We start from the raw sequence: 283,667 nt of genomic DNA, 5'->3' as shown, positions 1-283,667 counted from the left end.
AAAGTCAATCAGGCCCCAGCTGGTTTGGTTTAGTGGATAGAGCGTTAGCCTGCAGGCCGAAGAATCACAGGTTCAATTCTGGTCAAAGGCATGTACCTCGGTTGCAGGCTCCTCCCTGGCCAGGGCCCTGGTAAGGGCGTGTGCAGGAGGCAAGCAAATGATGCATTTTTATCACATCAATGGTTCTCTCTGTCTTACCCTCTCTCTTCCACTCTCTCTAAAAATCAATGGGAAAATATCCTTGGGGTCCAGGCAGCTGCTTTGAAAAGTCCCTAATCCTGCCGGGACTGGTTTGGCTCAATGGATAGAGCGTTGGCTTGGGGACTGAAGGGTCCCGGGTTCGATTCCAGTCAAGGGCATGTACCTTGGTTGCGGGCACATGCCCAGTAGGGGGTGTGTAAGAGGCAGCTGATCGATGACTCTCTCTCTCATCGATGTTTCTAGCTCTCTATCTCTCTCCCTTCCTCTCTGTACAAAATCAATAAAATATATATATTTTTTTAAAAAGAGTCATTTGACAGAAGCTTTTGGGAACACTAAAATTTCAGCAGAAAAGAACATTTTTTAAAAAACGTAAAAAAAAAGAAAAGTCCCTAATCCCTAGACCACCCTCATCCCACCTTTATCTGCTACACTGGTCCCTCCCCATCCATCTCGGGCTTCTTAATACTCTTTTCTGAAGGACACAGTGTCTCGGCCTTTGTGTCCACTGGGGTGTGAAAACAGAGACTGGTCCCCGATGGACCTGAGCCTCCTCTACTCTCCTCAGGGCAGGGCTGCCTTGGGAGCATCCCCTCGGTCAGTGGTCGGCAAACTTATTAGTCAACAGAGGCAAATATCAACAGTACAACAGATTGAAATTTCTTTTGAGAGCCGAAAACCGACTTCTGCGCATGGGCCACAGTTTCAATCGCACTGTTCGTGCACGCCCACACATGGTATTTTGTGGAAGAGCCACACTCAAGGGGCCAAAAAGCCGCATGTGGCTCTCGAGCCGCAATTTGCCGACCACTGGCCTAGGTGACTACAGGCGCCATGAGCTCAGACCTCCCTCCTCTTTATTAGCGTCCCTCACCAGGCAGACCAGTCCTTTATTATAAAACTAGAGGCCCGATGAATGAAAATTCATTCAAGAGTAGGCCTTCCTTCCCCTTCCTGCCAGCACTGGCTTCCCTCTGGCCACCAGTGGTAGGCGCCCAGGACCCAAGCTGCTTCAATCTGGCCCTGGCCCTGAATATAACAGCTGAAAGGATGTCCAGAATGATGCCCAGAAAGATATTTGGTCTAATTAGCATATTACCCTTTTATTATTATAGATTATAGCAGAAGCTCCAGTAGAAACAGTTCAAAATAAAATAGAAAAAGAAAAGACGAAGGCTGACAGACAAAATGGCATAAGAAACATGAATAACAGAATAAGAAAAGAGAGCAAGAGAAAACAAAGAGACTGACAAGTGAGATAAAGTAAACTTCTTAAAATGAACAAACTGAGATGGAAGTGAAAGTGAAAACCTGATGAAAGAATGGAGCTTATTTGACCTAAATACAAGAGAACAAAGGCAAAATAATCCCAAACAACATCAAATCTAATTTAGGCCAAAATTTAAAGATTAAAGACATGGAATTTTTCATTTTTATTAAAATTCAAATTGACAACAACAGAAAAAGCAGGCAGGTAGACAGTGTTTGTTCAAATGGTGTCCCTTAGAAATAAAAGTCATTGTGAAAAGCAGAGGCCTAGTTACAAAGAAAAAGGGAATGCAAATCTAAGCCAAATGGATTTCAGCGGAAGGCACTGAGCAGAATGAATGGTTCCAGTCTCCTCATCTTCTGGCTTTGAAGGGGTAGCAAGTAACATTACCTCTTTGTGTGTATTCCTATTAGTAATCAACAAACAAAGTGGGAAATGCACACACAAAAAAAATTAAGGCCATGTTCTTCCTTTGCTTCTAAAATGTTTGAGGTGACAGACATGCATCTTTTTTTAAAAAAGAAAACATATTTTATTGATTTTGTACAGAGAGGAAGGGAGAGAGAGAGCTAGAAACATTGATGAGAGAGAGTCATCGACCAGCTACCCCTTGCACACCCCATACTGGGGATATGCCCTCAACCAAGGTACATGCCCTTGACCGGAATCGAACCAGAGTCCCTTCAGTCCCCAAGCCGATGCTCTATCCATTGAGCCAAACCGGTTTCGGCCAGACATGTATCTTTGACAGCACTGACCTAACTCATCAAAAAAGCAACTGATTTATTGATGTGAAAAGACCTCCAAGATATATTAAGATAGAATAAAATAGCAAGGTGCAGAACAGTACCTATAACATGCTAACTTCTGTGTGTAATAATAAGACAAGAAAAAATGAGAATACATATTTTTATGTGTTTATGTTTTTATAAATCCTGGAAGAACACACAAGAAACTGATAAAAGTAGTTACCAGTGGATGGGGCAGATAGAGGACAGAATGAAGGTAAAACTTTTCACTATATACATTTAAAGTTCTTTAATTTTTTAAAATTATGTAATTATATCACCTATTTAAAATTTTAATCTAAAAAAGAGAAAACTAATTTAACTTAAATGTATATTTTCATTTCTAATTCTTGCACTTTGCCTTTATTTTATGACAGCGTATTATTCTTATTTTATTTTTTAGAGAACATTTATGAGTTTGTTTGAGCCAAACTGACACATATGTAGGGGAGCAAGACCTCAAATGCTCCCAACAGCAAATTCTTTTAAACAGTACAAAAATACCTCAACCTGATTAAAAATTAAATTTTTAGCATCACCAATTACACAGCTATTTTGGGGTGAAAGTAATTCTCCCATCAAAACAAGCCTTCCTGCTTTCAGTTAAGCTTCAATTCATCAAAATACTACTGTGTGGTTTTCACCTGTCAGCCCTAAGTTTATTTTTTTTTTAATATATTTTATTGATTTTTACAGAGAGGAAGGGAGAGAGACAGAGCTAGAAATGTCAATGAGAGAGAAACATCGACCAGCTGCCTCTTGCACACCCCCTACTGGGGATGTACCCGCAACCAACGTACATGCCCCTGACCGGAATTGAACCCTGGACCTTTCAGTCCGCAGACCGACGCTCTACCACTGAGCCAAACCGGTTTCGGCTCAGCCCTAAGTTTGAAAGCCTTCAATGACTGCCAACTTGCCTCAAGAATAAAGTTCTTACTCCTCACCTGGCATCACAGCCCTAAACTGTGTAATTCCTCTTCACTGTGGACAAAAAGGGGCCACATGCTAACCTGACTAGCTCAGGGAAGGCTTGCATGGAAGCCTTGCAAACTCAGAGACCTAAAGTAACCTCAAAGGATGGTCCGAAATGAAACCTTTTTAAACTAAAAAGCTGTTTATGGTGGCAAATCATATCCTAGGCCGGCATCTTCCCTGACAAAGGTCAATCTTTACCTGAATTGAGCCTGCCTATCGTCTTTTTGCATCTACAATAATAAATCTTCGGAATGTCAAACCAATTTTTCTTTTCCTGGACTCCTCAAAGCTCATGCACACTCTGCAAAGACCACAGATCCTCTCGTTGGTATTGAGTTAATTGTTGACTGTTAACTATCTTGTACACACCTAACTATTGATAAAAGGATGTGTGCATCATTTTACTTTATATCCAAGCCCAAAGGTTTCCCCGCTTTGCTTTCTCCCACCTCTCTGATCCATCACCAGCAGACTTCACGTAACCCACTTACATCTCCTCTTTTGATTGGCAGAGGAGTCTGATCCGGCCCGCCAGGTTTTTTGGGCAGTGAGCGCAGCCGAGGTGTTACAGTAGGAATTAGTAGTTCATATAGTCCGGCCCTCCAGCTCTCTGAGGGACCGTGATCTGGCCCCCACTTTAAAAAGTTTGAGGACCTCTGGAAAACAAGGTGCAAAACTGACATTCTCCAGAGCTTTATCTCCATCCTTTGAGATTCTGTTTCCTGGCATTTGACAATAATTTGGCTCAAATAAACTCACAAAAAGTTCTTCACAGGTTTTGAATATTTCTCACATTCTAAAGAGGCTCATCCTGACATTCTCCCTCCAGGAACTCCAGGAAGCACACCCTTCCCTCTCCATCCTTTCGCTTCCTCTCCCCCAGGGGGAAAAAAGGAGAAGGAGGAGGAGGAGGAGGAGGAGCAGCAGCTCACCCAGGACCACCCTGCAGACCCCGACTGGTCCTAGGATCCAGCAAAGGGCACATTAAGCCCACCGGTTCCCCACCAATTTGGTGAACTTGGGTGAGTTGTCTCTTGGATCCAGGAACTTCCTTTACTTTTACTTTTGTTAAAGGGTCTGACTTTATTTGAGCTGTATTTTTATTTTTGTTTATTTATTTTTTAAATATATTTTACCGATTTTTTACAGAGAGGAAGAGAGAGGGATAGAGAGTTAGAAACATCGATGAGAGAGAGTCACCGATCAGCTGCCTCTTGCACAACTCCCACTGGGGATGTGTCCGCAACCAAGGTACATGCCCTTGACAGGAATCGAACCTGGGACCTTTCATTCCACAGGTAGACGCTCTATCCACTGAGCCAAACCGGTCTCAGTTTGAGCTGTATTTTTAAATACTTGAGGTGGAGCTAAGGGTTAACAGAACCCAGGCTAAGGTAAGATAGGAGGGGGGGAAAATGGGTGGCTGGTTTTTAACTCTGGCTTTTCAGTTGGGATTGCTTTCTGAGAGTCTAAGCAAAAAAATTCTTCACTGTATAAATGAGCTAAATTCGTTCAACTCCAGTGATAAAGGGGCACATACCCCCTCCAGCCCAAATCTCAGATGTTCCTCGGCAACAAAGAATCCTTGTGGAGGTGTCAGAGGTCATTCCTCACAACATGCAGGAGCCCCATATGGAAATTCAACTCAACTGTAATTAAACTGATTGGCTCTTCCAGTAGAGCAGCCATAGTTTTAGTCAATCAGTGCCCCAGGCCCTTCCGATTGTTTCAGACAGCTGGGAGAGAAACTGAGGCTCATACAAGGGTAAAATGGGACTTGAGGGATGAGAGCTTCGTAGAGTTCAACCCATAAACAGCACATTTTGACCCACTACATAACAACCCTCGAAAAGTTGCTCAGACTGCGGATATAAAAACAAAGACGAACAAACAAAAACTAAAATTAACATGAGAAATTGTGCCTCCAAGGTTGGAAACTCCCAGGCCTCAGCCCTCATTAATACCCCTGATAGGAAGTCTTTACTGGTGAGTGCTTTACAGAAATGGGAAGGTTTAACCAGAAAATAACTTTAAAATTCAGTTGTTTTGGGGTACATGAAAAATAATAAATTTTAAAAAAGAATGCCAGCTCTAAAATGAAACTGAATGAATGATGGAAAGAGTATCTTGATTTTGGAAATTAGAAGCTTCTAAGGAAAAACACAGATAATTTTTTTTTTTTAGCTCCCCATTTTATCCTTTTCTTTCTGAGCTTTCCTGGTCCCCCCCTAACTTCCCTCTCCTGCAGGTCTGGGTCTCCCCCAACTGCCCTCCTCTGCTGGCCTGGTTACCCCTAACTTCACACAATTGCTTCCCCTACAGGCAATCTTGTGGCGGCCATCTTGTGGTGGCCCTGTGTGTCCACATGGGGGTGGCCATCTTATGACTTGATGTGACAGTCAATTTGCATATTACTTTTATTAGATAGGATAATAATAATTCGACTTTGAATACCATCTAAGGTTATAATCTTGCCCATCCCCAGTGGCCCACCCTATTCAGCAAGACAAATGCTGACATTGAGACTTCCTAATAATGAGCCTTCCTAGCACCATAGGACCCCATAATCTAACCAAAGGGTTGGTTATCAATACATCATCCTTTGGATTGATTTGTGACCAAAAGGGTTATGTGTGGACAAAAAGGGGCCACATGCTACCTAACTCAGGGAAGGCCTACCTGGCAGACTTGCAAACTTAGAGACCTAAAGTAACCAAAAGGAAGGTCCAAAATTGAAACTTTTTAAACTAAAAAGCAGTGATGGTGGCTAATCATGTTTAAGGCCAGTATCTTCCCTGACAAAGGTCAATCTTTAACTGAACTGAGCCCGCCTATCAACTTTTTGCATCTAAGATAACATATCATTGGAATGTCAAAGTAATTTTCCTTTTTCTGGTCCCCTCCAGGCACAGGCATTGCTCTGCGGAAGACCACAAATGCCCTCATTGTTACTCAGTTAGTTGTTGATTGGTAACTATCTTGCAACCATGTAAGAAAAGTATCATTTTATTTTTTTATCCAAACCAGAGGTTTGCCTGCTTTGCTTTCTCCCACCTCCCTAATCTATCAATAGATTTTATGTAACCCACTTACGTCTCCCCTTTTGATTGTAAAATATAGTATAAGATACAAAACTGCCATTCTCTAGGAGAGCTTTATCTCTATCCATTGAGTTCTGCTTCCTGACATTTGTCAACAATTAGGCTCAAACTCACAAAAATTCTTCACAGGTTTGAATGTTTCTTATGTTAACACACTGCTCCCTCCAATCTAACTATTTCAATCTATTAAATGATTAAGCATTCCTTAATTCACCTGCACGTAGTACCTTCTGCCAATCCGCATTACCTCTCTTTCCTGTAAGACCTAATTCAAGTGTCAGCAATCTTTTCCCCACTCCCCATCCCAAGTGTTGGTTCTCTCCTCTGAATTCCTATAGCACAAGCCAGGATATGCCACTCTTCATACATCATTGCTCTATTTGGCTCAGTTAGAGCATTGGCCTGTGGACCAAAGTGTTCCTGGTTTGATTCCAGTGAAGGGCATGTACCTTGGTTGCAGGACCTCAGTTGCAGGCTCCTCCCTGGCTCAGGCGCTGGTTGGGGCTTCTGCAGGAGGCAACCAACCCATGTGTTTCCCTCACATCAATATTTCTGTCTTTCCCTATCTCTCTCATTCTCTCTAAAAACCAATGGGAAAATATCCTCAGGAGAGGATTTAAAAAAAAAAAAGTTCATAAGGGGAAGCCAATTCTAAACAATGGCAAGATAACACAGGAAAAGACTGCAAGTAGGCAGAGAGGACACAACTAATTCAGGCTATATCCTGTCTCCCATCTAGATTGCAAGCACTTTGTTTTATCAATTTATATTAGGTTTTTTCGGACAATGTTCTATTCAAAGTACCTGATTAACAAGCATTATTGATGTTGATAAAGATGAGCATGATAGGGTAGGGAAGAAAGCCTAACTTGATGGAGAGTACATGCTTTGATACCTATCATGAGATTCAGGAAAAACAGTCCATTTTGCAGACGTTCTGCAGGCTCCTCTGGAGAATAGTCTCATCATCAGTTTTTTCCCCCCCAAGAACAATCCTTTAGGTGTCCCTCCAAGATCTACCTCCCCTGATTTTGTGCCTTTATTCTCTTGGGTTACTAAACTGATACATTCTATTTGGGCTGAATTTGGCACTTCGAAATTGAAGACATTTGATTTTTTTTGAAAGTGGTGTATCCATACAATGGAATATTATCCTGTATGATAAATGGGTAATATGCAAGTCAACTGAACAGCAACCAGGCTCACAGCTGGCGAGTGCAGTGGGCATGGCGGGAAACCTCTCCCACCTCCGCAGCAGGGCTATCGGTGGGACATCCCCTGAGGGCTCCTGGACTGCTAGAGGGTACAGGTCAGCTGAGGGACCCCGAGTGCATGAATCTCATGGGATGGACCTAGAGGGTATCAGGCTGAGTGAAATAAGTCAGAGGAAGACAAATTCCACTTCTGTGTGGAATCTAAATAACAAAATAAATGAACAAATGAAACAGAAACAGACTCATAGATACAAAGAACAGACTTGATGGTTGCCAGAGAGGAGGGAGTTGATGGACTGGGTGGACAAGGTGAAAGGATTAAGAAGTACAAGTTGGCCCCAGCTGGTCTTGCTCAGTGAATAGAGCATTAGCCTGCAGACTGAAGGGTCCCAGGTTCAATTCCGATCAAGGGCACATGCCCAGGTTGTGGGCTCAATCCCCGGTAGGGGGCATGCAGGAGACAGCCGATCAATGATTCTCTCTCATCATTGATGTTTCTATTTCTCTCTCCCTGTCCCTTCCTCTCTGAAATCAATAAAAATTTATTTTTTTAAAAAAGAAGTACAAATTAGTAGTTATAAAATAATCATGAGAATATAAAGTACAGCACAGGGAATATAGTCAATATTGTAATAAATAACTACCTATGGTACCAAGTACTTAAATTATCAGGGGGACCATTTCATAAATTCTATTGCTGTCTGTCTAGTATACTATATACCAGAAACTAATACAAAATAATTTTGGATGTCAACTGTAATTGAAAAATAAAAAAGAATAGGCACTTAAAAAAAGACCATTTTTATATTCTTAATTTAACACAATTTGAGAGAGATTTCAAAAGCTTTCCATCCAAAATGCTTCTTCCATATTATTCTACTAACTGCAATGTCACCATTAGAGGCTCATCCAGCCCTCTCCTTTCTCAAAAGGCAATCAGGCTGGGAGGATAGCGTGGTTGTCAAACATGCCAGCCAGCTGACTGCAAGTTGATAAGCACAAACTGCAATAAGCCAAAAAAAGGGGGCCATGTCTGGCTGCTGCATCACAGAGAGGTTCTGACTAAGCAAAAATGAAGAGAAAGACTGGAGCCCAGAACGTGAGCAATAGGGGAAAAGAAAGTGCTCAAATAGAAGTTGAGTAAGAGCCAACTCAACTTACCCGGGGTTGACAAAACTAATCAGCTGTGAAGTGGCTGGCAGCAGATAAAGGGGCATTTGCCACTGCATTGTCAGAATGGAGTGAAGAAGAGTACAGTTGCTATTATTTATGAAAGAAGTCAGAGTAGTGGAGAGAAGGAAATCAAGAGGAAATATAATTAGGGCTTAACACGGAACTGGCAACTGGAACAGAAGTAGAAACCAGTAAAATAATTCAGGTATGCATGAGCATAAACAGGAAAACATTCAGAAGGCAAGGGATAGATCAAGACTGGCCTGAGGGAAGTGGCCTTGATAGACCATAAGTTAGCCCTTCCTTATCATTCTCTAACACTTCCTCTATTTTCATCATCTTCCCTTTTCTTTAACCTTTCCTTAATTTACATACATGATCTCAGTCCTCAGCAATAGGGGAAAAGAAAGAGAAGCTGAGAAGCTGAAAGTCTCACAAGACATGTGCTCTCGCAGCCTTTTATGCCAGTCTTGGCCTGTGCCCCAGCCTTATCCCAAATTGCACAAAAAATAAAAATAAATTATTTCATCTTTTTTCTTTATTCTCAAAATATGGTAGTATTAAGGTCCAAGAGATACTGAGCTGGTCCTTGTGTGGTCTTCAGGGCTTTGTGGGAGGTAGACCTGAATCCCCAGGAATGTGAAAGCATTACCTTAGAAAGCTAGCAGCAACCATTACTGTGCCGAAGTCAGTAGCCCGAGTCAAATCCTGGGAACGTTCGTGGATGAGTAGTAGGGTTTGGCTTGGGCTCCAGCTCTTGAAAATAATGAAAGTGAAAATAATGGAAGTTACTGTTATAAGAAGACAGTTGAGCAAAAGAGCACTAGGCACCAGAAGGGTCTGGTGGGAGAAGTGGGGAAAGTGAAGGATAGGGATCTTCCTCTCCTTTCTGCCACTATCTAACACCAGAGGCATGTCACCACAGCAAGGGTCCAAAGTAGGTAGCAGCTACTTGGGTCCCATAATGTTGAGAGCCAGGCCACTCCGGGGTTGGTTAAGTCTCATGGTCAGGCAGTGGAATGCTATTCATAAGAATGGAGACAAACTGTTCCAATTTCTGCGCAGCTTGTTTCCCGGAATTTAGTACTTCCTCGTGGTTGGCTTTCTCCAGGCTTTCATAATCCATGATGACCTTGTTAGTGATGAGGGAGAAGCCAAAGACCCGAAGTCCACAGTGCCTTGCAACTACAACTTCTGGTACTGTGCTCATGCCTGATGGAGAGAAAGGAAAGCCACGTGTCAGGGTTCTTAAATGACTCTTTTCCTCACCGTGTAACCTAATCTATAACTGTCTGTGGTAATTTCCAAGTCAGTTCAAATGATGCAGCTCCATCTTCCCGCCAGAGGTACAGAAGGTGACGATGGATGACATTTGTTAGAATAATCTTTACAAACAGTTACCAAACCGAGTATATGTCATTAGCAGTATAGCTGTTTAAGCCCCTGATGCTGAGTGGGGAGGTTTGATGCTGTAACACATCAAACTTCACCACCTTAATACCTTTCTAGAAATCACTTTCTAGAAACTCAATCTTTCTCAAGTCAAATCTTCTCCCAATCCACTATCAGGTCTATAACCTTTTACTCCTTCCCTTCTCTAGTTTGCCAGGTCCCTCCCTCTTCAAGCCTCTAGCCAAGTATCCCTTCTCACCAACAGCATCAGCACCCAACTTCTGCAGCAAACGAGATTCTGCCACAGTCTCAAAGCTGGGGCCTGCCACCATAACGTAGGTGCCTTCCTGTAGCTCTCTCTGCTCTCCCATTTGTTTCCAGGTACTGTGAGCCTTCTGCCTCATCTCCCGGTCATAGGCATCAGACATGGCAGGAAAGCGAACTCCAAACCTACGGCACAGGTTGGATTATCTCAGATTAATGGAAGACAATGAGCTCTCTCCTCAATTCCAGACAAGTCCTTACACCACCACCTCCCATCTATACACCAAGGAGTAAAGTAAGTACTTTTCTTCATTGGGTCCTACGAGAGGGTTCCCACCGCAGAAACCCGGTAAGTTGATGTGATCACGGATCAGCATGATATCTCCAACCTCAAACTTGGGATTGAGCCCTCCAGCTGCATTGGTGACCACTAGGGTGTCCACACCCAGAAGATGGAAAACCCTCACTGGGAATGTCACCTTGGAAGCAAAATAAAAAGAGATCAGAAAGTGTTCTTTAAAAGTTCACCAATCCATTTTTCAGATAAGCATGCCATACATCATAAAAGGAGGGAACCAAAAATCTACCAATTTAGGCAATAAAGTGGGATAGAGAGCTCTCTCCCTTTCTTTCAGATCCAACCCAGACTTATGTCCCAAATTTACCTTCCAGAATGGATAGCCTTCATACATATGGAACCTGCCCTTCATCATCACACAGTTTCTGCCATTCAGGACCCCAAACACCAGTCGACCAGCATGACCTGGCACTGAATACAAAGAAAGAAAGGGAAATGAATGGAGTGATGTTTTCATACAACACTGAGTAACTGCTATGAGTCAACTCACTGTACTCAATTGAGGATATAATTAAGCAAAAGAAGATGTTATTACATTAACTTTCATAAATTTAAGTCAGTGGTAGTAGAAATGAATAATAAACTTACAAATAAATATTTAAGTACATTCAAAGATTAGGACTATGGGGGTAAGAATGTTCAATGTGAACATTTATCAAAGGAAGGGGAACATTTTTCAAAATATATTTTATTGATTTTTTATAGAGAGGAAAGGAGAAGAATAGAGAGCTAGAAACATTGATAAAAGAGAAACATCAATCAGCCACCTCCTGCACATCCCTTATTGGGGATGTGCCCACAACCAAGGTACATGCCCTTGAACGGAATGGAACCTGGGACCCTTCAGTCCGCAGCAGGCTGAAGCTCTATCCACTGAACCAAACTGGTTTCAGCGGGGAAAAACATTTTTTTAAAGAAATTTCCAAAGAATGAGAAAGCCGTATGGTAAAAGAATAAGTGAGAAGAAAAAAAAATAGAATTAGTGGGTAATAATGAATGCAATAATTATAGACCACTTTCCCAAAATTCTCAAAGTATGTATTCCTATGTATTACCTGAACTAAACTATATACATCTTCACTTCTGAAAGGACGCTCACAGTATATTCTTCTTCCTAAAGAGACTACTAAATAAAGGCAAGGAGCTGAGTTTGGACCCACACACAGTCTTTTCCATGAGGACTCCCAAACTGTCCTGTGGGAACACATGCCCATGATCGGGCGTGGGAATGCAAAAATAACTCCCACACAGATGTAATAACCATCATTACCATTTTCTTATCTGACATTTCTCCTCTAATGAAAAGGCCAAGTTATCTTTTAAAAAATGGATGGTCTGTCTGGCTGGTTTGACTCAATGGATAGAGCGTCGGCCTGTGGACTGAACGGTCCCAGGTTCATTTCTGGCCAAGGGCACATGCCTGGGTTTCAGGCTCAATGCCCGGTAGGGGGTGTGCAGGAGGCAGCCAATCGATGATTCTCTCTCATCATTGATGTTTCTCTCTCTCTCTTTCCCTTCCCCTCTGAAGTCAATGGGATATATATTTTTAAAATGGATGATCTGGGAGAAGAACCAAAATCAAGGGGGAGTGTTAAGAGACCTTTAGAAATAGAGAAGTTTGCCAAGACCGGTTTGGCTCAATGGATACAGCGTTGGCTTGGGGACTGAAAGGTCCCGGGTTTGATTCTGGTCAAGGGCATGTACCTTGGTTGTGGGCATATCCCCAGTAGGGGGTGTGCAAGAGGCAGCTGATTGATGACTCTCTCTCATCGATGTTTCTAACTCTCTATCTCTCTCCCTTCCTCTCTATACAAAATCAATAGAAATAGAGAAGTTTATTTATTTATTTTTAATTACGAGTAATAGAACATAGGTGAGGTTAGGAAAACTCAAGTGGAATATACGTAATAAATTGATAAAGCTTAAAAAATGAATCCCCTTATTACTTAGCAGAGTGCCCTTCTCCCTGCAGATAGAGGTGGCAGGTGGAGCCAATGTCACTGCTGTCTCCCTTACAAAATTTTGCTCTCCATCTCTCTTTTTAGTATTTCCTTCTCCAACCCCCACCCCCACCTTCCTGCTCTGGTTTCCCAGTCTGGCTCCAAAGGGTTTGAAAAAGAACTGGAAAACCTGGTTAGTCATCTTGGCCAAGGTGGCCAGTCACTGGAGCATTGACCCAGAACCAAGAGGTCACTGGTTTGATTCCTGATTGATGTTTCTCTCCCACGGATGTTTCTATCTTTCTATCCCTCTCCCTTCTCCTCTCTCTAAAATCAATAAAAACATTCTTTTAATCTGTTAAAAATCCTAACTCTCCAGGGAAAAGAGGAAGGCAGAAACCCAAAGAAGTATTATATTAACCAATAAAAGTTAATTACCTGAAAAATTAATAAGTAAACCAAGTAAACTACCCTTGTACTGTGCTTGAAACTTGCCTCTATTTCATGTGGCCCTTTTGTAAGCCTTCGCTGTAGAGCTTTCCAGCTGCTGTTAGGATGCTGGGTATGTTATCCTCCGTCCCTCAAAAGGGCCAGTGTGTTAGGTTCTGTGTATTCATGGACTATTTATATATTTGTTTTCAAGAACATGGTAGCCTGTGTGTCCATCTGTTGTTATGCTCTAGCCTGTGCCTTATCCTAGAGCTGGGGAAATTAGAAATGGCAGGAGAACACAGGACAGAGGAGGCCTGACTTTGTCCTGGGAGGTTACAAGCAAGGCTTTTTCCATTTAAGCTGCAGGGATGATGTAGGTGTGTGATATGTCTGTGGTGACTACAGGGTGTACAGGGGAGGTGCCGTAGAGCTTCAGGGAGGGCTGAGTCATTAAAGCAGAGGAAACGTGTCATCGTCTAGTACCACTGACACATACATGCCCTATCATGACAGTCCTTCTAGGGGAATTTCATTCTAAAGTCACTCTGTTCATAGTGGTTTGTTTTCTACTCTTACAAGTTGTCTTTAATCCCATGCTATAGAGCAGGAGTGGGGACCTTTTTCTGCCCCGGGCCATTGGCATATTTAGAACATCATTTGAGGCCATACAAAATTATTGACTTGAAAATTAGCCTGCCAGAGTTGGCCAAACATTTGAGTAACACCCTAATGCCTTGGCAGGGCCAGACCAAATGATTTCATGGGCTTTATACGGCCCGCCCCTGTTTATAAAGGCCTGGGCATAGAAGCACAGCCCTCCCATCAGAATCCCATTAATGTAGAATCTCAGGGGAAAGGGTGGGGACGGGGGGGGGGGGGGCAGGGGGGGAGAAGAGATCAACCAAAGAACTTGCATACATAACACATGGACACAGACAAAAGAGTGGTAGAGGCATTGGGTGGGGGTGCAGGGGCAGGGTATAAGGGTCAGTGGGAGAAAAAAAGGTGACATATGTAATACTTTCAACAATAAAGATTAAAAAAAAAATCCTATCAATATCCCTCAGTCCCACCCCTCTCTCCTTGCCAGTACCTGTACTTTTGGGAAAGTTTGGTATCTCACTGTAGTCAAAGCACTGGGTCTGAGTTAGTTTATCAGTCAGGCCTCCTAAGCCAGAACCACAGATCACTGCCACTTGAGGTCGGTGTTTGGTGCGGGACAGAAGCCATTCTGCAGTATGTTGACAATCTTCATATGTGAATCTAGGAAAGAAGAAAAAATCAAGGTGAGTTTTGCTCCCATACCAAGGGCATGAGAGACTAAGGACCTTTACTACAGAAAGGCTGGCAGGTATCCTGAGGTGGCAGGGGACAGACAGAGAAGCTAGCCGAAGAGCTGCCTCTCTCGGGAAAGGCAACGTTAAGCTCACCCACCTGCCCACTCCCCTTTCTGAATCACACCCACTGAAAGCATGATAGGAAATTCATTGGAAAGCCTGACAAACGGTAATGTTTCCACCACCAGCCCCAACTTAAGTTTTGTATCACTTTCAAATTTACTATCTCTCCTTGTGACAAAGATTTACAAGACATAAAGGGATCAGGGTCCACAGACATATAGTTGAAATAATCAAATCAAGGAGGGCAAGGAGACCCTCCCATCTTACAGCTCAGTTTGAAAATTAATTAATTTTGCTAATGAGCTCCAAATACCTAGACTCCATAAATCATGCTCCTGCTCCACAGCCTTTCTCCCACTTTCCCCCCTGCTGTGCTCTCCTCCCAGTCTTCTCCCATTTCCCCTTCTCTGTACCAAGGTCCTTTGCCCCTTCAGAGACCTAAGGACACACACATACCCAGAACACTTGACCCTCCCCCACCCCCAATCAACCTTGAATTTTTCTCACAGGTCCAGTCCAATTCTCACACCCATCTGAAAAGATCAAAGATTGAGGAAGAAGAAGGAAAAAAAAAAAGTCAAACTGAGATGCAACAGAGCTGATTACAACCAAGGAAGCTTCTCTAGAGGAAATCCTATCCTTCAAAAGAAGAACCTTTGAAACAACATGGCTCTACAATACACCAGGAAGGAGCTAGGTTCAGGGACAGGGACGAGGGCAATGGAGCTGAGGCCACGAGATGATGGAGACGAGAAGCAATAAGATGGCAAAAAGTTCATCAGATAGCGTCCCCAGAAGGGGCAAAGGAAACGAAAGAAGTAGGACCTAGACACCCGGCATAACTAGCTGCAGATTACAGGACTTCCTCATTGGCCGTCCGTTCCCCAAGAACACCCCGTAGCCCTGGGCATCCAAAAGCCCAGGAAACAAAGCTGGAAACAAAGCAAAGAGAAGGGTTTTCAAAGGGGTGAGGTGGGGGTAAGTGGGCAGGGTCTGTTGCTCAATTCAACAAATAAAGATTTCCTTTTCTCCTTGGAGACTCCGTCCCCCAACTTAATTGAATCTCCAATTTGGAGGGAAAGGCTGGGTAGGCGAGGGGCGTGAGCGGTATCTCCTCTGAAGGAGGAACTCAGGATACGGGCACAAAAACTACCTTGCAGCTTTACCTAGACACTAGAAAGGGAGTCTGTGAAGAGCACATGGGGATGGGGGCATGCCTCCCTCTACACTTACACCCCAAAAGTGCGTGCGTGTGGGCGCGCGCGCGCCTGCACAGACGCGGGCTTCCTTTTGGCACAGACTCCTCGGTGCTAACCGGTCCCTCCCTGGTCTAGCGGCGCCTCCTCAGCTCTGTTCCCACGTGCGCCTCCGCCGGCCCGAGCCGCCCCACACTGCCCTGCCAATTTGTCCTTGGCACCCGGCTCCATGCCAGGCCTCTGCATCTTCAGGGCATTCTCCCGGCCACCTCTGGGTTCGGAGTGCCAAGTTTCCAGGGCTCGGTGACAGCTATTTCCCCTCCCCAGGGGCCTTCGGGGTTCCTCGGGCCTGGTGCCCGCCTCACCGGCTCTCCTCCATGGTGCCGTGGACGCGCTCTCGGCTCTCTCGGGGAGCCTGCCCTTCTCCGCAGGGTTCTGCTCCGCTGAGCTGGGCTGCCGCCACCGGTTCAGCACTGTGAGCTGGGCGCGGGCTTATATCCCCAGCCCGGGAGCGCCCAGCCAATGGCAGCCACGCACGAAGGCCGGCCCCATCTCCATGGTGACACACCCAGTTTCAATTGCCGGAGGCTGGGTGGTAAACCCAAGTTCCTTCCCAGGGCTGCACCTCCAGCATTTCATCCCTGCACCTATTCCGGTCGGCAGAGCCCGGGTTTCCCAGCGAGAAGGAAACGGTATGGGAAGAAGGCTAGAAGCCAGGAGGGGAAGCTCGACTCCCTGCCAACACCCCCATCCCTCGCCCTTGAATCTGTAACCCTATGCCAGGCTGTGTATGCAGCACACCGTGAAAGATTAAAAAGAGAAAATTGTAAACCGTAGATCGTGCAATCCCAGAAGAAAATTAAGTGAGTCTGTGTCTGAGTCACTTCCTGGACAAAGCAAACTAGGTCAACCCAGCAACATTGCTGACATGGAGGTTACAGGATCTGTGTCTAAATCTAGGCCCAGATGGGGAGAAGATAAAACTTTTAGGGGAAAGAATTCCTGGATCCTCAACACGAAGAGGAGTATGAGATGGGAAACCAGATAATCCCTGGATTTACACAATACTGGATCCAAGCAATACAGATAACTGGAGAAAGACTCATGTAACAAACTATATAATATAACATTCTTGTAAGAATATAGCTATTGTTGTAGCTGATTTGGCTCAGTGGATAGAGTGTTGGCCTATGTACTGAAAGATCCTGGGTTCAATTCCAGTTAAGGGTACATGCCTGAGTTTGCAGGTTTGATCCCTTGTAGGGGGTGTGCAGGAGGCAGCTAACCAATGATTGTCTCTCATCATTGATGTTTCTATCTCCCTCTCCTTTTCTCTCTGAAATCAATAAAGGTTATATATATATATAATATAAATATATTATATATATTTATATATAAATAAATATATTTATATATATTTATATATATATTTATAAATATATATTTAAATATATATAAATATATATATTTTATATATATATATATATATATATATATATATATATATATATAAATTCAGCTATTTCCTCTCCCCATTTTACAATTTTAACCATCCTCACATAAAATCATAAATCAATGGCCCTTGCTTAGCTATTGGATTCTTCCATCTGTTTCCACTCGCCTAAAATCTAATCCTATATAATAAAAGGGTAATATGCAAGTCAATCAGACAGCAGAAAGACTGGTCACTATGATGGGTACTGACCATCAGGGGGCAGATGCTCAACCCAGGAGCACTGCTCAGCCATAAGCTGAGCACAGTGGAGGTGATGGGAGCCTCTCCTGCCTCTGCAGCAGTGCTAAGGATGTCCAGGGGGAGCTGGCCTAAGCCATCAGTCAGACATCCCCTGAGAGCTCCTGGACTGCTAAAGGGCACAGGCCAGCTAAGGGACCATCCCCCCCCCACACACACACACACACAAATGTCATGCACTGGGCCTCTAGTCCTATATAATAAAGATATAATATGCAAATTAACTCTCATGCCCTCACAAAATGGCTGCCTATGACCAGGCATGCAGGAGAGTTAGTGAAGGACAAGCAAATGATTGAACAAGCAGGCTGCATGGGGTGACCAGGCCGGCAGGAGGGTTAGTGAGGGACAACTAAACAACTGAACAGCAGGCTGCATGGGGCAACCAGGCTGGTGGGGGGCCTGTGAGGGGTGACTGGGCCAGCAGGGGGGGGGGGGCAATTGGGGGTGATTAGGCTGGCAGGGGGGACAGTGAGGGGTGACTAGGCCAGTGGGGGGGGGCAGTTGGGGGTGACCAGGCAAGCAGGGGGAGGCAATAGAAGTGACCAGGACTGCCAGGGGGCAGTTAGAGGTGACCAGGCCATCTGGGGGATGCAGTTGGGGGTGACCAGGCCGGCAGGAGGGGAAGTTGGGGGCAATTAGGCTGGCGGTGGGGAGGGAAGGCAGAGAGGGGCGACTAGGCCAGTGGGGAGGCAGGGGAAGTTGAGGTGATCAGGCTGGCAGGGAGGGAAGGAAGGTAGTTGGGAGCAACCTGGCAAGCAGGGGGGCGGGGGGGGGGGGGGGGTGCAGTTAGAAGCAATCAGGCAGGCAGGCAGGTAAGCGATTAGGAGCCAGCGGTCCAAGATTGTGAGAGGGATGTCCGGTAGCCTCTTTAGGCTTCATCCCAAATATCCCCCAAGGGGTCCCAGATTGGAGAGGGTGCAGGCTCGGCTGAGGTGACCTACACACACACACACACACACCTGGTGCATGAATTTCATGCTCTGGGTCTCTAGTATATATATATTATTTTATATATTTGCATATATATATATATTTTTTTTTTAATGAACAGAAACAGTGCCAAATGAATGTTTTATCCTATCATTTTTTATACAATTGGTTTTTTATTATTATTACAATCCCTATTCATTCAGTAATTTTAGCAAAGATAACAGGCTGATTTAAAGTAAATCTTAGTGGGCCTAACCCTGTAGTTCAGTTGGTTAAAACATTGTCCTGATACACCAGGGTTGTGGGTTCCCCAGTCAGGGCACATACAAGAAGCAACCAATGAATGCATAAAACAACAAACTGGTGTTTCTCTCTCTTCCCCCTTCCTCTGTGTCTAAAAATCAATAAATAAAATTTAAAAAATAAAGTAAATCTTAATGATCTTAGTAATGAGACTATGAACAATTGAGACATCAAAAGCATTATATTAAATGATGGATAAGATCAGTCACTGGTAAAATTCAGCCCAAGGAAATATCTATCCATTTGATTGCTGAAAAGCTTTTTTTAAAAACAAACAAACAAGAAAATACTCCAAATCCAATCCAAGTTACACAAAAGACAAGATTAGAACATGTTTATATATAAGAAAGTACAGCCCTAGCTGGTTTGGCTCAATGGATAGAGCATTGGCCTGTGGACTGAAGAGTCCTGGGTTCAATTCAGCTCGAAGGTACATGCTAAGGATTGTGGCGATCCATGATTCTCTCTCATCATTGATGTTTCTATCTCTCCCTCTCCCTTCCTCTCTAAAATCAATAAAAATACATTTTTCTAAAAAGTGAAAACTTAATTCGTTTTAATGGACTCTCTAAAGTTGGTGTACAGAAACCAAAAGTAGATGCTCTACAATATATCTACAAAAGAAAAATTCAGGGACAAGTCTCAATTTTCTATAGTAATTCTACAGCACCTATGGGGAAAAAATCTGCATTATATTATATATAAACATTCCCATCATCCAAGAAATGTACTGTTATGTGACAGGCAAGGACAGTTTACCAGACCCCCTCCTTGGTCAGATGGTATAACCTTCAGAACTTCACAACATACTTTATTCTGAATTCAAGTTCAGCAACCAAAGTTATGCTCCCTCTCCCGGCCAACTCAAGGCCCGAATGCCAAGTTTCACTTGAAGCCCAATCTCTTCAATCTGTTTCACCTATGCCCCTAAGGAGTCTACCCTACAAGATCCAGCAGGTCTTCTCAAGCCACATCTTTATCTTGGTCTACTCAACAAGAGGACCCAGCCTCTAGGTTGCATTAAACCCTACCTTGGATCCTGTCCTACCCTTAACTAAATTTGGTTTATTTACATCTCTTACTGCTATCCTCAGGTTTTGACCTTTAAATGGTACAGATTCAGGTGTTCTGTGTTTGTGTGCATCTGCTGCACTATGAACACTGGTGTATAGCAGATACTTAATGGTCAAAACTATAAAATGTCTATTATTTGTATTCAGGCCTCATTAACTTAAAAATAATAAGCCAGCCCAACCGGTTTGGCTCTGTGGTTGAGCATTGTCCTGTGAATCAAGAGGTCGGGGTTCCGTTCCCTGTCAGGATACTTGCCCAGGGCTCAATTCTCAGTGGGGGGCATATGGGAGGTAGCAGATCAGTGATCCTCTCTCATCATTGTTGTTTCTATCTCTCTTTCTCTCTCCCTTCTTCTCTGAAATCATATATTTAATAATATGGCCTAGCAGGTTTGACTCAGTTTGATAGAGCATCAATCTGCAGACTGAAGGGTCAAGGGTTCACTATTGGTCAAGGCCACATACCTCAGTTGCAGGCTCCCAGCCCTGGTCAGGGTGCATACAGGAGGCAACCAATCCATGTGTCTCTCTCACATCAATGTTTCTCTCTCTGTGTCTCTCCCTCTCCCTTCCACACTCTCTAAAAATCAATGGAAAAATATCCTCAAGTGAGGATTAAAAAAATAAAAAAAAAATAGCAAAGAAGGAGCTGCCACATGCAGAAGCAATTCCTAAAAAATATATAAATAAATAAAATAAAACAAAACAATAGGTCAGTGGCTGTCCCTCTCGGAGCATGCTGTCTTTCCCTTCCCCCTCTACTTCCTCCAAGGCGTGGTAACTTTACCCTTTTCTCTCCTAAGCTTCTTGCCTCTGTAACTTGTTTCCTGAGTCCGCAAAGCCCAGCTCACTTCTACTACCTCTGTGACTTTCTAAATAAACTTCCTCTTATAATTTGGAAAAAAAAAAAAATAATAGGCAAATGTGAGAAGCAAACAAGCATGTGAGATCCAAAAGAATAGCTATTCAGGAAGCACTGATTCAGGCAGAAACCCACATTGGAGGTGAAAGGAGAGGGTATTTGTGAGAAAGGGAAACGGGAACAAACACACAAACAGAAGGAATTTCTTCAGGTGCAGATAAGCTAAAACAGCGATGTTGATTCTAAGGAATGTTTTTTAGGCCGGTAGCCATAATATCTGCTTTCTTCTTATCTACAGAAACAGTTGATTGGGATACAACGTTTCTTTAGTCCAAAGGTTATTTTGACAGTTTTAACATTTCAGGAGTTTGAGGGATAAGACATACAAAGGAACTCCCCCTGCGCAAGCAGTTCTGACTCACACGTAAAGTGACTGTTTATATTAGTTTTTATAGTCATCTCAAGCGAAGGCCCAATACTCTATTCCAGTGATTTTCAACTTTTTTCATCTCATGGCACATATACAATAATCCCTAAAATTCTGTGGCATACCAAAAAAATATATTTTTTACCAATCTGACTTTTAAAAAATAGATATAATTTTGACTCATTCACACTGGACAGCTGTTGTCGTGTTAGCCCTTGCCATTTTTTTAATGACAATCTAAGGGAAAAGAGGTCAGTGCCAAAGCATGTATGGCATGCTTTAAAAAATTTTGCGGCACACCGTTGAAAATTGCTGCTCTACTCTTTTATGACCATTTTTATCTAGTTTCAGCACCCCGGTCAGAGGTTACCAATTTCTTAGTTTATAATGAGCTTAGTATCTCAACAATATTTTTATAGTAACCCTAGGTCATAAGAAATACCTAACAGTTTTGCTTTTTAAGTAGTTGGTTCATAACAATTCAGTAACTGTTTTTAAAAAACAATATACACAAGTTGGAAGTAAAAAATTAATGTTTTTTTAAATAGCCACAAATAATTACTAAAGGAATTGATGTGCCTGTTGGAGACTGCACAACTTCTCAAACCTTGGAATCCAACACTGCTACCCCCATTTCCTGTTCTGTGATTTTCACATAGTACTTACTTTTTTATTGGAGGCATCAAAACGAGATTTTGCAAAGATATTTTGAAATCAAAAGGAATGTAGCAGAATCTAATGTTCAAATTGTAAATTACTTCCAGCTGCTAATTTGGATTGTATACAGGAAATGTTGACTATTGCTGTTTTTCCTTTAATTTTTTTTTTAAGGATAGTTTATTGCTTTAGAGAGAGAGAGGAAGGGAGAGGGAGAGATAGAAACAGATGTGAGAGCACATTATCCATTTGGTGCCTCTTCCACACCCTCTACCCAAGATCCAGCTACAACCCAGGTATGTCCCCTTGAAGGGGAATGGAACTGGCAACCTTCTGGTGCACAGAACACCCAACCAACCAAGCCACACTGACCAGGACTCCTTAAAAAAAATTTAATATCCAGTGGTGCCTCTGTGGACTTTTACCTTGGCACAGAGTTTGGGAAGTATGGCCTTATTCATCCAATGCCACCTTGTTATCTTGAATCTGTGTAGTATAAAAGAATGGACTTTGTAATCAAACTACCTGCGTATGAGTTTCATCTCTACGCCTTACATATCAGTTGTGCGACCCAAGGCAAGTAAAGTTCTCACTATGCCTCAGTTTCCTCATATGTAAAATGGGATAATAATAGTACTTACTATTGTTGCGAGAATTATATAAATTGCTTACGTGTTTAGGTAATGCCTGGAATTACAGTAAGCACACCGTAAATGTTGTCTATTATGGTTATTCCCCATTGTCTCTTTTTCTTTTTTCTCTCTCTAGACCACTTAACTGTGAATTGGATCAGAAGAAAAGCTAGAGGTACCCCCAGCTCACCAACAGCAATTCTAATCCTGCACTATTTAAAACAGTAGCCACTAGCCACAGGTAACAATTTAAACTGAATAAAATAAAGATGAAATAAAAATAAAAAATCCGTTCCTTAGTTATACAACCACATTTTGACTGCTCCATAGCCACATGTGGCTACCATATTGCACAGCATAGTAACATTTCAATCCTTACATAAAGGTCTACTGCCCAACACTGCTCTTATCTTTTCTGGTCACGCTGCCCTGTACACACATAAAAGAAACTGAAACTATGTTTATTTTTATACATTTAGGGTTCCTGTAGTCAGGAATCAAATAATCATCAAGGGGTGATTATAGCCTAGTATTGCCTTATTATCCTTTCTTCTATCTGATCATGCCTTCTAACTGCTGAGGGGCTCCCTTGTCCAAATGTACTCATTAACCTGCCTACCCCCCCAAACTCAAGATCAAGGAAACTGAAGAATAGAAGGGACAGGTCCTAAATCACTCAGCAATGCCTTACAGAATGAAAAGACGTCTCCAGATAGTGACTTGCGACATCAGCATTTATAGGAGACTCAGCCGCTGAGGAACCTTTGGATGAAAAGTCTATTTTATTCCTGCTCTCTCCACTGAGATTTCTCATTTCCTCTAGACCAGAAGTAGATGTTCTCTTTAAATACTTATTCCACCACCACTACCAACCTTAAAACCTCTATTTTATCTAATTCCTAAAATTAAAATATTATTTTATTTTAGGTGGAGGTTTTCTCCTGTTAAAGAATCACTTTTTATTTCTCTTCTCTAAGAATGGGATTCCTATCTTGCCTCACTCAGTGGCAGAAACAGAATGAAGATTTTTTTTTTAAAGGTTTTTTAAAATATATATATTTTATTGATTTTTCACAGAGAGGAAGAGAGAGGGATAGAGAGTTAGAAACATCGATGAGAGAGAATCATCTATCAGCTGCCTCTTGCACACCCCCTACTGGGGATGCGCCCGCAACGAAGGTACATGCCCTTGACCGGAATCGAACCCGGGACCTTTCAGTCCCCAGGCCTACGCTCTATCCACTGAGCCAAACCGGTCCCGGCAGAATGAAGATTTTTTTAAAAAAAAATTTTTTTTTAAAGCCCTGGCCTGTGGTTGAAGCATTGTTCCATATATCGAAAGGTTGAGGGTTTGATTCCTGGTCAGAGCGCATACCTAGGTTGTGGATTTCATCCCAGATAAGGGCTCTCAAAGGGGAAGCAACCAGTCAATGTTTGTCTCTCACATCCATGCTTCTCTCTTTCTCTCTCTCTCCCTCTCTCTAAAAATCAATAAAAACATGTCTTTGAGTTAGGATTTTTTTTAAAAAAAATCAGTTCCAACAACCTTAGCCCAGATAAAGAGGCAGACTATACCCAAAAGAACAGGGCAAAGAACTGAGCACAGAAAGGGCGTGGAATACAAGGGAGCAAAGGCTCAGTGTAATAAACAGCAACCGACCCCTTAGTAGGGGTGTCGAACTCAATCAGAGAAGGGGCCAAAATCTAAAATCCAGCCTAAATCGCGGGCCGAATGGTTTACTGAACAGTCATAAACTGTCATTGTGATGGAAACGCAGCGGAGTGCAGTGATGACAGCGCAGTTCGGGCCACATTGCAAGGCCTGGCGGGACGGATTTGGCCCGCAGGCCTTGTGTTTGACACATGTGCAAAGCCAGATCACACCCTGCCACACTTCATCCAACCCTTCCATTCCTTGTCTTGGGTAATTCACTCTGTATATTACCAAAAACATTCTTTATATATATACTAGAGACCCGGTGCATGAAATTCGTGTGTGTGTGTGTGTGTGTGTGTGTGTGTGTGTGTCCCTCAGCCCAGCCTGCACTCTCCAATCTGGGACAACTCAAGGGATATTTGACTGCCAGTTTAGGCCCGATCCTAAACCAGTAGTCGGACATCTCTATCACAATCCAGAATTGCTGGCTCCCAATTGCTTGCCTGCCTGCCTCCCTGATTGCCCCTAACCACTTCTGCCTGCCAGCCTGATCACCCCCTAATTACTCCCCTCCCAGCCTAATTGATGCCTTAACTGCTCCCCTCCTGGCCCGATTGCCCCTAGCTGCCCTGTCCCTTCTAACTGCCCTCCCCTGCAGGCCTGGTCGCTCCCAACCACCCTCCTGTGCCGGCCTAGTCACCCTAACTGCCCTCCCCTCCTGGCCTGGTCATCCCCAACTTCCCTCCCATGCCGATTGACCATCTTGTGTCCACATGGGGGCAGCCATCTTGTGTGTTGGAGTGATGGTTAATTTACACATTACTTCTTTATTATATAGGATATGTAAGAAGTAGATGAGATATCAGGGATGTGTATGCACAGAGAAGGCCATGTGAGGCCACAAAGGAGAAAGCAGCTATCTTCATGCCTAGGAGAGAGGCCTGCTAACACCTTGATCTTGAATTTCAAACCTTCAAAACTTTAAGAAAATAAATTTCTGTTGTTTAAGCCACCCAGTCTATGATACTTTATAATGGCGGCCATAGCAAACTAATACACCTCCATAGCCTAACTTTTCTCTATCTAAGTGAGAAGATCCCAGGGGTATTATTGAAATGATTTACCTATATGATACAAGACTATCAACTAATAAAACCCCATGCCTGCCTTTAACAACTGATGTCAGCTAAGCTAGAGTCCCAAGCTGAATATTCAACCTGCTTGGTACTACAGTTCACAATATTGTTTGGTATAGAAATTGACTTCAAGATGAAGCTTAAGTGCCCTAACTGGTTTTGCTCAGTGGATAGAGCATTGGTCCGTGACTGAGGGGTCTTGGGTTTGATTCCAGTCAAGAGCATGTACCTTGGTTGCAGCTGGATCCCCAGTAGGGAACGTGCAAGATGCAGCTGATCGATGTTTCTCTCCCATTGATGTTTCTGACTCCCTATATATCTCCCTTCCTCTCCATAAAATCAATAAAAATGTAGTTTAAGAAAGGATTGAGCTTGAGTTAATTGATTGATAGATAGCCAGTTATCAAACAATTTCTATGTACCAGATATTGAGCATAAAAAGGGCTCCAGTTTGAATACCATGCATTCTATTGCAAATATTTCTCTTTTCCACATCCAGTGTGACTAGAGAGCGGGTCCAGTTCCTGAGTAGGGATGGCTAGGGACTGAGAAATAAAAGAGACAAGATACAGAGATAGAAAGAAAAGCTGGGGCCGGGTGACCACTGCCCTCTTCTGATGGAGAGACAGTGGCCCAGAGATGATGCAGCATGTTTATTTTATAGCCCCTAATACCAGAAGTTTTACCAAAAGGTCAAGACAGAGGAGATTATTTGCATTCTGAGTAAGCCCTGAGCATTCCTGGTGCTAAACTGGATTTAGATATCAAAACTCACTTCCTGATACCTGGGCTGAAATGAAGGTCAAGCTGACAACAACCTTGTCTTTTTGGCAAAGTGTGTTCCCAGGGCATGGCTTTGCCAAGCCACTGGGTTCAGCTGACAATAACTAAAGAATGCCCAGGTGCCTTCCCAGGCGCTCTCTACATTCTACCACCTCTATGTTTCTGTTTTTTTTCAATCTGCTTAGCAGATGATGTGAATGCAAAAGTATTAAAAAATAGTCATAAGACTTAGGCTTTTAGTCCCACTTCAATCTCTCTCAGCTAAAGTAACTGGCTCACAGAGCCTCAGTTTCCACATTTGTAAAATAAAAATAGTCTTGACTTCCTTGTCCATCTCATAGGGGCATTTGAACCTAGTTTATTATTTTTTTATTAAATTTCTTGGGTTGACATTGGTAATAGAATCATATAGGTTTCAAATGTACATTTATATGACACATGATATATATCACATTGTGTTCCTACCACCCAAAGTCAAATCACCTTCCATCATCATATATTTGGCCCCCTTTACTACATCCCCACTCTCTTCCCTCTGATAATCACCATACATACTATTGTTCAAGTCTGAGTTTATGTATTTTTATTGACTTCAGAGAGGGAGAAAGAGGAATAGATAGAAACATCAATGATGAGAGAGAATTTTTGATTGGCTGCCTCCTACACACCCCCTTGTGGGGATCAAGCCCACAATCCAGGCATTTGCCCTGACCAGGAACCAAACTTGTGACCTCCTGGTTCATAGGTTGACTTCAACCACTGGGCCACGCCTGCCAGACGAGTTTCACTTTTATATCCCACGTATAAATGAAATCATGGTTCTTGGCTTCCTGATTGATTTATTTTGCTTAGCAAATGGCAGTATCATAAGGGGATTTGAAATAAGTATTACTGTAAAAGTGTTTTATTAACTATGATCAAATTACAGATATTATCTATATTTTTTGCATTTCTCTGCCAATTGACCTACTAAAGACAGAGCTCAAATCCAAGTTATCCATGAACAATAACAGAATAATCCTTCATTGTATTCATTATATTCTTATTTTTTTTTAAATATACTTTTATTGATCTCAGAGAGGAAGGGAGAGGGAGAGAAAGAAACATCAATGATGAGAGAGGATCATTGATTGGCTGTCTCCTGCATACCCCCTACTGGGGATAGAGCCCAAAACCCAGGCATGTGCCCTTGACTGGGAATCGAACCCTGGACCTTGCAGGCCAACACTCTATCCACTGAGCCAAATTGGGTAGGGCCCTTCATTATATTTTTAAATTTTTCTCTGTCTACTCTGACTAGAAATGATTTTTCCCTGAATTCATATTATACTGTTTTATTCATTTGTTATGAAGCACATGTTGTATCATGATTTTCTTTTTCTTTTTAATATATTTTATTGATTTTTTAATATGTTTTATTGATTTTTTACAGAGAGGAAGAGAGAGGGATAGAGAGTTAAAAACATCAATGAGAGAAAATCATCGATCAATTGCCTCTTGCACATTCCCCCCTACTGGGGATGTACCCACAACCCAGGTACATGTCCTTGACCGGAATCGAACCCGGGACCTTTCAGTCTGCAGACCGACGCTCTACCACTGAGCCAAACCGGTTTTGGCAGGGAGAATATTCTTTCTATTTGTTAGTATTTACTTCTCCATTTACTTCTCTAGCCACATTCCTATATTTCACCTGTAGGAGCCCAAATCACTACTACTTCTACTTCTACTACTATAATACTACTACTACTACTACTACTACAACAAAAAAAAGGCTCCATTCTATTCACTCATTCCAAGAGGATCCTTGATTCTGTCTAATCCTCCATCTCTCCCACATTTTGATACACATAATACTAAATTTAAATGAACTTTAAGTAAGGCTTTGGTGAGGGTGGAAGAGTCACAAAAGCCTTACTTATGTATATGCGTAATGTGCAATCAAGGTGCAAATAATGAACAATACTCCACCCCAGTGAAAACTTGAGTAACTGTGTGCCACAAACATCAGAAAAAGCAGCAGACTGGCCTCTCCCTGGAAGAGCTACAACCCCTTGCCTATTTCTGTATCCAGAGGTCCTATAGTTCTTTAAGTGTCTGTGGGACAGAACTGCTAGATGGATATTTACTTCTAAGTAGTAGCTGACTTGAAAACTGTGTCTAAAACTCAGAACCCAGGTGAAGTCTTCAGCACCTATAACAGCCATAATGGCTGGGACAACAAAATATCTTTATTTTATTTTTTTAAATATATTTTATTGATATTTTACAGAGAGGAGGGAGAGAGATAAAGAGCTAGAAACGTCGATGAGAGAGAAACATCGACTAGCTGCCTCTTGCACACAATAGGGGATGTGCCCGAAACCAATGTACATGCCCTTGACTGGAATCGAACCTGGGACCTTTCAGTTCGCAGACCGACGGTCTACCACTGAGCCAAATCGGTTTCGGCCAAAATACCTTTATTATTAAATATCTGGGAAGGGCTGCATTTTCCTCAGTATTAGGTTCAGTGAAGAGGCTTCTAGCTAATCTCGTCTTCATCCTTTTTTGTTGTTTTTTTGTTGTTGTTTTTTTCCAATTCCTTGTTGCCTCTCCTGTATAGGGCAGTCACAACTTGGGCTATGACCTGGGGCTGGTGGTGGAGGTGGGGCAATCAGTTGTGGTTCAAGCTTCCATAAAGGCCACAGAAGGTTAAGGAAGAGGCCTGGCAGGGCATTAGGGTCAAAGGTTGAGTTCAGAGGTTACTGATAGACTCTCAGAGTTCTGTTTTGATTTCTGGGAAGGGGTAAGATAGAACCCTCATCTGAGGGGCTCTTCAGGAAAAAGTGGCCATTCCAGCATTATTCTCAAAGAACCCCTACATTAATAGACCTGAGCTAAGGTATTCCTATTGTAACAATCAGATATTTTCTAAGAGCAGGAGCTGAACCATTTCCATTTGATTTCTCCTATGACAATGGGCTCTTCCTATCCAGTACTGGCTTAACTGAAGGATATTACTTAACTTCATAAAACAAAGATTCACTAAAGTGACTCACCTTTGAATTCCAGAATAACAGCCTACAGCCTACTCACCTTACCCTTACGTAATCAAGGAAATCCTAAATTATTCTTTGCATAACAAAGCCATTCACCTTGACTGACTGTCCTTGCTCTACTCAGAAACACCCAATAAAATTGAAACAAAGAAAAAAAGCCCCGTTCCCCTAAGCAGGGAAGAGGAAACCCACACATTTTATCTTTGCCTGAGTCCCTATTTAGTAGAGCACCTAAGTTTTAGCTGCTGTGCAAATTGAGTATTGATGAATACAGAAGAACAGGAGAGTGAGTAGGTGGATTGGCTCTGTGTTTAAATGCCTGAGTTACTTAAGAACTTTTCCAATACTTGTCAGAACAACCTCCACTGCTGCCTAGGGGCAAAGTTGACCCTTTAGAAAGTCTCAAAACTGTCTCATTTGCCAAACAAGGTGACAAAAAATACCGTTGGGCTTTCTGAAACTAGTTTGGCTCAGTGGATACTGGTTTGGCTCAGTGGATAGAGTGTCAGCCTGCGGACTGAAAGGCCCCAGGTTTGATTCCGGTCAAGGGCATCTACCTTGGTTGCCCCACATCCCCAGTAGGGGATGTGCAAAGGCAGCTGATTGATGTTTCGCTCTCATTGATGTTTCTGACTCTCTCCCCCTTTCTCTCTGTTAAAAAAAAATCAATAAAAAAAAAAATCATTGGGCTTGATTGGTTAACTCGATAAAAAGATACTTTTCACCCTATCTGGTTTGGCTCAATATATAGAGTGTCAGCCTGTGGACTGAAGGGTCCCAGTTTGATTGTGATCAAGGGCACATGACTGGGGTGCCTGCTCGAACCCCAGTAGAGGGCATGCAGGAGTCAGCCAATCAATTATTCTCTCTCACCATTGATGTTTCAACTTCTCTCTCTGATATCAATAAAAATATTTTAAAAAATACTTTTAATGCAGACTCATAAAAAGATAACCTCACAATCCAAGGGATATGGGGAAAAGTGACATCTACAGACCAGCTCCCAGGAGAAGCCAATCTTGTGTCCTGTTCCAGAAGTGACTCCAAGCAAGGCTGGGGTTATAATTTTTAACGTTTTAAATCATTTCCTCATGGTACATCTTTCACTGACTTTTTTAGCACGTTTTCTTTGAGCTCAGTGTCTGATAGCACCTCCTCTAGCTGCGCGGACATCCCAAGCTCCGCACGCTTCCACTGCCCGTTCCTTCGAGCCGCGCCTCCGGGTTCTGAAGGAGCTAAATTCGGGCCAATCCACCGGCGCCCGCGAGGATCACGGGACGAGGGAATGCAAGCCTCCAGCCAATGGGATGCCAATCATCGCCGCAAAGAGGGAGAAAACTTTTTCATGGCGCCTTTGCACCAATGAGGAGCAAGGATTGCACCCCGCTCGGGGCGCGTAACAGAGGACTCGCGGCTCCCCGCCACGTGACCCGGGAGCCGGCGCTGCCCCGCCCACCTGCTGGCCGGGAGGTAGCGCGATGGCCCCGCCGCCAATGGCCCGCTCACCCTCTCGTCACGTGCAGCCTCGGCAGGCCCGGCGGCCTTTCGCAAGGTCATGTGACAGCTGACGTTTCCGCGACGCCCCCCAATGGTAAAGGAGAGCCGCCTCCCCAGGGCCGGGAATTGGTGCCTCTTAGCGAATGATAACCCGGCGGGGGCGGGGGCAGCCCGTCACGTGCTGCGGGACAGACCAGGGCGGGGCGGCCGCCGGCTGCGGTGCGGGCCGGGCGCGCGGCGCGCAGGCGCCCTGGGGACCCGGTAGCGGCGGCGGCGGCGGCGGCGGCGGCGGCGGCGACTGGAGCCGGACCCTCCTTGGCCGAGGCTGAAGGCGGCGGTGACGGCCATGGCGGCCGATGGAGAGCGATCCCCGCTGCTCTCCGAGCCCATCGACGGTGGCGCCGGTGGCAACGGATTAGCGGGGCCAGGCGGGAGTGGGGCTGGGCCCGGGGGAGGCCTGACCCCCTCAGCACCACCCTATGGAGCCGGTAAACATGTCCCGCCCCAGGGTAAGCCGGGTGGGTCCGCCGTGCTCCCAGGGGCTTTCCGAGAGGCGGAGGGGCGGGGCCGCAGGTGGAGGGCGGGGCCCCTCGCCAGGTGCGGAGCTGCTGCTGCACTTGTGACTGGGCGAGGCTTCCTTCCTTCCCAATCGCCAGCCGATCTTGAAAACGGAAGGGGTTTCTGAGGAAGCTGATGGCGGGACGGTCTCTATTATATAAGGAGCCCGCCGGGCTCTGGCCAGAAGGGCTGAGGACCGGAAAGCGATCCCTGACCCTGTGGAGCAGCAATGGTGGTGTCTGCAAGTGATGCCAGCCCTTCTCTTTCCCTTTTCCCAGCATTTCCCCCGTTCCCCGAGGGACACCCAGCCGTGTTGCCTGGGGATGATCCACCCCCCTACTCACCCCTGACCAGCCCCGACAGTGGGAATGCCCCCATGATCACCTGCCGTGTCTGCCAGTCTCTCATCAACGTGGAAGGCAAGATGCATCAGCATGTAGTCAAATGTGGCGTCTGCAACGAAGCCACCGTGAGTTATATATACACACATATATACATATACACACATATACATATATATGCAATATATACACACACATATGTATGTATAAACATATATATCTCCTGTTTCCTGAATCCTTTTTCTGATTCCCTGATTCTAGACCCTGACCTTCAGCCAGAGCAATTCATAAAACCCAGCTTTCAGTTCGAGGAGTCTCCTACAGCCCTTTCCCCAGCAGCCACTCACCAAAGCTAATGCTTACCATCCTTCACCTTCATACCTATCCCAGATACTTAAGCCTCGTTTTCATTTGCCAACCTCGTGCTGTATGCCTTTCTTTCATTTCTCTGTCCATCTGATCTCCTCACAAGGTGTTTTTGGAGGAAATGAAAGGGATTGGGATTAGAGGTTTGCTTACTGATATTCCCATTATTCTCTAGCCAATCAAGAATGCACCCCCAGGGAAAAAATATGTCCGATGCCCCTGCAACTGTCTCCTTATCTGCAAAGTGACTTCGCAGCGAATTGCCTGTCCTCGACCCTACTGGTAAGCGGCATCAGCTGGGGAAGGGCATCAGTGGGGAAACCTGGAAAGCCCAAAAAGGATGAATGGTTGTAGAGAATGTCGAGGCGAGGGAGCCAGGTGTTTTTATTTAGGAGAAAAGGCTAAGGACTGTTGTGCCTCTTACAGGCGTCTTCAAACTACGGCCCGCGGGCCACATGCGGCCCGCAGAGGAGTCTGATCCGGCCCGCCAGGTTTTTTGGGCAGTGAGCGCAGCCGAGGTGTTACAGTAGGAATTAGTAGTTAATATAGTACGGCCTTCCAGCTCTCTGAGGGACCGTGATCTGGCCCCCACTTCAAAAAGTTTGAGGACCCCTGCCAGAATGTTGTAGCCATCTTCCTCATCTCTGAATAAAAAGATTGGGATGAAATGGTGTACTTTGGGAAGATGGAGAATTTGGACTGGGTCAGTTATCCTGAGAGAAAAGGAAATTAAAGACCTGTAGTTAAAGCAATGCTCTTCCTCAAGGGTTCTCTGGGGTAGCATTGAAGAGCAGAGTATGTTAAATGTACAGAGAAGTAGAGGAACATAGTGAGGCAGGGAGTGGGGGGTATGAAGGAGGATTAAAAACTTTTCAAACACTTCTTTTTCTTGTACAGCAAAAGAATCATTAATCTGGGGCCTGTGCACCCAGGACCTTTAAGTCCAGAACCTCAACCCGTGGGTGTCAGGGTCATCTGTGGACATTGCAAGAACACTTTTCTGGTGAGGAGGGGTACTGGGAAGTCCTGGGGGAAAACCCCAGGAGGAATTGTGAATGTGTTTCTGACTTAAGATAATGAATCCCGAACAGGCCTGTTCCACGAAAACCCATTTCCCACCTTCCCCTGCCCTACCCGGTTTCCCTGAAAATAAGACAGTGTCTTATATTAATTTTTTCTCCCAAAGTTGCGCTAGGTCTTATTTTCAGGGGATGTCTTATCTTTCCATGCACTAGGTCTTATTTTTGGAGGATGTCTTATTTTTTGGGAAACACGATAGGACTCTCAATATAAATGGCCCTGCTTATGCTATTAATTGGTTTCTCCCTTTTTTCTCCATAGTGGACAGAGTTCACAGACCGAACCTTGGCCCGTTGTCCTCACTGCAGGAAAGTGTAAGTGATTATGAATGGCATCATTGAGCTGGTAATCGGGTAAGGGGTAGAGTGAAAATTACAGGACTATTTCACACATCCATTTCTGCTTGCCTCCCCACAGGTCATCCATTGGGCGCAGATATCCACGAAAGAGATGTGTCTGCTGCTTCTTGCTTGGTTTACTCTTGGCAGTCACTGCCACTGGCCTTGCTGTGAGTAACTGAGATCCGACCCCTTTTATTCTTCAGCCTCATCTCTGTAGGCTAAGGTTTGGGAATGGCTAACCTAAAAAGGAGGGAACAGGGGGAAGAAATTAAGGGCTTTGTGTTTGTGTTTTAATGTATAGAGGAGCTGAAGTTGAGGTGACTGAATAGTCGTCTTCATTACTACAGGAGAAAAGAAAAGCTATCTTTTTAAAAAATATATTTTTATTGATTTCAGAGAGGAAAGGAGATGGGGGGAGAGATAGAAACATGAATAATCAAAGTGATGGATCGGCTATCTCCTGCACGTCCCACACTAGGGTCCAGACCACAATCCTCCCGGGCATGTGCCCTGACCAGGAATCGAATCGTGACCTCCTGGTTTATAGGTCAGTGCTCAACCATTGAGCCACACTGGCCGGGCCAGCCATCTTCTTTATGCAGAAGATAGGACAGTGGAGAAATGGCTTAAGTTAGGAGTTGCTATTTAGGAAACCTGGTGCAATTGTAAGACATTAAGAAAAACTGACAGATGATGGGGATTGTTTTGAGTTTATTCCTGCCTAGGGGAAGGAAACTGAACAACTGGGCCCTTGAGCAGGTCCCTGAAGGTGTCTGGCTGCACATGGATAGGGAGCAGGGATTGAAGCTTGTGTTACTGTTATTAGGGCTGCTAGAAGGTGGTGAGAGATCACAGTAACCGTCATTCTTTCTTTTTCTTTGTCAGTTTGGGACATGGAAGCAAGCACGGCGATATGGAGGCATCTATGCAGCCTGGGCATTTGCCATCCTGTTGGCTGTTCTGTGTTTAGGGCGGGCCCTCTATTGGGCCTGTATGAAGGTCAGCCACCCTGTCCAGAACTTCTCCTGAGCCCCAGGATGACCCAGACTGTGCCTGGCCCCTCCCTGGTGGGGACAGTGACACTACAAAAGGAAGCCACGACAGAAGGCTCCCTGGGCTTCTCTGCGAGGAGCCGAGCAGCTGCCTTCCTTTTCCCTGGGGAGTAGGAAGGAACCAGGCCCTCACCTACGTCTGGAGGGGTAGATAACACTGCTGCAGGCCATCTGCTTTCCTCCTAGGGTTGCTGTACTTAGGGTGAAGTAGGGGAAATATTGCTCCTAAACCTGGATCTTAAAAAGATGGTTCTAGCCTTGTCCTTCCTGTATGCTCCCTGAGCCATTCCTGTCCCTTATACATTCCAGGGCAGGGTTGGGGTGGGTTGCCCTGGGGGTTTCCCTCCCTCTTGTGCACCATTAGGACCTTGCTGCTATTGCACTTCACCAGGGACTGGCTCTGGCCTGTCTCCTCTCCCCATTCCATGTCCTGTGGGGGTGGGGCTAACCGCTGCTTTGTACAGAACCACAGGAACTGATGTGTATATAACTATTTAATATGGGGTATGTTCCCCTAGTCCTGTGTTCCCCTTAATTCCTCTTCCAACCGTACCCCCCAGCAGTATTTCACTGGCTATGTAGGGTCGCTGTGTTGGGGGAGGTTAAGGACTCATCCTATGCTTGTAAATAAATAACGTCATGACTCCGCCCTTTTCTAATCGTTAATCTGTATGTAAGACAAAAATGAGGGAGGGGGAATTTGTAGCTCCACAGAGGGGTAGAACACAATGACAGCAAGGCTGAAACTATGGCTCTTTATTTTCACATGGACAGTTGAAAGGAAGTCATCAGTAGCTTGTTTAATGTAAAATAAAGTAAAACAAGAAACCCTCCACACCAAAAACACAAAACCTTGGGCTTAAAAGAAGCCCATCTGTCACTAGGAGCCTGGCTGAAGGGAAATACAGTGCAGAATTCTCTTGAAAGCAAAGAAATTTTAAAGCTAATTTAGGGGCTTATTTCCCAGGCTTAAAATGTTTTGGGGGAGGTATCACAGTGCTAGGTATAGGGTGATGGGACAGTGGTCACTGCCCAAAGCCTTGGAACGGATCTTGCTGTCACACAATGCAGGTAACAGAGAATGAGACACCAGAAAGTAATCAAGGCGCCAACCAACGTTTTTAGATCGAGCATTCATCATGTAGGTCCAAAAGGTATAGGCATAGGCGGTGTCGGGGTAGAGGTGCCGGAAACTGTCAGCCAGCGGCACAGCCTGCAGCAATTCCCCAAAGCCTTGCCGCTCTTGTGGGGTGAAGCCAGCATTCTTCTTGTTCCCCTTGGGGTTACGAAGATCAATCTCTTCATGAGCCACATTGAGGTCCCCACACAGCACAAGGGGCTTGCGGGAGGCCAAGTCCTTCAGGAATTTGCGAAAGGCTTCATCCCAGCGCTGTCGGTACTCCAGGCGCACCAGACCTCGGCCTGCGTTAGGCACATAGGCTGTTACCAGCACAAACGCGTCATATTCAGCCACAATCACTCGGCCTTCCTGATCATGTTCCTCCTCACCTGGAGAAATGAAACAGTATCAGTACAAAAAAAGCATAAGGGGGAAACATATTTTTAAATGAAAGTATAGGCAAAGCAAAAGAGAATAAAGGAATCAAGAATTGGGGCTGGAGTGGCGTATTAGCAATTAGGTTGGAAGTGCGCAGGCCATTAGGTATCGGTAGGCTCTCACCAATGCCATATGAGACCTTGAGCGGGCACTGGCGAGAGAGTAGGCCCACACCACTGTACCCTTCCTTGTCTGAAGGAGCAGACCAGTACTGATGGGATAGTCCAGGCAGCTCTTGAAGTTCAGCTGGTAGTTTATTCTCTGAACATTTGGTCTCTTGCAAGCACAGGATATCTGGGGCTTCTTCCTTTACCCACTGAGTAAAATGAAAGGTGTAAAAGATAGCATCAATACAGCAGCTATTTATTGAATCTGTGCTAAGTACTAGTGATAAACAGGAGGCAGGGTCCCTGTGCATAAGGAGTTAAACAGTCTAGCACAATAAGCAATTAGATAACTGGTAACTAATTTAACAACCCTGTGGAGATTGTGTTTTTTCTATAGGGAGTGGATAGCTAAGACTTTTAAAGTATTATTTCATTTTTAAATTTTATTAAATTTATTGGGATGATATTGGCCAATAAAACTGATTATATGTTTCAATAGTACAATTATATAATATAGCATCTGTGAATTGCATTGTGTAAGCACTAGTTATTTAAAAACAAAATACACTGGAGATAAAAATGGAGCAAGTCCAGTAAGATTTTTTCAATATGCTGGGAAAGAGATGAAGATATTAAACATTTAAGAAAATGTCAATGGAATGGATAGGCAAGAAATGGTTGGTATGACTTGGTGAAGCCCTTCCTTATACATCTCCCCCCCACACACACACACACACAAAAAACCCTATATATATAAAAAAAACAAACCTGCGAGATGGATACTAAAATGGGAAAGGTAATTAAACCCCAAGATCATTCAATACTAAAGCCTATCTCTTTCCCCTCCTTGATTTCCACTCACGTCTAATCCTTTCTTCTTAATCCAGGCTCGAAGCCCATCCACATTCCAGGAGCAGATCTTGAGGGTGGCTGATTTGCCACTGGGCGAGGTTTTCTTATCTGGGGGGTCCTCATATACGACTGACCCCTCTCCTGCTGCCTCTTTTTCATTTTTCTTTGCTCCTGCTCCGGTCTTACGCTTCTTGGCCTCCGGTTCTACAAAATAAGTAGTACACAGTGATAAAAGTTGGCGGTAAACAACTTTCATCCGGGGTCAATTACAGGCCCCCTGAGAGCCTGCAGTTGCAGCGAGTTCTTGAAACTGCAAAAATGCGGTGCGTCGGGCCGTACTTCCCGTTTATAGAATAAATGAGCAGCACCACCATCCCAGCCTCTAGGGAGAGGGGTTCATTTCACTCTTACCAATCTTGGGCTCTTCCCCGTCTTCAGCCACCGCTCCCTTTTTCCCACGCTTCGGCGGCATCGCTGGAACGCACGCCCTCCTGCACCACTTGGCCACGCGGAGCAGTATTTCCACCGCCTTGCCTACAGATGCAAACGAAAGGTGAATCAGGCAGCTAATCTTGGGGAAAAGTCTCCTCCCAGAGCAGAGCGTTAACTATGAATCCCTTCCCCGCCTCCCCGCGCCATAGGCTCATTAGCCCCTCACCCACAACACTAGATCACTCCACAGCGATCTATGTGCCCACCTCCAAGACCTTCCCTCAGACCAATCGAGGGCCTCCGTCAAGGGCCCCGGCTTACGCTAGCCGATCAGACGCCCAGAAAAGCCCCTGTGATGGGCAAAAGAACAGCAACCCGGGATCCGACCTGCTAAAGTTGCAGCCGGGATCCTTCTCGCCCGAGCACAAAGAATGGAGCACGCTGTGGCCCCACGTGGGTACCAGGCGTGGTCACGTGACCCGGGGTATCCCCCGCGTAGCGCAGGAATGCCGGCGATTCGTCCGTCCGGCACCACGTGACGGAGAGCCTAGGCCCGCCCTTCTCCAAAGTCTCCCGGCGACCAAAGGTCCCAGCCCTCTGTTCTCGGACTGTTTATCCCGGTGCCCGCCGCACGGCTCCTCCTGCCACCCCGGCCGAAGACCCCAGCGCGGTGCGAGAGAGAAAAACAGTCCGTGGCGAATGCCGGGCTGGCCCGCCGGAGAGAGGCACCGGAGCGAGCCGGCGTGCAAGGAGCGGGTGGCGGCTCAGCGTCCCCGGCAGTGAAGAGGACAGGTTCCTGAAGGGGCCTTGACGCGTCGCCGTGACGACGGGGGCGGGACGGCGCGACACGCGGAGTCGTTTGGTGCCGGACAGTGCGTCCCGCCCCTCAGCGGCTACGGGCTCCTTCCTGTGCGCTCGGGGCGGTGGGGCTTCCGCGGCCGGCGCTTGAGCCGGGACCCTGCGGGCGTGTTCTCCCCACTCCAGCCATGCCCACCGTGCTGGGCTTTGAAGGCAGCGCCAACAAGATCGGCGTGGGAGTGGTGCGCGATGGCGCGGTGCTGGCAAACCCGCGGCGGACGTACGTCACGCCCGCGGGCACCGGTGAGTGGGGGGGGTTTAGAAAGTTGGCAGCCCGCTGGCCCGCCCGGCATCCTTTCCATCTTCCCAAACACGAGCGAAGCGGGGCGTGGATCGCACTGTCCCCTCCTAAGGCTTTTGATTCGAGGCTCTGAGGTTACGAGACGTCTGTGAACGTCACAAAGCTGACGGAGAGGAGTCACAGGCACCTGTACCTGCATCTTCATTGTTCGTTCAGCTTTTATTGAGTGCCTTGTATGTGCTAAGTGTTGGATAAAAAAAAAAAAAATAGTTGCATACAAAAGCAGATGTGATGAGCCTGCTATGGAGATTGACATGTCAACAGAACGTGACCGTATGATAAATAGAATAACATATAGATGTAATAAAAAGTTCCAGAGTGAGTGTCAAGACTCCCAGTTTAGGTAATCAGACAGAACTGGCTGGCTTTACAATATTCATGGTCAATGTGTGTTTTGGGAAGTCTTGACTCTTAAAATGGGAATACTGCCTGCATCATGGGGTCTTGAGAATTAAAAGTACCTGTCACATTACAACTTTTAGTAAATATTATTTGTAAGTTATGATTTTACATCATGCCTCCCCTCTCCCAAATCACCTGTGTGTGTGTGTGCGTGTGTGTGTGTGTAGGAGAGGGCAACTGACTTGTGTGTACCCTAAAAGGCTCCCTGAACCGGTGATGTTATCATAGGTTACTCATTAGAAATACATATATAGCCGAAACCGGTTTGGTTCAGTGGATAGAGCGTCAGCCTGTGGACTGAGAGGTCCCAGGTTCGATTCCTGACAAGGGCATGTACCTTGGCTGCAGGCACATCCCTGGTAGGGTGTGTGCAGGAGGCAGCTGTTCAGTGATTCTCTCTCATCATCATTGATATTTCTATCTCTCTGTTTCTCTCCCTTCTCTGAAAGCAATAAAAATATGTATATTTTTAAAAATACTGATTTCTTTAGCTGAAACTGATATCTCTTAATGAAGGGAGAATTATAGTGAAAAAGGAAAAATGTGAAGCCAAACAAGATGAAATCAACAAGCAAAAAAAAAAAAAAAGTATAATACTATGAACAATTGGAAGACAATATATTTTTATTTTTCACAATAAAGTATTTTTTAATATATTTTATTGGTTTTACACAAAGAAGATTGAGAGGGATAGAGAATTAGAAGCGCCGATGTGAGAGAAACATCGACCAGCTGCCTCCCGCACCCACTCCCACCGGGGATGTGCCCGCAACCAAGGTATATGCCCTTGACCGGAATTGAACCTGGGACCTTTCAGTCCGCAGGCCGAGGCTCTATCCACTGAGCCAAACTGGTTTCAGCACAATAAAGTATTTTTAATTTTGTTATTAACTTTTCATGTTTCATTGCCCCTCTATTATTTTCCATTATTTTATCTTTTACTGTGCAATTGCCTTAAGGCCAAGTATTTGTGCTGCTAAAATGTTTGTGGAGGAAATGCTTGAGGCAAAGATGTTACAGTAAACAGGCTTATGATGAAAATACTGTGCATGGTTAAAAACAATATTGTGGTCTTGCACAGGGTTTGTAGGGTCAGAGAGAAGATCACCAAAGGATATGAGGTAGGTGTCACTTGGATTGAGTGTAAAGGTTGAGAAGAAGTTAGGTATGAAGAAGGGCATTTTGGAGGGGGTGATCATCCTCGCTGAACAGAATGGCAGTAGTATATCTGAGCACCTGGAAGACAGGATGCTTGAGGAGAGTGCAAGGGACTCTTCATAATTCTAAAACGCCTTTCTTGGATTGCTATCTGCTTTTTTTTTTTTTTTTTTTACCCAAAATCCCTATGATCTCTGACTTCTGTTCATCTCCTAGGATTTCTTCCAGGTGATACTGCCAGGCATCACCGAGCTGTTGTCCTGGACTTGCTGCAGGAGGCACTGACAGAGGCTGGCTTAACCTCCCAGGATATTGACTGCATTGCCTACACCAAAGGTATGGCGGGCTGAGTGGTGGACAATGGAAGAATATACCTGGAACTTGGCTATATCAAAATAGCCTGCAGTTTGCCTCTGCTACCATCACTACCTCAGCCCTATCGCTTATATTTCCTGCTCCCTCAATCTCTGAAGGATTCTAACTCCCATTTCCATCTCCCTAGGCCCTGGCATGGGTGCCCCCCTGGTTTCTGTGGCTGTTGTGGCCCGTACCGTGGCCCAGCTGTGGAATAAGCCGCTGCTAGGAGTGAACCACTGTATAGGGCACATTGAAATGGGCCGCCTCATCACTGGAGCCACCAGCCCCACTGTGCTGTATGTCAGTGGAGGAAATACACAGGTATTTAGCAGACTGCACCTTTTCTTCTTAATTTCTAAGGAACTACACCAGCACCTTTCATGCTTTACCTGAGTGGCAGGAACTGCAAGAACAAAGCTGGGCTCGTTTGAACCTAAACGGTGGCACACTAGAAAATCCACAAAAATGTTTGTAACAGTGCAAATTTGGGCAGGATAATCAAATCAAATGACTTTCATATACAAAGATAAAGAATTTCTTGGGAATTTCCTTAGAAAATGAAAGATTGATAAGGATAGAAGCCCTCAAAATAAGGGATTTTCATTGTCATTATTCTGAAGCTAATTTTTGTACAGATCTTAGCAATTAAAACTAAAAGGCACTACACGATTTGTTTCTTTATGACAATTATATGTTTTGTTTACATTACTGGTAGGAGTATTTATTTTAAGGGTTTGTTATTTTAAGGGTGTTGTAAACATAATTTTTAAAACACTTTATAAATGGTTGAAGATATTTTAAGTTTATAGTCATAGTTGTTTGGGATGCCTTATAAGACCTTTTTAGGTTGGGATTGGAGAACTGCAACCTTTTTTCCCAAAGAACACCTGATGGAGTTATTGTCAGAAATAGTCATCGTCCCCAGCCTATGAGAGGGTTATGTTCTAAAACTTCATTGTGTGAAATAGTTGTTAAAGGTGAAGCACACATTCCCATGAAAATAAAGTGGGAACTTTAACAGGTAGAGGGCACGTATCTGTGTGAGGCCTGAAGGATGACATGCAAGATTAGGGACTTGGGGTGTGGAAAGCAGCAATAGAAGCTTACAATAGTTAAGAGGCTTAGGGCTCATTTCCTGTCAAAGGCACATACCTCTGTTGAAGGCTCAATTGCTGACCCTGGTCAGGGCAGGTGTAGGAGGCAGCTAATCACTGTGTCTCTCTCTGTGTGTCTCTTCCCTCCCTTTCACTCTCTCTAAATAAATAAATAAATAAATCAATGGAAAACTATACTCGGGTGAGGAGTAACAAAACAAAACAAAACAAAAAAAAAAAAGGAGGAAGAACAAAGGCAGGAAAATTCCCTTCCCCTTTTGTCAACAACCTTTTTTTTTTTCCATCTTCAGCCAAGGATATGTTTTTATTGATTTTTAGAGAGGGAAGGAAGTGGGAGGGGAGAGAGAGAAACAAAAAGCAATCGGTTGTCTCCACTGGGGACCGAACCCATAGGTATGTGCCTTGACCGGGAATTGAACCCCCAAGCCTTTTGCCTCACGGGATGAGGCTCCAACCAACTGAGCCACCCAGCCAAGGCTCTCACCAGCCTTTTGGCAGCAGAGTAAAATCTACATCAGAAAGCAAGGAAATTCTGAGCAGCACCAGGGGAAAAGAGACTTCTCTGGTCCCTAGGAACCACTGACTGCCAGAAATATGAAGCATATGTGTCAGGGGGTTCTATGTTTTCTGTAATAGAAGTTGGTCACTTATGAAGACTGGACATAAGTTGATTGCCAGGGTTGAGTTGGATTAGCCATCAATCTGACCCAATATGGGATTGTTGAGGTGGTTTTTTATTTTTACTACTACTTCTCATGTTTATAAATAGTACTGCCCTGATAGGATACTCTAAAAGGATTCTGGTTTCCTGTCTTAAGCAGGAAAGCTTGTTCCTTAGTCTGTCACCTGTCAAGACTGCTTTTAAGGGATATGTCAGGAATCTCCAAGCTAGAAAAATGTATTTGAAGTGACAATTTGCTTCTGCTCTGACCATCTTTATAGATTAGGAATCTGCTCTGGGATTATTCAAGGTATATGTGAGCTTCTCAGATAAGAGCTACAAAAAACATCCACTTAGAGTTTGGCAAAGCACTTTGTATTTCTTATTGGATACTCTAGTGGCCATGTTGACCCTCCTCTGCTATATTCTTCCCCAAAGCCAACTGCTCCTCTTTACAGACTTGAGATTTTCATGGACATCCTCATCACCCTTAGGTGATTGCATATTCAGAACATCGTTACCGCATCTTTGGGGAAACCATCGATATTGCTGTGGGTAATTGTCTGGACCGTTTTGCTCGAGTGCTGAAGGTAAGCCATTGGGCTGCAGAGAACACAAGATGTGGATGACTTTTGGGGGAGCCATGGAACTGGAGGGAGGAAGTAGTAAACTCACTTCTTATGCTTCCTGGATACCTGACTATCGTCTTTTTTTATCTGCTAGATTTCCAATGACCCAAGTCCAGGCTACAACATTGAACAGATGGCAAAGCGGTAAGGGGCCATACGGTGGAAAGAGGCTGGCTGGCGGGGCTTTTGGCCTTTTCTTATGTACACACTAATGAGGTCTGGGAGGGGCTTTGGAGGGTGAGCAACCAGCTGACTACAGGCTTAGTGCCTCATGTACTCCCACATAGGGGCAAGAAGCTAGTTGAACTGCCATACACGGTAAAAGGAATGGACGTCTCATTCTCAGGGATCCTGTCTTTCATTGAGGTGAGTGTGGAAGAGGTGAGGACATGGGCATTTACATGCTTTTTAATGAAGCATATCTATTTTGCTCACCATTGTATTTTCTGCATATAGCTTAGTACTGGCTAATTTTTGATGCTGAATAAATTCATTCTGCAAATATTTATTGAACTAGAGGCCCCATGCACTGATTCATGCATGGGTGGGATCCCTTGGCTTGGCTTGTGATAGGAGCCATCTCACCCAGTCGGATTGGGCCCATGGGGGCTGGCTGGCCTGGAGCGAGGGACCTAGGGAGGGCTCCAGTGTATGTCCAGCCCTCTCACCCCAGTCCCCATTGGTCAGACCCCAGCAGCAAGCTAACCTACCATCAGAGCGTCTGCCCCCTGGTGGTCAGAACTTGCATTCTAACAATAAATGGATAAAACAAAAAGGGAACAGGGGAAAATAATAAAATATAAAGGGTTGCATAGTGGTAAGTGATGAAGAGAAATGCAGAAGGGTACAGGAGGGGTGGGGAGTGTTGGGAGGATATTCATAATTATTGAATCTTGAATGAATGCTGTCCATTCTGTAGTTTGGTACCAGTGAAGGACAAAATGTGTGGTCAGTTGAATTTTGGTGAAACATGGTGATCCTCCAAGTGCACGAATTTTTATTCTCTTGGCATCTGCCAAATCACTGTTCATTGTTTTATCTGTTTGTTTCCCCACCATTTTTTTTTCTAATTAAATTTATTGGGGTGACATTGGTCGACATGATCATAATAGGTTTCAGGTGTGGCTTTCTATGTTACAAAATCTGTATTTTGCACTGTGAGCCCAGCACCCAAAGTCACCATATATTAGGACCCTTTTATCCTCCCCCTGTCCCCCAACCTTTCCCTTTGGCAACCACCACACTGCTGTTTGTTTGTATGAGTTTCAGTTTTATATCTCTTGTGATAGTGTAGTATTCCACTGTGTATATGTACCACATCTTCTTTATACAGTCCTCTTTACTCTTTGGTTGTTTCCATATCTTGGCCACCATGAATAATGCTGCAGTGAACATAGGGGTGCACATGTCTTTGTGAATACATGATTTTGAGTTTTCTGTAGTTGTTGTACCAGTCTGCATTCCCACCAGCAGTGAATGAGGGTTCCCTTTTTTCCACAACCTCCATCACTTGTTATTGCTTGTCTTGTTGATAATAGCCACTCTAACAGATCTGAGGTGGTATCTCATTGTGGTTTTGATTTGCATTTCCCTAATTACAGTGAGATTGAACATCTTTTCATATACCTATTGGCTGTTCGTATGTTATCGTGGGAGAAGTGTATTTTCAGGTCCTCGGACAACTTTTTGATTGTGTTGTTTTTGGTTGGTTGATGTTGAGTTTTATGAGTTCTTTTTCCCCCTTTAATAATAGGATGTAGCCCAGCGGATGTTGGCCACAGGAGAGTGTACTCCTGAGGATCTGTGTTTCTCCCTGCAGGTAATGGAGTAGACAGCTAGGCAGGAGGCTGGGGCTGAGTTGGGATTCCCTCTGATGTTTTCTCCTTGTCTGCCCCCCGCAGGAAACCGTGTTTGCAATGCTGGTAGAGATCACAGAGCGGGCCATGGCACACTGTGGCTCCCAGGAGGCCCTCGTCGTGGGAGGTGTGGGGTGTACGTATCATTGGAATCTTCCTATTCTTGGGCATATGTTTCTTCCTCCTGATAGTTTAAATCTGAGGGTTTGGGGAGATTACTAGTTTTATTTCTTAAACTATGCTTCCCAGTCCTTTCCCCCCTGGGACCCGTACTTCACTTTCCTAGTTAAATGCACATGCGGCATACAAGTAGCCTGGAGAAATGGCTAAACTAAGTTAATCCTACCCACCACCTCATCATAGGTAACATGAGGCTACAGGAAATGATGGAGACAATGTGCCAGGAACGTGGAGCCCGGCTTTTTGCCACAGATGAGAGGTAAAGGTCCTTGTCTTTTCTTGATGTTTTTCTCCAATTACTGTAGTTTTCTACCTTCAGACCCTAAATTTCATATCTCTTTTTCCTTCCCAGATTCTGCATTGACAATGGAGCCATGATAGCCCAGGCTGGCTGGGAGATGTTTCAGGCAGGACACAGGACTCCCCTCAGTGAATCTGGGGTCACGCAGAGGTAGGTACCCCCTTGGAGGGTGTAGATAGGATTATATGGGAGGTAGGCAAAAATCAGCACATCAGTGGGTTCAGAATAATGGGAGCAGAGAAGAATGGAAGATATTAAAGGATAGTCCACCCACCAAGGTTTCCTATTTTTTCACAGGTTTCGGACAGATGAAGTAGAAGTCACCTGGAGGGACTGACAAGATGGACAGGATCAGAGTAGATAGTACCCTTAGTGGAGCCCATTATCTCCATCCTGATGGGAATCCTGGCCAGGCTATGGACTCCTCTTCCCATCATTTGAACCTCAAGATGACTCAGCAATAAAAATATTTTTGGTTTTGTATGTTGGCAGTGGGCTTGTATTTTTTCAGGAACAATATAGAGATGGCACTAGTAAATTGGTGGTGGTGGTGTGAGTGAATAAGGAGGCAGAGGTCAGAGCAGTGTAGCCTTGGGGGTTGCTACTCTGAAGCAAAGATTGAGGGGATGTCTTAGGCTCTCTTCTAACATCCCCTTAATAGTAGTATCATAACTAATATTTTTGTTTCAGGCCTTGTGCTAACTGCTTTACATTCATTGTCTCATTTACATTCTTTGAAATAGGTGCTCAGGACTTCCTTCAAAATAGCCTGGAGCCAGGTATAATTGCATACTAATTTAAAACTCAAGAATAAGACTATTCTGCCCTGGCCAGGTGGCTCGGTTGTTTTGAGTGCCATCCTGTACACAGAGGTTATATGTGGGCTCGATTCCCTGATAGGGCACATACCTAGGTTGTTGGTTCGATCCCTGGTATAGGAGACAAGCGATCAATGTTTCTCTCTCTCCTCAATGTTTTCATTTCTCCCTCTCTAAAATCAATGAAAGCATCCTCTGATGAAGATAAAAAAGTGAATAAACTGTCACTCATACATGCACTTATATTGGCAGGCGTGAAGGGGGGCACAGGATATACAAACCTTGTGAGAATTAATGTCATCATGCTCTTTGTCTTATGTCAATCACCGTAAGAAGTTCCAAACTACCAAGTCATCTCTCATCTTTTAGGCTAATAACCATTACTCTTCACCCTCTTTTTTTGTCCCTATCTACCTTCCTCTCCTAACTTCTGGAATTCTTTTGTGCTCTTTTCAACTAATAGCCAGGTACTAACAAAATTCCCTATACCCTTAGCCTCTCCTCTGAATATTCCCTTTACATTCTTGCTCTGAGCCCTGCTTTCTCCTGAGGCCTCTGCTTCTGCTACCACTCCAATGGTGGTGTTTTCTCTCATATCCGTTGTACCACGGCCTATAGGCAGTGAATTTTTCTCATTTTTCCTTACGCCATTTTTAGACTATTCTCTTTTATCCATAACACTCTTCAGCTTTGAAACACTTGTCATTCAGATTATACCATGTCAATACCATTCCTGTCATGAATTTTGATGTCATTATCCATGTGGATTAACTTTCTACCCTGTTTCCCTGAAAATAAGACAGCGTCTTATATTAATTTTTTCTCCCAAAGTTGTGCTAGGTCTTATTTTCAGGGGATGTCTTATTTTTGGGGAAACACGATAATGCTCTCAGTTTTTTGCTCCTTTGGTGATTTTGTCCTCCACCCCCCCTCCACCCCCTTCAGGCATTCATTCCCTTGGTCATATTCTAGACTTATGACCACTTCATAAATTATTCCCAAATAGCCCACTCTTCCACCATTACCTCCGATCTTACCAGTTTATCCTTTTTAGTGCACTGAATCCAACAATTCATCCCTTCACCAGGACCTATAATCCATTGATCTTCCTTTCCACTGACCTCATCCCCTCTGTGTCTTCATTTCCCTCCTCCATCTAAGTTTTAATTATGAGTACTTTGTTGCAAACACCTCACCTCCCTTGCCTCTCTCTGTAATAGTCAACTCTTCACCTACTTTACCTAGACCCATGCACCTGAAAGGGGTGGCCAAAAGGTTGATTTGTCTTACTTCAAATCCATCACCATGAAACTTGAGTCCTTTAGACTACCTAGCAATATTCCCTACATCTCCCCTCATTCTCACTCTTACTTTGGTTCCTATTTTAAAGAGAAAACAGAAACAATCAGAAAATGTTCACAGGCTCCCACCACTACATTTAACTATCTCAGTGCTTGTACCCCATGCACTCTGCTTTTCCTCCTGTTACTGTATACCAGTGATTCTCAAATGGGAGGCACTGCTACTGGCAAATGGCCAGGGATGCTGCAAAATATCCTACAATGCATAGAACAGCTCCCCACACTAAGAATTATCTGGGCAAAAATGCCATTGGTGTCAGGGTGGGAAACCCTGCTCCTCCAAAAACACTCCATACTCGAGCTTTTAAGGATGTCTCTCAACAATTCTCCCTTCTTTTCTTTAGTCCAGTGTTTTTCAACCTTTTTTGGGCAAAGGCACACTTGTTTCATGAAAAAAATCACGAGGCACACCACCATTAGAAAATGTTAAAAAATTTAACTCTGTGCCTATATTGACTATATATAAAGTAATTCTCTTGAATAGGAATCAAATAAACACAAAGAAAGTATTTTATAATTACTTTATTATGAAATATTAAGTAAACAAAATAGTGAAAAATTATAAAATTCTTGTCTTGTCTGCACCTACGGCACACCAGGCAACATGTGCCGCGGAACAGCGGTTGAAAAACGCTGTTTTAGTCAGTATTTCTTTTTCTTTCCTGGATCTTCCTATCAGCACACAAAGATGCAATCATTTTTCTTATCTTACAAATACATAAACCCCTAGACCCCATTGCCACTTCCAATAGCTTCCCATTTTTCGGCCCCATTTTACAGTAAAACATCTTAAAAGTTGTCTCCAGTTCCTCTTTACCTATTCCCACCAATTCCCTATTTAGTACATTCCACCAAGACTGTTCTTATCATTGTCGCCAATGACTTGGACAAACCTAAAGGCACATTCTGTCCCATCTTACACAAGCTGTCAGCAGCATTTGACTCCCTCTGAAAGATTTTCTTGACTTGGCTTTACAACATGTGCTCTTGTTGCCTCCTAGTTCACTGACTATTCTTAGTCTCATTTTCTGGTTTTTCCTGATCTCTACAACCTAGTAACTCTAGGGTTCAGTCCTTGGACCACTCCTAAACACATACCTGCAGTGATTTCATTCAGTCTTTTTTAAAAATATATTTTTTTTATTGATTTCAGAGTGAAAGGGAGAGGGAGCAAGAAATAGAAACATCAGTGATGAGAGGAATAATCAATCTGCTGCCTCCTGCCTGCCTTTCACTGGGGATCGAGGCCTCAACCCAGGGATGTGCCCTGACCAGAATCGAACCTGGAACCCGTAAGTCTGCAGGCCAATGCTCTATCTATTGAGCCAAACCAGCCAGGGCTCATTCAGTCCTTTATGTTAAGACTATTTTAATGTGGATGACCAACTTTTTAGCTTCAACCTGGACTAGTGTCCTGAATATTTAGTTGCCGATTGACATCTGGATTTGGATGGCACCTCACATTTGACATGTTGAAGTTGAACTTCTTTTTCTTCCAACTTACTGCTGCAGTCTCCTATTGCAATTAATGACAACTGTATCATAGCACCTTGGTATTATCTTTGATACCTCTCTCATCTTTTCCATTTATCAAATCATGTTGCCTTTACCTTGAGAATATATCCAGAATCCCATTTCTTTTCACTTTCCCTGTCCCAATCGGAGACAAAAATCAGAATTACTGCAGTAGCTGGTCTACCTGCTTTGACCATTGCCCACTTATAGTCAGTTCTCAGCACAGCGACCAGAGTGAGTAGTGTTAATGTGGAAGGCAGATTGCATCAGTCATGCTCGAAACCCTTCGTGTTTTCCTATGTTAGAGTAAAAACCAGAGTCCTTTAAAGGTCTGTGAGACCTTCCATGAGCGGTCCCACCCTTCCCCACTTACTGCTTGACCTTGCTTCCTGCTACTCACCTTGCTCACTCTGCACCAGCAATATTGGCCTTTTTGTTTTTCTTCAACACGAAGGTGTGCCCACCCCTCAAGGTCTTTATATTTCTTGCTCCTGCCTGGAAAGCTCTTCCTCCAGATGTAGCTTATTCCATCAGAGTCTTTAAGTCTTTGCTTAACTTTTTCTTCTTCATTTAGTGAGGTCTTCCTGACAACCCTACGTAAAATTGCACTCCTCCAACACTTTCTAGCTCTCTTTCCTGTTTTCTTTCTCTTCATAGCACTTACTACCTTCTAATCTAATGGTTTTATGATCATTGCTTGTCTCCTCCCATTAGAATATAAGCTTTCAGGATGATCATTTCATGAGGTATATGTCTAATCACTATGTTGTACAGCAGAAAGTAATATAATACTGTATGTCAACTATAATTAAGAATAAATTTAAAAAGGAAACTCCAGCCGGGACCGGTTTGGCTCAGTGGATAGAGCGTCGGCCTGCGGACTGAAGGGTCCCGGGTTCGATTCCGTCAAGGGCATGTACCTTGGTTGCGGGCGCATCCCCAGTGGGGGGTGTGCAAGAGGCAGCTGATCAATGATTCTCTCTCATCGATGTTTCTAACTCTCTATCCCTCTCTCTTCCTCTCTGAGAAAAATCAATAAAATATATTTTAAAAAAAAAAAAGAAAGAAAGAAACTCCATGAGAGGAGGGGGTTATCTTATTTTACTCATTGCCACATTATTTTTCAGCACTTAGAATGGCCATTCAATCAGTATTTGCCGAGGGATGAATAAGTTGTTGGGGAAGTAAAGCAAAGAGATACTCAAAGGACTGTAATGTAAGACAGGCAAAAATAAAATAAAGAATTGGGATTATATGAGCTTGGGAAAAGAGTAAGTTTCTGATTACTTACTAAGTAGAAAATAGTGACAAACACTTTTATTTACAAAGAAGAGACACAAAAATGGGTTGAAAATGCATTAAGATAATGAAGTTTAAAGTCAGAAACTTTGGCCCTGACTGGTTTGGATAGAGTGTCAGCCTGTGGACTAAAAGGTCCCAGGTTTGATTCCAGTCAAGGCTATGTACCTTGGTTGTGGGCACATTCCCAGTAGGGAGTGTGGAGGAAGTGGCTGATCAATGTTTCTCTTTCCCTCTCCCTTCCTCTCTGTAAAAAAATAAAAATAAAAAAATAAATAAAATATTTTTTAGAAATCAGAAACTTTTGCATGGAAGATAGAGGGATACAAGTAAAAAGAAGATAAAATTTCCTCTAATATATTTGAGAACAGGAATGGTCTCTGCTTCTCTAGGCTTGGGCAGTTAATTTTATAATTGGGAATCAAGTGAGTTAACATTTGCCTTTGATATTTATGTGTAATTTTTTATTAATATTATGGGGTGGAATGGATCTTGAAGGGAGGACCTTTGGCACTGAAGTATGGGCATTCTTACCTTAGCAAGCTTTGGGTGCTTGTTTTTTTGTTTTGTTTTTTTTAATTTTATTGATTTCAGAGAGGGAGAAAGAGATAGAAACATCAACGATGAGAGAGAATTGATAGCTGCCTCCTGCATTCCACCCACCGGGGATTGAACCTGGTAATTAAACCTTGACCTCCTGGTTCATAGGTTGATGTTCAATCACTGAGCCACTCTTGTTGGACTGGGCTCTTGCTTGAGGCTTCCCAAGAATAGTCTTAACATTTGTGGAGCCAAGAGACTAAAATCATGGCTTTGTGAGTGTTAAATTATGGGGTCCTCCTAGCTCAGTCTCCTGAGTCTCCTCCAGGCTCAATGTGTCCTAATGATTAATAGGAACCAAGGGGGAGGGGGAGGGGGGAGGTGTTGGGCCCCAGGGCAGGCTGACTGAGGGAGTTGGTGTGCTGTTCTTCAGTTTAGCCATTGGACTGGCCCTATCCTAGCATCTATGCCCTGCAGTTTGGAATTTTCTTAGACTCACATGACAGGGCAGCACCCTGAGGAAACATTGCCATAGGACTTCATGAAGACACATGTGCCACTCCAATCACATAGCTAGGAAGAAGGAGCAGAGGACAAGATAAATGCCATTGTCTGTCCCTTTCTACAGCTTCTCTTCCCTCAGCCAGTACTCCCACTGCAATCCTGTTTCATCAGATTCCGGCTCCTCCTCCCCCCGACCCCCTCTCCTTTTTCCCAAAATATTCAGCGAAAGTATAGCTTGTCCAACACTTAGTTACTCCTATAGGTTCTTAGCTATGAAGAAGGAGGGAAGACGGGAAGAGAAGTGTTGGGGGTGAGGGGAGGGGGGTGGTTCTGACCACATCTCCTGAGGTTTGCCTGTGAGCTCAGCTTGTGGGCACATGCGGGAATCCAAGCCTGAACCCTGTAATGATGAACGTACCCTAGGGCAAGACAAGAGAGGAACTGGACATTTTGCCTACATTTCATAGCTTTTTCTACCCCTTCATCTGCAACAAGTGGCCCAGTACCCTCCCCTCTCCTTCCTGTCTTCTGTAGTTTAGGCCATAACCTTGGTTTTTTGTGTCATACTTATTCCTGGTGTTCTCCTCCAGCTGCTCAGGGGGACCTCTCACAAAACCTGTACAGGACATCCCATTTTTTCTTGGGAGCCAGTGAGTAGGAGATCAGCACAGTCAGCCTTCTGACTGTAAGGAGCAGATGGTAGCCTCCCCGCCTGCCTTCTAGGGACAAGGGAGCACTGTGATGGCCTCGGGGTGGGAGAAGGTATTGGGTGTTTTGTACATGCAGCTTGTTCTCAAGTCCTCCCTCAACTTTATATCCCTACCCTCCCTTTCTTCTGGAACTTGCAGAAGAATTGGGCCTTTTAGCAAGAGTCCCTCCCTCCATCATCACTGAGCCAGTACATGTCCACCGGCCCTGCTTGGACTGGAATGGGATTTGAGGCTGCCAGTGTAAAGATACTACCCAAGAAGAGGAAGGACAAGAATAAGACAAATTCCTTATTCAGCTTAGCAATTGCCCCCAACTCAATATCAGACCTTCCCCCTCCCAGAAGAAAACGGTTGCTGTGCCAGAGAAATGTCACGTAGCTTCTTTCACATTCCTTCTTGTGTTCACTTTACTGGGTTCCTTGCTCTTCTCTTCCTCACTCCCCAAATCTAGTCCCCCTAAAACAGGATCTGTTTTAGAATTGGTCTCCTCTCCATTCTGAGAATCCATTCCTGTGGTATCCCAAAACCTTGGCTTTACTGAGAAAGGTAGGGGTATAACAGAAAATGTCTGCTGCATCCTTCCTGGGGCCCACCCAATCAATGAGGACACCCCAAGTGTAAGCTATTTAAATGTGTACTATTATAAATTGCTTCACAACCTTTGACTAAGATTAAGTATAGATGTATGCTATTATTAGAATTGGAGTACTTTCAGAAACCCTGTTCTGGTATTGGGTCATACCCCTTCCTGACCATACTCCAGCTCACCTTCACACTGCTACTGTATTTCTTCATCCACATTCCTGCCACCTGAATTCAGGAGATAACTTTAAAGCTTTCCCCCATTCCTAAGGTTTCAGGGGAACTTACTATCACAGGTAGGAACTTCAAAGCAAAGTTCATTTTTCTCACATTGTGTTACCTAGCACTCAAGTCTTGGTAACTAAATAAGTACACTTACCTCCTGTCACACTGTCCTTGACAGCCAAGCTCTATACCGGTTTTGACACCTTATCCTTCGCATAGGCCCGTCCCTTTTTGACACACTTTGATGATGTTGGATAGCCAGGCTTAACCCCTGTGGCATCCTTAGGAGGCAGACATCATAGTTGTAGTTAAAGTCCTTTTTTAGGAAAAAAGGAGACTAAGAATAAGAGCTGAAGAAAGGGGAGCACTCCTTCTTGGGGACACAGGTTCAGCTGGAGAGAACAGGGTTTCACCATGATTACATTTCCTCTTCCCCTGGTTTCTGACATTTCTAAACCCATCTTCACCTCCCTGTGCCCTCCACCCTCCACTTGCTACAAAATGCCAACACAGTCCTCCACAGCCAATATCAGCACCTCCTGCCAGTTTTGCTCATATTCCAATTCTAACATTGGGCTTCTGCTGGCCCAAATCTATGATGTGAAAGGAGAGGCAACAAGGAAAGAAGGGAGTGGGGTGACACTGGGCACAGGGCGACATTGACAGTTTGGCAGGCTGACCTGCATGAGGCTTTGGGCCCTAGAACATGGCCTGGAGTTAGATATGACTATACAGAATTAATGAATCTTCCAGGCATTTAGCCAGTTGACATAATTCTCAGCACCTTGAATGGCTTGGGGCTCCTAAGGGGGGAGGCAGAAATGTAGGCTGTGACTGTCCCTTCCTTAAAGCATCCTACCAACCCTCACTACTCTCTAAGTTCTCTGAACTCACTCACTCACCTGTTGATCTCCCCACCCCTTTTCCTTCCCTGTACTTAGTCCCTTCCTACTGAATCCTTTCTTCTCTTATCAAGACCACATTCCCACAGATGACAAGATTCATGTTCTTGTGAAGACCTGAACAAAATCACCAGGCTGGAGAGCACCTGCCCTGTCCCATGGACAGCAGCTCCCTGGCATCAGATAAGTATGTCATGTGTGACGGAGGCCCAAGACTACCTGGTGTATGTTAAGTGTCACCAATTAATTTTTTAAATTGTAAATGCTGTGCAATCTGAACTAAACTCATTTGAAGATCCAATTCAGAGGCTATCAGTTTTCAAACCCTGGTCTAGAGACTCCCTCACCGGAAGTTCTTGACATGGTCCTGCATGTTGGTAAGGCTCACTGAATAGGACGGTGCTCTTTCTCTTTTCATTACTTATACCCTAGAACCGTGGTTGGCAAACTGCAGCTCGCAAGCCACATGTGGCTCTTTGGCCCCTTGAGTGTGGCTCTTCCACAAAATACCATGGCCTGGGTGGGTATTTTGAAGAAGTTGCGTTAGAAGAAGTTTAAGTTTAAAAAATTTGGCTCTCAAAACAAATTTCAATCTCTATACTGTTGATATTTGGTTCTGTTGATTAATGAGTTTGCCGACCACTGCGCTAGGTTATTCTGGATAGAAGGCAGGAATGGAGGGCCTTACATGAGGTAAGAAAGTGTGACAAAGAGAGTTCCTTTGGGGAGAGCTGTCTCAGGGTTCTGATAACAAAAGTTGAACCATTAATGAAGAGGAAGAATATGCTTTATGCCTGGACATCCTTCTCACCTTGAAGTCCCCAGAGATATTGGTCCCAATGAATGCCGCATGGCTAAAGAGAAGATGGGAAACATACCAAAGAAACTATCCTCTACCAGGGGTCCTCAAACTTTTTAAAGTGGGGGCCAGATCACGGTCCCTCAGAGAGCTGGAGGGCCGGACTATATGAACTACTAATTCCTACTGTATCACCTCGGCTGCGCTCACTGCCCAAAAAACCTGGTGGGCCGGATCAGACTCCTCTGCAGGCCGCATGTGGCCCGTGGGCCGTAGTTTGAAGACCCCTGCTAGACCATACCATTATTTTCCAAGAAAATGCTTCCAACATAAAACTGCAGGAAGAAAAGATGGGGTTTTAAAGAGTATCTGTGGCTTCCCTTCATTCAGCCAAGATTATTACCCCTCCACTCAGTGTAGTGCCTGTAACTTAGGTGATGGTGGGAAGAATAAGGGAATTTTGCAAACTAGCCAGTCTACAAACTTCCAGGACTTTGAGTGGACTGATGGTCAGTTTGCAAATTGAATACAGAATTAGAAGTCAAGGGGTCTTTTCTGAAGAGGTTTGGGCTAATGAGGTCCCTGCTCCAAGGGGAGGCATTCATTCCCTTTAGTGCAATTCTCCTTTTTCAGCCATCTTCCCACTATCTCACCTTGGTATCCAAAGAAGCCAGTGGCTGGGGTTTGTAGCAGGGATGTTGCAAGCTGGTAGCTGATATAGGAGAATCAGGAAGGTAATTTGGACCTAAAATACCATGAGTGAAGAAAAAAAAAAAAGGAGAAATGTAAGTGGAGGAAAGGAGTTAACAATCTACTTCACCTCCTTTCTTTGTTCATCTTCACTCTTCCCTCCTTTCCCACCAGTCTTTTCCATGAGTGTGGCTAAATGGGAGTCCTTTTCCTTCTTGCCTCAAACAGCAGTGTCCTTGCCGTTCCAGAGGGGTGATTCTCAAGGTTATAAATATCTGGGAGCAAGAAACAGAATTTCTCATCTGATAGTCTTATCTGGTCCTCATCCCAACAGATCCTCAGAATGAGTCCTACCTTCCCCTTCAAGAACTACATGTGGAGTTTCTTCCAGCAAAACTGTCCAGTTTCAGATCTGAGTCCCTAGAAATCTGCTCTGCCAGCTACACACACACATACCTACAAACATACATCTCCCCACAATTGGCCCCTCCCAGATCTGTCCAGATCTCACAGCTATCCCCTCAGCCTTTCCCCCCATCCCTGACTTCAATTCCAGCACCTGCCTTAGACTCCCATGCCCCAAAAGATGGTCACAGTCACCGTGCCCACTACCTACAACTCATTTTCGGGATCCATGTTTCGCAGTTGCACCCCATGCTTCTAGAAGTCTATAACACAGAGGTAGGGGTCATGGAGACTTAACTGATCAATTGAATGCCTCCATCTGATTCTTAAAATGAATCATCCAGGCTAGAGTCACAAAAAATGCAGGCTAGTGGTCAGTTGACCTGAAAAAGAATGCAGCAAGGGAGGGGAAGGGCAGTACTCAGAGCAGGTCCAAAAGGGTGTCCATGAAGCCTGCCATGTGCAAAGCCACAGCTACTGGGTTGAGAAAAGTGAACATGATCCTGAAGGAGCTTTCAAATCTGGGACCCAATCTGTATGAGATAAAAAAGTACATGTCACCTGACATGGACAGTCTGTGGTCTCAGCGATTCCTTACAGGCCCTGAGATAACGAGTGGTAAGACATCAGCCTTGATTTTGCCACAGTGGAGATGGCAAGATAGACAGGCTGGTGATGGTAGTGACTGAAGCTGAGAGCAGGATAATGAGCCATGTGCGCCCTGGGGTGGGGATAAGTGGGCCCGTTTATTTTTAATATGTTTTTATTGATTTCAGAAAGGAAGGGAGAGGGAGAGATAGAAACAAATGAGAGAGAATCATAATTGGCTGCCTGACTGGAATCAAACCCGAGACCCTTCAGTCTGCAGGCAGACACTCTATCCACTGAGCCAAACCGGGCAAGAGTGGGCCCCTTTAATTCACTCAGGCTAAATCCTGCAATCCCTTCCTACTGCCCAGCGGATCCCTGAGCTCACACCTATGCTCACCTGAGCAGTGATCCAGGGCAGCCGCAGAAAGAGGAGGATGCCCCAGGGGTTGAGCATGCAGCAGAGCTGGTGGGGCAGGGTGGAGAGGGAGAAACTGAGGTTACCCTCAGCTCTCTCCTCCCTCCCAAAGAAATACCCTCTGAGAACTCTGAGCCAAGTTCTCTCTCCCTTGTCTAGACCCTCAACCTTTGGGAACCCTAAGCCACTATGACCCCCATAACCCAGTGGAGGTGCACTGGGGCTTTGCCAGGCCCAGCCCCCACTATCTCTCATCGTGTTGGGAGTGTGGTTTGGTGTGGGGCCCCGCTACAGAGGTGGAAGCCCGGCTAGCCCCTGACTGAGACAGCAAAGATGAGGCTGAGGTGCCTAGACCCCTCATCAGCAACCAGGAGGAAGGCCAATAGACCTGGAGGTTTTGTGAGGGTGGGGCTTGTCAGTCTCAAGGCTTTAATGGAGGGTGGATGATGGCCCAGAAGAGAGGGTTTAGCTAGTCTTTGGTGTTCACTGTGGGGCATGTGTCTCACTGTGGCAGGGCCACATAGGGTCTCCAACAGGCAGCTGCCTCAGTCCCAGCACCAGGGAGTTGGCATAGAACTCACAGTGGGGTCCAGTGTCCTCCTCCTTGGGGAGGTGAGGCTGGAGCAGGGCCCGCCTCAGGTATGTATCCACTGGCTTATCCAGGAATATAGTTCCCCTTCTTCCTGGTGGGGGCTCAAGGTGCTGGCCGCCTCTCCGTGGCAGGAGGCCATGAAATGTCTGAAGTGGGGCACAAGGGACAGAGGCTAGGCTGGTCACTATGGACCCTTTCTCTGGCCAGGATAGCCCCTGGCTGGCTGCCTTTCTCTGTCAGATCGTTTTTGGGAGTGCAACCTCTGGTCAGTGGGGGTATCCAAGCCTCAAGTGGAGAGCAGGGACAGCCACGAAAGCAGAGGGATTGCTGTATCCTTCCCCGCATCCCCTGCCCCTCCCTCCAACCGCCCCCATGCAAACACCACCCCTCACACCGGAGTCTTAAGGAACTCTGGCTTCACTCCCTGGTTAAATCCACTTGTCCAGTGAGTCTACTCAGCCTGGACCAGCCTTTCTATCTGCCAGAGAAGCTGGCGCAAGCAGCCCTTGGCCTGTCCTACCTCCCTGGTAGAGGGGAGGGGAAGGGTGAATGCTGCCCCTTCTCTAAATTCTTTGTCCATGGATATCTGCAACTGCGTGGATTTAAAGGTCTCAGAATGAGGAAGGGGCATTGTCCTGGGCAGAGGGAGTGGCTGTTGGTGTCTTGCCCCAAACAAAATTCTAAAGTGTCCCTAGCGTAGCCAGTCTAGGACTCTGGTCCCCACTTATCTATCTGGTGGTCACCCCGACGACCTATGAAGATACAGGGTTTTGGGTCTCACTCTCACCAGGGACCCTACCGCGATCCTGAAGCAAACCCCCTACTGGGGGTGGGTCACCTGGGGTGGTAGCCCTAACACAAACGCCTTCCTTTTCCCCACCCATGACGGACCCAGCCAGGTTTGCATTTCACATCGGTACTCTTCGCTCCAGTTTCATCGACCAGGGAAAATGCAAGTTAAAACCCAGGAATGACCCCAAACATGCTTCACTCCTCTCTCCCCGGTATCCGCGGGTCTACCAGCACAGTCCGCGCCCACCCGCTCCAGCGCGGTCCGGTCCGGAGGAGCTGCCTTTCCATCCCGGCTCCCCACGCCCAGCCCCCGCGCCTCCAGCATCCGCGTCTGCCTCGCTCAGCGGCAGGACATGACCTACAGACGGATGGGGATGGGCGGTCATCTCAGGACCGGGCCCAGGAGGATTGGGTGTCGGGCTTCGCACACCCGGAGCCCAGGACCGGGCCTGCCAGCGCCGGCTAAAATTAGCGGATGCGGCCGCTCGCCGGGTTGCGGGCGAGTCCCCGCCGCCGCGCTGCCCGGAGCGAGCAGAGCGAGTTGGAGCGAGAGGGTGAGCGGACGCCGGCGCCTCGGAAGGTGAGTACTGGGGTGCGGGCGAGACGGGAGGGCCCTGAGCGGGTGCTGGATCTTTGCACGCGCTTCCTGCTGGCTCCGCTGCACCCCACGAGCCCCATGCTTGCGCGGTGTCGCCTGGCTGCTTGAGCCGTGGAGTGGCGAGTGGGGCTGCGGGTGAGGAACTGGTGCGGGGCGGGGGGCGGGGAGACGGTGCGGGCAGGGTGTGTGGAGGGACAGGTGCGGGGGCGGGAGAGGGTAGACAGGAGGGCGGGCGGCGGTTTGAATGGTTTGAGGCAGGGAGAGATACTGACCTCGCCGGGCTGGGGGCAGGGGTTCCTCTGACCTCCTGGGTAAGGTGACCAGACGTGCCGCTTTTGGCGGGACAGTCCCGATTTTTAACAATTTGTCCCGCGTCCCGCGGCGTTTTAAAAAAAAGTTCCGATTTTTGGAAAGAATCTTTTAAATCTTTTGGACTTTTTTTTTTTTTTTTTTTTTTTTAACGCTACGGGACGCGGGACAAATTGTTAATAATCGGGACGTCTGGTCACCTTACTCCTGGGTCAGCTCTGACCTGCTCTTCCTCCTCCCCCCCAGCCCCTGCAGCAACCCGGTGAGTGAACTTGGGCCATGAGCGTCTCGGCCTCGGAACGCCGCCCCGCGGACCGGGGGCGCGTCTCCCTCCCCCTCCGGAAGGACGGCCGTGGCCTCCCCTCGCCCGGCCGGAGGAACCCGCCCTGGCCTCAGACCCCGGACGACGACCCCAGGTTGCCCCCTTTTCCTCTGGAAGAGCCTGGCCCCCGGCCCGTGGCCCCGGGGGACCTTCCCTCTCCCACCCTGTCCCTGGAGGAGGAGGAGGAGGAGGAGGAGGAGGAGGAGGAAGATGACGAGGAAGACGCGGCGGAGCCCGAGGGGCTGCGCAGCGAGGAGCATCCCGGACAGTTTTTCGCGGAGGCGCGGCGGCTGCGGGAGCAGAGGCAGCTGCTGGATGAGGAGGTGTCCGTGGAGGGGCGCGTGTACGGGGTGCACCGCGTGATCCTGGCCGCCGTGAGCAGCCTTTTTCGAGGCAGGCTGCGGGACGGCGTCGGCCCGCGACCCCCCTTCAGCCTCGACGTGGCCCCCAAGGCCTGGGAGGCCGTGCTGAGCTTTGCCTACGAGGGGGTGCTCAGTCCCGCCCCACGGGCGCAGGTGCTGGTGGCAGCCAAGGCCCTGGGAGCACCCCGGGTGGAGGCCGCGGCCAGGCGGCAGCTCCAGAAGGCTGGAAGCTCCCGGGACGAAGAAAAGCAGCTGCCCAGCCCGGCGGAGGAGCTGAGGGAGAGCCTGCGCAGCATTGAGCTCCTGTACCGAGAGGGCGTCGGGTGTGACCTGGAGCTGGAAGCAGGCGGCTGCAGGCTGAGGGGTGAGGGCCTGTGGGGGCATTCCTTACTGTAGGTGCAAATGCTACCGGAATGGTGTGTGCAAGCAGCAGGTGGTTTGATCCCTACCACAGCGGTTTGATCTCTGCTGCAGTCACAATTCCTCTGGAGGGTCTTTGGTGCCTCTCTGGAGCGGCTGGAGAGTGGAGCATGCGCACTAGGATTGTTTGCTTGTGAGCACTGACAAATTTAAACCGGCTCTCCACGCGCTGGCTTCCTGGGCCCAGTCACAGGGAATGAACAGCCAGCTGGCTGGAGCTAAGGTGCAGCCATTGCCAGTAGGGCAGGCAGAAAGCGATTGCCTCAAACAGGAATTAACCAAAGGCCCGTCTTGTATTTAGGACACAGGAAAAGCCAGAGGAGCATGGTGTGTCCTTTCACCTAAGTGTGTGCTTTCACCTCAGTGTGCTGGACAGCATGGCTGATGTGGTCCTACAGCTAATGAGCAAGGTCTGGTACTGTTTTGCCAGAATCTTAAGGTTCTCAGACCACTGCACTTTGAAGTTAACTCTGCTCATCACCAGGAAAGCTAAGGAGGGTTGACTAAGTGGAGTTCAGACGCTACTAACACTTGGTGAGGTGCTGAGTACCATGAATTGTTACATTTGCTCTCTCTTTTAATTCTTGTTGAAAACTAGTGAGGTAGGTACCATTATTCCTAGGTGCAGGTAAAGTACATTAAACTAAGACATGTTAATTGGTGAGAACCAGGATACAAGTCTACATCCACTAGCCCAGCCTACTTTCACTGGGCCATGCAATGCCTCCTATGCAGCCAAGCCAAAGACACATTGGAACTGGAGTTGGAATGCAAATGCAAATGTGTTTAAAATTAAAAGGGATTAGTTTAGAGATTATCTAGTTCAGCTTATTCTTTATTGATAAAGAAATCAGATCTGAAGACATGTCCAAAGTCACATAGCTACTGCTCATGAGAGGAATGACTGAGACCCAAAGTGCTTCTGGGATTCCCAGAAGGAAAAGCAGTCTGTCTTAGTCAATTTGGGCTGCTGTAACAAAACTAACAACAACAACCACAACGAACTACCAGAGACTGGGTGGTTTAACAACATAAATTTATTTCTCACGGTCCTGGAGGTTGGGAGTCTAAAATCAAGGTCCTAACATGGTCAGGTTCTGGTTAGGGTCCTTTTCCTGGTTTGCAGAAAGCCACCTTCTCACTGTGTTCACCTGGTAGAGAGGCACTCTCATCCCTACTTACCTCCCAAAGGCCCCACCTACAAATGTCATCATATTAGGGATTAAGGCTTCAACATATGAATTTTGCCGGAACACAAACATTCTGTCTTTAGCAGATTTCTAATGTGCTTGTTATCACTTCTGATAACACCAGGTAGAATACACGGAGGGGGGATTTAAAATCTCATAGTTATAAAATCCCCACTAGGGTTTGGAATTTACACACTGTTTTCATTTCTCTAAGAGACATTCCAGCTTAATCATGGGAGCCTGTAGCTTAAAATTCTAGAGACTGATGATGAATAAGAAGAATACAGATGGTTGTGAGCTCTTTCACAGTTGACTCTGAGCTATAGGTTGACTGGTGACATGGAAGATGAGATGGCTTACCTGTCCAGCGGAAGACAGATTCTCAGGCAATACTATATGTGAAAGCTGTCACTGATGTTTACCACTCGGGAAGCACCGAGCCACTACCTACTGCTTACAAAGGCAATGGAAAGCCATAGCAACATCTCCTCCCCGTTGAGAGAGATGAACATGGCAAAGCTGGTCAAAGCAGCCTCAGGTTCATAAACCTCACTGGGAGCTTGGCCCTGTGTCACCTGCCATAGGAGACTTCAAGGAGCTTCCCCCCACCCTCACCCCCTTTTAAATTATGAAGCATTTCAAACACTTAGCAAAGTAAGGAGAATATTAGGATGAACATCCACCCCAGCTGGTTTGGATCAGTGGATAGAATGTTGGCCTGTGGACTTAAGAGTCACAGGTTCGATTCCTGTCAAGGGCATGTGGTGTCTCTCACATGGATGTGTCACATGGATGTTTCTCTATCTCTGTCTCTCCCCCGTCTTTCCACTCTCTCTAAAACTCAATGGAAAAATATCCCTGGGTAAGGATTAACAATAAACAAAAACAAACAGACAAAAGAGATGAACACCCATCACCTACCCTTAACAATTAATATTTTTTAAAAATATATATTTTATTGATTTTGTACAGAGAGGAAGGGAGAGAGATAGTTAGAAACATCGATGTGAGAGAGCCATTGATCAGCTGCCTCTTGCACACCCCTTACTGGGGATATGCCCACAACCAAGGTACATGCCCTTACCCGGAATCGAACCCGGGACCCTTCAGTCCCCAAGCCAAGGCTCTATCCATTGAGCCAAATCGGTTTCCACAACAATTAATATTTTAATTTACTTATAAATCTGTGACATTTCACTCATAAATACTTGGGTATGTTTTTCTTTAAAAGAGAACATTTTCTCATATAACCACAATACCTTTATCAAATCTAATAAAATTAATAACAATTCCTTAATATTTCTTAATCCCCATTGAAATTTTCCTACTTGTCCAAAAAATGTCTTTTAGTACTGGTTTGCTGAGCCCAGGAGCCAATCAAGGACAGTGCTGTATACTCAGATATACGTCTCTTAAGGTTCCTTTCCTCATGCATAGTCCTCTTCCCTTTTTATGACTTGAGTTATTGAAGAAACAAGATTAGATACCCTATAGAATGTTTCGTTTTCTAGGTTTGTATGTGTTTTCCCTCATTTAAAATGCTTTAACATGTTTTTATTAATTTTAGAAAGAGAGGGAGAGAGAGAAACATGGATGTGAGAGAGAAACATCAATCAGCTGCCTCCTGAACATGCCCACCAGAGATGGAACCTGCAACCTGGATATATGCCTGATCGGGAATCAAACCAGCGACCTTTCGGTGCACAAAAAAAACAACTGAGACACAGCCACCAGGACTCTCATGGTTTTAATTTTTTCCTTTAGCCTCTCAAATTCTTATAAATTTGAATTTAGAGCTAAAGTCTTGATTAGATTCAGGTTAAATATGAGTCAGAATACTCCATAGGTGATGCAAGACCTCAAGTTGAGTTATGTTAGGAAGCATTTGAAATCTAGTTGTTTAACAGCATCTGTTTTTTTGTTTGTTTGTTTTTTGTTTTTTAAATCAATCTTTATTGTTCATATTATTACAAAGGTTCCTCATTTCTTCCCCCTCCACCAGGTTCCCACCCCACTCTCTGCCCCCTCCCCATCCCCCATTGTCCTCATCCATAGGTGCACAGTTTATGTTCAGTCTCTTCCTCCCTCCCTTTCCCCAATAGTAAATCCCTTTTCAGATAGTAAATCAGTTACTTAGCATTTTCTCATATCAATAATACCTCCACATGCCCAATGATACACTTCACACAAAAGACATTTCCAAATAGGTCAACCTGCCTCATCCAGGCCCCACCCAAGGCACTCACAGATCAACACCCCAGCGCTATACTAACTCAACACATCCAGATCTAAGCCTTCATCACTTGATTCAGCAGACCCTCAAGTTCCTGCAAAAGTTTCCAGCCATGTCTGAGAGGCAGCCGTGGGGCAGGGGCAGGCGAGGAGCGTGCTGTTCCGGGCCTGGCTGCTCCGGGCCTGGCCTCTGTTGCTCTGGTTTGTTCCACAACCAGCTGCTCCAGGTCTGGTCACTGCCGCTCCCGACCTAGTTGCTCTGGACTTGGCTGCTGCTGCTCCGGGCCCGGTCACTCCAGGCCTGGCCGCTCCCAGCCTGGCAGCCGCTGCTCCGGGCTTGGCCGCTCCCAGCCTGGCAGCCGCTGCTCCGGGCCTGGCCGCTCCCAGCCTGGCAGCCGCTGCTCCGGGCCTGGCCGCACAAGACCCGGCTGCTCCGGGCCTGGCCGCTCCCAGCCTGGCAGCCACTGCTCAGGGCCTGGCCGCACCAGACCCGGCTGCTCCGGGCCTGGCCGCTCCCAGCCTGGCAGTCGCTGCTCCAGGCCTGGCCGCTGCTCCGGGCTTGGCCGCTCCCAGCCTGGCAGCCGCTGCTCCGGGCCTGACCGCTCCCAGCCTGGCAGCCGCTGCTCCGGGCCTGGCCGCACCAGACCCGGCTGCTCCGGGCCTGGCTGCTCCCAGCCTGGCAGCCGCTGCTCCAGGCCTGACCGCTCCCAGCCTGGCAGCCGCTGCTCCGGGCCTGGCCGCTCCCAGCCTGGCAGCCGCTGCTCTGGGCTGGCCGCTGCTCCGGGCCTGGCCGCTCCCAGCCTGGCAGCCGCTGCTCCGGGCCTGGCCGCTCCCAGCCTGGCAGCCGCTGCTCCGGGCCTGGCCGCTGCTCCGGGCCTGGCCGCTCCCAGCCTGGCAGCTGAACAGCATCTGTTAACAAGACAGTTTCAGTGTTATGAGGTCACTCATGCAGATAAGCAGGGTATGATACATGGCAACCTGGCATCAGTGACAGTGGATGGTAAAGATCTGCCCAGAAAGCCACTGTATGGCAATAGAAAATAAATCACTTCTTGCTCATTTTCTTACCTTAAAGGGAGCAATTTAACTAGATGATTTTTAAGGTTTCCAGTTTAAAATGTTATGTTCCATAAATAATACCGAACTCTAGCCAGTTTGGCTCAGTGGATAGAGAGTTGGCCTGTGGATGAAAAGGTCCTGGGTTCGATTCTGGTCAAGGGCACATGCCCGGGCTTGATCCCCAGTAAGGGGTGTGCAGGAGGCAGTTAATGATTTCCTCTCATCATTGATCTCTCTCTCTCTCTCTCTCTCTCTCTCTCTCTCTCTCTCTCTCTCTCTCTCTTTCTCTCCCTCTCTCTCCCTTCCTCTCTGAAATAAATAAAAATATACATTTTTAAAAATACTGGGATGTGTAGTGGGGATGTGCAGAGGAAAGCTAGAACAGATGGGAAATCTTAAGCACTAAATCTTGGGCAAGAGGAGATAGTAGTTTGAGTAGGTTGGCTTATAGCCCTCCTGAGTGTCATAACACTTTTTTGAGTAAAACCTGAGTAACAGAATGGCTGATGTTAGTGGCCCTTACCATTGTCAAGGGAAGAATTTTATTCTGTACACAATATAGAGACCTGTACAAGTTGCACATTGGTCTAAAGCATCTTCTGGGTTTGATCTATCAAGACTTTTTCTAATTGACCTGGATCAAAAAGACTAAAGCAATGTTTACCAAAGTATCTTCAGGCCATTAACATGAGAGTCATGCAGGGTGCTTGAAAATGTTAAAATAAAAATTCTAGAAACTCCATTCAGACTTTCTGAATCAGCATCTCCAGAAGTAGGTTCTTGAAACCTGCATTTTTTTTTAAAAAAAAGAACTATATTTTATTGATTTTTTTACAGATAGGAAAGAAGAGGGATAGTTAGCAACATCCATGAGAGAAACATTGATCAGCTGCCTCCTGCACACCTCCTACTGGGGATGTGCTGGCAATCAAGGCACATGCCCTTGATCGAAATTGAACCTGGGACCTTTCAGTCTGCAGGCTGATGCTCTATCCATTGAGCCAAGATGGTTAGGGCTGAAACCTGCATTTCAGCAAGTACCCCATTGTATTCTATTACACATCACAGTTTGGCTGTTGGCCTTGGGTGGCTGATTTAAAGTTGAGGCTGTGAACTTGGGGTAGTACCCAGCAGTTTGCAAAACTGGATCCCCATCTCCTTCTTCTCCCTCTTGCAGTGCACCGAGCAGCCCTGGCCTGCGGCAGCGAGTTCTTTGGGGCCATGCTCCTGAGTGGGATGAGGGAGTCCCAGGGCTCACAGGTGTCTCTGCGCACCATCTCTGCCCAGGACCTGCGACTCCTCGTCTCTTTTGCCTACTCTGGGGTTGTGCGCGCAAGATGGCCAGGACTGCTGAGGGCTGCCCAGGCGGCCCTGCAGTACCAGAGCTCTTCCTGCCTCGCTCTGTGCGAGGCAGCCTTGGCTCGGGGCCTCAGCCCCGCCCGTTGCCTGGCCCTCTTCTCCATGGCGGAAGTCCCTGGATTGGAGAGGCTCTGGAGCAAAGCCCGAAGTTACCTCCTCACCCACCTGCCCGCGGTGACCTTGTGCCCTACTTTCCCTTCTTTGCCGGCTGCCTGCCTGGCTCAGCTCCTGGAAAATGATGAACTACACTTGCAGGAGGAGTTTGAGGCCTTTGCAGCCGCTCGATGTTGGCTTGCGGCCCACCCGGAGACCCAGGAGCCAGAGGCCAGGGCCCTGCTCCGATGTGTCCGCTTCGGCCGCATGTCCACCAAGGAGCTCCGGAGAGCGCGGGCGGCCGGGCTGCCCCCACCGCTGCCCCCAGACCTGCTGCTGCAGCTGATCGTGGAGTCGGAGGTGCCAGGACGGGAGAGGTGGAGGGAGCCTGACCAGGCTCTGGTGGTGATCGGCGGGGACGGGCTCAGGTCGGACATGGCCATAAAGGAGCCCTCCCGGGGCGTGTGGTGGGCCCGGGCCTTCCGCTGCGGCATGGGGCTGGTCCGGAACGTGGAGTGGGGCCGGCTGCCTGCCCTGCCTGCCCCGGGACGCTTCCGGCATGCGGCTGTGAGCCTGGCAGGAAGCGAAATCTACGTGTGTGGGGGCCAGGATTACTACAGCCACGCCAACACCTTGGCTTCTACTCTCAGGTATGCACCCCTCATCTCCCCAAGACCCGAAGGCGAGCAGCCAAGGGAACTTGCTGGCCAGCCATCCACAGACCCCCAGACCCACTCTTCCTCTCTCTTGTCACACTGTGTCCAGGTGGGACCCCAGCCAAGAGGACTGGAAGGAGATGGCCCCTTTGTGCCAGGCCCGGAGTTTTTTCCCTCTGGTAGTACTGGATGGACTACTGTATGCCCTGGGTGGACGAGCCAATGGTGTTGTCCTGAACTCTGTGGAGACCTATGACCCTGAGCTCAACGTCTGGAGGTGAGCAGGGAAAGGGGAGTTGGGGGGTAGGGGTGGGGGTGGCGAGTTTCTAAGCATCAGGGAGAGACTAGGAGACTTGGAGGAGGAGAGTCAAGGATGATTGTTGCCTGATCATGTACTCTGTTCTCCCTTAGGCCAGCACCTGCACTGCCAGCACCACGCTTTGCCCATGCAGCGGCTGTTTTGGAGGGCCGATTGTACATAAGCGGGGGCTGCAATAGCACTAGCCAATTCCTGACCTCATTACTGCACTATGACCCAAAACTCGAGAAACCAGGGACACTCCTGAGGCCTATGGGGGTAGCTCGAGCTGCCCATGTCATGGCTGCTCTGGGCGGGCGATTGTATGTAGCAGGTGGGTTAGGTGAGACTGGGGACCTGCTGAGCTTTGAATCCTATGATCCAAAGACAGATAGCTGGACTCACCTGGTGCCTCTGCCCTCCCCCCACGTAGGAGCTGCAGGGGCGGTGCTGCAGGGGGAGTTCCTGGTGCTGGGGGGCTACAGTCACCTTACTTACGCCCTCTCCCACCTCATCCATGCTTATTGCCCTGGCCTGGGCCGATGGCTCTGCCTGGGAACTCTGCCAAGGGCTCGGGCTGAGATGCCTGCCTGCATCCTGACTCGGCCCACAGTGCAGCACGTAGGTGTAGGTCCCACAGGGCACCAAGCCAAGCCTGCCGGCTGAGCATGGAGCAGCAGCAGTGGATGGGGGAGGAAGGGGTAAGCTATAGCATGAGAGAAGGACAGAGATGAAGCAAGGACAAAGAGAAGTCTTTTTTCAGGGTAGTGTTTTATTCTAGTACAGTGCTTTACAACTCATAAACTGCTTTTGAATATATGATCTTCATGGAAGAAAAGGTGGCTCCAGGTGGTTGGGCATCATTCCATGCACCAGGAGGCTGTTGGTTCGATTCCCTGATCAAGGACACATGTCTGGGTGTTGGGCTCCAGAATTGCCAGGGAAAGGGCGTTGAGGAAGGGGAGCAGCTAAATACCTCGGTACGAAGAGGAAACCCAGAAGCAACTGTACAAGGTTTGGGGATCCTGGTACTATTTCTAGCAGGGAAAAGTACATTTAGCTGGAAGATAGTCAAGAAGCTCCAGTAGCCATGGTATAGGGGCTAGGAGAGGACAGCTGGGAAAACCATGATTCTGACCCATGGAACAAGGAGTAAATCATTTAAAGGCTATCCATGAATGAGTTTGAGGAGTTAGGAGCATGGGGCAGGGAAGACTGTAATTGTTAAGCCCGTCCCCTTTTCAGTTTTTGCTCCTCTCTACAATCCAATTTCTGATCACTGGAATCTTTTGGACAATATTGTTTCTCAGGTGACTTGTAGGCCCAATCTAGCGTTTCCTCAGTCCGGACGCCACAGGCTGCCCCTAAGAGCCTCTGGTACTTAATCTGCGGCAGAAGTTCCCATCTGGACCTGGCATAGAACAGGGGTGAGATTCCAGGGCGCTGAGGTGGGAGTGCTGCAGGTGGGGAAGATGAGGAGGAAAGAGGCAAAGTGGGAGGCACCACAGTGGAAAAGGTTTTGAGGTGATGGGGTAGAAGAAGTCAGAAGCTTAACTGGCTTCCTTCCTTGCTTTGGAGTCAATTGAGGGATTCGGAGTGAAAGGAGAACAGTGTAGAATGAGGTTGTAGGAGAAAGCGGTAGTGAGAGACAAAGAAGACATGGAAAATTGGTTTTCCTCTGTTCTGTGCCTTTCCTCCAGACTTTTTTTTAAAAATCAGTTTCCCGTTTTCTTGGCCAGGGAACATTGAGTCAGATGCTTTCTCTCTCACTTTCTCCACCCTGCTCTTCTTGCCTTTTCTTCTCCTCCTTTCTTTCTCTCCTCCTTTCTCCCTCACAGTCATTTATTCCTTACTATATGTCAGGAACGATATGGGACATTAAGGACACAGAGGTCAGAGAGCTCCTGACTAGCAGACAGACTTGTAAACAAATACTAGTTTTTCAGTGGATTTAGAAGTATGGACATTTCCCTCACACCTCTCATACACACTTAGCCTTGGAGAGCCCAGAGGATGGAAGAGTGAACTTTGCTCAGGGAAGGCTTCTGTTACAGAAGGCAGCATCATCAGGTGGGTGTAGTTTGAACTGGATCTGGAAGGCTGCTGGTTCACCATTCAGAAAAGGAGGAAGGCATTCCTGACAGAGAAAGGAAGCAAGTGGGGAAGGTAGCGGTCTGTGTCTCCATAGCAAAGGGGAAGTTAGAATTCCAGTGGTTCTTCAGAGAATTCTGCTGCTGTGGCCAACCGTCTTTCTTCTCAGGAGCCTTTCTGAAGACCATGGTTTTCACTTAATGATTGTATATTCCCTCCTTCCACAACTCCCCCTCCTCCCACCCCCCTAAAAATTTTTTGTATGATATTTCCATTTCTCACCCCTGAGCAGTTTAGGACAAAGGGCAGGTTCTTTGCATAGATCAATCTTCTGCTGCCATTGATCATTAAGAATCTCATACTCCTAAGGGTGAGAAGAAGGAATCTCATTGTACCTCTCTTCATCCTGGCCCGAGGGGTACTTGAAATGTTTGTTGTTTTAGGTATTATTATTTTATTAAAGTTATTTTCTATAACTGTTTGGAAGCATAGTTGAAAATGAGGAGGGGTAAATAGGATTTTTAATAGAAAAGAGAAGAAAGATCAAAGAACAGAGGGAAATAAGGAAATTAGAAGCATTGAGAAACTATAAGAATTGAGTCTTGCCCTGGCTGGTGTGGCTCAGTTGGTTGGACATCATTCCATGCACCAGGAGGTTGTTGGTTTGATTCCCTGGTCAAGGACACACGTCTGGGTGTTGGGCTTGATTCCTGGTAGGCGGCATGCAGGAGGCAGCTGATAGATATTGTGCTCTCGCATTGATGTTTCTATTTCTCTACCTCCCCCTTCCTCTCTAAAAACCAATAAACTATTCTTAAAAAAAAGAAAAAGAAAAAAGAAAGAATTGAGTCTCTAGGGTGAACTGTGAACATACGTTTATAATTTGTATGCAAAGATAGGCTTAAATAAAGGTTTTCCTATGATTGGATCATTCTTGTCTGAGTTTTATTTATTATAAAAAGCATTTAAAATTCCCTGTAATTTGACTTCTGTCTCTAACACACTACTGAAACCATCCTCCATCATTGTTATTATGACCCACTTCTCACCAATCAAATCAGGAAAGGCCATTCTCATCTTACTCATGTTTCGGCATGAAAATTGGCTCTTACTCTAAACATTTCCCCTCCCCTGGCTCCAGCTATAGCACACTCTCCTGAGCCGTCTTTCTTCAATCCAAAGAGGTGACAGAAAGCCAAATCATAGTGTCCAGAAGGACATGGCTCCATCCCAGGTGAAGCTGACAGACAAGAATCCAAAAGTATACAGATGGGAGCAGATAGTTGTAGAAGTCTCTGGCTTTCATTATTTAGTTTTAAAATTGAGAGTGGAGTGAGAAGAGAGGAGGAAGTCTCTGATTTGAAAAAGGACCCTGGTCAATGATCCACTCTTGAATGAGAGGGATCTGATCTAGGCCATTTAACAGTTGGGTCTCTGGCCAAGTGGACTGAGATTCAGGATAGTAATTTGGACCCAAAAGGAAAGTACAGTAAGAATCAGGAATTGGAACAGAAACCATTATGGACTGGGGAATCATGGCAATCCAGGGATTAGGCTACAGTTTGGTGCGTGTTTAGAGCCTCCAGGACCCCCAATCCACAGCATGGAACTCCTGAGGCCCTTACAAGAGGTAAGAGATTATCTGATTGTAATACATATTCTAATCCCTCCTCTATAGATCAGATAGTTTCACTTTCTCTTTATGAATTTGCCAAAAGCTAAAGTAACAATGCCAGCCTCTCATCACCTAAATGATTACACAGGTCCAGCAGATTTCACTGCAGTCTCCAGAGTGTGCATAAGAAAAATAGCTCAGCCCAAATTGTGTGGCTCAGCGGTTGAGTCAGGAACCAAGAGGCCACCAGTTCGATTCCCAGTCAGGGCACATGCACAGGTTGCAGCCTGATCCTCTGTGTGGGGTGTGTGGGAGGCAGCCAATTGATAATATTTCTCTCATTGATATTTCTATCTCTCTATTACACTCCCTTCTTCTCTCTGTAAAAATATCAATAAAAATATATATTAAAAAGGAAAGAAAAGAAAAGAAGAGAAAAGGAAAGAAAAGGTGGCTCAGCCCTAGCTGGTTTGGCTTAGTGGATAGAGCATTGGCCTGTAGACCAAAGGGTCCCGGGTTCGATTCCAGTTAAGGGCACGCACATTTGTTGCAGGCTCCTTTCCAGCCTGGGCCCTGGTCATGGCATGTGTAGGAGGAAGTGCAATTAATTATATAGATATGAGTTTCCAGATACATTTTTCATATAAGTAGGCATCTATCTAAGCTAACCTATCTCCCCAAATAAGCATTTCACTACATGGAACTATTTCAGAGTACCAATGTGTTAGGAATTAGGTGATTTAAAAGGTTTAAAGAGAACCCTGCTGGTGTGGCTCAGTGGTTGAGTATTGACCTATGAACCAGGAGGTATTGGTTCAATACACAGTTAGGGCACATGCTTAGATTATAGGTTCAATCCCCAGTGGGAGGCATGCAAGAGGAAGCTGATTAATGATTCTCTCTTATCATTGATGTTTCTATTTCTCTATCCTTCTCTCTCTGAAATAAATAAAAATGTATTTTAAAACATATATAAAAGGTTTAAGGAGAATAGGCTGACTACAATGTAATTTGATGTAACCTAGGGTTAAATATTGCAAGTGTGGTATACCAATTATCTAATGCTGCATAGCAAACTGTCCCAAAATGTAGTGACTTCAAATAACAATCATTCTATATAATAAAAGCCTAATATGCTAAGGGTCTGACTGTTTCATTCAACAGTTTGACCAGTCGCTATGATGTGCACTCACCACCAGGCGGCAGATGCTCTGACCAGTAGGTTAGCTTGCTGCTGGGATCTGGCTGATTGGGACTGGGCGAGATGGGCTGAACATACCCTGGAGCCAACATCCCATGGTCCTTCCCAGTCTCTAAAATATTTCTTCTAATTAATTTCCTTTCAATGTGCATGAACCTGTGCTATATATAGTTTTGCTATATTTCTCATGATCTTATGTGTCATTGGTTTCACTTACAATTAGGCAGGGTTCAGCTAAATGATTCTTTCGTTCCATGTTCACTGATGGAAATTACTTGGTTGTACTGAAGTGGTAGATGGCCTGGTCTGGAGGGCCCAAGACAGCTTTGTTCACATGTCTGGTGCTCTGATGGGAATGGATGGAAAGCTGAGCTCAGCTGAGATTGTTCACTGAAGCACCTATATGTGATCTCTTCAGCATGACAATCTAAGAGTAGTTGGACCTACTTGGTAGTTCAAGGCTCCCAGAACGAGTATTCCAGATTCCTGGGAGGAAGGTCCAAGGGGTGCCAGAATGTCACTTCTGTTACAAATATTGGTTAAGCAAGTCACTAGGTCAGTCCAGATTCAAGAAATGAGCAATCAGACTCCACTTTCCAATGGGAAAAGAAGTAAAGAACTTGTGACCTGCTTTAATCTACCATATCTGGTAAGGAAGACTAGTCGGGGAAGGATGGCTCACAGGGAAACATAGCCCTTGAAGGAAGGTGAAGAGAGATGTCAGTAAATGTCAATAGGCCAGAGACCAAATAAATGTAGGTTTGTTTTGAGTCAGAATGGAGAAGGTCTTAATATTTGAAGTTCATGTAACCTGCTGACTGGCTTCTGGCACTTTCAGTTGGTCCCAAAGGGATATCAAGTACTACGGAGTAAGTGCTTGTCCACCACGGCCTGTGCAATGCTTTGAAATTGGCAGTGATTAGACGGAACAGAAACACAAGCTGTGAATCTAAAGGTAATTATTCACAAAGGGGAAAAAACTGTGGTGGAACCAATTGGCCTTTATAATCTCCAGGCTCTCACTCTCCTCTCCACTTCTTATCAGAAGCCTCCCTTCCTAGTTCAAAGTCTACCACTCCAGGAAATTGCTGAAAATCCCTCCTTCATATAACCCTGTAGTTTCTTCCTTAGTGGAATATAGTACTTCACAATACCCACCTCATTTAAAAAATTTTTTATGTATTGACTTGTGAGAGAGGAAGGGAGAGAGAGAGAGAGAGAGAGAGAGAGAGAGAGAGAGAGAGAGAGAGAGAGAGAGAGAGAAGAGGGAAACATCGATTTCTTGTTCCATTTATTCATGCATTCATTGGTTGATTTTTTTTTTTTTTTTTTACATTTTATTGATTTTTTTTACAGAGAGGAAGGGAAAGGGATAGAGAGTTAGAAACACTGATGAGAGAGAAGCATCAATCAGATGCCTCCTGTGCACCCCCTACTGGAGATGTGCCTGCAACCAAAGTACATGCCCTTGACTGCGATTAAACCTGGGACCTTTCAGTCTGAAGGCTGATGCTCTATCCACTGAGCCAAACTGGTTAGGGCCATTGGTTGATTCTAGTATGTGCCCTAACCGGGGATCAAATCTGAAACCATGGAGTATCAGGACACTCCAAACAACTCAGTTTTCCGGCCAGGGCTCCACTTTGTATTTTTCTGACTTTTGCATTTATATGTCTCCTTCCTGAGACCATGAAGACTTTAGAAGGAGGCATGCTGTATACATTTTACACACTGTTCTTCATACTTGATAGATGCTTAATTGATGTTTATTGAATCAAAGTGGGGGAAATAAGTTTGCAATTAAACTGACTAGAAGAGGTGAGCAATTTTACTTGTCCCAGTACGGCCTTCAATAAAGGGGCTTCTAGCCCTAGCTGGTATGGCTCAGTGGATAGAGTGTTGGCCCATGGACTGAAGGGTCCCAAGTTTGATTTCAGTCAAGAACACATACCATGACTGCAGGCTCGATCCCAGGCCCCAGTTGGGGTGTGTGTAGGAGGGAACTAATCAATGTGTCTCTCTCACATAGATGTTTCTCTCTCTCTTTCCCCCTCCCTCCACTCTCTCTCTAAAAATCAATGAAAAAATATCCTTGGGTGAGAATTAACAGAAACATAAAGCGGCTTCTAAGGGCTGAGGGCATTTCTTGGCCTCCGAAAGAGACCAGTCTGAACACTACACTCATCAATTAGTTCAATGTCACTAATCAACAATTAGGGGTGTAGGCTGCATATGGAGATGAAAGTGAGTTTAAGAACTTGGAAATAAGAAAAATAAACTCTAGGAGAGTTACTCCAAGGGGGAATAGAATGTCTCCTCAACTCTGCTACAGTTATTTGATTGGCAACCCCTACTCCCCCCGATTGAATCAATGACAGTAACCTGAAGGAAGGTTACTTCACCTCAAGAGAGTAGCTAGTTTAGAAAAAGCAGGATTAAAAGGAACAAATATTGGCAATATCTTTTTAGCATTGCCCATGAGAAAGAAAAGACCTTGTAAACATCTTGCCAGTTGAGAGATTTTCTGTTGCAAGGCAAAGATAGTTTATCTGGCTCCCTCAAAATCCAACTGAAATATCCTTTAAGGATGTCCACATAAGAACAACCAAACCTGCCGAAACTGGTTTGGCTCAGTGGATAGAGCGTCGGCCTGCGGACTGAAAGGTCCCGGGTTTGATTTAGGTCAAGGGCATGTACCTTGGTTGCGGGCACATCACCAGTAGGGGGTGTGCAAGAGGCAGCTGGTCGATGATTCTCTCTCATTGATGTTTCTCTCTATCTATCTGTCTTCCTCTCTATAAAAAAAATCAATAAAATATAATAATAATAAAAAAAAGAACAACCAAACCTGTAAGGAATTTTTATAATATTTTGTTTGAGCCAAACTGATGACAATACCAGGACTTAAGACCTCAAATGCCCCTGAGAATGAGTGTCTTTTATACATCTGGAATTAAGGATGGTAGTAAGAAAGATTATATGAAGATGGGATTATATACAGGATAGTCAATCATATTATGTGCTCTCTTGAGGGTGGTTACACCTTCAAGAGGTCTGGAAAAAGAGGATTACTCTGAGATCTCAAAGGTGTGTTAACCTAAATGCACAAAAACAACAATGCCCTTGATCAGAATCAAACTCAGGCCTTGTGGTGGGTAGGCTGAGGCTCTATCCACTGAGCCAAACCAGCTAAGGCAGGATATGACATTTCTTAGCCCCTCTAGTAGCAGACCTTTATTTTTTTTCCTCCAGGAGTGAGGTTGAAAAACCCTAGGTCACCTTCTTGGATTCTTATTAGGCAAGTTACCAAGAACACTGCGAGTAGCATACAGGGAGCTTAGCCAATGAGCGGTCAGAAAACATGTTTCCTTTGCAGCTCACACACAAGCAGGCCCTCTCCCTCTCCCTCTCCCTCAGGTCCACTCTCTCTAAAAATCAGTGAGAAAATATCCTCTGGTGAGTATTAAAAACAAAACAAAACAAAACAAAACAAAACAAAACACAGAATAACAGGCCTCCTCCTTGGAGATGCTGGATATGTAGGCCTGAAAGAGAGAATTCTTGGCTCTGTGAAGATCCCTACATTAATTTTGTTAACAATTTTTGGAAAATTAGACTAAACCACACCAATTATTCAAGTTAATGCTTTTCTGTGTTCCAGGGAAGAATCAAATGATCTCTTGTTTTATGTGTCAAACAACATTTTGCGTGTGTTAAATACATAATTCTTTTTCAAATACATAATAGATGCAAAAGTTCTGTGTAACTCAGTGAACGGACTGGCAGGATGATAATGCTGTTCAAAGGAGATTGCCGAAGATGAAAGCCTGAAGTAAAACTGCTAAATTAGATACAATCTGGCTAATGTCCTATAGGACAATAAAATGGTCACTTTTTGAATTTGTTTGTCTTCTAGACAGAAATTCCTAAAAATTCTTTTCATCTTTTCACTTTGTTGGTCATTATATGTAACTTTCCAGGGCTGTAACATGTCAAAATATATGGAACTTATTTAATTGTAAATAGTGTGTCATAGTTATGTGTTTCATAGAAAAGGAAATGACCATTCTGTGGGCCTCTAATGTCCCAATTATACTGAAAGGACTTGCTGTCAACGCTTTACTCCAGGCCTATGACTGGCCTCGGAGGCCTCTCCTCTCCCAGCATGTGCTCTGCCACGGAGGCTGCAGGCTGCCGCCCCCCGCCCCCCGCCCCCCCTCTGCTCACCTGAAGGCACATCCTCCTCCTGTCCCGTAGTCTCCTGTTACAGCGCCCTGGCCTAATTTGCATATTACCTCTCTTTATATATATATATATAGACTAAAGGCTCAGTGCATAAAATTTGTGCATTCAGGTGGAGGATCCCTCAGCCTAGCCTGTACTTTTTAATAGTCTGGGAGCCCTCTCCTGTGGGGAGTGGGCCTAAGCAGTCAGTTGGACATCCTTAGCACTGCCAAGGAGGTGGGAGAGGCTCCTTCCACCACCACTGCACTTGCCAGCTGTGAGCCCACCTTCTGGCTCCCCTGTGGGGAGCTGCCCTGAATGCAGGGGTCCTATATGCCTGAATGCAGGCATGGGTGTAGGACACAGCTCTCCATGTGCCCCCCCCTTTCCATTAACCTAAGTGGAAAATTACTACCACCCCTAGGAATGCTGCTAACTGCAGATGTCTTTGCTTTAGGGTAAAATAATTGATAGGAGCCTGCTGACACGGAAGGAGCTGTAAAAGGAGTTGTAAAAGGTCAGGTGGTTGTAAAAGGTCAGTTGCTGAAGGAATTTATCTGTACAGGGACTCATCATGTTAGCAGAAACGGCCACCTGTATGATTGCCTGAAATAAATATTTCCTCCTTCAGAATTGTATTTAAAGGTTGAAAAAATAAAATTCAGGGCTGCAGACCTGGGGTCTTGAGCCCGCCCGACCCCATCTGTTCTTGTCTTTCTTTTTTCTCATCCTCACCCCCTCAATCAGGTACTGTTGGTTGCCGGCAGGTTCCGGCACTCCCCCTTTGGGAGTGTATGGACTACCAGGGGCAGCTCCTGCATTGAACATCTGCCTCCTGGTAGTCAGTGCATGTCATAGTGACCGGTTATTCCACCATTGGGCAGAAACCAGCTCTCCAACATCCCCTGAGGGTTCTCAATTGTGAGAGGGTGCAGGCAGGCCAAGGGATCCCACTGATGTACAATTGGGGCCAAAGAGAGGGACGTGAGAGGTTGGCCAGCCAGGGAGGGACCACGGGAGTGCTCCAGGGAGAGATCGAAGGAGGGCTCCTGGGCATGTCAGGCCCGATTGGCTCCCCAGGACCCCAGCAGCAAACTAACCTACTTGTTGGAGCATTTGCCCCCTGGTGGTCAGTGCACATCATAGCAAGCAGTTCAGTAGCCTTAGCATATCATTAGCATTGGTTGAACTGTCAACTGGACGACTGGACACTTAGCATATTAGGCTTTTATTATATAGGATTAGGTCATCTCGGTACCAAGATGGACTGAGCCCAAAAATAGCACCAGAACCTAAAGATGGGGAGTCAGAGGTTTTTAAAGGACTCTAGGTGGGCTTTTTCTAGGTGGAGAATTCTCTGTGCAGGTCTGCATCCTGGGAAACTCTGGAGGAGAGAGATAATGGTCTTAGTAAGGGAATGTGGTCTAAGCAAGTGGAGTGCCAATTGTGAAGTGCCCTAAAGGTCAGTTCCCCGGGGAGGGAGTATCAAATCAATATTCCAGATAGATTTCTTGTAACCTACAATCCCCTCCAGATGGGCATGGGCTGCCCTGAGTTCACCCTGCCCCAATTAGTCCATATTCCGTCTCCTTTTATTTTTATTTCCACAAAGTAACTTGCGGGTGAATTAAAAGTCCAGCTGTCTTTGACACCTGGGAGGAAAAAAAAAGTGTCCAGGCAGGAAATGAACATAACAAAAATCTTTTTCAAGAAACAGTGTTAGAAGATATGCCACAAGATAGGAGAGAAAATTTAGCAAAAGTGGGGACCTTGGTAGACGGGCAGCCTGAAGGGCAGGAGAAAGGAGGACAGGAAAAGGGAAAAAGGGAGCGGCCCCAGAAAAGGCTGCAAAGTCCTTGGGCATTCGCATCACCAGCCAGGCACCTGCTCTCCTGCGGGCGACGCCCCGCTCCGGCTCGCAGCTCAGCGGCTCCGCCCGCCCGCCGCGGTCCCTCCCCGCGCCGCCGGCTCCTCCTCCGGCTCCCGTTCCTCTGACCCGCGGAGCCCAGAGCCGGCTCCTCTTCCTGCTTCGGAGGACGGAGACGCCGTCCCAGGCAGCCGGCTGCTCCTGCCCGGAGTGGCTCCGGGACGGTCGGAGCGCAGGTAGAAGCCGTCTGCCCGGCACCCGGAGCACCGGGCTCGGCACGGAGAGGGGGAGCCGGTGCCAAGGGCCCAGCGCCCAGGCTCGGGTGGGGCGGACGCGGCGGGTGCGGGTGCGGGCTCCTCCCGGCCGCTCCGGGAGGGTGTGTGTGTGTGAGTGAGTGTGTGTGAGTGTGTGTGAGTGTGTGTGAGTGTGTGTGTGAGTGTGTGTGTGTGTGTGTGTGTGTGTGTGTGTTTGTGTGTGTGTGTGTAAGGGCAGGGAAGGGCCCAGGAAAGCCAGTGGAGAGAGTGAGGGCCAGGGAGGGGCAGGGCGTTGAAGGGACATAAGAGGGAGGAAGAGACCAAGTGAGAACGAGTCTCCCTGCTCAGTGCTCCTTGGAAGGACATAGTAACTGCCACCAACAAGAGAGTTTGAGTACTGTTTGTAATAAAACAGAAACCCTGGCGGAGCTTAAACAAGAAAGAATCCCATACAGCCAACTTTTGTAAAAGTGAGGTGGGCGTTAATGTGTTAACACAAGGTTTCCATGACACACTGAGTGCAGAATGGTATCTAAAGTATGATCCTCTTTATGTAAAGCAAATTAAAAAAAAGGGGGGTGGGTGGAAGGTGTGTGTGTGTGTGTGTTTGTGTGTGTGTGTGTGCGTGTTTGTATAAGCATAGAAAATATCTGAAACTATTCATATAAAACAGCAGTGGTATCCCTGAGAATGGATCTAGAGATGGGGGTGTGGGGCGGGGACTTTTCATTTGCATTTTACAGCTGAATCTCCCTTCCCAAATTCCAGAGTGCAAAAATATTGAACTGTGTTTTTCTGTTAACTTCATTTTTGTTTTGAGACATTATAAAAAAAAAAACACTCTTGAGTTAATTCTGAGATTCCCCCACTCATTTCCCTGGGGTGTATGTGGTACCAAGATATGAGGGAAGTGTACCAGGCACAGAGGCCATCATTCGTGATGTTGTTTGCCCACACTGACACCCAGGGAGCTATCCGTGTCCTTTCTGGTTCTGGATTGTCTGTCCATTTGGGTCTTCTTGGAAGTATTCTACGCTCCTCTCCATAAGCTCTTGCATTTGAGGTTTAACTGATTCATTTAACAACATACTTATTCCTAAAATACTTAAATGCAAATAGAAGATAACCACTTGTCCAAATAAGTAAATACATTCCAATAGTATAAGATCAAGCATTCTGTCAAGCAGTTCTTAATTTGCAGTTAATGGAAATTCTAAGCGATCCATGGATGGACCCTGAAAATTGAGTGCAAAATAGTGTATACTCATTTTTTTTCTAAGAAAAACTCCATAGCTTTCACCAGATTGTCAAAAGTCTCTGAATCCCACTGATGAGGGCATTGTGGAAACAATAGTGAACAAGGCTACAAGGGTTATTCTCAGAAATGTATAATCTGGTGGAATGAAAGACAAACAGGCAATTACAAACCAGAGATATGTTCTATGATAGAGGAGGTATGATGTTGTGAGAACACAGAGCCACCTAAATTAGACTGGCTGGCTCCTTGGAGGAACTATTAAATTGAAGCCTGCTGAGTGAGAGGAAAGTACAGTTAGGCCTGGTAAAGGAAGGGATGGGGAAGGAGTGGTCTTTGTAGAAGGAAGCGTATTCCAGGTACCTGCCTTTCTGTAATCTAGAGTGATTACATAAAGTGGAAACTTAGAATGAGATAGGAATAACAGTAAGAGATGAGGCTGAACCATGATCAGTGTTAGGGTCGCCAATGGAGAAACGCACGAGGCCAAAAGAGGTGAAGAATCATGAATTTATTAGGTCACCTGTATACCAGATGGTCTGAGCCCCAAAATGGCACCAGCAGCCAATGGCGGGGAGTCAGAGGTTTTTAAAGGACTCTAGGTGGGCTTTTTTGGGGGGGCGGAGAATTCTCTGTGCAGGTCTGGATTCTGGGAAGCTCCAGAGCGGAGAGATAATGATCTTAGCAAGTGGAATGTACTGTGAAGTGGCCTACAGGTCAGTTCCCAGGGGAGGGGGTGTTGATTCAATTATTTGACCAGACCTAACAATCGGAAGCCAGGTTATATGTATGAAGCAGGGCATATAAAGGAAAACAAGATAAAGGAACCCTCAAGGAGTTCTATTCTTGTAAGGAGAGAGAGAGTGAACAAGGAGGCAAATAAGCAAACAAGGTAAAATTTTACCACCTATAATAATAAAAGGGTAATATTCTAATTAGACCTTCTGGGCATCATTATGGACATCCTTCTGGATGAAGTTGGAGCCCTGGTACAGATGACTGGTGGTGAGGACCTGAGGGAAGCAGCAGAGGGAAGCCGGTGCCAGCAGCCAGGGGAAGGAAGGCCTACTCTTGCATGAGTTTTCGTGCATCAGGCCTCTAGTGATGAAATAAACAAGGCTATGTATTAAACAGTGGCTGGGATATGTATCAGGGAGCTCCTTTTTTTGGGGGAGTGCTCCTTTATTTAAACAGATCTATACATTGGGGTCCACATGGATTGCAGGGTTTTAACAAAGGTGGTGGCAGGCAGAATGGAGAGAACTGGATAGGTTTGAGAGACACTGATAGAGTAGAATCAATAGGATTCAGTAGTTTATTAGATGAAAATAACAATAGATTTTATTTATTGAACATTTACTAAATGTTTCTGTGTTTATTTTTTTCTCTCACTTATTCCTCCAACAACTCTGTGGAGGGAGACATTTATTTCAGTTTTGTAGAGGCACAGAATTTTGTTGAGGCACAAAAAGTACAAAGAAGCCCAAGATCCCAAGTAGATTCAAGGTCCCATAAGGATTTAAACTCAAGTCTATTCCACTCCAAACCTCTGTAAGTAGAGGTGGCAAGGGTTTGGGGGAAAGACAATACATTTAGGATCTATGGAGCTTTGCATACCTTTGAGTCACCCAAGTGGAGATGTCCAATAGACAAGTGGGTAAATGAGTATGAAGCTCAGACGAGACCTAGGTCAAGGAATACATTTGTGAGTTGCCAGCATAGAAATGTTATTTGGAGCCACAGAATAGGTGAGACTATGTTGGGAAAGTATACAGAATGATTGGAACTCTAAGGAGCATTAACCTGTAAGGAATGGCAAAGAAGGAACCCCCAAGAAGCTCTGGTCAGAGTTGTAAGAGGAAAACCAGGACAGAGTTTCAATGAGAGTGATTAATAGTCTCATATTGTACTTGAGAGTTGAAGGAAAATAAGTTTTCAGATATGTCTGTTCTTGTATAATAAGAATTCCACTAGTTACCTAAGAAGATAGCCTTGTAGGAATAGTGGGACAGAATCCCATTTATTTGGTTGAAGAATGAGTAGTAGACAAAGAAGTTGAAGTGGTTCATGTAGACAGCTTAATCAAAATGTTTGTTTCTGGAGCTAAGAATCCAGAGTCCAAGATACAAGTGTGGCCCCTGTACTAAGTTGGGATCACACCTATAGCTCCTGGGCATTCCTTTACCCCTTCATAAGAAGACATCTCTGTTTGTTTGTTTTTTTTAAAAAAAACCCAACAACTTCCTGCTCTTAAGCTTCTGCCTTACTGTTTCCTACTCTTCTCCCTTAGAATATCCCCTCTATTCTCTCTGTAGAATACTCCCTGAATACATCCTATATAACAAAGAGATAATATGCAAATTGACCATCACTCCCACACATAAAGATGGCCACTCCATGTGGTCAAAGATGGCTGGCAGGGGAGGACATTTGGGAGGGACCAGGCCAGCAAGAGAGGGCAGTTGGGGGTGATCAGGCCATCAGGGGAGGGCAGTTGGGAGGCACAAGGCCTGAAAGGGAGGGCAGTTGGGGGCAACCAGGCTTGCAGGGGTGGACAGTTGGGGCAATCGGGCTGGCAGAGGAGGGCAGTTAGGGGTGACTAGGTTGGCAAGGGAGGGCAGTTAGGGGTGACTGGGCCAGCAGGGGAGGGCAGTCAGGGGCGATCAGGCTAACAGGGGTGGGCAGTTAGGATCAATCAGGCCAGGAGGGGAGCCGTTAGGCATCAATCAGGTTAGCAGGGGAATAGTTAGGGGGTGATCAGGCTGGCAGGCAGGCGAGCAGTTCAGAGCCAGCAGTCCCAGATTGTGAGAGGAATCCCATAGGGATCCTACAGGGATCGGGCCTAAACCAGCAGTTGGACATCCCCCTAGGGGTCCCAGATTGGAGAGGTGCAGGTTGGGCTGAGGGACACCCTCTCTTTCCCTATGTACAAATTTCGTGCACTGAGCCTCTAGTCCTTATAATAAACCCAGTTCTGTATCAGTTGTTCTTTGCCTTTAGTCACAGGCATTACCAGGAGTGGTATAGGAAAGAAACACTCCCTGTGCAGCCAAGTGCTCATCACATCTTTCTCTCCATCTAGGATATACTGGTTTGGGCTCCAGCCATGGAGAAACTTTATGGGCACATGTCTGCCCACCCAGACATCCTCTCCTTGGAGAACCGATGCCTAGCCATGCTCCCTGACTTGCAGCCCCTGGAGAAGTCATGTAGGCATATGTCCACCCGTCTAGATATCCTCTCCGTGGAGAACCAGTGCCTGGCCACACTTCCTGATGTGAAGATCATGGAGAAACCACATGGACATGTGTCTTCCCACCCAAATATCCTTTCCTTGGAAAATCGGTGCCTGGCCACACTTCCTGATGTGAAGATCATGGAGAAACCACACGGACATGTGTCTTCCCACCCAGATATCCTTTCCTTGGAAAATCGGTGCCTGGCCACACTTCCTGATGTAAAGATCATGGAGAAACCACACGGACATGTATCTGCCCACTCAGACATTCTTTCCTTGGAGAACCGGTGCCTGGCTACACACTCTGTTCTAAAGAGCACTATGTCTGCCAGCTCCTTTCCCCAGTGTGTCCACACATCTCAGCCGGTGCAAACCTGGAGGACTCAGTGTTTCTCTGAGGGACCAGGCCCTCCGACCTGCCCCAGAGCCCTGAAATCCATCTCTGCCACACGGGGAGCTCAGGAAACAGCTTTGGTAATAGCTCTAGGTGCTCCTCTTGACTGCAGCCATGTCTGCTGGATGCTCCAGCCCCTAGCTTTCGTGCCACAGCATCTCTCTTTGAAGCCTCTTCCTGAGGTGCCCTTTACCCCAGGGCTGGCTTCATCAGCATCCTTACTCTCCTTACATATCTAGTTTAGACATTCTGGACAGTAGAGCAAAAACAGACCCTGTCCTCAGAAAGCCTCTGCTCAGGAGGAGAGCCATCATGATGTTGAAGTAGCACCATCAGTCAAATGCTTTTGAGAGCCTATTCAGGCATGAGACACACATGCTATACCCTGACCCAGTTCCCTGGAGGTGCATATACAGACACATGTCCACTTATACTAGTATGTATGAGCACAGGCCAGAATCAGTATACAAACACACATTCCTCTGTACAACCTTGGGATTCGGACTGAAGCAAAGACTAATCTGAGCCCTATACTGTCTCTGCCTATTACAAGCACAACCTTAGGCAAGATTCTTGCCTTTTGAAACTTTAATTTCCTCACATTTATTTATTTTATTGATCTTTCTTATTGAGAGTATTTCAATGTCCCCCCTATTTCTCCCCATCACCACCCACCATAATTTCCTCACCTTTAAAACAAGATCAATGGAAATCTACCTCATAGGGTCACTGTCAGGATTATAGCTACTGCCATCTTACACTTATTTAGGGCTTTTCAATTTGCCAAGAGTCATACATGCATTATCCCATTTAATCTAAATGACCCCATCAGATAGCCTTAATCCTACCTGATGGAGCCATTAGAAGGGAATGAGGTAGCTGAGATTTAAAGATTAAGGGGGATCCCAAAGTTGCTGGGGGATTGACCAGGGATGTGGCCCTTTTTCTTCTGACTCCGAAATGCATTTTTTAAAAGAAAGAATTTATTGATTTTTAGAGAGGAAGGAAGGAAGAGGAAGAGAGAGAGAAACATTGATGTAAGAGCAAAAGATCAATCAGCTGCCTCCTGTAAGCCCCCCTACTGGGGATTGAGCCCACAACCCCAAGCATGTGCTCTGCTCAGAAATCGAACTAGCAACCTTTTGGTGCATGGGGATATGCCCAACCAATGGAGCCACACTGGCTAGGGTGACTTCAGAATACTATAATAGCATCATAGGAGGGCTCCTAGGCTGTGACACCAATAAGGAGACGAAAGCAGGTTAATCACAAAGCACCTGAGCAAACGCTCAGAAGATTAAGCCAAGAAAGATGGTGTGTGTGATGGTGAAAGATCCCTATGTGAGACAGGACAGATTGGTGCTGGGTGTGAAGGGAGAGGAGTTGAGGTGCTAGAGGATAAAGGTGGACATTTCCTATCCCTGGGAGCTGCCTTCAAATCTAAGTATGTTTGAGAGACTGTGATTAATAATTGCCACTATCCCCAGGGTCATTGGTCCTCTTCAGAAGACAAAAAGCCAGGGGAGAAGAAATGGACAGAGATTCAAATGCCTTTTTACAGTCTAAGCTTGGGAGAGGAGGAGGAGGTGGAGGAACTGGCCTTGAAGCTCACCCCTGGAGACTCCGAGTCTTGGTCTGAGCCCACTGACCAGGTCCTTCAGGAGAAGAAGGTAAAAATTCCAGTGTGGGAAAGAGGTTGATAGTGGTGGAGGGGAGGATGGGGGGTGGGTGGGAGGAGTAGTGCCCAAAGACTAAACCAGATTCCTTCCACTGATGGAGGGGCGGGAGGGGGCATCACCCAGCTCTTATTTCTCATCTCCTAATCCCCTTTCCAGCCTCTTAGTTAAAAAAAACATCTTCTGAATCTGGGATCCATTTTCTCTGTCCATGATTTTGTAAGTTGGCCTGAGGGATGCTTACATTGGTCCTTATTCCCTCTTTCCTCCTTCCTTACCTCTCTTTCTCAATTCCCAGATGGCTCTAATGAGCTTGTTGTGCTCCACTGTGGCATCAAAGGTAAACATGAAAGATGCCGCCAACCCTACCAAGACTGCCCTCCTGGAAATCTGTAGGGAACTTGCCCCCTTGGAGCCTGAGTTTATCCTTAAGGTATTGTGGTGTGAGAGAGTGGATGGGAGTGGGAAGCTGGGAGCTAGAGAATGTGCTTATGGTGTGTGAGGGGGATGGTGACCAGCTTTGTGCTGTTGGTGGAGGGAGCTTCACTTAGGAAGTGAAGATGGTCTCTGGGGGAGTCTGTGGCCTGGTCCCTAGGGTTCTGTGAGGAGTGGAGAAGATGGGATTGGGAAGGAGTATGCTAGCAAGTACACAGGCTTAAGTATAGAGTTTCTTGAGGGCATACCAACAGCATGAAGCATGATCTGGCTCTTAAGGAGCTTATGGTACTGTTAGGTCAGCAAAAACACTCCCAAATATGTAAATGTAAATGGCCCAGTAGATAAGTGACTGTTTCAGAAGTAGAAAAGAGGCTGGGGGGGGGGGGGGGGGAGATGTTGAACCCAAGGTAAGTCTTTGATAGATGTTAAAGAAGTCTTCCAAAGAGGGAAAGGGCCTGGTTGATGTAGGAGGTGATCCATAGACCCAGGAGAAGACATGCTGCAAAGGCAGAAACAGACTAAATAACAGAGGATTTAGGGTGTAAAGTTCAGAAGTTGAACTTGATATTTCATAGACAATCTGGAGGGATCGGGAAAAGTTTTTATGCAGGTAGACTAGATTTTCAAGTTAGTTTAGGGCATGAAGTTCTGGGAGAAGATGCTAACTCTCCCCAACCTGCACCCTAGGCATCTCTGTATGCCAGGCAGCAGCTGAACATCAGGGATGTAGCCAACCAAGTCTTGGCCATTGCTGCCTTCTTGCCAGTCTGCCGCCCTCACCTACGACGATATTTCTGCGCTATTGTCCAGCTGCCTTCTGATTGGATTCAGGTAGCCGAGTTTTACCAGGTATGGCACTCACTTCCCTGAACTTTGGCCTTCATGTAGGTTCCTCTCATTTGCTCATTGCATCCCTGGAGAAAATTCTCGGACAGTTTGGCCTCCCCTCTGCTGCCCTCAACCTTAGTGCCCAGACAGGACAGCAGAGGGGAGGGGTAGTGCCCAAAGACTGACCTAGATCCCTTCCCTCTACAAGGCTGGGTTGCCCAACAGGGAGAATATGATTGAGAAGGGCTGGAACACAGTTTAAGAAAAATTGGTCTTATTCTGGACCTTGTATTTACAATGAAGAAAATGAGATCCATGGAAGTCTGTTGACTGGTCCAGTACCACAGAAACTGTCATTTTAGAGCTGGGGTAGGGAACATCTGGCCTGCGGGCCATATAAGATCTAAGAAATCATTTGGTCTGGCCCTGCCAAGGCACTAGGGATGAGTTAACTAAATGTTTGACCAAATATAGCAAGCTAATTTTTAAATTTAATTGTTAATTTTGTATGTCCTCAGAATGATGTTATAGATATCCAAATGGTCTTGGCAGGAACATGGTTCCCCTCCCTTGCTTTAGAGCTTGGGCTGAGAACTTGCTCCCTATTCTAATTTTAACCCTGTGATGGGCCTTGTTTTATTTTGGAGGGATTGTTTGGGTCTTACTCCTGATGGTCTCTCCTCTCTCTGGCAGAGCCTGGCTGAAGGAGAGGAGGACAAGCTGGTGCCCCTGCCTGCCTGCCTGCGTGCTGCTATGACTGACAAATTCACCCAGTTTGATGAGTACCAGCTGGCCAAGTACAACCCTCGGAAGCACCGGGCCAAGAGATGCCCCCAGCAACCCCCCCGGTCTCCAGTCAGTCCCTATCTCAGCTCTGGTCATTCACAGCCCAGGTCCCTTTTCTCTGGAAAGGGAGGGATGAAGGAACATGCTGACCCAGGGGATCCCACACTAAGTGTCTGGCATGTTCTTACCATCAGGAACAAATAGTCTGAAAAATGCGGAGGAGCCAGGTAGAGCTCAGGAGTCAGAGAAGGCAGGGCCTGCTTCTTTCTTAGCTGGCTTCCTTTTAGATAGAGATGGGCCTTTGGGACTATTGACATGGATCTCTCCAGGGACAACCTCCATTTCCCTTTTTGAAACTGCTTCTCCTGTCCCTACAGAAGACGAAATATACATTTTCTAAGAAAATGAAGGATTTGCCAATATTTAATCTTCTTAAAGATGAACAGGAGAAGGTGAGTGCCTTGTTCTGTGGTTCTATATGTGCACTAGAGGCCTGGTGCATGAAATTCATGCAAGGAGGGGGGTTCTCCTCAGCCCAGCCTGCACCCTCTCCAATCTGGGACATCTCCCAACAGGATAGGGCCTTAACTGGCAGTGGGACATCCCTCTGACAATCCAAGATTGCTGGCTCCAAACTGCTTACCTGCCTGCCTGCCTCATTGCCCCTAACTGCTACTGCCTGCCAGCCTGATCACCCCCTAACCACTCTCCTGGCAGCCTGATTGACACCTAACTGCTCCCCTACTGGCCTGATCATCCCCAACTACCCTCCCCTGGCAGCCTGATTATTCCCAACTGCCCTCCCCTGCCAGCCTGCTTGGCCCCAACTGCCCTACCCTGATCTTATGATAACATGGGGGGTGGTCATCTGATGATGATGTTGGGATGGCTATTTTGTGACAGCCATCTTGTGACAAAATGGGGGTGGCCATTTGTGATGACAGGAGGGTTAGATGCCACCTAGACTTTTATTAGTATAGATGAACAATCTTGTCATCTGATACTTAGAAATTGAATTCCATTTGGTTTAGAAATACAAATAGAGGGTGTAGTAGGCACAGGCCATTTCCCTACCTGGGGAATTCTCAGCTGTGATTGTGGGATCAGGTTTTGAGAGAACTAGAAAATGCTCTTTATAGATATATTTCTTTATTGCTTTCAGAGAGGAAGGGAGAGGGAGAACGAGATAGAAACATCGATGATGAGAGAGAATCATTGATCAGCTGCCTCCTGCATGCCCCCTAGTGGGATCGAACCCACAACCTGGGTATATGCCCTTGACCAGAATAAAAACTAGGAATCCCTTAGCTCACAGGCTTGATGCTCTATCCACTGAGCCAAACTGGCTATGGCTTTCCCTCCATTTCTTTTTTTTTTCTGTAAAACTTGAATATAATATCTGTTTAGTTTCATTACAGTCTTTTTAAATTTGATTACTAATTCTTGATCGTAAGTAAAGCAATAAATTACAGAATTTCTCCCTCCTCCCATTTCTTTAATTATAGGGGACTTATCTAGCTGGATAAATGAGTTAAAGACATGAATTGTTTACCTTCCATGGGAATTTTTAAAAACAAACCAAACCATTTTTAAATGTGCATCAATGACAAATAAGTCATTGCACTTAGTGGTTAAGAGCATAAAATCTGGATTCTGACCTGGGTGTGAATCCCTCCACCACCAGCACTGCTGGCTACCTGACTTTGGCCAAATGATTTGCCCTCTCTTGCCTCAGTTTCCTCAGATATAAAATGGGGAGTATAATAGTACCTACTTCATTGGGTTTTTGTAAAGATTAAATCAGTTATTGTATTTCCAGTATTTCTAAAAACACCTGGCCCTGAATTAAGGTGAGCTACCACCACCATCATCATTGGAATAGATTATTAGGAAGACGTAAGCATTATAAGAAAACACGTTCTCAGTCTTTCTGCTGATCTTTTCTCTTTATCCTATTAATACATCCCAAACTTAGCTCTTCCACCATAGAAGATTCTGTAAAGCAACTTCTTTCAGTTTTGTTTGTTTGTTTGTTTGTTTTTAACTCCTCACAGTCTTCATTATTCTGATGCCTTCTCCTGGTCCAGGTCTCGGTGATTTAAATAAGAGCCCCTTTTCTCTTTCCTCCCTTGGAGAACAAGGTATCCTCTGTTCATCCTACCTCCATTTTGCTGTTCACAAGCCAATCACTCCATTTTACCATTGATAGTTCAATCTTATGTAAATAAAATATGGTGACCCCCAAACACTGCTCTATGATGCTTACGATAGGAGTTCTTGTTGGTAGATATTTTTACCCCTTATATTCCTACTCTTTGCCCAAATCTGATTTGGGGAAAGAAACGATCTCATAGGTATAAGATGATCTTAGGTTCTGCTTTCGGAAGAAAGTGATTATGGTCATAGATTCAATGACCCCAGTGGGATTTGGGGGTATTTCCACAGTTTGAGAAGTCTTACAATGCAGTTCCAGAGAGAAAGAAGCCCCCAAGGTTCACCCTGAAGAAGTTGGTACAGCGACTGCACATCCAGGAGCCTGCCCAGCACGTGCAAGCCTTGCTAGGCCACAGGTGGGAAGATACACTCCGAACGTACATTCCGTCTGGGAAACCCCATGACTCTTCTACAATCATGACCCTAATCCCTGTACTTCTGACCCCAGCAACATAGTTTGGGCCGATGTGGCCTGTAAACATGATTGACTAGCGTTGACTGGCTCACCTTTCCTTTCCTGGGTTATTTTCAACCGGCTTCGAAATGACAAGGTTTTCCTCCTCCGTTCCAGATACCCCTCCAACCTGCAGGCCTTTTCTCGAAGTCGCCTCCCCGGGCCATGGGATTCTAGCAGAGCTGGGAAGCGGATGAAGCTATCTCAGCCCGAGACCTGGGAGCGGGAGCTGAGCTTGCGGGGGAACAAAGCATCTGTCTGGGAGGAACTCATTGGTACAGTAACCTTAACCATCACACCCTCCTCTACTCTTCCCGATTCATGCCTCTCCATTTTAGACCAGAGGATTTCCATGACATGATGCAGTTACTCTATTGCTTGGTAGTTGTGACACTAAAAATTATTGGATTTCTAAGGTCCGCCATCGACCACACCCAAGTGGACAGGGGTGCCTTCTTTGAGTAACATTGCAAGTGTAGATAGATCATTATTCCAGATGTGGTTAGGTCTTTATCAACACATGACAAAAGTGATACCTTCTCCCTGATTTCACTTGTATCACTATCTGTAATTCATTCAAATGAGATAGAACTTTCTGTCACATGGCATAGTAGAATATCCATAAGAATTTATATTTAGAACATGGAATTTTTATTTAGAACATGGAATTTTTAACTCAATTTGCCCATATTGAGTAAAAAAACTTCAAATCAGGGAGGGCCAAATTACTCTCAATCTTCTCTTTCTGTTTTTAAATTTTTGACTATAGAAGGTTCTTTCTATTCCATGTTGTTTTCTTTTATTTCCTCTTTCACCTTTGGCAATTTATTTTATTTCCTCTTTCATCTTTGATAATTTAAAGTCAACTTCTTTCTGTTGAGAAATATCTAATTAGACCTTTTATCTGCTTGAGTTTTGTAGACTTCACATGGTAAAACCTTGGAAGCTCACGCTGGCTTTTCCCTTATTTCTCTGTGGGCTGCTGTTTATAGATTATACTTGGGGAAGCCCGAATTGCTCAGCCTCTAGCACTCCACTCACTTTGTGGTTGTCACAATCACATGTTCCACACAAATGCACACACTTGCCTGGCAACCTCTTCCCTAGTATTGATTCAGCTTTGGGTGGAGTAGAATAAAGAAGTCTGGATGGCAGCCAGTATATTAGATGACTCTTGTATGCATCATCTCCACTTCCTTTCTCTGCTCCTGAAAACCCAAACTGTGTCATTATTCTTGGGTGAGACAAATGCCCATAGTCTAACCCATTGGACTCCAGACTTTTTCTAAAAAATTACATATTGCAAAACAAATTTTGGGATACAGCAGAATATGTATATATACAGAGTGGGAAAAAGTAGGTTTATAGCTATATGAAAAAGTTTATTCTTGTGTTATTTATTAATTATTGTATTATTTTCTATATGAAAAATTGTAAACCTACTTTTTCCCTACCCTGTATTTATAAAAATTTCATACATATATTAATAAATTAATGTACTTTAAATATAGCAAATATAATTATTTTTAATATAGGTATGAAAGTAAATAAAAGAAAATATTAAAATATATAAACATAAATATAAAATATAAGATAAAATGTATACCCTAACTGGTTTGGCTCAGTGGATAGAGTGTCAGCCTGTGGACTGAGAGGTCCCAGGCTCGATTCTGTTCAGAGGCATGTACCTTGGTTGCGGGCACATCCCCGGTGGGGGGTGTTCGGGAGGCAGCTGATCGATGTTTCTCTCCCATCGATGTTTCTGACTCTCTATCCTTCTCCTTTCCTCTCTGTAGAGAATAAAAAAAAAATATATTAAAAAACATAAAATGTAATTAGATATACATACCCCTCTTTGATTAGTTCATTAACTTATGAACAATTTCTTTGGAATGAAACAGAAAATTTCCCAATTTATAGGATAAATACTCAGTTTATTTTCTAGAGTCATAAATATGATGTTGACTTAAGTTCTTATATCTAGAAGATCCTTCATACATAGCAATAGTTGAGAAAACATGACTTTCAAAGGATACAATAGCTCATCAGCTATCACACATCACTTATACTGCATACTCACCCTCCTCTTTCCCTTCGCCTGATAAAAGCTGCTGAGAAATGCAGACTAGAGCATGGGATGTGGGTTTGGGGCTGAAAGACCTGGTCTCTAAAGTGGGGGAACCCAGGTAAAATAGGAAGTGACAGAGGTGAAATTCTATCTGCTTAATCAGAATGTACAAGTTTCCCAGAAAACTTAAAAGGATCAAGAAGACTATTTGAAATAGGGGTTTGCATTCAATATCATGATGATGAACCTTATCTTAAGTGTATACTGTGCCTTGAAATATTAATTAATGGTTCTACTACATGAATATAATTTATTAATAAACAAACTTATACCAGGAAATTTCTCTTTTAGCCATCTAAACAGTTTGTAAATCATTACTCTTTAAAAATTTTTTTTAATCTTTATTGTTGAAAATATTATAGATGTTCTCCTTTTTACCCATTGACCCCCTCCACCCTGAACTCCACCCTCAGGCCTTCACCACACTACTGTCTGTGTCCATTGGTTATGCATACATACATATAAATTCTTTGGCTAATCTCTCCCCACAAACCCACCCCGCCTTCCCTCTGAGATTCATCAGTCTGTTCCATGCTTCTGTGTCTTTGGATCTTTTTTGTTCATCAGTTTATTTTGTTAATTAGGGAAATCACTATTTTTGGTTAGAGAATATATTTTGCTAGTTAACCCCAGTCTCAGGGCTGGAGCCAATAGACAAAGTGATAGCATAAGTTGTTTATTGAAACAGCTGTCCCATAAACAGTGTCGCATAAATTTTGCTCCAACCGTGTTTGTTTTTTTCTTTGGGGACCTTTAAATCATTATGAGTAGGATAGGTCATATGTTAATACCTCACTCCCTCCATCCTGAATTTTCTACATCCTCTGAACTTCTTGTTCTGATTTCTGACCTCTCTCACATATCCTTTGTTTCCTTTTCTCACCCCTGCCCGACCTTCTGACCTTCTGCAGGCAATGGGAAGCTTCCCTTCATGGCCATGCTTCGGAATCTGTGCAACCTGCTGCGGGTTGGGATCAGCACCCACCACCACGAGCTTGTACTGCAGAGACTCCAGCAAGCGGTATTTATGAGGGGCACGGCGGCGGGAGGTGGGTGTGGAGATGCTGTTGCAGTTTGGGGAACTGGGCTTTTCTTAGTGGCTGGGGAAGGTCATGGCCGCCAAGCTATTTCCATGTGGGCAGGTAAGGGGATACAGATAGGATGGGGGAGACAGGTCTGGGGGTTCATCAACCCTTTGAGAAATAAGAGTATAAGAACTTTCCTTTTGCTCTGGCTGGGTAGCTCAGTTGGATTAGAGCATTGTCCTGATATGCCAGGGTTGAGGGTTCAATCTCTGGTCAGGGCACATATAAGAAGCAATCAATGAATCCATAAATAAGTGGAAAAGCAAATCGATGCTTTTCTCTTACTTTCTCTCTCTCTCCAATCAATAAAAAAGAACTTTCCTTTTTATTTTCTGATCTACCAGGAGGAAGCACTTCTGTGATTTAACTGATTTCAGAAGGAGGCTGATATGAAACACAGAGCTCCTTCTGTTACTTCCTGTCTTTTCTTCTTTACCTCTTCTCATATTCTCACATAGATTTTCATTTTTCTTTAATCTTCTCCCCCTTTCTCTGTATCTCATCTCTAACATTCATCTTGCCCTTCCTCACCTTCCCACAAATCTAGAGTGGTTATCTCAAGTTCCTGGTCCCCGAGGCCCCTAATGCCTCCCACACTCAGACTCTTCCCTTGCTTTGCAGAAGTCCGTGATCCACAGTCGGCAGTTTCCGTTCAGATTTCTTAATGCCCATGATTCCATCAATGACCTTGAGGCTCAGCTAAAAAATAAAGGTATTATCCCTTCTTCCGACTCCTGTTTGTCTCTCATGTCTGAGAAGAGATGAAGCAGCAGCCCTAGTGTTTTTCAGCCTCTTGCCTTCCAGTCTCAGGGTCGGGTGGGCAGAGGTCAGTTGATTGCCAGCCTCAAGGGTTGGGATGCAGGACAAAACTGATGGGAAAACAAGGAGAGGATATAAACTGCCTGACTCAGTACTTACCTGTTGCCACACAGAATTGCCATTTCCTTCCAACACACAACTGATGAGACGGATAATGATTAGACACTCTAAAAATGTCCAGAGACGGTACGATAAAAGGCAACTTCCAAACCTAAAACGTCGGGAACTTCGGGCAGTCCTGAGGGTGCCCGTGTTTTATGAGCAACTCAAGCGAGAGCAGCTAAGAGTATACAGGAGCAGGTAGGTGTGTGTGTGTGTTATGTGGAAGCAAAGGATGGGCAACAAAAGGTACCCTAACAAGGCTTGAGAGTCATCTGGCAACCTCAACTTTTATTCTCTAAAGACATGCTTGTCAGTCATCCCAATGGCTTAGACTTACCTGATTCCAGTTGTCTCTTGCACAGCAACACATATCTTTAACATTGTCTTATGCAGATATCATGAAACAAAACCTATTCTTGTGATTGTTTCATTGGTTCTATGGATTCTGTGAGTCTGTGTAGCATCTCCCTTTCTCCTGTGGGTGCTAGGGTCTTTTCTGCTTCTGCTCTGGTGCAGGTTTCTTTCTTTTTCTTCTCTGTGGCATCTGTTTTACTTTTGCTTTCTCTCTCTCTCTCTCTCTCTCTCTCTCTCTCTCTCTATATATATATATATATATATATATACATTTCACTTTTCTTTCTCTTTTGACACATATATGTTTATCATCAAGCAGGCTCAAATGCAGACATGAAATCTGTCCTAAGTCCCAGCACCCTGTCCTTTCAGACACTTCAACAGTATCTTCATTCATTTTCATTAAAGGAAAAGGCTGGGATCATCTGACTTTTTGGTAGAACTTGGTGGCCAGGAATATCCTGAATCAGTGACCAGTGGTTGAACACGGTTCATTAAGAATCAAGCCTAGCACACAGTTCAAACAGTATACCTTTGCTGGCCATTAAGGTAGCCACTAGCCACATGTGGCTTTTGAGCACTTGAAATGAAATGTGGCTTGTCGGAACTGAGATGTGCTGGGTTTTGAGGACAGTATGAAAAAAGGATGTAAAATATCTCATTCATAGTTTTTGTATTAATTGAATGTTGAAATAAAAATATTTTAATTTAATTAACTATAATTTTTAATTGAATAATGCTGGTAGAAACTACTGACTTCTATAGATTTAAAATTATTATGAAAAAATTTAAACATTTACACAAGTAATGAGAATAGTATAATGGATTCTATAGAACTGTTAGTCATATTCAGTGATTACATTTTACCACACTTCCTTTCCTGACTCCTCTCTTCTTTTTCTTTTTTCCCATTTTTAAAGAGGATTTTAAAAACAAATGATAAATAATATGATGCATTTTATTTCACCCCTCTGTACTTCTCATGCATCTCTTAAAGCAGACATTTTCTTATATAATCAGAATGTCATTAATATACTTAAGAAAACTGAAAAAAAATTCTTGGTTATTATCATTTATTATCTAATACATATTAAAAAATTTCACTTGTCTCAAAAATATTTCAAAGCTTTGTTCAAATCAGGATCCAAACAAGACATACATATTACATTTGGTTATTAAGTCTCTTAAATCTCTTTTAATTGTTTTCATGTCATGACTTGCTGTAGAAACCAGGTTCAGGGGCCGCACAGAATTTCCCACATTCTAGATTCTTGTACTTCCTCGTGATGTCATCTAACTTATTCCTCTATTGCATGCATCCTGGCCATTAACTCCAAAGGCTTGAATAATTCAGATTTAACTTTTTTTCTTATAAGACTATTTCATATATGATTCTTTGTACACTATAATAAGACCATTAGACTTAAAAAAAAAAAAAAAAAGGAAAAGTCCTGGCCAGTATGGCTCAGTTGGTTGAGGGTTATCCTATGCACCAAGAGGTCCCTGGTTCAATTCCTGGTTAAAGGCTCAATCCCCAGTAGGGGGTGTGCAGGAGGCAATTGATCAATGTTTCTCTCTCACATCAATGTTTCTTTCTCTTTCTCCCTCTCCCTTTCTATCTCTCTGAAATAAATAAAAACATATATTTTTTTAAAAAGTGAAAAAAAGACTATCAGGCTTTTTTTTGCTTCCTAATAGGTTAAGGATCTGGAGGCACAAAAAGTCTGGTGGTCTTAGTCACAGTGATGCTAAGATGCTAAGATTGATTAGTGCTCTTAGGTGATGACAACCTGATCTCTCCACTATAAAGTTAATGGTTCATCCATTGATGATCTTTGCCTGAACCAATTGTTTCATTAGCAGTTGCAGATGGAGGTTTTCTGTTATTCCTCATATTTATCAGTTGGAATTCTGTAAGGGGGTGTTTCTCTCTTTTCTGCGTCCATCACAGAAAAGGAAACAGTCCGGTTGCTGAGTGGAGGAGCTGGGGATTAAGAAATTAAAGAAAGAAAGAAAGAGAGCAAGACGCAGAAATAGATTTATAAAGCTGGGAGCTAGGTGGGCTGCCATTCCCTCAGATGGAGAGGCAGTGAGCACCCTGAGTCACGCAGCAGTTTTATTTTATAGGATCAAAGCAGCTTATTTGCATTCTTAAGTAGGCCCTAGCATTACTGGATTTACATATCTAGACCTGCCCTTGCTGACACCTGGACAAAGGTTAAGTCAGAACTGAATAATTCCTCCCCCCACCCCCCGCTTTCTTGGGGGGGGGGGGAGGGCGTAATAACCAGGGACACGACTCTGCCAGTGCCTCAGGTTCAGCTGACAATTTAAAGAAATGTCCATTTGCCTTCCCAGGGGGCCCTCTACAGAATTCTAAAAAGAACTTGCCTCATCAACTAAAGGTATTTAGTTACCCTGTAATGGCAATAGTATTGGAAAGGTGGAATGAATGCTCAGTTCTTTTCTCTTTAACTGCCAGTTTGCAGAGTAAGAAAGTAGTAAAACACAATTTAAAAAAAAATGTAGCAGTTAAATCTTGCCTCATGAAGCAACTATGGATTGATGTGTAAGTGAATTCAGAGAGTGGGCCTGCAGGTGACTTCTCTCCTGCCATGAGAAGAGATTAGGAGAGTCCTGCAGAATTTAAGCAAAGGGAAGCTCTGTCCTTGTCTCCTCTCCTGGCAGTGGAGGCAGGCTCTGGAAGGTGGGGGGGAGAGGGGGGCGGATGGGAGGGGGCGAGGTGAGTGGGAAACTCAACACTTAAGTGGCCAGTTCTCATCTTCCCATCTGCCTTAAAGTGACAAACAGAGAAGCTCCTGAGTCCTTGTGTCTGTGCCTTTCCTGTCTGCAGAGAGTGGAAATACGACAGTGAGATGCTGGCTCGATATCGACAGGCCCTGGAGACAGCTGTGAACCTCTCGGTGAAGCACAGCCTGCCCCCGCTGCCAGGCCGCACCCTTCTGGTCTACCTCACAGATGCGGATGCAGACAAGATCTGTCCCAAGAGCAACCTAGAAGGGGTAAAAAAAAAAAATTTAAAATAGGAGGTTTGCTAGGATTCTGGGGCTCCCGAGAGGTATCCTGGATGCAGACCTGGTTCTCACAAGCAAACACGCGTAAGCAAGCAAGCAACTGGAAGAAATGACTTGCATTTGCTTCCCAGTGTCCGACGTTGGTCCCTGGGGACAATTCCTAGAATGTGATCTCAAGCCAGGTTGTGGATTATAATTCTAACATTGCACAACTAGCTGGTACATAATCTTTTCTAAATCTCTGCCACCGAAATATCCACTTTACCTGCCTACATCCGAATACTGATTCTGGGCAGGGGTCCTGGCCTCTCTCCACTTTCCTCCCGGGCAGCTGTTCCTGAGGGCCTCAGAAGGTCCTCCTAACCTGGGGATTTGTCTCTTTCCCCAAGCAGCCGAGGTGTTTGGCCTTCAGGGCCAAATAGACAAGAGTAGTTTTTACAAGTGGGGGAGCCTTATTTCACCCCGATGCCTGTCCCATCAGCCCCCCTTGAACTACGTGTTGCTGTTGATGGGCATGATGATGGCGCGGGCGGAGCACTCGGACCTCGTGCTGTGCGGAAGAGGTGCTCTGAAGCCTGCGGTGATTAAGGCAGAAGATGGCATCCTGAAGACTGCCCTCGCACTCCAGGCTCAAGTCCAGGTCAGCCACCCACCCCTGCCCTGCAAAAATACGTGAATGGTCACAGGCCTGGGAAGAGTCTGCAAAGCTGAGAAAGGCTTGTGCTAGTAAATGCAGTTCGGAAGATTTCCCAAGCAGACTGTGGTGTGTGTTGCTTACTGATCAGCTCCCAGGCAACCACATAACATGAGCCTTTTTCCTTCAGGAGTTAGATGGAGACTATGAATGTTCCCTGCATACTTTGGGGAAACACCTGCTGTCTCTGGCTGCACAGAGGGTTCCTGTGAGTACTGCCCAGTCTCTGAGAAACCTTTCCCTCCCCCACATTTTCCTCCTCAACTGATGTATCTCACTCCTCAAAGCTACCTTTCAAACTAAGTGCAGTACCCAGATCGGCTCCCTGCTGGCTGCAACTTCCTAACCAGTGGTATGCTGGTGATATATAGCAACCAGCAATCTGGGAAAATACATCTTGGTTAGTAGCATGTGCTAACTTCCATGGTGTAAATTCTCCTTCTGTGGCTGATTTCAAGGTATCAGTGAACTCAGAGTTGGGAAGAGATGGTAAGTATCACTTATCACACTATTGTGTAATCCTCCACAATACAGATAAAGTACATGTAGGTAAGATCAAGACTACATAATGGGCCGAAACCGGTTTGGCTCAATGGACAGAGCGTCGCCTTGGGGACGGAAGGGTCCCGGGTTCGATTCCGGTCAAGGGCATATACTTGGTTGCGGGCATATACCTTGGTTGCGGGCATATCCTCAGTAGGGGGTGTGCAAGAGGCAGCTGATCGATGACTCTCTCTCATCGATATTTCTAATTCTCTCTCTCTCTCTCTCTCTCTCTCTCTCTCTCTCTCTCTCTCTCTCTCTCTCTCCCTTCCTCTATGTACAAAATCAATAAAATATATATATATAAAAAGACTACATAATGGTAAGATGTAATAAAATAATTAGGAAGTGATATGTTCCTATTTATTACCTTTGTTTTTAATATAATTTACTAAAGAGTAAGTTCATATAGTTGAATATTTAATAACGGCCATGTTTCACAACTGGCTCACATAATTTCTAAATATTTGGTAACCAGCTCTTGGGAACCTGACTGAGCCAGCTACCCACACCACTGCCCCTACCCCAACTTCCGCTTTGATGCCCCTCCAAGTCCGGGTGTAATGGTTGCCTGGTCCTCAGTGCTCTCAGGAGAAGCAGTTTTCTTTTGTGCTCAGCATTCTCCTGCTGCTCAGAGATCTCTTGATGTCCTTACTTCTTTGGCCTGTCTTCTGTGCCTTTGTTCTGGTCTCAGCCCCTCCCTTTTTATCTTACAGGTGGACAGGGTCATCGTCTTTGGCCAAGCTATGAATGCAAATCTGATAAACAAGGCCAAACAGCTTTTCTGGCAGCACGTGAATCCCAAGTGCCTCTTTGTTGGTGTTCTCCTAAAGACGTGTGACAGGTAAGGGTGCTCCTTCTCATCGCCGAGGGTCAGAAGACAGTGATCCATATTTAATCTCTACCGTCATAGTGTGGACCCTCCCCCTCGCCAGACCCTCCCCAGTTCTTTCTCTTGTGTCTGTTGACGTCAGGTGCAAGAAACCTCTTTGAAGTATTCAGCCTAGCTCATACCCATTTGTGAGGGGCCACCCTAGCCCCAGCCTAGCACATTACCCCATTGAAAGTGCGGAGGTGGGATGTTGGGGGGAGGAGGTAGTGATTATGTTCCTGATACTGTTTCTGATAGGTAGTGGCTTCTTCTTCCTTTGCCAGATTTCGAGATTTGAATCCCAATGACGTGACACTCTCAGGCTGTACTGACGGGATACTGAAGTGAGTACAGGCTGGGCCCTAAAGGGATTGGGAGTTTGTTAGAGCATTTTTCAGAGAGATCTGTGGTCTCCACTCCATTTACTTGTTTTTTTTTCAAGGATGATAATGAATTCCTCTTTTAGAGCTGTCTAAGCATAGCAGCAACACCTTCTGTCTTATTGCTCCATCATTATCAAATACTCTGCCTCCACTTCATGGTACAACAGACTGCTCCAGCTCCAGCCATCATTTTTGTATTACATTTAGTAGGAAAAGGGGACATAGGTGATGATTATACTGTTTGCTTTTAAGTGAACAACTCAAGAATTGGTCACATTGCTTCTCTTTGTTCCACTTTTGATCCAGAGGAAAGCCAATGAATGCTGAAGTTATTTATTTATGCCAAATTTACAGAAATCTTTTACTACCCCCCTACCCCCCCGCCATGCTTAACCTCCTTATTTACTTGTCTTCTTCCCTGCCTTTTTCTTTGGATGCCACCCATTGCCCCAGCTCCTGTCAGGAAGCCTCGTGCAGTTCCTCCTTCTTCAGGGAGCTCTTCAGGCTGATAGAGCTGACCAGGCCCAGGCTGGGATGGCCTTCTTCTTTCTACCTTCGCCCAGCCCAGTTTCCCCTGGCCCTACAGAAAGCCTAGGATAATTATGCATGACGGGGCCAGAATTAGGTTTTTCTCTTTTTCTTCATTCCTATGGATCCACACCCTCATTTATTTTAAGCCTAAATTCACTGCTTATGGTCCTCTTCTTCAGGAGCTCCGGTTAACTGGGGGCCCTAGCCCAGCCATGTCTTTGTCCCTTGTCCCCTTAAAAAGACCTTGCTGATTCCGACTGGTATTCTGCTCTCATTTTTTTTTTTTTTGTCACTGTTTGTTTCAGGTTCATTGCAGAGCGTGGGGCCTCCCGTCTTCTAGAACATGTGGGCCAAATGGACAAAATATTCAAGATTCCCCCAACCCCAGGGAAGACAGGAGCCCTAGCTATCCGGCCACTGGAAGAGAATACTCCAAGCCCCATGGCTCCTATTTCCCAGCCTCGGTCAGTCTATGTTTCATGCTTTTGTGAATTGGGAGGAGGGGCTGCCTTCAAAACCTGAAGAATCTCAGGTGACTGGAATTCCTGCTATTGAGATGCTCTTGCTCTATTCACGGAGGTGTGCTTCTGCTTTCCCAGGCAAGGGTTTCTCTAACACAGGGAATCCTCAGGCTGTGAGCATGTCCCTTTCTCTAGTGGAGAAAGGGGCTCAGACCATGAGGCAGGCGGCATGCAGACGGGGCTCAGGCAGAGGGCTTAGGAGCAGGGGCTCTGGCTTTCTCCTCCTGACTTTGCCAAAGAATAGCTTGAATCTTGGGCTAGTTGCTTCAATTTGTAAGCTTTAGCTTCTTGATCAGTAAACTGGAGATAGAGATTGTGCTTATTGCAAGTGTTGTCCTGAGCTTTCCCGGGGCAGATAGTAAGTGCATAATAATTATTATTTGACAGAAGAGGGGTGCTTGAAAAGTGGCAAGTGGGGTTTAATTTCCTGGGCTCTGCATCTGGGTCTACAAGCAGCTTATTTTCCGGAGGCCTGCTAGACACCCCATTCCCCCCCAACTGTCTGTTGTACCTGGCTCATGCTCTGTGCCAAAGGGTGATCAGCTGTGTCTGGGGAATTGGGTTGTGGGGCTGATCCCCAGATCAAGCCCAGCCCTCTGCTTACATGCCCTCTGCTTACCCCCAGATGGCACAGCATCCGGATTTTCATTTCCTCTACTTTCCGGGACATGCACGGGGAGCGGGACCTGCTGCTGAGGTCTGTGCTACCAGCATTGCAGGCCCGAGCGGCCCCCCACCGCATTAGGCTTCACGCCATCGACCTGCGCTGGGGTGTCACTGAAGAGGAGACCCATAGGAACAGGTGTGGGGACCACCGAGAAGAGGGGCGGGTGGGGGCCATGTGGTGGGCAGGCTTGGGGCTGTAAGGATGCCTGAGGGAGGAGAGCAGTGGACGGCTCCTTGGTTGCTAACGAGCAGCCTGCCTTCCGCCACTGCTCAGTTGTGACTCAGGGCCCCGTCTCCACATTTGTGCCTGAGTTCCCTGATATGTGTGCCTGCAGACAACTGGAAGTGTGCCTCGGGGAGGTGGAGAATTCGCAGTTGTTTGTGGGAATTCTGGGCTCCCGCTATGGCTACGTTCCACCCACCTACAACCTTCCTGACCATCCTCACTTCCGCTGGGTAAGGCAGACAAGGTTGGAGCAGGGTCTGGGGAGGAAGCAAAGGTTGGGACAGGGATGGGGAGAAGCCATGGCTTGTCAAGAACCCTGGGACTGTGCAGAGGCTGGAAGTGGGACACAGGCAGAAGGGTCTGTGAGCTGCCAAGACCTAGAGGAGGTAGCTCCTTTGGGAAGTACCTCTGGGTTGTGTGTGGGACGCAAAAGGAAGAGGGTAGGTCTGTTTAGGTTTTGCCATCAGATGGATCTGGGTGCTGATCTCCCTTCAGCCCTTATATATGGGAAGTACCTTATTCTAGTCTGGCCTCAATTTCCCCGTATACTGAAGAAAAACAGTGGCATCCACATTGCAGGGTTATATGAGAATTAGCTAGTCTATAAAAAATACTCAATATGTGATGGGCATTCAGTAAGTATTAGCTGTTAGTTATATTTTACTGGCTGGAGGGAGGCGGGAGGAATATTCCTGAGAGGAAGGAGCTCTGAGGTCTGGGCAGATGGCAGGGGAGGGTCTGTGTGATATTGAACTGGGCCCGCCTGTTCTCTGCCTTCTCCCCCAGGCCCAGCAGTACCCGTCAGGTCGCTCTTTGACAGAGATGGAGGTGATGCAGTTCCTGGATCGGGGCCTCCGCCTGCAGCCCTCCGCCCAAGCACTTATCTACTTCCGGGATTCCAGCTTCCTCAGGTGCCTTGTCTGGCCTCCAGGCCTCGGTCTCTCCACAGAAGGCCAGACAGGCTCAGTGGCTACGTCTTTTTCCCCCCATGGTCAGAGTACTGGTAGAGGAAGGGGAGCTGGTAGAGGGAAACGGCTTGGAGGGCTGCCTTTGCCGCACCAGATCAGCCTCGGAGCTGAAGTAGGGAGAGCTCCCCTTGAGATTCAGGGAAACACAGCCAGGTCTGATGCGGGGAGGGGTTGGGGGGGAGCGGTGTGGAGAGAGGCTGGGGCCTGAGTCCACTCTTGGGGTTTCTTTGTGGTCAGCTCTGTGCCAGATCCCTGGAAACCTGACTTTACTCCTGAGTCCAAAGAGGCTGTACATCGGATCTCAGAACTGAAGAGCTACCTGAGTAAACAGAAAGGGGTTACCTGTCACAGGTGAGCTGGGGGAGGTGGAGAATCGCTGCGCAGAGAGATGTGGTGAGGGGAGCCAGGTCTCTGTAACGCTGCCTGTGCTTGCTTTGCCCACAGATACCCCTGTGAGTGGGGGGGTGTGGCCGCCGGCCTGCCCTATGTTGCGGGGCTGGAGGAGTTCGGGCAGCTGGTTCTGCAGGATGTATGGAGTGTGATCCAGAAGCTTTACTTACAGGTCAGCAGGAGCACGGGCAGCCAGGGGAGGGGAGAGGGGGCCGGGTGGTCTAGCTTCTCCTGGGTGGAGAGTGACTTTGTGGGGGCGCTGTGAGTCTTTGGCCTGTGGTCCTGAAACCTAGTCACTGCCCCTTGTGCCCTCAGCCCAGGGCCCAGCCGGAGCAGCCGGAGCAGCCGGCATCCATCCCAGATGATGACGTGGTCCAGGCCAGCTTCCAGCAGCTGCAGTGCCCACCAAGTTCCGCCCGACCTCGCCTTCTCCAGGACACAGTGCAGCAGCTGCTGCTGCCCCGAGGGAGGCTGAGCCTGGTGACCGGGCAGCCGGGACAGGGCAAGACCACTTTCCTGGTACAGAGTCTCAGGCCTGGGCAGGAGGAAGGGCGGGCTGTGTGGGCTGGGGAGGTGGGAGCCTGTGCGTGTAAAATGTGACCGTGTTTTCTGTTCCCTTCTCATACAGGCATCCCTGGTGACAGCCTTGCAGGTCGCTGATGGGGCCAAGGCAGCCCCCTTAGTCTTCTTCCACTTCTCAGGAGCTCGCCCTGACCAGGGTCTTGCCCTCACCCTGCTCAGACGCCTCTGTGCCTATCTGCATAGGCAACTGCAAGAGCCGAGTGCCCTCCCCAGGACCTACCGGTATGTATCTTCCCCATGAACCCTGCTTCTGGATGCCACATGCGGCCTCCCCTGATTATCCCTCTCTGCCGACTCTGGTCTTTCCCCTACGCATTCAGGGGCCTGGTGTGGGAGCTGCAGCAGAGGCTGCTGCCCAAGTCTGCACAGTCCCTGCCGTCTGGCCAGAGCCTGGTGCTGATCATCGATGGGGCTGACAGGGTGGTGGACCAGCATGGGCGGCCCATCTCAGACTGGATCCCAAAGACCCTCCCCCGGGTGAGTATGAGAAGGAGGCGGGGGTGGGGGGTAGAGGGTGGAGGGTGGATGCAACTGGGAGGAAAGGGCCTCTCCAACCCTGTTCTCTTTCCCTTCTGCCTCCATACCCTTTGCCCACATTTCACAGTCGGTGCACCTGGTGCTGAGTGTGTCTAGTGACTCGAGCCTGGGGGAGACCCTGGAGCAGAGCCAAGGGGCCCATGTGGTGGCCCTGGGGCCTCTGGATCCCTCTGCACGGGCCCGGCTGGTGAGAGAGGAGCTGGCTCTGTACGCGAAGCGGCTGGATGAGTCGCCTTTTAACAACCAGGTTGGACGGAGGCCAGGGCTGGTGGGTGTGTGGGGTGAAGCTGGGAGCTGTGGGGTCCACGGTGCAGAGGCAGCCAGCTGCCCTGCACAGACCAGCTGCTTCTTCATTTTCCCAGGGTCCCTGTGCCAGGGGAAGTTGTTAATAAGATAACTCATTCCCCAGCCTTTTCCCTGGCGAATGGCCTCTCTAGGCCCATCAGCGAGGGGAGGAGTGAAGATGTGGTTACTGGATGAGGGAGACGGGAGTCCCCAGAAAAGGGCTTGGCTGGGCAGAGCAGCATAGGGAAGGTGATGCCATCCTTGGATCTTTCCAGTGCTGGGGGTTCTCAGGGGAGGGGCTACTGTGCAGTGGGCTCTGTGCTGGACTGGAGGGCAGGGGGCGGAGGGCTGGCTGCGGGCAGGCTCTCTGGTGCCCATGTTGAGTCTCCTGAGTCTCATCAGATGCGGCTGCTGCTGGTGAAGCGGGGGTCAGCCCTGCCTCTCTACCTGCGCTTGGTCACCGATCACCTGAGGCTCTTCACACTCTACGAGCAGGTTGGCGGAGGATGGGAACCCCCATTGCTCATCTTCCAAGCCCTAATCCCACCGCCCCGTCTCCACTCAGCTCCTTTCATGCCCATCCCTCGCCTTCGCCCAGCCCCATCTTTTGCCGTCTTTGATCCACTCCAGCCCTGCTTTTTCGGATCACCTTTCCCCCAACCCTGCTTTTCTCTCACCTGTTTTTCTTCCCCTTTCATCCCTCCCCATGGTTTCTCCTGCTGCCCCTCCCCTCCCTACAACCAAAGCTGCCTCTCCTCTCCGCCCACTGACTGGCCTGTCTCTTCCCCTCCCAGGTGTCCGAGAGACTTCGGACCCTGCCAGCCACTGTCCCCCTGCTGCTGCAGTACATCCTGGGCACCCTGGAGAAGGAGCATGACCCTAACATACTGTGCCAAGCCTTGGCCACCCTTGGGGTCACACGTAGCGGTCAGTGTTTGGGGGTGGATTGGGAGGCTGAGGGCTCCGAGGTTGGATGACCTTGGTTGAACTGGGGTCTTCTCAAGCGGGGCGAGGAGGGACTAGGTATCCGGGGGACGGGGACACTGTGGTTTGGTGGGGGCCTCAGAGAGCTGGCCTTTTCAGGTCTCACTGTGGACCAGCTGCACGGAGTGCTGAGTGCATGGAAGGTTCTTCCTAGAGGGACCAAGACCTGGGAAGAAGCGGTGGCTGCTGGGAACAGGGGGGACCCCTACCCTATGGGGCCATTTGCCTACCTCGTCCAGAGTCTGCGCAGGTACGGATGCACCCAGCTGACCTCCTGTGTCTTCCTATCTTTGAACCAGGGCCCCATGTGGTCTCTTTTCCACCCTACCCTTCCTCTGCATAGCCACTGACACCTGTCTCCCAGGGTGACTTCCCTCTATTTGAGGTGGGAATGGGAGTTCACAGCTGTGCCAGGGTGCTCTCTGACGGGCCTTCCTCTCTTCTTCCTTCTCTCCCACACAGTTTGCTAGGGGAGGGCCCCCTGGAGCGGCCTGGGGCCCGGCTCTGCCTCCCTGCCGGGCCCCTGAGGACAGCAGTTAAAGGTCGGTATGGGAAGAGGCTGGAGCTGGAGAGCACAGCACACGTCCTCATAGCAGGTAACTGCGGCTCAGATTAGCCCGGGCCACTGAGTGTGGGGCCCTGGCACCAAGGCTAGGCCCATGCACTGCTGCTGCCTTTGGGCTGGCCTCCCCAGCACCTCCGTGGGTGGGCGGCTTGCTGGAGCCTGAAGGATGCAATCTTTGGAGATGCGCCAGGGCTGAATCATCTCCGTGTCCTTCCTCTGACCTCCAGCTCAGCTCTGGAAGACCTGCGACCCCGATGCCTCAGGCACCTTCCGCTCTTGCCCCCCTGAGGCTCTGGAGGACCTGCCTTACCACCTGGTTAGTTCCCACATCCCACAGGCGCCTTCTCCCAAGCTCCTACTCTTACAGTTCTGAGACCCCCTCTCTCCTTTGACCACACCCATCACCACTGCCATTGCCCCTTCCAACTCCCTCTACTTTTCTCCTTTTGGTTTTCCTGCCCTCCTGTTTTGGATCCTTGGTCCGAAACCCCAAGTCTCGGTCCCAGCTGCTCAGGCAGGTCCAAGACCCCCTCGCCAGCCTCTAACACAGCCCTGCGAATCCACTCCGGTCCCCTCAGCTCCAGAGCAGGAACCGTGGCCTTCTGGCGAAGTTCCTCACCAACCTCCACGTGGTGGCTGCACACCTGGAACTGGGTCTGCTCCCTCGGCTTCTGGAAGCCCATGCCCTCTACGGTGAGATGGGTCCCCGGTGGCTTCTTCTTTGAGATATGGGGCTCCTGGGTGTGTTCACGGGGGGCCTGCTCAGAGGGAGGTGTCAGGGAAAGAAAAGTCCAATTCCCATTCCAAGTGGGAAATGCCAAGAGGATGAGCAAATGAGTCTCGAGGGACCTTTTGCCCAGATCTCTTAGATGAGAGGTTCTCAGACTCTACTCAGTGGGTAGGTATACAATTACTTGGGAAACGTGTTCAGAATGAAGAGCTCTGGGCCCACAGAGTCCGGTTGCCAAGGTCTGGAGGGGGGTCCTTTTAACGGATGTCCCTGAGGTGGGGCCAGAGGGCCACACTCTGAGACTCACCATTTTAGATGTATGTATTGGTGCTGGGGTCCATGGGGGTCCAGGCTGGCTCCCCAATCTGCGTCTCTTCCATAGCTTCCTCAGTACCTGAAGAGGAACAGCAGCTTCCCGAGGCTGACATCGCTGCATTCCACACGTTCCTGAAGCAGCAGGCTCCAGTCCTCAGTCAGTACCCCCTGCTCCTGCCTCAGCAGGCAGCCAACCAGCCCCTGGACTCGCCTGTTTGCCGCCAGGCCCCCCAGCTCTCCCAGCGGTGGCACCTCCAGCGCATGCTAAAATGGCTTAACAAACCCCACACCATGGAGGGCCAGCAGAGGTAAGAAACTTAATCCCAGACTCTGAAAGCCCCCCAAAGAGCAACCGGCAGCCTTTCTGAAACTGGACAACAGAGGCGAGATCAGCCAGAGTCACCGCTGGAGAGAGGAACCCAGGCACAGAAATGCAGAAATGAATTCCTGTTTCCTTCCCTGCGTTCCTCACTTCCTCCCTTTCTTCCTGCTCTTTCTCTAGCTCCAGCCTGTCCCTGGCAGTTTCCTCATCCCCCACAGCAGTGGCCTTCTCCCCCAGTGGGCACAGAGCCGCCGTGGGCACTGCCAGTGGGACGGTTTACCTGTTGGACCTGAGAACCTGGCAGGTATGGCACGCACGGTGGGGCAGTTTACCTTCCCAAACGGCCTTGGGACCCCAACAGGCCAAGCCCACCTGCTGCCACCCTGTTTGATTCAGCAACTCTACTTCCCTCACATCAGATCAAAAGGGCTGGGGCAAAAATCAGTCACACAGCAACTACTTGCCATAGGCCTTCTGTTCAAGGCACTGTTGTAAGCATTGCAGGGAACACAGGGCCTAGGACATTATCTTTGCCTGCCAAGTGGTTACTTTTGGTTGAAAGATGAGACGTAGCACGCAAAGAGGAACCAAAACCTAGTGGTGCCTCATAGATGAGAGCTAAGCTGTACGGTGACCGTAGGATACTAGACAGAGAAGAGCAGGCCTTCCTGGTTGGCTGAGGAGGAGCCTGAGCAGGGACCCGGGGAAGAAGGTCTCCTGCAGATTTCGGGAACAGTTGCAGCAGAGGGTGAAGGCTGGAGAGGCGGGCCTCTCATCTTTCTGCCCATATCACACCTCCCATGTGTCTGTGTACAGTCACCCATTCCCTACCCAGACCCACCAAAGTGTCCCCTGATTAGGGATATGTATGGAATTTGGGGTGGGGAACAAGGTGTGACCCCATCTGGATTACCAGGCTCTCGTTGGACCTGAGCGTGGCCTAGGTCTGGAGCGGGGCCCAAAGCTTTGCACTTTTAGCAGGTGTTCCAGATGTGGGGCCACATGTGGAGGCTTATGTAGAGAATGTAGAGAGCCAGGGATGCCAGCCCTTCTTGCCATGATATCCATTTTGCTTGGGGCTTGGATTGGCTGGACATGGGGGGAGGAAGAGAGGGGGTTCGAGGGAGTGATCTGAGCGCGCTTCCCCGCTCACGCTCACAGGAGGAGAAGTCTCTGGTAAGCGGCTGTGACGGGGTCTCCTCTTGTTCGTTCCTCTCGGACAATTCCCTCTTTCTTACTGCCTTCGACGGGCTCCTGGAGCTCTGGGACCTGCAGCATGGCTGTCGGTAAGGGCTCTCCCAGGTCTCGGAGTGGGGGCCTTTCCTGTTTGTGGGGAGCCCGGGGGGAGGCGGGGATGAGGGGAAGCCTGTAGCCAGATGGCCCCGGGGCCTAACTCTGTCTCCCTGGGGTAGGGTGCTGCAGACCAAGGCTCACCAGTACCAAATTACCAGCTGTTGCCTGAGCCCGGACCGCCGGCTGCTGGCCACTGTGTGCCTAGGGGGGTGCCTAAAGGTAATGCCTGGGCTCTGTGGCAGTCGGCATTGCCCTAATGCTGCCTCAGCCTGGGAGGCTGCTCTGTCAGTATGGCAGGGGCTGCTGACTGCTTGGCCGGGGGAGGCCCTTCCTGCTGAGGGTGGGGACTGGACAGGGAGATCCCTGGAGCTGTGGGATGAGGGGCTCAAGCCGCTGCCTTCCTTCCCTTTCTCTCCTCCAGCTGTGGGACACAGTCCACGGGCAGCTGGCCTCCCAGCACACGGCTCCCAAGCCCGTGAACTGTGTTGCTTTTCACCCAGAGGGGCAGGTGCTAGCCATCGGCAGCTGGGCTGGCAGCTGCAGCTTCTTCCAGGCGGATGGACTCAGGGTGATCAAGGTGAGACGGTCCGGCGTGGCCCTGGGGGAGGACACGGAGGTGGGCGGGGAAGGCGGGGAATGATGGACGTCCACGTCTCGTGTCCCTTTGGGCTGTGTGGAGAGCAGCCCTGACACTTCTGTTTCCACCTCCCCGCATAGGAACTGGGAGCCCCGGGAGCCTCTGTCCGCACCGTGGCCTTCAATGTGCCTGGGCGGGTGGTGACCGTGGGCCGGCTGGACAGGATGGTGGAGCTGTGGGCCTGGCAGGAGGGGGCGCTGCTGGCTGCCTTCCCTGCCCACCATGGCTTTGTGGTGGCTGCCCTTTTCCTGCGAGCTGGGAGCCAGTTACTGACAGCTGGAGAGGACGGCAAGGTCAGGGGTCAGAGGGCCGGGAGAGGGTTCCAGGGAAGGAGGGCAGAGGCGGGGAATGCTTATGGAGGGTGGGCCTTTGTGGAGGGGACTGTGGAGATAGCGAGGCTGGTGTGAGCCTCAGGGAGAAGGTGTGGGTGTGGGTACAGGAGGCTCTCAGAAGACTGTTTGGAAGGAGGACTTTAACAGGGTGGCTGTCACTCTGGGGTGGGAGCGGGGTATCTGTAAGCCCTTTGATCGGCCCTCAGGTTCAGGTGTGGTCCGGGTCTCCGGGTCGGCCCCGTGGGTCCCTGGGCTCCCTTTCTCTCTCTCCGGCCCTCGCCGTGGCTCTCAGCCCAGATGGTCGTCAGGTGGCTGTTGGATACCGAGCCGATGGCATCAGGATCTACAAAGTATCTTCAGGTACAAAGGGAGAAAGGATGGGGTGTTTGAGCCTTTGGAAAGAGACCCCCTCCTTTCCACGTGTCTTCCTCTCTTGTTTTCTCTCATTCTCTAGGTTCTCAGGGGGCTCAGTGTCAGGCACTGGATGTGGCAGTGACGGCACTGGCCTGGCTGAGCCCAGAGGTGTTGGTGAGTGGTGCGGAAGATGGCTCCCTGCACGGCTGGGCCCTCCAGGAGAGCGCCTTTCAGTCCCTCTGGCTCATGTCCAGACACCAGAAACCTGTGCTGGGCCTGGCCTCCTCCCAGGAACTCTTGGCTTCTGCCTCAGGTACTGCTGGCAGTGGTGGGCAGGGTTGTGAATCACTGAAAACACACAGACACACACACACACACACACACACACACACACACACAGTTTTCCCTTTAAAAAAAATTTTTTTTTACAACTTTAAAAGTCCTTTATCTTTTTTTTTTTTTACAACTTTATTTTGCACAATTGGTCTAGACCAGTGGTTGGCAAACTCATTAGTCAACAGAGCCAAACATCAACAACACAACAATTGAAATTTCTTTTGAGAGCCGAAAACCGACTTCTGTACATGGGCCATGAAGTTTCAGTCACACTGTACCTGTGCCCCCGCACGTGGTATTTTGTGGAAGAGACACACTCAAGGGGCCAAAGAGCCACATGTGGCTCGAAGCCTCGGTTTGCCGACCACTGGTCGAGACTGTTTTTTCTTGTTCTTTAACCTGATTCGGGGGCCTCTTTGCAGTTTTCATGATCCTTTGAGTACCTGCCCAGTGGGGGACTTTACTGTGTAAAGGGATGGGTTTCCCTCAGGAGATGAGAGACATGTGGAGGTGGAAATGCAAGGTGGCCTCAGTCCTCTCTCTGTAGAAGGCTGGGTCCCAGTGACACTGGACACTGGGGAGGGGAGGGTCTGGAGGTGCGGCAGGGAGCTGGAGAGAGACAGCTGCAGAGCCGGGGCTGGGAGAGCCTGGCATCTTACCCTGTATACTCAGGTGATGGCTGACCCTGGTCCAGGGCCTCTGTACGGCCTGTGATCACTCCTCCCTCCCTTGGAGCTGTGCCCTCAGTCCCCGTGATCGCCTTTGTCTTTGGCCTCCGGGCTAGTGTTGCTTCCTCTCTCAGGGACTCTTCCTCTCTCCCTCTTTCCATGCAGAGGATTCCGCAGTGCGGCTGTGGCCACGGCAGTTGCTGACACTGCCACAAAAGGCGGAACACTTACCCCGTGCCACCGAACTGTGGGGACATACGGGCCCCGTCAACTGCTGTAGCTTCAGCACTGATGGGTGCCGCCTGGCCACCGGGGGCCGGGATCGGGTGAGCCACTCTCCCTTCTCCCCCGGTTCCTGAACAGCCCAATGTCTGGTGCTTCCTCCAGCTTTTTGCTTGATCTGCCCTCCTTCCTTCATGAATACATTCTCTCTCTCCTTGAAACTTCTTGTCTGTGATGGTCCTGGTGTCCCTCTCTCCCTCTCATGGTCCTGACTCGTCATCTTTTGGGACCTATCCAGAGTCTCCTCTGCTGGGATGTGAGGACACCCACAGCCCCTGTGCTGATTCACTCCTTTTCTGCCTGTCACCGTGACTGGGTCACTGGCTGCGCCTGGACCAAAGACAACTGGCTGGTGAGTGAAGAGTAGAAGGGTGTGAAGCTCAGCAGGGCTCCTGGGGGAAGACAGCACTCCCCATCTGGTCCTTTCCTGACACCCGTTTGGAATAGTAATAGCTAACACCCAGCGTGGCTCAGTGGTTGAGTGCCGACCTATGAACCAGGAAATCATGGTTCCATTTCCAATCAGGGCACATGCCTGGGTTGCGGGTTCAATGCCCAGAGTGGAGTTGGTGTAGGAGGCAGCCGATCAATGATTCTCTCTTATCATTGATGTTTATATTTCTCTCCCTCTCTTCTCCTTTTTGAAATCAATAAAATATATGTTTGAAGAAATAGTAACAGCTGACATTTATTGAGCCGTGAGTATGTGCCATGCATTGGACTAAGCTCTTTACACATATTGCCTCATTTAATCTTTACAATGCCCTGTAAAGTAGATACTGCTATCATGTTTTACAGAGAAGAACATTGAGTTCAGATAGATTAGAGGACATTTCCAAGGCCGTGGAAGTGATAAAACCAAACCAGTAAACTTTCTGATAAGAAAGCTCATGCTCTTGACAAGAGCACGCAAAACTGTCTCCCAATAGTTTAGGATGCCCCATCCCTGCAGTAAAAGGGGATACTGTTATTTCTTTGTTCTAAGGCAACACTCGAGGTTGGGGAAGCCTAGTTTTCTAATGGAGAGTCCCCATGTTCTCAAAAAGAGATGGGAAAGGAGAGAGTAACGTGAATAGACTTGTCACCGTTTGTCCTTCTCCTGCCTTCTAGGCAGCCACCCCTTTCCTTGGCATTGTAGACTTTTCACCTTTGTCTAGATTTGTTGACTGACAGTATGTCAATACCAAGGACAATAGCTACTACCTTGTTTCCCTGAAAATAAGACATCCTCCGAAAATAAGACCTAGCGCATGGAAAGATAAGACATCCCCTGAAAATAAGACCTAGCACAACTTTGGGAGAAAAATTAATATAAGACACTGTCTTATTTTCGGGGAAACAGGGTATGTATGCATTACTCATTGTGTACCTGGCAGCTGTGCTAAATACCTCTTTATAGATGCATCAGCCCCACAGCAACAGAGGCAGATAGGCGAGCTGTCATTATCCTGGTTGGATAAAAACCTAAGGCTTAGTAGGGGTGTCGAACTCAATCAGAGAAGGGGCCAAAATCTAAAATCCAGCCTAAATCGCGGGCCGAATGGTTTACTGAACAGTCATAAACTGTCATTGTGATGGAAACGCAGCGGAGTGCAGTGATGACAGCGCGGTGCGGGCCACATTGCAAGGCCTGGTGGGACGGATTTGGCCCGCGGGCCTTGTGTTTGACACATGTGGCTTAGAGAGACGAACTTGCCCCAGGTCACAAAGTAATGAATGGTGGAGCTAGGATTTGAACCTAGGATATCAGTCACAAGGTGTACTGCTCTCCATTTCATTCATATATATATATATATACACACACACACACACACACAAACAAAAACTGCTGGAGGGATGCTGATTCTCCCTCTCCTCTGACTCTGCAGATCTCCTGCTCCAGCGATGGCTCTGTGGGGCTGTGGGACCCAGAATTGGGACAGCAGCTTGGTCAGTTCCTGGGTCATCAGAGTGCCGTCAGCGCCGTAGTGGCCGTGGTGAGAAGGCAACACAGAGTTTCCTGGGGTCTCTGGGAAGGCCAAGGGTGCCCTGGGAGACTAGATGCATTGAGTATCTAGCCCCAAAGACAAAGGGGTACAAAGAATGAGGTGTTTGGGCCTGGATTAGAGCAGGTTTAGGGTGCTGAGGCTGAGAGTTGGTTTGAAGGGAGGGCAAGCGTGAAAACACAGAATCTTAAATGTATGACCTTGTGGGAGGATTGCAGCCACGAATGACTCAGCTTTAGGCCCCCAGTTCTCCTCACTCGTTAAAATCTTCTAAGCCTCTAGTTCTCAGCCCACAGCTCTGTGGTGGGGTTGGACTTCCCAGGTCTTACTTATTGTGACTCTGCTCTGGGGCAGGAGGAGCATGTGGTGTCTGTGGGCCGGGATGGAACCTTGAAAGTGTGGGACCATCAGGGAGTGGAGCTGACCAGCATCCCTGCTCACTCAGGACCCATCAGCCATTGTGCAGCTGCTCTGGAGCCCCGTGCAGGTGAGGAGATGTCAGCCACCTTCCCTCCCCGGCTGCCTCTTCCCCGCCCCCGCCCCCCCCCCCCCCCGTGTTTCCTCTTTTCCTCTTCTTCTCACTCATTCTCCATGTCTTATCAGCTTGCCAGCCTGGGTCAGAGCTTCTGGTGGTGACTGCTGGACTGGATGGGCTCACACGGTTGTGGCATCCGCTCTTGGTGAGTTTCCTGAAAGGATAAGTGGGGGAGGTGGAGTGGGATAACCTTCTGTGTGTCCATCCCCTATTGTCCCATCTTCGTCTTTTCTTCCTAGGTGTTTCAAACACATACCCTGCTGGGACACAGTGGCCCAATCAATGCAGCAGCTGTTTCAGAGGCCTCAGGCCTCCTGCTGACCTCCTCGGAGGATGGTTCCATTCGGCTCTGGCAGGTACTGGAGGAAGCAGGTGAGTGAGGTGCGGAGAAAGGCAAGGTATGAAAGAGGCTTGTGTAACTGGGACCAAGAAGGTCAAGGGTAGCCCGATATCTCCTCTTGTATCCCAGCAGAGGTCCAGCTCCTAATGAGTCCCACTGCTCTCTCCTCCAGATGAGGCAAATATACCTAGGAATCCTGCAGCCATCACAGCTGTGGCCTGGGCCCCAGATGGTTCTGTGGCAGTGTCTGGGAATCAGGCTGGAGAACTAACCTTATGGCAAGAAGCTAAGGCGGTGGCCACAGTACAGGTGAGTTGGGCACTCTCAGTTCATTGTCCATGTGAATTCTGCCCCTGCTATGTGTTTGATGGCCTGGGTTGGAGGTTGCAGAGGCGCCTGGGAGAGGAAAGAGGGTGAATCCTGGCTTCTCAGAAATACTGAAATGACGTTGTGCACACCAGGCTCCTGGCCGCATCAGTGCCCTAGTCTGGTCCTCGGCAAACACCTTGGTCGTTGTCAGTGCTGATGAAAAAGTCAGCGAGTGGCAAGTGGAACTGCAGAGGGATTCAACACCCAGAACTTTCAGGTGAAACAAAGCAGCCGGGCTAATGTGGTAGGAATGGTAGTCTCCTTACGCCCAGGATTTTACTCAAATCACTGCACCTCTGCTTTTGAACTGGGTCAATAGGATGCTAGTTGTTAGGCAGACAAAAGTCCCTAGAAAACTGTTTTCTGCTCCCAGTCATCTCAATTTAAATAATAACTAGCCTACTTCATTCTAAGCTATGGGTCAGGTAGTATGAACTAATTGTGTTAATTAAGAGAGCTCACAGTAGAGGAGTGTGCATGTAACTAAACTGCCAACAGTATTCAGAGGGATTAGTGCTACAATAAATATGTAAAAATATCTATAAATACATTTATAGATATTTATATATATCCTGGGGCTGCAGAATTGGAGAAATTTGCATTTTATGTAAGAGTTGCTGTTTGAGGTTGGCCTTAAAGGATGAGTAGGAGTTTTCTGAACCAGCAAGGGAAGGGAATGGAGTTGTAGGAAGAGGAAGTAGCATTAAAAGTGGCACGGAGCCATGAGAGTGCATGATGTATTCTGAGTATGCACAGCCAAGTCTTTGTGTTCTTGGTGGGAGGTTGGGGTAGGATTTTAGATTGAGGAGATAAAAGGTCCGGGCCATAGAGGTGGTAAGAATTTTGAACTAGGTCAATAGGATGCTGGTTATTAGGCAGAAAAATGTCCCTATCTGGATAATTATCTGGATTTTTAGAAAGATAACTCTGGTGGCAGTAAGGAGGATGTATAGTAGAGAGAGATGCTAAAGGTAGGGAGACCACTGTTACAGCATTTGCGATAGTCAGGGAAGACATAATGTGGGTCTTGACCAGGGACAGTGGGGGTGAGAAGGAGAGATCCAGATGTAGGCATGTGCTACAAGTAGGATCCACAGAGCTTACTGATCCCTTGGAGGTCAGGAGGGAAGGAAAAGGCAAGAATGTTGGAGATTCCTAGTTTGAGCAAGTAAGGGGATGGTGATGATGAACACTGACACAATAAAAACAGAATGAGGAATGGAATTTGTAGGGAAGAGAATACATTTTGTTTTCTACTTCACTGAGGTGTCTCTGAGAGGTGGACTAACGTAGGCTCTTTCTCTTCCCCTGTGCCTGTTGAGCTACAGTCTCCGCCTGAACCGAGTTCTGCAGGAGAACTTAGGGTTCCTGACAGGTGTGGGCCTGGCCCCTGATGGCCACTCCCTCATCTTGGCTACGGCGGATATGAAGTTATTGCACTTGAAGCCAGGGGAAGCTCCCTCTGAAATCTGGTAAGATCCAAAATGTAGTTTCCTCTCAGGCTGGAGAAAGAGGGAAAAGGGGTTAGTGGTTACCCTGAGGTTGGGTCTGACTGAGGACAAGTGCTGGGGTCTTAACGTCAGGTGTTCCTGGGCTCAGCCTCTTTCTGCCTTGTAAACCAGGCACGACTACTCAGAACATCCTATGATGCTCTCCACCCACCAGGACTATGGTGTGTTTGCCCTGCAGCCAACGGCCCCCGGAAGTCTTTCTGTCTTAGTAAGTCCTGTATGGGTGTGTGTTAAAATAAAGATTTGTCCAGAACCAATATTTTAAAACCTTGGGGCCATGATGGAGGATAAGAGAAAAGGAAAGGTGGTTGGTTCCAAATCTCCTTCTCTTCTTCAACTGGAGCAGCTATACTTAAACACATTGTATATTGACTTTCCCTCTAAGATTTCATTGAATAATAATAAAAAAAAATGCTAGTGTTTAAGAAAACCATGGGAAACAATAAATTTAGGTGTTTTCTTAATTGCATTTGTTGTCTCTTACAACTATATTAGTATCTGGAATGATGCAGACATATCTCAGAGGTATTATTTTGAGTGAAAGAAGCCAGACACAATAGAGTACGTATTACATGATTTCACTTAAATGAAGCTTAAGAACAAGCAAAATTGCCCTAACCAGTTTGTCTCAGTGGACAGAGCGTCAGCCTGCAGACTGAAAGGTCCCAGGTTTGATTCCAGTTAAGGACATGTACCTTGGTTGTGGGCACATCTCCAGTAGGAGATGTGCAGGAGGCAGCTGATTGATGTTTCTCTCTCATCAATGTTTCTAGCTCTCTATCCCTCTCCCTTCCTCTCTGTAAAAAATATCAATAAAATATATTTTTAAAAGTACAACTAAAATTAATTTATAGTGAGAGAAGTCAGAATATTGTTAGCTCCCAGGGTAGAGGTCTCTGGTATTGACTGGGAAGAGGCATGAAGGCAGCTTTCCAACATGATGGAAATGTTCTATGTTTTGATCTGGACAATGATTGCATGGATGTGCAAAAATTCATCAAGATATACAGTTAAGATTTATGCATTTTACTATATCTGAGTTACAGTTTGAAAAAAAATCCTGACTAGCCCTAGCTGGTTTCGCTCAGTGGATAGAGCATTAGCCTGGTGACTGAAGGGTCCCAGGTTTGATTCTAGCCAAAAGCGCATGCCCAGGTTGTGGGCTTGAACCCCAGTAGGGGGCGTGCAGGAGACAGCCAGTCAATGATTCTCTCTCATCATTGATGTTTCTATCTCTTGCTTCCTCTCCCTTCCTCTCTGAAGAAAAAAAAAAAAAGAAAAAGAAAAAAAGAAAAAATCCTGACCAGTCCAGAAGAGAAAATAGATGCTTTTGTCTGGGCCAGGTTAAATGACACAAGTAGGCTAAACAAAATGACGTGTCCTTTCACAGAGGCAAAAGGAGTCTGGAGAGTTTGAAGAGCGCCTGGACTTTGATCTGAATTTAAAGAATCCCAATGGGACCCTAATATCAGTAACTCAGGCCAAACCTGAATCTGGTGAGTGGTGAGGGGAGGACCCAAAAAATCTAGAGGTGGTCTAGGGGAACATGGTGGACCCTTTAAAGACTGAGACCTGGCTCTAATGCTGCCCTTGGAATGGCAGAGTCCTCCTATTTGTGTGCCAGCTCCGATGGGATGCTGTGGAACCTAGCCAAACGCACCTTTGAAGGAGAATGGACCACAGGTAACATCTGGCAGGAAACAGTACAAACACCTGAAAGCCAAACTACAGAAATAGACTCATCTGAGAGTAGTGACATGGAGAGCTGGCCAACAACCCCAAGTCTAAAGACACGGCAGCGTAAAAAGGTGAGTTTGAGGGAAGGGTTACAAATACAGGGGATGAGGCTGTAGGTCTGACTAAGGAGGGCCCACGAGAACTCACCATACATTTGCCCTCCCTCTCTAAGATTCACTCAGGCTCTGTCACGGCCCTCCATGTGCTGCCTGAGTTGTTGGTGACAGCTTCGAAGGACAGAGATGTTAAGCTGTGGGAGAGGCCCAGCATGCAACTGGTAAGTGTGCGTATGGGCAATGAGGGCTGAAAGAATGTCACAAGGAAGCAAACTTGGGATAAGAAAGTTCAAAAGATCAAAATTCTATTTTCTTCTGTCCTTCTTGCAATACGTGACTAACGTGTTCTAAATAAAAAGCACTAATGTGAGAGAAGAACAAGGTAGTAAGGAGGCCCTGGGTTTGGAGTTCTCATCTCCCTCTTTTTTGTTCTCATTGTAGCTGGGCCTGTTCCGGTGCGAAGGGGCAGTGAGCTGTCTGGAACCTTGGCTGGGGCCTGACTCTGCCCTGCAGCTTGCAGTGGGAGACACACAGGGCAATGTATACTTTCTGTCCTGGGAATGAAGATGCATTACTCAGGGCAGCGGTACCATCTGTGCTAGAGGTGCAAGCCTGAAGACACCGGTGGAAACTTTCTTGATAAAATTATTAAAAAAAAAAAAATAATAACCCAAACCCGTTTGGCTCAGTGCATAGAGCATCAGCCTGCGGACTCAAGGGTCCCGGGTTCGATTCTGGTCAAGGGCATGTACCTTGGTTGCTGGCACATCCCCAGTGGGGGATGTGCAGGAGGCAGATGATCGATGTTTCTCTCACATGGATATTTTTAACTCTCTATCCCTCTCCCTTCCTCTCTGTAAAAAAATCAATAAAATATATTTTAAAAATTATAAAAATAAAGTATCAAGAAATTTCAAGTGAAGTCCTGCCTGAGTTCTCATGTGGATTTGGACCAATTGGGAAGAAAATGGATGTTACAATGTTTCTTTTCTGATTTAAGATGAAGTTCTACTAGAACTGCAAGAAAGTGAGCCAGATCTTTAGTAGATATTCTTTGAAACTAGGTTTTAAAATTCTTGTGTCATTTGCTGGGCCTGGAAGCCCAAGATACCACTTCTGCCTGGAGGAGGAATGCAAGTGATGTTGGCCAGCACTGAACTGGAGACCTCTCACTTGGTCAAGAAAAAATAAGGGAAGGAAAAGTCGATAGAGCTCCAGTCCCTTTAGAAGGAACTGGGATAGAAGTGGGAAAATACTAGGTTCATTTTAGAGAAACAGTCCCATGTACTCAGAACTAACTGCCCAGATGAGCACTGAAAGAGTCTACTGGCTTTCACAGTCTCTGCCGGAACAGCAGCAGCCACGTGGCTTGCAAGCATAAGTCAGCACAATCATCTGCATTTTTTTAAAAAAAATTATATTTTTATTGATTTCAGAGAGGGAGAGGCAGATAGAAAAATCAGTGATGAGAGAGAATCATTGATTGGCCACTTCCTGCATGCCCCACACTGGGGATTGAGCCCACAGCCTGGGCATGTGCCCTGACTGGGAATCGAACTGTGACCTCCTGGTTCATAGGTTGACATTCAACCACTGAGCTACCAGCTGGGATCATCTGCATTCTTGGAAGAGATAAAAAAAGCATATCTTTTTCAAATTCAAGTTCACAAAGGTTAAAATGAGTTGAAAGGGGGAGGCTTTTAATTACAGACTTACCAGAGACTGTGATCCTCTTAAGTAAAAGTTCTAGAACTTCTTACTTTCTTGTAATTCTGTCCTATAGAAGAAGTTACCTGAGGCCCTTTCTACGGGTGAAACAAGGGTTAAGGGTCTTGTGTGTCCAAGAATTCAAGTACTTGTATGTGATAAGCCAGGGCTATTACAGGGTGTTGTCCTAGGTTGATAGGGTTTTTTCAGAGAAATACAACTGCACTCTAGTCTAGACATGAGATTTGGGGACTTGAGTGGGATATTTTGTTCTTATTTCACCCTGATTCTATTGTAGATTTTACATGGAGAAATCACCTGAGGGACTTTATTTCTCTCCATCTCTCATGGTCTCCCTCACCCAAAGGATAAAGACATAAGGAACACCGTGTATTCATTTTTGTTTTCTTGGTTACATACCTAGGAGTGGAATTGGTATGTCATATGGTAACTGAGGAACTGCCAAACTATTCTTCAAAGCAACGTCATCATCTTACATTCTCATGTAATATATAAGGGTTCCAATTCATCCGCACCTTCACTAACTTGTATTGTTGGTCTTTCTTATTATAGCCCTCTAGGGGGTGTCAAGTGGCATCTCATTGTGGTTTTGATTTGCATTTCCCTAATATCCGAAGATTTTGAACATCTTTTCACGTGCTTATTGGAATTTGTATTTCTTCTTTGGGTAAATGTCCATTTAAATCCTTGGTTTTTCTTTGGATTATTTGTCTTTATCTTTGAATTGTAAGAATTGTTTCTGTATTCTGGACACCTGTTGAGTCCTAAAACACAAAGTGGTGGGAGACCTGGTGTGCAGTTGATAAACAGGGAAAAAGGCAAGTGAGAAGACCTGATTGGGAAAAAAGGACCAATTCAGCTTTTGCTGCCTCTATTATCCTTGTAATAATAACCAACAAATTCCAGTCCTGGAAATGAAGATACACTAACATAAGAAGAAATATGTGCTTGTAGAAGTAAAGCCCAAAGAAGCCAGTGATAGATCTGTACTATTTTTATTACATAAAATAAGAAAAAGTTCAAAAGTAAACATTGTTTATTTCCTTGCTTGAAGATATCTTCTCTGGTTTATTTAATATCAATGTTACCACAGCTGTAGGAAATTAAATTTAACCTTTAGAAGGTATCGCATACGGACCTGGTTGGGGTTATAGACAATAAATTCATTGTAGTTGAGGGTATAACCATCTGGATTCAGAACTCCTGTGTCATGTGCTGGTCCTAAGGGCACTGTACTCCCATTCCTGCCAAATAGAGGAAAGCATGTCAACATTTGCCTCTGGTTCAGAAGTTGAAACAGAGAAAGTAGAGCCCTGTCTAGCCAAAAGGAGTTCTCTCGTCCTCCAAGCTCTGAGTACTTACAGGGTGACGAAGCTCGCAGGATTGGGAGCCATCTTGCCCAGTCCTTTGGTGCTGTGTTTGCCCTGAAGTAATCCTTCTGCCTCTGGGTTGGCCTCCAGTAGCTCATTACACTGACCTAGAGCTACCTGCAAAGCAAAAGATCTTTGAACGCCCACCCCCTACCAAGGATTGGATGGCTCTGAAGCCAACAGAAAAGCCCATCAGTACGTTCTTCCCCTATAGCAGAGGAATCAAATGCAATGGAAATAGTACTTGGCTCCCCATTCAAGTTCACTAGTGGTCAAACTTTTTGTTGGAAAAATAGGGACAATAAACTAGAGATCATAGAGTGTTCTTGCCCTACCTCTGATAGGAGCAGTAATCCAATATCCTTTAGGCGAGAGGCAAAGCAATAATTGGCACTCTTGGAAGACATGTCAGCAAAGTAGATTCCTTTTCCAAACTGAAATATATAAATGAACACCAACGTCAGCAGCTTAATGTATTGTGTTAAAAGGGAGGCTCACATCACTAATCCTGAGTTCCTATAACCTTAAACACAATAGAGACCTTTTCCCATTTTCCGTCACGGTTATGTTCCAGAGAACCTTAGCATTGGTGAATCTCTACTTCTGGGGGGAAAGGATGGATATATCTAAGAATTTAAAAAAAGAGGGACATAGTAAAAAGTGAGCCTGGCCCTGGCCTGTGTGGCTCAGTTGATGTTGTCTCATACACCAAAAGGTTGCGGGTTCAATTCCCAGTCAGGGTACATATCCAGGTTGTGGGTTTAATCCCCAGTTGGGGCATGTATGGGAGGCAACTGATTAATGTCTCTCTCTAAAATTTAAAAAAAAAAAATTAAAAAAAAAAAAGTGAGCTGGTTTAATGCTTAGAAAGGGCACCACTAATCACAATCTAGGGGGGGAAAGGACTAGGCCTGAGAAAATTATTGTATCCTTTTACCTTGTGCCTCCTTCTAGGGTTCAATTTCTACTCACCATGTAACCTGTGATGGGAGCCTCGGGTGGGGCAATCTGAAGCCCATGGCTCAGGATTCCTACCCAGTTACTCAGCCTGGAACCATGCCATAGCAGCATCCTAAGGAAAAGCCATTATTGTTGTTGTCTCTGGTGCTCTCCTGCAAACATAGGCTCTGAGCATAAAACCAACAGCTCTCTGTGCCATCCTTCCCTTAGTTCCACAGCTGCACTCCAGGCAAGGGAACATCTTCCCAAACCCAAAGCTAAACTGAGACCTGTTATGAAGGTCCTCTTTGAAGGCTTCTTTCTCACCCTCCTTCTCTACTTCAAAAACATCCAGCAAGGTCATGGTATAGTCACTGTGTGTGGGAGCATGGGTAGATTGAAGGTACTGGGAAATTACCTGTGAAAAAGAATGAAAGAAACGGCCAATGTGGAATCTATAATAGACCAGACTAAGCTGAGAACTCCAGAGCCTCTGGTATAAATCGACAGACCTTTCTGCTCCCAAATGGTCTCACAAGGCAGTCAGAAAGAGCTCTACCATCTCAAATTTCTAGTAAACAGAAATTCTGTCCTATACAAAAGTTTGCTCTTAACCAGACATAGCCAGAAAACAGTGGGTGGGGAAGGGTAAGTTTCAAAGGTATGAACATAAATAAACATTTTTCTTACTTTGAACTCATAACTTTCATGGTCTAAAGGGTGCAAGGCACAATGCAGTTTTTTATAGTGTTGGTCCAGTGGATGTTCTGGGCTTTGCAGCTCGGTCTTTACCAGCTTAATGGCAATTTCAATGTCTCCCAAAGCCTGACAAGATGAGATATAGAATCAATATAGGAAGAGCCTGGGATAAGAGATTTAATACTTGCCAATCCACACATCTCTCACCTCTAGTAGTTGTATTTTGTCTGACAGTTCTTTCTCTGTCCGGATTAATGGAGGAGTACGGAGTCTAAGGATAGAGATATAGCCCATAATAAGTCTCTGATCTGTGGCACATGACTAAAAATTAACAGACTAAAGATAGGTCATTTAGAAAAAAAGATATAAGAAAATGGGGTTTTTCTCTTGAGGGAGGGAGAGAGAGAGAGAAAAATCATTTTGGTTCTGTATCTATTCAAGATGATCATTTCCTTAGAAATTAAAGACTGAGTAGAAGATCAAAATGAAGTAACAGCACAGGCCTTACCCAAAGTCATGTGGGATCCTGGTGTAGAATTCATTGCATGCTTCCACGAGAGCTCGTCCTTGCTGGCCAGCCCGAATACAGTCCTCAATCTTCTTAAGAGACTGGTAACCTGCCTTGATTTGTGCCACTGTCAGCTTCCCTGCAGACCCAGAAAGAGATCAGACTCCAAACTATCCTGTAAACTACACTTATGCCCTGCCCAACACAGACTCTCACCTTTCAATTTTCAAAATAGACTCTCCTCCCTCCACACAGCCCCTCACCCCAAATCTTTTTCTTCATTCATATCAGCAAGTTTTCAATCATGATAGTGATGAAAGATCCCATTAAAGGAAAAGGAAATATGAAGAGAGAATGTAGGATAGAACCTGAAGTCCTACCCAGTGGGGCTTTCTTGGTATCATATTTCATTTCTATCATCATCTCTTCCATGGCCTGGACATTACAGATCAGCTTTATTAGCTCTTGTACACGAAGATCTAGCTGTGACTCTGGTTTCAAGGGGGATTTAAGAGATTCCTTTTTTTTTGTTTCTTCTTCATTCTATAGCCAAAATAAAAATAATAAAATCTAAAAGAATCTATTGTATTTTAAGCTCTCAGCAAGTACTGGCTGTACAATATTCCTGGCAGGCGAACATCTGCCTCTATTTGAACACAGGCCCATACCATTAATACCTAGGTACTCAAGAGTACTCAATATGACTTCTGCCTTCTAGTCTTATACTTCCCATTGGTAAACACTCAGAATGAGCCTCAAATAAACACAATATGATATCATTCAATGTGTAAAGACAGCTATTTTGTTTTAAATCTTCTCATCTTAAGACTAAGATTTCTCCAGGACAGCTTTCAACTACTTGGTTGTACTCCAGTTTCTCTAAATTGTTTGTACTGTGGTATATAGGGGTATGTGTGTGTTGGGGGGGGGGGGGGAGATTAAAAGTAGGTTTACGGTTGTGAATATGTGAAAGTTTATTCTTGTATTATTGTTTATTAATTATTGTATTATTTTCCATGCAAACAACACCAGAAGTGAAAACAACTATAAATGTAGCTTTATCCATTTGACTATTAATTACTCCTCTCTTGATTTGTAACATTCAACTTCTGGAAACAAGACCTAAGATTTTGTAGCACCTTAGTCAATAATAGAGACTAGAAAAAAGCACATTTATCCTCATTCTATAGTCCCTTGAAGATTACAAAGATGAGTGAAGGTAACTCATGAGGGAACTGTAATCTTTCCTTTGGGAGGAAATAGCAAGACTCAGGATACTTTGGCCCATTCTGATCTAGGATCTGATCTAAGTCATTCTGTTAGACTTCATCCTGGTGAAGAGCAAACAGTTTTCCCCCTAAACATGCAGTCAGTTTACCTGAGTATTGGTGGTATAGTCCATTTGTACCATATCATATTTTCCAGGCACCTTCTTAAACTTCTTACGATCCTCCCAATTGTTTTTTGTTTTGTCAAGGAATCTGTAGAGTCCAAGGTGGTGAGAAAAATCTTACAAATAAGGATCTAAACTTTATGTCCCACAACAGAGCTCTTTTACACATCAACTTTCCATAAATCTGGCTTCTAAATTAAAGCCTTGAATAAACAGTAAGGTTCAGGCTATAAAGGGAACAAAAAAATAAATAAAAATGGGGAAAACGGACCTTTGGGCTTCCCAAAGCCTCCGGAACGCCACACAAGCCATTGGAAGTTTAAGACAAAAAGATCCCTATCCAATCCCTTTCTCTGAAGGAAACGTTTCTAGAGACTCCAGAAAAGTTCTTCATCCATCCATAGGAAAAGTAGTTTTTAAACTCTAGCTATATATTCTCATACCACTTTTCCCAAATTTCCTAAATTGTTGATCATGCACTAAATTATATTAGATCTTGTAGTTTAAGTCAATTTCAAGGTTCCAGGTGATGTAATCACTAACTACGGATGCAGTTTGGTGTCCTAATCACAGTGTGTTATAGTGGAAAGACATTAACATTTAGGCCAAATCACATTTATAAAATTCTTAAGGAAGATACATCCAAGAAGAAGAAGGCATATTTTTACACTCATTTCTTTGTACTCACTTCTTCTGGAAGATTTCCTTGGCCTTGCTGAGGTCCCCTGAACAAGCCACCAAGTTGTTCTGCCCCGTTTTCCCAACTGCAAAGTAAATGCCACATATAAGTTTGGTAACCTAACCCAAGAAGAGTTATCTAATAGTAACAAGCCAGTTCTCTAGAGTCTGGTTAACTTCTAACAATGGACAGGAAAAAGTGAAAGGGCTTAGGGAATATATCTTGTTGCTGTTAGTTGCCTTCTACTAACTGCCATAGTTCATAAACAGCATTATGAGAGTTCTATCTCCCAACAGGCTGCTTGTAGTTTTTCCAATGAGAACTTCCTACAGAAAATGCCTGCCATTGCCTAATTACAGAAAGCACCATCTGACTCTTAACCCGCTGCAAGTTACAGAGCCTCCCTCCCACCAATTTAAGCTTAGAGGATCCTTGGCCACTCACTACGTTGCTTCTGGCTTTCTGAATGGCAACTCAGAAAATGCATAAGTCATTACCTCGGCCCCATCTCATCCAAACACTGAAGTTCCTCTGGGCATCATCTTCTAACAGCTGGATCAGATAGTACTTGTTGTTGTTGAATTGGAGATTGGTCTATGATGAGTGAGACAGATAGAAACATAAAATACAGGCTTGCAAATAGAAGAAGCATAAGCCAATGACTCTTCTTTGGACAGAAGTGCCAGTAATCGCCATAAGGAAAAGAATAGCGTGGGCAAGGCAATCAGATTCCTGTAAGAGTGAAGATTTAAGGAAGGATTAGGTTCTACCTTAAACTTTGAATTTCTAGGAATTAAAAATGGAGCCTGGAAGCTTCCTCAAACGTTCTACCCAATCTCAGATGTGTTTTTCAGCTCCCAATCCATTCTCAATAATTATTTTTCAAATGAAAATAATTTTGATGCTTCAAAACTATTATGCTTGTTTGTTTAGAAAATTTACTGTTTAATAGCTTTAATTAAGGTTTGTTTTGTCAACTGCAGTGATTTGACAATGATCTGAGAGCAGGACAATGTTAGGAAGGGATAGAGACAGGCAGAAACCAATGTCACAGCAGTTCCTGGCATGACCTAGAGACGTTCAGAGAGAATGTGACTAGAATCTTTAAAGAGATATATAATAAGTAACTTACACAGAGTGAAGAGAGGGAGTAGTCCAGGATAAGGAATAGTAGTTTGTGTGATAAGGTTGAATCCTGGCTATCCAGGCAGTCTTCTTTGTTAAGTGTCTGCCTCTTCCTACCTCATACCTATTCTCGCTATAAAGTCATAGGATGTTAGAACAAAAAGGAGCCATAAGATCTTTTCTACCTGCTCATATTTCATGTAAAAAAGAAGTAACAAAGGACTACTAGGTAGCCGTTAAAATTATATATGATGGGCATATAAGTTCAAATATGAAGATACATAATTAGGATATATATTTTAACCAGGCAAATGTATTATCTACTCAAAACAATAAAAATAAATGAAGAGGAAAATATTAATAAGAAAAAATTCATAAATTTAACATAAAAATGTAAACTTCAATAAGGGCAAAAGGTATACCAGAAAGAAAATCAAAAGGCAAATGACAAATTTGGAAAACATATTGGCAATTTATATTACAGACCAGTGATTTTCAAATACTGTGTCCCCAAAAATTTTTAAAACATGTATTACTTGACTATTCGGTCAGAGGCACTGACCTTTGATTGACAAATAAAACTATGACAACAGCCAACACAATAGCTGTCCGATGTGAATGAATAAAATCAATAGCTATTTCTTTTGTCAGGTAGACAAAAATATATTTATTGGTGTGCCACTAAATTTTAGTAATTAGTTTATGTGCTAGGAGGTTCAGGAGGTGTTATAGTTGAAACACTATTCTCATATTATATAAAGTTCCTTGTAGCCAGTAAGAAAAAGACCAACAACCTGTAGGGAAATGTGCAAAATGATATGAATACAGAGTTCATAGGTTCAATAAAAGACAAGAAATCTGCAAAAAGATCTGCTTGCCCTAGCTGGTTTGGCTCAGTGAATAGAGCATTGGCCTGTGGACTGACAGGTCCCAGGTTTGAATCCGGCCAAGGGCACATGCAAAGGTTCTGGGCTCTGTCCCCAGTGGGGGGTGTGCAGAAGATAGTCGGTCAATAATTCTCTCTCATCATTAATGTTTCTATTTCTCTTTCCCTCTTCCTTCTTCTCTGAAATCAATATATATATATATATATATATATATATATATATATATATATACATATATGTACACACACACACACACATATATATATATTTAAAATCTGCTTCTTTTTGAGGACTCTGCTATCAGGTAGACTTTATCCTACTTTAAAGAGTATGTGCCTAACACAAGGGACTCCAGAATTAATGATCTGGTCATTGGAACACTGTCATCAATAACTGTCAAGAAGAAATTCCTATAAAATGGCTTCTCTCCTTACCTGATTTAACATGACATCATACACATCATTCCCTTCACAGTAGATATGGGCCTAGAGAGAAAAGAAGAAACTGACATTTGTATAGTCTTGATGAGATCCTAAATGAGGCATAAGGCACAAGGCATAAGACATAAAAGGTCACTCTCCAGTACTACCAACATCCATCTTCCAGGGAAAGAAATGCAAAAGTATCTTCTTTGACATATAAGCTATCATTCCTATAATAAAAACCGGGGTGGCTCAATGGTTGAGCATCAACCCATGAACTAAGAGGTCACTTATTCAATTCCCTGTCAGGGCACATGCCTGGGGTTGCATGCTCAATCCCCCGTAGGGGGTATGAAGGAGGCAGTTGATTGATGTTTCTCTTTCTCTATCCCTCTCCTTCCCCCTCTCTAAAATCAATAAAAACATACTTTAAAAACAAACAAACATGGTGCCTTTCTATAATTACATAAATACAATACAAATGATTCTCAGTTAAAGAAAACCTATTCTCAGTAATTCATGCCATTCCAGGGATAGTTTCTCATTTTTCCCTTGACAATGATATAATTTTCTAACTGAAAAAGAATGATGTATGGAAAGCTGATGACAGCCCCATAAGTTAATCAGGTTGATTTATTAATAACCTGATTATTAATCCTTAACACCACCACTCCCATCATGTAGCCTTGCAGAAAATGAATCACTAGTAATATTTTAGTGAGGATTTGTGAAATAAAGACTAGCAATGTTCCAGTGAGAATCCCAATAACAATAGAACACTGCTCTCTGAGAAATCAATGGGTTGAGGAGTCTCTCACCTTCCCCACCTTTAGGGTGCACTCTGGGTCCACGGGAGCTTTGCCCTTTAACAGCAAGGTCTTCACACACTCTGAGGAAAGACAGGCATGTACTATGTCTACTTGTATGGGAATCAAACTGGTTAGAAAGAAACTTTTCATAATTAACTTTGTCCTTCCCAAGCAATCCTGATCTGCCCAAGCCTCAATCTGTTTCAAATCATGAAACTGGCCCTAACCAGTTTGTCTCAGTGGATAGATCGTCAGCCTGCAGACTGAAGGGTCCCAGGTTCGATTCCATTCAAGGGCATGTACCCTGGTTGTGGGTACATCCCTGGTAGGGGGGTGCAGGAGGCAGTTCATTGATATTTCTAACTCTATCCCTCTCTCTTCCTCCCTGTAAAAAAATCAATAAAATGTATATATTTTTTTTAAATCATGAAACTGAAGGTTCTAAGATATAGTAAGCTCAAAAGATAGAAAGTTATTGTGCCTTGGAGAAATGAGAGTTGAAAGAATAGAACACCCTCCACGTTTACCCCTCCCAGAGCCCTCTGGCTGGCCCATGTCCTCCCTGGCCTCCCACAGGAGGCTGACCTTGCTTGTCTTCTGTTCGGTCCTCATCAGCCTTTCCTCCAGGCACAGGTTTCTTTTTCACCTCCTGCCTCTGGCATCTTCGAGTTTTCTTGGCAGGAGGAGAGTCTTCTGTATTGTCGGTTTCATTTGATGCTTTAGAAGCTAAGGGCGAGAATGGGCAGACAGAGAAGCAAAACAAAGAATGAGTGTACAGTGAATATAATCCTACTTTGAAAAAGCACCGCCTTTTTAAGGGAATGGTTTAGGATGGTTTTGTAAAGTTACAAAGAAATAATGACAACTGTTGATCACAGTCTGAGCAATCGCTTCTGAAATTGCTCTTCTGGCCAAATAAAAAAAGTAAAATAAAAGGCTCTTTGCAGCTGCACCAGAGCACCATCCTGCCCACCCCTGCTCCTTTATCCACCAAGTCAGTCAGGAAACCCCACCACAGTCGTGGCTTTTAAAGATTCCACAAAGGCACCCGTGGAACCAGAGGCGGCTGTGCTTCATAACCAGCCCCAAGGTCTTAGGAGAAGGAGTGTGCTGACTTGATCAGAAGTGCAAAGGAAAGAATCTCAAGGTGAAAGGACCGGTTGAGATGCCTACCAAAACCCTGAGAATCACAAGAAAAATTCCGTGTGGGAGGAATTCTAAGATTTGGGATGGTTTCAGGTGAGGATCCACAGGGGACTCACAGACTTGCACAGCCCTTCTGAGATTGTCGAGCAGGTTACTGCCATCAGTATTGAGCCAGGAGTCAAGGGTGAGTCACAACTGCTGATGCTTAAATCTACCTTTTAAATAATTGACTAACAGTTGTTAAAAAAAAAATTAATAAAGTAAAAGGGAGCCATGGGGCTCTGAGTTCACAGGCTGAGTCATGCGTCTGAAGGCTTGCTTATCGGTTCTGTTTACTTGTTACCCCCAATGCTTAACACTAAAATACCTGTGTTGGAATGAGATAGCGTTTAGTAAAGCCCTTTGGAGTGAGTCTGTGTGGCGCTGAGCCCAGCTGTCTCTCAGCTGTGGAACTTTGCAGAAGCTATCCCATCAGTTGCCCCAAATGCAAAACCCACAGGATGAGAATAATACCGAACCTGCTGGACCGGACCATGCACTTAAGAATATGTAGCACAGAGAATAAAGATCAACAACCAACTCTGAGACTCGCATCTCACCGTGGATGGCAGATAAACCATGAATCATGTTTTAACCGGAAGCGTTTTTCCGTTCTTACTGTTACATAAAACAATAATGCATCTTACAATTAAATTTGTGTTGGTCGGATGCCATTAGACAGATATCCAATAGAGCTGGCACTTTGTTAGGCCCACAATTCTATAATTAAAAAAAGCTCTGAAAAACGAAATCTTGTACCTTTATTACCAAAACTAGTTTGGCAGCGAAGAGCGGGAGCGGGGACGACAAAAGGGGAGGGGCCAGAGTAGGAGGCGCCGTTCCGTTCCCCACTTCCCGCCCCCCAGCATTCCGCCCCCCAACAATGATCTCCAAACCTGACGCCCGACGGCAGCCGCTGGTCCCCCTCAGCCGCCGCCGCGCCGCCATGGAGCCGCACTGTTCACGTCATCCGCCCGCTCCCCGGATTCGCTCCGCTGGCGTCAAAAGGCGGGAACACTCAGCGCGAGCGCGCGTCCGGGAGAGAAGTTGCTTGCAGGGACCGGGGAGGCACGCCCATCCACATTTGCATGTCGCTATGTGTTGTGGGAAAGTCGCCCTAACTGTGAAAGGCCTACAGGGCAGGGGGCCTTATATAGTCGCCGTGTGAAGCTCCGTTCCTCAGGGCGGAGGGAAGCTCATTGGTGGGGCTACGCGCTGAGTGCACCTCGTCACTCTACCCCATGTCCCCTGGGAAGGTCTGAGACTGGGGCCAAGAGCGGCCCTAACAGGGCCCTCCCTGAGCTGCGGGGAGGTGAGTTCCCAGAGAACGGGTCTCCGCGCGAGGGCAGAATGGGCAGGAGATGCCACGGACCCCGCCCCCGGGAGGGGCCTGGCGGATGCCTCCTCAAGCGGAGCTTGGAACAGACTCACGGCCGGCCAAGTGAGTTCAATGGCTGAGGTGAGGCACTCCGCCAGGGGGCCTCATAACCCAATTCAGACTACTCTCCCCCCGTCCACTTTTGCAGCACAGAGTTGGAATGTTGGAAAAAACGTTTTGTGCATAAATTCATTTAACCTTCATGAGGAGAACAGCTACAGTACTTAATGCTTACTATATTAATTCTCACAACGTCCCTATAGCGTAGGTATTATACTCATTTTACATCTGTGAAAATCGATCTTTAGAAAAATTTCAGAGACTTATTAAATATTACAGTGTATTTGTTTGCTAGGGCTGTCATAAATAAGTGGGTGGCTCAAACAACAGAAATATGCCATCTCACTTACCTTTACCTAAAGGCTAGAAAGAAATCCAAGATAAAGGTGTCAGCGGAGTTGATTTTTCCCCCCCAAGATCTCTTTCCTTGGATGGTAGATGGCTTCCTTCTTCCTGTATTTTTTCCATGCATGGTCTTTCCTTTGTGTGTGTCTGTGTCCTAGTCTCCTCTTTTTTGTAAGGACACTAGTGATATTGGATTAGGGCCCACTTACATGACCTATTGCACTTTAATTACTTCTTTAAAGTCAAACACAGTACTGGGTGTTAAAACTTCAACATATGCTCAGGCCATAACAAAGTGATTGATAATTTTTTTAGGTTTTATTTAGAAAATAAAAGAAAACAGAGGAAAATAACATATTTGACTATTCTTAATAAAGAAAATGAAAGAATTTGAGACAAAGCCCAAAGGAAAGCTGCAGAGTTTAAAAGTTGAATTAAATGTGCTCTTTCCTGTTTTTCTGTATGCTTATAATAGTCATAATAAATTTAAAAATGTTAACAAAAATATAAATTAATAAAAATAAGTATAAAGAGAAGAATTAACTGTACCAATCAAGATTTCATATCCAAATAAGTGAACATTTTTAGTAGTATCACTGATTTTGATGTGGTATTTTTAAGATTTAAATTTCACTCTCTCTCATCGATGTTTCTAGCTTTCTATCTCTCTCCCTTTCTCTCTGTACAAAATCAATAAAATATATTTTTAAAAAATTTCTCTTTCATCTGTACTCTTGAACAACATATTAAAATGACAAGAAAATTGATTATTAAGCTAAAATATAGGTATATTATTACTGGGAAAGTATTCACATTTCAAAAAGTAAAACCTGTGGTAAGTGGGAATTTATGAAGCCAAGATTAAACAAATAGGTCTTTAAAATAGGGAGTCTTCCTAATGACCGGTTGTATGGCTTTGTATCATATCCGACTAAGCAACTACCACCCATGTCCTGATAAAGAATCATTTAGTTTAGCCTAAACCGGTTTAGCTCAGCGGTAAAACGTCGGCCTGCGGACTGAAAGGTCCCAGGTTCGATTCTGGTCAGGGGCATGTACATTGGTTGTGGGCACATCCCCGGTAGGAGTTGTGCAAGAGGCAGCTGGTTGATGTTTCTCTCTCATCGGCATTTCTAGCTCTCTATCCCTCTTCCTTCCTCTGTGTGGAAAATAAATAAAATATGTTTTAAAAATCATTTAGTTCATACATAAGATCATGCAACTTCAGGCAGCTGAAGCAATCTATGAATAATGAATATATGAGTTATTTTTTTATGTGGGTCCCCAAAAAGTATTAAAAATACTTTCTGGTAAAATTTCTGAAATCCTATAATACATAAAATAAAATGAGAGAAAAATAGCAGGAGCAGAAGGAACATGAGGAATAGAGGAGGTAGAGGAGAGGGAAAAAGAAGAAATAAAAATTTAAACAAAAAGTATTTTGTTGTCGTAACATCCAAACCCGTAGAAAATTTTTATGCTTTTACTGAAGGTAAACTGATGGCATATGCCAGGGAGCAAGATCTCAGATTCTCTGGAGAATAGCAGTTTTGCAGCTTATTTTATACATTTGAATAAAAGGATAAGACATAGAAAAGGTACATGAAATCCACTGGTGGTAGATTAAGGGAATGGGAGGAAGCATATAACAGGACTGGATAAAAGGCAAAATGGAAAAACACTTTTACCTTGGTGGGTACAGGATAGTTAATTAAGATTTGCAGCACATAGAGATAGTATGCAGGGAACAAGATAACAGTGAGGGGTTCTGTGGTCCTATACTCTGGTGGCCTTGAGTCTGATGCCTGTGGTGTGACTTTGACGGGTAGGAAAAGAAAAGTACTGTGACATTTCAAAGCTTTGCTGTCCTAGATGCTTAAGAACCATGGACAGAGCTCACTTAAGGTTAAGAGTGCCCTTTGCTTAGGAGGCTATCGGCCCTAGGATGACTACCTGCCATGACCTGCTCAGTTAGAAACTTGATCAGACCATCCTGTGTGGTTACTTTTGGTCACTGAGCTTGTCAGGCCTGCCTTGTGGTCCCATGAGCTTGTTAGGCGTATGTCCCCTTTTCACTCACAATTTGTGGAGTGTAAATGTGAGTTTTACTGCTTAGCCTTGTAATTAGTATAATTTTGTTTTTCAAGGAGCTTAAATCATTAGAAAAAAAATCTAATATTTTAAATTTGTGATTGTAATTAAGTACTTAAGGTTTTTGAGTGTTTTTAGTTTATAAAGCACATTAAAACAAGATACCAAATCCATGGATTTACCAGCACTGCTCATATTGCTGTGGCGTCTCAAATTGGTTGAACTTTTGGAAAGCAAAATAGTAGCCAGGTTTCAAGAGATCCCCAGTCCCTGATGAAAGGGGAAAAAAGAAACAAAATATCAGCACAGGTACTGGTGGGATAAGATGGGAAGGGGAAGGAATTATAGGTTCAGAGAAGAAAGAAGGAGTTAGCAAAAAAACCTGGCGAATAAGGATTGTGATTAAAGCAAAGGAGCCTAAAATTGGTCTCAGAAATCTCAAGGTCAGGGATTATATGCAATGATATGAGTCCCAAGGAAGAATGGAAGTGGAAAAGAGATGAACAGAAATATAAGTGCAGGACCAGCAGAGATGAAGAGCAGCTGTCATAGGAGATAATTAGAGTGAGGAAGAAAGGGGTTTCTGAAATGGTGTTTTGAGGTGGGGAGTTTTGCTTTTGTTTTTCTTTCTAATGGCACCATCAAGAATTGGGGATAATGGGATAAATCTGTGATACTCTATAATCGTTATGTAACTATAGATATGTAATCAAAATGATTTCTCCCACAAATTCAGGATGGGGAGATTGTTGTTTTCCAACACCTTACTAAGAACACACCTCTCTCTTCCCCTGAGTTGTCTAAGAATATTTATTTAGGCCTATGGACTCCCAAACACATTCCAAAACACAGAGTCTGTTTCATTCACTGTCACGTGGTGTGGTTGCCTTGGCTTATGGTGCTAGAATGATCATCTTGTTCAAGTAGAATGTATAGGTCAGCAAGGTTTTCTGAGGGCAGAGGATCCCCACTTGTTTAGAGCTAAGCACAACCCCAAATAAGCAGCGCATGTTTAATACCCTCTCTAGGTTTGTAGTCAGCTAATTTCAGCACTTGAAACACAGTCTTTCTTCTTTCCCTCTCCAGGAATCCGATTTAGAGATGGGGTAGCTTTCCTTTTCAATCCTTAAAACACATAGGGTCTGTTCATCTCTGTCTATATATGTTATTTTTGTATTTTAAAACTCTTAACTAATGTAGTTTTCCCACAGTGATTTCAGAGAGCCTTATAATCATCCTTCTGGAATTCCAAAATGACCCCTGCACCTTCCATTGGAGAAGAAAATTTGCAAAGTAATTATGCCAGTGCTAAAGTAGAACGACATGGGTAAGTGTAGGTTGATGACCATATGAAATTAACAGCAAACATTGATTTCCATTGCTTTAGTTGTATCCAGAAAGAACTGTATGATGTATAGACAAATAGAATAGTATAAGTAAATTCATGCAAGCATTTACTTTCTTTTGCATCTCCTCTAGTCACAAGAATAGTTAATGAGCAAGGAAGGAAGAAGGATACAAATTGAGCGTGTACTATAGATTAGTCGTCATGCTGGACTCTTCCATATATATGTATATATGTTAGGGAAATAGTGTAAACAAAAATCTGGAGATACCTTTCTAAAGTAATTTTGAGAATATATTCAGGTAACAATATGCAAAATGGGACATGGAGTCAGTCTTCAGTATGAACCAAGCATATGTTCAAAATGGAGGGGGTAGGGCCAGGTTTACAAAGGAACTGTTGATCAAAGAAATGGGTTGCTAGGGGAAATAAGACCATACATTTACATAATTTGTTTTCTGATTGGTGGGGGCAACTGAACTTTCAATGATTGGGTGACTTTGATCAAGCTGGCGGGGTTGGGGTTGTGAGGTGAGAACAATGGATAATATATAATTAAGCACTTATCAAGTCCTAGTTTCAGCCAGGCCTGTAGAATAAATAGGCTGTCTTTGATCACACAATTGTAGCACAGAGAGTATTTTTAACAAACAATACAATCAGCACAGAAGGTTCTGCAGACAGTTTCGGAGCCCAAAAGAACAAAGTTATGCTCTGCAAGCAACTTCAGAGTTCAAGCTGCAAAAATCCAAATTTTGGTCTGCAATTTATGATACTAGTATTAAAGCTCTCACAAGTCCTCAACAGGTATTACTGGCACCATGCTACAGAGGAGAAAATGGAGTCTCAGAGATTTTAAGAAATTTATTCCAGATTGTGCAGCTAGAAAGTATCCTGAAATATCTGTGTGCATCCTGAAGTAGAGGTTTTCATTTGCTACTATAAGGTAAGGCAGAAAAAAAAAAAGTTTTCCTGATTCCTTTAAGGTCCCTGGCTAGGCTTAAAAATTAAACTGACAAAGGCAGATTAACAGGAGAAAAGCATACAAATTTTATTGAAGTTTTACATGGACGTGGGAGACTTCACAAGAGAATGAAGATCCAAAGAAGTGTCTAGAACAGGAACCTTTTATACCTTCTGGACAATAAGTTTGTAAAGAATTGACAAGTCAGCCCCTGCCAATTGGGCTCAGTGGATAGAGCATCGGCCTGCAGACCAAAGGGACCGGGGTTTGACTCTGGTGAAGGGCACGTACCTTGGTTGCAGGCTCCTCCCTGCTGGGGACCTGGCCAGGGCTTGTGCAGGAGGCAACCAATTGATTTGTTTCTCTCTCATCGATGTTTCTGTCTTTCTCTCTCCCACTCTCTCTAAAATCAATGGAAAAATAGCCTCGCAGGACTACTTAAAAGAATAATAATTAAAAAAATTGACAAGTTTAAGGTGTAGGAACTAGGGATAGTAAATAATGAAAAAGTAACTGGAAAGGGAAGGGTTAGTTTAACAAGGTTTGCTTATACAGCTAAACTTTATTTCAAAGCCTAGGCCTTTAACCATCCATGTTTTAACCGCTAAGCCTATTAACTTAAATGTTACCCTGAAGGTAAGTTCTAAGGTGGACAGACTTAGATTGTTTGGAATGATAAACATGCATAAATTAACCATGTTGACGTCAGAAAGGATAGGAAATTATTCTAAGTAGGGATGGGGAATGTCTGGGCTCTGAGTCACATAAGGCCCTCTGAAATCATTTGGTCTGCCCTGCCATGACATTAGGCGTGAGTTAATGAAATGTTTGACAAAATATAGCAGGTTAATTTTGACCGGAATCGAACCTGGGACCTTTCAGTCAGCAGGCCAACGCTCTATCCACTGAGCCAAACCGAAACCGGCAGGAGGTTAATTTTTTTTAAAAAATATATTTTATTGATTTTTCACAGAGGGAAAGAGAGAGGGATAGAGAGTTAGAAACGTCGATGAGAGAGAATCATCGACCAGCTGCCTCTTGCCCACAACCAAGGTACATGCCCTTGACCGGAATCAAACCTCGGACCTTTCAGTCCGCAGGCCAACGCTCTATCCACTGAGCCAAACCGGTGCCGGCAGGAGGTTAATTTTTAAGTTGGTAATTTTGTATGGCCTGCGAGTGATGTTATAAATATCTAAGTGGTCCTTGGCAGAAAAAACGTTCCCCACCTCTGATTCTAAAGGAATGAAAATTGATTGTAGTAGGCCCATCTAAGCAAGAATATTTATAAATAGCCGAATTAGCCCGTGTTTACTTGTGATACCTACATTAACTCAAAAGGAAACTTGGTTTAAAAAGTTCACCCTAAAACAATTAAGGTAGCATTATTGGCTCATTAAGAGATAAGTTGGTGAAGGAGGGGTTTGTGTTATTTTAGTACCTTTTAAGGTAGAAGAGGAGGGCTTCTGCCTTTAACTCACTAGCCAATCAGGTACCGAGGCCCCTTCTTAAAGCAACTTCCTGTCTCTCCACTTTCTCTCTCTCCTGGAGGTGAAAGACTGGTAAGTGTGCTCTTAATTTTGTTCCCTAATTGGGTTGAATAGCTCTTCCATTTGGGCCACGTTTCCTGGTGGCAGGCCTCTATTTCAAGACAGAATTGGAGTGTGTGTGTGTGAGGCATAAGGTGATTCAGTTGGGCTGGAGGAGATGGGAAGCAGTGAAATGCTCTGCCTGGCTTGTTTCCACGTGGGCTTCTGTAGTACTGGGTCTGTCTGCCTTCCCAAGACTGGTGACCTACAACAATAGACTTGGCTTTCTGCACACAGTGCACGTGTTCCTGGAACACATCTGAGTTCATTTTACTTGAAGAAAAAGGTGTTGCTATTAGCCTAGTGCTGGTTTGAATGTTATCTCCCTGGCTGAGAGGGTAGATCTTAGCAGTTCAGACCAGTACATTTTAATTCCTCCGTGTCTGCAGGGCCTAGGTACTTACTGGGTTTGTGGGAGCTGCAGTGGATGTTGTCTTTGTCCAGAGCCTTCAGTGTTTTTAGTGAGACTAAGCAACAGACTTTGAAGTCCGATGATTTTAGTGAGCTCCAAAAGAGGTCCCGATTTTAATGTCCTCACTGTGGGGAGGGTGCCCTAAAAAGCTTAGGATGTACTAAAAAAAGATCAGGGACCTAGCTTGATGTAAGCCTAAATCAAATTTATGCCACATTTTACCATTCCAGTGACCTTTGTGAGTCAGTGAGGATCAGCTTATATTTTATTTTAATTTTAATTATTTTAGAGAGGAAAGGAGGGAAACCACAGTTGCTCTTTGTTGCACTCATTGGTTGATTCTTGTATGTGCCCTGACAGGGATCAAACTCACAATCTTGACATATCCAGCTGACACTACTCAGTCCGAGGTTCAGCTTTTGAGGATCAAAATATATAAAGGCCAGGCATTAATTGGTGTGTAATAATGTTAGGTAATTTAAAAGTAAGTGATACATTTTTTTTATTATATTTTTCTCATAAAATGTTTTGCCTAGAGTAGGGGTGTTGAACTCAATCAGAGAAGGGGCCAAAATCTAAAATCCAGCCTAAATCGCGGGCCGAATGGTTTACTGAACAGTCATAAACTGTCATTGTGATGGAAACGCAGCGGAGTGCAGTGATGACAGCGCAGTTCGGGCCACATTGCAAGGCCTGGCGGGATGGATTTGGCCCGAGGGCCTTGTGTTTGACACATGTGGCCTAGTGTCTTTGAATATAATTTCATCCGATTCCCATTTTTCTCTTTAATATACATTAGTTTGAATAAAATGTATGTGTTTGTTATCCTTACAGGCAAAAGGTATAAGAAAGACACCTGTATGGAATTTTAATAATTCTCAAGCATTGTTAAATTAATGTTATTTTTTTATTTTTTATTTTTTTAATATATTTTATTGAGTTTTTACAGAGAGGATGAGAGGGATAGAAAGCTAGAAACATCAATGAGAGAGACACATCGATCAGCTGCCTCTTGCACACCTCCCACTGGGGATGTGCCCGCAACCAAGGCACATGCCCTTGACCGGAATCGAACCTGGGATCTTTTGGTCCACAGTCCGACACTCTATCTACTGAGCCAAACCGGTTTCGGCAAAATTAATGTTATTTTTTGAATAGGTAATACATTCACATCTTTTAAAATTCAAAAGAATCGAAGTACATATAATGCAGTCCTAAGCCAGTTTGTTCCCCTCCACAATATTAGCAGTTTCTTGTGTATTCTTCCTGAGATATTTGATGCAGATATAAGCAGATGTATGTTCTTTCCCTTCCCTCTTCTATGTGCATACAACCACCATGTACCTTACTTTTCCAACTTAAGATTTCCAAATGACTAAATATAGAGTGACTGCATTCTTTATAATGGTTACATAGTAATCAAATGTATTTGCATAACCATCATTTATTTAATCTTTTATCATTGAACATTTAAGTAGCTTACAATGTTGTTTCCTCCAAGTTGAATAGCCTTATCATAACTCAGTTGTCACATCAGACATTTCAGTTGGGTTTTGCTATATACTTGTTTATAAGGATTCTATGTGTGCTTTCTGTTAGTTATATTTATTTTGTGCACATAGTGATGGCTAGAAACCACCATCATAAATATCTTGATTGAGCAATAAAGAATTTTCTATTAAAAGCAACACCATGCTGATGGTTTGAATGTGAGTACATTTTTAAAGTCTTGAGAGAAGGCTAAGATCATGTCTTGTGAAACATCTAGTTTTCCAGTTAGGCTTTGCTGATTGGGAGAAAAATTAGTTTCTTTCCAATGGAAGTATGCTTTTGTTCAGTAATTTTATATAGACTGTATTGGAATCTTCACTGTTAAGTAGGGAATGAGGAAAAGGAAGAAGTAAATTTTTTTTCTTAAAATATGTCAAATCTTGGATTTGGAAGGGACCTTATGAGCATATCAGTGACTTTCTTGGCTTCAAGATTGTTATGAAAAGTGAAATTTTTAGGCAGAATAACTGCATTTATATTCATTAAGATGGTTGAGTTTGGACAGTTAATAGAAACAACATATTAAACATTAAAATTTTTGCCTCACTTACTCTTCACAACAATTATAAGAGGAAGGTGGTATTTGTCCTCATTGTACAGAAAGGGAATCTGAGGCCTGGCCAGTGTGGCTCAGTTGAGTGTCGACTTACTAGTATAAACCAGGAGTCATGGTTGATTCTTGATCAGAGCACATGTCCTGTTTGTGGGGTCTATCTCCAGTAGGAGATATGCAGGAAGTAGCCAATTGATGATTCTCATCATTGATGTTTATCTCTCCCTCTCCTCTGAAATCAATAAAAATATATTTAAAAAAGGGGGGGGGGGCAATTCTGAGGCTTAGGGAAATTGCATAATTTGCCCAAGATCTCAGAAAATATGTAGGGGACCCAAGATTCAAATTCAGTTCTGTCCAACTTACATCCATTATCTCAACCACTAAGTTAAGTTGCCTATCATTTAGTCTCTAACCTTGCTTGCATTACTTGTAAAATGGAGTTGACATAGTACTTGCAAAAAAAGTAATATCTGAAAAGTGCTTTTTATATATTCAAGATGGGCAAAGGATGAAATAAAATATCAAGTTAACAGAGTGGAAGGTCTTTACTTCCACTTGCATCCTGATCTCAAATTATTCCTTTTTGCTGTTTTGACCCAAAGCCCTCCATCTTATATTTTCATTTATTTCACCAGCACTGGGACTGGGTGAAATGGTGGTCACTTGGGATAAACTGCATAGTTAGTGATGTTTCTGACCTCACCACTTTTATTTCATACTAGAGGCCCAGGGCATGAAATCGTGCATGGGGGGAAGATGGGCACTTGGGAGGAGGATCCCTCAGTCCTGCCTGCACCCTCTTCAATCTGGGACTTCTCAAGGGATGTTCAACTGCCAGGTTAGGTCACAATCTGGGACCATTGGCTCCTAACTGCTCACCTGCCTGTCTGCCTGCCTGATCGCCTCTAACTGCTGCGCACGTCTCCCCCTGCCTCCCGCAGGCCTGGTTGCCCCACGCAGCCTGCTGCTCGGTCGTTTGGTCATCCCTCGCCAATCCTCCTGCTGGCCTGGTCACCCCATGCAAAACCCAGATTGGTCTTACCACATAGCTGGCCTGGTCACCCCAGCCTGTTTAGTTGTCCGTTTGGTTGCAGTGGTCGCTTAGGCTTTTAAATATATAGATATGCTCCGAGTGCATACCTCCTGCACTGAGAGGTTATAACAATCACTGTTCCTGGCTAAATTAGCTGACAGTGTGAGGGGAACAAAAGTCTGTCCAGCTAGCATGGCTCAGTGGTTCAGCACCGAACTATGAACCAGGAGGTCATGGTTTGATTGCTGGTGGGGGCACATGCCGGGCTTATGGGTTCAATCCCCAGAATGACATGCAGGAGGCAGCCAATTGATGATTCTCATCATTGATGTTTATGTCTCTCCCTCACCCTTCCTCTCTGAAATCAATAAAACAAAACACTTGGGAGTCTGTCCTGAGAGTAGTGCCCTATAGAGCTAGCTCTAAAGGAGAACTATGCCAAGCAACCAATTTATTTTCCTTTGCTTCAGGTTAAAAATGGGACCCACTGGAGAAGACAGACCTGGGTCTTCAGCACCCTGTGTGCTAGCCCAGGAATGCTATTTGAAGCCTGTTACATCTGCTGCAGACCCCCTAAACACGGGGACTTGGATTTGGACATTCTCAGCAGGAATGGTTATAGGCTGACAGGACCATAAAGGTAGGTACTTCAACTCTCAGTGTTCTCTGTCACATGTATATGTGTCTTTTCTATGAAAAAAAGATAGGGGGGCCCTGGCTGGTGTGGCTCAGTTGGTTGAGCATCATCCTGTGCACCAAAAGGTTTCTAGTTGGATTCTCAGTCAGGGCACATGCCCAGGTTTTCTAACTCATCCTGAGTCAGGGTGAGAGGCAGTCAATCAATGTTATTTGCCCTTTCTCTCTCTCTCTCTCGCTCTCTCTCTCTCTCTCTCTCTCTCTCTCTCTCTCTCTCTCATCAATAATACAAAAACAAAATTTAAGAAAACAACCCCTCAAAAGGTAGGAGGTTCTGTGAGTTACTGTAGTATTCCAAATTGCTAGTAGGCACTGAGTAAAATTGAGTGGCAATATAATTACAAAGAAGCATTAGTTGATTATTAACAATTTTTAGTTTTTATCAGGCCTCATAAAGTGTCTGTTTACATATAAAATGAACCCTCTGGCCATGAGCTCCAGTACTTTGAAGCACTTCTTACAGGGGACAAAACGAGTGGGTCATAGATTGTTTATGGGGTATTTACAAAATATTTACTTTATGCTAGGTAAATACTTGGTAAATGTGAAGTGGCTTTCATGTGGAAGAATGACACTTGCTGAAGCATGACTGGAATTTGGGAAAGGAATCACATTTACTAGGATTTATGTGCTAGGTTTTGTGCTATGTGGTAAGACCAATCTGGGTTTTGTGAAATGAGACAAATACAGAAGTTGTACCTTTAAATCTATAATTATTCTCCTGTAAGATCTATTTGGATCATGGAGTTTTGAGGTAGACATTAAAACTATAGAAACCTCTGACTTTGTCTTCCTTTCTGTCTACATTTCCTTGGCTAATCTCAAATGTGGCTGTTCTGAAAACATTTTACATAATTATAAAGTCTTTATAGGACAACAAAGAAACAAAACAACACTTTGATTATGTGTCATTACATTCTAAAGCAAACCATCATCTGTAGCTTTGCTTATTTCATGTTGAAGTGAAAATAGCGAGTTTTGACAGAACTGGATTTAAATCCTAGCTCTTAATAGCTGGGTGGTGTTAGGAAATTTATTAAATTTCTCTGAGCCTAAAATTTTCTTATAAATATGGGGTTGTTGTAAAGTTTGGATAAAATTGTTTTTATGGTTTTATTAACTTATTTTAGTCATGCCTATCCTTCAAGGCATTACTGTTAAGAACTTTTTGTGATAGAAATGTTCTATATTTGTAATGTCCAATATGGTAGCCATTAGACATATGTGGATATTAAACAATTAAAAAGTGACTAAAAACAATGAAGAATTTTGTCTTTTTTAAAATTTATTTTCTTCTTTTTTAAAATATATTTTATTTTATTGATTTTGTACAGAGAAGAAGGGAGAGAGATAGAGAGATAGAGAGTTAGAAACATCGATGAGAGAGAGAGTCATCTATCAGCTGCCTCTTACACACCCCCTACTGGGGATGTGCCCGCAACCAAGGTACATGCCCTTGACCGGAATCAAACCTGGGACCTTGCAGTCCCCAAGCCGAAGGTCTATCCATTGAGCCAAACCAGTTTCGGCAGAATTTTGTCTTTTAACTTAATTTTAATTTGTATGGCTGTGTGGAATAACATACTGGATGGTGCAGTTTTTAAAAATTGAGATTTAAGTGACATTAGCTTCAGGTGTACAACATGATTTGATATTTGTATGTATTGCAAAGTAAAATGGTCATCTGGTTAGGATCCATCACTACACCCAGTTATAATTTTTTTCTTGTGATGGAGAACTACTCTCAGCAACTCTCAAATATATAATACAGTATAATTTTAAGTGCAATTTTAAGGCTCATTCAAGACCTACCCTTTTCTTTATGAAGTGTTCCTTGCCCAGTAATTCTTAACATTACTTATTGTCTCTACCACTTATTTGGTACTTACCATAGACATTAATTTCCATGAATCTTATTTCTCCAATTAGATTGTCTTTGAGGTTATGAAGTTTTAAATCTTTAGATTGCTGTATAAAAAAGAACATGGTAAAAATATACTTGAAATATTTTTAGTTAATAAGTTTTAAATAAAGTAAATGTAAGAGAAAAAATATTCTAGTTAGTAATGATGTGAAGAATAGTGAATAGTCTGAAAGTCGCTTGCAGCCATGAACTTACTGTCTAGTATGCTTCACCTGAAAATTCAGATTACACTCAAGCTCTGGAAGAGGAAATGGGTTTCTTATATTGCCATCTTGTGGCCAACTTGGGCTCCAAGTGATGGGAATTCAATTTTGCTTTGTCAAGGGAAAGTTTATTGTGATAAAAAGTTTCCCAATAGTAAAGGCTAAATATAATCTATATTGGCTCAAATGAAAGTGAAACATGATTTGGAAAGCTATTTTGGGTTATCTTCTCATTTACCTGAATCTTAGCTTTCCTTCCCTTAAAAAATTTTTTAAAAGGGAGTTTCGTAAATTTAATGACTAGTTATATATGTTCTGCAGTCACACACACACAGAGTGGAGAAGCTGGCAGTAACCAGGTCATTTTTATGGCATCTTCCTGCATTTGTTCCCATGACTGCCAAGCTCTCAGCCAGCACACGGCTCTTGTTTTGCATACCTGTTCTCTTATTGAGAGACTGCTGACTATTATAAACTTTCAGGGGATGGTTAAACTTATTATATGGTTTTACCCAAACTTTTAAATTTATACAAAAAGCAGAGCTGGTATAGAAGTTTGCCCTAATCTGATACTGAGTTTGAGCATTTGATGATATCCTGCAAATAGATGGGCCAATTTATAATAGTGAATGGAGATTTAAGTAAAAGAATGGGCAGTTTTCCTGGATGTAATTTTCCTTGATGCTATGTGGGTGTGATTTGGTGTGGAGTAGGCTGGTATACATTCAAATCTTGTAATTGTAACCTTTGTGTATTTTTTAATTTTCCAGAGATGATGCCTGATAGTTGATAGATCCTGTAGTTCAACCTTATCCTAGATACAAGCTGGATTGATCTGACATCAGAGGTAGGTGTGAAAGAAAAATCTTCATTTTTACCTCATTTGGTTTTCTAATCACCCAGCAAGTTTTGGGGCTCAGTGTTCTTAGTGGCTGAAAGTTGGTAGTTGAAAAAGCCTTAGTTCTACCCTCAACAGGGTTTCCTGGTTTAGGGACAAGGAGCTGGTTTTCGTTTGCCCTTCACCAGTCATTTACAGTTTGCCATGATGAAATGCATGTTAAGTCCGTGTTTCAGCTGATATCCTGATTAAACACATGCTCTGAGCAGACTAAAGCTAGGGCAAACACCTGGAATTGAATTCTGATTCTTGGAATACTTACTGGGATTTATCTCATGATCCCAAGTGATTCCTAAATCTTTATTAATTTGAAACTACAATATTTCATTGTGATATGATCTTTTGACAAAAAAAAAATCTCTCTGAGATAGACAGAAACAAGGCTAAGAATTTTTCATTAGTTAGCTGGATGTCATCCCCTGCACTGAAAGGCTGTCAGTTTGATTCTAGTCAGGCCACAAGCCCAGGTTTCTGGCTCGATTCCATGTATGGGGTGTGCAGGAGCAGCCAATCAATGTTTTCCTTTCACCTTGATGTTTCTCTCTCTTCCTCTTCTTCCCTCTCTCTGTAAAATATCAATTTAAAAAAATCTTAAAGGAATTTTTAATCTAAAAATTCAAACAGTAGAGAAAAAGCACTGGTAACTGATATAATTCCATCAACCACTTAGTAGTTTTTAACTAATCACTATTTTACTAGTCTGTAAGATTAAGAGAATCCATGTGTTGGTTAAATCAATTTTGTCAAATCATATAATTCAAGATTATACAGTCATTTAAAAGTTATGGCACAGGATTACCTTTCTTGAAATGGAAGGGTATTTATAAAACATTAAGTTAAAAACGAGTTATAGCCCTAACTGGTTTGGCTCAGTGGATAGAGTGTTGGCCTGCAGACTGAAGGGTCCCAGGTTTGATTCCCGTCAAGGGCATGTACCTTGGTTGCAAGCACATCCCTAGTGGGAGGTGTGCAGGAGGCAGCTGATCCCCAGTATGGGGTGTGCAGAAGGCAGCTGATCAATGTTTCTAACTCTAACTCTATCCCTCTCCCTTCCTCTCTGTGAAAAATCAATAAAATATATTTAAAAAAATAAAAATAAAACAAGTTACAGAGCAATACATATAATCCTTTTCCGTTTAAAACATTTGTATGTACTTACTGAGAAATCACCTGAAAGGATATACTCAAATACTAGGGATTATTGTCTCTAGAATTGGGTTCTATGGGTGATCTTATTAACCTGTATTTTTTGACTTTATTATATTATTGTGCTATATAATTTTAAAAGTTACTTTTAAACAACCTATATAAGACAGGCTTCTATTTATTGTATTTATTTTTTTAACCTGTGCCTGCATGTTTCAGCAAGGAAAGAGGGGTTCACATAAGGGCGAAAAATAGGAACTACAAATAATTTAAACTAATATCAGCTCTTACAGTACTGTTTTAGCTTTTGGCCATGTCTTTTTCAGAAACGAAATTTCAGGAGACCAAAACTAGATCTGAGTTTCTTTATAGAAACTTCTTTTCCAGCCTTGAAACTCTTGGATGCTACAAATCCTGGAAAAAATATAGATGACAACAACATTTTTCTTTTATGGTAAGGATTATGCTGAAATTGAGAAGCTTTGACATACATAAGAATCTTTGAAAATTCAGCATTGTGATAAGGCTAGTTCTGATAAGGTGCTATAAGTTTAAATTTTTTATAAAAAAGTCAATTAAAGATGTTGAGAAGTAGCATATTATAGTAGTTATATATGGATTCTGGAGTCAGATTAGCTTCAGACCCTTCTATCACTTAACCAGCTATGTAACCTTGGCAAGTTTCTCAATATCTCAGTGTCTGTCTTTATATTTTAGAAGAAGATAATCTAGTATCTGACTCCAAGGAATAGTACTTGACTTTGAAGATTAAATTAGATAATAGGTGTGGGGTTTAGAACATTGTTAAGCATATGGTAAATGCTCAGTTGATGCTGGATATTTTATCAGTGCCCATGTGTACATTTATCTTAGACTTTGCATTACCTGAAAATTTCTTATCAATATATATATATGAAACCCTAATATGCAAATATTAGTAGACTGAATGGTTGAACAACCAGTTGCCTTCACATGTGCTGACCATAAGCAGGTGCAAGTGAGAGCGGGTGCAAGTGGGAGCAGCAGGGGCAGGAGTGGGGCTGCTAGGAAAAGGGACTGGGCGGGAGTGCAAAAGATGGGCCAAGACCCACTCATGTGCCCATTGCAGCCTCATGGCACACAGTTCATTTCAAGGTGCATGAATTCATGCACTGGGTCCCTAGTATCTGCATAATAAGTTGTTGGAGATTCTTTGTTCACTGCTTATCTATATCTTCTAATTAGCCTATCTCTCATTATCTTTTACCCTAAAGCCTAATTTTATTCTAGAATTGGAGACAAAATCTATGTATTTCTATATAATTGGTCCAGTAACATTTTCTTTTTTAAATATATTTTATTGAAAAAAATATATATTTTATTGATTTTTTTACAGAAAGGAAGGGAGAGAGATAGAGAGCTAGAAACATCGATGAGAGAGAAACATTGACCAGCTGCCTCTTGTACACCCCCTACTGGGGATGTGCCCACAACTAAGGTACATGCCCTTGACCGGAATCGAACCGGGACCTTTCAGTCTGCAGACCGACGCTCTACCACTGAGCCAAACTGGCTTCGGCAACATTTTCTTTAGTTAATTGTTTTGCCACTAATTTATTTTATCAAGTTCCTCATTTTACCTATCTAGCTGGACTAATTGATATTTAATGGTTTGTTGAGTTCTTGGCTGACTATAAAAATTTAGAGGTAGTGATTCCTATAAGAATCACTTGATGTTTTTAATAAATACTTCTTATAATAGACCATTTATTAAAATATTTGTTGAATTAGTTGGATAGCCCTAACTGGTTTGGCTCAGTGGATAGAGCGTTGGCTTGCAGACTGAAGGGTCCCAGGTTTGATTCCAGTCAAGGGCATTAACCTTGGTTGCAAGCACATCCCTAGTGGGAGGTGTGCAGGAGGCAGCTGATTGATGTTTCTCTCCCATCAATGTTTCTGACTATTTCTCTCTCTTCCTCTCTGTAACAAAATCAATAAAATATATTTTATAAATTGGAGATAAATTGATGGCTGTTCCTCTCACTGCTTGCAGCCTTAAGTAGTGGGATTTTAGTCCATCATATATCTAAGCTGACTTGTCTTCACTCAGAGCACCATGGGATGGGTTGGCTGTCCATTAGTGCCTTCTGATTTTTGCGGAGTCAAACAATTACAAACCAGGTGGTAATGTTGGATTAAAAAAATTTACCTGTGATTAAAAAAACAAACATAAATTAATTTTAAAACATGAGGATATAATCTATAGAGAAATCTTTAATTGTAATAGTATTTTAATTATACTTATCTGGGGCTCTAGTGTAAAGCTGAAATATAAGAGCTCTAGTAAATTGCTGAAATATTCTATTCTTAAGTCATGCATTTTTAAATGTTCAGTTTTCTACTGATTGTTCACATATTCAAGGAAATAATAAAAAAATTGTTTTTTCTTTTGCAGTATGAAGGTATAGATGGAAGCTGACTTCTCACCAAAAGTGGTTTATAGAATCAACTTAAAAACATGAGGCAGCAAACAAAAGAAAGAGTAAAATATTTCTTCATTATCCTTAGGTTCTTTGCTAGATTGCAAACTCCATGAAAGCAGGATAACTTCCCTATCCTTAATACCCGGCCTAGAATAAATACTCAAAAAATTTTTTTAAGTGAGTCAATTTCCATTAATTTTATTATTTTTTAATCCCTGGAAAATGGCAACTATTTTAATGGGATTTCAGCAAGATATTTATTTATTTATTTATTTATTTTTAATAAGTTTTTATTGTTCATATTATTACAAATGTTCCTTTCCCCCCCCCCCCCCACCATTGCTCTCCTCCACCAGGTTCCCACCCCACCCTCTGCCCTTTCCCCTCTCCCCATTGTCCTCATCCATAGGTGCACAGTTTATGTTCAGTCTCTTCCCACGCCCCCCTCTCCCCTTTTCCCCAAGAATCGTCAGTTCACTCCCCTTCCATACCTCTGATTCTATTATATTCAATAGTTAATATTGTTCATCAGATTTTTTTAATTTCCTTGGTTTTTAGATTCACTTGTTGATAGTTACGTATTTGTTGTTCATAATTTTTATCTTTGTTTACTTTCTCTTCTAAAAGAACCCCCTTCAGCAATTCATATAATTCTGGTTTGGCGGTGATGAACTCCTTTAGCTTTTTTTTATTAGTGAAGCTCTTTATCTGGCCTTCAATTCTGAGTGATAGCTTTGCCGGGTAGATTATTTTTGGCTGTAGGTTCTTGCTGTTCATCACCTTGAATATTTCTTGCCATTCCCTTCTGGCCTGCATGGTTTCTGTTGAGAAGTCAGCTGACAATCGTATAGGTGCTCCTTTATAGATTACTACCTTCTTTGCTCTTGCTTCTTTTAATATTCTCTCTTTGTCTTTTGCTCTTGGAATTTTAATAATGATGTGTCTCGGTGTGGTCCTCTTTGGATTCCTTTTGTTTGGAGTTCTGTGCGCTTCCTGGACTTGTAAGTGTAATTCTTTCACCAGGTGGGGGAAGTTTTCTGTCACTATTTCTTTCAGTATGTTTTCGATATCTTGCTCTCTCTCATCTTCTGGGACCCCAATAATTCTGATGTTGGTTCTCTTGAAGTTGTCCCAGAGGTTTCTTACATTATCTTCAATTTTCTGGATTCTCTTGCCTTCTAGCTTCTGTGGAGGAGTGTCTTCTGGCTCTTTATGTTCCAAATCTTTGACTTGATTCTTGTGATCTTCCCTTCTGTTTTTAGGACTCTGTAAAATATTTTTTATTTCAGACAATGTATTCTTTATTTCTTGTTGATCCCTTATCATTTCTCGATGACTCCTTATTAATTCTAGTTGATCTCTTTTCATATCCTCATAGGCCTTATCCATCTTTTCTAGGAAATTCTTGAAAAACCTTATAAGCGTAGATTTGAACTCTATATCCAGACGCTTTTTGTCCTCCATTTCTTTCGTTTGTGATCTATTTTGTCGTCGCATTTCGCAGTTACAGATGGGGCGGGGTTTCAGGGTGGAGCCTGCAGCTTTGGCTTCTGTCAGCCCCGCCCTATACAGGTCCGTCAGTGCTCGCTGCCGGCGCCTCTGAGAGAAAGGTGCCCTCGATTTTCACCTGCTGCCAGTCTATGCTCTCCCACAATGAGCCCGGTATTGGGGTTCAGTTCATTTGGAAGTGGAGTTGGAGGTGGCGTTCAGAGCAGTCTGGAGCCCCAGTCTCCTTCCCGTCAGGGCAATCCCGCGGCACAGCTGACCGTCCCTTCTCTGCGCGCAGTGTGCGCACCGCCGGGACCTCCTTTCGCCGCTTCCCCGGGGTTCCGCCTTACAGCCCGGCTCCCTATGGCTGAGCCTGAGTCCTCGGGGTCTGGCTTAAAACTGGGGATCAGAGCAGTCGGGGGCCCAGCACAGTCGGAGTTTTATCTCCTTTCCGCTAGGGAACGCCCGCCAGGCACTCGGCCTCCCTCCTCTTCGGCTCCGTCCTCTCCGCGCGCCGCGTCCCCGTACCTTGGCTTTTCCAGCTCCTCCGCACCTCCTTCTGGTTTTCTCCTTGCTTCTCACTGTAGAATTTCCAGTCAGTCAACCTTCCTGTAGTTCTGGGCAATGTCCGTTTTATATTTTAGTTGTATTTTATTGAAATTGTTGTGTGCAGCTGCGGCTAGGTGTTCACCTGGGCGCAGCCATCTTGGATCCTCTAGGTGATCTCAGCAAGATATTTAAATAGAATAACTGGGACTTAATTTTGACTCTGATGTTAAACTATATATATATTGATATATAGGTGCATTAAACTCTATGGGTACCTAAAACTTCCTTTTTTTGAAATAAAAATTACTTATTGATTTTTAGAGAGGGAGGCATCGATTTGCTGTTCCACTTATATATGAATTCATTGGTTGATTCTTGTATGTGCCCTGACTGGGTAACAAACCCATAACCTTGGCATATCAGAATGACCCTCTAACCCAGCCAGGACCTAAGCCTTAATATCTGATTATGATGTTTGATCCTTTAAGAAGCAATAAAGAATGGCTGTGAGAACTATATGTGAGGAATAGATATACAAAAGCTGATATACAAAAGCCTATTAGATATATTACTGATATCTAATAGGCAATCTTTTATTATTAACAAGTTATAGTCTCATTGGATATTTATCATTGGTTTAAATTGCACATACCAGCCAAGAATGGTTAAAAAGTCACTAATTTTGGGGGGAGGTGGTGAAAGAGGGCATAAAGAGGATAAATTATGAGGGGGGAAAATAAAGTTTTTTTTTTTTTTAAGTCATTATTTCTGGAGCCTTCCTTCTTTCTGTGCTGCCTCCTGATGGTCAGCATATGTCATAGCAAGTGACCTAACTCCCGAGGGGACACTTTGCATGTTAGCCTTCTACATATATAGATGTTGAAATATTCTCAGTTGTTTTGGCTAAATTACAGTACAGGGAATTTTTTTGCTCCATATATTGTACTTATATCCATGAGAATGTAAAGTACATGCAAAATATGTAAAATACACATCCAAATATTGGAATTTGGCTATACTTCACTGTGGTTTGGAAAATAATTTAATACTCATGCTTATATTAGAACCATACAAATACTATGCAACTAGAATAAACTGTTGGAATATGAAGCCTGTTCTTTATAGATGATGCTAACAGTCTAATATTCAATGATAATGAGGGAAAAGAACTATAATATAGCTGATAGGTACTTAGACTATCAAAAATCAAATTTCATTGTAACTAGCATTTTTGAAAGGTGAAAGTACCCTGTAATTAAGTGGTATAGGTGATATATAAGCACAAATTGTACTGTCAGTTTATTCAGACTCTTCTATGTTAGGAAAAATGGAATAAAAAAGTTTAAAATTCTAGAAAAGCAAAGAATATAACACTGGGATAGTTATAAGCACAAAAGGAATGATTGATTTGTGTATAGTAAAATTCAAACTTTGCGTGCCATGTAAGTGACAAAGGATTCCATATACCACAAATCAAGGAAATGATCAAAGAATATGAGTGGGCAAGTCACAGATGAGGACCCTTGAAAAGATGTTTAATCTCACTAGTAATCAAAAAGTTACAAATTAAAACAGTGAGATACCATTTCACTGCCATCAGATGGGCAAACATTGAAACAAAAAGCCTGACACTTTCACATGTTGAAGGGTCTGGAACAAGAGGATCTCATCTTTGCTGGTGGCAAAGAAATTTAACTTATATTTTAGAGAATGGTTTGGCAACAACTACATTTCTTGAAAATGCTTATACACTAACCCAGTTTCTGCTTGTTACATTCAATAGGAATTCTTGGCCTGTGTACTCAAGAAGACATGTACTGAAAGTTCATTTCAGTATTGTTTTTTATTGTAAAACTTAGGAACCTATGTTCATTAGGATATGGATAAATGGTGGTATATGTGTAATATTTAACTGTGCTATTAATACAAACTGTATTGACTACATTTCAAAAATGAGTTAAAATGACCTAGTGATGATGTGCTAAAGATAGTAATTTTAGATCATGAAAACAAAGACTGATGTGTACACATACTAAAAACATGTATGAGAATGAGAAACACCAAAATTGAGTTTTACCAAAGGAGAGGTAGGAAGAAAATGGGGTTAAGATGTACATAGTGGTGCCGAAAATTGCATATAACATGTTCATTTAAATATCAAATGTGAGAAAAGATTGGATTTATTAAAGCTGAGTGATGGTCATTCATATATTTTTATATGCTTGATATTTAATAATAAAAAAAACTATTTAAAAAACTTTGGAGAATGGGTCTCTGTATCTCAGCCTTGATTTCAGTGGTCTCATCTACAGAACATCCTAGAAATAAGCCAGGGAAGGGTTTATCTATGCTGTGAGAACAGGTCACATACTACCAAGAACAGTTTAGTTCTTGGTGTTCTAGACTTCTGCAATATTAAAACTTTGTAGCTCCTACACTATATATACACTTGAGTGACCAGATTATTATCTTTGAATGTATAATCTGGCCACTCAGTATATATCCTATATAATAAAATCCTATATAATAAAAGGCTAATATGAATATATCAGCATGCAGGCTGGCCAACCACCCACATCTCCTCCCCCTGGCCAGGCTGGCTGGACCCCACCCATGCATGAATTCATGCGCTGGGCCTCATATCTCCACACAAATATATCACACATACACTGAGTGGCCATATTATGCGTTTAGAGATCATAATTATAATAGATACAGTAACTCATACAGGCTTTTAGCCAAATGGGTTGGAAGTTGGAAAGAAAATGGTGTAGGGGACACTAGGTTTGGGGAATCTGGGATGATCTTAATGAAGTAGGAAGGGATATTGTGGAATAAAGGCAATGGCTAGGATCACAATGTTAGGTACTTGTGCTGGTGGGATTTGATTGCTTTGTGTTTTAGAACTTTAAATGACAGTGTCCTTTTCTATTTCTACATTTGGCATAGTCAAATCCAGAAAATGCTCAGAAGGCTCAGATTGCCAGAAGATAGACATTATGGGAAATGTATATAAAGGCCAAGATGAGCCTTTCTAGTTACTACAAATTTACAAAACAAAACAAAACAGAACAAAAAAACTAGGGTAGATTTTTATTTGAAGGAGAAAGGTTTAGGAACATTCACAACCCATAAAGGGTTTGCAGGACTTGGTATCCTTATTGTTGCTAATTCATTGGATTGTGTGTTACAAATTCTCATTGCAGTCACATCATCTGGAAAGGTGGCTACAAAAGTGTGTTAAGTCTTATGTAAGGAGGATCCCTCAAGTCCTCCCCAGCTTAATTTTTAATATGAATTCTAATACACACATTGAGCAAAAAATCATACAGTTAGTAGGAAAAAAAAATAACAGGTAAAAACATTAGGGTCAAACGGGTATACACTTTTTAAAAATCACAAGCAGATCCAGAAGAGTACACAGGCAGATTACCTCAAAAACAAACCAACCAACCAATAAACAAAAACACCTGTGGTGCCTGATTTTATTGCTTCATAAAGCGTTGTAATGAATGTACCTAATGTTGACTCTCCACCAAGGAAAATTCTATGTAAGTCTACCATATATAGAGGATGTGTAAGAGCTGGAAATAGTCTATTTCAAGATGGACAAATAATGAAAGGCAAAATCTACCTCAATATGTAGGTGATAGCTGTCCAGTTTTGGGTATCACGATTTTGGGGATTTTTCTTTTCTTTTCTGAAACTAAGAAAGCCTGTGCTGCCCAGTAGGCACTCTCCATATTTTTCCTGGATAAACACCTGTGTGTACTCAGAGGCGGCCCCCTCTGCTCTTACCTTCAGGAGACTGACATCAAATGTTACCCCCTGTAAGCTAGGGTGGGGACTGCTGGCTGGGCGAGGGCAGTAAACGATGATGTGGGGCTCCGAAGTCGGAAACCTAGACCAGGCTCAGCGGGGTTCGCGCCCTCACAACCCCTGAAACAGGCATGCCTGGTGGGTGCGCGGCCCAAGTCTGGGTGTCCTAGCGGCAGGTCCCAGCATCCTGAGCGGCCAGAACTCCCGGCAGGCTCCGGGCGACGCTGCGCATGCGCTCTCGGACGCAGTGGCGACGCGCGCAACGAATGCTCTCTTGCGGCTGACGTGGTGGAGAGAACCTCGTTTTCCCGCGCTTTTTTTTATTTTCTTTTCCTGTGTCGCCTCCGGGGAGGTATGTCATTAGAATTATTTTCTGTGTCCAGCGCGGAGAGCGGGCCGAGAATTTCAGAGTGATGTTTCTATGAATCCAAATCGCAAAAACGTGGCCCGTGATAACCGTACGGCTCACTAAATTGGCTCTTCCCCATCTCGTGGATTAGTTGGTATTACCTGTACCTCTCGCTCTTCGAGAACGTTCTCAGCTTCAAAACTGTCTCCAGCGCTTCTGCTTCCGCTGTGCCCATTACCCTCCGGAGGCGAAATAGGCCTCAGAGCGCCAGGGCCCCAAGTATACCCGTGGAGACTTGGATAAAGGTGCCTCTTTGTCGATCCTGTGACTAATGCAACGTGTTTTGTTAATATTTTCCCATTGATTACTAGAGAGACTGGAAGGGAGGGGAGAGGCAGAGAGAGGCATCGGTGGCCTCCCCCGCACCCTGGACTGGGGCCGGATGGAGCCTGCAACCGGCACGTGGCCTTGACCAGAATCCGACCGGGACCCTTGGGGGCGGGGGGCGAGGTGTGGGGTGGCCATGCCCTAACCACTGAGCCAAACCTCAAGGGCCTAGTACAACATTCTTGACAGAATTTGTTACTGGAGGAATGTGAACATTTTTAAAAATATATATATATTATTGATTTTTTTTTACAGAGAGGAAGAGAGATAGAAAGTTAGAAACATTGATGAGAGAGAAACATCCATCAGCTGCCTCTTGCATCCCCTCCCCCCCACCCCCACTGGGGATGTGCTCGCAACCAAGGTACATGCCCTTGACTGGAATTGAACCCGGGACCCTTCAGTGCACAGGCTGACGCTCTATCCACTGAGCCAAACCGGTTTCGGCTGAACAATTTTTTCTTGGTGTCTAATTGGTTATCGTTATTATTATTTTTGCAATATATGACTTATTTTAGTATATCCAGAAGATTGCTGCCCTGTGCGGGTTAGCAAAATCCCAATAAGAGTGAACACTATATTGAAAAGTAACTTAAGAGTATATTTAGTTTCACAGATGTCTTAAATAGAAGCACAGCATTGAAGAGTATTTAAAATAACCGGTGAATGTTGATCTCATGATGAAAATATCAGCCTTTACACAGCCTTTTCCTGCTTCATAATGGTCAATTATTGAGATGAATTAGGTTAGTTTCCATATAATATCAGGTTACTACTACTCAGTAAGTAAAGAATCTGAGAAATCAGCATATGTGAAAAACCTTAAAGTACTTTGCACTAAAGAATGGCTGAAATCAGTTCCTGGACCTTTATATCTACCAAGTGTGAGAAGTAATACTAAAATATCCTAGCAAACTAAGAATGGGTAATAAATTGGAATTTTTTATTTATGTGTTAAGGAATGACAAAAAGCACTATTTATTTTTTTTATTTGTACTTTGTAAACTTTTCCTCCATGTACATATTATTTTTTATTTTACTAAAATTTGGAACCACTTGTGTCTTAACTTTCATTAAATGTTTTTTCAAGGCCTTCGTAGTGGCTTGCACAAAGAAGCACAGTTAATATGGTTAAGTGATTAAAATAAACACAATTTATTAACTGTAATAAATGCAAAAACAAATGTACATTATTATAAAATTAAAACATGGTTTCTTTATTTGTTATTTCATTTTCACTGCAATTTGATTTATTTGGCCTTTTTATTTACTGCTTATTAGGATTCAGTTCAGGATCTGGGACCTCACTATATATTATGTCTTTGTGTGATGACATGCTGCTTTGTAATTATCGAAAGTGTCGCATCAAACTCTCTGGTTATGCATGGGTCACAGCCTGCTCTCACATTTTCTGTGATCAGCATGGCAGTGGTGAGTTCAGTCGTTCACCAGCTATCTGCCCTGCTTGCAACAGTACCCTTTCTGGAAAACTAGATATTGTCCGTACAGAACTCAGTCCATCAGAGGAATATAAAGCCATGGTACTGGCAGGACTTCGACCAGAGATTGTGTTGGACATTAGCTCCCGAGCACTGGCCTTCTGGACATACCAGGTTAGTGCTTAGGCTAGTTTCTTTGGAGTGTATGATTTGAGGTATATGTAGAAGTTTCTAATGTTTTTCCTTCACTTGTGTTTGTACTTATTTTTTATGAATGTATGGAAAACTTTCTTTTTAATAATTTTTTTTCTTTAAACATAATATGTTTATTTTTGAAAATCCAAAAGAAAGAAAAATTTAAAAAACTATAATTCCATCACTCAGAGATAATTATGGTTGGTATTTTGTGTATTACTACTTTTATGTGTATATATATGTATTTTATATATAAATATGTATTTTTGTCTTTACAAAAAAAGGATAATGCCACACATACTGTTTTGTGGCCAGTTAAAGTCGACGATATATTATGCTTAATATGAATATTTTATTAAATATTTTTAAAGTAAGCATTATGTAATTATAACTTTTTTTTACATATTAAAGGGAGGTTTATTCCCCAGTAACCTGTAATTATAATTTTAATGGTTACATTGTATCATAATTTATTTGCAAGCTATTAAAAATGCTTTGATGAACATTAACATCATTCATGTCTTTATTTGCTAAATTAAATTTCTAAAGATAGATAAGTTAATTTCAATGTTTTTTAAATTGCAGTATTTAAAAAATATATGTATTGTTTTTTGTTAATTCTCACCCAACAATATTTTTCTTTTAAAAAATATTTTTATTGCCGAAACCGGTTTGGCTCAGTGGATAGAGCGTCGGCCTGTGGACTGAAAGGTCCCGGGTTCGATTCTGGTCAAGGGCATGTACCTTGGTTGTGGGCACATCCCCAGTGGGGGGTGTGCGGGAGGCAGCTGGTCGATGTTTCTCTCTCATCGACGTTTCTAACTCTCTATCCCTCTCAATTCCTCTCTGTGTAAAATCAATAAAATATATTAAAAAATATTTTTATTGATTTCAGAGAGGTAGGGAGAGGGAGAGAGACCTAGAAACATCAGTGATGAGAAAGCATCATTGATCAGTTGCCTCTTGCACTTCCCCATTGGGGATCATGGTTCAATGCTCAACCACTGAGCCACACCAGCTAGGCACCCGAGGATATTTTTCCATTGATTTTTTGAGAGAGTGGGAGGGAAGGAAAACGGAAACATCTATGTCAGAGAGACACATTGATTAGTTGCCTCCTGCACATAACCCCAACCAGGACCAGGGATAGAGCCTGCAACCCAAGTACATGCCCCTGACCAGAATCTAACATGGGATCTTCAGTCCCTGGGCTGGGACTTAAAAAAGATTTTTATTGATTTGAAAGAGAAAGGGAGAGGGAGAGAGAGAGATAAAAAGATCAATGATGAGAGAGAATCATTGATTGGCTGCCTCCTCCACACTAGGGGTTGAGCCCGAAACCAAGGAGTGCACTCTGACTAGGAATCAAACAGTGACCTCCTAAATCGATACTCAACCACTGAGCCACACTGGCTGGGCTAAATTGCAGTATTTTTAAATTGCCCTAAAATTAAGTTATATTTATATTTGTGTTTTATTAAGAAGTATATGAGGATGTTTTATTAAGTTATATTTATATTTGTGTTTTATTAAGAAGTATATGAGGATACTTGGTTCTCCATACTTTGGACTTACCAATTGGATGTAGGTAAAATAAAATCTCATGCATCTTTAAATATGCATTTCTTGTGTGACTTCTAGTTAGATGCATTTTCTTGTAATTTTCATGTATTTTTCTTTTGTAAATTGCCTTTCAGTTTGTTTATTTTAGCTGCTGTAATTTCGCCCCCTACTGTTTTGAAAGAATTCTCTCTATGTTGCAAGAAATTTTCTGTTTTTTTCCACTTATCTTTTATTGTCTTCATTGATTTTTTTGACATAGTGAAATTGAAAATTTTTGTGTATTCTATGTAATCATCTTTTTTGTTTGTTTTAAATATACTTTTATTGATTTCAGAGAAGAAGGGAGAGGGAGAGAGAGAAATATCAATGATAAGAATCATTGATCAACTGCCTCCTGCTTGCCCCCCCCCCCCATGGGGATTGAGCCTGCAACCCAGGCATGTGCCCTAACTGGGATTCGAACCATGACCTCCAGGTTGATAGGTTGATGTTCAATCACTGAGCCACACTGGCCAGGCTAGGTAATCATCATTATAATGATTGCATTGTGTCATAATTTTTAAAAAAATATATATTTTATTGATTTTTTGCAGAGAGGAAGAGAGAGGGATAGAGAGTTAGAAACATCGATGAGAGAGAATCATCGATCAGCTGCCTCCTGCATACTCCCCACTGGGGATATGCCCGCAACCAAGGTACATGCCCCTGGCCGGAATCGAACCTGGGACCCTTCAGTCTGCAGGCTGGATCTCTATCCACTGAGCCAAACCGGTTTCGGCAATGTCATAATTTTTTTAGGTTATCAAATTTTTATCATCACATTCACATCCATAACTCCCTTTATGATTTCTGCCTTTGGTGCCTTCTTAGAAAAATCTTTCTGTGGAGAACTTCAATCATTTATATTCTTATGTCTTACACTAGAGGATCAGTGCACAAAATTTGTGTACTTGTGGTGGGGAGGGGGGGCCTTGGCCTGCACTCTCCCGCAGTTCAGGAGCCTTTGGGGGATGTCTGATTGATGGCTAGGGAGCGGGCCTAAGCCATCAATTGGGCATCCTTAGCGCTGCCATAGAGGTGGGAAAGGCTCCTGCCATCGTGAGCCTGACTTCTGGCTGATCAGCGTTCCCCCTTTGGGAATGCTCTGACCACCAGGGAGCAGCTCCTGTGTTGAGTGGCTTCCCCTGGTGGTCAGTGCACGTCATAGAGCCAGTCGTTCTGCTGTTCGGTTGATTTGCATACTAGCCTTTTATAATATTATATAGGATGTGCTTTTTTAAAAAAAATATATATATTTTTAATACTGATCTTTAGAGAGAGAGGAAGGCAGAGGGAGAGACAAACATTGATGTGAGAGTAAAACATCTATCGGCTGCCTCCTTCATGCCCCCTACTGGGGATTGAGCCCACTTATAATAATGCTTTTCAAAGATTTTTTTATTTGTCATATGTCAAGTAAATATTTTTGCTATATTTTTCTGGGTAAGATGTTGTTTTACATACTCCTGTATCATTTTTTAAAAATTCTAATCCGAGGATATATTTACTGATTTTAGAGAGAGAGGAAGGGAGACACACACACACACACACACACACACACACCAGTGTGAGAGAAACATTGGCAGTTGCTCCAAACAACTGAGCCACACCAACAGGATTACTCCTGTGTTATCTTATGCTTACCTTTATTGTATTATTAATACTGTATTATAATTACATACAATTCATCTTTTCAAGTTGGGAGAGTTCTTTAGGTTAGATTTGGATTCCTGTATATCTCTGGGTCCTCAGTGATCATCATAGTTATTGGTCTTAAGTCTCATTAAATAATTATTGACTGCATGAATAGATCCCTATTTTGGGGATCATATTGTTTGAACATGTACATGTGATATTGTTTTCATCATTTCAGATATGGAGGAAACCAATGAATGAGTTAGTAAGGTAGCCAGAAATGAATTTTTCTTCATTTCATTTATTATTTTTTCCCCATTAAGTCATTCAACATATTTTTTGAGTACCAGGAAACATATTTTATGCACCTTTTTAGGTGCTGGGTGACAATAATAAATAAAACATATGAGCTTCAAGTATGCTACAATTTAGTGTTGCTAAACTTTAAAAACACACACATTTTTAGCCTTAGCTGGTTTGGTTCAGTGGATAGAGCATTGGCCTGCAGACTGAAGGGTGTTGGTTTCTATTCTAGTCAAGGGCACATGCTCATGTTGCGGCCTCTATCTCTAGTAGGGGGTGTGCAAGAGGCAACCAATCAATGATCCTCTCTCATCATTGATGTTTCTACCTCTCCCTCTCCCTTCCTCTCTGAAATCAACAAAAATATATTAAACACACACACACACACACACACACACACATTTTTAATGCCTACAGTGATAAGGGAAATACAGAGTGCTGTGAGACCACATAGTAGGGAAAATAACCCAGACTTAGTTGAGTTACATATAACTACATAGAATTGGCAAATTAAAAATGGTTATAAAAAAAGAAGAGCACTCATATTTCACTTTCTGTCAATATTTAAAGGATAGTGAATCCAAAGAAGCCAAAATTGGTTTCTGTGTATAAGTTGTAGTAAGTTGTCTTTCCTGTGTAACAAACTTAGTAGCTTAAACAAATTTAGTGGATTAATAAAACACACATTTCTCATTTTTCGTTTCTGTGGATCAAGAGTTCAGTCTTGGACTCTGCTCAATATTTCATTAGGATGCAATCAAAGTGTTGATAAGAGGTTGCAATCTCTGAACCTTGACTCAGAAGGATGTTTTCAAGCTCATGTTGTTGGCAATAGTTACTTCCTAGTGGACTATTAGACTCAGGGTCTCAGGTTTTTTTTTTTTAATCCTTACCCAAGTATTTTTTTATTTTTTTTAATGAGAGAGAGAGAGAGAGAGAGAGAGAGAGAGAGAGAGAGAGAGAGAGAGAGAGAGATATCTCTGTGAGAGATAGATACCATTAGGTTGCCTCATGTATATACCCTGATGGGACTGAACCTGATGGGGAATCAAACCTACAACTTTTTGGTGTATGGGTCAATACTTCAATTACCTGAGCCACCTGGTCAGGATTTTTTTTTTTTAATGGACTTTTTTTTTTTTTTTTTTTTTTTTTTTTTTAAAGCAGTGTCAGGTTCATAGCAAAATTGAGAAATTAAGAAGGTTCAAGGATTTCCTGGCCTACATTGACATATCACTTATCATCCAAAGTTTATAATTTACATTAAGGTACTCTCTTTGTGTTATACATTCTGTGAGTTAGGACAAATATATAATGACATGTATCTCACTATGATAATATCATACAGAGTAGATTCACCGCCCTAAAAATCCTCCATGTACCACCTGTTCATCCCTTTTTTTTTCTTTCTTGTTGTTGTTAATCCTTGCCCAATGATATTTTTCCATTGATTTTTAGAGAGAGTGGAAGAGAGAGGGGAAACCCTGAGAGAAACATTGATGTGAGAGAAGTACATGGATTGGTTGCCTCCTGCATGAGCTTTACCAGGCCTCAGGCTGGGGGAGGAGCCTGAAACCAAGGTACATGCCTCTGACCAGAATAAAATCTGGGACCCTTTGGTCCAAAGGCTGATGGTCTATCCACTGAGCCAAATTGGCTAGGGTTGTTCATCCCTTCTTACCCTCAACCACTGATCTCTATACTGTCTCCATAGTTTTGCCTTTTCCAAACTGTCATAAAACTGGAATTGTGAAGTTGGTAGCCTTTTCAGATCAGCTTTTTTCTTCTTCTTAGTAATATGCATTTAACTTTCTTCCATGCTTTGCCATAGTATGATAGTTCATTTCTTTTTAGTGTTGAATTATTTTCCATTGCACCATAGTTTATTTACTCATTCATCTACATTAGGACATTTTGGTTGCTTTCAAGTTTTGGTAATTATGAATAAAGCTCTTGTAAATGTTTTTGTATAGGACATAAGTTTCTACTCCTTTGGATAAATACCAAAGAGCATGATTGTTGGATTGTATGGTAAGAGTAGATTTAGTTTTGTAAGAAACTGCCAAATTGTCTTCCGAAGTGGCTGTAACATTTTGCATTCCTACTAGCAATGGATGAGAGTTCCTTATAAGCATTTGGTGTTGTTAGTATTCTGGATTTTGGCCATTCTAATAGGTCTGTAGTGGTATCTCATTATTGTTTTAATTTTCATTTATCTGATGACATATGTGTGTATCTTCATTTTCTTATTTGCCATCTGTGCCTCTTAATTGGATAGTTTGTGCTCTTATTATTGAATTTTAATAATTCTTTGTATATTTTGGATAACAGTCTTTTACAAGATATGTCTTTTGCAAATATTTTCTACTAGAAGCTTGGTGCACAAATTTGTGCATGGATGGGGGTCCCTTGGCCTGGCTGGCAATTGGGGACAATTGGGGTATCTTGCCCAGTCTCAATTGGGCCATTGGGAGGTTGGCTGGATGGAGGGAGGGACCGTGGGAGGTTGGCTGGCCTGCCTCATCAGGGTTGATTGGGGCTGGCTAGGGAGGTGAGGAGCCATGGGAGGTTAGCTTCCAGTTAGAGGTTGGCTGTGGGAGTGCACTGACCACCAGGAGGCAGCTCCTGTGTTGAGTGTCTTCCCCTGATGGTCAGTGCACTTAACAGCGACTGGTCAACCAGTCATTCGGTCGTTTGGTCATTTGGTTGCTTATAGATTAGTCTGTGGTTTATCTTTTATTCTCTTGACATTGTCTTTTACAGAGCAGAAGATTTTAATTTTAATGGAGTCTAGCTTATCAATTTTTTTCATATATTTTATCTTTGGTGTTGTATATGAAAAGTTACCACAAAACCCAAGGTTATTTAGATTTTCTCCTATGTTACCTTGTAGGAATTTTATAGTTTTATGTTTTACATTCAGGTCTGTGATCCATTTTGAGTTAATTTTGTGAAAGGTGTAAAATCTATGAGTAGATTCATTGTGACCTAAGTATTTTGCTGGCTGTTATCCAGAGTTTGCTCTCAGTTACTTGCTTTGTTGGCCTTCCCAGAATGGCTGCATGCTTTCACAAAGCCAACAAGAGAGAATGTGCTAACAAGACAGATTTCATATTCTTATGTAGTGTACTCATGAAGTGACATCTTGCAATTTTATTTTTATTTTATTGTTTAAAGTATTACATATAGTAGTACATATATCTCTCTTTTTCTCCCATTGATCTTCCCCCAGCCTCCCCTACCTCCTGTTGCATGCCCTCATCCCACCCCCCAACATCTTGTAATTTTTTTCTGTGTTTTAGTCACAGGTCTCCCATACACACTCAAGAAGGGTATATAAATACCAAGAGTCAGGAATAATTTTGGGCTATTTTATAATCTGTTCTTTGTACTATGATTTACTTAAAACATAGGATTATGTTTCTTTTAAAAATATATTTCTATTTATTTTAGAGAGGAAGGGAGAAAGAGAGAGAGAGAGAGAGATAGAAACATCAATGATGAAAGAGAACCATTGATCAGCTGCCTCCTACACGCCCCCTACTGGGGATCAAGCCTGGAACCCAGGCATGTGCCCTTGATCTGAATCGAACCTGGGGTCCCTTCAGTCTGCAGGCCAATGCTCTATCCACTGAGTCAAACAGGCTAGGGCGGATTATATTTCCTAAAAAGTTTGGACTACATGTCATTTGTAAAAGTTAGACAAATGTTTACTTCTTTTGTTGGTGTAATGGAAATGGTGTGATAGTATTCCTCTAGATTTTTTAAATGTATTTAGTGACATATTATTTTCTATAATAATCATCCTGTTGTCCACCCTGATTACTTCTTAACATGGTTCTAAATGTTAATAATACTCCAGGATAAGCATCTTTCTTTTGTTTTTGCATTTGTAAAATTTTACAATATATAAGTTTTATATTTATTACCTTAAAAATGTTTTTTTCTCCTCTCTTGGGACAGGTACATCAGGAGCGTCTCTATCAAGAATACAAATTCAGCAAAGCTGAGGGCCATATGAAGCAGATGGAGAAGATATATACTCAGCAAATACAGAGCAAGGATGTAGAATTGACCTCTATGAAAGGGGAGGTCACCTCAATGAAGAAAGTACTAGAAGAATACAAGAAAAAGTTCAGTGACATCTCTGAGAAACTTATGGAGCGAAATCGTCAGTATCAAAAGCTCCAAGGCCTCTATGATAGCCTTAGGCTACGAAACATCACTATTGCTAATCAAGAAGGTAACCTTGAACCATCCATGATTTCCAATCCTGGTATTTTTGGCTTCCCATTAGGTAAGGAAGGACATATAATTATCTAATATTTGTTCTTTAAATCACTGATTTTTCACATTGTGTTCTTCATGGCTCCAAGTAGTCAGTAGAGACTCTAAAGGCCGAGAATGGTGATAGGCTGTAGATTCTTCATGTCTCATTCTGTATATGATTTATCTATTAGTTTTTCTTTATTATATTTGTTTATGTTTAAGTTACAGCTTCAATTTGAACAGAAAGTAAATATCTTCAAAATAAAATCTCACAAATTGCTACTTTAAATGAAACGCGATTTAGTTGCAGTAATAGTAGTATTAGCTGCCATTTATTTATTTATTTTATTATTTGGTAAATTGATTTTTAGAGAGAGAGGGGGGGGGAGGGAGAGAGGGAGGGAGAGAAGGAAGGAAAGAGAGAGAGAGAAAGATATCGATCAGTTGCTTCCTATAAATGCCCTGATGAGTGGGGATTGATCCCACAACCTAGGTATGTGCCCTCTGAGAATCAAATCCATGAACTTTTGGTGCACAGGACAATGTTTTAACCAACTGAGTCACACCAGCCAAGGCTAAAAATGTATTTCATTGTGTCAAATTACTTTTGGTGATGAGGTCATGGCTGTAATTGGAAATTGCATCACAGAAGAAAGTATAGTATATACTGTGGTCAGGGGGAAGGATGGGGACCATCATGGTCCTTTTTCTATCTAACATTAGGTTTATATTTTATTTGTTTTGTATGAATTGAGTTCTGTTAAAATATTTGTTGAATGACTTTTGTCTTTTTGGTTTTAAAGATTTGTAAGTAAATAGATGCTTAAGTTTTCGCCTTCTTTCCCCCCCAGGGAACAAACCCAAGTTTCCTTTGGACAGGACACCAGTTCAAAACCAGGGTGGTGGAGACGGAGATTTTCAGTTCAGACCATTTTTTATGGGTTCTCCCACAGCACCTGAACCCAGCAACAACTTTTTTAGTTTTGCATCTCCAAGTCGTGAATTAGAGCAGCAGCAAGTCTCTAGCAGGGCCTTTAAAGTAAAAAGAATTTAATGAACTTTACAAATGTTTCTCTGTACACTTCTAGTGATTTCATTTATCAAATAATCTTTATTCTAGATAAGAGTCACCAACCTCCCTCTGCTATGAAATTTTGAAGTTGTCTTCACATATTCAATTTTTAAGAAATTGAATAGCAATGAAGAGTAGCTTTAGAGACTGGTTCTTTTTTTCTGTTTTCATTATTTAAAGCTTGAGCATTTTATTAAACTCAATTTCATTGTGAACTGTTGAGTTTTTACCAGTAGTAGGAAGGTTATAATATTATAGGGTGCTTTGTAGATCACAATTGGTTTCTGTCTGGGTGTTTTTGACTGAGCTATATGTTTATCCTTAAGCACCTATGTTATATGTCTACATGCCATTTTGGAATTTGGTATCTATGCATATATGTATATGCATGTTCCTTTATATTGATATTTTGCTATATTTTCCAGTATATTTATGAGAAGATTTAGGTGTCAGGAAATGGTAATGTATGCCTATAGTTTGTTATTTGGGTGTATACATTTATTCCTATATATTTGTATATTTGCTCTTGTATTAACTTGTTTGGAATGTATGTGCTCATTCAATGAATGAGAATACAATTTTATGTACATATGATCAGTTCTTATTTCTATTTAAAAATAATTTACATTGTTAAAGTTATTTTGTAAAGTTGTTTTATGCCATTTATTTAAAAATAAAATTATTCCTTCTTTATTGTTTTGTCAGCTGTTGTCTTGGGTTTACTTATTATATTTTTATTGATTTCAGAGAAGAAGGGAGAGGGAGAGAGAGAGAGAAACATCAGTGATGAAAGGGAATCATTGATTGGCTGCCTCCTGCACTCCTCCTACTGGAGATTGAGCTTGCAACCTGGGCATGTGCCCTTGACCGGAATCAAACCTGGGACCCTTCAGTCTGAGGTTGACATTCTATCCACTGAGCCAAATTGGCTAGGGTTTAGGTTTACATATTTAGTAATGCACTTCTATCATAGAAAACTTATAATATATTAATCTCAAGAGGTTATATTAAAATACTTTTAAAAATTTAAAATTGATTTTAGAAACAGATTGTTTCTAGGATTTTAGTAATGGAGAGAGAGAGAGGAGAGAGAGAAAGAGAGAGAGAGAGAGAAAGAGAGAGAGAGAGAAAGGTAGAAACATGGATGCCAGAGAATCATTCATCAGATGCCCCCTACATGCTCCCCACTAGGGATCAAGTCCACAACCCAGGCATGTGCCCTGACCAGGAACTGGACCATGACCTCCTGGTTCATGGGTCCACACTCAATCACTGAGCCAAGCCAGCCAAACTCTTCCTTGAACTTTTGTTTCTTCCTATAGATTAACAGAATCAATCTGGAGTACAGGTAAGCTATAATTAAAACTAAAAAGTAAAGAGAAACTTTGTTAGGACTATTACATGCAACTTTAAAAATAGTTGCTTATTACAGTTCTCAACCTGTGGGTCAATCCACAGGTTGAGAACCGTTGCTGTAGAGCCTAAGACCATCAGAAAACACAGAAACCACTGCCCTAGAGGGTTCAAAGATTGGAATGAAAGTTTATGGTAGATACTTTATTTCTTTTTAAACTTCCATTACATGTAATACCATGAATGAATCCAACAAGCATAATGTTAAATGAAATAAGTCAGACACAAGAATGTACACTGTATGATTCCATTTACCAGTATATGAGTCTGTCAATGTACCAGTAAAAAATGTCCAAGCTTGTAGAGAATTTTTATAAGAGTTTGAGTCAAACTGACAACATATGCCAGGGAAGGGAGCAAGATCTCAAATGTCCCCAGTAGTCACTTTGTATGATATTCCTTGGCAAAGTTTTATTAAAATTTGGGAAATTAATCTTATTTGAAACACTTCCCAAAGAGGAAGTTTCTCTGAAAGTTGTGTCTCTCAATAAAGATCTCTTTTCTATTAACCCCCTCCCCCCAAAAATAGTTGCTTATTATTGAAAAGTTGAATATATTCACATGGTATAAACTCAAAAGGTACAAAAAGGCACCTGTTTCCCAGCCACTGAGTCCCCTTTTGGAAACAGTTATTGTTGCAGGTCTCTTGTGTCTCTTTCAGAGAGTCTATGTAGAAGTAATATTTGAATTTAAAGATTATGCTTATTTTTCAGTAACTAATACATGTACATAACAATAAATTCAAAAGTGTACATAGTGAAATTTTCTTTGCCTACCAACAACTCTCTGTTCCCCTATTTCCTTCTTCAGAGACATTTATTGTCTCTTATGTATCCTGGATATATAGTCTATCAATAAGCATTATTTGTGCACTAATATCCTATACAATAATAGGCTAATGTGCAAATATACCAAACAGTAGAATGACCAATCACTATGATGCACACTGACCACTAAGGGGCAGAAGCTCAATGCAGGAGCTGCTCACTGGTGGTCAGTGCTCTCCCACAGGGGGAGCGCTGCTCAGCCAGAAGCTCTGAGCCGTGCTCACAGCTGGCAAGGAGTGGGCCTAAGCTGTGTGTTGGACATCCCCCCAAGGGCTGCGGAACTGTAAGAGGGCACAGGCTGGGCTGAGGGAGCTCCCCACCCCCGAGTGCTAGAATTTCGTGCACTAGGCCTCTAGTAGTAGTATATTAGTGATGGCTTCCATACTACCTCAAATGTATAATAGTAGATTTATTAGGATAGTGTGTTCAAAATGACAAATTCCTCATACATAAAAAATCACTGTAAAGTTGTACTACATTTCCTTCAAATTTTAAATTTGTAACAGGCATCTACACTCAACCTGTCTTCTTTTTGGGGGTGTTATAATCTGGGCATAAATATAATAAGTAGGAAAAAGTGAGACAAAAACAAACAGTACATGCAATTAGCTGACAACAGATTGTTTCTAGGATTTTGGAAATGAAGTTTATGAACTGTATTGTGATTACAAACCATCTCCTTTGATCTTGAGATATTGGGTTAAGTTGGTTTGGAGCCATACTCTTCCCTGGAAACCAGCTTCTCTACTTAGGTGCAGGCAAGCCTCCAGCGCCCTAGATGTCGCTGTGGCTCCATGCTGAGCGTAGGTATGAGTCTCTCTGGTTATAAAGTTGGGGGCGGAGTAGCCGAGAGTGTCCAGGAAACGATGGCTGATGAAGAGGAAGAAGGCAAACAGATCTTGCAGAAATTGCAGGTGGGCTGTAGGGTAAAACCTGGATGCGCTTTTGTTACCGGGGAGAAGCAGGGACCCCAGTTTATGCGGTACCTGCGAATGCCTTGGCCGCTCCGGACGCCGCGCGCGTGGTGCGGTTACTATAACAACCTCCGGAGGGGCCGCGCCGCGGGCCGGGAGCCCCCGGGCCAGGGGAGGGCGCGGACCTGGCAGTGTCAGTCCTGCACGGGAGATGATTCGTTGCTCCTAACTTTATTCATGCACGTTCTTAGGAAGCTTTTTCCTCCTCCTCGATTCACCCGTAACAAATAGCGTACATATGTTTATGGCAGATTTCCAGGAGCTGTTTTGATCCCTACAAAGGCCGTTTCTCACTTCTCTGCTTTGAAATTGGCAGTAATCAGGGCAATGGCTTGCCCCGCATGTGTCCTGGTTACTCCTTTTAGTACTTAATGGTTTTGTTACTCTTTGGGGTCTGATGCAGAGGGGACCAGACTCCACCCAGTCCACAAGAGACTGCAGTTTTGAATAGGACTTGTGTTTTGTCCTAGGTAGGTAGGTAGGTAGGTAGGAGCTAACCCCTTGACTAGACTCTTTATCTTTAATGACCCAAGAATTTTTTCGTAAATCACAGAAACTCAGTTTTGTGTGTGTGTTATAAAACAGCTTGTCATTTAAACATTAGACCTGTGACAGGCTTGTAACTTGCTTAAAGGCTTTTATGCAAAAAGTTAAACATTGGTGAGATTTTGTTGTTGGTTTTTGAGCAGATTTATATGGTAAACACTTTTTAGAATGTGAGCTTTACTTCCAGTTGACTTGGATTAACTGAACTTTATATTCTAGTATGACTGGCTGAAATATTATGTGTGTATATGTTTGTGTGCATGGATCTCTCTCTCTCTACACACACACACACACACACACACACTGAGTGGTCAGATTATTATGATCTCTGAACGCATAATAATCGGCCATTCTGTGTGTGTGTGTGTGTGTGTGTATAGAGAGATCCATATATATATGGAATAGAGGAGAAAAAAGGAATAATGATGTTGTCATCCACGGGAATGGTGGCAAGCTTTGATTTCATTCTTATAGACATCTTAGGGTACAAGGGAAAAGTGTATTTTTCAAAGTGTGTTTCACGGACTATTTTTATTACAGTCATCTAGAATGCTTGTTAAAATGCAGTATTTTGAATTTTGCTAAACTTACTAAAATCAGAATCTCTGCAGGCCGGGTCCTGGAAATGATATACACAATGAAATTTGAAAAGCACGGATACACAGGGTGCTGGTCCATTCTCTTTGTTCTGGTAGGCTTTTAAATTAAGTATAGGACATAAGTTCTATTTGTTAGAGACGGGGACTGTTCTTTAATTCATTCAGTTAAGTCTTGTCTGGTGTTCTCTCCACATAATCAAACCATCCTTGTGCTTCCTAGGAACTGGTGGACCAACTCTACTCATTTCGAGACTGCTATTTCGATACACACAGTGTTGAGGATGCCGGGAGGAAGCAACAGGATGTGCGGGAGGAGATGGAGAAGACCCTGCAGCAGATGAAGGAAGTAATGGGTATGAGTTCCAAACGAGCATGCAGCCCTTTGCCCATCACTGACATGTGTAGGGTTTTCTCTTGCTGTGTACTTTTGAGTATCCTATTTGTGGCTGCTACAGCATGGGACAACAAAATATTACCCCTTGCAGGATGGCAACCTTAGAGTCCTCTAATTTTCCTAAAGTTTGATTATAGTAAATGCCATGAAATAAAATAACATAATTGTGGCTTGAACTATTACAGTGATCTTTTAAACTGACTTTTATGCCTCTAACTTTTTACTTCCAAATGAACTTACTTAATGACTGTGGCCATTATCTTTCTAAAGTATTATTTAAAGCATTTAATTTTATCCTTTTGTCTGCTTCTTTGCTCAAGTGTCTTCAAAGATTGCTACTATTGAATGTGTGAACTCTAAACCCCTTATCTGGTATTTAAGTCTCCATTTTCTGACACTCCCCCCCCCCCCTCCCCAATCTCTAACTGCATGCTTACAGAGGAAGTTTTTGTTTCATTCAGGTTGGATCATGCATTCTCTCATGAACGTGCCACATGTTTTATGCCTTTTTTTGTTTATATCATTTTCCTACCTGGAGTTTTTAAAATATATTTTATTGATTTTTTTTTTACAGAGAGGAAGGGAGAGAGAGAGAGCTAGAACATTGATGAGAGAGAAATATCCATCAGCTGCTTCCTGCACAATCCCCACTGGGGATGTGCCCGCAACCAAGGTACATGCCCTTGACCGGAATTGAACCTGGGACCCTTCAGTCCGCAGGCCGATGCTCTAGCCACTGAGCCAAACCAGTTTCGGCTACCTGGAGGGTCTTCCCCCCCCCCCCCCTTTTTTTTTTACCTTTTAAAGCCCATTCACTGGTTGTATGCACAGGTTTTGACTAATATTTATTTATTTATTTATTTGAGAGGGGGAGTAGGGGGGGCACAGAACGGAGAGGGATAGAGAGAGAAACATCATTAATTGGCTGCTTCCTGCATGCCCCCTACTGGGAATGGGGCCTGCAACCCGAGCATGTGCAATGACTGGGAATCCAACCAGTGATCTCTTGGTTCATGGGTCAGTCTCTGAGCCACACCTTCCAGGCAGCACTTAATTTTTCACATATTTGCTTTGTCCTCTCCACTAGATTATAAGCCCCTCAAAGGTAGGGATAGTGCTTTCTTTGTTACCTGGTTATATACCATAGTCCTCTTCCTATGGTAGGCTTTCAATATGGGGTTTGTTCAGAGAAAGTGTTCTGGTCTTATCTGTAAGACTGCCTGGGTTTTTCCACTTTCCTGTATCTTTTTCCCTTTCTCCTAGGTTCTGTCCAGGGCAAAGCACAGGTTCTGATGCTAACTGGGAAGGCACTGAATGTGACTCCTGACTATAGCCCTAAGGCTGAGGAGCTCTTGTCAAAGGCTGTGAAGTTGGAACCCGAGCTGGTGGAAGCCTGGAACCAGCTGGGGGAGGTGTACTGGAAGAAAGGGGATGTTGCAGCCGCCCACACCTGCTTCTCAGGAGCCCTCACCCATGTGAGCTGACCTCTGTCCCCTCAGAAGACACAGATGGGATTGCTTTGGTTCTCTGCACTTCCCTAGGATATGAATGCCAGAGTAGAACCATATAGGAACTAGGAGAAAAGAATCATTAAGGAGGAAGGGAGGGGGAACAGACCTTAATGAGGAAACCAGGGATAGGGGACCGAAAAAGGAAGATGATTTTGGGGTCAGGTTCAGTGGTAGATGAAAAGTTATCAACCAAGTTGATCCTTGTAGATGTGGGTCTAAGATACACATGGCAATAAGAATTAAGATGACAAGATAGATTTATGTATGAGGTAGATCTGCTATGTCTCCTGGACTTGGTAGAGTCGCCTTGTGAGGTAGGTGTCCTCTAGAGTCCAGTGGCTCAGCCTCCTCAGATATGAGTTGGGCATTCCAGATGTGCCCTGTGTGAGCTGTGTGCACTGCCCTATTGAACCTTGATTGATGTTTGTGACACTGGGAGGGATTGACCCCGGGTCAGTCGGTTGCAAGGATTGGCTGCAACTATAGTGGAAGAGCTTCTGTGCAGGAGCCAGCTTGCTTCAGTGGGGCTTTGGTGCTCACCAAGTCTGCCCCTTGAGGGTGTCACTCGTGGAGGTGGTGGGGTTGTAATCTGGCGTGGTTGAAGCTGACCACCAGGTACACTGGCTCTGGAGCCTCCTGGGAGGTGCAATGTTAGCCACTGCCTTTGCCCTGCCTGGGGCCACGCAGCATGAGCTACAAAGCAATCTGCAGATGGCTGCTGCTTGTGTTGGGCTTGGAGGTGCCCAGGAAAGGCCAAGCTGTGAACCAAAGTGTGCTGCTGCTAGTGCTTTGCCTGGGGCCACTTACGGAGAGGTAGGGGGCATGCTGAGGCCAGTTTCTGCTTGTTTGAGAAATTTTAAGAAAGTCTGAAGCATGAGGCAAGGGAGACCAGTTGTATAAAAGGCCACTGGAAATGGCTTGGATGAGCTTGCAAGTAGGGAGTGGGAGGGGTCCCAGGGAAATCACCACGGCAGGGCAAAAAGAGTGAGCCAGGTTGATGGAGATTCAGATTTGGCATCTGCCGATTGGCTCTGTGCAGAGGGAAGGGTTCATCAAAGGAACACTGGACTCTGCCAGCACTTCTGTCTGGGAGAAAGCTGCCCCTCCAGCTCTTGCTCTGATTCTAGGCAAACTAGTTCCCTCCCCAAATGTCCCAGGTTCCTTTCAAGCTGCTGCTCTAGTGCTGGAGCTCGGAGGAAGTGAGTGAGTCTGAGTAAGTCCATGTGCAGTCCCTTTAAGAAGAACTGCTTGGGACTCCTACAGCTTTCCCTGTCATTCAGCCACAATCTCCACTGTTTTTTAGAGCCAGAAGTTGTGGGGACTTCTCTTCTAAGCACTGGAACCCTTGGCTGGTGTGGGGCTGGGACCCCTCACTCCTCAAGGAAACCTCTGCAGCCATGATATCTCTCCTGATTTTAAATTGCAACATGGGTGTGTGGATCAGCTGGTTCTGTGATTCCATCCCAAGTCTCTGCCCTCCTACCATGATGTGCTTGGGCTACGAAGTCTCGATGTGCTTCTTCTTTAGTTCCCAGTTGTAGGACTTCCATTCAGCTAGATTTCAGGTGGTTTTGGAGGGTGGTGGTTCTGTATTGTAGTTGTAATTTTGATGTGGTTGTGGGAAGTGACGATTACTGTGTTTACTTAATGCTGCCATCTTGACCAGAACCCCTGATGACAAAACAGATTCAGAAGCAGATGGGGATAGAATAGACCTGGAAAGGGGAACTGGAATCAGGAAGGTTGAGTATGTGTCTTCTCCATTTGCAGTGCAAGAACAAAGTCTCCCTTCAGAACCTGTCGATGGTGCTTCGCCAGCTGCGGACCGACTCTGGAGATGAGCATTCTCGCCACGTCATGGACAGTGTCCGGCAGGCTAAACTGGCTGTGCAGATGGATGTCCACGATGGCCGCTCCTGGTGTGAGTGCTCTCAAATATCTCCACCCAATTTCTAGAGCAGTGGTTCTCAACCATGGCTACACACCAGAGTCATCTGGAGCCCACTTGTGGAGTCTGCCTCTAACTGTGAAGCCAGGGCATCTTTGTTTTGAAGAAGCCCGAAAGGTATTTTGTTGAACCACTATTCCACGAACTCTTGAATCTTTTCATTTAAGAGAGGAGTTTTATGTTTCCACATAAGCAAGGCAGGGCTGTTCACCTTTCTCCTTTAGGTCTGTGTTTGCCTCTTTATCCCAGCGGTATTTGGGGTGTACTAAATATAGTGTCATCAGTAGTTTGTGTCAGGCTTTAAAAGAAAAAAAAAAAAATTCACTTGAGGACATGCTTAGAGAGTCGAAGGGGGAGAGAAAGAGAGAGAGAAACATTCATTGGCCGGGTGTCTTCAGTATGCTCCCAACTGGGGATCAAACCCACAACCCAGGTTATGTGCTCTGTCTGGGAATTGAACCAGTAACCCTTCAGTGCTCAGGTTAATTCTCTGCCAACTGAGCCACTCTGGCAGGGCTGTGCCAGGCTTTCTAATAGACTTTTCAGGGTGATCAAAACAGGTCGTATCTTTTTTATTTTTTAAATATTATATTTCTTTTGTGAGATTTTATTTATTTGTATGTTTGTTTGTTTATTTATTTCCTCACCCGAGGATATTTTTCCATTGATTTTAGAGAGAGTGAAAGAGAAAGGGGAAGACAGAGAGAAACATTGATGTGAGAAAAACATCGATTGGTTGCCTCTTGTATGCACCCTGACCAGGACCCGGGCCAGGGAGGAGCCTGTAAAAGGGGTACGTGCCCTTGACTGGAATCGAACCTGGGACACTTTGGTCTGCAGGCCGGCACTCTCTCTACTGAGCCAAACTGGCTAGTGCCATATCTTTCTTTTTAAAAATGTATTTTTATTGATTTCAGAGACGAAGGGAGAGGGAGAGAGAGAGCTAGAAACATCAGTGATGAAAGAGAATCATTGATTGGCTGCCTCATGCATGCTCCCTACTGGGGATTGAGCCCATATCCTGGGCATGTGCCCTTGATCAGAATCGAGCCTGGGACCCTTCAGTTCACAGGCTGACACTCTATCCACTGAGCCAAACTGGCTAGGGCAAACAGATCTTATCTTAAATGCTGGCTCTGAGATGCTCCACCACTGTTTTGTTGTTTTGTTTTTTTTTCTTCCGTTAGGTGGGGCAGGATGGCTAGAGTGGGATGGTTTGGGTATTTCCCTTCTTTAGGTCGGTTAGATTCTGGTTAACTAGTTTCTCCTGAGGGCCGTCCTTGTTTACTTTTGTTAAGACCAGAGTGCTCTGCCCTAGCCAGTTTGGCTCTGTGGATAGAGAATCGGCCTGTGGACTGAAGGGTCCCGGGTTCGATTCTCGTCAAGGGCACATGCCCAGGTTGTGGGCTCGATCCCCAATGGGGAGCATGCAGGAGGCAGCGGATCAGTGATTCTCATTATTGTTGTTTCTCTCTCTCTCTCCCTCTCCAGTCCTCTCTGAAATCAATAAAGAAATATATTAAAAACAGAAAAGAAAGAAAGATCAGAGTGCTCTAGCATATTTTAGACTCCCTCCTAAAAGCAGGAGAGGATTTTTTTCACTCCCTCTGCTAAAAGCAGGAGAGGATTTTTTTCACTGATACCTCTGGGAATCTGGTTAGCTCCTGGAGGTGGATCTCAAAATATTGTGGGGCTCCCCTTATGGCTGAGACGCCTGCATTTTTAACTCCTAGACTTGTGCTTGCTGAGCCTCCAGTAATTCATGAGTTAACAGTTCAGGTTCTCATACTCCAGTACTGTTTCCTGTGGCAGCTTGTGAGCTTCTATTCTGTTACACCACAGCTCCCTGTATTCACCTGTCTGTTGCTCCAATTTTGGGGGCAGTGGTTTGCCTGGTGTTGTCCCCTCTGTAATGAATCCAAGAAGAGTTGTGATTTTTTATTTCTTCAACTTCTTTCTTATTATGATGGAGTAGTGACTTTCAAGTTCCTCACATACATAATGTAATCCCTTTGTCTCTTTTCCAGATATTCTGGGGAATGCATACCTTTCTCTTTACTTCAATACTGGCCAGAACCCTAAGATCTCCCAGCAAGCCCTCAGTGCCTATGCCCAAGCAGTAAGTATTTACGGCTGCCTGGCCAGATGAATAGAGGCAGAAGCAAGAGTGGTGTTCAGTCTTCCTTGTGGCTCTTTAGCAAGCAGGATGGGCACTGTTAGCTGGCATCCGATGTGTGTGGTTTTTGCAAAGCTGTGTCTACAGGGGTGACCTTTCTGCTTATCCCCTGAGTATTAGTAACCACTTGCAGTGTGGTGCCTTAGTGCTAGATAGCTCCTCGAGCTGTCTAGACTTTTTATAGGCCTGTATCCAAATCACAGAACCCATGCCAACATGTTCATCTTTTTAAAAAAATATATATTTTATTGATTTTTTTACAGAGAGGAAGGAAGAAGAGGAATAGATAGTTAGAAACATCGATGAGAGAGAAACATTGATTAGCTGCCTCCTGCACACCCCCTACTGGGGATGTGCCCGCAACCAACGTACATGCCCTTAGAAGTGAACCTGGGACCCTTCAGTCTGCAGGCCGATGCTCTATCCACTGAGCCAAACCAGTTTCGGCATGTTTATCTTTTTTATTTTATTTATTTTTTCTTTTTTTTAATATATTTTATTGATTTTGTACAGAGAGGAAGGGAGAGAGATACAGAGTTAGAAACATCGATGAGAGAGAGTCATCAATCAGCTGCCTCTTGCACACCCCCTACTGGGGATGTGCCCGCAACCAAGGTACAAGGAACCCGGGACCCTTCAGTCCCCAAGCCGACGCTCTATCCATTGAGCCAAACCGGTTTCGGCATGTTTATCTTTTTTAAATGGGAAAAAAAATCTATAGTAATAAAAGCATAATATGCTAATTAGACTGGATGTCCTTCCATACGAAGCTGGGGCTGCGAGGGCCGAGCCCCTTGCATGAATTTCATGCATCAGGCCTCTAGTATTAAAATAATGCTTATTAAATTTGTGCGTGTGTTTTAAGAAAAATTAAACCTAAATCTTAAGTATACATTAAGTGCTATCCCCACATTGACCATTACATACTATGGCTTTGATTTCCCACAGGCTAAAGTAGAAAACAGCATCACTTCCTAGGAACTATTGCCCTAGAGCTTGTGCTTTGCTTAGGCGTTCAGGCCATGTTTTATCAGTAACCATCTGCACTGGAGTTTCTTCAGGCCTTGACTGCCTCGTTGCTCATTGAAAGCTTCACATTGGTCTTCTGAGCACTTTCTGTTTAGGCCTTATACTCACCTTTCTTTATTTGCTTTCTTTTTTCCTTTTAAATATATTTTTATTAATTTCAGAGAGCATGGGAGAGACAGATAGAAACATCAGTGATGAGAGAGATTCATCGATTAGCTGCTTTCTGCAAGCCCCACACTGGGGATTGAGCCTGCAATGTGGGCATGTGCCCTTGACTGGAGTTGAACCCAGGGCCTTTCAATCCGAAGGCTAATGCTCTATCCACTGAGCCAAACTGGCTAGGGCTTGTTTGCTTTCTTGCTTCTCTTGACACAGAATTGCTTTTTAACTTGCCCTTACTTATTTTGCTCTGTATGGCTGAGTAAAGAATACAGCTACCTTATATTTATATTTGCAAGTTAAGGTCTGTCCTTTTTTCAGTCAGGGAACTTTTAGGCAGAGGAATTATTTTTTACTCTAATTTCTTAATTTGGTTAATGTTTATATTTTAAATAATAATATTTATGGTTGTATGTACTTCCTTTAAAATTTTATATTTGGCTTCTGCTAAAGACTTACTTTTAACTCTTCATTTCTTCACCCAAACTTGCATTTTAAAACATATTTGAACCAAGCATTTAAACAATTTTAATTCCTGCTGTTTGTGCTTTTGCAATGGCTCATTCTCGCCAGGCAATGAATAGAGTTTTAAAAAATAAAAAATAAATAAAATAAGCCCTGGATGGGTAGCTTAGTTGGTTGGAGCATTGTCTCTTACACCAAAAGGTTGTGGATTCGATTCCTGGTCAGGACACATACCTAGATTGCAGGTTTGATCCCTGGTCGGAGTTTATACAGAAAGCAATTGATCAGTGTTCTTGTGTCTATGTTTCTTTCTCTGTCAAATCAATAAATCCTTGGGTGAGGATTAAAAAAAACACAAAAAAACAAAATGAACATAGCCATAAATATCATCAGCAGTTTCTTCACAGCGCATTTATCTGCACTGTCATGTGGTTTCTGGCCATCTATTTACATTAGAGAATCAGATTTTACTTTCAGTGTGTTTTTTAAGAGGACATACAACATGATTCTGCTTGTGTCTGGAGCTGGGCTTCTGGGCAGAGGAAAAGCATTAAATCGACATAATTTCTTTCCTAGGCTTTCCTCATTTATACCATCATCTCACTATTGAAAATTTTTTTATGACAGTGCTTTCACACATGTCTTCTCCTCTATACTATTGTATAGATAAATTATAATCATTTTTAAAGTTTCACACACATGCAAAACCCCTAGCATCCCGTGAGTTTCAGTGGCTGTGTAACGTACCACACAAACAATGACTATAAATCAGTGTGGGTATAGGTAACACTTGACAAGAAAGAAACTTGAATATTTTCAGGGAGAGGAGTTTAGGACATACTGGGCATGGCCATCCATAAGACTGAGACAGGATCCACTCATGATCTTTTTATCTGGCTGCAGGAGAAGGTTGACAGGACAGCCTCCAGCAATCCTGATCTCCATCTGAACAGGGCAACGGTAAGACCTGTGGCTGTGGGGTGGAGGTCATCTGAAAGTCAAACGAATTTCGGTCTTAGCCTATGAGGGTAACTGAGTATTCATAGGAACAAGGTTGGGTATAGACTGCAAGAGAAAAGTAACAGTAAAATTATTTCTAGGAAGAACTCGCTCAGTTTAACTTCAGTAGCTGGTGGCATCAGTGGAGGGAAAGGAAAAGGGGTGAGGGGATGGGAGGGTACATAGGGAATAGGGGGCAGCTTATAAGACTCTTCTGAAATGCTTATAAAAATAGAATGACCCAACTCTTAACTATTTTAGAGTTTGGAAGTTGGGCTCTTTGAAATGACTCCATCTTTGGGGTTGTGATTACCGTGGTCAGGTAAAAGGATGTGAAGGTGTTACCATCTCTTCAGGATGTTCATTGTAGCTCCGGAAAAAAACTGGGTAGGAAAACGGTTTATTAGGTTTCTAATCGATTATGCCATTACTTCCCCCAGCATAGTTTGTGTTAAAAATATTTATAATTGGGAGGTTTTGGGTTACTTCTTATGCAGTTACATAAATACGAAGAGAATTATGGGGAGGCCCTGGATGGCTTCTCTCGAGCTGCAGTGCTGGACCCTGCCTGGCCAGAACCCCAACAGCGAGAGCAACAACTCCTGGAATTCCTGAATAGATTAACCAGCCTCCTTGAGAGCAAGGTAAAGGTGTCTAAAGGCCGAATCCTACTTTTTTATATTCTGCTGTACATCAGCAAAATAAGACTAGAATAGGCTCTGGTACTAGAGACCCTATGGTAGTGGTAGGTGGGAGGGAAGGACTAGACTCTCCAGGGGAGTGACTGGTTCCTAGCTTCTAATCTATTTCCCCTTCCTTGGCAGGGAAAGGTGAAGACCAAAAAGTTGCAGAGCATGCTGGGAAGCTTGCGCCCAGCCCATCTAGGCCCTTGTGGTGATGGGCGCTACCAGTCAGCCTCTGGGCAGAAGGTGACCCTGGAGCTCAAGCCGCTGAGTGCACTGCAGCCTGGCGTGAACAGCGGTGCTGTGGTCCTGGGGAAGGTGGTGTTCAGCCTCACCTCAGAGGAGAAAGTCCCCTTGTGAGTTTATCTTTGCCTTTCCTCTTTTTTTATCCTCGGAACTAGTACTGCCACTTCCTGGCCTTCCTCTGACAGTTGAAGACAATTAGTGGTCACAGGCCAGTGAGTTCTGCTTCCCTTCGGTGCCTGTCCCACGAGCAGGTATTTTCTAGGTCAGTGGTTGGCAAACTGCGGTTCACAAGCCTCGGTTTGCCGCTCTGTTGACCAATGAGTTTGCCAACCACTGGGATAGGGGCTTAATCACAAGGAACAACAGTAGCCTGTAATTATTGGAATAAAACATCTAGGTCAGTGGTCGGCAAACTCGTTAGTCAACAGAGTGGCAAACCGTGGCTTGTGAGCCGCAGTTTGCCGACCACTGACAATCTCTAGATTCTGTTCCATCCATCTTTCCCCGTTTCACCAGATGTTTATTGAACATCTATGGGCTATAGAGGATAAAAAAAAAAAGAAAAGAAATGTAAAGGATTCAAACTAAGGGTGCTTATAGTCTAGCAGAGTAAATAAGTTAAGGATGTTCATTTAGAAAATTTTTAACTTTTGAAAAATTAGGGTTTTATCAGTGCCATCGCTCCTTGGTCTTTTTTTCTTAATTTAAAATATATTTTTATTGATCTCAGAGAGGAAGGGAAGGATAGAAACATCAACGATGAGAGAGAATCATTGATCAGCTGCCTCCTGCATGCCCCGCAAGGGAATAATCGAGCCCACAACACCGGCATGTGCCCTGACCAGGAATGGAATCATGATCTCCTGGTTGATAGGTTGGCACTCAGCCACTGAGCCACACAGGCTGGGCTCGCTCCTTGGTCCTTCACTCACTTCCAAGATGTTCTCTGTGTTCCTTCCCAAGCAGTCCCTGTTCTTTTCCTTATCACTGAGGATTTGTTTTCCTGTTTTGACCCAGCTATTTTTCATTTCTATAAATTCAGTCCTTTTAAGGAAAACTTTCTTGCTTTTTGATTTCAACATTTCTCCTAGAGTCCCCATGTCCAACCATTGTCTTTACTGAATTTATCACAAGAGAAAAGTTATTCTACTACCTATCACAGTTGTACTGTAGGTGTTGGTTTAACTGTCTAAAATTCACATGTGTCAAACACAAGGCCCGCGGGCCAAATCCATCCCGCCAGGCCTTGCAATGTGGCCCGCACCGTGCTGTCATCACTGCACTCTGCTGCGTTTCCATCACAATGACAGTTTATGACTGTTCAGTAAACCATTTGGCCCGCAATTTAGGCTGGATTTTAGATTTTGGCCCCTTCTCTGATTGAGTTCGACACCCCTAGTCTAAATCCTGCTAGACTGCTAGCTCACATAGCTGGATTGGTGTTTTACTGCTAAGCACAATGCTTGACATATAGTATTCAGTAAAAGTTTGTGGAATTAAACTAAATTGACAGTTATGGTTAGAGAGTTTGATAAAGGTTGTAGTAGTTAAACTGATAGACCAAGAAATAATGTTTCAATAATGAACATTTTGAGCAAGTTCATAATTAATAACTAGAGGCCCGGTGCATGAAATTCATACACCGGGGGATCCCTCAGCCCTCCTACACCCTCTTGCAATCCGGGAGCCCTCAGGGGATGTCTGACTGCAGGCTTAGGCCTGCTCCTAAACTGGCAGTTGGACATCTTTAGCATTGCCGCTGCTGCACTCGCTAGCCATAAGCCTGGCTCAGGGTTTCTGGCTGAGTGGCACTCCCCCTGTGGGAGTGCACTGACCACCAGGGGGAAGCTCCTGCAATGAGTGTCTGCCCCCTGGTGGTCAGTGCACATCATAGCGACTGGTCATTCCACCTTCGGTCAATTTGCATATGAGCCTTTTATTATATAGGATTGTCGAATGGTCTTAGTGTGCATGTGTCCTAGCAAACTGACAGATCGATGAGTCATGTGCATGTTCTCTAAAGGTATTATTTATCTAAGACAAATGAGGACTCCGATGTCCATAGTGAATGATGGTACTGATCATAGGTTTTCTAGATAAGTTACTAAAAAAATCACTTGTTTATTTTATTGATATTTAAAAACACCCCTGTTTCTGTTCTTTCTTGACCACTTTTCTTTTTTTTTCCTTCCTCTTAACTCATTTGAACCGGGCAGTACGTTTGGCCTGGTGGATTCAGATGGCCCTTGTTGTGCAGTGATGGTGTATAACATGGTGCAGAGTTGGGGAGTACTCATCGGGGACTCCGTAGCCATCCCTGAGCCCAGCCTTCGGCATCACCGAATTCAGCACAAGGGAAAGGTGGGTAATGGTGAGGATTCTTTCTCACATGGTAGGCTCTGAAAGTGGGGCCAAGTTTATCTCTTAAAAATATGTAAAAGGATGCATTTGTGTGTATGATATTATATATATATACTACTAAACATATATATGTAATTTTTACTGAAAAGGGAAACTACCGATAAACAGAAAGAATGAAAAAAAATGGACTGAATAGACAAAGAAATACTGTATGATATTACTTATGTGTGGAGTCTACAAGTTTTCTGAATTTGTAGAAAACAGAGTAGAATGGTGGTTACTGTCGAGTTGGGGAATTGGGGAGATGTTGTTTAAGGTTACCAGCTTACAGAAGATAAAGAAGTCCTAGAGATCTAATGCACAGCACTAGTGATTATTGACAGAAATGGTAGTATAAACTTTAAAGTCGCTAAGAGACTAGATCTTAATTGTCACACCATGAAATAGAAATGAAAATTATGTGACTTGACAGAGATGTTAGCTAACACCAGGATGGTAATCATACTGCAAAATATGAATTATCAAATCAACATGCTTTGTACCTTAAACACTGTTATAAGTCACTTATCTCAAAATAAATTTTAGAAGGTGGGGTGGGAGGGTGGGATGGGAGTGATTAATTGGGGAACTCATATGTATAGTTCATGTATACCTATAACATATAACTTATATGTATAACCCATGGACACAGACAATAGACTGGTGAAGGCCTAAGGGGCATGTTTGGGGTGGAGGGGATTAATGGGGAAAAAACACAAAAAAACAAATGGGACATCTGTAATACTTTCAACAATAAAGATTAAAGAAAAACAAATTAAAAAAAATGGACTGAAATATTGTCACTGAGGTATTACTGTTAACAGTTTGGTGTGTATACCTCCATTTCTTTTGTTTTTGATAAATATATATACACATGTTTATATGTGTAACTTTAATCATGAATAGAATATTATGTGCAAATGTTTGTGAACATGTCTTGTGTTTTTAAACTTCTACAATATTGGTCTGAATTGACACACAGAAATGGTGATGAAGATGCTAATGATAGTTAAAATTTACTGAACACTTAACTGACTTCTAGACACTGTACTAAGTTTTATTTCCTGCACTAGCTCATTTAATCCTCATAAAAACTCCCTGAGAGTAGGTATTTAACCATTTTTTTACCATTTAGGTCAGGGATGGGCTTAATCATGGGTATGGGCAGATACAGAAATATTTACTATGGTGCCGTTGACCATATCTGGCTCACTGCCTATTTTTTGTATGGCCTCTAAGTTAAGAATAACTTATGTATTTATAAATCAAAAGAAGAAGAATAATTTGTGATACAGGAAATTCAAATATCAGTGTTCATAAGTAAAGTTTTTGAAACAGGTCACACTCATTTGCTTACTATTGTTTGTGGCTGCTTTTGCATTAGTGTCAGAGTTGAATAGCTCTGTGACAGACCTCATAATGTACAGAGCCTAAGGAGCCTAAGATACTTATTATGTGGCCCTTTTCAGGAAAAATTTGCTGATCACGGATCCAGATTATTTCCAACTTTTTTACTGTTATAATATTTTTTTCTTTATTGATTAAGGTATTACTATGTGTCCTTATTTCCCCACTCCTCCCCTCTTCTCCCTCCTCCTCTTCCCCGCTTATGCCCTTACCACACTGGTGTCCGTGTCCATTAATTAGGCTTCTATGCATGCATTCAAGTCCTTTGGTTGATCTCTCCCCCTTACCCTCATCCTTCCCTACCTTCCCTCTGAGGTTTGACTGTCTGATCGATGCTTCTCTGTCTCTGGATCTGTTTAAAAATAAAAAATAAAAATAAATAAATAAAATTATTATATATATATATATATTGACTTTTTACAGAGAGGAAGAGAGAGGGATAGAGAGTTAGAAACATCTATGAGAGAGAATCACTGATCAGTTGCCTCTTGCACACCCCCTACGGTACATGCCCCTGACTGGAATCGAAACCGGGGCCCTTCAGTCCGCAGGCTGACATTATATCCACAGAGCCAAACTGGTTTCGGCTCGATCTGTTTTTGTTTATCCGTTTATGTTGTTCATTATATTCTACAAATGAGTGAGATCATGTGATGTTTATCTTTCTCTAACTGGCTTATTTCGCTTAGCATAATGCTCTTTAGTTCCATCCATGCTGTTGCAAATGGTAAGAATTCCTTTTTTTATTACCATAGCATAGTATTCCATTGTGTAGATTAGGGGTGTCGAACTCAATCAGAGAAGGGGCCAAAATCTAAAATCCAGCCTAAATCGCGGGCCGAGTGGTTTACTGAACAGTCATAATCTGTCATTGTGATGGAAACGCAGCGGAGTGCAGTGATGATAGCGCGGTGCGGGCCACGTTGCAAGGCCTGGCGGGACGGATTTGGCCCGCGGGCCTTGTGTTTGACACATGTGGTGTAGATGAACCACGGTTTTCTAATCCACTCATCTGCTGATGGTCATTTACTAGGCTGTTTCCAAATCTTAGCTATGGTGGATTGTGCTGCTATGAACATAGGGGTTATATCCTTTCTGATTTGTGTCTCTAGTTTCTTGGGATGTATTCCTAGAAGTGGGATCATTGGGTCAAATGAGAGATCCATTTTTAGTTTTTTGAGGGAACTCCTTACTGTTACCCACAGTGGCTGCATTCCCACCAGCAGTTTTTTAAAATATATTTTATTGATTTTTTTACAGAGAGGAAGGGAGAGAGATAGTTAGAAACATCGATGAGAGAGAAACATCGACCAGCCGCTTCCTGCACACCCCCCACCAGGGATGTGCCTGCAACCAACATACATGCTCTTGACCGGAATCGAACCCCGGACCCCTCAGTCCGCAGACCGATGCTCTACCACTGAGCCAAACCGGTTTCGGCACGAGGGTTCCTTTTTCTCCACATCCTCTCCAGTGCTTGTCGTTTGTTGATTTATTGATGATAGCCATTCTGACAGGTGTGAGATGGTACCACATTGTTGTTTTGATTTGCATGTCTTGGATGATGTTATAATATTTTTATTATATTTTTATATCTGCCCATATCCATGATTATTTTCTTAAATTCATTTCTGAGGTAGAATCCTGGCCCTAAAGGGTATGCAGAAAGATTTTTGATACATATTGCCAAATAATTTTGTGGAAGGTTGCACCAGTTAATACCAAAAGTGGATGTAATTGTTTTCTATAGTTTTCTTCTCAACTCTTTGTACAAACCTTTGAAAAGTTATTTGCTGATTTTATGTGAAAAATATAGCATCACTATTATTTGGCTTTGGTTTCTTGATTATTGGTGAGGTTGAATATTTTATCATATCTCTATTGACTTTTTATTTTATTTAAAATTTTTTTAATTTATTGATTGATTTTTAGAAAGAAAGAGAGAAACATTGATTTGTTGTTCCACTGATTATGCATTTATTAGTTGATACTGTATGTGCTCTGACTAGGGATTGAATGTGCAACCTTGGCATATTGGGATGAAGCTCTAACCAACTGAGCTACCCTATTTATATACCTTTTATAAATTGACTTTTTTTTTTGTCACATCCCCAGATTATTGCTAGGAAATTTTTTAAAAATTGATTTGTGAGAACTCTTTAATTTACCTCTGTAGTTTGACTTAAAAAAGCCTCCTTTGCCATCACAATGGAACAATCTTTTTTGCATGAAGATCTTTTAAAAACAGGTTTTAAAGTACATTTGAATTGATGAAATGAGCTGATTCTTTTCCATTATTTGGAGAACTTTTAAACCACACATTCTGTCTCTTCCTCCTGATATAAAGGGAGAAGTAACTTAATTTATATCTGGCAGGTTAATTTAGGGCCTTACAAAGCCTTGAACTGAGAGTTTTGCATCATTTCTACCTGGCTGGCTACTATGCATATCTAGTTATAATTGTCAGCAAACACTGTGGGAAGGGCAGATTCTGTGAGGGCTGGTGGCATCCTTTTGTTAGCCAGTGCCAGGAACCTGTCTTTTTTTAGTCAGAATTGTCTCATTCTTATAGTGACACTACTGGCACCTTCCTGCCCCAGGTTTTCCTTCCGAAGTTTAAAAACTTTGGGAAAATTACACTGAGTGGCCAGATTATTATGATCTCTGAACGCATAATAAACTGGCCACTGTGTGTGTGTGTGTGTGTGTGTGTGTGTGTGTATTAGAGGCCCAGTGCATGATGGGGTCCAGCCAGCCTGGCCAGGGGGAGGGGACGTGGGCGGTTGGCCAGCCTGCCTGCTGATCAAACTCCTGGTCAAGGGGACAATTTGCATATTAGCCTTTTATTATATAGGATATACAATAAATAATCTGAGTGGCCAGATTATTATGCATTCAGAGATCATTATAATCTGGCCACTCAGAGTCTATCTCCTTTGTTAGCTCAGCTTTGTTGAATGTGGGATGGAGGTAAAGTATGCATATACTAAGGAGGTGGAGAGGAGGAGGTCGTCACAGGTGGTGTGAATTTGTCCCACTTTAGGGTCTGTAACGAACCTCGGTATGTTTGTCTTTTCTAGGACTATTCCTTTTCCAGTGTCCGCGTAGAGACGCCCCTCCTGCTGGTGGTGAATGGGAAGCCTCAGGGCTCCAGCAGCCAGGCTGCTGCCACAGTGGCGTCTCGGCCGCAGAGTGAATGACCTCACTTACCCTGCATGCTGAAGAGCGAGCGGAGGCACGGAGATAAGCTCACGGGCACTCGTCAGCTGGACCAGCCGCGTCCAGTGACTCAGCCGGAACGGGGGGGATGTTTTTGATAACTTTTCCTTCCTCTGCCCTGAAAGACTCTCTGTGTCTTTTCTCTCTCTCTCCTGTTATCATGTTCTAGCTCTCTGGGGCCACATATTCTCCTGGTACATCTCTCCCGCCTCTTTCATTGCTCTTCTGTGTTTTAGGCAGAGAGCATGGAATTGGTAGAAGTGTTGGGATCTTGCCATGGGACAGAGTCCCCAAATTTCTGTTCTTGCCTCCTTCCTGAGCCTCATGTGTACATATCATTTCAGTATTTATTGCTAAGGGAGGGGGCTTAAATTTTTAATGGCTTGGTTTTTGAGCAATTTTTATTTTTATTTTTAAAATTTAGATTTATCCCCTTCTTTGGGGCTGGAAAAGAATTAAATTTGTTTGGAAAAAAAATAATACTGTGTTGTTTGGCCTGCTTCATTCCCTCTAGGCTTGGGTTCTTGTTTTTTAGGGTCACTTCAGGACATCAGAATAACACCCCACCACCTTCCCCCCTGTGTACAGAGGAGTGCAGTTCCCTTCCAGTTAAAAGTGTCCTGACAGTAGGCAGTCGAGAGCAGGAGTGACAGCTCCACAAAGTCTCTGGGAGCGAGCTTCCTTCGTTTCCCCCATTCTGCCATCCGAGAGGCGGTCATTAGCATGGCCCAAGATGACACACACTTCCAGTGGTGTTATTAGACTGAAAGACCAGAGAGAGCTAGGTGTTCAGTTTTTAATATGCCGGTGATACATTTATAACAGTTTCTCTTAATATCCTTGTGGAAAAATGGGAAAATGTGAGGGAGGATTAATAGGCAACTGGATAATAATCGATAGTTTAACTTGGAAGAAAAACTTTTAGTAATATGGCTCAGGTCTTTGTCCTTGATCCAGTCCTGTTCAACTTTTTTTTCTTTTTTTTTTTTCAATTGATTTCAGAGAGGAAGGGAGAGGGAGAGAGAAAGAAACATCAATGATGAGAGAGAATCATTAATTGGCTGCCTCCTGCATGCCCCATTCTGGGGATTGAGCCTGCAACCCTTTTCAACTCTTCTAAAAAATTTTTATTTTATTGTGTTCCTGTTCAACTTTTGATTAGTGACTTGGATATCATTAATAATTCATTCAGCTTATAAAGAATAAAATACAGAGGACTCCTTATAATTGATGATAGAATAAGCACCTAGCTATCTAAAGAAGATACAAGGACTGAATCTAGGAAAAAATTTGGAAGTCTATTCTTTTGGTCCAAAAGGCCAATTTTAGAGGTATATCTTCAAGGTCATGTATGAAAAAATGCTAGGACTTTTAGTAGATAAGATAAATTCAGCATGAATAACCTGTATGATATCATTACAAAAAATACTCTTAGACTACACCATGAATCATAACCAGAGAGTTTTTTTGTTTTGTTTTTCATATATATATATATATATATATATATATATATATATATATATATATAAATTTCAGAAAGGAAGAAAGAAATATCAATGATGAGAGAGAATCATTGGCTGCCTCCTGCACACCCCCTACTGGGGGTTGAGTCTGCAACCTGGACATGTGTCCTGACTGGGAATGGAACCCTAAACTGGTTCATAGATTGATGCTGAGTCACACTGGCCAAGCCAGAGAGTTTTCAATAAACTGTCAGACCACAGGTGGAGCCTTGTGTTCAATTCTGGATGTTGATTTTGAAGAGTGTGAGGAACTTGAGGGGTGTAAAATATCTAGAGAAGCAGTTGAAAGGAACTGTTGTGTTGCAGGGGTGATGGATGCCAGTAGAGTCGGTTAGAGAGATGAGAATAACTGTTTCCCTTCTACTCAAGTCCTGAGATGATTTGACATAATCTGTGTTGGGCCAAACAAAAGAAAAATGGCCAGTAGATGGTAGAAGCACAATTAGAAAGATTTTATGATGAAAATATGAACAAATGAGTATACAAAATATGTCTGTACAGTTTAAAGAGTAATTAAAATACCTGTGCAAATGTCCACCTGGCTTAAAAACTAGAACATCACTAGTATCTTAGAAGACCTGTGTGCCTTTTCATAACCTCATTTGTTTTCATAGCTGTATAATATCTCGTTTTATGCCAGTTTATTCATCTTACTGTTAAATGATATATATTTTTCCTATCAATGTAATACATTATTAATATTCTGTACATGTCTTGATGTGTAAGTCCAAGAGTTCCTTTTATAGTAATGGTTCTTGGATCATCAGCACTACCTGGAACTTCCTTAGAAGTGTAAATCTGTAGGCTCTAATCCCTGAATTAAAAACTATCTAAGGAAGAGTCCAGCAATCTGTGATTAACAAACCCTTCTGGTGATTCTGATTTGTGAGAACCATTGTTTCAGAATATTGGCACAAGTATGGAATTGCAGGGTTATAGAGTACATACATGCCCAACTTTTTTGAGAAATTCCAAACATTTCCAAAGAGGAAATTTGTAACAATTTATGTCTCTATTATGTCTGCAGAGGAGTCTTCTCAGTGCTTCTCATCCTTTCCTAATTTTGGTGTTTTACTTTTAAGAGATTGCAAATACAGGAGTTAGAATAACTTCTTACCTTAATTTGCATTTTTCTAACTATTAATGGGCTTGAGCATCTTTTCATATATTTACAAGCCACTAATATTTTCTCATGGTAAAAATGACTATTTGTGTTTTTGCCCTTTCTGTATTGGAATTCAAATTTATTTGTAGGACTTATTTATGCATCCCTGTACTAATATTTTGTCATTTTATGTGCTGTAAACATCTAACAGTTCTTAGCTTGCCTTATTACTCTCTGACTTTGATCTTTTGTTGAACGAAGTTCTTAATTTCAATGTCACTGAATTTGCAATCTTTTTTTTTATGGCTAGCACTATGTAAATTTTTCATTTTTTAATTATTTTCTAAATTATTTGTAATATGTTCCTTTTTAAAAAAAATTTTCTCTGGCAGCAGTAATTTTGTCCTCCCCCCCCCCCCTTTTTTTTTTTTTTTTTTTTACTGATAATAGTTTATTTGAACCATATCTCGTTTCTTTGTCTCTTATAAAGTCTTAAAAGGACTTGACTTTGGCCTTTATCTTTTGTATGTTTTTTTCTATTTCATTAATTTTTATTTTTATCTTCATAATATTCTTTTTTTCTCCTTCCCAATTGTTATAAGGACTGCCTGTTCATGAGCTGGCTATTATTTTTATATCTGATAGGCAACTTGATACTTCATTGTTTTTAATTAGCATTCCTTTATGATGTTGAACATTTTAAAATAAAATACTTGTTAGCTACTTATGAATTTGAGGTAAAATGTAAAAGAGGACATTCAAGACTGAGAAACTGTATTAAGGAAAAGAGTTTAGGGAGATATATTTAGGACATGATAGAACACTCTGTACATTCTATATTATATTGGCACATTTTTTATTATGTTCTAACTAGAGGCCTGATGCACAAAATTCATGCAAGGGGCTTGGCCCTTGCAGTCTTGGCTGCCTCAGCCTGCCCTTGTAGTCCCTTGCAGCCTTGGCTGGCTCTTGTAACCCTGGTTTCGTCCGGAAGGTTGTCTGGAAGGTCGTAGGCTGTCCAGTCTAATTAGCATATCAGATCTTTGTTATATAGGACTAGAGGCCCAGTGCATGAAATTCATTCATTGTAGGGGGTGGGGTGGGTCCCTCAGCCTGGCCTGCACCCTCTCCAATCCAGAACCCGTTGGGGGATGTCCGACTGCCAGTTTAGGCCCAATCCTACAGGTGTCTGGGATCATGGGTGGCTTTGCCCAGGCCAGCGACAGGTGCCCAGGTCCCCAGGCGGCTTTGCCTGGGCCCAGCTTTGTCAGGAAGGACATCTGGAAGGTTGTTCAGAAGACGTCTGGTCTAATTAGCATATTACCCTTTTATTAGTATAGATTACTTGATTGTATAGTTTGAATTCTTTAAGGACATGGTAATTTATACTCATCTTTGAGTTCTAGGTATTATCATAGACATCTGTGAGTGTTAGACATTGCCTGACTCACTAACAAATGGCTAATTGGCTTGATAGATGGTGGGCTAGGAAAATAGGATATATTAGTCTAATATAAAGGGTGTTAATACCTTGTATACAGAATAATAAAGAATTTTGAAACTATTCTATTAACTTGAAGAACCTATAGAGCAGGGCTCTGCTGTGGTAGTTGTTCCTCTTATAGATTAACATGGTATCTAGCCTTTCAGAGAAAAACTGGAAATTGCTAATTATCAGAATAGTAGAGGCCTGGTGCACAAAATTTGTGCACTTGGGGGGGTGTCCCTCAGCCTGGCCTGCACCCTCTCGCAGTCCATGAGCCCTCAGGGGATGTCTGACTGATGGCATAGGGGAGCGGCCATCAGTCAGACATCCTTAGTGTTGCAGTGGAGGCAGGAGAGGCTCTCACCACCACCACTGTGCTTGCCAGTAGTGAGCCTGACTTTGGCTAAATAGCACTCCCCCAGTGGGAGCGCACTGACCACCAAGGGGCAGCTCCTGTGTTAAGCATCTGCCCCCTGGTGGTCAGTGTAAGCCATAGTGACTGGTCGTCCCGCTGTTCAGTCAATTTGCATATTAGCCTTTTATTATATAGGATGAAGCATGGAGGTCAGAATTAGGGAACTGGATGAACTATATCGGTCATGATTCAATTAGGGGAACAGAGTCTGTATGAAATATAGGATAAGGGTTTTATTATACAAATTAGACCTTATGCAATTGTCAGAAGAGCTGAGGGAATGAAGGTCTAGGAGGAAGTTGGGAGCCACCAGCCAGTCAATATGAGAAACCAACCACTGAATGGGATTACAGAGGGAGAGATCGTAGGGAGGGCTGGGAGGCTGTGCCTCTATAAACACAGCCTTGGTGGGTCTGCTGCCAAGAGCCTAGTGGACCCATCCAAGACCAGTTTGGCTCAGTGGATAGAGCATTGGTCTGCAGGCTCAAGGGTCCCAGGTTCAATTCCAGTCAAGGGAACGTACTTTGGTTTTGAGCACATCCCCGGTGGGGGGATGTGCAGGAGGCAGCTGATCAATGTTTCTCTCTTATGGATGTTTCTCTCTCCCTCTCTGTAAAAAATCAATAAAAAGAAAAAAGAAAAAAAAAAAAGAGCCTAGTGGGCCTGCAATCACAGTTGGTCAGCCAGGTCAGCAGGAAAGAAGAGCAGGACAGAGTGGAGGAGAGTAGGAACAAGCTGGACCTCATTGGCACCTCTTGTCTGTCACCACCTGTCACCACAATGACCTTCAGACTAATGGCTACTGATTCATTTCTATCTTCCAGGTCTTGTGAACATTCTTTTTTCGCCAACTCTTAACTAGACTATACAGGGAAGAAGATTCTTGGAAATGTAGTCCCAGTTTGGTCAATACAGTAAAAATCCAACACCGCGAAGTTCTAGGATAATACTCAAAGACTACAGGTCTAGTTACAGTGATTAGGGGAAGAACTGAAGGGGGGAAAGCCAGGGTGTTGAATCTGAGAAGGTACCATGAACATAGTGAACTCAGCTAAATGACAAACCATAAACTATTTCTGACATGTTGTTATGATCATAGTCCTAGTGAAGAAGTCAGAATCTGGAATCTTGCTTCCTATATAGGCACTTCTTCCTCATCCCATCTTTTCTTTCTAACCTTCACCTGAGGAGTAAGCATATTTTTTCCATTAACATTTAGAGAGAGTAGAAGAGAGGGGGAGATGGGGCAGAGAAAGAGAAAGGAAGAGAAAGAGAGTAACATTTATGTAAGAGAGACATCAATTGGTTGCTTCAGACCAGAGATGGGGACCAAACCTACAACCTAGATATGTGCTCTAGACCAGGATTTGAACACTTGACTCTTGGTGTGCAGGCTGATGCCCTAATGACTGTGCATGCTGGCTAGATTCCTCATCCTATCTTTAAATTATGGTGGCCTTAGAAGTTCTACTCATGGCCTTCTGCTTTCCCAATAGTTTCCTTGGACCATTTCATTCATACCCCATGTTCAATTACCAAACTAAGTACCAATTTTCTAAATCTGTATTTTCAGATTGTTTGCTTAGCACTAGTGCTATTTTTATACCAGCTTACTAGGCAGTATGTGCCATAGACTGTAAATCCAATATATCTGAAATAGAATTCATCTCTAGAAACTACTCTATATCAGCAGCTGACATCAACATGTATTCAGTTATCCAAGCCAGAAACCTTGGAAGGCACATCTGACAATTCTTCATTTTCAGTATCTACTCTGTCATTGGATATGTTGATCATATCTTTTAAATAGCTCTTCATTTATTATTCTTTCCATTCATATTGTCTTAGTTCAATAGTTTAGCATTTTTTGCCTGGCTGTTACAATGTTATTCTTTTTATTTTTTTCTATCTCTACATCTTTCTCCATTTTTTCACTTTTAATAATCTTATATAATAAAAGGCTAATATGCAAATTGTCCCCTTGGGAGTTTGACCATTCTCTATGACATGCGCTGACCACCAGGGGGTGGAGTTGGCAGCCGGGGGAAGGAGGGCTTTGATGGGCTCTGATCACCAACAAAGACTAGGAACACTACCCAGGCATGAATTTTGTGCACTGGGCCTCTTGTAATGATCATAATAATAGTATTGTCAAAGTTTATAGGCAGGTAAGCAGCAGAGCCAGAATTTGAAATCTCAACTGTTACTCTGATTCAAAGGTTCTGGGCAAGTTCCTTACCTCTGAGATTCTGTGTCCCTATCTGTAAAATGGAGTTAATATTACTACATACCTTGTAGGATTGTTGTGAGGATAAATGAACTAACATATATCATACATGGGGGTGTAGATAAAGCAGAGACAAGCAGGACAACACTCAAGTATGCTGGAATCATTAGAGCTGGAATTTGAACCCAGGCATCTCAACTCTAGAGCCTCTACTCTTCATTATGCTAATGTGCCTTCCACTGTTTCAGAAGTAGGTAATGCTGCCAACATTTTCTTTTTCCCCCAACACAAATATGACATTTTGTTTCCTTACTTAAAAACACTTAGCAATTCTATAATTTCAGTAAGACACCCAATAACACACTCTTTCACATGGGCCATGACCTTTATGTATTGATCTGCTTATCTATTGTATATGACCTCACTTCTGCCCTCTTCTCCTTATAATCCGAATGCATGACAAACCCAAAATATTTTTAATATCTGGGAAATTCCATCCTCTTTCATATCTCAGTACTATTGTACATGTGATTCTTTCTGCTTGAAACATGTCCTCACTCCTGGAGAGCTCCTAATTGTCCTTTGAGAATCTGCTTAAATATTACCACTTTTTTTTTTTTTTGGGGGGGGGGAGGAGATATGTTTTTTATTTATTTTAGAGAGAGAAAGGGTGAAGGATAGAGAGATAGAAACATCGATAAGAGAGAAACATCAATTGGCTGCCTCCTGCATGTCCCCTACCAGGAATGGAACCTGACCAGGGATTGAACCAGGGATCTCTTGATTCATGAGTTAATGCTCAACCACTGAGCCACACTGGCTGGGCATGTGTTATCACTTTTGTAAGCCCTTCCTGAGCATGCTCAGGGAAAATTTTGACATATCTGTCTATGACATTGTCTTTTAAATATAATATTTGCCAGTTTCCGTATGTTAGGAGCTTACTGAAGATCCTCATCTTTGTGGTCTTAGGTCCTACTTGATATCTAGCACATGTGCACAATAAAGTTATATAGAACAAACAAATGAACTTTAAAAGAATATTTATGCTGTTCCCATGGTAATCTCCCATTTTAATCCATATTAATGACTATCCCTTAGTGTTATATTTTGTTAGCACTTTATTTACTGATCTACCTATAAAGTGTAAGTGTTGAAAGTGACCTGATAGGCAACTACAGTTTGGTTTGATATGTATATTTATTGATTATACACATACTAGAGGCCCAATGCATGAAATTTATGCAAGGCAGTCCTGGCTGCCTTGGCCCTTGGCCCCGGCTTCGGCTGGAAGATTATCCAGATGGTCGATCCACTGTTCAGTCATCTGGTCTAATTATCATATTATGCTTTTATTATTATAGATATTATTATAGATATATTTATTGATTTCAGAGAGGAAGGGAGATGGAGAGACAAAAATATCCATGATGAGAGAGAATCATTGATCAATTGCCTCCTGCATGCTCCGGCCACTGGGGATTGAGCCCGAAATCCAGGCATGTGCCCTGACCAGGAGTTGACCACCACCTCCTGGTTCATAGGTCGATGCTCAACCAGTGAGCCATACTGGCCGGGCTAGTTTGATATATTTTATCTCTAAATGTGTGCAGCTGCATTTCCCACTGTGTCATGTATCCTCTCCCTTTCTTCTTGTGCAAACCTGTCTCTTTGTATCAGGCCAATTAATCTCCCTTGATATCCAGGAAAGGAAGTTTCCCCTCTGTCAGTCACTTGCCATCCTGTTGAGCGTTGGGAAACCACAGTTTCTGGTACAGGCAAGTTCTGTGACCTTTTCTTTCTAATCTTGATCCTTTATGCTGTAGTGTTAGCTTGTTTTTCTACTCTCTTAAAGTGTTTGAACAAAAACACTATTTCAAATGAAATTTATTAAGATAAATATATAAAAATCAGAACACATAAATCAGAATCACATTTTCTATTTCTCTATCACTTAGTTTTCAGATTTTCACAGAGCAGGTGTGTAAGCACTTAGGAAATTATCGGAGAACATTTGTACATGTGGGTGGAGGTGATGGAACGGGGAGTAAGTGGGAAGATACAGGAAAAAAAAATACTGCTCTGGTCTCTTACCCATTATACTGGGAAGGAGAATTGGATTGTGGTTTTCTGCTTCCTAATTATAACTTCCTTTTTCATTTAACCTCAGGAAGTTGTATCTACAATAGTGTAGAATCAAAAAGTTACAAAAAGCCCTAGCCTGTTTGGCTCAGTGGATAGAGCATTGGCCTGCAGCCTGAAAGGTCCCGTGTTTAATTCCAGTCAAGGGCAACGTGTCTGGGTTGAAGGCTTGATCCCCAGTAAGGGGTGTGCAGGAGGCAGCCAATTAATGATTCTCTCTCATCACTGATGTTTCTATCTCTCCCTCTCCCTTCCTCTCTGAAATCAATAAAAATATATATTTTTAAAAGTTAAAAAAAAGTAACAGTGAAAAGAACATTTCAACTTCTAACCCCCTAATTCCCTTATAGTAATTAGTGTCCACTCATTTTCTTTTCTTCCAGATATTATATATATATATATATGTAAAAGCATAGTGGCTTATCACTTAAAAGTATACAAAAATACTGCCTGTGTGATCTTAGGCAAATCCTTTGAACTTCAGCATTAACGTATTTAAAATCCTAGATGGAAATAATAATACCCAACAAAACCCACAGAGATTTTGTGGCAACCATTGAAGTAGTGCTGGTGAACATGCTTTTAAAATCAGCAGGTATTTTACAAGTACAGGATAGAGGGGAGGGAAGCCTTGGAAGTAGCCATGTCCTTCGCAAAAGACGAGTCACGTGATCTGATTTGATAAGAGCAGTTCTGAATTGGTAGCAGGGTTGTTGTGCCAGTAGCCTAACTCTGTTGGGTCTTGTCTCTTGTGGCATGTTCTTGGGTTTTCTGCACTTTAATTGTCAGGTGTGTAAGCACTTGGGATAAGAAGCGGGAGCTTGCCAGAATGTGGGACACCTCTGCCTCCCTCCCTCACCCCTCCTCTTTCCTCCCTCTTCATGTTTAGAGAGTAGGTATTAGAACTTGGCTGATGCAACAGTTTGCATCATGGTCCCTTGGTGCTGTGGGATCCATTCACTTTTAATTGGTAGTTGCTGGAGTCATTTTCTCCCTCCCTCACTCTGACTTCCTTTTCTAATTTGTTCTCAGGGGCTTTCAACACTTGCTTTAATGAACCACGGCAGAGCTGCTGCGGAGTTCTGAACTGGCATCTGGGGACCCCAGGTTCTTCTGCCACAACTCTGTTTCTTCAACTTTCTTTTCTGATCTGTTAAAACAACTTTGTCTTTGAATTAGGCCTGGGGGAGAGGGGTCCTTTGGGCATTACGTTCACAGAAGCACCTGGATGGTGCCAACTTCTAGACTTTGCCAACTACTGTTTGGCTTGAAGCATTTTGTTCCTGTTAGCAGAGAAGGGAGAAGATGGTGTCCGGTTGAGGTATCCAAAAGGACCTAGTGAATGCTGGGAGAAGCAAGGTGAAAACCTTATCGTTTGAGTGATGTGAGCCTCCATATATTGGTCCACAGATTGCTTCTCTATTAGCAAAAAGCCTTGTGGAGAACTTACTTTGTCTGCTTTCGTTTGTCACTGACCAAGGAGAGCAAACACTAGTTGTACAGCTTTGGCCAATAATCATTATTAGGTTACATTAAAAAATATTCCTTAAATAGACTTTATTTTTTAGAGCAGTTTTAGGTTCACAGAAAAATTGAGTGGGAAGTATAGAGAGTTCCTATATATACCCCTGCCTTCACACTATCAACATCCTGCATCAGTGGTACATTTGTCACAACCAGTAACCCACATTGACACATTATCACCCAAAATCCACAGCTTATATAAGGGTTCACTCTTGATGTTTTATTATACATTCTGTGGGGTTTGACAAATGTATGATGATTTGTATCCACCATTATCATGTATAGAGTAGTTTCACGGCTCTAAAAATCCTCAGTACTCCACCTTCTCTTTTTCTTCAGCCCCTGGCGACCACTGATGTTATTTATTTTTGTCTGTAGATTCTTTTTAAATTTTTATTTTTCAATCACAGTTTACATTCATTGTTATTTTCGTGTTACATCTCGGCCCGGTTGGAGTGCCAGGAGTTCCTGGGCACAAAGGCCTACTGATGATGCCAGGCCAGTTCCCAACTGCCAGGGGCTGCTTTCCTCTCTGTCACTGTGCTGCGGGATCCCCCCTCAGGGAAAGTACACATACATACAGAAATCACACTACGTTGTGGTACGAGTAATAACAGAAGTGTTGAAAGCAACTTCGACAAATTATTATTTAGCATGTATCCCAGTTTTATTTTAAACGTATTACAAAGGAACTATATCTCTGAGAAAACTTGTTGAAAGAGTTTCTTTTAAAAAATATATTTTTCTTGATTTCAGAGAGGAAGAGAGAGAGAGAGAGAGATAGAAACATCAATGAGAGAGAATCATTTGTTGGCTGCCTCCCACACACCTCCTACTGGCGATTGAGCCCAAAACTCAGGCATGTACCCTTGACTGGAATCAAGCCTGGGACCCTTCAGTTCCTAGGTGGATGCTCTATCCACTGAGCCAAAGCAGCTAGGGCAACAGACTTTCTTCTGGTCAAGATAAGTTTTTTTTCTTCTTTCTCTCTTAATTGAGAGAAAGTATGTTTAGATAAGATTCTAGATTATTAAACGAGTATCAAAGATTATAGAAATATCTCATGGCTAGTTAAAAGTCACTGCACCTTTAATATATATTAAACATGTGCAGTTGTTTTATATATTAATTATACCTAAATAAAACTTAAAAAAACAACACTGCACATTTAACTACAGTATCTCCCATGCTTCAAAAGTTTGCATTATGCTACTTTGCTTTTATGAAATAACTACATTAGTACTTGTTTTTGCTAACTATAGGGAATTAGAAGATTTTTCACTTTAAATGGATGGTAATTGCTTCTTCACTTTATAGTGAAGCCTTAAGAAAGGGTTCATAGGGCTGCTCTACTTTTGGATAGCGGGGATACCTATACTTGTCCTAAAACTGATAATAAACCTTTCAGGGAAGTCTGATTTCCCTCAGATAGGATTCCCATTTTATTATTTCATTAGGGAAATCTTTAAAAGTTTCATTGTATGTTGCAGTCCAGTGAATTAAGACTTTTGTAGTCACATAGGTATTTAATTGGGTACACTTTCAGGAAAAAATACATGGCCTCTAACTACTCAAAGTGAGACCATTGAAAGAACTTATAGCATCTGTCAGAATTTCCTTCATTTTAAAGGCTGAATAATATTTCATTGTTAGCTCAGTCGATAATATATATGAGTGAAATCAGACGGTGTTTGTTTTTCTCTGACTGGCTTATTTCACTTAGCATAATGTTCTCCAGGTCCATCCAAACTGTTGCAAAGGGTAAAATTTCCTACTCTTCTTATGACTGGAGGAGTATTTTATTGTGTAAATGTACCACAGCATTTTTATCCATTCATCTACTGATGGACACTTGAGCTGCTCCCAAGTCTTGGCTATTATAAATAATGTTGCCATGAACATTGGGGTACATCTACTTTTTAAATTAGTGTTTTGGGTTTCTTCAGATGAATTTATAGAAGTGGAATTACTGAGTCAAAAGGCAGTTTCATTTTTAACTTTTTTGAGGTAACTTCACACCACTTTCCACAGTGGCTGTGCCAATCTGCTTTACCACCAACAGTGCAAGAGGGTTCCCTTTCTCCACATCCTCGCCAACACTTGCTGTTTATTAATTCATTGATAGTAGCCATTCTGACAGACTTCACAGAGGTGATATCTTATTGGTCTCAATTTGCATTTTTGTGATGACTAGTGACATTGAGCATCTTTTCATATGTTTAATGGTCTTCAAACTGAATAAAAAAGCAAAATAGAGACAGACTCATAGATAGAAAGCAGACTGACAGCTGAGGAGGGGTAAGCAAGGGTGGAGGGATTGAGCAAAAAGGAAAAAAAAAGAGCTAATTGACACAAATAGTGTGGTGATTGCAGGGAGGAAGTGGGTGAGGGGAGGTGAAAGTGAGTTTGGGGGGGTAAATGGTGATGAAAAGAATTAAAGTTAAAAAACATATAAATATTCTATTGTTTTTACATATAGTATTTTTTAATCCATTGATCTATTGAATAACATAGGTTGCTTCCACCTTTTGGCTATTGTAAACAATGCTGGTATGAACATGGATGTTCAAATATCTATTTGATTACCTACATTTAGTTTGAGTATATACCTAGAACTGGAATTACTGGATCATATGGTAATTCTTCCTATGTTTAATTATTTTTCAAGAACAGAAATTGAACCTGGAACCCTTCAGTCCATGGGCTAATGCTTTATCCACTGAGCCAAACTGGAGAGGGAAGGAGGCCACTTTCACCCAAGCCAGCTTGGTTCAGTAGATAAGAGTGTCAGCCTGGGAACCGAAGAGTCCTGGGTTCTGGTTGGGGCTCATACAGGAGACAATGCAATTGATGTTTCTCTCATTTTGAGAGAGGAAATGACAGATATTTCTCTCTATCTTTCCCTCTCTTTTCCACTCTCTCTAAAAATCAATGGAAGAATATCCTTGGGTTGAAGATTTTAAAAAAAATGGCTGCTTTCAATTTTTATATTTTATTTATTCTTATAAGAGACATTAACTACTTTGTTCCAACAGAACCAAAGAATTTTAGTGAGATTATACCCAGAGGTTATCAGTTTTGTTCTTTTTCATTTTCCATCAACAATTAGTCCTCTTTCTAGTTTCCCAAAGTATCAAAGAATTATGAAGAAATATCTCCCTAGTTGTAATTTTATAGTGAAATACTTAAAAATTATTTTTTAATGTAAATAGTATATGTTGTTTAAATGCACATTTAATATTGATACATGCAGATAGAATGAAAATTAAAAAATATAAAGGGATATAAAATGAAAATGCCTCCTCCCCTCTCTGTCTCCAGACACCCAATTCTCTTTCTCAAAAGCATTCAGTCACTAATTTTTTTTCTTATTTAAGAAGCATACAATGTATTTATAAACATAAACATATCTACATAATTTTTCTTCACATGAAAGAAAGATAGCCCAGGATCTGGATCTCTTTTCTCTCACTTCATTTACAGTACACATTGAGGATATTTTTATGTCAACAGACATGTTCAGATCTTCGTTTTTTAAAAAATATGTTTTTGTTGATTCTTAGAGAGAGAAGGGAGAGGGAGAAGGAGATAGAAACATCAATGATGAGAGAGAATCACTGATCAGCCACCTCCTGCACACTCCTTACTGGGGATGAAGCCCACAACCTGGGCATATGCCCTGAACAGGAATCAAACCAAGTCGAACCAGCTGCCTCTTGGTTCCTGGGTCAGTGCTCTGCTGCTGAACCACACTGGCCAGATCAGATCTTCACTTTTAATAGTGATATAGTATACTCCAATCTATAGAGATACAATAATTTACTTAATCAGTTACCTGAAAAGTACACATTAGTCAGTCAGCTTTTATAGAAACAAGGTCAAAACTTGTACATTTTCTTTCATTTCCATGGAAATTAGAGCATTATGTCCAAAATATTTCAGAAAAATAGAAGAATTTAGGATCCAGTCTAGGTTATAGGCAAAAAATAACATTTACTGACAATTAACTGAATTAGAGTCTAATATCTACAATTGTGTTATAGATTTTATTGAAATTTATTTTTAAAAAATTATTCTTATTTTTATTAAGCAGTCAAGCTAGAACCAATTCATTTAGTGTATCAAGTCCTGTTTCAATTTAGCCTTATTATTGCATAAACACAAAGAAAGAGCAATTCATTACATAGGCGTTGAAAAATCTGTTTTGCTAGAATTTCACAAGATGTTTTCATTGAATTTTAAATCGCCTCCCAGGGCAAAAAGCCAAACCACATAGTTGCCATCAGACTTTGCCTGTAATACCTACAGGTTTGGGTAAACTCCTCATGTTTCAAATTCACCAAAATGTCTTCAGGTTCTTTCCTTGTCATTTCCCAGGAAAGGTGCCAGGACATTTTCAACAATGACTTTTCTTGGCTTTAAAGTCAATCTTTATTCTTTAAAGTTTTTTTTTTTTTTTTTCCTGACAGAGTCTAGGCATGACATTTGCAAACATAACATTCCAGTCAAAGTCTTGGTTAAAAAACTACAATTGGTCTGTTATGAAGAAATCAGATTCTTGTTGGATTCATGCAAACAAACATATTGCCATGAAAATAAGAATAGTCACTTATTAAAAGAGTTTTTAAATTCTGGAGAGATCAAGTTTGGAGAAAAATATGTTTTAATATTGATTATTAAAAGGTACAATTCACAAAACTAAGAAAACAAAGAAAAAGATTTAAAAATCAGCAATATTTTGAAAAAAGCCATAAATAATTATTTTTAGTTTATTCAGTCCCATAATTAATTCTTATTTATCTTGATTATTTGACAGTATTTCTATGACTCCAGTTACTTCTTAGAGTTCAAGAAATCTTTATTTATTTTAAAGGTATGATCTGAAAATTTATTCTTTAAAAATTCATATTTAGAATAAGTCAGGAGATGTAACATTTTTTTGCAAATGCATAAATTAAGTTATTACTGTGTATAAATGGCAAAAAACATTTAAAATGACATGGCTATAGATTTGATTATAATGCAATTGACAAAAGAATTTGCTTTTTTTGTAACAATATTTTAAGCTAACATTTAGAATTCATAATGAAAGTATATCAGATTAAGAAAGCAATTAATTAGTTCCCTAATGTCAGTTGTACCTGGGATTCCAATGGGGAAATTACAATTGGTTTTTATTTATTTATTTATTTTTTATTGTTTATGGTATCACATAATTATCCTCATCCCCCCATTCTCATCCCAAACCCCTCCCTACATATGCCTTCACCCCCCTGTTGTCCATGGCCACTGGCTAGGCCCATATGCATTCACACAAGTCCTTTGGTTGATCGCTTCCCCTTACTCCCACCCTCCCCTACTTTGCCTCTGAGATTTGAGAGTCTGATCACTGCTTCTCTTTCTCTGGGTCTGTTTTTGTTCATCAGTTTATGTTGTTCATTATTTCCTCTAGGTGTGTGAGATCATGTGATCTAAGAAATACCTTTATAAGAACCTAAACTGAGACAAGCCATAATGGTTATGCTGAGAGGCAAATGAATCAGTCTGTAGTGAGTTTCTTTCTGGGCCAACAGTTCTTTTGAGTCCCAATTTCAATGTCAAATAGTTCCTTATGTGTACATGTCAGCCATGTTATTTCAGATCTGGTTGGTGGACAAATGGTGGTAATGCAGGTCCGACCATCTGGTTTGGTTCTGGGCATCCATCCTTCAGCAACACGCAGCTGCTGTCTGCTGTTATGGCGAGGTGTCGTCAGCATCTTCCATCTCTGAATTGTTTCTCTTCTGTCTTCATGGCTGGAGCATTTCTGTCTATTCCTCTCTGTTACAGGATTCCAGATGGTCTCGGAGTTGTTTTCTGAAAATATACAAACATATTCTGGACCAAAAGTTAATAAAGGAATAATTTCTATAAATTTGACTTGGGATCCTTTTTCATTCTCTCCCCCCCCCCCCCCCCCGCCCCCCAAATGATTTTTCTCTGGCTTGTTTTGTAGTTAACATATTTCCTACCCCCATTTCCATTTACCTTCATGAATATTCATTCCTCCTTCATTGCCTTTTCTTCCTGTAATCTGTATGTCTCCTTTAAAATTCTTTTTCATTTTTCAATTTCCTTTTATTCTTTCTGTTTTTCCTTCTTACCTCTATACAATCCTTCAACTTGCAAAGACCCTATGCAACTTGCATGAACTTTCTGTGACATCCATGAACCTCTGTGTCTCTCTTAGTCACTTTCCGTTTTTAAAAATATTTTTTACAGAGAGGAATGGAGAGGGATAGAGAGCTAGAAATATTAATGAGAGAGAAACATCAATCAGCTGCCTCCTGCACACCCCCTACTGGTAAGGTGACCAGATCATCCTGCTTTTGGCGGACAGTCCCAATTTTCAACAATTTTTCCCACGTCCCGTGACATTTTTTAAAAGTCCCGATTTTTTTTTTTTAAATGCCATGAGACGCGGGAAAGGGGATGTGCCCACAACCAAGGTACATGTCCTTGACCAGACTTGAACCTGGGACTCTTCAGTCTGCAAGCTGACACTCTATCCACTGAGCCAAACCGGTTAGGGCCATTTTATGTTTTTTAACCAATTCAGAAATAACTAACTTAAGAACAATTTATTTTCTTCCAAGTTAAAAAAATATTGTGTTAATTTATACTTTTTATTATCAAAAGCATATACTTTTTTTTTTTTTACAACTTAGAATTCTAAATTCTTATAAATTTTAATTTTTAGTGACAACTAAAAATAATAGATTTCATAATTTTCAGAGACAGGTTTTTTTCATTGACAGATACACTCACCTATTTAAAGAGGCATAAAGAGATAAGGTGACCTTGAGAACTTCTAGGAAGCTGGGAAAAGGCAGGGGGCTATCAGGCCCAGCAGCTTGCATTTAAAAGCACCATTTTATTCCCTTCACACGCAGCGGGTGGGGCAGTCACTCCAGCTGCACGCACAGCCTGTGCGGGGTGTGGGGGTGGCATTAATTTCCCCATTGTTCCCTGGGCTAAGGCAGCTCCCCGACCTCAAGGAGGAAGATTTAGAGTGTTTAAAAGACTTATTTCCTCGTGAGTTTTACTGTCTGGGAGGGAAGTAAATACTTTCCCCCCACTTTGAACCACTATTCTCCATCTTTCTGAGCAGAGTTTTTATGATGTCACAACATGGAAGCTTGCATGCAACAGACCATATCACATTGACCAGGCCTTTGGCAAAGCAACTTCAACTGCAACACGGTATAGTAGTGTAAAGCAGCGTTTGCCAACCTTTTGGACCTCACGGACCACCAATGGTCTGCGGACCACCGGTTGGCAACTGCTGGTTTAGAGAACTATTTAGGGGCCATTGCTCTTCAAACCCCAAAACATACAGGGGCCAAGCTGTGTTACAATTAAAAAAATCCTATTTTTCTTGGCCATTGGCTCATAACCACAGGTGGACCATTCATGGCCAGAATGCCACCCAGGGGGCTGCCATGACTGTATTGCTTAACAGTCAAGGTTTACAGTAAATTACAACTAGACAATCAGGAAGGAGCAAGCAGCTATATAGCAATATGGCTCCTCTGCAAGTTTATTCAAGTAATACTATTTCAAATCAAGAACACAACCAGTAAGACACCCCACAAGGGGTAGGCTAGAAGAAAAGCAAACAATACACCAAAATTCAAATGCCAAAGCCAAAAGAGGGCTCCGACCAAATCCCACACCTGGGAACTGGGGTTTTTCTTAGTCCCTGAGCCGTGCCTGCCTCCATGCAGTGCCTATTGGTTCCCAGATGGTGGGGCAGTGGCTCCTGGTGTGCACACCAGACATTACCCAGCTTTGAAGTCCATTGACTCCCAGACACCCGTTTCCTTTCACCAGCAAAGTGTTTCAGGTGGCTGATGCCTTGGGAGGGAGAGCAGGATGCCCATGAGTTGAAGAGCTCTTGGCAGCTGCTAGGAAGTTCCTGCCATCCCTGCCATGGAGTCAGCCTGCCACAACCCTCTGGGAACCCAGGCTGGGCCCACTGGGACTTACCAAGGTCCACGTATCCTGGCTGGCTCACCATATCTTGCATTTACCAGTTTTAACCATAACCCACATTCAGGAGCCTGGGGCCATTAAAGCCAAACTCATGAGACAGATGTTGATAAAAAAGGAAGGTAGTTTATTCCAGTGCTTGACAAATAGGAAGATGGGGAGGCTCTTGTCACAAAGTCCATCCCAACATCTTAGTGCAGGCTGGGCTTTTCGTGAGGAAGGAGAGGGAAAGCAAACAAAGATATCAAGGGGAGGGGACTGAAAAGTTCTCTGCATCCAGCCCTGCACAGTCCATTCCAATACATCGTGAAGCTGGTCAAGTGATGGCCTTGTGTGCGTCCTCCTGGTCTTGGTCCTCCTGGTCTGGGTCCTCCTGCCTCCGTCCTCCTGGTCTCGATCATCCTGGTCTCGATCCTCCTGGTCTCGGTCCTCCTCGTCTCGGTCCTCCTGGTCTGGGTCCTCCTGGCCTCTGTCCTCCTGGCCTCAATCATCCTGGTCTCGATCATCCTGGTCTTGGTCCTCCTGGCCTCAGTCCTCCTGGTCTCGATCATCCTGGTCTTGGTCCTCCTGGCCTCAGTCCTCCTGGTCTCGGTCCTCCTGTCTCGGTCCTCCTGGTCTCGGTCCTTCTGGTTCTGTTTCATCCTGGTCCTGCAGTTTATAATTTTAATTTTTAGTGACAACTAAAAATGATAGATTTCATAATTTTCAGAAACAGGTTTTTTTCATTGACAGATATACTCACCTATTTAAAGAGGCATAAAGAGGTAAGGTGACCTTGAGAACTTCTAGGAAGCTGGGAAAAGGCAGGGGGCTATCAGGCCCAGCAGCTTGCATTTAAAAGCACCATTTTATTCCCTTCACACTCAGAAGGGAATAAAACTCCTGGAACTGGGATTATTGAAGGTCAGAGTCTGTATCTTCTGAAGCTAGTTGCTAGGATTTTTTTTTTTTCATTCTCACCCGCGGATATATTTTTTTATTGATTTTTATAGAGAGCACAAGGGAAGGGGAGAGAGAGAAAAAAAAATCAAGATTAGAGGGACACATTTATTGCCTCCTGCACGCACCCCAACAGAGTCGGGTTGAAATCTGCAACCCTGTTACGTGCCCTTGACTGGAAATGAACCCGTGATCTTTTGGTTCAAGGGTGGATGCTCTAACCACTGACAAGCACCAGCCAGGTCAGTTCCTAGAAGTCTTACACCAGCACGCTGTTACTCTACTACAAGCTACATATTAGTCAGAGTCAGCATTTTTACAATGTGAAAAGGATGGCAATTTCTGTGGAAAATTCAATAGTGGTGGAGATGAGACATTGAATTGGAATAAGAGGGTTAGAACCACCTATTTTAGAAAGAATCACTGAATAAAGATTCTCAAAAGGGAAAATTTGCATGAAGAAAGGTCTCAGATCAGTGCCAGACTGGATGCTCCAGGTGTGTCCAGCGGACACCCAAAGGCCAGTAGTACTGGGCAGCTTCTGCTGTAAAATGAGCAATAACTCCCCATCCTTTCCTTAGAAACTCTCTTAAAGCCAATGCTGTGACAAATGACAAAAATTGCTTACATATGTCTTGGTTATGTCCTACACAGTTTGAAACAATATTGGATTTTGAAAGATAATTCCTACCATTACTCTGTTTAGGTGTCATATAATTGAGGAAAACACTATGTCGGTAAATGTAGATAAAAATCAGAACCTACCAATGTATTACCCCCAGTACTGGTACCCAACCCTCCACACTTCCTATTTCTCCTATCGATATGGAGAACGTGGTGCCAATGCCAGAGACCTCAGGAGCAGGAGTGGCCACTGGCCTGGAGAAGAGGCTCGGTGAGGAAGGCCCCATAAGGCAGGCGTCCCTGGTGCTTCCTGGGCAGTTGGCATGGGCTTAGGAATGGATTTTCCATGAGGGAAGAGATCCAATTCATTTCCCTCTTATGGTAACTAGGCAACCATTTCATGTACTTTAGAAATTATGTATTTGAAGAAACTGTACTTTGGAATTAATGAAAATGAAAATTTTGGAAAAGATACAGAAAGTAAATGTCATTTTCTACGTGTTATAAAGCATGGTGATTACTTTTAAAGACTAATTTGATAATAACTTGATGTGGAGGGTGCCTTCGGATGATACCTAAGAGGGTGGTGATTACAGTCCAGAGTAAATTTCTAGCTTTAAAAAAAATTTTTTTTATAAACCTTAACACACCTGAAAGATCAGATACTTAAAACATTTCTACCTTACGGGATTTCATAAAGTGAGAATCATGATATCAAATAAGAGAGACTTGAATTTACTTTAAAAGGTAAAAAACTGAAAAACATTGATGCTCTAAGAGTTGTTAATGGCTAATGTCTGTGCACCTCCTCAAAATAGATGGCAGCACACCAATGATTCTAATAACATGGTCTGAGAGACTCTTGTTTAGGAAACTTTTTGAACTCAAAATGCAGCTTTGAGTGAGGCGATGCTTCCCACTCCAAAAGTTTCAAGAGTTGTGCAGAACTATTCCCACTCCAAACAGCAGGATTCTATACAGAATGCAGTAAGCTTGTTTTCTGAAAAGAAATAACTAGGGGTCATCACAGAAGATGGAACTAAAAACTAAAGTTATGCTGTTATGAAATCATGTCCAAGAATTCCCGAGAGCATGCATGCCAGAGTTCTGAATGACCATAGCCTGGAACTTCAGTATCCATACCAGGAAGGGGGCCACAATGAGGGCCCACAGCAGGCAAGTGGCTGGGACTAAGACCGCTGGTTAAGAGCAGCATCCTGGAGAGCTGGCCCCTCTGTGACAAGAGCACTAGGCAGACCACATCCATGGTCTCAAGCCAGTCTGTGCCTTAGGAGCTTTGTGCATGAGAAGGGGACTCCTCTGAGAAATTAAAACCCCATGCAAAGGTATAAGATCTGAACTAGCATTGGTCATATGGTTTGAAATTCTGAAGGCCAGATATTATTATAAAAATGGGTCCTGAATGGGATGGAATTCCCAAAAGCTGTGACAAAAGCAGATGCACAATCTCCCTAGGGTACACTTTTATGAGTAAAGGCACATGGAATATCTAAAAAAACCAATGCACCTTGCTAAAGATGTGCTCACAATTAAATCTATAAACTGCATGAGGAGATGATCCACTGTGAAGTACAGTCAGGATACAATAAATTGGAGATTAGCACCCCAAGAACTGAGATGACAGAGAATCTACACTAATAAAAGAGAAATATGCAAATTGACCATATCTCCAGTATACCTGCCAGCCAATCAGAAGTGTGTATGCAAGGTAACTCAACAAAATGGTGAGATAATTTGCATACACAGGCATGGAGCAAAGACTGAAGGCTCTGCCTGAGTGAACACTGAAGACCAAAGACTGAAGACTTCACTATGGCCTGGGTTCTGGAAGCTGGAGGAAAACCATTGCCAGAAGCCAGGGAAAGGAAGGCCTATTGCACGAATCTTTATGCCAAGAGCCTCTAGTAAAATAATCAAGAGACAATAAGAAAACACAAGAAGGTAAAGATGGAAGGAATTGGTTGCTTAGTAAAGGAAAGGGGAGTTAGAATGTAATATAAATAGACGTATTCATACAACTTATTAATTTGTAATGGATTTCAAATTGAAACCAAAAATTGCAGTTAAGTTTCAAGTTTTTTGATTGTTAACCTTTGGAATAAATTACCTGTAGGGGTGATGGGAACTGAATTAATGCAACTCTCATAAGAGTATATTGAAAATCACCTGATGGATTTAATTTAGGTAATAAATGCATACACTTTTTATAAATTTTTGAGGTGCTGCATGAATACATTTTCTCATAGAAATGTTTTTCTAGTGTTTAACTTTTTTCTAATGCTCAAAATAATACTTCTTTCTTATTTTAGACAAATTCTGAAATATGGAAAAGAAGAAAAATATGCATAGTCTCATTACACTAAACGATGATTAACATTTTAGTACATACCCTTCCAGTTCTTGCTGTACAGTGTGTTCTTCTGGAGGTGAATTTTTAGAGAAATACAATGTAGTGTACCCTTTATGTTATAAATTTACATTTTGGCATAATTATTTTCCCTTTAACATTAAAACTTGTTGTAGATAAAATTTAAGTGATTACATAATATTTCTCATAGATATACCATTTATTTCATATTGCATGTTTAAATTGCTTCAATTTTTATTGTTAAAGTTATCTAGGAGATATTTTTGCATACATTTTATAGGTTGATTATGTTCTTAGGTTATATCTAGGGATTTGTATTTTATTTTTTATTACTTTTATTGAGGTGATATTGGTTACTAGGATCATGTAGATGTCAAGTGTACATCTCTATGATACATGATCTATGTATTACATTGTGTGTCACCACCCAAAGTCAAATCATCTTTTGCCACCATGTATTTAGTCCCCTTTACTACCCACAACTCCATTCCTTCTAATAACCACCTTACCATTGTCTGTGTTTGCTTACCTGTATGAAACTTCAGAAAAAGAAATGAAAAATAAAAAAACCAACAATTCCTTTTGCAGTTGCAATCAAAAGAATAAAATACCTAAGAATAAACTTAACAAAGAATGTGAGAGACTTACTAACTGAAAACTACAAAGTATTATTTAAAAAGATTGAAACAGACACAACAAAATGCAAAAATAATTCATATTCATGAATTGGAAGAATCAACATAGTTAAAATGGCCACATTACCTGTAGTAATATACAGATTTAATGCAATCCCCATTAAAATCCCAATGCCATTTTTTAAAGAAATAGAACAAAAAGTTTCTGAATAGCCAAGGCAATCCTGATAAAAAAGAATGAAACCAGAGGATTCATGCTATGTGATCTCAAATTATACTATAGAGCTATGATCATCAACACAGCATGACACTGGCAGAAAAACTCTCATAAATATCAATAGCACAGAATTCAGAGCCTAGAAATAAAACCACATGTATATGGGCAGTTAATTTTCAACAAAGGAGCCAGTACTACACAATGGAGAGAAAAAAAGACTTTTCAATATAAACTAGAGGCTCGGGGCACAAAATTTGTGCCCCAGGGGAGAGGAGAACCTCAGCCAGGCCTGCACCCTCTCCAATGCAGAACCCCTTGGAGGATGTCCAAATGCTTCTCACAATCTGGGACCTCTGGCAACCTAACTGTTGACCTGCCTGCCTGCATAATTGCTCCTAACCCCTCTGCCTGCCTGTCTGATCACCCCTAACAGCTCCTCTACCAGCCTGATCACTCCTGACTGCTCCCCTGCTTGCCTGATTGCCCCTAACCACCTCTGCCTCCACCCACACCTAGGACACAGAATTCCCTCCTCTGATTGGTTGCAAGCACCTGGGACCTGGGCTTCCCTCCCTGTGGCCGGCTGCAGGCATCCAGGACCTGGCCTGGCTTCACCTGGGCTGGCCACAGCCTCAGGGGTCCCTGGGCAGGTGGCTTTGCCCAGGCTGCAGCTGCAGGCACCTGGGACCACGGGGCGGGCAGCTTGCCCCTCTCTGGGGCCGCAGCCTGGCTGGTCCTCTCTCCTCTCTCCCCAGTGTTGAGTGTCTGAGTCTTTACTGCATGACAGAATGAGGGTCTGTTGACCATTTGCTTATTAGCTCTTTAATATCTAGAGTATAAGATTATATAGGATGGTGCTGAAAAACTTAGAAAGCCACAGGCAAAATAATGAAAGTAGATTTCAGTTTGTTCTCATGCACAAGAATTTATTCAAAGTGGATCAAAGACCTAATTATACAATCTGAAACAATAAATTATAAAAAAGAAAACACAGGTAATACATTTATGGGACTTGGTTGTAGAGAACACTTAATGAATTTGACCCCATAGGAAAGGGAAGAAAAGGCAAAAATCAGTGAATGGGGTCGTATCAAATTAAAAAGCTTCTGCACAGCAAAAGAAACCAGCCAAGCAAAGAAGCAACTGACCAAATGGGAGATGATATTTGCAAACACAGCTTCCACAGGGGTTGATCCCAAGGTATATAAAGAAATCATAAAACTCAACACCAAGCAAACAATCCAATTTAAAAATGGGTAGAGGACCTGAACAGACACCTCTCCCAAGAAGACATACAAATGGTCAGCAGATACATGAAAATATGTTAGGGAAATGCAAATCAAAACTATAATGAGATTGCACCTCACACCTGTTAGGATGGCTATTAACAAGACAAATGGTAAGTGGTGCAGAGGTTGTGTAGAAAAAGGACTCTCATTCACTGCTGGTGGACCTGTAGACTGGTACAGCCACTACTGAAAACACTACGGCAGTTCCTCAAAAAATTAAGAATAGAGTTACCGTATGACCCAGGAATCCCTCTTCTGGGTATCTACCTGGAACCTTAAAAATGTTTATTTTTAAAGATAAGTGCACCCCGATATTCATCACAGCAGTATTCACTTCACAGTGGCAAAGACAGAAAGACAAGCAGTGTCCTAACCCTAACCCTAACCCTAACCCTAACCCTAACCCTAACCCTAACCCTAATCCCTAACCCTAACCCCTAACCCTAACCCTTAACCCTAACCCCTAACCCTAACCCTAACCCTAACCCTAACCCCTAACCCTAACCCCTAACCCTAACCCTAACTCTAACCCTAACCCTCTCTCTCTCTAACGAATGAAAAATGTACACTTCAAGGAGGATTAAAGAAAAAAAAAGATCATGTGCCACCATCAAATGGGATTTATTCTGGGGATGCAAGGGCAGTACAATATCCACAAATAAATACATATGATACACCACATAAACAAAATAAAGGATAATAACCACATGATAATATGAATAGATGCATAAAAGCATTTAACAAAATCTAGTGCCCATTTATGGTAAAAACTCTCAGCAAGGTGGAAATAGAGGGAAGATACTTCAATATAATAAGGTCATATGTGACAAACACACAGCTAACATACTCATGGGCAAAAACTACAAGCATTTCCCTTAAGAACAAGAACAAGATAGGAATGTGTGCTTTCATCACTTTCATTCAACATAATACTGCAGGTTCTAATCACAGCAAAAATGGGAGAAGAAATAAAATGCATTGAAATTAGAAAAGAGGAAGTAAAACTGTCATTATTCACAGATGACATGATATTGTACCTAGAAAACCCTGGAGACTCCACCAAAAAGCTCCTTGATCTAATAAACAAATTTGGCAAAATAGCAGGATACAAAATTAATCTTCAGAATCAGTGGCATTTTCATACACCAATAATAAATTCATAAAGAGAAACTAGAAAATCAACCCCACTTACTATTGCAACAAGAAAATAAGGTATCTGGGATTAAATGTAACCAACCAGGTAAAAGACCGCACTCGGAAAACTACAGGGCACTCCAGAAGGAAAACGAGGAAGACGTAACTAAGTGGAAGCATGGACCATATTCATGGATTGGACGAATTAACATCATTAAAATGTCCACAGTATCCAAAGGAATCTATACATACAATGCCATTCATGTTAAAATATAAATGGCATATTTCACAGATATAGAACAGATATTCCAAAATCATATTTGGAACCAGAAAAAGACCTGAAATTGCCTCAACAACCTTGAGAAAGAAGAACAAAGTTGGAAGGATCATAATACCAGATATCAAACCATACTACAAAGCTTGGTATTTGGCATAAGAATAGGCATACAGACCAATACAATAGAAAAGAGAGCTCACACCTTTATGGACAATTAATATTTAACAAAGGAGGGAAGAGCATAGAATGAAGTTAAAAGAGTGTCTTCAATGATCAGTGTTGGGAATATTGCAGAGGAATAGGCAAAAATTTAGACTAGACCGCCAACTTACACCATACACAAGGATAAACTCAGAATGGATAAAAGACTTAAATGTAAGTTGCAAAACCATAAAGATCCTGTTATATAGGCAGTAAAATCTGAGACATCTCTTGCACCAATATTTTTGCCAGGGAAACAAAGGAAAAAATAAACAATGGGACCACATCAAACTCAAAAACTTCTGCACCTCAAAAGAAACCATCAACAGAACGAAAACGGAAAACATTGTATGGAGAACATATTTACCAATAATATATCTGTCATGGGGTTAATTTCCAAAATATGCAACTCAACACTAGGAAGACAATTCAATTAAAAATGGGAAGAGACCAAAGAGACACTTCTCCAAAAAGGACCTACAGATGTCTAATAGATAAATGAGAAAAAACAAAAATAAAAAACACAAAACTCCAAGTCACTCATTATCAGAGAGATGCAAATTAAAACCACAATGATGTACCACATCATACCTTCCAGAATGGCTGTCATCAATACATCAATAAACAAGTGTTGGTGAGGATGTGGATAACGGGGAACCCTCGTGAACAGTTGGAGGAAATGCAGACTGATGCAGTCACTGTGGAAAACATATGTGTTTCCTCCAAAAATTAAAAATGGAACTACCTCTTGACCCAGTGATCCCACTTGTGGGAATATAGCCTAAGAATCCTGGAACACCACTTGGAAAGAATACACGCACCTCCCTGCTCATAGCATTGATGTTTACTGTAGCCAAGATGTGGCAACAGCCCAGGTGCCCATCGGTAAATGAGCGGATAAAAAATGTTTTGGAACATTTATACAATGGGGTACTAGATGGCCATAAAAAGAAGGATTTCTTACCTTTTGTAACAGCATGGGTGGTCCTGGAGATTAGTATGCTAGGTGAGATAAGCCAGTTAGAGAAAGATGAATACCATATGATCTCACTTATATGTGGAATCTAATGAACAAAATGAAGTGATGAACATAATAGAAACAGAGGCATGAGTACATGGAACAGACCAACAGCTGGTAGAGGGGTTGGGGGAGACGGGACTGGATGAAAGAAGAGGAAGGTATTAACCAAAGATCATACGTGCATAACCCATTGACACAGACAACAGTGTGGAGATGGCCAGAAGGAATGGGGGCTGGGGCTGGGTAGAGGAGGGCAAAGAGGGGAGAATGGAGACAGCTATAAAAGTGTCAACTATAAAATTAAAGTAAAAAGAGTTACCTTTTAGTTCTTGTTAACTGTAAAATTCAGTGGCACTAAATTTATTTATAATGCATGCAACCATCACTACTATTTCCAGAACTTTTTATCATGCAAGTGTTGGCGAGGATGCGGATAAAGTAAACCTTTTATTTTTTCTTATTTTAGTGTCATTATGAAAATGAGAAAATAATTTTATATTTCCCCAACTAGTTATTGTTTCTAGAGACCGTCATTCTCTCATTAGTAGTATCAGATTTCTTTGGGTCCCATCATCCTTCTGTGGGAGGGACTTGTTTTCACAATTTTGTAGTGCAGCTTTGCAGGGGATGAATATTTTCAGATTTTATATAACAGAAAAAGTCTGTATCATTAAAAGATTTCCATGTTGACAATATTTTTCTTTCAGCCCTTTATAGGTGTTGCTCTGCTGTCTTCTTGATTTTTTGAAAAATATTTTGTATCACCATTTCCTCCTCCTCCACCCTCCTTTGGGGATTCCAGTGATATATACACTAGTGGCCCTGCACATGAATCTGTGCATGAGTAGCTCACTGCCACTTGCCTCAGCTGGCTGTCCTGCCCACCATCGCTTGTAGCTCTCCACCCCACCCCATATAGCTCACTGCCCCGCCTTCCTGCTGATCAGTCTTCAGGTGATGGCATCCCAACCAATTTGCATACTACCGTATTATAAGCATAGACTGGGCTGCTCTAAGTTGGCCCATAGTTCACTGATGCTCTGTTATTCTTCTTTATCTTCTCTCTTACTTTGTGTAGTTCTCTGTTATATATTTAAGTTCACTAATTTTTTCTATGTATTTAGTTGGCTGTTAATCACATTCCCAGTTTTCTTCTCAAGTGTTCTTTCATCTCTGGGAGTTTGAATCATGTATTTTTATTTCTTCCCTGTCCCACCTTAACATGCCCATACCTTCTTATATGGTTAGAACAACTCTTTTAATGTTCCTGTCTGCTGTCATCTTATTTCTGGGTCATGTTCAATTGGTTGATTTTTCTTCTCATTATAGATAATATTTTCCGTGCTTCTTTATGTGTCTGGTAGGATTCCTTCCTTCCTTCCTTCCTTCCTTCCTTCCTTCCTTCCTTCCTGCCTGCCTGCCTGCCTGCCTGCCTGCCTTTCTTCCTGTCTTCTTTCAAAATAAGCATGATGTTTATTTTTCAAAATTTATCTTTATTGTTAAAAATATCACAGATGTGCCCTTTTTCTTCTGTTGATCCCCTCTACCCTGCTCCTGCTCCCTGCCTGTTATTTATTTATTTATTTATTTATTTATTTATTTATTATGAAAGACATTGTGAATCTCACATTATTGGTGCTGGATTTGTGTGTGTGTGTGTGTGTGTGTGTGTGTGTGTGTGTGTGTGTGCATTTAATATATTCTTTAGTTTATTTTCAACTGGTGTGCTGCAAACAATTTTAAAACATGTAATACCTGACTATTTAGCCTTTCCCCTAGGCTGTCAAATAAAAATGGTAACAGCCAACAAATCAATAGCCATTTGGGGTGAATGAATAAAGATTATTATTAGTTTTGTCAGATAGGCAGAAAATACATTTTTTAGTATGCTGCAGGATTTTTGTAATTTGTTTATGTGTTACATGAGATGAAAATGGTTTTAAATCTCTGCTTTTATATTTTAATTGTAACCGCAGTTTGGTCCTGGGAAGAGGTGATGGTAACTTCCACCCACTGGGCCATCACCTTGGATCTCCACCTCAGAGAACTATTTTTAAAAGAGGAGGACAGCCAAGACCGGTTTGGCTCAATGGATAGAGCGTTGGCTTGGGGATTGAAGGGTCCCAGGTTCGATTCCCGTCAAGGTTGCGGGCATATCCCCAGTAGGGGGTGTGCAAGAGGCAGCTGATCGATGACTCTCTCTTATCGATGTTTCTAACTCTCTATCTCTCTCCCTTCCTCTCTGTACAAAATCAATAAAATATATTAAAAAAAATAAAAGAGGAGGACATTTCTATAAAAATACAAGATATAAAATCTTAGTGCAATTTAAGCTTTGGCACTTGCAGAAGTATAAATGCTACTGATTTACAAGAAATCTTTTGAAAGTTTTAATTTCTTTTAAACTTACTTATTTTCATAAATTTTAAATATTAAGCTTTTAATTTTGTTTCAGACCCCTCTTCAAGATGCAAATATTGGCTGAAACAAAACAGCTCACTATTAAAATTTTAATACTTTTTGGCCAATTGTGGCTGAAACAAAATATTTAACATTTAAAATGGATTTTTTTTGTTTCAGCCAAGGAGTTATGAATCATAAAGGTTCAATATGTTTAATATTTAAATATTAAGCTATTTTGTTTCATCCAATAAAGGCTAAAACAAAAATAATGTTTAATATTTAAATCTTAAACTTCTTTGTTTAAGCCAGTCTTTGGCATTTTCAAGAGGGGGCTGAAACAGAAAATTAAGAGCTTATTATTTACAACTTACAAAACTAGGTAAGTTTAAGAGAAATATAATTTTATTTATTTTTAAAAATCTTTGTTTTTAAAAAAATGTTTTTATTGATTTTAGAGAGGAAGGGAGAGAATAGAAACATCAATGATGAAAATCATTGATCAGCTGCCTCCTGCACACTCCCTACTGGAGATCAAGCCCACAACCCAGGCATGTGCTCTTGGCCAGAATTGAATCTGGGACCCTTCAGTCCACAGGCAGACGGTCTATCCACTGAGCCTAACCAGCTAGAGCTAAAAATCCTTATTGTTGAGAGTATTCCAGATGTCCCCCTCCCCTGTGCATTGCCCCCCTCACCTAATTCCCATACTGCCCCAGGCCTTCACCACCCTATTGTCAGTATCCAAAGATAATGCATATATGCATGGCAGGTCTTTGGTTCACTTCTTCTCACCCTCATGGCCCCCTTGCCTCTGAGATTCTTCAGTCTGTTGTTTGTTACATTATTTTGGTTCTATTTTATTAATTGGTTTGTTTTGTTCATTGGACTCCTTTTCCTTTTACTTTGATCTTTATATTTAATTGTGGATAGATATATATTTATTGCCATTTTATTGTTCATATTTTTTATCTCTTCTCCCTCTTCTTCCTCTTCCCCCCCCTCTGCCTCTTAAGAATGCCTTTCAACATGTCATGTGATACTGGTTTGATGGTGGTGAACTCCTTTAGCTGCTTTTTTTTTTCTTTCTCTGAAGCCCTTTATCTGACTTTCAACTCTAATTGAGAGCTTTGCTGGGTAATCTCAGTTGTAGGTTCTTGCTATTCATCATTTTGTATATTTCTTGCCACTCCCTTCTGTCTGCAGTTTCTGTGGAGAAATCAGCTGACAGTCATATGGATGCTTTCTTGTAGGTCACTAACAGCTTTTCTGTTGCTGTTATTAAGATTCTCTCTTTGTCTTTAACCCTTGGTATTTTAATTATGATGTTTCTTGGTGTGGGGCTCTTTGGGTTTCTTTTGTTTGGGATTCTTGTGCTTCCTGGACTTGTAAGTGTATTTTTTTTTTTTTTTTCAGGCAGGGGAAGTTTTCTGTCATTATTTCTTCTAATAGATTTTCAATAACTTGCTCTGTCTCTCCTCCTTCAGGCACCCCCATGATGTGAATGTTGGCACCCTTGAAGTTGCCCCAGAGGCTTCTTACACTATCTTCATATTTTTGGATTTTTAAAATTTTTGCTCTTCTGTTAAGTGTCAGACCATCCAGTTCCATGCCTTCAGCCACTGTACCAGTCTAGATGTACTTACTTCTTTATTTCTCTAGATATAGGACTTATATTCAGCCAGATTTCAGGCGGTTCTGAATGATGGCTGTAATTTTGATGTAGTTCTATGAGTTGGTGATAATCCACATTTTCCTACACAGTCATCTTGGATCTGTCCTGTAAAGTTTTCTTTTTATTAATTATAAATTATAAATTATAAATGATGTTTTTATAAATTATAAATGATTTCTTTTTATAAATTATAAATGATGTTTTATAAATTTGTAGCATTTATACTTCTGCAGGGTGCCTTGGATGTCCAAGCACAAAATATCAAAGTTTAAAATTGCACTATGATATGAGGGAAACCTCTTGTTTATGTGTTTTTTTCTAATCCTCACTCTAGGATATTTTTTCCAATGATGTATAGAAAAAGTGGAAGGGAGAGATGGGAGGAAGGAGGGAGAGTAGGAAGAGGGAGGGAAAGAAGGAGGGAGGGGGAGAGAGAGAGAGAAACATCTATGTGAGAGAGACATCTACTGGCTGCCTCCTACATGGGCCCCAACTGGGGCCAGGGATCAAACCTGCAACCCAGTTACACATCCTTGGCTGGGAATCAAACGCAGGTGAGTGGGCTGATGCTCTAGCCACTGAGGCAAGCTAAGCAGGGCCCCACTTTGTTTCTTTAAATGCTTGTTACCACTGCTTTTTGAGGAGAGGTGTTATTTCCGTAGTTTTTGTAGATGAGGGTCTCCTGACGTTACAATCCCTCATTTTCTTTAGTGAGCATGGCTTTGATGTGTTGCATGCCAATAACATTGTCAGCGCTAAGAGATCTTTTTATAGAGGCTCTGCTCAGGTCTTTTTTTTGATAGCCTCTGGAAATAGCCTAGGAAAGGAAACCAAATACAATTTAAAAAAAGGGTTTCAACCTTTAATAAAAGCATCATTGATAGTCACCCATTCACACTCCTTTACATACAGTATAGTTCCTGCCCCTTTGGGTAGCTGAGGTCTACACAGCCAGGCTCTGTGGACGCCTCTTTCTGCAAATTCACTAAGGGAAGTCCCTTAAGGGCTACAATTAGATTGCCAGAGCAAGGGAATTTAGAATTATTTAAATTCTGGGTTCTCAATGATGCCAAGGAACAATATCATCTGTTGCCTGAACATTTGTTCCCTAAACATACTAAACATACACTTGGGCAAAATCAGTGTTTTGTGAGATATTCAAATTCTATCCAATCTTCATTAGTTACTATCTACTTCAAGCAAACTGTAATGAAGTGGGCGAGTGCTGAACTTTACTGGACAGTAGGGAAGGTCAAATGACTGAAGCATCATAAAGACTGATTTCTCTTGCACGTTGATTATTGTAGAAACACATCTTATTCTAAAGTTCCACCAAGGTACCACAGACACTGTCCATGTCAAAAGTGTCCATTTTACTTGCGAGTAATTTTGTTGTATTCTCACTAGAATTCATAAGCCACAAATATCACTTCTTTATGCCATGCACTTTACCATTTCCATGAAAACACCATGTACTTTCTATAGCCAGGATTTGAAACACACCCTATACTTTCTAAATATAGGTCCCTCAGTCTAGTCACTAATATTCTGTCTAATAAACTCATGGGACTGAACTCTTAGGTGAATTTGCAAACTAATTTATGAGTGGGAAGTGGATTATGTTTGTCAATATGATTAGATATACAATTGTAATAAATACATGGTTAAAAGAAAGGGTAGAGGGTTACATGGAAAACCATTAACATATTAAATGTGATTTTAAAATATTCTGAATTATGGTCACAAAAGATATCTAGAAATTTTTAATAATGAGGGACCCTGTATAAACCATAAAGCACTAGCAATAGGGTTAATAAGAACCTTAATGTGTTAACTTTAAAAAGCTTCCCATTTTCCTAATCATCGCTTCCCAGAATTTATCAACAGATGTTGGCTTAGGTGACTGACAGAAAACCCCACTTAGTGATTTCACAGCCTTACCTCTGTGCTCTGTATTATTTCTTTGCAAAAACTTTTTACTAGAACAAGAGGGTTGTTTTCATGGACTAAGTATCGAAGGTCAAAGTAATATTTAGCATAGAGACTGGCAGAAACATCAGTATCAAAATGAATGTAATTTAAAAAATGCATTTCTATCTCAATCCTAGGGGAGGAGAAGGAGACAAAACCAACACAGAACAACTTTAGTCAACTGGGCTATCTTCAAAGGTATCATTCTGAGCTACGAGGAGGAGACTGAATTTTGTCTTGAAACAAGTCAAGGTTACCCAGCTGTACTAAGACTCTAACCATCAAGCAAGGTGCAGCTCTTTGAGGTCCTTCCTGCATCCCAGCACTTGGAGTTGGGAGAATTGTGAAGAGGTGACCGCCCACCACCCCCTCTTTTGCTCTCCTGCTGCTGACTGGGGGGCTCAGAGTCCCTGGAGTGCAGCTGTGGATTCATGCTGTTGGCTCACTGACCAGGTGAGCTGTCGTGTTCAGAGGAAAGGAATGATGTGTGCTGCTTCTTGGCCCTAAAAAAACCTGCAGGCATTTCCCCCAGGCCCGTCACTGGAAGGGGCTTGTGGAAGTCTACAGGGACCAAGAAATGAAGTGGGCACATCACCAGGGCAACAGTGGATCCACAGGAAGCCACCACTACTACCTAAGGGGGCAGCACTCTTGAGGCAAGAAGGAGTCATCGAGAATAAATAAGTAAATAAACCACATTTTATGGGAAAAGAAATCCCTCCCCTACCCAGTGCATGGAACTAACAGCAGAGGACAAAAGGGAAGTTTCTGTAAACCTTATCTTACTGACAGGACAGGCTGCACTTTTTAAACTATGAAAAGCAGAAACATGGAAGATAGAGGACCTGGCTGGACTAAGCCCCCTTTAGGACCTGACCTCTGATGGGCACCGAGTCAGACTCCGACCCTCTTCTCCCATGTGGGGCTGCCTCCTGCCCTGCTCAGCAGCTCCTCCCCAGCCCGAGCTGAAGGGGAGCCTGCCCACAGGGGTGAGTCAATAAAGTGCAAAAGGAAATCTGGGAGCAGTGCTTTGCGATGTGATGGACTCCTGTCACTTGCTGCGTAAATAAAAATAAAATGAGAGTAAATTGTTCTACTTGCACAGCACTCATGTGATAGAGTTAATTCTGTAAAAATGACAAACACCAGAACAATCCTGAGAGAGGCTTAAATTCTAACAAACCTGTTTTCTTAGTTTAAGGCTTTAATATGTTACCCACTGGACAGGTTGATGAAAGTGGATGTTCTCCTGTATGGAGAGTGGTCAGAATAAGAGCCGATAGGAGATGTTCTTATTTGTTGAATTTTAAGCCCAACAGACCCTATTTCCAAAATTGTTTTCCTATTCTTATGGCCACAAGTCTATAGACACATAAATCAGATCATGTTTTGATAATCAGCTAATCAGGATTTATTTCCTACTAAAATACATAAAATTTACTATCCCTTCTATATTTTCTCCAGTACTATCTTTTAATTGTGTAGAAATATAGCCCCTTCCTAGGATTAAGAGAGGTCTATTAATAGACCTTTAACCATGGAGGAAAGGCATGAGTATAGAATATACACCTTCTGTTTATTTGTATTTACTTATTCATTTAAAAACATATTTTATTGATTTCTGAGAGGAAGGGAGAGGGAGAGAGAGAGAGAGAGAAACATCAACGATGAGAGAGAATCACTGATCAGCTGCCTTCCATATGCCCTCCACTGGGGATCGAGAGCACAACCCGGCACATGCCCTTGACTGGAATCAAACCCTGGACCCTTCAGTTTGCAGGCTGATGCTCTATCCACTGAACCAAACCAGTTAGGGCTTATTTTTATTTTTTTTTAATGGTGAGTTGGCTGAACAGCCTATCATTTACAGTCAAATTTCCTGAATACTAGCTGCTCCGTTTTATTTGTGCTTCTGAGGGAAATAATAACCTAAAAACACACATAGGTGTTGGGAAGTTTTAAGAAAAGCTGGTAGACATGAATTTTCAATTTAGATGTAAAATGTGACCATTCCAAAGGGTAGCCAACAGCAGGGGGACAAAACCAATGTACACTAAACATGGGTATAATGCCTTCCACCCTGCAAAGGTCATTAACAAAAGCAGCCTATTGTCCACAGAGCTCCCGCGTGCCTCTCTTCATGCACAGAAAGCACTGTTTACAACTAGCCAACCTGGCCCCTGCCCCGCCCCCCCTGCCCGGGAGCTCCCAGGAGTGAGAACCCACACATCGCCCTGCAGTTCCTGAAACTGTACTTCTAACCAGAGCCCAGGCAGAGGAGCTGTGGGTGTTGAGAAAAGTTCAGCTGCCATCATTGGGGGCACGAATATAAAATTTCCTGCCTCCAAGGGCCCGCTTTGAAGACTGACGACAGTTTCTGCAACTTTTCTACAGTGCTCCCATTTATGCCAGTCACCACTTGCTGTCCAACTGTCTGTCAAGATGGCTGCCCGCAAGGTCACTGTGACTCCTCAGTTGGCACTGCTATCAAAAGGGTCGTTTTCACCAAAAGCCACTCTGCCAGCTGCTGGCCGTCTCCGTCCCTTCCCTGAGGCGCCAGCGGCCTCCCTGCAGCTGTCCATGTGCACTTGGGTGGTTCTGCAGGAGCCTCACCCAGAGTCCTGAGCAAAGGCTCCAAAACCAGGCTCTTGCCTCTGCCCCTGAGGATCTTGACCTTCCTGAGCTCTTCCACAGAGTGGAGAGGTGTGCCTTCACCTGACCCTAAGTGCCACCCACAGAGACACTCTCCCTGTCAGCAGGTGGGCGCTCTGCGAGTCTGCTGAGATCCCTCTGGGCTCATCCCGCCGACCACCCCCAGAGCCCCCACAGCAGCCAGTGTGGCCAGACCGAAAGCCCTCCGTGATGCTGGCGTTTCACTTTCATGCACATGCCATCTCGGAGGGGCCCCCGCATGGTTACCCTGGGTCCTCACAAGGCACAGCTGTGGCTGCTCAGTGCCCGGGAAACTCTCCCATGGCCGCCCTGGGCGATGCCCAGTGAGGCTTCTCTGCTGCCTGAGAGGTAGGAGCTGCCAAAGTCATCAGACCTATTTGTAAACACGTGCAATTCTCTTAAAAGGGCAGGAGAGCGCACAGAGGTCTGAAACTTTTATAGGGGCCCTGTTTTCTCCCATGGTTTTCTGAACAACGGAACTTCAGATGAAAAGGAGGGAAAGACCAGTGAGATGTGTGGGTCAGACACAGGATACAATGTGTGGGTCAGCTTTAAGCTGTAACCCTTCAATAGTCTAGAGGCCCTAAGATTTAGCGTCAAACATCTATTTCAAAGCCAGTGTCTGTCCCTTAAAAACAGACTGGAACTGGGAGATGGTTTTAAGAAAGCCTTGGCCCTAGCTTGTTTGGCTCAGTGGATAGCGTGTAGGACTATGGACTAAAGGGTTTCAGGTTTGATGCAGGCTGAGGGCACATGACTGGGTTGCAGGCTTGATGCCCCTCCAGTAGGGGGCGGGCAGGAGGCAGCCAATCAATCAATGATTCTCATCATTGATGTTTCTCTCTCCCTCTCTCTCTCTCTCTCTCTCTCTCTCTCTCTCTCTCTCTCTCTCTCTCTCTCTCTCTCTCTCTCCCTTCCTCTCTGAAGTCAATGAAAAAAGAAAGAAAGAAAGCCACGAAGGTAGTTACTGCACTGTTGTTCTGGTAGCTAGCTTTTGAAATGTTTGTCAACAGACACCAGAGAAACACATTTCAAATTACCATGCACGTTTTGCAACAATACATCAAGACCTACTAATTAATGACCAGAATGTGAATTGTGTATACAAAAGGTAGATAGAAAGAAGCATGTCATTTTATGCCTATTTCAGTTCTCTGCACAATGCAACCTTTAAAAATATTTCTTAATATGTAAGCTTTATGGGGGCACATGGGGTATGGGAAAAGGGTTAGGAGGTTTACCCAAACCTTACAAACTCACATGTCGTCGAATGTAATGATGTTATTGACGAGCTGGCAGAAGGGCACACTCCACACAGCCTGTTTGTCCCACAGCTCATAGGCAACGATAGCAGCTGCCAAAAGCAGTCTTTTCCAATTAGTGGGACACACATCGAAAGCTTTTATATAATGCTTAATCCTCTCCAGGTAAATCTGTAAAAGTAGATCACGTAAGTGCCATGATAACAATGATTCGAAATGACAGATTTAATCCATTTTTGAAATTCCTTTTTTTTTTTGGTTCGTTTTGTTACTCTTCACCTGAGGATATTTTTTTCTATTGGTTTTTATTTTACTTTATTTTTCCTCCCATTGATTTTTAGAGAGAGTGGAAGGAAGGGAGGGGGTTGGTGGTGGAGAGAGAGAGAGATAAGCAGAGGGAGAAAAACATTGATATGAGACAGACACATCGATTGGTTGCCACCGCCCTTGCCTGCCTGGAGAGAAAATGGAACCTGCCACCCAGGAATGGAACCTGTGACCTGCTACTGAGAGGGCTGATAACCCCTGAGCCACATGGGCCAGTGTTAAAGATTTTTTATACTTAGGTTCTACAGACACTGCTTGGCCAGCCAAAGCCAGAAGCCAAGTCATAGTTGTAAACCTGACACTTCTGTTGCCCACTTTGTCCATGCGAACGTTCAAGAATGAATGGATATGTTAGCAGAGGATTTCCTGAAGCAATGCATGGGGCTGTTATTCCCTTCCCTCTTGTGAAGGGGGCATATAAAGGCCCAGGATCGATCCAAGTTGTTCGACAAACACTTGAGTGGCTACAGGTGCCACCGTCCTACCTGGCTCGTATATGTACGGTGATCTTACATAACTCTGGGACATGTAAATCCCTGGTGAAGCCGGAAACATTGCATTCTTTTCACAGTAACTAGCCCTTTTGTGGGACAAGCTAGAGATAAAAACTGGTGCCCAGGTCGCCGCCAGTGGCTGCTGTGGAGCAGCAGGTAAGGCAGTACACACAGGTGAGCTGCAGGCTGGTCTGTGCACCTGCCCGGGTTCCTGTCTTAGTGCCTCTGGGAGGAGCGCGGCGAACAAAGGCCAGTCCTCCTCCTGCCCCTCATGCTCACATCCCCAGGGCCCCTGAGGGCCCAGCGGCTCTGTCTCACATAAGCTGAGGCGCCCTCGGTGCTGTTGGTCTCAAGGGGGTGACAGAGCTGCCAGGCTCTGTCCCTGGGGCTTCGCTCACCCTGCCAGGCAGCGGGGGAGGCTCCTGATGCCTCTGACACGCACTCAGTATTTCCTCGCCAAAGCACTGGGCGAGGCAGCAGCCAGGAGGCCATAGAGCTCAGCTGTGACTTCTTGTTACCTCAGAGCACGGCTTCAGAAGAGCGTATATGCCATTTGACACAAAGAAAAATGTTCAATTTAAAAATATGTTTACTGTCTGAAGGTTCTTGACAACAGAGATTTGCCAAACTCAACTGTGTTTTCAAAAACAAACGCCTGTTGAACAGGATGTGTTCTCAGGGGAAGGCTGTGCCCAATCCTCAAAACTCAGCTTTCGCAGCTTCTTAAGGAGCTATTTACAGATCAACTCTGCTTAATGGAAATGATGAGAGGCCCTTGTTCCACACCCACAGCCTCCTGACTTCCCACCACCTTTCCTGGCAGACTCAGGACGTGCCATCACTCGCCATTCACCCCACGTACCCCTCTGTGGTGGTGGAACTGAAATGTCTCTTCTCCCCGAAGCGGACCTCCCATCAGTGAAGTGGGTCCCAGCCCCCTTCTGCAGAGTACTGTTCCCACTCTCGCCTCCTTTGGAAGAATCCTCCCCGTCTGCCCAGATGCCCCCAGTGTGACTGTGTTTGTCCAGGACCCTCCTGCCACAGCAAGTCTCTAGAATGCTTCCTCTCACCTTGCTCAGGGCCAATGCCTGATGCTGCTTCTCACCTCCCATCCCTCCTTCACCCACTTTAGTCTGCCCCTGGCGCTATCCCTCCCCTGACACTGCCATTGCTAAGGGCATCGGAGCCTTCGCAATGCGCACCACAGCTCCTCATCCTGGCGGCCCTCTCCCCGAGCCGCCCTCATTGCACAGAGGGCACCGCCGCTTACCTCGTCGCTGGGACCAAAAGCCTCCACTTGAGCTAGCTGGCTCCAATCTGTTAGCACTTCCTGCCTCCCCTTCTCCATGGGAATCCGACCGCCTCCCAGTGCCCTGGCCACTTCTCACCTGGTCACTATGCCTGACACACTTCACTGCCTCCACTCGGACTTCCAACAGCAGCCTCTTCTCCCCAAGGAGCCAGAACAGCCTCTTTCCTTAAGAGCACGTCACCCCCAACTCAGGGTCTGCCAAAGGTTCCCCATCAATCAAATATAACATGACTTCTTCCCATAGCCTGCCAGCCTCCAGGCCCAGTAAGATGGGATCCTGCCCGTCTGTGATCTCAGCTTTTTTCCTCATTCTACTCTGACCACACGGGCCCCTCCTCACTGTGCCTTGAACACAAACCCTGTGCCCATCTCAGAAGTGTGCCTTAGCCCCCCTGCCTACAACGCCAGAGCCCCTCATCCTCCTCAGCTCAGCCCAGGCATGGCTCCCATGTTTCCTCTTTAAAGAGGCTCTTCTGACCTTTCTGCCTAAAGATAAACCCCTGTGACCACCTTACCATGTCATCCTGCTTTGTCTTCTTGCTGCTTATACCACCTGACGTGCTCATCTCTATGAAAGCACTCATTAAAAAACCACCTATGTCTTCCTCTCTAGAACATAAGCTCTGTCTTTATAAATTCTGTCCTACCCGTTCTTTCTTCTAACCTCACGCAGACCTGGAAGGACTGTGAGCACGGAAGGGACACGTCCCCGGAAGTGGCTAGATGGTTGGGAAAACAAGGAGAGGAGCACAGACAAGGGAGGGCCAGGAGAGTGTGGTCCAGCTGCTGAGTGCTGCCCAGAGCGTGCTCAGCCCAGCAGGACCCACGCGATGCCTGCTCTTTGCCATCGTTCTCTCTCCCGCCACTTTTTATTCTCATGCTTTTCCTGCAATTGAAGAGCCACTTTTACTTCCTCGCCTCTAGCTCAGATTCTCGCTCTAATTCCCTCTATTTAAACAATTAAGAGACTCTGCTTCTCCGCTGGATCCCAGGAGCAAAGCTTAATGTGTCCACAAAAAACTCCCCCTCTTCCAACCCAGATGCTCTCCCTCCCGTGTGACTCAGCTCTCCCCACGGAAGCTCGGCTCCTGCCTTTCCCCTGCAGGTGCTCGGTTCTCCAGAGGGAGGGCAGCTCCATGAAAAGGCCTGTGTCTCACCCGGTGCCCACTGAAGTCTCCATTCAGAAGCACAAGCGGCCTCTCCAGAGCAGTACCTGGATGCTCAATGGGGAGGCACTGCCCTAAGTGTTCCTTCCCTCCGACCCTGCAGCAGACTTTCCCCTCAGGTTGGCTGTGGGGAGACATGTCTCACTAGCATGGCACCTATTTCCAATGGCAAAACATTAACAGAGGAATTCTGTGCAGATGACGCAAAAGTCCTTACGCAGCTGTAGCTTAGCTGGCAGCTAGCAAAGCCTTCCCAGGTGTTACTGGCTCTCCTTCTGGGTGACTGGGAGGCAGGCCCGGACGACAGGGGGAATGGGTTAGCACCCATCACTGAAGGAACAGAGAACCAGGGCTCCAGTTCCCAGTCAGGAGGCACAGGAGAACTGCTCGGGGAATACAGACTGGGACTCAGCTTAGTCCTACACCCAGTCAGCTTGTCCCAAGGCCGGATGGTTTGTTACTGCGCCCATCCTACCCATCCAGCACACTGTGTGTGTGTGTGTGTGTGTGTGTGTGTGTGTGTGTGTACACACTGCATGCCCCTGTGTCTCCTGTGGTTTGGGGGGTGGGGTAGGGGGGAAATTGGGGGAAGAAACAGAGATCTTCCCTTATGTCTTCAATATAAATGGTTTGTGATGGAAACAGCAATGGTAACATTTTCAATCCCGACGATTATTTAGCCCCACTGTGTGGGGTTTACACTTCCTTTAATAGCTTCTCTTAGTCAAGTTCTGAGGGTCATTTCAGGAACCTATTTTGATTTGCAAAGCAAGACCACAGCCTGTGACAGGACAGACAAGCAGCCTGTGGAAGAGCTGTCTTACCAAGGTCACAATCGCACACTCAGCAGTGAGGTGCTCAGCACTGAAAAGGTCGCAGACGAATCTGTAGATAACGTGCAGTTCAGGATCACGAGACATGTGGGTTTTTCTGCTCAGTTTGTGCTGAAGGAGAAAAGGCAGTATAAGTGCCCAGGGAAGAACATTGGTAAGAACTCACATGCTAGCAGCTTGCACTGTGCCCACCTGAGCCTACATCACTTTGATTGAGTGACACGTCTTTTAGTCTTTGAAGTATAAACAGTGGATCTTAAACAACACTGATTCTCTACTCACCAGCTACTGGACACAAATACAGGGACAACCTGAATACAGGTATGTATGTCCCCCTCCCCACAGGAGTCTACCTAAATGTAAACTACTAGTTTAGGCTCACAAGGCATGTTGGTCCCCATGTCACTCTTCTCTGCAATCAGCTCTAAAAACACATGGTCACACTCCTGTTGACCTCGAGACTCTGGCTGTGCCATGCTCCACAGGGGGCACCAGCTACATGTCCCTACAGAGCCTCAGAGGGAAGTTGGAAATTTTTGTCATTTTAAATGGTTTAAAATTTTAAAAATTGTCTCAGATTTTTTCAAAAAGTCTTAACATATCTTTTAGGTTTATTTACAGACATTTGTATTATTTGATGCTCCTAAAAACATCATTAAGAAAGATAATATTTGGGGCACATTTACCCACTTTAGCTCTCTGAATCCAAAGCTGTGGCTCAGTTCTTACTGACGTGTCCATCACACAAGACTCCTTTTGTAAAATCATTAGCTACAACAAGCAGTGGGTTAAGAAGACTGGAAAGAAGATGACTTTGACTTCAAGCAGGAGGGAGTAATTTTCTTCTGATAATTCATTTCAAAGCAGATCAGTATGAAATAAGCATCACAGTATGAGAGACAAATAGAACCTCAATAAAAATGACACTTACTTTGAAGGGGTGCTTTCTCTCATCGAAAATATCAGCGGATCTATCTCCAAGTCTATAAAACATGAATATGCAGTTAACAATTAATTCGGGGAATGTTAGGATCTTAGTAACACATCATCTAGGAAGGAGAGGGGGTTCAGGGGGAATCTTAACTTTCAACAAAGCAGTTTTACAAACCGTTGTCTTGGACTCTGTCAGAGGGTTTCCTGGCCTCTTTTTACTCAGTACCATGTTTGAGTACTGAGTAAAAATTCTGTGCCATGTTTTTTGCACTGAGCAGCTGGAGTTGCCTTTAAAACACTGACTCTCCCTAACAGGCAATGCTGGCAAACCAAATACATTTCCATCCCTCCAGCTCACATTGGAATAAACAGGGACACAAATTTTCATGCACCAGGCCTCTAGTCATATAATAAAAAGCACTCTGTAGCTTGCTCAAAAAATGTCTACAGTTACTACATAACACTGTAGTGTTGGGCAAGAATGTCTTTAGAATTTTGATCCATGTGGATGTGACATTCATGTTTTTCCACTTATCATTTTCTTGTATTATATTATTATTGTGTATTTGTTTTGAATCTGTTAAAAGTTGAATTAAAAAGGTGCTTTTCTACTTCAAAAGTGACCAATCTCTCGACTGAAGTGTTCTCCGCACTAAAACACTCTGCTCATTGGAACCAGTGAGCTCTGCAGGCCACCGGGGTCGGTTCCCATCTTTCAGGAGGCCCCTGCAGCCAACACGAACATTATAGGAACATTAAGGCATTGCCTGAGTCTACTTTGACTTTGCAATGTTGTATAAAAGCAAAGAGGAGCAACACTGGCTCGTGAGCATGAAGGAAGGCCGTGGTACCACCCTGTGCTGGCAGTCAGTGTATTCTTTACTGCCACTTGCATTTGGAAAATAATTCTGCCTTACTTTAGGATATTCTTGACAAAAAGCAATAGTAGTATGAAATGTTGATCCTGTTTTCACATTCTCACTAGGGGGAGAGTATGCTTGAAGCACTTCTGCATAGTACTGAAATTTGGTTGTGTTAAGGAAAAGCGCTTGTGTGTTAGTTGTGAGCAGAAAAAGCCACTTTTTCCTTAGAATTACATCTTATTTTGAGAATACAATTGCCATTCTCTCAAAAGTAAAAAGGGAGCCTGTCTCTTCAAGAAAAAATAAATTGGGTATTTATCTTCAATGACACAATTCAAGCTATATAACCAAAAAAAAAAAAAATCAAGATTTTGTAAAACATGTAATTCTTTTTTTTATATTGTTTTGTGCATTATATCCTATTGTGGGCAAGACAATCTGCCACCTCAAAGGTTATCTAGCTCAGAATTTCAGTAATGCTATAAAAACTCTTTAAACATACAATGGACTTACTTCTTTTATATATATATATATATATATATATATATATATATATATATATATATATAAAATTGATTTTGTACAGAGAGGAAGGGAGAGAGATAGAGAGTTAGAAACACTGATGAGAGAGAGTCATTGATCAGCTGCCTCTTGCACACCCTCTACTGGGGATATGCCCGCAACCAAGGTACATGCCCTTGACCGGAATCAAATCCGGGACCTTTCAGTCACCAAGTTGATGCTCTATCCATTGAGCCAAACTGGTTTTGGCTGAACTTACTTCTTAAATCTCAATTTTAATTTCCAGTAGAATATCCATATAACCTACATAAACAAGTACTCTTTGGGATCCTCAATAACTCAACCGTTATGGGTCTTCAGACATAAACAAATAATTCACTTCAATCCTATATAAGCATAATATGCAAATTGACTGAACAGTGGGATGACTGGTTGGCAGGGGTGGAGTCAGCGAGCAGGTGGAGTCAGGCCAACCAAGGTGTGTGCCAGCTGGCAGAGGCAGGGGACGAAGATAGGGTGGGGGGTGGCAGCGCCATCCCCTGATCGCCTGCCCCGTCACCTCCTGCAGAGAGAGGCCACTGGCAACCACAGGGGGGTGATTTGGGGCAGGGCCAGCTGCTCGCTGTCCCCAGATTGACCTGCTGGGGTCACCTCCAGCAGAGAGAGACCAGACTGCAGCTTGGGCCTGTGGGGAGGGGGCTTAAGACAGCAGTTGGATATCTCCAAAGGGCTCCCAGACTGCGAGAAAGCACAGGCCGTACTGAGGGATATCCCCTAGTGCACGAATTTTCATGCACCAGGCCTCTAGTCATATAATAAAAAGCACTCTGTAGCTTGCTCAAAAAATGTCTACAGTTACTACATAACACTCAACTTGCTATATTATTCTAGTACATTTATTAGCTAGAATAACAATACTGGTTTTACAACTCACCTGTACTTGATGTTGTTATATATGGCCATACTCACGCTGTGGAAGAAAAAAAAATTGTAACAATTGATTTTATTATGTTAGGTTTGATGACAATTTTTAATGGGTCAAGGGGAGCGGGAAGACCATCCCAGCTGCCCAGTGGCCTTGAAATCCTCATTCTCATTTGTATCATATAAAGGGACTTTTAGCTATTTTGCTTACAGCACAAATAGGTGAACCAAAATGCTAGATAACATGCTGTTAGAAGGCACCTGTCGGTTGATTATTATAATACAGGGTGGAGTCAAAGCAGGTATACAGTTGTTTGTATGGAAAATGATATAGTAACTAATATATAATAATACAAGAATCAACTGTTTCACATAGTCGCAGCTGTACACCTACTTTGGCCCCACCCTGTACGTGTTAATACACACTCCCCCATCACTTTCCCTTGTAGCCATACAGAACCTTTCTTCCTGTACATGTTATATGTATTTGTGCCCGTGGTTAAATTTAAGCCATACAGTTGTTGTGCTTTTAAAAAAGCCGTTAGGCCCTGAGTTTCAGGAGACTTAGTTCACTATCCACCTACCTGCCCATTTTCCATTATTTTCCTAAAAGTAAATAAAATGCTCTGTACTAAAAAAATGTTTAACATCACTTTTACATAATTATTAGGAAGTCCAGTGGCGAGTGTAAGAGCCCACAACATCCGTAGGTCTAGCTATCCTGACACAAGCAATGCCAAGAACACAGCACAATGCTTCACAGTGTAATATTAATAACACTTATTTCCTAATTAGATTACATGAAATATTCATGATCAGATGCAAGTCCTCAGATCCTGTGGAAGTGACTGGATTTTTAGATCATTCACAGGAGTGGTGTCATAGGCAACAAAGGGGTCCTCGTAGTTAAGAGATAAGCTTCTTCCCTTTGCCCTCCGTGTCTAAAAGGAGCTCAAGTTCCCTGAGAGAAGGTAAACCTGAATGTCGTAACTGGGTCTGTGGAATAGGAGTCGCTGTAAAAAGGCCTGTAACACTGGGAGCACCCAAGAGGGATGCCTCTATTGGGCTTCGAACAGCTTCATCTTCAAACTGACTTTAAAGTCACAGAATTCGAACCACAGAAGCAGAGAAGGACCACTGAACCTTAGGTGACATTTAATCGAACAGCCGATTTTACATGTAAGAAACTGAGGCTGAAACTGACTTGCTCCAGGTCCTGCCCACAGCGAGGAGCCCCTCTCTCCTCCGCTCTAACCAGGCAGAGGCCCCGAGCTTGGCTGTTCCCTGGGGTCCCCCGAGGAGCTGGAGACACTGCCCCCTCCACCTAGAGATGTGCAGCCTGCACTGGCGTTGGGAAGACCCGGGCGGTTTATAAAGCTCCCAGGAGCTGCAATGTGCTCCAGAATTGGAAACAAAGGACTTAGGGTAAGAGCAGATCCACCCTGGATGCTTTTGCCCAGGTGATCATGCCTCACAGTTTTCCTCGACTTGTCAAAGGTTGTGACATTGAGACAGTGTTGGGATAGGGGTGGTGAAATGCATGTACCTAGAGACATTGTTTTGAAATAAATTGCATAAGTGATCCTATCGATAGTAAAAACTGCACCCAATTGAGAACAACGTACCATGATGAACATTTTTCAAAATCATTCCTAACATTCAATTAGCTCTATTAATTTTCTCAGTAAACCCTTATTTCACCAATAGTGCATGTACTGATGACCATTTTAAAAAAATGTAAAAAGAGGAAATTGAAATTTACTGTACTTCCAAAATTATACTAATTTGGAGAAAGAAGCATGAAACCTACTTGTCTGAGCAAGGCTAACCTTTAAAACTACTTTTTAATTATTCTGTAACATCAGAGAATTTTGAATTCAAAAGAGGCTACAGAATGCAACCATAGTTGAGTGTTTTTCTTTTTTTTGGACTTAGTGTCTTGGCTGAATAAAAACATTCAGTGATTACTCAAAAGGTCCCAAAGCTCAGGAGTTTAGAAAGAGATGGGGCTCAATTTTTGCTGAAACACAATTTGTTATAAGTGTGAGAAGAAAGAGTATTATAATTTGTTAACTTGCTATTTTTAATTAAAGTAAAAGTTAGTAATAATTTAAGTAGCAAAAAAGTGGTACATTATAAAAATTACATTTTAAAGCTAATTATGAGTTTAAGGCTGAAAAATACAACTAAAGTTAATATATTAATTCTGTCAGGGAGCATTTCCCAAAACATGCTCTGGAAAATCCAGAGACACTGATACTGTGTTTGGACAACCCCTATGGGAGCCAGGAAGCTTATCAGTACATGTATTTTCTCTCTTAAACAAGCTTACAAGTTTCATCTTAGGATGTTTTAAAAGTTCATCTCCAATGGTAGACTATGGGGAAATTAATAAATACTTTTCATCAGCATAACACTGTTAATGGTTGCTTAAGTATAAACCTGCCTATGGCTATGTTTCCAAAACATTACCTATTTCAAAATTTTTCTTGGTGATTTTTATATATATGGATTGATGTAGTGTCTTGAAGATATATATGTATATTTATATGTATATATAATTAAATTTTATGTATCTACTAAAAATTCAGGTGAATAAATTTTACCCACATAGGAATTATCTTGAAAAGTTGTTCTTTAACACTGATGTGATACATCCTACTTTGGAGGGTAGGAAAAGTAAATTTCCACACAGAAATAGTGTAGACACAATGTATGATGGGAAAAATCTGCTAAAAATCCAATTAACTTTTAATGCCGATACACTCCGCTGCCAGTTGGGGGGCAAGCTGTTCCTTTTCCCAGGAGTAGCTTCCAAAGTGTGGTGCACTGTTCTGTGCCCATGTCTCATAAAGAAATACTTTCATCTTATAGATCTTCCAAATCAAGAGGAAAATGGTGCCTCAAGCTTCTCTTCTTACCAAAAGAAAAACTTTTTAACAGAAACACCCCACAAAAAGCAGCTCTCCTTTTTTATTATGGTCAACAATGTCTTAAAAACAGAAATGCATCAGGAAATGTCAGTGCTTTTGGGGGGATTTCTTATTTGCTAACTGCCTTTCCCTTCTTCCATTCACTCTAAGAATAAAGTGGTCTGTCACTCAGCCTGTGGCATCCTGGTTGTACTCACGCTTGGAGGATGAAGCTGAAATCCGGCTGGCTCACTGTGTTATCATAGAGAAAGACCGTGGGGAAAGACCTATGGCGCTTCATAAGGTGCCCTGGAAAGTCCTACCGAAGAGGGAAAGACAAGAAAATGTCACAGTACGTCTGTTCAACCTATAATAGTGTGTTTTTTTCCTCTTGGTTAAAATGTCAAACAAGTAAGCATTTCTTACAGTCCATGAACTGCTTGAGTGTGGTATCATGTGAGGCCCTATGGTGAGTCCAGTATATAGTCTACCTTCCACAGGGGAGATGTGAGGAATGGCTTATAAAATGCTGCCTTTGATAAGTACCTATAATCAAACCTGGCAAATCTCTGTTATAAACCCCCATTATAATAGTGTAAAATGATTAGAATTAGACTTCTAATGTTGTTGTTGTTTTTCTTAAGTGATGAAAAGCAGCTGAGATTTTATATTTCTACCATTTGTTTACTATAATTAAATGCAATGCATTATATAATGATAAATCAAGACCACTTCATTGCAGTAAATGAAAGCCAATCATAAGTTCAGGAGACAGAGAGACAAACAAGCATGTTTGGTCAGAAGTGTGCATGTGCCAGGGCTGCCCATTTGCCAAAAAGCTGGAGGCCACAGGTCTCTCTGAGCCTCACTTTCCCAAAAAACAGATAAAACAACTTTCAGAAGTCAACTCACACTTCACGTTTAAGGAAGACTATCATTACACTACTCAAGTGAGAACCTCAGAGAGTAGTTTCCATTCATTTCTAAATGTTAGTTCTGTTCCCTTGGCCATCTGACACTCACCTCCAACTGCCTCACTCAGGCTGTGCTCTCTGCTGACAAGGCTTCTTCCTTGTCCAGCAAGCTTCCCTCCTCCCCGTCTACCTCCAGGATACCCTCACCAGCAGCCGCACCACCCAACTTCTCCCCTGCACACTCCCACAGCTGAGTGGCCCCTTGTCACATGGCATCAGCTGCTGACAGGGTGTCTCTCCCATAGAAACTAAGCTTCTCCAGGGAAGGGAGGACTCTGACTCCTCTCCTGCCTCTAGCGACTGAGCACAGAACCTGGGACAAAGCGGCAGTGTGAGTGCTTGGCAAGTTCTTTACATCGTTTACATCTGGGCGTACATCTCACTGCAGATACAACGTAGAATTCATCTGCTGTGGTACTGGAGAGGTGACGAGGAAAGGTCTGAGGACCTTTGGAGAACAAACTATCCTTACCACACTTTAGAATAGGGGTGTCGAACTCAATCAGAGAAGGGGCCAAAATCTAAAATCCAGCCTAAATCGCGGGCCGAATGGTTTACTGAACAGTCATAAACTGTCATTGTGATGGAAACGCAGCGGAGTGCAGTGATGACAGCGCGGTGCGGGCCACATTGCAAGGCCTGGCGGGACGGATTTGGCCCGCGGGCCTTGTGTTTGACACATGTGCTTTAGAAGTATCCATTTATTGGAGAAGTACCCATTGATTTGTCAAGAGCCCAACAATTCAGCAATAATCAAATACTGACAGAGCTGGAACTATGTTTTGACAATCCTCTTCCTGAAATTCATGCCTATGACTAATCACTGTAAATAATTTAAATAGTCTTGTTTTTAAATATCAGAAAACACCAATAACTTTAACGTGCTTGGTTTTGTTGTTTTTTTAAAACTAATTCAGATGCGCCAGCCTTCCTCATTTCATAGAAAGTAGTTTTGTTCATGCTGTCATATTTTCCCATCAGCACTCCCCACAAATGTACAAGATGTGAGGCTGGGAAATAATCTACTTGATGCTTTTTAAAATACAGAGCATTTTAACATTGCCAGTAACCAATAATCAGAAAGATCCGTATATATTGTATAAAACACCATTTTGCTTGTTTCAATAGTTTCACTGCAAAGCCACCTTTCCCTTATTAATCTGAAGTTCAAAATGGTATATTTGTGCAAAGTTTCAGCATTTGGAGTAATAAATTCTCCTTCAAGCTAGAATAATCAATATTGAGAAAACCTACAAAAAGATGCTCATGCTAATTTTTTTAGAAATCATGACAGACTACTTTTATATCAAACTAAGGATTTCTTTTAAAAAAAATATATATTTTATTGATTTTTTACAGAGAGGAAGGGAGAGAGATAGAGAGCTAGAAACATCGACGAGAGAGAAACATCGACCAGCTGCCTCCTGCACACCCCGCACCGGGGATGTGCCCGCAACCAAGGTACATATCGAACCCGGGACCTTTCAGTCAGCAGACCGATGCTCTACCACTGAGCCAAACCGGCTTCGGCCAAACTAAGGATTTCTTACTTAACATTTCAACTGTTTACTTACATCATTGTTCTCCACGTCTTGTTCTAAGAATAAAAAAAAGTTAACTGATCAGTTCTGATACAAATGCCACAGAAAAATAACAGTAGCTGATTATCTAACAGACTACAGCATACAAAATGAGGCAAAATGTTATTCCATTTTCAATAATTTCAAACAAAATTTACAATTTGAAATACCTGGAAAGATGAGCCACCTAAAGTAAAATCTAAAAACAGATTTTTTTTTTTTTACTTTTTGACCTAACGTATCACCTATATTAGGTAGAAATGAGACTCTCCATGTACAGAAGAAAAGGCAAAGCAAATTAGACCAGGTGAGAAACTTAGCTAATGAAAAAGTGTAGCTGTTGCATATCTGAACCTCTACCCAGTAGTGGCGTCTGGTTGTACAGTTATACCCACCTCACTTGAACCACCAGGATTTAACAGTTGACACTCTGAGAACCAGTTTCTGGCCAGACACTAGTCTCCAGGCTCATGAGCTTCCCTGGAAATGTTCTGAATCACTTATTTGTAATCAACTATAATAAAACACCTCACTAAAAATCAATGGGTCTTTGCTCAATTGGAAAGTAACCTATTCGAATGTATATTTTAAAATGAGTGTGCTGCCCTAGCCGGACTGGCTCAGTGGATAGAGCATTGGCCTGCATCCTGCGTTTCTCTCACCTTGGTGTTTCTGTCCATCTCTCTCTTCCACTCTCTTTCTAAAAAAAAAAAAAAAAAAAAAAAGTGTGCTAACTTGACCCAGGCTGGTGTTGCTCTGTTTTTTGGGCATCATCCCATGCACTAAAAGATTGCCCATTCCATTTCCTGGTCAAGGGAACATGCCTGTGTTTTGGGCTTGATCCCTGGTAGGAGGAAGTGTGCAAAATGCTACAGATCGATGTTACTCTCTCATCAATGTTTCTCTCTTGCTGTCCCTCTATCTCTCTTCAAAAATCAATAAACCATTCTTTTAAAAATATCTAAAAAATAAAACAATTATGCTAACCTAATTGTCTATGTCTACAGCACACAATATCATTTTGCTCTCACAAAGGCTGGAAGAAGAATAAAGGCTGTGAATAGGGTCTTGGGCTGTACCGTTTCCCACACTGCTCCCTATGGTCTGGGATGGGCAGCACAGAAACAGTCCCTTATGAGAGAAGAGAGGGCCATGGTGTAGCTTTTCCTTTACTGTCTCCACTCTACTGTGAGTCACCCAGGGCTCTGGAAGAAACTGAGAAATACAGTGATCCTAACCACAAGCGATCAGCTTAAAACAAGAAAAATACACACACACCTCATGAACACGTGGATAGGACACCCCATGCTTTATTGTGCTGCACTCCTTCAAATATAATGCAACCCTCATTCCTTGTACTTCTGCTGTCATAATCAACTGAAACACCTGGCCACGTGTGGCTTTTCCAGCAAGTAAACTCAATTGAACAAAGCATTGAGGAAAGTAAGCAGACAAGCAGGAGTGACAATATCCTACCTTGCTGCTTAGGTAGTAAAGAGGGAAAAACATCTGGACACAAGAGGGGAAGAAACAGGGGTGGGAAGAGCAGGTGCCCATTCCCTAGGAAAGCTGGCTCCAGCTGGAAGGAACCCAAGGCAGGGAGTCCCTCCCAGGGGACTCTGGGGACAGTGGAGACAAGAGGGACACCAAAGAGCAGATGGCATTTGCTGCTTCTTACCTTGGTCCATCACTGGGTCGCTGATGTTCTGCCGGTTGTAGCCCCTGAGGGCTAAGGAATTTAACCTCCCAGACTCCATCTTCTCAGACTCGGGGGTAGCAGGCATTGTTTCCACTGTCCCTGTGTCCTCAGAAGTCTCTCCATGAACCATAGACTCACACTTTAACTTAACTTGCTTGGAGCTCCCACTCAGCTTGGGGCTGGCCCTGGGACTGGGACTGGGCCTCAGGCAGCAAGTCAGCGTGTTTCCCATGGCTCACCTCCACTCCTCTCTGCTACTGTTGGTTCACTCACACCCCACTCTCCTCCCCCCACCCCACAGCCCTCAGCAGTCCCTCCCTTAGGCCTGCAGGCAGCCCCAAGGCTTCACCGCACAAGCAGGTAGATATCACTCACTGTTTGCTCAGCCTCTGGGATGCCAGGCCCCAGGTGGGGCTCAGGGCCCAGCCGCCCCCCGCCCCCCCGAAGCTGCACCTCTTTGGTTGACTCTTGTGAGGACAGCAACCAACACGACTTGTTGAAAACGGACAGGGATCAGACAAGCGCTGAGAGCTACAACCACAGTGGGAAGAGAGCACAGCCAAAGCTCCTTCTCCTTCCACAGTTGCTTCTCAACTGAAGTCTGGGCTCCTGGCTGCTGCCAGCCAATCAGAACACATTCCACAGTTACCTGGATACAATGGACCAATCACACTGAGAGTTCCACCATGCTGGAACCCACGAAGAAGGCAAGGATTTAAAATAATTTCTCCAGACTTGGGTTTCCATTCATTGCATCTTGGAGCTCTCCATTCCCAAGGGAAGTGCAGTGGGAATTTGCTAGTGCAAGCAGGCCAGTGTCATTAGCTGCGGGGTTTCACCAGGTCTGAAGCTGACTCATTGATATATTGCTCTCTGGATTTAGTTACACCTTCATTGTTGACCATTTTTGTAACTAAATTCTTCTTCTCTGTCTACATGTTAGTTTTTGCCTGCACCTTGCCCAGGTCCTACTCTCAATAAAGAGCTATGACTGTGTGTCTGAAATGGGGACTCAAGGAAACATCACCCCTCTCCTTCATCTTAAGTTAAATACTAACCAATTCATCCATCCCAGCTCAGAAACACAGGGTTTCACCAGTGTGCTTCCCCCGGCACCCCCCCCCCCATGGTTTTCTCTCTTATGGCAGGATTTTCCAGATTTGCCTTTTCCTCAACAACAATGCTTAAAGCACAACTATCACATTCAAAGTTGAGAACCACAAAGAGGTATACCACAATCCTAGTTTGATGAAGAGTATTGTAATGATAGTTAACATTTGACAAGCACTTATCATATGTCCAACCCCTTTTCAAGAGAGGTATTTATTTAAATGTCCAAAACAATCCCCAGTTTATAGATTTTACAGAAGAAATTGAGACCCAGCACTTTCAAGTGAACATTATTATTCAAAACAAGGCCAGGATTTAATCCCATATCCTGTAGTCCCCGCAGGCACTCCCTCATGCTTATCAGAAAAGAATGGCAGAAATAAAACATGGGAGGTAGTGACATTATGTCAGGAAATTGTTAAGGAAGAAGAATATTTTTCGATGTGGATTTTTAAATATATTTCCCTTCATTTAACATTAAGTCTCATCTATGTGCTAGACACTGTATGTGTGAAACACTTGGGCCCCAGTGAGGGCCCAAGTGTTTCACACATACAGTGTGAAAGAAACGTTTTTCATGAACACAAAGAGAGAACCAGTTCCACAGGAATTGTCCTATGCAGTTGGATATTAGCTCCCTTTCAGGAGAACTTTCTTTTCTTCTTCTTCTTCTTCTTCTTCTTCTTCTTCTTCTTCTTCTTCTTCTTCTTTTTAAATAAATCTTTATTGTTCAAATTATTACAGTTGTTCCTCTTTTTCCCCCTCCATTGTTCCCCTCCTCCCCCACCCCCTTCTGTCCTCATCCACAGGTGTACAATTTTTGTTCAGTCTCTTCCTGCACCCCCACTCCTCTTTTCTCTGAGAATCATCAGTCTACTCCCTTTCTATACCTCTGATTCTAGTATATTCACCAGTTAATACTGTTCATCAGATATTTTAATTCCCTTGGTTTTTAGATTCACTTGTCGATAGTTACATATTTGTTGTTCATAATTTTTATCTTTTTCTTCTTCCTCTTCTTAAAGAATACTTTTCAGCATTTCATATAATCCTGGTTTTGCAGTGATGAACTCCTTTAGCTTTTTTTTACTTGTGAAGCTCTTTATCTGGCCTTCAATTCTGAGTGATAGCTTTGCTGGGTAGAGTAATCTTGGTTGCAGGTTTTGCTATTCATCACTTTGAATATTTCTTGCCATTCCCATCTGGCCTACATAGTTTCTATTGAGAAATCAGCTGACAGTCGTATAGGTGCTCCCTTATAGGTAACTAACTGCTTTTCTCTTGCTGCTTTTAATATTTTCTCTTTGTCTTTTGCTCTTGGAATTTTAATTATGATTTGTCTTGGTGTGGTCCTCTTTGGATTCCTTTTGTTTGGGGTTCTATGCACTTCCTAGACTTGTAAGTCTATTTCTTTCACCAGGTAGAGGAAGTTTTCTGTCATTATTCCTTCCAATAGGTTTTTCAGTATCTTGCTCTCTCTCTTCTTCTGGGACCTCCATAAGTCTGATGTTGATATGCTTGAAGTTGTCCCAGAGGCTTCTTACACTATCTTCAACTTTCTGGATTCTCTTCTCTTCTTCCCTCTGTGGAGGAGTGTCCTTTGCTTCTTTGTATTCCAAATCTTTGACTTGATTCTTGCGATCTTCTGGTCTGTTTTTAGGTCTCTGTATAATATTTTTTATTGCAGTCAGTGTATGCTTCATTTCTAGTTGATCCCTTTTCATATCCTCATAGGTCTCTTTTAATTTATCAGCCTTTTCTAGGAAATTATTGAAAAACCGCCAAAACCGACTTGGCTCAGTGGATAGAGAGTCGGCCTGCGGACTGAGGGGTCCCAGGTTCGATTCTTGTCAAGGGCATGTACCTTGGTTGTGAGCACATCCCCAGTGGGGAGTGTGCAAGAGGCAGCTGATCCATGATTATCTCTTATTAATGTTTCTGACTCTCTATCCCTCTCTCTTCCTCTGTAAAAATATCAATAAAAATATATTTTAAAAAAGAAAAAAAAAGAAAAACCTTATAACTGTAGTTTTTGAACTCTATATCCATTCTTTTGCTTTCCTCCATTTCCTTCATTTGTAGCCTGCCTCTTTGTCTCTGCAGTTTTGCTGCTTTCCTGGGATGATGGAGTGACTTTGAGTGCTAGGTGTCCTAGCAGGGCCCACTAGCTCAGCCTCCCCAATTACCTGAGATGGACAGACTTGGTGCAGCCCTTTATGGGCTGTGTTTGAAGTCTTGTTGATAAGCCTTGCTTGTTGTTGGTATCACCGGGGAGAGATGATTTCCAAGCCAATTGGCTGTGAGGATCAGCAGTGTCTCAGCTAGGAGGGCTTCTGTCCGCAGCTTGGATGGGGCAGAATCTCGGGGTGGTGCAGACAAGCTTTGGTTCCTGTCAGCCCCACCCTAGAGGGTCCTGTGCGCCGAGTCCCGCAACAAGGCTGCTGACCGAGTGCACCTCTTGGGAGAAGATTGTTCTCTGGTTTTGCCTGCTTCCTGACATTCAGTTTCTTCCCAGACCAGTGCTGGCTATCAGTGTCATTGGGAGGTTTTGTTTTTCTCCAGAATGAGAAAGCTAGCCACTGGAAGGGCTATGTGCTCCACTTGGATGGGGCGGAGTTTCGGGGTGGCGCAGACAAGCTTTGGTTCCCATCAGCCCTGCCCTACGAGGGTCCTGTTCACCAAGTCCTGCAGTTATGGCTGCTGGCCACGTGCACCTCTGAGAGAGTTTTTCCCACTGCCTGACAGTCCAATTTCTTTCTGACTGGAGCTGGCTATCAGTGCAGTAAGGAGGTTTTGTTTCCCTCCTGAACAAGAAAGCTTGCCTCCCGTTAGCTGCCTGCCCTCTCTGTGTGTGCCGCGAGTAAGCCAGCAGCATATTCAGCTGGCCGCCCTCTCTGCATGCACAGATCTCTGCACCTCCACAGTTCCTGAGGCTCAGCGTCTTTTCTCTTCCTTTCCTAGTTGGTAGAGCGTTCACTCAGCCAGCCTCCTGGTGGTTCTGGATGATGTTTGCTCTGTTTTCCAATTATAATTTTAAAATTGTTATGGTAGGCTACATTTAGGTGTTTACCTTATGCCGCCATCTTGGTTTCTCCCAGTGTCCCAGTTCCTATGGAGGGTAGGAGTCTAACTTTGGTGCCCTAACTTCCAAGTTGCAAAACTACCCTTTGTCCATTCAGATGTGTTTATTTTTCCTTTTTAAAAAATATATATTTTATTGATTTTGTACAGAGAGGAAGGGAGAGAGATAGAGAGTTAGAAACATCGATGAGAGAGAGTCATTGATCAGCTGCCTCTTGCACACCCCCTACTAGGGATATGCCCACAACCAAGGCACATGCCCTTGACCAGAATCAAACCTGGGACCCTTCAGCCCCAAGCCGATGCTCTATCCATTGAGCCAAACTGGTTTTGGCTTATTTTTCCTTTGTATAAGCCAATTACCAGGTGAACCTAGGATTAACTCTGCCTGATAAATGATGCAGTCAAGTCTTTCGAGGACCAATTACTGTTTATCTTGAGACCATGTATGTATTGGATGTATTTGCCTGACTATATAAAAAGATCAGCTTTCTTTCTGTCTTTGCCATCTCTTAGTAGATTGCCTGTGATGTACATATTCCATTGCTTTCATGCTTATTTATATTATAATAAAACTATTTTATTATTTTCTATCTATGTGGAGAGGTTTTTCTGCGCTGGTAGGAGATTTATTTTTAACTACATTTTCCTAACAAACTCAACTCAGTTTTTCAATGTATGTTCTATCATTTATAAAATTAGGGAGATGGAGTACATCTTTGAAATTCCTTATAGCCCTATAAATTCTTGGAAATAAACACACACACACACACACACACACACACACACACAAACAAACAAAACAAAACAAAACAAAACAAAACAAAAGAACAACTACAAAAAACCCCACGAACAATTTTCTTTTAAAAATATTTCTTAAAATTTTTTTCTTTTTATTGATTTTATTGGAGTGACATCAGTTCACAAAGCCATATGGGTTTCAACAAAACATCATCTGCACACTGCATCCTGTGCTCATTGCCCAAAGTAATGAACAATTTTCTGAGTGATGGCAGTTAGTCTTATGTATTTATTTATTTATTTTAAAATATATTTTACTGATTTTTTATAGAGAGGAAGGGAGAGGGATAGAGAGTTAGAAACATTGATGAGAGAGAAACATTGTTCAGCTGCCTCCTGCACACCCCCTAGTGGGGATGTGCCCTCAACCAAGGTATATACCCTTGACTGGAACTGAGCCTAGGACCTTTCAGTTCACAGGCCGATGCTCTATTCACTGAGCTAAACTGGTCAGGGCCAGTTAGTCTTTTTTAATTAAGATATTAAAAACAGATTATGTTCCCCAAAATATTTTAAATCAAGACTCTTACTTTTATGTCCCCAATAATTCTTTTTCTTTATTTTTATTATGGACACTATTACAGATATCTCCATTCCTCCCCTTTACCTCTTCCTCCTAGTCCCCCTTTCCCTCTTGCATCAACTCACTGCTATCTGTGTCTATGAGTTGTATGTTCTTTGTCTAATCCCTTCATCTTCTTTCATTCAGTCTTCCCAACCTTCCCTCTGACAGCTGTCAGACTGTTTCATGTATCCATGCCCCTGTTTCTATCCCAAATAATTTCTTTATTGCATGTTTCATATCTTTGTTCCTCAAGCTATATATTACCGGGTTAATGAGTGGAGTAACTACAGAATAAAGTAAAGTAGTTATCTTCTGCATTCCAGCTTTATGTTCTGATGTTGGGCTTATATACATGACCATCACGGAGCCATAGAAAACAGAAACCACAGCCAGATGGGATCCACAGGTAGAGAAAGCCTTTCTTCGTCCAGCTGCTGAGGGAACCCTCAACACAGCTTGTAGAACCAGAGAATAGGACACCATGATACAAATAAAGGGAATAAATAAGAGCAGAGAACTTAAGGTGGAGCTAGTTAACTCTATTGCAGGGTGTCTGGTACAGGTGAGGGCCAACAGAGGACCTGGGTCACACAGGAAGTGGTCAATGACCCTGGAGCCACAGAAGGACATTTGGGAAATAACTGTGATAGGAATCAAGAACCAGAGGAAACCAAGTACCCAGCAGCTGACCACAAGATTGGTACAGACACGTCCAGTCATAATGGTTGGGTAGTGTAGAGGCTGGCAGATGGCAAGGTATCGATCAAATGCCATAACAGCCAAGAAAAAGCATTCTGTAGAACCCAAGGAGAAGAAAAAATAGAACTGGAGAAAGCACCCAGAGAAGGAGATGACCTTGGTGTCAGAGAGAAAATTAGCTAACATGTTGGGGATGGTGGAGGTGACATACCAGATCTCCAGGAAGGAGAAGTTGGCGAGCAGGATGTACATGGGGGTGTGAAGTCTCTGATCCCAGTGCACAGCACAGATGATTGAACCATTGCCCATGAGGGTCAGGAGGAAGACAACAAAGAAGATTACAAAGAGGAGGACCTGCCCATCCCTGGGGCCAGGGAAGCCCAGGAGGATGAAGCCAGTGATGGTGCTGGAGTTGTTGAAATTTTCATGGGTTTGTGAGCTGTAAAAAAAAAATTGTCAAATCATTGAATGACTGTATATACATACATGACACCACCGTGGGGAATAAAATAAACATTTATGTATGAATAGTTACTATCTTTTCCTAAACCTGAAATACTGTCTTGGTTTATCCTGGGTAGACTAGCACTAATCTGGTCTTGCTGAAATAGATTTCTGATTGTCTAGGTCAGAAATATGATGCTGAGAATTCCATATAAACTGTGAAACCTGATGTTATGGATCTAATGTTAAGATACATGTAGCAGGAAACTTGTAAGGAAGAGAAAACTTTAAATTTTTTTTGCTCTCTCTCCTAATCACTTCTTGGGAACACCTCAAGGCAGAATGACTTTGGATGGTTATATATTTGCATAATGACTTTATGTTTTTCTGAGTAAAAAAAACCCTACCCCAACCTTTGCTAAATAATTCTGCATCTAGACTTGGTTTTGGTTACTATAGCATCTGTAAATAGAAACATGAAAAATAACTTATTTTCCATTATCTCCAATATAACATCAATTAATCAGTAATAAGTTATTTTCAAGTATTGGCATAGCTATCCAAGGAGTCTGCCGGTGGTCTCTTTGGAATAGTCAAAAACAGTAAGACCTCCCTGGATAAATGGCAGAAGGTAGCAAGGGAGAGCTAGTTGTCTATAATGTACTTTTTTGTTTGTTTTTGGAGAGCAAGAAAATCTGTGACAGGGGACCAGAAAAATGAAGAATATTTTGGAACTTATAAAATATGTACAAAAGCTTCCCTCTCTGAGCCAGATCTAGTTTTGGATTTTATATTTCTATGACACGGGTAACTCATGTGGTCAATAAAATTTACCATGATCCTGCTAGTCTATGTATTAACTTATATTGCCTTGGATCTTTTAGTGGCTTAGCTGTGAGATGAACTGGTTTTGGTTCTTGTACCACAAATTTACACTTTCTAAATGCCCTTTCCTCTTTTTTCCATTTTAAGGATATGTGACTATGGACTGAGATTAAGTTTCAGATAGCAAATAGTTATCTTTTTTGAAAGTGAACTTAAACCAGACATAAAATATTTAATAAATATTTCCTTTATTTTACATTAGCCTCATTAAGGATGAAAATATTCAGTATATGATCTTTTCTGGGGTAACCATTTTCCCAAATGCCTCAGTTTTTGAATGTTGAGGCCATAAGAATACATCAACTGCTAATGAATTGTAGGAGTGACTCAAAAGAAAATTTTCTGTAACATGTGACTGTCATGTATGTACTTTAAATTTCACAATGTTAAAAAAAGTCCCTTTTAGGCCTATAGGTTTACCACCAACTCAGAAGAAAGTCATTTAGTCTCCAATAGGTCAAAATAATTTGTTAGTAATTGTGGTTGGGCATCTTTCTTTCTTAAAAGAATATATTTTTATTGATTTCAAAGAGGAAGGGAGAGGGAGAGAGAGATAGAAACATCAATAATGAGAGAGAATTATTAATTAGCTGCCTCCTGGATTGTCCATAGTGGGGATCAAACCAGCAACCTGAGCATGTCTCCTTGACCGGAATTGATTCTGGGACCCTTCAGTCTGCACGCAGGGATTTTATTCACTGAGCCAAACCAGTGAGGGCTGGTTGGGGCATCTTTAATCAAAGTGTTCTGCAGGGTGTTTCTAAATGGTTATTTTGTGTGATAATCACTTTGTCCATCATCTCAAAAAAAGTTTTTTTTAAATTAATTAATTAATTAATTTATTTATTTTTTTAGCACTTTGAATAGTTTAGTTAATGTTCAATGTTCAAGGACTTATTTTCCCGCTCTAGTCTATTTTAATGTTACATATCTTTTTTTCTTTTACCCCTCACATCCAACTCACAAGCAAGATGCTTTTGTTTCTAAAATATGACATACAATTCTCTTTGCTTTGTCTTCACTGTCATCTCCCAAGTTCAAATTATCATCCTTTCTTCCTTGGACTTCTGTGGAAGCATCCTAACAGAGCTCCTCGCCTCTACTTACCTCTGTACCCTCCATTTCTACTCAGCAGCAGAGTTTGCCTTAAAAATGAAGACAAAACAAAACCAAACCAACCCAAAACAAATGATAGTGTTAGACTTTTGAGTAAAGCCGTTCCCTCTCAGAACAACTCTGTCAGAAAGTCTTACAAAGCTGTTTAAGAAATCAGGGAGGTATTTTAGAATACAGGAATGGCCATCACCATTTTATGCTCAATCTAATATATTTAACCAGACTGTATTGTTACTCACCTTAGGCTGGTTAAGTCATCATCCTTCATTGACTGCAGAGGGTGCTGCGCACACCAGTAGAGTCAATTAACTATAATCACCTTTTTATGGTTTACTTGTTAAATTAGTTAACTCCAGAAAGGTTGAAGTAGATTATGTCATTGTGAGGAAGACATTCCCTGATAATTTAATTTTCCCTCAAAGTTCAGTACAGCAGAAATCTTGGTATATTTATTTGTTGGCCCTATCTCCACAGCCAGTCCAGAGATATCTGATGACAATTCAATTCTTTCCTTTAACTTGTTTGTGTGAAGACTGCCACATCTGTAACCCTGGGAAATCTATTTCTGGAAAATACTTAAGAGTAAGGATAATTTTCAAGATTAGGATGACTGGTATGCAGCTGGATATAATAGGAAAAGCACTGAATTTAAAGTCAAGAGATTAAAAAAAACTAGTTATAGAAAATTAATACTCAGATTTCTAAGCTATAAAATGGGCATAATTATGTCTTCTTCGAAGGGCTGTTATAAAGATTACTAAATGAGGTAAGTATCTGTGTAAGTACCTTGATAATTGCCTGACCCATGCTTAAGAAATATTGGTTATATGTTTATGACCATAGCAAATTCAAAGAGAACTATCAGTAAAGACTAGTAGATTATATTTTTTACTCTTCTAAACACTACATAACCTTATTACCTGGATCAGCAAAGGCAATTCTAAACTGAAACTTCTCAAAAATTTCTCTTTTGCTTTCATAGAGAGAAGAGATAGTCTTCTTGGCAATAATTGGAGTGGAGAAAAGAGGGGAAATGGTTCTGATAAGGATCCTAGATTGTGTCTGCTGAAGGAGGGAGGCGTTATAAGCACAGCCTTCCAGGAAGTAAACCCTGTTCTTCCTGGTCCTTGAGGATTGCTTTACTGCTGCCTACAAGGAACGGTGTCAAGAGACTTCTCTATGGTTGTTATTCACTTCCCTTGGGGCCTGCCTTAATTTCTGTGTTTTTTTTCCCTTTTTTCTTTTTTGTTTTTTCCTTTGTTTTTTCTTTTATTATGCTAAAATAGTGGTGCTTTTAGGATTTACATTATTGAACTCTCCAAAACAAAGTATGGGGCGTGTTATAGTATACAGTACACCATTTTCATACATGTACAACTTTGGTGGATGAAAATGTCTCTTAGCAGTAATACTGGATTGTAGCTTCTGGTTTTACCAGATGCACATTAGGGCTATTATATAAGTAAAAATCTCTCTTGTGATACTGGAAAGTGATTAGAATGTGCAAACTGATGTAGTAGCTTTCATCCGCCTCTTAAAGGGTACCACCACAGAAAGTCCATTTAAGATGTTGGTAGGTTTAACAAAGTTGGAATGCTGGCTCTGTTGAATTGGGCAACAGTTCTTCAGACCTGGCTCAGAGCTACAATGCATTTAGTATATTAAAGCAGCTGACACAATGACTTTTTGTGGGCCTTCCCAGGCCCTGGAGTTTTTCTGTTAATTTGCCACACTAGGTCATAAAAGATCTCATTAACATTTATTTTTGATTTTGCAGAGGATTCTAAGAATACACAGTTGTTCCATTGTCTTGCTAGATTTTGACCTTGTTCCTTTCCTACAACTCTTTCATCTTCCAAGTCACACTTATTACCAACCAGAATCATTGGAACATCATCAGTGTCTTTCACTCGAAGAATCTGTTCTCTCAGATCTTGTAAATCATTAAATGTGGATTGTGCTGTGATGGAATAAACTAATGCAAAGCCTTGTCCATTTTTCATGTACAAATCCCTCATTGCTGTAAATTGTTCTGTTCCTGCAGTATCCAAGATTTCAAGCATACACTGTTGTGTATCAACTTCAACTTGCTTTCTGTAAGAATCTTCTATCGTAGGATCATATTTTTCAACAAAAATTCCTTGAACAAACTGTACAGTCAGAGCAGATTTTCCAATACCTCCTGAGCCAAGAACGACTAGCTTATATTCATGCATGGTGCAAATCTGTCAAAAGCTAGTACCTCTGATTCTATTATATTCACCAGTTAATATTGTTCATCAGATTTGTTTTTTAAATTTCCTTGGTTTTTAGATTCACTCGTTGATAGTTACGTATTTGTTGTTCATAATTTTTATTTTTATTTACTTTCTCTTCTGAAAGAACCCCCTTCAGCAATTCATATAATTCTGGTTTGGTGGTGATGAACTCCTTTAGCTTTTTATTTTTTTATTTTTTTATTAGTGAAGCTCTTCCTTGATTTCTCTGGTAACCCAGTCCTTGTTTAATAGCATGCTGTTTAGTCTCCATGTGTTTGATTTCTTTGGATTATTTTTATTGTAGTTAATTTCCAGTTTTAGGCCATTATGGTCTGAGAAGATGCTTGATATGATTTCTATCTTCTTGAATTTGAAGAGACTTTGCCTATGTCCCAAAATGTGGTCTATCTTTGAGAATGTCCCATGTGCATTTGAGAAGAATGTATATTCTGTGGCTTTGGGGTGGAATGTTCTGAAGATGTCAATTAATTCCATCTAGTCTAGTGAGTCATTGAGGATTGATATTTCTTTGCTGATTTTTTGTTTAGATGATTTGTCGAAGGGTGACAGTGGGGTATTAAAATCTCCTACTATGATTGTATTGCTGTTAATCTCTCCCTTAATGTGCTCCAGCAGTTTTTTTTTTTATATATTTGGGTGCTCCCGTATTGGGTGCATATATATTTACCAGGGTTATTTCTTCTTGTTGGATTGCTCCCTTTAGTATTATGAAGTGGCCTTCATTGTCTCTTGTTATGTCCTTCACTCTGAGATCTAATTTGTCAGATATAAGTATTGCTACCCCAGCTTTCTTTTCATTTCCATTTGCCTGGAAAACCTTTTTCCATCCCTTCACCCTCAGTCTGTGTGCATCTCTTTTTCTGAGGTGGGTTTCTTGTAGACAACAGATGTATGGGTCTTGTTTTCTTATCCAATCTGTTACCCTATGTCTTTTGATTGGAGCATTTCAACCATTTACATTTAATGTTATTAATGATAGGTACTCATTTGATGCCATTTTTATTCTATACCCCTGTGTTCCTTCTTCTCTTCCTATTTCTTTATTTTTACAATAGACCCTTTAGCATTTCTTGCATTGCTGGTTTGGTGGAGATAAATTCCTTTAGTCTTTTTTTGTCTGTGAAGCTCCTGATTTCCCCTTCAATTTTGATTGATAGTCTTGCTGGGAACAGTATTCTTGGATTCAGACCCTTTCTTTGCATGACTTTGTATATTTCATCCCATTCCCTTCTGGCCTGATAAGTTTCTGTTGAGAAATCAGTTGTTAGTCTGATGGGGGTTCCTTTATATGTAACTTTCTGTCTCTCTCTGGCTGCTTTTAAGATTCTAACTTTGTCATTGGTGTTTGCCAATTTAATTATAATATGTCTTGGCGTCGGTCTTCTGGGATCCATTTTGCTTGGGACTCTGCGAGCATCTTGGATTTGTGTGGGGTTTTTCTTCTCTATCTCAGAAAAATTTTCTGTCATTATTTCTTGAAATACGTTTTCTATATCTACCTCGGTTTTTTTTCCTTCCGGAACCCCTATTATTCGAATATTGTTTTGTTTTGCATTGTCCCAAAGCTCCCGTAGGCTCTCCTCCTGCTTTTTAATTTTTTTTTCTAGAAGCTGCTCTAATTGGGTATTTTTTTCCATCTTGTCTTCTAGCTCACTGATGCGATCCTCTGCTTCTTCTAGTCTGCTCTTGATGCTTTCTATTGAGTTCTTCATAGTAGCGATGTCATTTTTCATTTCTTCTTGAGTCATCTTCATTTCCTCTTGGGTTTTTTTCATTTCCTCTTGGGTCTTACTCATATTGTCAAATTTGTCTTCCATTCTTTTTAGCCATCTTAAGATCGTTACTCTGAATTCTTGCTCTGGTAGGTTGCTTGCCTCTATATCGTTTACTTCCTTTTCTGGTGAAGCCTGCTTTTCTTTCATATGCGGGCTGTTTTTTGGTCTCCCCATGATCTAGGATGTCTGGTTGTGGAGTTCTCTCTCTCCTGCTTTGATTTAAAGGCACAAAATACAACACAACCAGGTACAACACACAAGGCACTGAATAGATATGTGTTTGCGATATTAATAACCACCAATAAGGGTGACTAGAATCCAGCTAACAAAAACATACAATCAAACAAAAAGCATAGGCAAATCAATCTTATAAAAGAAAAGCATACAACTTCAGTAAAGTTAACATTCAACATACAACTTCAAAGAGTTAGAGAGAAAGACTGTTTTGTTTTTTTGTTTTGTTTTGTTTTTAGGACAACTGCAAGGGAGGTGTGAATGGGTTTGGAGCAGGTAGTTGGAAATTAGATATATACAAGTAGGGTGAAATTTTAGGAGGGGGTAGACAGAAGGAATGGGGGAAATCTAGAGCAGGAAAGGGTTAAGATAAACAGGGTATCAAAGGAAAAGATTGGAAAGAGGGTGAAGGCATAAAGGTAGGGTTGAGATAGAATAAAGCATTGGAGAAAGAAGGATAGATAAAGACTGTAGAACAGTAATCCTGAAATTTAAAAAATATATATATAATCAAATGAAATAAAAATAATAAAAATAAACAAAAGAAAATAAGATGAAAAAGGTAAATTAGTAGTAGTAATAATGTTGATTACATATACAATGTAATAATTATCAAGATAAAATCAAGTGAGGAAAAAGAAAAAAAATAGTTTCTCGAGTAAACATTGCAAATAATGAAAACAAAAATAAAAAAAATTAAAAATTAAAAAAATAATAATAAAATTTAAAGAATTTAATTAAAATTTGCAGAAATGAAGGTCATTCGCTTCCTCTATTGTTATGATCCAGTCCTGATTTTTAGGCAGGTTTTGCTTTGCTTTTATTACACTAGAGTCAATTTGTGAATTAGCCTCTGGGGGCAGTGTTTCTAGGTTGACTTCCAGACTCTGTAGGGGTGTCGAACTCAATCAGAGAAGAGGCCAAAATCTAAAATCCAGCCTAAATCGCGGGCCGAATGGTTTACTGAACAGTCATAAACTGTCATTGTGATGGAAACGCAGCGGAGTGCAGTGATGACAGCGCTGTGCGGGCCACATTGCAAGGCCTGGCGGGACGGATTTGGCCCGCGGGCCTTGTGTTTGAAACATGTGCTAGAGCCTCTTCAGCTTTTTTTTTTTTTTTTTTTTTTTTCCGTCCTCTCTGAAGCTGGTACTACGGAGGGGGGGAGGGGGCAGGTCCGAGCAACTGGAATCTCCCGCAACTCTCCGATATCCCTCCGAGCCAGATCCAAATGTGTTGCTCTTTAGACATCTCCCCTGTTAGGAACCCCGTCCACTTTCAAGGGTGACAACAGCCCAATAGCTGGGGCTGCTACTTGTAATCACCGCCCTTCTCCTCAAGCTTCCGCGAGCGCCTGTGCGCACGCGCTTTTTGTTTTTGCCGCGAGCGCTCTCCACCCTCTCCCCGCAAAATCTGACCTTTTCGCTGAGCAGTGGGGCAATCCTGTGAGGGCAGGTGTTCGCGCCGCCTGGGATCCGAGTTCTGGGGGTCACAGATGCTTGGTGGTCGCTGCGGCTGTGGATATTCAGGCCTCTGACACGATCCTATCTTCCTCTCAAGATGGCGAGGTTTCCCTGTCCAAGCTGGTAGGTAGCTCCGGGCAGGGACACAGCCCTCGTGGGTGCTTCCCTGTGAGGGGCACCTCTGTCAGCAGCCCCCCAGCAGTTTCTTCTGGTGTTCACTGTCTCCCAGCTTGCCGATAAACACTCACAGCACAAGACCCTCAGTTGCTCTCTCTTTCTGCTTCGGGAGAGGGCTCAGAATCCGCCCATCTATTCTTCCGCCATCTTACCTCCTCTCTATTAGTGAAGCTCTTTATCTGGCCTTCGATTCTGAGTGATAGCTTTGCTGGATAGATTATCTTTGGCTGTAAGTTCTTACTATTCATCACCTTGAATATTTCTGGCCATTCCCGTCTGGCCTGCATGGTTTCTGTTGAGAAATCAGCTGACAATCGTATAGGTGCTCCTTTATAGGTAACTAACCTGCTTTGCTCTTGCTGCTTTTAATATTCTCTCTTTGTCTTTTGCTCTTGGAATTTTAATTATGATTTGTCTTGGTGTGGTCCTCTTTGGATTCCTTTTGTTTGGACTTCTGTGCAGTTCCTGGACTTGTAAGTCTATTTCTTTCACCAGGTGGGGGAAATTTTATGTCACTACTTCTTTCCATATGTTTTCGATATCTTGCTCTCTCATCTTCTGGGACCCCCATAATTCTGATGTTGGTTCGCTTGAAGTTGTCCCAGAGGTTTCTTACATTATCTTCAACTTTCTGGATTCTCTTGCCTTCTTGCTTCTGCGGAGGAGTGTCTTCTGGCTCTTTATGTTCCAAATCTTTGACTTGATTCTTGCGATCTTCCATTCTGTTTTTAGGACTCTGTATGGTATTTTTTATTTCAGACAGTGTATTCTTTATTTCTTGTTGATCCCTTATCATTTCTCGTTGATTCCTTATTATTTCTAGTTGATCCCTTTTCATAGCCTCATAGGTCTTATCGATCTTTTCTAGGAAATTCTTGAAAAACCTTATCCTTATAAGCGTAGATTTGAACTCTATATCCAGTCGCTTTTTGTCCTCCATTTCTTTCGTTTGTAATCTATTTCGTCTCAGCATTTTCGCAGCTTCCCTGATGGGGTGGGGTTTCAGGGTGGAGCCTACAGCTTTGGCTTCTGTCAGCCCTGCCCTATGCGGCTCCTGAGTCTTAGGGTCCTTCAGTATTTGTTGCAAGCACCTCTAAGAGAAAGGTGCCCTCGATTTTCGCCTGCTACCAAACAGTCTAGGCCACATGTGTCAAACACAAGGCCCGCGGGCCAAATCCGTCCCGCCAGGCCTTGCAATGTGGCCCGCACCGCGCTGTCATCACTGCACTCCGCTGCGTTTCCATCACAATGACAGTTTATGACTGTTCAGTAAACCATTCGGCCCGCGATTTAGGCTGGATTTTAGATTTTGGCCCCTTCTCTGATTGAGTTCAACACCCCTAGTCTAGGCTCTCTCCCAATGAGCCTGGTATTGGGGTTCAGTTCAGTTGGAAGTGGAGTTGGAGGTGGAATTCAGAGCAGTCTAGAGCCCCTGTCTCCTTCCCGCCAGGGCAATCCCGCGGCACAGCCAACCATCCCTTCTCTGCGCACAATGTGCGCGTCTCTGGAACCTCCTTTCGCTGCTCCCCCGGGGTTCTGCCTTACAGCCCAGCTCCCTCTGTTTGAGCCTGGGTCCCTGAGGGTCTGGCCTAGAACTGGGGTTCAGAGCAGTTGGAACTGGGGCCCAGCACAGTCGGAGCTTTTATCTCCTTCCCGCTAGGGAACGCCAGCCAGGCACTCAGCCTCCCTCCTCTCCGGCTCCGTCCTCTCCATGCGCGCGCCGCGTGTCTCTGTACCTTAGGCTTTTACAGCTCCTCCGCACTTCCTTCTGGTTTTCTCCTTGCTTCTAGTTGTAGAATTTCCAGTCAGTTGACTTTCCTGTAGTTCTGGGTAATGTCCATTTTATATTTTAGTTGTATTTTATTGAAATTGTTGTGTGCGGCTGCGGCTAGGTGTTTACCTGTGCAGCCATCTCTTTTTTCTTTTTTCTGTTCAAGTTTAAATAATGCCTTTGCTTTAAACCTCTCCCAGGTGGAATGAAATATTAGCAAAAAATGGATTGTTATATAAATTAACACACCAGAAAGCGTATCTCTAACTTCCCTAAGTGCTGACTATGTGGTCAATGAAGAATTTTACGAACCTGAAGGGGATAAAAGTAGCTCCAGATGTTTATAATGGACCTGACATTCACAACTAGGCCTCAAAATTATTACAAACTAGACTGCCACTCTCAGATAGGTCATGCTGTTCTGGTATTGGATATAACATCACAAGTAAAATTTCAGTCAAGGTTCATCTAGGACAGTGGTCGGCAAACTCATTAGTCAACAGAGCCAAATATCAACAGTACAATGATTGAAATTTCTTTTGAGAGGCAAAATTTTTAAACTCAAACTTCTTCTAATGCCACTTCTTCAAAATAGACTCACCCAGGCCATTATATTTTGTGGAAGAGACACACTCAAGGGGCCAAAGAGCAGCATGTGGCTCATGAGTCACAGTTTGCTGACCACGGAGCTAGGATCATGATAAAATGAGACAAAATTAGACTGCTTTGTAATTTTGTCTAAGCGCAGAAAAAGCAAGATTACTGTACCACCCATACACTACCAAATATCCTCCCTTCTTGGCTAAAATGAGTGACTGCTATTTTATTTTTATTTATTTTTAAATTCTTTATTGTTTAAAGTATTATATGTATCTCCTTTCCCCCCTATTGACCTCTCCCCAGCTGCTCCCCCCGCCCCAGCACATGCCTCACCCCCCATTGTCTGTGTTCATTGCTTTTGCTCATATGCATGCATACAAGTCCTTTGGTTGATCTCTTACTCCCTCACCTTCTACCTTCCTTCATAGGTTGGGCAGTCTGTTTGATGCTTCTATGACTCTGGTTCTATCTTTGTTTATCAATTTATGTTGTTCATTATATTCCACAAATGAGTGAGATCATGTGATATTTATCTTTCTCTGACTGGCTTATTTTGCTTAATATAATGCTTTCCAGTTCCATCCATGCTGCTGCAAATGGTAAGAATTCCTTTTTTTTTTTTTTTTTTTTTTTCAGCAGCATAATATTCCATTGTGTAGCTGTAGCACAGTTTTCTAATCCACTCATCTGCTGATGGGTACTTAGGCTTGTTTCCAAATCTTAGCTATTGTAAGTGCTGCTATGAACATAGGGGTACATATGTTCTTTCTGAGTGGTGTTTCTGTTTTCTTGGGATATATTCCTAGAAGTGGGATTACTGGATCAAATGGAAGCTCCATTTTTAATTTTTTGAGGAAAAGCTGTCAATGCCACATTGTTTTGATCATTGTAATTTTATATAAGCTTTTAAAAATCAGATAGTGTTACTCCTCCAACTTTGTTTTGTCTAGTGTAAGTTCTTTGCATTCCCACATGAATTTAAAAATTAGCTTGGCTTTCAGTCCAAGCTGGTGGGATAGGAAGATACTGAACTCACCTCCTCCCAGGAACACATCTAGTTTACTGAGGGTCAAATGAACAGCTTCTCCACATGAGAGAGAGAGAAATGACACAGAAGCAGGTCTCTCTGTAGCCTGCTGTAGCTCCAGCTTCCAGCCATGTGACTTTCCTTAGCTGTAGTTCTAGATACAGCTCCTGCCCAGGTGTGGCTTGTCCCCTGGACTTCTGTAGATCAGCTTTAGCTATAGTCCGAATGACTTACCTCTGAGAATTCCTACAAGTCACACCTAATCTATCTTTTTTTTTTTTTTTTTAATATTTTTATTGATTTTTTACAGAGAGGAAGGGAGGGAGATAGAGAGCTAGAAACGTCGATGAGAGAGAAACACCGACCAGCTGCCTCCTGCACAACCCCTACCGGGGATGTGCCCGCAACCAACGTACATGCCCCTGACCGGAATCGAACCTGGGACCCTTCAGTCCACAGACTGACGCTCTACCACTGAGCCAAACCGGTTTCGGCCTAATCTATCTTTAGCTCCATGTCCTGATGTGGCACTACCTAAGGCCTGAGCCCACTCCACCTGTAACTCCAATTGGCCTGCCAAGATGGTCCCAGTGCAGCGTGCCATTGGCCCCTCTCCATTTTAGCTACCACTCCAGGCTCTGGTAAGATTTGCCTCCTGTGACCTACACATGCTCCAGCTGGCCCACCAAAGATATACCCAGCACCCACATTCTACAAAGGAGTAGCTCCTATACAAGGTCACTCTTTTGTTTGATTCATAGAAACAAATGTAGAGAGACAGTCAACATAAGGAGACAGAGAAATATGTCCCACATGAAAGACCAGACAAAAATCTAGAAAAATAACTAAATAAAACAGAGACAAGCAATCCGTCAGATAAAGAGTTCACAACACTGGTTATGAGGATGCTCAATGAACTTGGGAGAAGCATAGATGAACTCAGTGAGAATTTCAGCAATGATATAGAAAACATAAAAAAGAACCAATCAGAAATGATAAATGCAATAACTGAAATGAAGAATACATTAGAGGACATCAACATCATATTAGCCTTGTAGGCATCCTGTTGTAGATCAGTGGCTTTCTAACTGTAATGTGCATAATAATCTACTGAAGACAGAAAGCAGATTCTGCAAATAGGCCTGAGATGGGGCCCTGAAATCCCACCTTCTAAAAGCCCCCCGTGGGATCGCTTTGTAAAGTATATGATTGTCCAACCACTATGCTGTACACCAGAAACTAATACAAAATAATCTTGAATGTAAATTGTAATTGAAAAATAAAATTTGAAAAATAGTTTTCAATAATAAATTAATAAATAGCCGAAGCCGGTTTTGCTCAGTGGTAGAGCATCGGTCTGCGGACTGAAAGGTCCCAGGTTCGAATCCGGTCAAGGGCATGTACATTGGTTGCAGGCACATCCCCAGTAGGGGATGTGCAAGAGGCAGCTGGTCGATGTTTCTTTCTCATCGACGTTTCTAGCTCTCTATCTCTCTCTCTTCCTCTCTGTAAAAAATCAATAAAATATATTAAATAAATAAATAAATATTTCCTAGTGATGCCTGGCAAAATGATCCCCAAACCATATTTCAGTGATAAGGGTTGCATAATATGTTTTAAAATATGCAGTAGTGGAAGTACGGTTACTAAGAAGAGAATGAAATAAAGTGGCTACCTTATCAGGTAAAAGGGATTGGTGAAGGGCAGGAAGCAGATAATTTCTTAGACATTAATTTTCATTTGGTGAGACTTTTTCATTGATTGGATTATCATGTAATGACTGGTCCAATCAATCCAGGTCAATCTCACATTTTTCTAGGAAAGTTTTTTTTTTTTTTCATTTCATCCATAGGACATATAAAATACAGGTTGTTACAGAATTTGTATAGCTTCTTTATATATTATCCTGAATGTTAGGAATGATAGTCTAGTGAGGAACTATGAATAGTATATATATATTTTTATTTAAATTGAAATTATTGACATTTTTGTGCTAGGTTCTGAGAGTATAGAAATTAATAAAGCATAGTCTCTGCTCTTAAGAAATTACAGTCTAATAAGGATGAGGAAGCACGTGGAGACAGATTTGTGAACAGCTAACTATAATTCAAGAAAGAAGGAAGGACATGTTAAATAAAAGTATAAGTAATGTGCTGTGGGAGAGTCAATTAATTCTGCCCAAGGAAAGACTTCATTAGTGTCCTAGCACTTAGGATTTTGAAATGGCTTCTTCAAAAAGTTCACACCTGTTTTCCAGTTTCTTAACTGTTCACCGACAGAAAGCTAACAGTTTTAATTCATTGGGGAATAAGTCACTAAGTCACAGACCCAATTTTAGGAACCTCTTAGAACTTTCTTTAAGGCATCCTTCATTTCTTTATTCCGAAGGCTGTAGATCATGGGGTTGAAAAAAGGGGTCAAAACTGAGTAGAACAAAGTTGTGAACTTCTGCATGCTCTCTGCTTGTCCTGCCCCTGGGCTTACATACGTCATCATCACAGAACCATAGAATAAAAACACAACAGCCAGGTGAGAGGAGCAGGTGGAGAAGGCCTTCTTCCGGCCAGCAACTGAGGGGACCTGGAGGACCGCCCTCAGCACCAGGGTATAGGAGCCAACAATGTAGAAAAAGGTGGCAAATATGAGGAGGGAGCTCATGGTGCCACACAGAAGAACAGTCCCTGGAATTGGGGCACAGGTTGAAGCCAGGGCCAGCAGAGGACCCAGGTCACACAGAAAGTCATCAATCACATTCTGGCCACAAAATGGTAGCTGTGTGACAAGGATCACCGGAATCAGAAACCAGAGGAAACCATACACCCAGCAGAAAACAACCAGGCTGCTGCAGAACTTAATGGTCATGACGGTGGGGTAGTGCAGTGGGCGGCAGATGGCCAGGAACCGGTCGTAGGCCATGATGGAGAGAAATAAGCATTCGGTAGTGCCCAGTGAGAAGAAGAAGTACAACTGGAGCAGGCAGCACGCAAAGGAGATGGTTTTGGTCTTGGAGAGGAAGTTGGCCAGCATGTTGGGCACGTCCGAGTTGACATAGCAGATCTCCAGGAAGGAGAAGTTAGCTAGCAGAATGTACATCGGGGTGTGGAGCCGGTGGTCCCAGCGCACTGCACACACGATGGCCATGTTTCCAAAGAGGGTCAGGATGTAAGTCACGAAGAATATGGAAAAGAGGAGGATCTGTATTTCCCAGCGGCAAGGGAAGCCCAGGAGAACGAACTCACTCACAGTGTGAGAAATGTTACTGGGCTGTGTGGTCATTTTCTTCCATCCTGTGAGGATTACAACAGAAATTACATATACAGAGAGAATTTTGCCTCCTGATTTTTCCCCAGGAGAGCGAGCACATTTTCCTGCTCATAGAGGAAGTGGCCTGGACCGGTGGTTTCTGTTTTTGGCTGGGCACCCCAACAATACAGTTGTTGAGTACACTCTCTTATATGTGACTATTTGCTTTTAAACTGTATACAAACTACTACCAATCACTATAGTAAATATTGGTAAATATTTTGAAAAAGACTTTCTTAGAATTAAAATAAAAGTAGGCATTCAGATATTTCCTTTCTGCATCCTTCATTGGGTTTCCTGGTACACCCAACTCTGAAGAACGTTGGTCTATACAATACAAATAGGTGGCTGGCTAAAGCTAAATTGAGATGTAAAATGGAGGGGGAAAAAGGGGGATATCTGTAATACTTTCAACAATAAAGATACTTTTTAAAAATGAGATGTAAACTTTAACATGGGCAATTCAATCCTAAAACAACCAGAACTGAGAAATATACAGAACGAAACAGTAATATCAGGTAAGTGACATGAAGGAGGGAGCATGAAGCTCAATAGCCAGGAGTGAAAATAACTACAGAGTGACTTTAAGCAAGTTACAATTTGGTTGCATTAAGTGACCATTTATAGGCCATTATTAGTATACTAGAGGCCCGGTCCCTGAAGGACAGGCCGAATATTGGGCCGAAAATCGGTAGTCCAACACCCCCCAAGGGATGTGCATAAAGCAGCAGGTGTCCAGGGCGGAGCCCAAGCCCAGGTTAGATGCTGTGTCACTCCCGCTCATCCCAGCCCCACTGTGCCTGCTGCTGCCACTTGGTAGCACTGCTGCAGAGGCAGAAGAGGGTCACCAGCCTGTGGTTGGCACCTGTCAGTCAGCTGAGTGGCGCTCCTGCTGTGGGAGTGCACTGACCACTGGGGGCAGCTCCTGTGTTGAACGTCTGCCCCCTGGTGGTCAGTGTGCATCCCAGCAATTGGTTGACTGGTTATTCGGTCATTTGGTTGTTCTGTTGCTTAGGCTTTTATATATTTCTCTCTTTGTAGGATGGTGTGGTACATTGGCTCCAGACTTTGGTATTATCAGAATTTTGTGGAGGAACCTTTGAAAGATGTAGATTTTTGGCTCCAGCTCAGGTTTGGGGGTCCACTGGCATAGCTGAGCATAGCTTTGGGATTATAGATCTTGAGGAGCATTTCCTTGGAGAAGGACTTAAGCTCTGAGACTATGTTACTTGCTCTGTAAAACATGAATAATAATAATAATATCTCCATAGCAAGGATGGCATGAGAATTGCATAAAACGATATGTACAAAAGCAGTTTACAAATTATAAAATGCTACAGAAATTTAAATTATTAAAAACTATTCAGTAAAAAACAAACAAACAAAAAAAAACATTCAGGGATTTTATGTTATTACTAGAGGCCTGCTGCACAAAATTCATACATTCAGGGCGGGCGGGGGGTGGGGGGAGGCCCTGAATGTATGAATTTTGTGCAGCAGGCCTCTAGTCTGGGAGCCCCCAGGGCATGGAGCGGGCCTAAGCCATAGTTGGATATCCTTAGTGCTGCCATGGAAGCAGCCTGCCCAGCCACTGCCAGGTTCTGGCTGAGCAGCTCTCCCCCTATGGGAGCACACTGACCACCAGGGGGCAGCTCATGTGTTGAGCGTCTGCCCCCTGGTGCTCAGTGCACGTCATAGTGACCAGTCATTCCACAGTTTGGTCAATTGCATATTAGCCTTATATTATATAAGATTTTTATGTTATTATTATGATGCTAGCTTATTAACTATCCCTTGTTAATCTTTATAAATTAAGCTAATTTCAAAATGCCAAGGAATGTTTTTGTTTGTGGAATTTTAGCATGTTAAGGCTAAGTACATGTATGTATGTGTGTGTATGTGTGTGTGTATGAATAGGAGGGCACTCCTCAGTCCTCAAAAACCACACCCATTACAACTTCCTAATAAGCTTCCTTTTAAGAAAATTTTTTACCCATCAAACACACCAGAGTGCTTATGTTAGTCTATATAAACTGCTTTCCTTGTAGGGATCACCATTATTATTTTAAGTGATCGTTATTCACAGTGGCCAAGACATGGAAACAACTGAAGTGTCATTCGATAGATGAGTGGATAAAGATGTGATACATATATACAATGGATTAGTACTCACCCATAAGAAAAGATGAAATACTGCCATTTAAGACATCATGGATGGACCTTGAGAATACCATGTTAAGCAAAATAAGTCAGACATAAAAAGTTGAGAACTATATGATTTCACTCATATGTGGGATATAAAACTGAAAGCAACACATGAACAAACAAGAAAAATAAACAAAAACTAATAGACACAGACATAGTATGGTGGTTCCCAGAGGAACAGGGGGCGGGGGATAGTTAAGGGTAAAGGGGTCAAAGTCAAATATATGGTGACAGAAGAAGATTTCACTTTGGGTGGTGGGCTCACAATGTGATATACAGATAATGTATCATAGATATATATATACTTGAAACCTATAAAATCTTATTAACCGATGTTGTCCCAATCCTATATAATAAAAGCCTAATATGCAAATCAACCAAACCGTGGAGTGGCTGGTAGAATGAACGGTCACTATGACGTGCACTGATCTCCAGGCGGCAGATACTCAATGCAGGAGCTGCTCCAGTCTGCAGGCTCCAGGCTAGCTAAGGTGGGTGCCAGCAGGACCTCCTTCTCAATTATCCCCACCTGTTGCCCCACAGAGGGAGGTGACCAGTGGCAGCAGTGGGGGCTGGGGCCGGTGAGTGGGCAGTACCAGGCTTGTGAAGGTGGGTGCCAAACACCTCACTGGCCACCCCACAGATCAGCCTTGATTGCCAGCCAGGCAGGCCTAGAAGCTCTCTCTACCTGTGCACAAATTTCATGCACTGGGACTCTAGCAAATTTAATAAAAAAAATAAATGATAGGATCATGTCCCTGATAGTTACACTGTAGCTTGTATTAAGGCCACCTAGTAGAATCTGCCATTCCTTCCTGAGTGATCCTTTCCCACACTTCACCCCCACCCTCCATACATACCTGTGGGATTTCCTGGAAAGTGAAGATCAGACTGTGCTCAAAGGATCATAACGGAGTAGCACCAATAGATACCACTTCAACACAGGCAGCCTTCTGGAATTCAGGTTTTTGGTGCAACCTTTTTTTCTTCCCGGTGTTCTCTGATTCTGTGGTTTATTCAGCCCTGGAGGAAGCCTAACTATTTTGAATAAAGGGGAATAGAGAGAAGTGTTTCTGAAATATAGGCTTTGGCGTAGGCAAAAGTTTAATCTAGATGGAATTTGGAATATGGGTTTACATCTATGTTTCATGTGTTCTCTCTCAGCCCCCACTCTGCTTTCCCATTTTTAAGTGCTCAGAGTTCACATTCTCTGTTCAGGTTTTCTTATCCGGGGAAAAAGAAAACCAATAAACACATGCATAGGCTTAAATCCAGCACCTGTGGAAATTTGGGCAGATGGCACACTCACCAAATTTATTGGAGTGGCATTTACTGGAAGAAACTTGGAGATCTGTCACAGGTTTGCAGGTCCCTTTAGTTCATTGTAAATACAATGGCACAGAGATCTAGGATACTCTATTCCCAACCTTCGAACTGTGAGTTTTCTTTTAACTGTGTCATTAGGAAAGTGCTAACCTCTCCCTTAAGGCTATTTTAATGTCAAGATGAAGAAAACCTGGCTTTATTCCTGTTCCCAGGCTCAGAGCTTGTGGCTGGGGGAAAAGGGAACACCAGCTCTTCTGCTGGTGTGATTGGGGGTTATGGTTCAAGCGCTGCAGCTGCAGTTGTAGGAAATGAAAAAACTAATAGCAAGATTCTTTACAATCAGCCATGTGACAGAGAAAGTAATTGCCTTAAACCCCGGGCAACAGTTGCTCCATTTCTATGGAGATCAACAGGAGGCAGCTTCCTCTTTCGGAGGGCAGTTTGAAAGGGATTAGTTTAAATTAATCCTTAAGTCTAACCTGTATTTTATTTTGGGAGGGGGCTTTCTTAATTAATCAGTAGGGGAACGATAGGATTATGCTTCTATTTTATATGTGAGGAGATTAAAGACTCAAAGAGGTTAAACCCAAACCAGTGAGTGACAGGCTCAGGACAAGATTTCATATTTTTCGGCTCCTACTTTACAGATTAAAAACATTTTTTTTTTTTTTTTTTTTTTTTTTTTTTTTTACTGCTTTAGAGGACCTCCAGCATAAATGTGTCCAAAATGTCACCTATTCTACATAGTGAAACAACTTAATTGGATTAATAAAGTGAGTAACTATAGTTAGTGAGACAAGCATTATCATGTCATTTGAGGGGAAGAAGGTGAGGACTTTCTAGTGCCCCTCAATCATACCACTTAGGTAGAATTATGTTCTTTTCACTTTTATATGGCTATCTTATTTTTTGTAATAAGTTATAAAACATATACATATTTCAATGTATTCCCAAGTATGGCCATAAAATGGCATCAAAAGAAAATGAGATGCTGAAGGTGTTATTTCATGTTAGTAATTAAAAAAAAAAGAGAGGTGATCCCTTTCAAGTAAACTGACATGCGAAGGGCAGAGAGGCAGCTACATGTAGAGTTATTTTACTCTTACCTGACCTTTGTGATCTGCAATATTCAGCTCCCCGTCATTATCCATAACCTGAGGCAAATCACCTTTCATTCATTTACACAAAATCAAGATAAATGAAGTAAAATAAAAAGATTTAAAAAAATAGAGAAAATAAACTAGGAAGCAATGATAGCTGCTGAGGAGAAATGGAAAAGACGTATATATATCCTTACATTCTGGGATGTTCTAATTCTATTTGTTGGAGCCTTTGATTTATCATTACTTTCATCGTTTAAGAATTTTTTCACCAGTTAGATGCTATTTCATTTCTACCACTGCCTTCCTGAGTCTTTATTTTCCAGTGTTTTTTGTAGCATAAAGGACGATTGATTCAATGTGCTATGTCCTAAGGACTCACTGAAGGGAATAGTTGAGTTCTGTTCTCCTGTACTCTGGAGGAAATAAAACATCTGCCAAGTCAAGTCTTCTGTTTCTTGGAATAATGTTGCTCATATTCATTAGCCTCAGACATATCATGGATTAGAATGGATATACAAAATCACATTTTCTTATTGATCTGAAGTCACGGAATCTTGGAGCAGGGAGAGATTTAAAGGGTTCTCTAAGCCTCTCCTTCAATCAGTGGCAAGACCCTCTCTCTTCCACCTTCTTGCTAGTTTGTTATCTAGCTTCTGCTGGAATAATCCATGACAAATTGCTCATTAAAAGGCAAACAGCTTTCACTTTTAGAAGTTGTAATAAACTTCCTTCCTCTCTCTTACATTCTTGGGTAATTTTACCACCTTGATTTATCCTGTTGGTCTTACTTCTGCCTCAGGGAAGAGAGGTTAACAATATGTGACCATCATATGCACAGATTCTATTAGGATTCTGAACATACATTCTTTCTTACTCTTCCAACAATTACAGAAGTAGTGATTGAGCCATATGAAAGCCACAGGTAGCAGAGATAGGCATGTTTGAGTTCTTTCAACCACATTATACTGATTGCTCAGACTAAGTCTACACAGTAGCACTTAAAAAATATTTGAGGCCCTTTAAGGAGACTGTCAAATCTCAGAGGAAAAGCAGGGGAGGTTTTGGAGAGGGAAGAGATCAATTAATGAACTCATATATGCACATTCATAACCCATAGACACAGACAATAGGGTGGTGAAGGCCTGGAGGGTGAGTGGGAGGGAATGGAAGAGGTCAAAGGGGGGAAAGGGACACATGCAATACTTTCAACAATAAAGATCAAAAAATGTATTTGAGGAAGGCACACATGCGTTTTTTGAGTCTTTTCTATTTACCCCAAGCACTTTTGGTTTCTCCAGCTGACTGTGACATACTTCCCAGGGTGCCCACCATCCTCATTGCCTTCTTGTGATTGCTCTATACTTTCTAAGATGTGATCTTACTAAAACTGAACACAATATTCCTCATACTGTGACTGATGCAGTGCACAATGTATTCTAGTAATCTCTAGAAAGTAATGCCAACTTCAGTTAACATTGGCGGTAACTTTATACTTTTACTTTTATTGAATTTTCATTTTACCCAAGCCCTTAGAGTTTGTTCACAAGCATTTCTTTAAAACCAGATTGGTCCCATCTGGTGCTTGTGTCATTAATTTTTTTAAGTGAGGGACATTAATGACTGAATTTCACCTAAGTGTTTTAGTCTATTAAGATCTTAATACTTTCAAATATTAGCGTTCACCTCTATTTTTATTGCCTATAAGTTTGATAAAATTTCTTGTGTTTCACTTACACCTTTGATTGAAATATCATGTAGGACATGAGAAAGTGTTTTTCAGATCACTTTATACTTTTTCTAGTTAAAACCCATTATTACCAATAATTGTAGAAAGATGGCTAAGCTAAAAATAGATAAATAATACAAAGGTGATGAAAATGATCTTGTATTTCTGAAAAACATTCTTCAAAAATATAAAACAAATGGTTTATGAAAAATTTTAAAAACAAGTTTTGGACTTTGGTATTCTTGTTCAGTTTTTTAAAAATGTTCTTTTTTTCTCCAGGATTCTTTAAAGACACCGTTAGTGATTTTTTAATAATATCTGTAAATTCCCTCTGCACCCTGGGATATAATTTCCCAAGTCTAAAAGTTTAAGCTTATTTAAAACTAGACTCCTGATGCACAAAATTGGTGCCAGGGGCTTGGCCCTCGAAGCAGCCCTGGCTGCCTCTAGGCCCAGCCAACTGGTTGTTCCAAAAAGTCCTTCCGCAGTCCGGTCTAATTAGCATATAGCTCTTTATTATATAGGATAATTGAGTGCTGTTTTACTTTATTGTCACGTCAATCTCCCCTTTCCCAGTGAAATTATTTTAATAATATATGTTGTTTAACCCAATTTATCCCAAATAATATCATTTTAACATGAAATTACTTTTAAAAACTACCAATGTGCTCTTTTGCATTTTAAAATACCTGGTCTACAATATCTAGCATGTGTTTTATGCTTATAGCACATATCAATTCAGACTATCAACATTTCAAGTACTTCTTTTGGAAAGATCTTCCTTTGGAGCTGTCCATACTCTATTTTAAAATGATGGGTTGCATCTCTTTCTTTCTCCAGAGGGGAAAACATGGCCCAGTCTTTTCCTTTCATCTCATAAACTTTGCAAATAAGGAGACTTTCACCACAATGCTCTCAGGTGGTGCTAGAAATTATTTTTTCTCCAGTTTTTCCCCCCTTTTCTTTGTTGATTAAGATATTACGTAGAAATACTTTCTTATTTAGGTATTAATCCAGTAAAAAGCTCACTAAATTCCTTAGAGAAACTCATTTTTTCTTTATAATCACTTTATTTCACTTTTCTCCTAGTATGTTTATCTCTTCCTTTCTTTCTCTTCAGCTATCTATTTCTTTAGAGTTACTTCTAAGATGACAATATGACTTTGGATTTCTCACCCTGGAAAATTTAAGAACTGGCAACAATACTACCCCTTTTATATAGTTTCAGTACTTATATCATTAAAGAACAATATTTCATAACATTTTTGATAAAATATTTTTAAATAGCAGCATTAACTTTTTTATTACTGTCCATCATGAATTTAAATTCATTTTCTATTAACTGTCATTTAGCCACCATTTATTGAACATTGATGTGATGGGGACAGTCTTTTCAAGCTTATCTTCTAAACTTCATAGCTGGTTGCTGGTCTAAAGCATTTCAAGAACTGAGTGAAAGTTTTTGGAGGGCCTACTGTATTCTTGTTTATTTTTCAATGCAAGGGATGTTTAAGGATGTATATTTATATTCCTGCATGTTGAAATGTCTTAACAATTAGAAATATTATTCTCAGTAAAGTGAAGGGACATTTTAAGAAGTGAGTATGAAATCCCAGTGTAAATTGTGGGGGTTAAGTTTATATGACCTCTATATTTCTGGATGAAAGTTGCTAATTTAAGTATGAAAAGCAAAATAATTTTTCTTTTTCTTTTCAAATTAGCTCAGATAAATCATCATGATAGCAGTGTTGGTGAAGGTGCAATGAAATGATATTTAGAAGAACTGTTGGAGAGGATATAAACTCATAAATTTTTTTTCTGGTAGGCAATTTGGAAATACCCAGATCTTTAAAACATTTGTGCCCATTAAGAAACAATCAGAGGCGTAGAAAAAAATCAATAATAAGCAAGTTCCTTGCTATTTGTGTCATGATTGACTTACCGTGCAGGGTGCCATCTCCCCTTCACTTGCCAATGAAGTCAGTCTCTGTGGCAGCCAGCGCTGAAGAGAAAGGGAAAATTTCCAACTGGGCATCTGAAGGCTGTATTTTACTTTTGGGTGACCAACACTATTTCATATTCCTAGGACAGGAGTCAGAAGGTAAGTTTAAAAATTCAGATGTAGTGTTGTGAGAAATAATAGCCTCCACCTTCTGGAGAGGATTTGTGTTATTACTTCTTTCCCACTGGAAGGAGTCACATCTCATCTTTAGTTTACTTTTCTTCCTTACAAGAAACAAAAAGGAAAATGATATTACTTTCCAATTTGGCTTTTACTTTTCTTCAGTAAGTTTTATTTTAAGGAGCACCCTGTAGTTTAGAATAAAGGTCACAAAATCCATGGCAAATAGTAGAAAAAATGAAATGAAGACAATATAATAATAATAATAATAATAATTAATTATTATTATTATTATTTTGCCTTTCAGTTGACAAAATTTGAAAATAATAGTATCTTTTTCAACTAGAAAGGCACTTTATCAAACTTACATTTCCACACTCAAAATATAACACATGTTTTTCTCTGCCCATATTCATGAAATATTGGTGGTACCTGCCCTTTGTTGGAGTTGATTCAGTCACTGATTAGGAACAAGAAACTGTCTGCAGATAAGCCTTCCCCTGCTCTTCATTTTGCCTGGATCTCAGAGTTCTGTCCCTGGGGCAGTGCACTTGGGGAAATTTTTTTTGAAGTTGGAAAAGATGTGTTTTATCCTCTAGCAATAATAAGAATGAAAGCCTGGATTCTCACTTGTCCCAGTGAAACTATTACTGGACCTCAGCCAACTTCCCTAAAGGGACTCTTTGCTGAGATTCTCTCAGCTGGATGGACATTACCCCAGGGATTCAGCTTTGAATGAGTTTATTTCAAACACCTGATAAATCCTTTTTTCACATTAGACCAAAGATTCCATTCCATTTGCACTGTCCATTTGGCATGCAATTCTGAGCCTCTTTCTTTGATTAAAGGAACACCTATATTGTTTATTCTAGCTGACCCCTCCTTTTTTTTCTGCCTTTCTGAAATAATATATATTATTATAGATATATTATTATATATATTTAAAGTAAAATAATATATATTATTATATATATATATATAGTAAAAATTTAAATATTTTTTATTGTATAAAGTTTTACATATGTCTCCTATTTCCCCAATTGACCTCCCACCCCCAGCCATCCCCACCCTGGGCAAGCCCCATCACTCTAATGTCTGTGTCCATTGGTTATGCTAATATGCATGTATACAAGTCCTTTGGTTGCTCTCTAACTTCCCCTCTCCCCTTTCATTTGTCTCTGGATCTATTCTTGTTCATCAAATTATGTTGTTACTAGCTGCCCTTTTACTTTTCCTTTTACAAATATAAGTAGCTAATATTTATTAAAAGCTTATTACTTGCCAGTCAGTAAGATAAGTAACTTTTATAAGTAAGCTCACTAACTCCCATAATAATTCAATATGCTAAATATTACTATGAATTTTATTTTATAGGTAAAGTTATTAAAGCTTACATAAATTATTTGTTCAGTGTCACATCTTATAAATGGAAATGCAAATACTATATGAATGTAGTTGTGTCTGAGAGCAGAGCTTGAGTTCTCAAATATTAAGCTATTTACCCTGAATCTTTACTTGGCAGTGAAAGAAAACATTGCTTATTGATAATTCATCTCATGCCAGCCATCATGACAAATTCTTTCATAAAAATAATTTTATTTAATTATTGCAACACCCTGTGTGCCAGGTGATCACTGCTATAATTAAAAAAAATTCTGATTATCAAAGTAATATGTGTTTAAACAAAATTTAGAAGGATCAGAAGAGTTAAGGGAGCTAAAAATTAGTGAGAATTTTATGAAGCAGATAAAATTCATGTAACAACTTGGCATATTTCCTGTGGTCTTTCTTGTTCTAACACTTTTTCTTTAAACATATGAGGTCAGAGGATTTCTGGTCAAGATGACAGTGTAAGTAAACATGATACTTGCCTCCGCATCCATCCACATCAAAATTACAACTAAACTACGGAACAACCATTATTCAGTATCACCTGTAATTGAGCTGAGTCCTACAACTGTGAAAGTAAAGAAGCCACATCAGTGCAGAGGCACAAAAAGGCTGTTCCCATACCCATTTGTGGCAGATAAAAAACCCATTCCTCTGAGGAATGAGTGATCCCAGTTCCACACCAGACCCCCAGATCTGGGTTCCAGTGCCAGGAAGAGAAGTCCCAATAACTTCTGGCTGTAAAAACCAACATGGGTTGAGGAGGGAGGCTGAGGTTGCTGGAGTCCCAGGCAGTTTCTCATAAAGAGCCTACACATGAACTCACTTGAACTCACTCCCTCTAAGCTCCAGTGCAGGGGCAGTAGTTTGAAAGGCACAAAAGACAAAAGGGGAAGAATTGAATTGCTTGGCATTAGGGCAAGAACTGGAGGGGCAGCTTTTACCCAGACAGAAATGCTGATAAAAGCTATTGTTTCTTCCTCCTAAGAACCAGCAGATGGGTGCCATATCTGAGACTCTATCAACCTAGCTCACACTTCCCACCCTGGTGATTCCCTGAAGTCCTGATCCACCAAACTTTCAGGCCTACCCAAGCTGTTTCTGTGGCTTCATCATAGGAATTGCCTGTCTTGGCTCAGGCTCTAAATTATACTAAACTAGCTCAAACAAGAAGCATCTTGTCTCAGCAAGCCCCATACTTCTCATTATGTGGTCCCATAGCAGCCAGCCTTGACCTTGCCTGGGCACCTCCAAACCCAGCACAAGAAGCAGCCATCTGCAGATCTCTTTGTAGCTTATGACTGGTGGCCCAAGGAACACTGGTGGCCCAAGGAACACAGGCCTACACCTCCTGGAAGGCCCCATAGCCAGTACAACCAGTAAACAGCTTCAGACCACATCAAAGCACCACCACCCAAATACCTCCACAAGCAATAAATACACTTAAGGGATGGACTCAGTGGGTACCAGAGCCTTGCTGAAATAAGTCTTACTCTGTGTGGTGGGCTCCTAAACAGCTGATCTTCCAAGTTGGTTTGAGGTCAGTGATCTGTGATTACAGCTAGTCCTTACAACTGATCAGCTTGAGTAAATCCCTTTCATTGATATGCCAACAGAAATCAAGACTCAATTACAACAGAAGGATGTTCAACCCACACAGTGGTTACATCTTGAGTGCCCCCTGGGGTGATCAGAGAGACTGTGCAATTGGATCCTACTACATTAGGCCATGCTACCAAGCCTAGGAGACCTAGAAGCTTGATATAATACATAGAAAGAAACACAGGGAGGCAGCCAAAATGAGGAGATAAAGAAACATGTCTCAAATTAAAAAACAGAACAAAACTCCAGAAGAAGACTGAAACAAAATGGAGACAAGCAATCTACTGGATGAAGAGTTCAAAACATTGGTTATAATGTTGCTCAATGAACTTAGTAAGGACCTCAACAGCATAAAAAAGAATCAGTCAGAATAAAAGATGCATTAGCTGAAATTAAGAATAATGTAAAGAAAATCAACAGTAGAGCAGGTGAAGCCAAGAATCAAACCACCAATTTGGAATATAAGAAAGCATAAAACACCCAATCAGAACAGCAAGAAGAAAAAAGAACCAAAAGAATAAGGATAATGTAAGGAACCTCTGGGACAGCTTCAAGAGTACTAACATTCACATAATGGGGGTACCAGAAGGAGAAAAGACAGAGCAAAAAATTGCAAACCTATTTGAAAAACTAATGACAGAGCTCAGCTGGTGTGGCTCAATGGTTGAGCATTAACCTATGAACCAGATGGTCACGGTTGAATTCCTGATCAGGGAAAATGCCCTGGTGGTGGGCTTGATCCCTAGTAGGGGCTGTGCAAAAGGCAACCGATCATTGATTCCCTCTCATCATTGTTGTTTCTATCTTTCTCTTCCTTTCTTTTGGAAATCAATCAAAATATATTTTTTAAAAGTAATAATAACAGAAAACTCTCCCAACTTGGTGAAGGAAACATTCAAGACCAGGAAGCACAGAGAGTTCCAAACAAGCTTAACCCAAAGAATCCTGCACTAAGAAACATCATAATTAAAATGCAAAAGTTTAAAGACAAAGAGAGAATCCTAAAAGCAGCAAGAAAAAAACAGTTATCTACAAGGGAGCTTCTATAAGATTGTCAGTTGATTTCTCAAAAGAAATTTTGCAGGTCAGAAGGGAGTGGCAAGAAATATTCAGAGTGATGAAAGGCATTGACCTACAACCAACATTACTATGTCCTGAAAATGTATAATTTAGAGTTGATGGACATATTGAAAGCTTCCCAGACAAGAAAAAGCTAAAGGAATTTATCACTATCAAACCAGTATTATATGAAATATTGAAGGGTTTTCTTGAAGAAGTATATAAAAACATGAACAATAAAATGGTAATAAATACATTTCTATCAACAATTGAATCTACAAAAAAAATTAACAAGCAAAACATAAACAGACTCATAGATACATAGAACATTTTATTGGTTGCCTGATAGGAGTGGGGAGGGGAGGATAGAATCTCAGAGGAAAGGGTGGAGGGGGTTGGAAAAGATTAACCAAAGAATTTATATTCATACATGCATAACCCATGGATACAGACAATAATGCTGTGAAAGCCTGGGATGGGATGTGGGGTGTGGGTGCAGGATGGAGAGGTCAATGGGGGAGGAGGGAGGAAAGGGAACACCTATAATACTTTTTTTTTCTTTGATTGTTTTGTTTGTTCATTTAAAAAAATTTAATATTTATTGCTAAGATTATTATAATTGTTTCTCCTTTTCCCCATAGCTCCCTTCCACCCAGTTCCACCCCCATGCCCTCCCCCCCAATTGTCCTCATCCATAGGTGTACAATTTTAGTCCAGTCTCTTCCTGACCTCCCACACCCTTTACCCCTTGATAATTATCAATCCACTCCCTTTCTTTGCACTTGATTCTATTATATTCACCAGTTTATTCTGTTCCTCAGATTTTTAATTCACTTGATTTTTAGATTCACTAGTTGATCATAATTTTTATCTTTACTTTATTCTTCTTCCTCTTCTTAAAGAATACCTTTCAGCATTTCATATAATACTGGTTTGGTGGTGATGAACTCCTTTAGGTTTTTCTTCTCTGTGAAGCTCTTTATCTGCCCTTCAATTCTAAAAGATAACTTTGCTGGATACAGTAATCTTGGTTGTAGGTTCTCGCTATTCATCACTTTGAATATTTCTTGCCACTCCTGTCTGGCTTGCATAGTTTCTGTTGAAAAATCAGCTGATACTCGTATGGGTGCTCCCTTATAGATAACTGTTTTTCTCTTGCTGCTTGTAAGATTCTCTCTTTTGTCTTTTGTCCTTGACATTTTAATTATGATGTGTCTTGGTGTGGTTCTCTTTGGATTCCTTTTGTTTGTGGTTCTGTGTGCTTCCTATACTTGTAAGTCTATTTCTTTCCCTAGGTGGGGGAAGTTTACTGACATTATTTCTTCAAATAGGTTTTCAGTATCTTGCACTCTCTCTTCTTCTGGCACCCCCATAATTCTGATGTTGGTATGCTTGAAGTTGTCCCAGAGGCTCCTTACACTATCTTCAACTTTCTGGATTCTCTTTTCTTCTTACTTCTCCAGAGGAGTGTCCTTTGTATTCCAAATCTTTGACTTGATTCTTGTGTTCCTCCAGTCTGCTGTTGAGTCTCTGTATAATATTTTTATTTCAGTCAGTTTATGTTTAATTCCTAGTTGGATCTCATTAAATTTACCAGCCTTTTATAGGAAATTCTTGAAAAGCCTTATATCCATGGTTTTTGAACTCTATATGCAGTCTTTGTTCTCTTCCATCTCAATTGTTTGAGATCTATTTCCTTGTCTTGGCATTTTCGCTGCTTCCCAGAGTTGGTAGGGTGGCTTTGTGTGCTTGGTGACCTATATGGCCCAGTGGGTCAGCCTCCCCAGTTACCTGAGGTAGACACTCTTGGTGCTCCCCTTTGTGAACTATATGAACAGCCTTGTTGTAGTTAATACTTGATTTTGTTGTTATCACTGGGAGGAATTGACTTCCAGGCCCATTGGATGTGAGTATCAGTTGTGTCTACTCTGGGATACTTTCTGTATTGGAGACAGTCTTTTTTTTTTTTTTTTTTTAATATATTTTATTGATTTTTATACAGAGAGAAAGGGAGAGAGATAGAGAGTTAGAAACATCGATGAGAGAGAGTCATCGATCAGCTGCCTCATGCACACCCCCTACTGGGGATATGCCCGCAACCAAGGTACATGCCCTTGACCGGAATCGAACCCGGGACCCTTCAGTCCCCAAGCCAACGCTCTATCCATTGAGCCAAACCGGTCCCGGCGTATTGGAGACAGTCTTATAGGATCCTGCATATTACTCTTTTATTAGATAGGATAGCTAAGATCTGGAAACAGCTCAAGTATCCATCAGTAGATGATGAATTAAAAACTGTGTTATAGGAGAGAAACCAAGATGGTGGCATAGGTAAACACCTATACTGTTGCCTCATACAACAATTTCAAAAAGTCAACTGGAAGACAGAGTAGACATTGCCCAGAACCACCATAAAGCTGGCTGAGTGGAAATTCTACAACTAGAAGGAAAGAGAAATGAACACAGACTCAGAGGAGCTGTGGAGGACAGAGGTGTGGAGACACACGTGCATGGAAATGGAGGGTGGCTGAATACACAGCTGGCTTACTCGAGGCACATGGAGAGGGTGGGCAGCAAATGCATGGCTAGCTTTCTCGTTTGGGAGAGAAACAAAACTTCCTGACTGCACTAAACTTCAGTTCTGGGTGAGACTTTGTGTACCCAGACTCATTTGGGGAGAAACTGGACTGTCTGGCAGTGGATGGAACTCTAGATCAGCCTTCTCTCAGAAGTGCAGCCATTGCCACAGGACACTGAGACACAGGGGCTTCTTAGGGCGGGGTTGATGGGAAACCAAGGTTGTCTGCTCCACCCTGAGACTCCACCCCATTCAAGCTGAGCACAGAAGCTCTCCCAGTGGAGACACAGCTGATCCTTACAGCCAATTGGCCTGGAGGATAACTCCCCCCAGTGATACTAACAGCAATCTAGGCTTACCTACAATAAGACTTCACACACAGCCCTCAATAAGGCACACCAAGAGTATCCACCTCAGGTAACTGGGGAGGCTGAGCTACTGAACCCTGCTAGGACACCTAGGATACAAACCACTCCATCAACTCAGGGAAGCAGCTAAAATGAGGAGACAAAGAGGCAGGTCACAAATGAAGGAAATGGAGGAAAGCAAACAACTGGATATACAATTCAAAATTACTGTTATAAGGTTTTTAAAGAATTTCCTAGAAAAAGCCAGTAAATTTAACAAGATCCTTGAGGATATGTAAAAGGATCAACTAGAAATTAAGCATATACTGACTGAAATAAAAAATATTATACAGGGACCTAAAAGCAGACTAGAGAATCACAAGAATCGAGTCAAAGACTCGGAATACAAAGAAGTAAAAAACACTCCTCCAGGAAAAGCAAAAACAAAAAAGCATCCAAAAATATGAAGATAGTGTAAGGAGCCTCTGGGACAACTTCAAGCATACCAACATCAGAATTATGGGGGTGCCAGAAGAAGAGAGAGAGCAAGATACTGAAAGCCTATTTGAAGAAATAATGTCAGAAAACTTCCCCCACCTGAGAAAAGAAATAGACTTACAAGTACAGGAAGCACAAAGAACCCCAAACAAAGAGGGCCACACCAAGACACATCATAATTAAAATTCCAAGAGCAAAAGACAAAGGGAGAATATTAAAAGCAGCAAGAGAAAAACAGTTAGTTGCCTACAAGAGAGCACCCATACAAATGTCAGCTGATTTCTCAACAGAAACTATGCAGGCTAGATGGGAATGGCAAGAAATATTCAAAGTGATGAATAGCAAAAAACTACAACCAAGATTACTCTACTCAGCAAAGCTATCATTCAGAATTGAAGGTCAGATAAAGAGCTTCACAGATAAGAAAAATCTAAAGGAGTTCATCACCACCAAACCGGAATTATATTAAATGCTGAAAGGTATTCTTTAAGAAGAGAAAGAAGAAGAAAAAGATAAAGATAAAAATTATGAACAACAAATATGTATCTATCAACAAGTGAGTCTAAAAACCAAGGGAATAAAAAATCTGATGAATAGTATTAACTGGTGAATATAATAGAATCAGGGCCATAGAAAGGGAGTGGACTGACAATTCTCGAGGGGAAAGAGCAGTGGAGGGTGCGGGAAGGGACTGGACAAAAAGCGTACACCTATGGATGAGGACAGTGGGGGGGGAGGTAAGGGAAGAGGGTGGGGTAGGAACCTGTTGGAGGGGAGCTAATGGGGTGAAAAAGAGGAACAATTGTAATAATCTGAACAATAAAGATTTATTAAATTAAAATAAAAACTGTGGTATATTTACACAATGGAATACTATGCAGCTGTAAAGAAGAGACAGCATGGAAGGACCTAGAGAGTATTATGCTAAGCAAAATAAGCCAGTCTGAGAAAGATAAGTATCACATGATCTCACTTATATGTGGAATATAATAAAGAAAATAAACTGATCGGGAAAAAAATAGATTCAGAGACAATGAAACATGTAACAGACTGAAGTATTTCAGAAGTGTGGGTGTATGTATAGAAAGAGATTTAGCAAAGAATTCATATGCATATATGCATAGCCTACAGACAAACAATAGTGTGGGGAAGACTTGGAGAAGGGTGCAGAGTGGAGGGGTCAACCAGGGAAAAAAGGGACATTTGTAATACTTTCAACAATAAAGTCTTTAAAAAAATCATATTTTTAAGTTTAAAGACTGTGCTATTTAATGCTCCTTCTATCATCCAATGTGTTGTAAGTTAACCAATCATCTTTGAGGAAAAGATGAATTAAAATTAATTGTATCATCTCAATATTTTGAGAATATCACAGTTCCCTTTGAAAATACTTCTGCTATATTAGAGTCTTAGAGAGTCAAGGCAAGGAATCTCTGTTTTACACCAACGTTGTCAGAGTTTAAGCTTAATAGCTTGATATTTCAATTTGGAAGGTATTCAATTAAAAGTGTAGACATTGGGTCACCTTGGATGAAAGTGTTTTAAACTGAAGAATATACTGCATGTTCTCTCAATTGACACCAACATATATCATTATAATGGAGGCATCTGATAATGTTTCCATATTCACTATGAACCCCAGTTTGAAGAGGTAGGCCAGCAGCACAGTATGAAAAGCTATGCCTTGATGCTAAGGACAGAAAGAAAAGTAACTGTAATGAAGAAAGCTCTGAAGCCTCTTTGGAAGGAAGTGCGGCCTCATTTACCAAAATTTAAAATGTACTCACTCTATGACTCAACTTTTTCACTTATCAGAATTTGTCCTTTATAAACATTGTTTCCTTAATTTTCTCCCTGCTGTTTTAGATTTGAAGGAAATAAGCCTGCAAATATACTTTTTGATATAATCACCCACAGATTGTTTTCTTTATACATTTATCAAAGTGTTAATTTTTTATTCACATTATTGCTCACAAGATTCTTTTTTAGCGCATCAAATACAAAAGGCATTTATTTACTGTTCATTTAAAATCCAAATGGATGTTCCTAATTGACAGGTGATTATTCTTCAAGCGAGGATTCTGGAATTCAGGCTTTTTCCATCTTTGAGTTCATCATCTTCAAACTCAGCTTCCTATGTTAACATGCTCAGTTATATCAACTGTCATCAAGGTCCCTGCATGGGTATGGCCTGGAATGTTGCACATCAGTTTTAATTGTATTTTACTAACTAGAGCTCATTTACATGAGCACACCTACCTGCAAGAAGGCTTAGAAAAAAAAATGTAGTTTTTGAAGAGGAAATGGACTTTTCTCTCTCACAATGTCATAACTTCCTGTTTGACCAGCATCTATCTTGTTTGATCTGTATGTGGAGACAAGGCGTTTGTAAACAATGGAGATAGGTAGTTCTGTGGATATCTGAGAATAGGCTCATTGTGGATACAGTGAATGAGCTTTTTAAATCACCATTTGGACAACAGAAATGAGAGACTATAGATCTAACAAAATTTGAAGATAATGATGCATCTCATGTCAAAAAACTTTGTTAGCTTCTAAGTAATTTATTAAGGTTAGGAGAGGCAACTCTGGAGGAATGATGCTGTGTTAGTCTGAAATATGTGTGTATGTGCGTGTGTTTGTAAGTGAGGGTACATATGAGTGTGTGCATATATGAGTGTGTTCACATTCATGTAGTTTTAATCTCCAAAATGATAATCACTAGAGATGAAACATACTCTAGTCTGTATGATGCATGTCAATTGACTTCATGCTCCTGGGGTTGAGATCTGCAGAGACAGGCTTCAGAGTCTGGAAGGGACAAGTAATGGGGAATGGACAAATTTGTGGCACATTTTATTCTCTGAGTAAAACCTGAGAGGGATCCATGTGAAGAAAGGAACCCAAGTGTGTTTTACCAAGTAGCTGACATCTCAGATTCATGGGTTGCCTTAGGCACAATAACTTCTTTCCTATATCTGAATGTCTGTTCTATTTTATATATCTACTAGAGGTCCGGTGTATGAAATTTGTGAGGTGGGAGGCAGGGTCCCCTTAGCTTAGCCTTCACTCTCTCCAATCTGGGATCCCTCTCATAATCTGGGACCACTGCCTCCTAACTGCTCACCTACCTGCCTGCTAATCATCCCTAACTGCCCCTTCTGCTAGCCTGATCATCACTAACCACCTCTGTCTGCCCACCTGATCGCCCCCAATTCCCCCCCCCCCCCCACCGACCTGTTCATCCCCAACTACCCCCTCCCCCCCACCCCCAAGCCAGCCTGGTTGCCTCCAACTGCTAGCCTAGTTGTCCCTCACTGCAACCCCGTGCTGGCCTGGTCGCCCCTCACTGCCCCCCCTGCAGGTCTGGTTACCCCTCACTGCACCCCTGCCACTGCCCTGGTTGCCCCTCTCTGCCACCCTCTGCCAACCTGGTTGCCCATCAGCCTGCTGTTCAGTTGTTTGGTCGCTCCTCACTGCCTCCCTCCTGCCCTGGTCACCCCACACAGTCTGCTGTTCAGTCATTTGGTTGTCCCTCACTAACCCCCCTGCCAGCCTGATTGCCCCATGTAGCTTGCTGTTTGGTCATTACTGTGAGGGTGTCCTGACCAATTTGCATATTACCCCTTTATTAGTACAGACTAGAGGCCCGGTGCATGAATTCATGCACAAGTGGGGTCCCTCGGTAGCGCTAGCAATTGGGGCCATCTCACCAAATCCCAATCAGGGCCAATTGGGCCAGCAGGCTGCAGGGAGGGACTGTGGGAGGTTGGCCAGCCACAGAAGGTTGGCTATGGGAGGGCACTGACTACCGGGGGCAGCACCTGCATTGAGCATCTGAACCCTGGTGGTCAGTGCATGTCATAACTACTGGCCATCATCTGGTCATCCAGTCATCTGGCCATAATAGTTGCTTAAGCTTATATTCATATATATATATATATATATATTAGGTCTAGTAATAATTAATGCTGTTTTCTAATACTTTTTTAAATCGAATTTATTTAAACAATACAACAAAATTTAATCAACAATATAGTTGCTGTTGTTTTCTACTACTTGTGCCCAATGCTCAGAAAGCATTTTAATCCCTCTGTTGTAAAATTCTTGTGCTTTTGATGCAAAAAATTCGGTCAATGCATTTTTGAGGCATTCTTCATTATTAAATTTTTTTCCAAGAAGAAAGTTTTGCAAAGAACGAAACAAATGGTAATCGGAAGGGGCAATATCAGGAGAATATGCAGGTTGAGGGAGAACTTCCCATTTCAACTGGCGCAGTTTTTCAGCAGTGATTCTTGCAGTATGCGGTCGTGCGTTATCGTGGTGAAGAATTACGCCCTTCCGATTAATCAGCGCGGGTTCTTTTTCTCTTAAAGCTTGGGCTAACCTTTCCAATTGGGCACTATACACTGCACTTGTAATGGTTTGGGTAGATGGTAAAAGTTCATAATGAAGAATTCCTTTAAAATTCCACCAAACACACAACATCACTTTTTTCACATGCAAGTCAGGTTTTGGCGTGGGCTGCGGAGCCTCATTTTTGTCCAACCATTGAGGCCGCCTTTTCAAATTAACATACAGCACCCATTTTTCATCTCCGGTAACAATTTGCTCTAAAAACGGCAAACGGTTTTGACGAGAGAGGAGCGAACTGCAAATTGTGACTCTTTGATTACGGTTGTTGTCGGTCAACTCATGAGGAACCCATTTTCCAAACTTTTGGACTTTGCCAAGTACACGCAATTGATTGGAAATTGTTTTTTGTGAACAATTTAAAGTTGTCGCAAGCTCTTGTTGGGTAATTTGAGGATTTTGCACCAAAAGAGCTTGAAGAGCTTCTTGATCAAAATTGGACACACAGCCTCGACCACTCTTGTCATCTAACGAAAAATTTCCCTCGCGAAATTTCTCAAACCAACGCTGGCATTTTCTGGCGCTAACTGCATCTTGACCAAGAGCACTACAGATGTTTTTTGCAGCCTCACTTGCTTTTCTTCCTAATTGGAACTCGTAAAGCATGCAGTGCCGAATATGCTCTTCATCCGCCATCTTCTTAGCCCTAGTTTTGCAACAAAAACCAAACCAAACACAAACTTTTTCAAGCAAAACTTGTTAATTGCACTTCACATGTTCTGTAGATACCACGTGTTTGAAGGTTATGTCAATACAAGTCAACGCCAAGCAAGATTTTAAACGAATGTTTAAAAACGACATTAATTATTACTAGACCCGAGATATATATATATACACATACATACATATACAACACACACACACACACACACACACACATACTAGAGGCTCAGTGCATGAAATTCGTGCACAGAAGGGATGTGTCCCTCAGCTCAGCTTGCACCCTCTCCAATCTGGGACCCCTTTAGGGTCGGGCCTAAATGGAAGTCAGATATCCCTCTCACAATCCAGGATTGTTGGCTCCCAACCACTCACCTGCCTGCCTGATTGCCCCTAACCTCTTCTGCCTACCAGCCTGATCACCCCCTAACCAATTCCCTGCCAGTGTGATCAATGCCTAACTGCTCTCCTGCCAGCCCAATTTCCTCTAACTGCCCTCCCCTGCCAGTCTGGTCACCCCTAATTGCTCTCCCTTGTAGGCCTGGTCACTTCTAACTGTCCTTCTCTGCTTGCCTAGTAACCCACAAATGCCCTCCTCTGCCGGCCCAGTTACCCCTAAATGCCCTCTCTTGCAGGCCTGGTCCCTCCCAACTGCCCTCCCCTACTGGCCTGATTGCCCACAACTGCCCTCCCCTGCTGGCCATTTTGTGTCCACATGGAGGTGGCCATCTTGTGTGTTGGAGTGACCATCAATTTGCATATTACTCTTTTATTAGATAGGATAGATATGAAAAAGGAGCATAAATTTTCATGATTATTTTCCTTTACAAACACTATCCCAATTATATAAAACCTTATTAGCCATGAAGTTAAGGAAATATTTTTTTTTTGTCAAAGTATCATTTTGTTTGTGCAGGTCATCTGCAAAAGAATTGCATTCTTAGCCAACAATAATTTAAATAGCTCTCTTGTTTACTGCTTTCACACAGATGAAAGCATAGCCATTGTGTGTGACTTGTAGGAGAGAAAAACCTTGTAAGTAGAAGATAATTTATTTAATGAGCTATAGTTCTGATTTAAAAGCATCAAAAGAAAGCAGGGAACCGGGGAATCTACAATAGTGGGATCTGAGAGGCATCCAAAGGGAACAACAGAAGTTGACCTGTGGGAATAGAAAGGCTCTGAGTGGGACTATTGTGCTGGAGTGAATGGCTCTCTCCTGTGAGTCATCCCAGGTGAGAGGACAATCAGAAGAGAGCTCAACAGTATTAATGTGGCAAATGGAAAGTGAGGCTTCTTTATTTTGTATCTTTCTCCTCTGCTCCTTGAGCAGCATTTAATGACCTCTGATGATTTTAAAGACAAAGAGATTAGTATTTCTATACATATTTTGAATCCATTCTTGGTATTTTTTGCTTACACATTACCCTAGGTCTGAGGTAGGCAAACTGCGGCTCTCGAGCCACATGCGGCTCTTTGGCCCCTTGAGTGTGACTTGTCCACAAAATACAGCATCCTGGGCCAGCCAATTTGAAGTGGTGTTAGAAGAAGTTTAAGTTTAAAAAATTTGGCTCTCAAAAGAAATTTCAATCGTTGTACTGTTGATATTTGGCTCTGTTGACTAATGGGTTTGCCGACCACTGCTGTAGGTCAGCATTCAATAAACAATTTTTACTTGGACTATTGAAATAGCTTTCTACTAGGTAATTTCATTGCCCTGTAATTGTCTGGCAAATGGTCTTTCAAATGCAGCTTCCATAAACCTAGATCATTTTACTCTTATACTAGACCAGCTGCAGTTGTTTTTCATTGACTAGCAAATTAAGTCTGAACTAGTCAGACTGGCAGTGAGTCCTCTGTCATGTGGGTCCTATATTTTTTTTGGGGGGAGGGAGCTTTGAAACATCTCAGGTGCTGACCTCAAGTGAGTCCAAGGAAAGCAACTGTCCACTTTTATTCATCATGCCATCTGAAGAAGACACTGTGCTATTGCAAAGTGCCCATAAACTTCACTATTGTGTCTGTGTGGAAATGGGGTATGGAGTGGGTGCCATTCCCAGAGAACTCAAACAGGACAGAATCCCTAAGTCACCTCCCCCTTTTTAGGGTAGGATCTTTTTTTAAAACTTTATTTTTATTGTTTATATTATTATATATGTCCTCCATTGCCTTCCTTTGCCCACCTTCACCTGGCCCCTTTCCACCTTCCCTTTGGCCATCACCACACTGTTGATCTTTGACATAAGCTCCAAAAGAGTAGGGTCTTTGCTTTTTTATTCATTGTTTCCCCTCCTCCGTATTTCCTAATCTCTGGCAGTAATATGTACAAAAATGTGTATTAAATAAATGCAGGAGACAAAGAAGAAAGAACAACTCACCTTCTGAAGAGAAGATAGTAATATTGTAACTCAAATTGAGGAAAATAAAGATATATCTCTTCACCAGGAAGAGAACTAGTATAAGTATTTCTGTGTCTTTTACTGTCCATGTCACTTCCACAGGTCAGATTAATGAAGACTTTGGATACTACTAATATCTCTGTGTTCGTGAGTGAGTTCATCCTTCTGGGTTTTCCCTGTCCCAGAGACATCCAGATCCTCCTATTCGTGTTCTTTTTCTTCATTTACCTTCTGACCCTCCTGGGGAACACATCCATCATCTGTGCAGTATGGTCAAGCAGGAAACTCCACACGCCCATGTACATCCTCCTGGCCAACTTCTCCTTCCTGGAGATCTGCTACGTCAGCTCCGATGTGCCCAAAATGTTGGCCAATATCATCTCTCAGAACAAGAGCATCTCCTACCAGGGCTGCCTGCTCCAGTTTTACTTCCTCTTCTCCATGTGTGCTGCTGAATGCTTTTTTCTGTCAGTGATGTCTTTTGATAGATTTCTTGCCATTTGTAGACCTTTGCACTATCCCAACATTATGACCCATCGCCTATGTGCTCAGTTGGTGGTCTTCTGCTGGGTAGGTGGCTTTCTCTGGTTATTGACACCTTTGACTCTAATATCTCAGGTGACCTTCTGTGGCCCAAACACCATTGACCATTTTCTTTGTGATCTGGCACCTTTGCTGGCATTGTCCTGTAGTCCAGTAGCTGGAATTACTCTAGTCTGTGGTATCATCAGCTCTCTCATCATCTTTCTCACTTTTCTGTACATTCTTGGCACTTACTTATGTGTCCTAAGTGTGGTACTACGGGTGCCCTCAGGCTCAGGAAGGCGTAAGGCTTTCTCTACGTGTGCCTCCCACCTTGCTGTGGTGTGTCTGTTCTATGGTTCAGTCATGGTGATGTATGTTAGCCCAGGTTCTGGGAACTATTCTGGGATGCAGAAATTTGTGACCTTGTTCTATGTTTTGGCAACTCCATTCTTTAATCCCCTTATCTATAATTTCTGGAACAAAGATATGAAGGATGCACTAAAGAAAATTCTGAATGTATCATTGTAACAAATCTCTAAAAGATTCAAAGCCAAATTTAATATAATGCATCATTAATATTTAGGAAAATAAATATGGAAGATCATGAGATGAATAGGATGATTTTCTCCCTTTTGGTTTATTTTATTTTCATATATTGAAAGGTGATTTTAAAAATTCAATAGATTATAATTTAAGCCTCAGGAAGTTATTACTCTTATGTTTCAGATATGTCTATATTTAAAAGTTCTTTATTTTTAAATACAATTTAATAAGGTTTTCATATATTTCTCTATAATTGAGTCTCAAGTTTCTTTTTGTTTCTATTACATGCTTCTTTTTATTTTTTATTTTATTGTTTAAAGTATTACATTTTTCAAATGACATATTACATATGTCTCTTTTCCCCCCATTCACCTCCCCACTCCATCTCCCTCACCCCCCTCCCGCACATGCCCTCACTCCCTCCCGCACATGCC

At 42.9% G+C, this 283,667-nt stretch overlaps 14 protein-coding genes, 1 long non-coding RNA gene and 2 other non-coding genes across 31 annotated transcripts; 10 read left to right on the top strand and 7 right to left on the bottom strand.

Annotated features, from left to right (window-relative positions):
- Nucleotides 1-9,245: 9,245 nt before the first annotated feature.
- LOC118724284 (purine nucleoside phosphorylase) lies at nt 9,246-16,229 on the bottom strand. The gene is made up of 6 exons (XM_036447366.2): nt 16,073-16,229; nt 14,205-14,374; nt 11,047-11,150; nt 10,685-10,860; nt 10,377-10,567; nt 9,246-9,937 (listed from the first exon to the last, which is right to left on the bottom strand). The coding sequence occupies exons 1-6, from the start codon at nt 16,084-16,086 to the stop codon at nt 9,720-9,722; spliced, it is 873 nt and encodes a 290-aa protein (XP_036303259.1). The 5' UTR covers nt 16,087-16,229; the 3' UTR covers nt 9,246-9,719.
- Nucleotides 16,230-30,544: 14,315 nt separating this feature from the next.
- On the top strand, nt 30,545-34,845 carry PIP4P1 (phosphatidylinositol-4,5-bisphosphate 4-phosphatase 1). Of its 2 annotated transcripts, none has more exons than XM_036447358.2 (7): nt 30,545-30,949; nt 31,298-31,488; nt 31,902-32,008; nt 32,624-32,729; nt 33,068-33,120; nt 33,224-33,314; nt 34,033-34,845. In XM_036447358.2, exons 1-7 carry the CDS (start codon nt 30,808-30,810, stop codon nt 34,174-34,176), a joined length of 834 nt encoding a protein of 277 aa, XP_036303251.1. In that variant the 5' UTR covers nt 30,545-30,807; the 3' UTR covers nt 34,177-34,845. The 2 variants fall into 2 exon arrangements, with proteins under 2 accessions (XP_036303251.1, XP_036303241.1); XM_036447348.2 differs by having other exon boundaries at nt 30,653-30,970.
- A 95-nt stretch (nt 34,846-34,940) lies between these two features.
- On the bottom strand, nt 34,941-37,673 carry APEX1 (apurinic/apyrimidinic endodeoxyribonuclease 1). Of its 6 annotated transcripts, none has more exons than XM_036447303.2 (5): nt 37,536-37,673; nt 37,128-37,250; nt 36,727-36,920; nt 35,881-36,073; nt 34,941-35,708 (listed from the first exon to the last, which is right to left on the bottom strand). In XM_036447303.2, exons 2-5 carry the CDS (start codon nt 37,186-37,188, stop codon nt 35,191-35,193), a joined length of 966 nt encoding a protein of 321 aa, XP_036303196.1. In that variant the 5' UTR covers nt 37,189-37,250; nt 37,536-37,673; the 3' UTR covers nt 34,941-35,190. The 6 variants fall into 6 exon arrangements, with proteins under 6 accessions (XP_036303196.1, XP_036303220.1, XP_036303211.1 ...); XM_036447327.2 differs by having other exon boundaries at nt 37,128-37,245; nt 37,536-37,649; XM_036447318.2 differs by having other exon boundaries at nt 37,470-37,604.
- Nucleotides 37,674-37,837: 164 nt separating this feature from the next.
- Nucleotides 37,838-45,449, top strand: LOC118724239 (O-sialoglycoprotein endopeptidase). The gene is made up of 11 exons (XM_036447297.1): nt 37,838-38,249; nt 40,084-40,203; nt 40,370-40,545; nt 42,495-42,590; nt 42,724-42,773; nt 42,917-42,995; nt 44,383-44,448; nt 44,531-44,621; nt 44,849-44,924; nt 45,018-45,116; nt 45,264-45,449. Exons 1-11 carry the CDS (start codon nt 38,135-38,137, stop codon nt 45,301-45,303), a joined length of 1,008 nt encoding a protein of 335 aa, XP_036303190.1. The 5' UTR covers nt 37,838-38,134; the 3' UTR covers nt 45,304-45,449.
- A 12,140-nt stretch (nt 45,450-57,589) lies between these two features.
- Nucleotides 57,590-69,621, top strand: KLHL33 (kelch like family member 33). 2 transcript variants are annotated; one of them, XR_006742084.1, is made up of 6 exons: nt 57,590-58,286; nt 58,869-59,661; nt 65,376-66,300; nt 66,416-66,583; nt 66,718-67,453; nt 67,537-69,621. XR_006742084.1 is itself a non-coding variant. In XM_045583952.1 (5 exons), the coding sequence occupies exons 2-5, from the start codon at nt 58,893-58,895 to the stop codon at nt 67,268-67,270; spliced, it is 2,415 nt and encodes an 804-aa protein (XP_045439908.1). In that variant the 5' UTR covers nt 57,590-58,286; nt 58,869-58,892; the 3' UTR covers nt 67,271-69,621. The 2 variants fall into 2 exon arrangements, 1 of the variants encoding a protein (XP_045439908.1); XM_045583952.1 differs by having other exon boundaries at nt 66,718-69,621.
- Nucleotides 69,622-77,705: 8,084 nt separating this feature from the next.
- TEP1 (telomerase associated protein 1) lies at nt 77,706-118,129 on the top strand. Of its 4 annotated transcripts, XR_006742080.1 has the most exons (57): nt 77,706-77,838; nt 82,194-82,277; nt 82,368-82,823; nt 84,231-84,413; nt 84,718-84,852; nt 85,545-85,706; nt 86,379-86,540; nt 86,849-86,923; nt 88,917-89,041; nt 89,257-89,414; nt 92,179-92,288; nt 92,974-93,064; nt 93,285-93,471; nt 96,482-96,650; nt 97,144-97,302; nt 97,487-97,564; nt 98,616-98,743; nt 99,055-99,114; nt 99,990-100,148; nt 100,831-101,007; nt 101,207-101,327; nt 101,884-102,008; nt 102,303-102,416; nt 102,510-102,627; nt 102,771-102,974; nt 103,084-103,259; nt 103,358-103,514; nt 103,642-103,821; nt 104,262-104,354; nt 104,654-104,786; nt 104,943-105,093; nt 105,306-105,439; nt 105,636-105,724; nt 105,987-106,101; nt 106,521-106,761; nt 106,956-107,079; nt 107,937-108,061; nt 108,188-108,287; nt 108,490-108,645; nt 108,786-108,998; nt 109,244-109,397; nt 109,492-109,704; nt 110,561-110,721; nt 110,916-111,029; nt 112,546-112,653; nt 113,017-113,149; nt 113,266-113,342; nt 113,437-113,569; nt 113,710-113,846; nt 113,999-114,123; nt 115,235-115,378; nt 115,529-115,625; nt 116,808-116,913; nt 117,020-117,225; nt 117,327-117,431; nt 117,652-117,854; nt 118,097-118,129. XR_006742080.1 is itself a non-coding variant. In XM_045583938.1 (55 exons), the coding sequence occupies exons 2-55, from the start codon at nt 82,218-82,220 to the stop codon at nt 117,772-117,774; spliced, it is 7,929 nt and encodes a 2,642-aa protein (XP_045439894.1). In that variant the 5' UTR covers nt 77,706-77,838; nt 82,194-82,217; the 3' UTR covers nt 117,775-117,859. The 4 variants fall into 4 exon arrangements, 2 of the variants coding, with proteins under 2 accessions (XP_045439894.1, XP_045439898.1); XR_006742079.1 differs by having other exon boundaries at nt 82,194-82,823; XM_045583938.1 differs by lacking the exon at nt 118,097-118,129 and having other exon boundaries at nt 82,194-82,823; nt 117,652-117,859.
- Nucleotides 118,130-119,917: 1,788 nt separating this feature from the next.
- On the bottom strand, nt 119,918-130,011 carry PARP2 (poly(ADP-ribose) polymerase 2). 3 transcript variants are annotated; one of them, XM_036447262.2, is made up of 16 exons: nt 129,851-130,009; nt 128,355-128,495; nt 127,779-127,849; nt 126,973-127,023; nt 125,024-125,120; nt 124,536-124,611; nt 123,833-123,935; nt 122,835-122,997; nt 122,455-122,593; nt 122,154-122,217; nt 121,938-122,072; nt 121,538-121,665; nt 121,281-121,380; nt 120,644-120,742; nt 120,301-120,425; nt 119,918-120,182 (listed from the first exon to the last, which is right to left on the bottom strand). In XM_036447262.2, the coding sequence occupies exons 1-16, from the start codon at nt 129,900-129,902 to the stop codon at nt 120,023-120,025; spliced, it is 1,704 nt and encodes a 567-aa protein (XP_036303155.1). In that variant the 5' UTR covers nt 129,903-130,009; the 3' UTR covers nt 119,918-120,022. The 3 variants fall into 3 exon arrangements, with proteins under 3 accessions (XP_036303155.1, XP_045439904.1, XP_036303174.1); XM_045583948.1 differs by lacking the exon at nt 129,851-130,009 and adding an exon at nt 129,602-129,817; XM_036447281.2 differs by lacking the exons at nt 121,281-121,380; nt 121,538-121,665 and having other exon boundaries at nt 129,851-130,011.
- Nucleotides 130,012-132,686: 2,675 nt separating this feature from the next.
- On the top strand, nt 132,687-147,636 carry LOC118724223. 3 transcript variants are annotated; one of them, XR_004989525.2, is made up of 5 exons: nt 132,687-132,835; nt 140,749-140,922; nt 143,872-143,948; nt 145,472-145,599; nt 147,580-147,636. It is a non-coding gene; the product is annotated as an uncharacterized LOC118724223 (long non-coding RNA). The 3 variants fall into 3 exon arrangements; XR_004989520.2 differs by lacking the exon at nt 132,687-132,835 and adding an exon at nt 136,364-136,699; XR_004989521.2 differs by lacking the exon at nt 132,687-132,835 and adding an exon at nt 136,365-136,699 and having other exon boundaries at nt 140,749-140,918.
- LOC118710807 lies at nt 144,136-144,211 on the top strand. The gene has a single exon (XR_004985537.1). It is a non-coding gene; the product is annotated as a small nucleolar RNA SNORD126 (small nucleolar RNA).
- Nucleotides 147,150-147,296, top strand: LOC118710758. The gene has a single exon (XR_004985517.1). It is a non-coding gene; the product is annotated as a small nucleolar RNA SNORA79 (small nucleolar RNA).
- Nucleotides 147,637-155,486: 7,850 nt separating the features above from the next.
- On the top strand, nt 155,487-165,413 carry CCNB1IP1 (cyclin B1 interacting protein 1). Its single transcript, XM_036447223.1, has 3 exons — nt 155,487-155,812; nt 163,337-163,670; nt 164,494-165,413. Exons 1-3 carry the CDS (start codon nt 155,516-155,518, stop codon nt 164,694-164,696), a joined length of 834 nt encoding a protein of 277 aa, XP_036303116.1. The 5' UTR covers nt 155,487-155,515; the 3' UTR covers nt 164,697-165,413.
- A 2,350-nt stretch (nt 165,414-167,763) lies between these two features.
- Nucleotides 167,764-186,189, top strand: TTC5 (tetratricopeptide repeat domain 5). Its single transcript, XM_036447215.2, has 10 exons — nt 167,764-167,868; nt 169,294-169,426; nt 170,731-170,942; nt 172,749-172,899; nt 174,954-175,045; nt 177,659-177,715; nt 178,252-178,398; nt 178,579-178,793; nt 180,900-181,044; nt 185,571-186,189. Exons 1-10 carry the CDS (start codon nt 167,764-167,766, stop codon nt 185,688-185,690), a joined length of 1,377 nt encoding a protein of 458 aa, XP_036303108.1. The 3' UTR covers nt 185,691-186,189.
- A 31,462-nt stretch (nt 186,190-217,651) lies between these two features.
- Nucleotides 217,652-237,538, bottom strand: LOC118704536 (cyclin-Y-like protein 1). Its single transcript, XM_036412701.1, has 8 exons — nt 237,388-237,538; nt 235,704-235,726; nt 233,374-233,474; nt 227,933-227,984; nt 226,993-227,112; nt 222,868-223,040; nt 218,905-219,067; nt 217,652-217,780 (listed from the first exon to the last, which is right to left on the bottom strand). Exons 1-8 carry the CDS (start codon nt 237,536-237,538, stop codon nt 217,652-217,654), a joined length of 912 nt encoding a protein of 303 aa, XP_036268594.1.
- Nucleotides 237,539-243,136: 5,598 nt separating this feature from the next.
- On the bottom strand, nt 243,137-246,377 carry LOC118703878 (olfactory receptor 11G2). The gene is made up of 2 exons (XM_036411516.1): nt 246,349-246,377; nt 243,137-244,103 (listed from the first exon to the last, which is right to left on the bottom strand). Exons 1-2 carry the CDS (start codon nt 246,375-246,377, stop codon nt 243,137-243,139), a joined length of 996 nt encoding a protein of 331 aa, XP_036267409.1.
- Nucleotides 246,378-247,364: 987 nt separating this feature from the next.
- LOC118724188 (ras-related protein Rap-1b-like) lies at nt 247,365-249,351 on the bottom strand. The gene is made up of 2 exons (XM_036447204.2): nt 249,340-249,351; nt 247,365-248,353 (listed from the first exon to the last, which is right to left on the bottom strand). Exon 2 carries the CDS (start codon nt 248,323-248,325, stop codon nt 247,771-247,773), a length of 555 nt encoding a protein of 184 aa, XP_036303097.1. The 5' UTR covers nt 248,326-248,353; nt 249,340-249,351; the 3' UTR covers nt 247,365-247,770.
- An 8,331-nt stretch (nt 249,352-257,682) lies between these two features.
- LOC118703740 (olfactory receptor 11H6-like) lies at nt 257,683-258,711 on the bottom strand. Its single transcript, XM_036410899.2, has one exon. It carries the CDS (start codon nt 258,709-258,711, stop codon nt 257,770-257,772), a length of 942 nt encoding a protein of 313 aa, XP_036266792.1. The 3' UTR covers nt 257,683-257,769.
- Nucleotides 258,712-282,276: 23,565 nt separating this feature from the next.
- Nucleotides 282,277-283,218, top strand: LOC118703655 (olfactory receptor 11G2-like). The gene has a single exon (XM_036410785.1). It carries the CDS (start codon nt 282,277-282,279, stop codon nt 283,216-283,218), a length of 942 nt encoding a protein of 313 aa, XP_036266678.1.
- Nucleotides 283,219-283,667: the final 449 nt, after the last annotated feature.

The sequence above is a fragment of the Pipistrellus kuhlii genome, unplaced genomic scaffold (genome assembly GCF_014108245.1).
Source record: "Pipistrellus kuhlii isolate mPipKuh1 unplaced genomic scaffold, mPipKuh1.p scaffold_m20_p_1, whole genome shotgun sequence".
Taxonomy (NCBI): Eukaryota; Metazoa; Chordata; class Mammalia; order Chiroptera; family Vespertilionidae; genus Pipistrellus; species Pipistrellus kuhlii.
The sequence above is the reverse complement of the archived record's forward strand: the minus strand, read 5'-3'. Positions and strand labels throughout refer to the sequence as shown.

What these genes read in the sequence shown, in the direction of transcription:
- LOC118724284 (XM_036447366.2), bottom strand. An exon ending in AAACTTTCCCAAAAGTACAG is followed by an intron (nt 11,151 to 14,204) that starts GTACTGGCAAGG and finishes CTTTGTATTCAG; the next exon opens with TGCCAGGTCATGCTGGTCGA. An exon ending in GTTGGGTGCTGATGCTGTTG is followed by an intron (nt 9,938 to 10,376) that starts GTGAGAAGGGAT and finishes TCTCTCCATCAG; the next exon opens with GCATGAGCACAGTACCAGAA.
- PIP4P1 (XM_036447348.2), top strand. Translation starts at nt 30,808, where the DNA reads ATGGCGGCCGATGGAGAGCGATCCCCGCTGCTCTCCGAGCCCATCGAC. An exon ending in TAAACATGTCCCGCCCCAGG is followed by an intron (nt 30,971 to 31,297) that starts GTAAGCCGGGTG and finishes CCCTTTTCCCAG; the next exon opens with CATTTCCCCCGTTCCCCGAG. An exon ending in GCCTGTCCTCGACCCTACTG is followed by an intron (nt 32,009 to 32,623) that starts GTAAGCGGCATC and finishes TTTCTTGTACAG; the next exon opens with CAAAAGAATCATTAATCTGG.
- APEX1 (XM_036447303.2), bottom strand. Translation starts at nt 37,188, where the DNA reads ATGCCGCCGAAGCGTGGGAAAAAGGGAGCGGTGGCTGAAGACGGGGAA. An exon ending in TTAAGAAGAAAGGATTAGAC is followed by an intron (nt 36,074 to 36,726) that starts GTGAGTGGAAAT and finishes CATTTTACTCAG; the next exon opens with TGGGTAAAGGAAGAAGCCCC. An exon ending in CAAGGTCTCATATGGCATTG is followed by an intron (nt 35,709 to 35,880) that starts GTGAGAGCCTAC and finishes TCATTTCTCCAG; the next exon opens with GTGAGGAGGAACATGATCAG.
- LOC118724239 (XM_036447297.1), top strand. Translation starts at nt 38,135, where the DNA reads ATGCCCACCGTGCTGGGCTTTGAAGGCAGCGCCAACAAGATCGGCGTG. An exon ending in CGTCACGCCCGCGGGCACCG is followed by an intron (nt 38,250 to 40,083) that starts GTGAGTGGGGGG and finishes TTCATCTCCTAG; the next exon opens with GATTTCTTCCAGGTGATACT. An exon ending in ATCTGTGTTTCTCCCTGCAG is followed by an intron (nt 44,449 to 44,530) that starts GTAATGGAGTAG and finishes TGCCCCCCGCAG; the next exon opens with GAAACCGTGTTTGCAATGCT.
- KLHL33 (XM_045583952.1), top strand. Translation starts at nt 58,893, where the DNA reads ATGAGCGTCTCGGCCTCGGAACGCCGCCCCGCGGACCGGGGGCGCGTC. An exon ending in AGGCGGCTGCAGGCTGAGGG is followed by an intron (nt 59,662 to 65,375) that starts GTGAGGGCCTGT and finishes TCCCTCTTGCAG; the next exon opens with TGCACCGAGCAGCCCTGGCC. An exon ending in CCTGAGCTCAACGTCTGGAG is followed by an intron (nt 66,584 to 66,717) that starts GTGAGCAGGGAA and finishes GTTCTCCCTTAG; the next exon opens with GCCAGCACCTGCACTGCCAG.
- TEP1 (XM_045583938.1), top strand. Translation starts at nt 82,218, where the DNA reads ATGGAGAAACTTTATGGGCACATGTCTGCCCACCCAGACATCCTCTCC. An exon ending in TGTACTGACGGGATACTGAA is followed by an intron (nt 99,115 to 99,989) that starts GTGAGTACAGGC and finishes TGTTTGTTTCAG; the next exon opens with GTTCATTGCAGAGCGTGGGG. An exon ending in TCCCAAAGACCCTCCCCCGG is followed by an intron (nt 103,515 to 103,641) that starts GTGAGTATGAGA and finishes CACATTTCACAG; the next exon opens with TCGGTGCACCTGGTGCTGAG.
- PARP2 (XM_036447262.2), bottom strand. Translation starts at nt 129,902, where the DNA reads ATGGCGGCGCGGCGGCGGCTGAGGGGGACCAGCGGCTGCCGTCGGGCG. An exon ending in AAGGAAATCTTCCAGAAGAA is followed by an intron (nt 123,936 to 124,535) that starts GTGAGTACAAAG and finishes TGGACTCTACAG; the next exon opens with ATTCCTTGACAAAACAAAAA. An exon ending in AGGATCCCACATGACTTTGG is followed by an intron (nt 122,218 to 122,454) that starts GTAAGGCCTGTG and finishes CTCTATCCTTAG; the next exon opens with ACTCCGTACTCCTCCATTAA.
- CCNB1IP1 (XM_036447223.1), top strand. Translation starts at nt 155,516, where the DNA reads ATGTCTTTGTGTGATGACATGCTGCTTTGTAATTATCGAAAGTGTCGC. An exon ending in TGGCCTTCTGGACATACCAG is followed by an intron (nt 155,813 to 163,336) that starts GTTAGTGCTTAG and finishes CTCTTGGGACAG; the next exon opens with GTACATCAGGAGCGTCTCTA. An exon ending in TATTTTTGGCTTCCCATTAG is followed by an intron (nt 163,671 to 164,493) that starts GTAAGGAAGGAC and finishes TTTCCCCCCCAG; the next exon opens with GGAACAAACCCAAGTTTCCT.
- TTC5 (XM_036447215.2), top strand. Translation starts at nt 167,764, where the DNA reads ATGAGTCTCTCTGGTTATAAAGTTGGGGGCGGAGTAGCCGAGAGTGTC. An exon ending in CCACGATGGCCGCTCCTGGT is followed by an intron (nt 172,900 to 174,953) that starts GTGAGTGCTCTC and finishes TCTCTTTTCCAG; the next exon opens with ATATTCTGGGGAATGCATAC. An exon ending in CCAGCCTCCTTGAGAGCAAG is followed by an intron (nt 178,399 to 178,578) that starts GTAAAGGTGTCT and finishes CTTCCTTGGCAG; the next exon opens with GGAAAGGTGAAGACCAAAAA.
- LOC118704536 (XM_036412701.1), bottom strand. Translation starts at nt 237,538, where the DNA reads ATGGTTCATGGAGAGACTTCTGAGGACACAGGGACAGTGGAAACAATG. An exon ending in CGACCCAGTGATGGACCAAG is followed by an intron (nt 235,727 to 237,387) that starts GTAAGAAGCAGC and finishes TTTTATTCTTAG; the next exon opens with AACAAGACGTGGAGAACAAT. An exon ending in AAATAATACAGAGCACAGAG is followed by an intron (nt 217,781 to 218,904) that starts GTAAGGCTGTGA and finishes TTCCTTTCCTAG; the next exon opens with GCTATTTCCAGAGGCTATCA.
- LOC118703878 (XM_036411516.1), bottom strand. Translation starts at nt 246,377, where the DNA reads ATGAAGGATGATGACTTAACCAGCCTAAG. An exon ending in GATGACTTAACCAGCCTAAG is followed by an intron (nt 244,104 to 246,348) that starts GTGAGTAACAAT and finishes TTTTTTTTACAG; the next exon opens with CTCACAAACCCATGAAAATT.
- LOC118724188 (XM_036447204.2), bottom strand. Translation starts at nt 248,325, where the DNA reads ATGCATGAATATAAGCTAGTCGTTCTTGGCTCAGGAGGTATTGGAAAA.
- LOC118703740 (XM_036410899.2), bottom strand. Translation starts at nt 258,711, where the DNA reads ATGACCACACAGCCCAGTAACATTTCTCACACTGTGAGTGAGTTCGTT.
- LOC118703655 (XM_036410785.1), top strand. Translation starts at nt 282,277, where the DNA reads ATGAAGACTTTGGATACTACTAATATCTCTGTGTTCGTGAGTGAGTTC.